At 36.5% G+C, this 288,358-nt stretch overlaps 3 pseudogenes; all 3 read left to right on the plus strand.

Moving 5' to 3' along the window:
* The first annotated feature begins 36,908 nt into the window (after positions 1–36,908).
* LOC139011350 (4-trimethylaminobutyraldehyde dehydrogenase pseudogene) lies at positions 36,909–38,030 on the plus strand (annotated as a pseudogene).
* Positions 38,031–88,817: 50,787 nt separating this feature from the next.
* LOC139011351 (guanine nucleotide-binding protein G(I)/G(S)/G(O) subunit gamma-5 pseudogene) lies at positions 88,818–89,061 on the plus strand (annotated as a pseudogene).
* Positions 89,062–89,889: 828 nt separating this feature from the next.
* Positions 89,890–229,222, plus strand: LOC139011352 (small ribosomal subunit protein eS27-like; annotated as a pseudogene).
* Positions 229,223–288,358: the final 59,136 nt, after the last annotated feature.

The raw sequence follows: 288,358 nt of genomic DNA on the forward strand, positions 1-288,358 counted from the left end.
GATATGGAAAGCATAACTAGTCAGTTCTCAGAAGGAAGGAAAGTAGGTAGGTAGGTAGGTAGGTTAGGTAGGAAGGAAGGGAGGGAGGGAGGGATGAAAAATATGCTGATGCTATAAAAATAATTAGGCTGGGATATTTTAAGCCCTAAAATTTAAGAAAGTGCTGCTCTCATACTATCCAAACAAAGAAACAAACAGAAGAGGTCTATCTAACACAATATTTGTTGATTGAGAAGTTGACATTATTATAAGGCAATTATTGTCTATTATAATAAAACTGTTTCCACCTTTTACATTTTGTCTTCATCTATACACGAGCAGTGGATGAATGTGGCATATTCATGTTTACTTACAACATATATTACATTAAATAGAAGTTTATAATTACCCAAGTATATAACAGATAACATGTACTCTTGAAACATCAACTTAAAAAACAATACCCTACCCAATGCGCACTGTTATTCTCCTCAAAAATGTTTATTTATTTAGAATAACCATCAAGTGAATTGATAATTTAAATTCACAATGCAAAACTTCATCTATGAAGTTGCTTTTGATTAAAAACAGCCAAACATATATAAAGACAGGGTAAATACAGCACTGTAAAATATCATGGCCTTGCTTGTCCAACTTTAGTTTCATTATTGTCTAAACCTAAAGTTAAGTCAGAATAAAAAGAGATTCCTTAGCAATTTCATTGAAAATATATAAATCTGTGTTTATCAGTGTGGGATTACAGAGACAATAATATATATATATATTCAATAGTTCTTAAAAATGGTGAATCAATTAGTTGTAATCACTTATGCAATATAAGTTATCTTTTAAGACCCTAAAATCATATTTTGCACCCCCTTCCTTTTCTTATTCCACTCTTATACTCAGGACTTTCAAAATATGTCCTATGGTATATTCTCTATTTTTAACCACAGCAATAATTTAATTTTTAGGTTATAGTGGTTTCAAATAAAATATCATTTGATAAAATGTATCCTGAGGCTGGCTAATAAGATAGGAAAGTCACTGCTTTTAATACAGCTGAGATTAATTTTGACAAGTGGTATGGTAACACAATGAAATTAATTTTTCTCCAACATTAAAAAATATCACTTCCTCTTACTAAATAATCTTTTCCAAACCCACATATTATGATCTATTCTAAACTCAATATTCTATTTTATTAATTCCTATGCCTATTTTTATACCCATCATATAGTCTGTGTTATTAGAGTTTTAATATTTGGTAGTGAACTGCCCACATTATTTTATATTTTAAAAATTGTCTTGGAGAACCTGGCCCACTGGCTCAGTGGTTGAGTATCGACCTATCAAACCAGAAGGCCACGTTCAAATCCTGGTCAGGGCACATGCCTGGGTTGTGAGCTCGATCCCCTCTCCCTTCCTCTCAGAAATCAATAAAATATATACTTTTAAAAATTGTCATGCATATACCTGAGTTTTTCTCTTGAGATTTATGATTCTAAAAAAGAGTTTCTATTCTTTTAAAAATTATATTTTACCACATTTTGTTTTCTATAGTGAGAACAATTAGTTAATATAATTAATAATATTTCCTTAATTTTCACAGTACTATTTCATAATTATTTTAGGCCAAGAGGTAGAATTCAGTGATAGTTAAGAATTTTGAAGTTGTAATCAGACTAATGCAAGTTTAAATATCAATTCTGCTATTTAAATACATTACTTTGAAAAATTAAACTTTTCCTCACTCTTCATGAGCTAGGATATTTAATCTCCTTTATCAGGAGGGATTGAAAAATTTATTATTATGCATGTGGATTATTGAGAATGATGGTAAGAGGAGCCATTTTTATTTCCGCTTTTTTTTTTCCTGATCCCATATATTGTGATTACAGGGTAGGCGGTACGACATAATGGAGTATTGTTTAATTAACTGAATTAAAAGATGACATTGTTGATGAGATGCTTATTTTTTGTGTTATAAAAAAAGGAAACTTAAATTGTGAATTAAACTATTAAACAGTCTTTACATCACACAGATTTTTTTAAAAATTATACATTGGAATATTACGCAGCTGTAAATAAAAGGATCTCTTACCCTTTGAGACAACATGGAGGGACCTGGAGAGTAATTATGTTAAGCAAAATAAGGCAGTCAGAGAAAGACAAATATCATGTGATCTCACTAATATGTGAAATCTTATGAACAAAATAGATCCAGGGACATGAAAGCATGGAACAGACTGAGGAATCTCAGAGGAAAGGCTGGAGGGAAGGTGGTAAGAGATTAACCAAAGAATTCATATGCATATATGCATAACCCATGGACACATACAAGAGTGTGGTAGGCTTGGTGGGGGGCAGGTGTGGGGTGTGGGGGTAAATGGGGAAAAAGGGGAACATTTGTAATATACTTTCAATAACTAAGATAAATTTTAAAAATTTAATTTTATACCTACTAAATTAACTTTTTTAAACTTGCTTTATGTCATGGAATCTAAGACAAAACATTATCATATATACTATTAAGAAAAATGCTTACAATTAATATTTAATATACCATTGACTGTAAGTTGCATTTTTATTTCAGAGATATTAAAAACTATGACTCTAACTACTGATGTATAAAATAAAGTGGAAAGGGAGATGATAACACTTAATGCGGAAGTTGTAGGACCTGAATGATAGAAATGTGAAGTATTTTCAACCTTGTTGGAAATCAGTCAGTGTCTATTAAAATTTAAATACTCATGCAATTAAAACATAGCAAGTTCAGTCTTGAGAATCTACTAGATCAAATAAAAATTACAGTTTAAAACCTTTATGATTAGTAATATACACTATAGATTTGCTAATAGTATCAAAATGAATGCCCAAAACATTTGAGTTTCTGTGTAAGTTGTGATCATACACACAGTGAATAAGTATTAAGGCAATAAAATAATTAATTATAATAATAAAAAGTGATTATATATAATGACTGCAAAATGTATTGTTAAATGGGAAGGGAGAACTTACCTAACATAAATAAGTTTTATTACACAGTAAAAATCCTCTATGTGTATTTCATATATCACTACATTAGTATGGAGAAAGGTATGGAGTGAGCTATATAGGCTACACGGGGGGAGGAGGGGAGGATGGGATAAGTAAATGGAAACAGATATTAGAATATTTTTTGGTTATCACAAATTATATATTGGAAAATGAGTAATACATAATTATATCTATAACCATTTTATAAAATGTGTGAATATTGATTTTATAGTTTAGAAAAACTAAAGGGATTGTACCAATGCAAATATTCACTTGATCTCTTTACAAATCTATACAGATAAGAAATCTGGATTTTTATTGGTCTGTATAACATCATTAATGTTTATTGCAAAAATAATTATAACTATCTCCCCATTATTATTTATATATTTCATCTTTATAAAGTTACCCCTTGTAACCTTAAATTACCTTTATTTTAAACTGCATCTTTTTTATATATTCATGACATATAAACCACAAAAGTATTTAATGAAAAATATTCTAATATCTGTTTCAATTTACCTATCCCATCTAACCCCACTCCCCCTGTGTAGCCTATATAGCTTACTCCATACCTTTCTCCATACTAATGAAGTGATATGTGAAATACACAGAGGATTGTTACTGTGTAATAAAACTTATTTATGTTATGTAAGTTTTTCCCTTCCCATTTAACAATACATTTTTGCAGTCATTGTATATAATCATTTTTATTATTATTTGAAAGGTTTAAGTATTTGAGTGTATAAAAGAGATAATAAGGGTAATAAGAAATTGTTCACTCAACCATAATGTAACATATAGATACTTTAATGTGTTATTTCTAGTTACTTGTCAAGAGAAGAATACATATTCTAATTTCTTCATATTATCTTAGAGCAGATAGAATTTATAACAATATTTTTCAAGTTATAAGCACAGAGAAATGCACTTACAGAGTATCACATAGTGCAGGCTCAAGGCCAAAGCAAATAGATTGGAATATTGGACCCATAATTGATCAGCTTGTGATCCCAACAACTTATTTAATTTCACTGTGTATCAGTTTTCTTGCGTTAAATTAAAAAGAGTAAGAACACATTTCTGTTGAGCTATTGTAACATTAAATAGCGTAAGAGCTACTTAATGAGAGAGTACATATTTCATCCTTAGAAAACAGTCTGACAATTAATAAACACTCCACAAATGTCAGATATTATTATTGGTATTATCCTCTCTCCTTAACAGTGCTTTTCTAAGGGTGAAGTATGCCTGGTAAGACAATGAGAATTATTAGACTCAGTTTCTGTGATGTACAAATATTTTATATTAAAATAAACAATACATTTGTGTACATATTCATCTCTCTCTGTCTCTCCCTTCTTTATCTCTGTCTTTCTATAAACTACGTTCATACTGCAAACTTTCTTTGACATTAACCTCAATATCCAAATATATTTTTAAAATATGTTTTTATTGATTTCAGAGAGGCAGGGAGAGGGAGAGAGAGAGAAACATCAATGATGAGAGAGAATCACCGATAGGCTGCTTCCTGCAGGCCCCACTCTGGAGATCGAGCTACAACCTGGGCATGTGCCCTGACAGGGAATCAAACCATAACTTCCTGGCTCATAGGTCGATGCTAAACCACGAGCCACACCAGCCAGGCTCAATATCCAAATATTTTAAAAAATAGAAACAAATTTCCCTTCTCTATTATATTTCTTCGATTAAATGCATAATACAACTAAGACCCAAACACCAGTATTGTGAATCAAGGAAAATAGTAGAAATTTATGTTCTCCATAGAAGAAAAGAAACAAAACACAACATAAAAAGAAAATATGATTGGTGTCAGCCTGGCCAGTATTTCAATAGACTGAATCCATGACCTGTAAATATAAACAATTTGGAGTACTCTCTCACCAGGAGGCTACATGTAGTATATTACTTCTGACATCATAGCAAAATATCTATTCATTTTGGATTCTGCTTTCATACTTAACAGAATTGAAGACATTTTAATCTTCTAACAAATGTTAGAAGTTTTCATGGTAATATCAACTAGTCACTAGATTTTATTCAATGTTTGTTTTCCCTTCAGTGTTCTTCAGCCTTATTCTGTACTATGCACCCATTTTCTCAAATAACTGAACATGACTGTAGCTGATGTCTTTGGACTCCATGTTCACATTCCCTCCACGTACATTCTGGAAAGTTGGAGGGATAATAGGAACTGGTATAAGATGAAATTATAAGAAAAAGCTTTTCTTGTGTATTTTCCAGACCCTCATGGTCTTGCTCTTCTTTCAGTACTTTTCACATGCTCTCCCAGCCATGTTTGGCTATGTCTTACCATAATTAGTTACCGTAATTGCTACTAAGATTCTTTATTTTGACGTCTCTGGTCCCTATGAAAGGATTCGCATGCTTCAACATTTTTTTGAGCTGGGAATTACCCTCTGAAGACCACTAAGCTGAAGAATCTCTGAGACTTACAAATCTGGGGCCATCAATGGCCCAGTGAGAACAATGTATCTCAAATAACTTGAAAAATTTTCCATAAGGAAATGTAAAATTTATCCATAAAGAAGCCTAAAATCCAAGATGACCTCACCGGTAAACTCAACTAAACACTTAAAGATAGAAATAATATCAATTCTACACAAACTCTTCCTGGTAGTTGAACAGGATAGAATATATCTTAACTCATTCTATAAGTCCAGAAACATCATGGTACCAAAACCAGACTAAGATACTACAGGGAAATAAAAATTACTAAGTACTACAAACATTTAAAACACGATTTTAGCAATTTGAATCTATCAATGCAAAACATAATAACACACTATTGGCAAGTATGGTTTCTCCAGCTTAATTTTATACTTGTAAACTCAATATATCTATTTTAAAAAATTTTAAAAATATATGACTATCTCAAAAAATGCAGAGATTAGAGAAATAAACAAAAGGCATACAAATTGAAAAGAAAAAAGTTTTTTATTCTGATTTTTTTATCTTTATAAAGAGGATAATCTATTCAGTGGAACCTATAAAACCTACAGAAATTAATAACTGAATTGAACACTAATGCTAATAAATGAGTGAATGATATATCTTTATACAAAAATCAATTGTATTTTTTTTATAATGGCAATGACAAATCACATATAAAAATTAAATGCAAATGAACAAGATATCTAAATGCAAATCCTAAAACTATAAGAGTTCTATAACAAAAGATAGGAGAAAAGCTTTTACCATGAATTAGACAAAGATTTCTTAGATAGAACAGCAAAAACATGTCCATAAAAAATTGATAAATTGGACTTCATCAAAATTAATCATCTGCTTCTCAATGACACTACTAGGAAAATGAAAGAACAATCCATAGTATAGGAAAAATATTTGCAAATCATATATTTGGTAAATAACTTGTACCTAGAATATGTAAAAAACTTTAAACTTAAAAAATAAGAACACCAAAAAGCCATTTTAGACTGGGTAAGAGATTTAAACACACTTCACTAAAAAGTACATGAAATATGGTCAAATAACACTGATCATTTTTAAAAAGCAAACTTAATGACATACTACTATATATCACTTAGAATGGCTAAAACTTATAGCCTCTGTATAGTAAAGGATGGTGAGGACACAAACAAACTAGAATTCTGTCTCACTGGAACAATCATTTGGAAAAATAGTTTGGCAATTTATTTAAAAATTAATAATGCACTTACCTACCATATAATCTAGCAATTCTATTCTTCAGTATATACCTAATAGAAATGTAGGCACATATTAGTTATTTTGCATGAATATTCACAGATGCTTTATTTGTAATAACCCAGACTGAAAACAATCCAAATGTTCATCAATAATTCGATGAATAAACAAACTCATACATCCATATATTAGAATATTACTCAAAAATAAAAATGAATATATGCCACAAAATGTATGGCAATCTCAAAACAAAATATTGAGTGAAAGTAACCACATCCCTCATAATGGGTACTATATAATTCCATCTACACAAAATGTACTAAGTGCAAAATAATATAAGTAAATACAAAAAAGCAAATCGGTGAATGCCTGCAGATGGGAGCACACGTAGGAAAAGGAATAAAGGGAAGAAATTCAAAGGGGCATCCAGAGACTTCGTGGGGAAATGAGAATGTTCACTGTCTTTTTGTAGTGTTGGCTGTACAGGTGTGTACTTATGTCCAAACTTAAGGTTTACACTCTAAATATATGCGATTTATTATGTGTCAGTTATTCTGCAACAATGCTGTTAGAAAATTGGAACTTTAGATGTATAATTTTGTGTTATTTTGTAATACTTACAGTATTAGAAAGCTCTGTTTGAAGTTCTTGAAGAAGATGTCCTGATGTTATGTAACATTTTAAATAAACTCCTCTGTGTCGCACTGCAAAATAAAATATTGGAGTGAGAAAAACGATACAGCCTGGGTATTTAATAATGAATATTATTACTAATAATAAGTAATATTTATTCAGTATTTACTATGTAATAGGCCCTTTCTAAGAACTTTCCATATGTAACATTGATGTAATACAACAACCTGATACACATTTTTCTTGGGGGAATCCTGGATTATAGCTCAATGTGCTTTTAGAAGCTTTTCCATGCCATATTCTACTTTTACTTGAAAAGAGTCTAGATGAATAACCTTGTCTATTATTTCTAGGCCTGATCCTGCAGAATCATGGCCACTCCCTTTCAATATATAATTTACATATGCTCTAATCAGGAAGTGAATTAAGTAATATAATAATTTATATCTCTGTTCCCTGTCTAGAAAATTAGTCAAGCATGCTACTTTTAATATTTTGATTAGACTATAGGGAAAAACTATTGCCTTTCACTGTCACAGTAGAATGTAGTAGTGGATAGGCTGTAATTAGATATCATTACTGTCAATTATCTCTAGTATCTATGGGATTACGGCTTATTTAACCCTTTGAAAGTAACTCTTGTAAAAATTCAAGAAGTTTAACTATTTAGAAATTTTTCTTTTTGTCTGCTCAGTCTATGTTGTCAGAATCTCTCCTCTGATGTTCCTGAACATGAGGAACAATATTTTTATTTTAAATATTTAGTACCTAGAAAACTATAGAATAGTGTGCTAGTTTAATTCAATTGATTTTAAATAAAAATAAAAGTCTCAACTTGCTCCCAGAAGTCTCTTCTTTGTCATGATATCAGTATTTCTCTTCTTAACTCACCTATTATCTAGTATGTGAATTACATGAGTATCACTAAGGAAATCACATTAAGTAGTAATATAGAAGTATTTCAAGGTTGCTTCATATGCATTGATTTCCATAAATTTCTAATTTCTGTTTCAGCATTTCATATAATTTATATTGCAAACATTATTCATCAGCCCTAGATCTTTTAATTTCTTGATTGAAGTGCTATTCTTTAGATCCAGTTCATAACTTCATATTTAACCAACACACAATTTACCCTAATTTTGTCAGAATTTAATTTAATCACTTATCTATATATATAAAAGGCTAAGTGACAGACAGTCCATCCCTCCAACTGTCCGACCGGTGGACTAGCTGGTGCGTATGACACTCACTGGCAATCCTATATAATAAAAGCCTAATATGCTAAGTGTCTGACCGTTCGTTCAACCATTTGACCAGTCGCTATGACGCACACTGACCAACAGGGGCAGACACTCTGACTGGTAGGTTAGCAGGCTGCTGGGGTCCAGCCCATCAGGACTGGGCAAGATGGGCCTGACACACCCTGGAGCCCCCCTGTGGTCCCTCCCCAGCTCTGATCGGCCCTGATAGGGGCAAGACAGGCCAGACATGCCCTGAAGCCAATCTCCTTTGGTCCCTCCCCGGCCTCTAAAATATTTCTTCTAATTAATTTCCTTTCAATGTGCACGAATCTGTGCACTGAGCCTCTAGTTTAAAAATAATTGTTGACTCATGCATGCACAATACATATAAAGCTCTTGCTGGCACCAATCGCACATGTATTTTAATTTTATAATACTATATTATATATACTATTTGACATGCAATTTTTTGCAGTAATGTAATTACCACATGAATCTTTCTTCTAATTAATTTCCTTTCAATTTGCACAAATCCATGCACCAGGCCACTAGTATGGAATATTGAAACATATTTTATCTTTTATTCATATTTTATTTCTTTTAAATTTATAAAACTGTTATATAAATGAAGTTTAATTATATTTATATTAATCATTTATATCTTAATACTCTTGTCTAGTTCAGAATATCAAGTATTGAACTTTAATTTGAAAAGTGCTTCTAGTACTTATTTTACCTACTCTTCATGCTTTCTGCATTTTTAATATTCATATCATATGATTTTAGGAGATCAGTTACTTTTCAAAATATTATTTTTCTTTATGTAAAAATTTCATTAGTGGATAAAATAATTGATTTGTTAGAGAAGATAATCTGAAAAATATGCTTTTAAAATACTCAGATCTTAAAATTAATAAGAAATATGTAAATATAAAACACATAACTAGTTATATTTTGTTAAGGCTTCAAGTATTCGTAAATATTTATAAAATCCAAACCATCATTAAACTCTTATTCAAGGTATAACTGTTGAACCAATGTCAAAAGCATGGGATAAAAAGAGTCTCCCTAAATCCTATATATTCCTTATTAATTGAATATTAACAAACATATATTTTAAAATCCAAAATAAAATTGTCTCACTATAAACAAAAGTGCTATCTCTATTTTCTTTTTCTACCATACTGCCAAGATTAGAGTGCCAAATAGAAGCTGGAGATATTAAATTGTAGCTTGTCTATAAACACATATATTTAAAACTTTAAAACATAAATCGTAAGCTGAGATTTACAAAAATATATTTGGCTGATACTATTTGTGATCAGTCCCTAGTGAAATGGAATCTAAAAGTTTAATACATTGTGAAACTGTGATGACCAAAGTGGAATATTATATTCTTGAGTGCTCAATTTGTTGGAAATTTTATCACTGAGTTTCAAGGCAGGGAACTCTGACATGTTAAATTTCTGAAAACATTTAGATCTTTGAAGAGAAATGACACAAGGCCACACCCAACTTTTAAAATGCCTATTGTTCACTTAATTACATGCTGAGTTTTAAAACAGTTAAGTATAAATGCAGAAAATAATGATTTGGTTTCCATCATTGAGTATTTGGGAGATGGGCAGAGAACCTATAAATGAACTTCTGTAACCTTCATAGCCAAAGATGAATTTACTGACTAATTTTGAGAAAAAATAACTTATAGTGCAGGTATCAACTCTCAAGTTATTATAATGAAATTAGCAGAACATGATTTGATACTATTTTTCTAGATTTCATAAAATAATTGTTGAAATCTATAACCAGTTAATAATTGTGCTCCTAAAACCTACATGGTTTAACAAGTATCATGGTTTTCTAAAGTCAGTGAATTCTTTTATAGTTGTTTTTTTCTAATTAGAATAAAATAAAGTTAAAAACAGACCCCCCCCCCCAAAAAAAAAAAGTCATCATAAACTAAGTAGCTGGAAACTAGCAGTTTTTAGTACTAGCAGTGATCTGGGCGTATGTTATTGTGTCCATGATAAATTCAAATTTTACTAATCATTTAGATATCTGTCCTGGTATTTTTTAAAATATATTTTTATTAATTCCAAAGAGGAAGGGAGAGAAAGACAGAGAAACAACGATGATAGAGCATCATTGATCATCTGCCTCCTGCATGCACCCCTACTGGGGATCGAGCCCACAACCCTGGCCTGTGCCCTGACTGGGAATCAAACTGTGACCTTCTGGTCACACCAGGGGGATGGGGGGAGGCTTTCCTGGTATTTTTAAGCTATATAATACAAGGTGCCTATTTTGTAAACATATTATCAACATATTATCAAGACAACATATTATCAACATATTATCCAATATATTATTAATAAGACAGCTCAAAAAAGAATTTACACTTAAATTTTTTGTCAGACATTAATGAAACTCATGTTCATAGATTTCTTTTAAAAATTACATAAGTAATTAAAATATTATATAATATATAAAAATTCTTAAGAAAGAAATTTCTCAGAAAAAATTCTAAGAATAGTGAATGTATAAGCTTGACAAATTAGAAGGGAAAAGAGTCTGCAAAAATACAGTATTGTAGAAATACAGATTTGTTTTCAGGCCTCAAAAAAAAGAGAATAAACCTTGCTCAAAACAGAGTTAATAGTAATAAACATCAGCTCAAGTAAACATGAGAAAAATAAATAAGACATAAGTAAAAAAATTGAGTCAGTTAGAGACATTTCACAGATGTGTATGACAGTCAAATATGCCCTAAATATTTATATACCCAATATATACTATTATTATCAAACAATATTAAATTTATGACAGAGCTAAAAAGTGAAGTATATATTTTGTACTATACACTTTTCCAAGCCAAACATTACAGTATTAGTACTGAAGCTAATTTTAGGACTACTTTTTCTAGTAATGAATTATACAATGAAACACCTGTAGTACTAAAAAGTGCATTCCAGAATTCAAAAACAAACTACCATGTAAAACACAACCAAGTAAATAGGACTTTATTTGCCAACAAAACCTGTAATAAGAAAGTGAAAAGTTTAAATATACAAAATACAAGAGAATACCAGGAAAATAATCACAGATAGAAAACATAACAAAGCCAGCTGGTGTGTCTCAGTGGATGAGCTTGGGTTCTTGGTCAGGGCACATATCCAGTTTGCAGCTTCAGTCCCCAGTAGGGGGCATGCAAGAGGCAGCCTATCAATGATTCTCATTACTGATGTTTCTATCTCTCCCCCTCTCCCTTCCTCTCTGAAATCAATAAAAATATTTTTAAAAACATACGTAACAATTTGAAGATTAGAATACAAATACAGGCCCAACAGCATGATTGAGGACAAATGTGTAACAGTAAAAAAAAAAAAAAAAAAAAAAATTATGCCCTAGGCGGTTTGGCTCAGTGAATATTGCATAGGCCTGCAGACCAGACCAAGGATCCCGGGTTTGATTCTGGTCAAGGGCATGTGCCTAAGTTTGGTTGCAGGCTCCTCCCCCTTCCCCGTGGAGGTGTGGGGGCAGGGAAGGGGGAAGGAGGCAACCAATGCATGTGTTTTTCTCACATTGATATTTCTCTCCCTCTCCCTCTTTCCCTTTCTCTTTTACTCTCTAAAATGCAATGGACAAATATCCTTGGGTGAGGTTTAAAAAAAGAAGAAGTTACAAGTTGAGTACCACAAAACGAGATGAAAGAGTCACAGGTCTTGATGACTTCAGATAAACCATGCCAACACTGGGTAGACAACCTAAATATATCTGATGCCCTATTATTTTGCTATATTACATCAGTTATAATAATACAAAATTGAATAAAATCAAGTACTATGATGAATCAAGAATGAAACTTTCATTGATATTGAACATATAATAATGTCAACTGCCATTTTCCTTAAAAATAATAGCCTGGTAGGCTAATCACTTAACATGATAAAATAAATATTACCTGATATTAACATTAGGGAATTAAGAAGTACAAATTAGCAGTCAAAAATAGTCACAGGGGTGTAAAAGTACAGCATAGGGAATATGGTCAGTAATATTGTAATAACTATATATTGTGTTAGGTGGGTGCAAGACATAAGATCACTTTATAAGTTATATATATATATATATATATATATAAAATTACTGTGCTGTACACCTGAAACTAATATAATATTGAATGTCGACTATAATAGGAAAATTTCAAAAATAAAAATAAAAATTTAAGAAAATGATATTTGAAATTGAATTATGTACTTATGAACTGAAAAAATCAAAATAAAGAAATAGTTATAGAGATATGAACAATTAACAGGTTTCTTAGCGCATATACCAATATTGTCACAATACTGTTTTTCAAAACAGATGTGATCAAGGGCTGCACTAACATTGGACAGTGAAATAAGGTGCTGGAAGCTGGTACAATCTAACTCCATCTGGCTGATGAGCATGTTGAATTTGTGGAGCTACATGAATAGATCCCATGGTGCAAGTGAGGGCTGATGTCATGATTTAAAAGTAATTCTTACAGTTGGGCTCGAAACTAGGTTTAATTGCCTTCTACCAGATTTGGAAATGTGCAAGGCCCATGAGATTTCAACAAATTACAGATATAAAAAAGTGAACACATAGAAACTGACTTGATAAGAATTTATGATGGGGTTGTGAGCCAGTTCAATTGTGGACCTTGTCATGATTCAGTAGTGAGATATATATGCTTCGACACAAGGTGCCAACTAAATTTATATTTGAAATGTGAAACAAAAGAAAATAGTAATTGGCTAAGGAGATTCATTTTATTATACTGACAATTATATGTCATTCTATTCTTTTTTTCTTTTTCACTTCGCAGAAATGCACGATGAATACATTTGCATGTGATAAAGAAAAGCTGCAATAATGTCGCCAGTTGAATTGTGCTTAGATCAAAAGTGAAAAAATAACATGTTTAATCTCATCCTGAGTCCTCTTAATGAGAAAGCTGACAGGTAGACATATTTTGTCTAAAGATTTTACCAGTGACATTTTGGAATTTCTACTAACTACTCAACTTACAAATTAATTGAGAATGAGGAATCTGTCAAAATAGGGGTTTCTAGAGATTTAAAATAAAAAGCGAGGTATGGATTTTTTAATATATGATTTCATGTTATCTGCTAAGTCAACTATTCAAAGAGAAATGAATATACTTTCATTGGCATAGTCTCAAGGACCACTTAATACTTCAAAGTCAATTTGATAGGTTGACAATAGTCTATGGCATGTTTGGACCCCATATACTTGTCATTTCATAACAGGACACCAGTGAATTATTCTTTTCTTAAATTCTGACATCAGAATGCACACTTGACATATACGTGTCATTTGGGGGGTGACACTTCCATCCATATGTCATAATGGCATAATGCCCAAATTCTTGATCAGTTGAAGTATTTCTCCAGTGTTTAAATAATGATTTTTCATGATTTTCAATTTTTCAAGTGATTTTAGTGCTCACAAATTTGACAACCAGCTCCTTCAAAAATTCAAATAGTCTCATAATAAGTACAGGGAACAATGTGTCAACATGTACATGCCTTTTATTTTTCAAATATGGTCACAGTTTATATAATTTTAACAGTGATACTCCACCTTCTCCTTTTTGATAAAATTACTTAAAAAAGCAGCAGCAGTATTCACAAAGTGAGGATGGATCCTGTTTCCTACTCACCTTCCCCTAGGGAAACAGAATGGAACAACTGATTCAAGAGATTACTTGGCAGTCTTTGACATATCTCCATAAATAATAAGAAGCATCTAACACATTTAGGCAGAACTGTTCTTATGAGATTCAAAGAAACTGCTTGTCCTGAAATTATTTTTTAAAAAACTCACTCTACACATCTGCATTCATTTTTAGGTGGGTAATTACAGTGGGAAAAGGTTCAGTGAGGAGAAATAAAAACAATGTATTTTGTTAAATCCTTGAATATTTAAAAATATGCTAAAATCTTATTCTCCATGTGAGACAGTAAGTCTTGTCTGATACATGCATTTCCCTAATAAATACAAGTTTTCTTTTCTATGAATGGTACATTTTTGAATGTGGTGTGAATTATTTCAGTATATGTGGGTAACATTGCGTAACACAATACAACAATGTATTATTTTATTTCATAGTATAGCCCTGTTACTTCTTAATGGATGGGCTTAGTATTATTGTACTCAGTGCTGCCCAGTCGTGCCAGAGGAGCTTGTAATCACACCCCCACAGCAGGTGGCAGAGAGAAGACCAAGAGAAATGGCAGATCCTTGGTGTTGAAATGGATGACCTTGTTTTCCTGTTCACCAGGAAGTGGTAGGGGATCATCATTAATTTTAGCTCATATTTTTTAACTTCTACTTTAAGTTTCTTCTTGACACCTTTTGAGATTATATGAATTATTATATCAGCAGGTATTAGGTACTGAAGCATGCAATTTCATGCAGGGAAAAAATCAAGCAGTTGAACCATTAAAATTAATGCAAATAGTTTGTTTCTAAGTAAGAAGAAAAAGAGGGGTAATCTTGAGAAAGAATTATATATAGCAGACCAGAATTGTTTGAAATCTACACTGAAACTTATTCATTGTTTTAATCAAACGTAATCACATTGCTTTTCAATATTAATTTCTGTATCATATGTATAAATTCATTATAAATTGGCTATGAAAAGAACAGTTCAAATATCTAAATTTACTTTTCATTTCCTATCAATACAAGGTTTGTTTACAACCTGTTGTGCAGCAGGCCAACAGGCGCTTTTGAAATCCATTTTTTACGCTTGTGATTCCGAGTTTTTAATAATGCAACCCACACCAACCAGAGAGAAATGCATTAAAGATTCCTGGAAGCACATTTCACTTCCTCTTGAATACCTGCTAGAATGAAATCTAATCCACAGACACAAAGCACTTCTGTACATCTAACCTAAAGCATGATGGCCCTTATTTCAGGATCCTTTCTTGGTGGTGGTTAAAAATGTCTGTATTCATCATAAAACATATTAAATCATCTTTTACATCACTAAGAAGCTTCTCACCAGACATCTTTTGTAGTTTTTACATACTAACATTGTTTATTTTTCTCAAACTCGATGTTCCCAATTTCCTCCCTACGTATTATCACATAACATGAAAATACACAAATTGTGGATTTCCAGTGTAAGCTGTTTATACTTTGTTTAGTTGGAATTTATTTTTCATGTGATACTAAATACCTGGGTTCTAATTTAGCTCTATGTCCCTGCAGAAATCTTCAGCCTTTCCAATTCTCAGTATCCTCCTATGAAAGGAAGATAATAGCCTCTGTCCTTTCCTCAAACCAAAGTAAACCACTTTACAAATATCTGAGCATATTTTGTTTCAGGAATTGCTGTGGTACAGACCTCCAAAGGTGCACATATAAGTTACAGAGTACACTCACAAACATGTGGCTGACTTTCATCAACATCTGATTATAGAAACCAAAGTCACTAAATATTTTTTTCAAATACCAATTTTTCACATTTGTAATAATTTTGGTGGTGGCTTTATGAGCCCTTATTAAATACATGAATCAGCTAGTATTATGCAGTGTTTCAAAATGCATGGCATCAGGATTGTCTTTGAGCCTAAAACAACACAAAGGAGAATGCTGATCATAACTGAAGAGTATACAACCTCTTCCTAGTATGAGCTGATGTTATTGTTCACTGCTTGCTTTCCATTGATGGCAAAATAAGTATCTGCAGCAGATAAGATCACAGGCTGGTTAATATCACAAGCCTGCCCTTGCTGCTAATATGATCTTATCAGTCACTCACTAATCACTTTCTTTTATTTGTTTTAACAGATCTTAAAGAGAGAAGCAAATACTACACAGCGCAATATTAAAATAAGCTTTTTCTTTGTTAATTTTTTTTTGCTCAGAGAGCTTGTGTTTACCTCATGGGACTATTGCCAAAGGCAGAGGTTTAATTCCATGTGCTGAAATATATCATCATGTTTTGGCATAATTGCATTTCTAATGGGCTCTCAGAGAAAGGAATGCATAAGTGCCAATTACAGCATGTTACAAATAAAGCATTATTATGTGTTCTGGAACGATCTGCATAATGGCAACATAGTCATATTATATTATGTTCAGTTATTTCTATCTCCTCGATTTGAATGTTTCTGTCAACAAATGATTTCTTAAGGAATGCCCCAAGTGTGATTTGAATTACATAAAGATAATACTTTGTCAATGATGTATGTAAAATAAAGTATAGAATTAGATAATCACACAAATACATATATTTATATCCATATATAGCTATAGATATAGATAGATAATCCATATACAGATACATATACATATGCATATATATATTACTAATCAGAAGATAACTATGAATAACTAGGCCCAGGCTAGTTGAAGTTGATATATGAGACATGAGAAAGTCATAGCAACCAAACATGCTCAAAGCAAATATCACAAATGATAATTCAAAAAGAAATGTAAAGCCGTAACCGGTTTGGCTCAGTGGATAGAGCGTCGTCGGCCTGTGGACTGAAGGGTCCCAGGTTTGATTTCGGTCAAGGGCATGTACCTTGGTTGCGGGCACATACCCAGTAGGGGGTGTGCAGGAGGCAGCTGGTCGATGTTTCTCTCTCATCGATGTTTCTAACTCTCTATCCCTCTCCCTTCTTCTCTGTAAAAAAAAATCAATAAAATATATTTTTTTAAAAAGAAATGTAAAAATAAGGACAAGTGATCACATCGTTGTTTATGTTTATGAATTTTTGTTTATGTTTTTGTCTTATTTGTTCATGTGTTACTTGCAATTTTATACTCCACATAGAAGGGAAATCAAGGGTTACCAGAGGGAAAGGGGGTGCGTAGGTGGAAGTAGTAAAGGATAAATGGTGTTGAATATATTGTAACCGAAGGAGATTTGATTTTAACTGGTGAGCACACAATGTAATATGCAAATGATGTATTATAGAATTGTACAGTTGAAACCTGTATAATTTTATTAACCAATGTCACCTCAATAAATTTAATAAAATAAACAATTAGACACGAGCACCAAAATTAAATATAAACTGTTCTTAATGTTTGAAAGACTTATTGATATAATGCTATAGGTGAAAACATATATTACTTATTTTCTTCATGTCAAAATGTCTTAAGAATCAGTCTCTCTTTTTTTTAGAAAGAATTTGTCATTTATTATAGGTCATAAAATGAGGAGGTATTTTTCTTAAATTTTGAGATTTTAGGCTTCTTACAAAATATAGCTGTTCAGTAGGTGAGTTAATCATATACTCATGTATCCATACTCACATACATGCCTGTACAGAGAAGTCACAGTTAAATATTTGGAGGGTTTACCTCTGACTAAAGCAGCAGTTCTCAACCTGTGGGTCACGACCCCTTTGGCGGTCGAATGACCCTTTCACAGGGGTCGGTGCACAAAAATTTGTGCACTCAGGGGGAGAGGGGGTCCCTCAGCCCGGCCTGTGCCCTCTCACAGTCTGGGACCCCTCAGGAGATAACGACCTGCTGGCTTAGGCCTGCTCCCGGGTGGCAGAGGGCAGGCCCAATCCCTAGGTGCAGCCCCTGGTCTGGCTTAGAGCAGGGCCAATTGGGGAGTTGGGGCGCCGTCCCCTGTCATGCACAGCGCAGGGCAGATCGGAGGTTGCGATGCCACCCCTAGTCACGCTCAGAGTACGGCCAGTTGGGGGGTTGGGGCACCGCCCCCTGTCACACTCAAGGCAGGGTCGATAGGGAAGTTGCGGCGCCACCCCCTGCCACGCACAGAGCAGGGCCAATCAGGGGGTTGGGGTGCTGCCCCCTGTCACACACAGAGCAGGGTCGATCAGGGGGTTGGGGCGCTGCCCCCTGTCACACACAGAGCAGGGTCGATCAGGGGTTTGGGGAGCTCCCCCCTGTCATGCACAGAGCAGGGTCAATCAGGGGTTTGGGGAGCTCCCCCCTGTCACGCACAGAGCAGGGCCGATCAGGGGGTTGAGGAGCTGGCCCCTGTCACACACAGAGTAGGGCCAAGAGGGGAGTTGGGGCACCGCCCCGTCACACACAGAGCAGGGCCCGTGGGGGGGGGGGGGGAGAGTTGGGGTGCCGCACCCTGTCACACACAGAGCAGGGCCAATCAGGGGGTTGAGGAGCTGCCCCCTGTCACACACAGAGTAGGGCCAATAGGGGAGTTGGGGCACCGCCTCCTGTCACACACAGAGCAGGGCCGATCAGGGGGTTGGGGCGCCGCCACTTTCACACTCAGGGCAGGGCCGATGGGAGGTTATGGCTCTACCCCGTCTCACATAGAGCAGGGCCCGTGAGGGGGGGGGCGGGGAGTTGGGGCGCCGCACCCTGTCACACACAGAGCAGGGCCGATCAGGGGGTTTGGGCGCTGCCCCCTGTCACGCTGATCCCGGTGCCGGGAGGCCTCGTGGCTCCACTGATCCCACCCGGCAGGGTCACAGATCCGGGTCCCAGACCTCAGACAGCCTTGCCTGCTGCTGCCTGCCTTCAGTATGCAAATTAGCCGCCACCTTGTTGCTTCAGGGTGGGGGTCCCCACTGGGGTGCCTGGCCAGTCTGGGTGAGGGGCTGAGGGCCGTTTTCAGGCTGGCGGGCGACTGAAGCTCCAAACCTCTCCTTTTTTTCTTTTTTTTTTATTCTGGCATTTATTTACCTTCTATGGCTGCCACTGGAGCTGAGAGCCGGCTTTCTCTCTGAGGCTTGGCTGAAAGTAGGTTTCTGGCCTTTGTTTTCTGTATTCGAAACAATGTTGCGACTCCAGCTCTGAGATCCTGGCTGACTGAGAGGAGGTTTCTGGGGTTTTGTTTATCTTCTATAAATGTTACAATGTTTCCAACTGAAGCTCAGAGGCTGGCAAGGCAGGCGGGGAATGGGGAACGTTGGAGTCCTCTGTCACTGAAGGAAGCACACCTCCCTGTTCGCATCAGCTGCCTGGCTGCTGGCTGCCATCTTGGCTGAGAGTTAATTTGCATATCTCCCTGATTAGCCAATGGGAAGGGTAGCGGTCGTACGCCAATTACCATGTTTCTCTTTTATTAGTATAGATTGTTGTTAGTATTACATCTACCTCCCATTTTATCCCCTTTCCCCCCTCCTCCCAACAACAGTACCTTCACCCCAATGTCAACCTCTGGGAACCTGTAGAATATTTTCTGATTCTGATATACATGACAAGTCACAAAGAATTTTCTTCACTCTAGTTTTTACCAAGTTGGAAACTATTTGACAACATGGCAGCACTCAGACCTGGGATACAGAATTGAAACTCATAGACACAGACATTACGATGGTTACCAGCGGGAAGTGGAGTAAGGGAATAGTAAAGGGCCAAGGGGTTCAAATATGTGGTGATGGAAGACGACTTTGAAAGGAGTTTTAGGGATAAAATAGGCAGGTTTAGGGAGATTTTAGGAATAAAGAGGGCCCATGGGGGAGGACTGCATAGGTGAGGGCTTGGAGCTGCCAAAAGCATACATTTACAGAGAAGAAAAAAAAAAAAAGGTGCCACAGGATAAGGGGAGAGGAAGACATCCATTCACAGAAGATAGGGAAAAGACAGGGTATGGGGAGGAAAAGGAAACAAACTTTCAAAGACCATAGAGAAATGCCCACAAATGGGAGAAAGAGGAAAACAGATTTTTCACAAGAGATAGAGAATTCTACCACTGAAGGGGAAGAGGAAGAGGTGGGCACCATGTGGATTTTGAGCTTTGAGGCTGATATTCTACCAATTGGAAGGCAGTATGAAGAGACAAATAACTGCAGCCTTATAAACCTTAGAAAAGGAGCTTAGGGGGTTACCCTTAGACCACATCCCTACGTGGGAGTCTGTACTGTTTCAAATAAATGTCCACCCTTTTCATCTACCACCTTTTGTCCAGGGCTTTATTCTTCGAATCCATCTGGACAAGAACCCGGGAAAGAAATCACCCTTGCATCCTGCTTAGGAAAAACCACCCAACTCAACGTGACTTTCAGTGGTGGGCACATAAGACAATCTATAGATCATGTATCATGGAAATGTACACTTGAAACTTATATAATCTTACTAAATAATGTCACCCCAATAAAATAATTTTTAAAATATTTTAAAAATAAAATAAATAAACTCATATTTAACACAGATGTAAAAAGTGATGGTGAGAGTCAATGTTAGACCAGAAATATTTCCTGTTTCTCTTTTCTTAAATATTTTATCCATATTTTCCAAAATGGACAAATGTGAAATATTTCAACTTATTCAGCTGGAAAACAAAGAAAGAACCAATAGGTTCAATTTTGAGAAAATTTCTGAAAAATAATTAGAGGTAATAATATATAAATATTATTCACAGTAAAAACAAACAACGGCAATAATACAAATCCTCTTTTGATCCCTTATCTTTCTTCAGCTACTATCTCATTTGTTAGTTGTGTTTTCTATGTAAAATATATTAAACACTCCAGTCATGGGCACTATATCACTGCAATCTCCAGAGCACTGGCAGCCAGTTTCCTTAATTTTTTTTTTATTAAATTTTTATTGTTCAGATTATTACATTTGTTCCTCTTTTTTCCCCCCATAACTCCCCTCCTTCCAGCTCCCACCCCACCCTCCGCCCTCACTCCCCACCCACTGTGTTCATCCATAGGTGCACCATTTTTGTCCAGTCTCTTCCCGCATCTCCCACACCGCTTTTCCCCCCAAGAATAGTCAGTCCATTCCCTTTCTATGTCCCTGATTCTATTATAATCACCAGTTCATTCTGTACATCAGGTTATTTATTCACTTGATTCTTAGATTCATTTGTTGATAGATGCATATTTGTTGTTCATAGTTTGTATCTTTACCTTTTTCTTCTTCTTCCTCTTCTTAAAGGATACCTTTCAGCAGTTCATATAATACTGGTTTGGTGGTGATGAACTCCTTTAGCTTTTCCTTATCTGTGAAGCTCTTTATCTGACCTTCAATTCTGAATGATAGCTTTGCTGGATAAAGTAGTCTTGGTTGTAGGTCCTTGGTATTCATCACTTTGAATATTTCTTGCCATTCCCTTGTGGCTTGCAAAGTTTCTGTTGAGAAATCAGCTGACAGTCGTATGGGTATTCCCTTGTAGGTAACTGAGTTTCTTTCTCTTGCTGCTTTTAAGATTCTCTCTTTGTCTTTTGCTCTTGGCATTTTAATTATGATGTGTCTTGGTGTAGTCCTCTTTGGATTCCTTTTGTTTGGGGTTCTCTGCGCTTCCTGAACCTGTAAGTCTATTTCTTTCACCAGGTGGGGGAAGTTTTCTGTCATTATTTCTTCAAATAGGTTTTCAATATCTTGCTCTCTCTCATCTTCTGGTACCCCTATAATTCTGATGTTGGTACGTTTGAAGCTGTCCCAGAGGCTCCTTACACTATCTTCGTTATTTTTGGGTTCTTTTTTCATTTTGCTTTTCCGATTGGGTGTTTCTCGCTTCTTCGCATTTCAAATCTTTGACTTGATTCTTGCGCTCCTCTGGTCTGCTGTTGGGAGTCTGTATAATATTCTTTATTTCAGTCAGTGTATGCTTACTTTCTAGATGGTCCTTTATCACACCATCGAGGGTCTCATTAGATTTCCTGTACATCTCATCAAGTTTATCGACAGACTCTAGAAGCCTCTTGAGAGACCTCAAAAGTGTGCTTCTGAACTCAATATCCTCCCTTGATAGTTTTGTCCTGTTTCTTTGTCTCCGCATTTTTTTACGCTTTCTTGGTACACCCCCTAGTGGTCTTTGTGCGCAGTCTTGTTGTAGTTAAGCCTTGATTGTTATAGTTAATACTAGAGGGATTTGACCTCCAGGTCGACTGGCTGTGAAAATCAGCTGTGTTTACAGTGGAAGAACTTCTGTCCTCTAGGGAGGTGCTAATCTAGCCTTTGCCTGAGGCTATCCAGCAAATGGCTCTGTGCAGGGCTTGGGCAGGGGCGGGTCCCACGGGATCAACAGGGCGGAGGAGGGAGCAGTTATGGCTGCTCTCAGTCTGTCCCCAGGGGCTCTGCCTCTCTGTCCCAGCAACTGCTGCAAACCTCGGAGGGACCGTAGTCAGACATTCCTGCTTCTCCTGTTTGAGTCTGGGTCCCTAGAGACTCGCCCGCATCTGGAGCTCAGAGTCTGAGGCTCCCTCCGGATTGAAACAGACAACCACGCCTTCAGCCACCAGCCCGAGCCTCGCGCACTCCGCACCTTAGTATTTTACTTCAGCACTGCGCCTCCTCTGATTCTCGGTTCCTCCTAGTTATAGAACTTCCATTCAGCCAGCCTTCCTGTGGTTCTGGATGATGTCCGTTCCGTCTTTTAGTTGTATTTTTGAAGTGGTTGTTTGAGGCAGCAAACTCCGGCGTTAACCTATGCCACCATCTTGGTTTCTCCAGTTTCCTTAATTCCGAATCAATCTCTACACCATACGGAGTATATTGAAGCAAAGTCATTGTCAAACAGTAACTCCTATGTGCTTCAGAGCACCTATAGCTTCTTTGATCTATCCTGGGCATAGTTAACTTGAGACAGCAATATCAGGAAGTCTGTTGAAGTGCTCACCACTGAAAATATATGTGGAGGATGTTTACAATTGTAATTAATTTTGTTTTATTTCATGTAAATTCTGTTTTCTAGTTTATTTAGTTCTTTGATGCAGGCTTATCCCATTTAGAGTTGTATTGATCTTATAAATAGCTATATATGTAATTTTGCTTTAAATTACTTTTAAATTTATAGTTGTATCTCTGAGTATTTTTTAGACCAGTGAGGGTATTTTCAGTTCTTATTTTTAAAATGAATTCAGAAAGTTAGCAGAGTTGATGATTATTACAGCTCCAGATTAATTTTGAACAGTCAACTCTAAACTAGAAAAAGAATCACAATACCAAAAAAAAAAAAAAGTAATAGCATATTATAGTACAGAAAGCTAATTTCCTGTTGCTGTTGCAGATTCACTCACTAAAAATGTCAGGACAATCTTATTTCAAAATTTTAACACGGTGGTGGAGAGCTGTTATAATAGAGCAAGTATTTATGATAATTAGGTTTTGCTGAATAATGTGGTTCTTCAAAGATGATAGTTGTGGATATTGATTTTCCAAATGGACTGAGTCATTGATTGAACGCAATTTGAAGAGGAACCAAATTAGTCTCTTGAATTTACCTGGGGCTGCTACTGCTGGAATACATTATCTGAGGAATCCCATAGCTATGTTTAATAGGTCAAGGACTCCCCCTGTCTGCTGGTTCACTTGTGGAATCATTTCTTAGTTAATAATGTTTACCTGTAAAACCATAGGTGACTCCAAGGAGTTGCTTAGCGATTGATTTTTTCTTTGCTAAGATAAACAAATTCCAAAATTGAACTAAGAATGCTAAGCTTGTTTATTCATACAAGGAAATGAGGAAGTTGGATGATGCAAATATAAGCTATTATTGAGAGGTAAGATTAAAAGATTTCTATAGAGATAGCTGGCAAAACAGTTAAACATATAAATATTCCTGAGGGAGAAGACAATGGAAAATACTTTCATATGAAAAACAGTAGATTATTCTTTAATTACCATTAAGTAAAAAAAGCCCTCATCCACTAGAACTAGAACAAATGCAGTCATGTTAGCAAAGTAGTATATTTCTAACATTCTAACCTTTTTAAAAATGGTTTAGTCTTTCTGAAATTTGAATATCAAACATTCAGTGTGCATATTTAATATGGAATGTTTCTATATTTTGTGTTACTATATTTATAATATACTTTATAATTAATAAGAAAAATACTAAATTATATGAAAATATCATTGAAAATTGAATTGTGAATTATTTATAGGATGCTAAAGGGTCAAAGAATAAGATATGTTAAATACTAATATTTTTAAGTGCATCTAACAATAAAAAACAAAGATAAATTTAAATATTTCTTTCTAGTATGCCTGTCTGATATATTTCAAGTTGTTTTTCTCCATCTATTTGGGGTATCAAAAAAATCTCAAGCTAGAAAGACATGTGCATGTCTTTATACTATTATTCCAAAATTACAAATATATGCATACTTACACTATACACATAGTATATACATTTTAAATATTATATTGAATGGATTCTAATATACTTTTATATATTTAGTATATGTGAAATTTTAGTCAATGACACCTTAAAATAACAAATAGCAACATTGTTTTATGGTAAATAATATGAGTATGATATTTTGTCTTCACTACATTGAATATATTTATTTTCTTTCTACTAGTTTTTATTGATATTTATGAGAGACTTCAATCATTTATTTTAATCAATCTTTTAACTCTGGTACATGTTATATTTCATTTTACTTTATGGTTCATATGGTGAAGTTTCAACTATTACATGTCTACAAAAAGTTACATATTTATTTATACTTCATAGCACAAAGGCATACACACATACATATATACAGATACACAGATTTATATATATTTTTTAAATCTAGGAACACATACTTTTTTCAGTTTTGAGTAACTCTTAAATATTGGGCAATCAAATATCATTTCTTTGTCAGTTCCATCATTTTAGTATTTTGCAACTGTTATGTTTGAAAGACAATTTGGAAATTCCTTAGAAAATTGAACATACACTTATTACATGATTCAGTAGGTGAATTCTTGGTAATTACTCACAAAATTACAAGCTTACATCAGTTCAAAAACCTGTACATGGATATCAATATCAGTTTTTTCACAATTGCCAAAAGTTGGAATAACCCAAAATGTCCTTAAGTAGGTAAATGGATAAATAAATTGTGGTACATCCAGACAATGGACTATTATGCAGTGCTAAAAAGAAATAAAGTATCAAGTCATGAAAAATATGGAGGAAGCTTAAATGTATATTAAAGAGTGAAAGAAGCCATCTGAAAAAGCTACATACTATATGAAATCAATTATATGACATTCTTAAAAAGATAAAACTATGGAGAAAGTATAAAGATATATAGTTGCTATGGGTTAAGCGTTGAGGGAAGGGGTAAATAGGTGATTATAAATCTTTGAAAAGAAATTAAAATATATTGACAATAGCATATATTATATACAATGCAATAATATATGAGACTATTTCCTGACCTTAGTGACACAAACACAAAGTCCTAGCTAAGGAAATAGTAATAAATATATTATAATATATTATAGTCTTTAATTAAGCAATAACATATACCATCAAGCGTTTCAAAATTCACACCATCTGATGACCCCCAAATATTGATCACTCTCACAGAACTACATGACCAGTTTACAGGTCATCTACAAAGGAATATCACATCCTTCCAACTGCTAACCTATATAAAGTAAAAATAATCTTCATGACAGTGCTTTGAATATTGCTGCATGGGTGATGGGGCAGGTTTGCTGGTAAAGAGAAGTGAGGGTTTGAATAAGTAGAAGTACCAATTCATTATAGAAAGGTACAACAATGAGCAAATGTGGAAGTTTATTGTTGTTTGTACTTATGATGTTGTTGTTGCTTTCTGTTTGTTAAATTTTGATTTGGGTAAAAAGGAAAATTCCTTTGAAAGCCATAAATAGGTAATGAGGTCTCATGATAACAATCCCCCCAAAAATTGAGGAGAAAATTATGTAGACATTGAATAGAAAATACTCGATAACAGAATAGGTTTAGATTTTATGATCATGGAGAAGCCACTAAGGTTTTTCAACAATCATAGCACATGAAGAAAATTATGATTTTGGAGTAAATATGGGCAAATAACCTCTTTAAATCTCTATTTCTTAAATTCCAAAATGAGGAGAAATAATAACTGTGACAATGGACAATAAGGAATAAATGTGATGTCATTAAGAGCTAGTAGGAAAGCATAGAAAAATGGGATAAATAGGAAGAATAGCAAGAGAAAACGAAAAAAGAAAGATATGAAAAAGGAATAATGAATAGTAATAAAGAGCAAAGGGAAGCAATGGGAAAAGAGTGAGAAGGAACAAGAGAAAAGGAGGAAAGACAAGATGAAGGACTCATCATGTAATGAGGACATGATAAATTCAAATTTTAAATTTTATGATGATGGCAGAATATCTAAATCAAATGTCTAACAGGTATTTATGGGACTGGAGATGAGGAAATATTTCAGCTCTGGACATGTATACATGAGCATTATCCTTGTAAAGATGACAAGACCTAAAAATAATGTGATTATAGAAGGAGAAATTATTTATAAGGAAAAGGGAAAGATCAAAGGGGAAAATGAGAGGAAAAATGGGGGAGGAAGAAAGCAGTGAGGGCTGAGAATAATCTAGAATGTCATTTTTAATGATGCCCAAAAGAAAACATATATAAGTTGAAATATATGTAATATTTCTCACTATTAAATACTGTGTAGTAAAGGAAAAGGTATTTATGAGATGCTTGTAAACCAAGAAAGTGCAGTTTTATTAGCATAGTAAAGTAATGGTTCAGAAGCAAGTTGCAAGAATTTTTTAATAAAATGGATGTGAGAATATGGGAAAAATAGAGTGTGTGATCATCTTTTAAGAAGTCAAACAATTAAAGGAAACAACAAGTTTGAATACAAATATAAATATAACTTCAGGTGTACATGATTTAAAAAATAGTGTCAATGAGAACAGGACATTATTTGAGCAAAAGTAATGGAAAGGGTAGGAATAAGAAACTACAGATAATGAGGAATGGCTGGTGGGTAGATGACTGATGAAGTGATTTTTTTTGAAGGAGACAAGAAGAAACAAAAGGAGAACAGGTAGAGAATTCACAATTGAAAAGGCATAAAAGGTATTTCTAGGCCTAGAAGATTTACACATTGTGCTTGGCCCACAGGCTTCTAAGTATATAGCATGATGGTCAAAGAACATGTTTTGTTGCTTAATTACTAAGAGAAAGCACTTTTGGCTTTTCTGTACCAACCCTAACGAGAACCTCTTTAAAAATTTTTTTTTTCTCTCTGGTAGAATATATTAACATTTTATTGTACTTGTAAAGAAAAAACACACCAAAAGATTTTCAAAGAATCCCCAACATTCAGACTAGTTCCTATAATTTTAATGCTTTAATAAATTTCATAGTTAGATTATTCACTATCTCAATCCAAAGAGAGGTCTAAGTGTCAAGTAAAATAAATTTTTCTCAAGAGAAAATGAAGTCCCTCTGAAGCTGTCCTAACACTCTGTAGGAAGATAACAATCAATAACATGCACTTGCTATCTTTCCCAGGAGAAGAACAGGATGTTTTGAAAAGGATTTTTCATTTATTGTCCAGTATTCTCATTGACTGTACAGTATCACTGAAAATTCATCAAGCTAGCTCAACTGAAAATAAATAAATAAATTTCAAAATCCACCTACATTGTTCATTCTCTTTCCTATTGCATCTATCTTGGAGAAGAAAGACATAAAATCATCTCTTTTTTCTTCTTTTTTTCCTTTTTCTATTAAATTTATTGGAGTGACATTGGTCAACATGATCATATAGGTTTCAGATGTAGGTTTCTATGTGACAAGATCTGTATATTGCACTGTGTAGGGAAGTGCAAGTCAAAACTACAATGAGATACCATCTCACACCTGTTAGAGTAGCCTTTATCCACAGGACAAGCAATAATAAATGTTAGAAAGGTTGTGGGAAAAAAGGGAACTCTCACTCACTGCCAATGGGACTATAGACTGGTACAAGCACTATGGAAAGCAGTCTGGTAAGTCCTCAAAAAATTAAGAATAGAGCTACCATACAACCCAGCAATCTTGGGTATATACCCGAAAAACTCAAAATCATGCATGTGCAAAGATACATGCACCCTTATGTTCATTAAAATCATCTTTTTAAAGAAATAATAATCCTTCTGCAGCAAGCAATTCCCAATGATTATATTACACCATTTATTTGTAGTAGTGTAAAATGATTTATAACTTTTTTTTCCATAAGAAAACCATAAGATTGTACTCTGCATTAGTCAATTACAGACTGGGTATATACTCCACAGCTATTTCATTGTATTTATAAATTGAAGAAGGTGAAGCTTAATTAGAAATATGCATCATATAAATGTTTCAACCAATTTAAATTAGTCACTGGATAGCTCTGAATCTAAGATGAGAGTAGATTTTTAACAAAGAGGAAAAAATATTAATAATGTAACTCTTTGCCAATAAGCTTGAATTTGAAATGCAATAACTTCCTAAGTATAAATTATTTAACTAATTATTCAAATTTAGGAGTGGTTTAATTTTTTATATTTTCCAACTAGAAGTAGGCTATAATAATAAACAAACTCAGTGGCCACAAAAACATACATATTTGCAGGTACATATTAATGGCTTCATGGCTAAAATTTAATATAATCTTATCTAATAAAATATTTGGGTTTATTTGTTATGACTTAAATTCTGTTAAAACACCAATTTAGTTCAATTTTGCAAGAGCCTTTTCCTTTCATCCCCATTAGTGGGTTATTATTAAATTAAAATATTTAATTTAACTTCAACATTTAAAAAATTGGCAAAAATTCTCAGTATGTAAATATAAACATCAATAGTCAAGATAAATCTGGAGACATAATTTCTTAATGAGAATTTGAGTAAATATTATGTGCAAAGGTGTATGTACCCTTACGTTCATTAAAATAACAAAAGCATTTACCCAGTTAACGTCTGATAATCTCATATTTTACAAGTCTATATTTTAAGAACATCTTTCTTAATGTTGGTACATAACTATTTTTTCTCCTTTTATACTTCTTTTCACTAAAATTTCTTTACTCAGCTATTTGATTTGAACATCTTAATTTAACATACATAGTGAAGATTTTCTGACAAAACAACTTTTAAAACGTATTCTACTCTTCTGATTTGTGGCCTCCTTTCTTTGAAAATTGGTTAATTCTAATTAACTCAGCGGGTGGGATTCCATGTGGATGAACTAAAAATATAATTTTATTTCATGTTCCAAAAGAGATATAAAGCCATTAATTTGTGTGACATGTAAGCTAAACATTTTGCTATTTTCCACCTCACTAAATCTCAGACCAGCATTTCTCAGGATAATATTTTATTCCAAAAATGAAAAAAGAACAGACTTTGCCCTAGCCAGTTTGGCTCAATGGATAGAGCATCGGCCTGCGGACTGAAGGGACCAAGGTTCGATTCTGGTCAAGGGCACATGCCCGGGTTGCGGGCTCGATCCCAAGTGGGGGGCGTGCAGGAGGCAGCCGATCAGTGATTCTCTCTCATCATTGATGTTTCTAACTCTCTCTCCCTCTTCTTTCCTCTCTAAAATCAATAATAAAAAAAGAGAACAGACTTTAATCATAGCTTCTTCACTGTTGAATACTTCATATTATTTAACATTATAAAAAACATCTCTAAAGATATCTAAATATTATAGATTTCAGCATTTACTAACTTCTATTTTGTCTTGGTTTATATATTAGAACTGGTTATATGTTATACTGTATGACTAACTCCATTAATTGGCAAAATGGTAGGGAAACCGCAAAATGACTTAGTATTTGCTCAATTATATTGTTTTGAATGAGTAACATACCAAATAATTTGGGTAAAAGAGCAATATCCAAAATTACACAGTGAATTCTGGGAATGAGACTCAGTAATGGAAAGTCTAGAGACATAACTGAAAGTCAGATGAGGACAAATAGTAGAGTCTCTAATCTCCAATTGATTAATATCTTAAAGGAGGATTTGAAAATTACATTTTCAAATTTATCTTTTGAGTTACTAGAACCAAAAAAACAGTAGGATACTGCTTAATAATATATGGATAATATATAAATTAGAACTATTTATTTCATGAAGGTTTGTAAGACTTTCACATAGATCTTTCTAACAGTCAGTTATATATATATATATATATATATATATATATATATATATTAGTTTTAAAAACTAGTTATAGTTGAAAAAAACAGTTTATACAAATATTTACTTGTATGATGATACTCCAATGTAAGTTGAATATTTTTCTATAGATAACAATTAGGGGAAAAAGGAGAGGAAGAGTTAGGGACACATTGATAAGAATATTAAAGAGAAAAATAATCAGAACCAATGGAAAATATATGTATAAAGGTAGAAGACAAAATCTATTAGTGGCCATGATGATTAATTTTATGTGTTATCTTGACAAGACTCTGGTGATCCATTGATTTGTTAAACATCAGCCTACATGTTGCAGTGAAGGTATTTTTTAGATGTAATTAACATTTATAACCAGCAAGCTTTAAATAAAGCAGATTGCCTTCCATAATATGTGTGGGATTCATGCAATCAGTTGTAAATCTTAAGAGTAAAGACGTCTGCTTCTTGAACCTCATAATAGATCTCAATGTATTGACAAGGATCTCTACATCTATCCCTATATCTATCACATTTTTTTAAAAATCCTCACCTGAGGATATTTTTTTCATTGAGAGAGTGAAAGGGAAGGAGAGAAATACCGAGGATGTGAAAGAGACACATCGATTGGTTGGCTCCCTCACATGGCCCACAGGGGCTGGAGAACCTGCAACAGAGGTATATTCCCTTGACTGGGAATCAAACCCTCCACCCTTGGGTCCACAGGCCGAAGCTCCAACCACTGAGCCAAACGAGCCAGAGCTCTCATCTATTGATCTATCAATATATTTATTGGTTATGTGCCCCTGGATAACCCTGAGTAAAACTGGTTAATAACATAGTTTCTTGGTTTGGTGACAAGGGTCTTAGCATAAGCAACTTTATTTTGGGTCTGATGTCTTATTTTGTTTTAATCAACTCGTGGAATGTTTTCATGGCATATTACAGTTTAATAAAAATGTCTGTATGTTTGTATAGAAAATGGACTGGAAAGCTAAGTCCACAGATACTCAGAATATTTAGTTATCTCTATATTTTCTTACTTTTCTTTTAGTGCTTAATTCATATTTTCTAAGATGTCTAGAATGTTACAAAAAGTTACTAATGAATAATTAAATATTGCTTGTGTGTAAAGAAGAGGAATTTTAGAAGAATGTAGTGGTATAAAAAAGGCTAATGGTTCTTTAATAAAGCTGATTAAAATTTTATAAAGAAAAAACAGAAGTGTTACAGGTAGTTGGACAGACATGAGCAGAGCAAAGACGATGTGCCAGGTACAGAAACTCATGAGGGCAAAAAGCCCCAGATGCCTAGCAAGGGGCAAACCTGGGAAAACAAGAGCCTCATCGCCAGGGTAACCTATCCTCCCTAGCATATCGCTGGCCATGCAGTTTGGATCTCTGTGTTTTCATATCCCTAGTCATGTGGTATAGACCTCCTGACCTTTTCCTCCCTGAAGATAACATCTAGGCCTCAATTGTATTTCAGGCCCAGAAAAGCAGCAAAACCAGACAAGTGCTGTGGTTGCCATGGCTGCCTCAGCACCAGCTATACTAAGAACCCCCCTGCCTTGGCACCAATCAATCAGTGGAGAGCATGACACTTAAAGAGACACCTGGAAAGCTCATGAATATTCTATTGAATATACTAATGAATATTCTATTGAGTATTCAAATGAATATTCTATTGAATACTCTCTAAGACCTCCCCTGAGATTTCCACCTGCAAGAGAGATAAATCCGCCCAGGATGAACCCCCAAGGCACACTCTCCCCATGGGAGCACTCCCTTGCCAATCCCTTCCCACCGTCTTCCCTCTAAGACTTAAGTGACCCTATAAGACTCGCAACCAGGGGAGCAAGGGGCAGCAGCAGCTTGTCCCAGGCCAACGCCCTGTCTCCCAGGCCCCCCTTTCTCTGACTTCTCGGTGAGCCAAAGCAGCTCAGCCTAGGCTCTCCTGTTACCACTTCTATGCCCTTCCTCATTTCACTGTCCTAAGTATATTTTCTTTGTAGCCAATAAATAAATTTTTACTTACTTTGCTACATTTTGTCTCTTGACTGAAATATTTCCTTTAAGAAGACAAGAACTGAGGTCTCATTGTATCCCTGGTAACAGAAGCATCAGATGAGGGTGGTTAAAAAAATGACTGTACATGCAGGTGAATTTGTAGATCGGTAGGGAGTTTCATATTTGTGGTTTTCATTTTCTCTGTGTATTATGAAGTGAGTATTTAAAGAGCATGGAGACATTTTAGGCCATTGAGACTGATTTAAAATTCTCTTCTTCCTAGTGACTATAGAGAAACAACCCGGTGGGAAAAGGGCACAAGATAAGAGGTAATATTTAGTTGGCCTACTTGAACACTAAAAATTACATGGTAGTAAGTGTGGAAATATAGGGGAAAAGTTATAAAATTTTAAATTCTTTAAGAAAGTCATGAACAGTGGCATTTGACATGACCTATTCAATAGGAGAAGAGTTAGATAAATAGAGACAAGTTCTTTCAAGAAGATTATTGTAATGCCAAAAATGACATGACCTAAAGGAGGGAAGTTAGAAGGAATGTTCAGGGGAATCATGAAATAATGAATTTGACTGAAGTAGCAGCATAAAAGAAGATAAGAACATTTTATAATCAGTACTAGCTACCTGTATTTTTTACTGCATTTTGTTTTGTCCTGTGTTTACCATGTACCTCTGAATATTGCAAGGAAAAACAAAAATATTTCAATTACACAGCACAGTAAAAAGTGGATACACAAACAAGCCAATAAGATCTACAAGTTAATCCCCAAATCTCTTTCAATCATGCACTAAACAGTATTTAACTGTATGTAATCTCACATAATTTTTAAAAAATATATTTTATTGACTTTTTACAGAGAGGAAGGGAGAGGGATAGAGAGTTAGAAACATCAATAAGAGAGAAACATCAATCAGCTGCCTCCTGCACACTCCCTACTGGGGATGTGCCCACAACCAAGGTACATGCCCTTGACTGGAATCGAACCTGGGACCCTTGAGTCCGCAGGCTGACGCTCTATCCACTGAGCCAAACCGGTTAGGGCCATAATTTTAAACACAATAATAATTCTTACTTCGTCAACACTACTGTTAAAACACAAAAGAATAAAATATAGGCACTGTTAAGCAAGAGAAATGCATTTAGAGTAAAAAATGTCTTTCCATTTAATATTACGTACAACAATGTTTTATAAAATCCTGGCCTAACTAATAACAGATTAAATCATCGCATGTGAGTTATATAATTTGAGCTTGTTTTACTTAATGTAAAATGGATGGAATAGTGAAAGTAAAAAGCCATATGTTTTTATAATATTCATTTTCTCAGAATTGTTAAATAATATTATCTCTTCATGCTACTAGTCACTAAGTACTGCTCTCATGGTGATTTTCCAATTCAATTTGATACTGAAATATATAAACATGTAAGAGACAGTGAAAATAGCTTTGTTCTTATTTCTTGGAGCTGGTTTTGTTCTATTTCTAATGCAAAACATTTCTGATCTATGCCCTTGAAATATCCACAGAAACATCATTAGTGTCAAAGCTATCCTTTCTTTCTTCATAATTTATCTTTCCCAACATTATTTTTAATTATTTTTAATTTAGGTCAAGGATAAAGACAGTTCTACATAACCAATGCAAATTTTGAATTTAAAGAAATGAGACAGCATATTTGTAAATGTATTTTAATAAGATATACTTAGAACTCAATATATTTAGTCATAAGTTTAAGTATCACAAAGGCAACAGTATAAGAAGTGTAACTTAAACAATGATTCTTCTTTTATTTCTCTTATCTTTTCTACCTAATGTATTTCAATAAATTACTTATTCTTTTTTTTTTTTAAATATATTTTATTGATTTTCCACAGAGAGGAAGGGAGAGAGATAGAGAGCCAGAAACATCGATGAGAGAGAAACACCGATCAGCTGCCTCCTGCACATCCCCCACTGGGGACGTGCCTGCAACCCAGGTACATGCCCTTGACCGGAATCGAACCAGGGACCTTTCAGTCCGCAGGCCGACGCTCTATCCACTGAGCCAAACCGGTTTCGGCAATAAATTACTTATTCTTATAAAATGTTAGATCAACACAAATATGCTGATACCTGCTCTTTTGAATTAAGTATATATTTAAAATACTGACATATAAAATGCTTATTTTTCCTGTCATTCTTTATTTTTTAATCTGAGTTAAGTAGTATCTGAAAGTAAATGATTCTACTTTTGTCTTCAGGGACTTTATAATGCTTTATATGTCTGTGGAAGTCAGTGACAGTTTTAAATCCGCTGCACTTGTATAAAATCAGTTTAATTTTTCATGGGTTGTAAATTATTAATAAGAAATAATTAAATACTGACAGAATTTATCAATTTGAATTATCAAAATAGTTAGATTTTATTTGTAAGTGTTCAATTAATTTGATAGTAGCCATTACAAAAATATAATTTCGAGTTTTGTCTGTAGATTGAGTATAAGACTGAACTACAGACAGAAATACGTTGTGGGACCTCAACTGTGCCAAGGGGCCCTGCTAATATTGAAAGTTCTCAGGTTCAGGAAAAGATGCTTAGGTTCAGGAAAAGTAGAATGTGAAAGACTGTTTTTTGTTTTATTTGTGTGATTTGTTTGTTGATTGCAGAGAAACTATATTTCTGAAGACATTTATGAAATCCAGTGATGAGTTCTTTCTAAAGGACAGAAAGTTTCTTCTAATATCAGGATGTTTAATCAGCAATGAGAGAGTCCTAATCTAAGTTCAGGAAAATGGTGGGGAGAAATAGAGAAAAGAAAATTTTCCAGGTTCTGGTAAATTCACCCTAGCCAATTTGGGTCAGTGGACAGAGCGTCGGCCTGCAGACTAATGGTTCCCAGGTTCATTTCCTGTCAAGGGCACCCTGGTGGGGGCACCAGCAGGAGGCAACCAATTGATGTGTTTCTCTCAAATCTATGTTTCTCTATGTCTTTCCCACTATCCCTAAAAATCAATGGAAAAATATCCTTGGATGAGGATTGACTAAAGAAAACACAAATCACCGATTCAAGATTACATTCGCCTTTTAGGTTGATTAAATACATTAAAATAATGATGCCCCAAGAGCTTTCAATATGTGTCTTTGACTTTTGGTCTCTATATTATTATGAAAGCTAATCTCATGGAACATGAATGTAAAGAGATAAATAATTATAATTCTTAATCAGGGTACCCCTGGGTGAAAATGGGGAAGCAACAACATATATCAATGACAGGTCAAGTGTCGCTCAAGTATCATAACTTATGTGGAAACTTTCCAGATTTCTCCCAGCTAAAAAATTCACTCCTCTGTTTGGGCAGTCATGTTTATCACAGTCCAAGTGTGCAAATATGTTTCAGCCTTGATTCCCTTCATTTTTCTATCTTGGTTTTATCTATATATCAATCTGTCTGTCTGTCTGTATACTTATTTGTGCCATGCTTAGCAGTCTTTTACATTATGATGGCCTGACTTATTTAGAGATGTGTCAAGCTTCTAAACTAAATTGGGCAAAAGCTAAATGTTTTCATCACCTAGTGTCTAACATAAAATTAATATAATATTGAGTATAGTTTAAAATCACTTCAAAAAGATCACTCAATAGCTAATGCTCACATTTCAGCAAAAATTTTAAAATAAGATATATTTAATATCAACCTGATAGACTTAAAAGTATCAGGGGTCAAGTATGTCAGGGGTCACTGTGATATTTCTACAAGAAAAATGTTTTTGAGAAACATGTCTCTGTAAGTTAGTAAGTGAAATAATCAGATCTCATGAGAACTGACTGCTGGCAGATTCAATATTTGAGCTATAGTTATATACCATTATTCTGGAATGGAAATGTAAATCAGATAAAGAAAGTAAGCTTTTATTCTTTACTTTTGATTGTAATGTCATTGTTTGCATTTTATCATGAGTATGCTTTTATAATAAGTTGAACTAAACTTCTTAAAAATATTTATAGATATAGGAATTTTAAGAATGGAAGGCTGAATAGGAGTTCAATGATATTCTCTTTGTATATCTAATGAAACAGTTTTTAAATAACCTTAATCAAATAATATATTGTCTAATGTTAATAAACAATCAGTTAAATGAAAAGAAACCAATCCCCAAATTATTCAAAAACAAAATCATAACAATGTTTTCTACACTAAATATAATAAAATATTTAGGGAAAAAATAAAAACATATCAATTTCCAAAATAGAATATCTCTAAAAATACAAAAAGGATTAAATAATAGTTAAAATGTCATTGATTTTAAAATTTAAAAGATCATATCCTATATAATAAAAGGCTAATATGCAAATAGACCAAATGGCGGAACAACTGAACTGGTTGCTAAGATGTGTGCTGACCACCAGGGGGTGCTCACAGACCATGGCGGGTGTTGGCAGCAGGCAGCAGAGCACGGAACATGGCGGGCATCAGCTGAAGCGGGATGGTGGAGCAAGTGAGCAGGGGCGCCAGACCAAGGTGGGGTGCCAGTCACTATCATCGGGGCGAGCCTCTGGTGGTTACTGAAAATTCTTTGCTCCTGTGCACTGTGGTCTCGGCCGCTGCTCACACCTGCTGCTGGTGCTGGCCCCACTTGCACCCACTGCCAGCGCCTGGCACCGGTCCCAATCGCTTGGCGCCATCAGTGGGTGCAAGCAGTGGCTGCCGCCTAATCGCCCCTGAGTGCTTCTCCACCTCCCCCTGCTCCTAAGGGGCGTGTGCCCACAGGCATGGAGATCATGGAGATGTCAGCAAAAGGAATCAAACCTGTCACCTTGGAACTCTTAGGCAACTCTCCACGATCATCTTCTCAGACTGCGGCGTGGAGAACGCCGTAAGGGGGCGCTGTTATCCAACTTCTTCACATGAAGCTATGTTTGCTGAAATGGCACAAGGGTATTTGTGCAAAAGGAAATTCTTGATAAATTCACAGAACAAGTGGTGAAACAGATCCAAAGGTTAAAAATTGGAGATCCACTTCTGGAAGGTCCCAGGATGGGCCTCCTCATCTACCGACCACACCTGGAGCAAGTCTTTGGGTTTGTTAAACTGGCAAAGGAGCAGGGAGCTGTGTTATGTGTGTGAGACCTATACTGACCTGAAGATCCCCAATTAAAGGATGGATATTACAGGAGACCTTGCGTATTGACTGACTACAGAGAGGACAGGACCTGTGTGAAAGAAGAGATCTTCGGGCCAGTTATGTCCCTTCTCTTACTTGATACGGAAGCTGAGGTTCTGGAAAGAGCCAACAACACCCTTTTTAATCGCTGGTGTCTTCACCAGGGACACCCCGGGTGCTCACAGAGTGGTGGCCAAGATCCAGCCTGGAAGGGGCTTATCAACAATGATAACGTCAGCCCAGTGGAGATGCCCTTCAGTGGGTATAAGAAGTCAGGATTTGGCAGAGAGAATGGTCGTATGACAATTGAGTGTGATTCACAACTAAACACTGTGTGTGGAGATGAGGGTTGTGGAATCTGCGTTTTTAAAAGTGGGTCCTGATCCCTGTGGACAGCCGAGGACTCCTGAGACCGGCAGAGGCAGTGCACTGCATACCATTGAGTCCGGATTCCGTTGTGTGAGGTCCGAGTCTTGGTCAGCATCACTCTCCATCTTTCAGTCATCTCTTCCCAATTGAAAGGATGAAGTACTTTTAGATTCTAATCAAGAAAGTTGTGATTTTTTGCAAAGTGAAGTACTGTGCAATCCTAAATAGCCAGTAACACTTCTGAAGGCAGGAGACCAGGATTATGACTCATTCCCAGATTGGAACCCCTGGCCGAATTCTCTCTGTAGTTTATTTAGAAGAACTTGTTCCTTTTAGGTTCCTGGTGGACTCGTGACAGATGATTTCGGCTCACTGACATGTGATAAGCTCTGGCCCCTTGTCATTCCCCTGAAAAGCTGACAATCAGGGCAGGGAGGGAATTAGATACTGGACAGGTCAGTCCATGTGAACAGTGACTGGCCAGAGAAAGCATGTTGTTTCTACCCAGCAGAGGATACAGTCCTCCATTTTGAACTCCAGCTTGCTCTCTGTGGCACAACAGTTCCTGTTAAATGTACAATTTATTTGCATGTCACTGCTATATATACTAGAATTCATAAATCACACTGTTAATCCACAAAGAAAAGAAAAAAATAGTGCACTATCTATACTGAATGTCTCCAGGGTTCTACAAGTCAATAAATATTTGGGTATAAAGGTTTTGAGCTGTTCTACCATAACAGATTCAGGACTGTGCAGCATAAATAAGCAGCATATTTCAAATACATTACTGTCAGTCATTATATTAAGGATATTCCTGGTTCAAATGGAGGCAGTGCATTCTTCCCAAAAGAATTTGAATATAAGATCTAAGTTTTTGCCCTAACCGGTTTGGCTCAGTGGATAGAGCATCAGCCTGCGGACTGAAAAGTCCTAGGTTCAATTCTGGTCAGGGGCATGTACCTTGGTTGCGGGCACATCCCCAGTAGGAGGTGTGCAGGAGGCAGCTGATCGATATTTCTCTCTCATTGATGTTTCTCTCTATCCCTCTTCCGCCCTCTCTGTAAAAAGTCAATAAAATATATTTTTTAAAAAAGATCTAAGTTTTTCAGCAGAAAGTTATTACCAGCATAGGTTCTGTTTAATAGGAACTTTCTCATTATGAAACATTATTCCTCCTACATTGCTTCTCCTAATCTTGAATGAGGCCCGTTTGTAAGATTTAGATTGTGCAGTTATACAAATATGAAAAACTGAATAATTTTGGATAAAGTTATTAAACAGATTTCTGTTTTCTTTGCCCGTTCATTACTTGCTTTCTGTTTCATTACTTCCCCCACTTCTCAAGCTCTATTGGCATCATTTTCTGTACACATTAAAATAAAGCAAAATTGTCATCTCTTTATTTTTATTATAGTAGTACAATTAAACAAGCATTCACCTGGGGAAAATACCATTTGGTCACATTCAGAAAAAGTTTCCGTAAATATATGAGGATGATCCCACTGTTATTATTCCTAAATTTGTTTTCAGAGGGAATCTAAATTAAGATAGGGCTACCTTGTGAATTAAGGTAGGGCTACCTTGAAACAACACCAAAATATGAGCAATAATAATTTTTCAAGAAACAATTCCACCACAATATTACAGTTCTAAATATTCACAATATATCAAGTAATGGAAAATGTAGTTCTATAGGCCAAACCAGTGTGCATTTCTAACAAGCTAACTGAATGCTTATAATGTGCCAAACACTGTTTCATATGTATTGAGTCATTTAATCCTCACGATTATCAGTCAGTACATAGTTTATAGATAGAAGTTTATAAGTGATATATAAAACATATAAGCACAGCTGGCTTATTTCAATTACTTAATTCAGTTTAAATCCATAAAAATGGTTAACATTGTTAGGTTGTGACGAATATTTGACACAAAATATTAGTGTGTTTATTTGCAATATTGCAATAAGTATCAGATAATATTGTAAATATATAATGTATGAAGAATTAATCTGTGACCATATTTCTCTTTGTGTTGACATAGTTTTAAGTCACCCAACCAACACCTTGGTTAGTACTAAGAAGAAAAAAAAAGTTTCACTTCACAGATATCACTGCATCAATACTTATTAAATGCTTAAATCAGAGTATTATGTACAATCCTACAATTTTGTGTACATAGTATAGTAAGAATGAAAATGTATAGATCCTTCCATATTCTTTTTGTTTTCATATTCTTTTTTGTAACTATTTTTTTAATTCTTTATTGTTTAATTGTTTATTGTAATATAGTATTACATATGTCTCCTTTGTCCCCCATTGACCTCTTCTAGGTCATCCCCAACCCTCAGCGCATGCACTCACTCCTCCCCCACCCCTAGTGTCTGTGTCCATTGGTTATGCTTATATGCATGCATACAAGTCCTTTGGTTGATCTCTTAAATTTTTGAAATATATTGTTAGTAATTTCAGAGAGGAAGGGAGAGGGAGAGAGAGAATCATCAATGATGAGAGAGAATCATTGTTCGGCTGCCTCCTGCATTCCCCACACTGGGGATTGAGCCACAACCTGGGCAAATGCACTAACTGGGAATTGAACTGTGACCTCCTGATTCATAGGTCGATGCTCAACTACTGAGCCAAACCGGCCGGACTGTTATCATATTCTTTTATTCTCAGTCTAGTTTTGCTAAATCTCAATACAATATCCGCCTTCCCTCCACTTAAACTTAGCAGGTCATTCTTATTATTAAGGCCCCCTATTAATTTTTCATTGTTTTCAATATAAAGTGCAAACTACCTCACATTGTTTACAGTGGTTTTATTCCAATGTATATTTTCCTCATCTCCTATCTAGGAGCAGCACTGGTCAATTTTTTGAAATTTTTTTGAGCCATGCTTACTTTTAATCCTTTCCAACCCACATGGCTGCTTCTGAGCAGGTCCTTTCCTATGTTCAGCTTGTTTCTCTAATATCCTTTACACATCATCAGAGTAAAATTCCTAGGGCCTGTGCTTGACCTGCATGATTTAGTGAAACATTTACTGATTCACAGAATAGCTTAAGTTCCCCTGTTCTCTGTCTATAAATTTTTGTATTTCCCTTAAAGTGAATATCCTCTTTTACCATAATTTTTGGTATAATGCATTTTTCCTGAGATAGCTTGACACCATCAAGAGGACAGAGCTGACTGATGACTCTTTTCTTCATTCTTGTACTTTCAGGAAAGTGCAGTGTTTGTCTCTTGGTGGGAAAAAAATGGGATATTTGTAGATCTGATGAATGAAAGTAACATATTTCTCATGTAAACTAGGTTTGTCTATATTTGTGTTCAATTTATCAAGTGGTAAAGCCTCCAGCAGCATTACCTAATATGTGAAGTTATATCCCATGCCAAAGTTTGAATGTAATATAGGAAACATTGAATTACCACTTAGTAGTGGATGAGAGAAAATGAATAGCACATTTATTTTGCAGTACTGCAATGTACAGCATCAACTGGCACTAAATGACTTCAGGAACTCCATCAACTTCTGCAAATGTTGTCCGAAAGGAATTCAACAAATATATTGCATGCCATCCAAAAGTAAGAGAGCTCTTATGTTCTTACTAAGTATTATTGACCATAGCAAATGGCAATATCTATTGCAAGAGTAGATGATTTATTATACTACTACATTGCACTAACCTGTATTGTCAGAAAAATTACCAGAATTTTTTTTCATCAAATTTATTTGATCTATAAAGTTCTTAACACTATTTGGTTATTATTCTTGCTCCCCCCAATTTAATAAATTTTTGTGTGTTTTCATTTGTTATTTTATCCTACATGTGTTGATTTCAAAAGACAAATGTTACATTCTTCATTTACTTTATAATGAAGAAAATAATGTGAGTTTGTAATGTCAAGCAGTCAATGGAAGTGTCAGGAAAAAAACATTTACATCTTTCAACATTTTGCATAGTGATTTATAATTGGGTCATAGCTATAAATATGATTTTTACTTATTAATTATTAACTAACTATGTCAACCAACTTTATATAGTTAAATAGCCTAAGATGTAAAATTGTCAACGTATTTTCAGTAGCAGGGAAAAAAAATCTTGTGAACTTGTAATTATAACATAAAATTATCAAAATTTCAAGGTCTCATATTAATCACTCTGTACTTGGTTTATAATTTACAGTACCAATAGTGATTGGCTAACAAATATAATTGCCTCTTATGATTCATTTGACTTCTCAATGTAATTAAATTCTTCCTGTCTTTTAGACCACTTCTTAAAAAACGCTTATAGTATTTTTTTATTTTCACAATATGAAATTTTGGTTAGGCATATCTCTGTCCAACACAAAACAGGAAATGCTTTTGAGAAGGGATTCAATAATTATTTATGTAATGATGAATGAATGAATGGTCTGTGTGCCTATACGTATGTGCTCGTGTATGTGTGTATATGTTTTTGTATGTTTCTGGGTATCTGTGGGGGTGTGATGACTATTGAGAGAAGCAACTGTGGGCATAGGAAGTTGCATGAAAAAATAAATGGAGACATGACAAGGATTGTTACATTAGAAGCCTCCTAAGTGTCATGGATTCTCTAAACTTAGGGTGGCAATGCAGTATGAGATAGGATAGGCAGTGGAACAGACACCAAACATCATTGCACATTTCCATCAGTGATAGGCTGGGTTTGGCTTCATGTGCAGCTATACATACAGTACCTCCTCCATAGCCTGAGTTCAGTTATGTCACTGTTGCTAACTTCAAATCAGACATATGGCAGTGGTTCTCAACCTTGGCTGCACATTCGAATCACCTGGGAATCTTTTTAAAATCCTGATTTCTGGGCCTCATCCTCCGGAAATTCTGTTCCTTTGTTAGTAATGTTGTGGCCCTACCCCATAACAAGGAAACAGAATTTCCGGAGGGTGAGGCCCAGAAATCAGGATTTTAAAAAGATTCCCAGGTGATTCGAATGTGCAGCCAAGGTTGAGAACCACTGCATTATGGGAATAATTACACACTGAAAATTGAGATACACTCTAAGTCAGAACTTTTTCTTTCCCTCCGCTTACTAGTTGTTAAACTTTCCCAGTATAGTGCTTCATGACTTGCAAATAAATACTTAATGCATGAAGGCATTTTTGAAGAATTTAAAAGAGTGAAAAAGCATTACCAAACCTGAATTTCTAAAAGAGAGAATGATTCAAAGTAATGTAAGTGTTAAGTTGAGGAGTCTACTTAAACATTTATATATTCTGTATGAAGGATTATGGAGGTAGTACTGAATATAAAGAAAGGAACAGAAGAAAACAAAATTATGAACAAACTTTTAGTGCTTTAATCTTCTATTTATTATGCCCATTTCTGCTCTGTATCTACCCACAGTATCATATTATGATAAACACAGGTTTTTCAAAAAAGACTTCATAAAAGAGATTTTAAATATTTTAATAATTTTACCTATAGAAATAAATCTGGATGTACTAAGGCTACTTATCTTATTTCTGTTCTTTTTTGTCATTTATCTTTAACTTTCTATATATTTAAAACTAACCCTCAAAATCTACTTCTTACAAACTTTCATCAAAATGTCTGATTTCACTGTTGAGAGCATTTTCACATTTTCAACTTGTGAACCTTGAGACATCATCAGATTATTAGAGATAACAAGGACTTTGATATTTAAATATACATTTAGAAAGGGAATTTCTCCAAGGAAAAATAGAGTAGTTGAATCTATACACAACTATGGCATCATGGACCTACGTGCCTCTCAAAATTGTGTCCCTCTTAAATAATGTTTTAACCTTATAAGAAGGGAAAAAAACCTTTAAAACCACTTCAGGAGATATATTTGAAATATGTTTTAGATAAAATTACTGTAACTCTTATTACTTTTTTAATTAGAGAAAACATGTAAGGATTAATTTATTCTGTGCTCTCCTGGACACAGCCTAATATAATCAGAAGTAAACTTGAGGGTAAAAAGTATCAGTAGCATGCCCAGCTGGTGTTGCTCAGTGGTTGAGTATTGACCTATGAACCAGGAGGTCACAGGTTTGATTCCCGGTTAGGGCACATGCCTGGGTTGCTGGCTCCATCCCTAGTGTGGGGTGTGCAAGAGGCAGCCGATCAATAATTCTCTCTCAACATGGCTGTTTCTATCTCTCTTTCCCTCTTCCTCTCTGAAATCAATATATATATATATATATATATATATATATATATATATATATATAATCAGCATAAGAAGTTTTAAAAATATTATCTGTTTGTATGAAAACATTTTCTATATGTATATATTAGAAATAAATATTCCAAAGTCTTGCTTATAGAAATTTAAGTTTAATAACTTAGATAATCTGTTTTGAGATATTTTTCTAAATCCTTATAAAAATATAATAAATGATATATAATGGTTTTCAAAATACAATTTAGTTACTTCTGAGTTGTAACCATCTGATTTCATCTTGAATAATTTATTATCATTTAGTCACATAGCACATAAAATATGTGAAGCACCCAAATCTCCATGGCACGGTGGATGACATAAATTTATATTTTTTATGTCTACTGTATTCTTACTGTGCTCGAAGAGTAAACTTGGGATTGGTTCTACATATTTAATTTCAATATACAGATATATTTTCATTGTATCATTAAAAAAAAACAACTTTGACATGTGCAAGCACATTATTTTGACTAGAAATGAAACACTATGTATTCAAGGAGGATTTTACATCTCTTAACTATGCATGTCCAAAAAAGAGGAAATTCATTGATATGAAGAATAAAAGCACAGAATGTCTGAAGAAAGTATCTTTGAGAATGTCTAGCTTTTTTAATACATTATTTTTTAGTATTTTCTTATTAGTAGTATTAGAAATATCAAGTATAAGGCCAAGGAATAAGTTGAAAGAAAGAGAAAATTATGTTTTATAAATCACATTTTTTTCTCCATCACCAAATGCTAATAGCAAATAACAATTTGATATACACCTTTCTAGTTTATTCATTCATTTATTCATTAATTTTAGTTTTAGTTTTAAAAAAGCTATATTCATACTCTATGAAGCCACTGAATTTATATCATAGTTTACATTATAAATAAGCCTCATTCCATGTTACTATAAACAATGTGAGTATTTTTAATTGGACTTTTCATTTTCAACTGTTCCTATAAAATACAATAATGGCTGTCAGTTTGACATAATTTAAATTTTGTTAAAATATATTTTAATATTTTCAAATACTTAGTAAAAAATGTAATTTATATTTTCAAATGTCTGTTATTTCGATTTAGATATTTTGTTTGGGGCCATCCTATGTCACATATAAACAGATTTGCATGGAATCATACCTTTTTATATATGATATGTTTTCTTCACATGTAATTTAGAATTTCATGTGTTAATATTTCATTTTTTATATTGGCATCAATTTAGTTGTTTTCTTCTAAATAAGTCTCAGTCTTTGAAATTTAATGTACTAAAGCTTAGTTTTAAGATAACCTGAGTGAATACAGAATTATCATAAGGATGAATTGTATCTTGGGAACTTGATCATTGGAACTGTCAGTTATACTGTTATTTCTCATTTTAAGTGTTAATAATAAGAGTTTTTAATTTAGCGCTGTTATGATACCACTTTATAGTATTTTGTACCTATAATTTGTAGTTAGATTTTATGTTTTATTTTACATTTTAGCCCCATGTTAAGATTTACGTTAGCATTTTAAAATAAACTCAATGTCACTGTATAATTTTCTATCTAACACTCAATTCTTGTATAAATCTGTTAGTTATTTTTAAGTAGTGTTATTTTATGTAATATAGAAATAAAATGAAGAATTTTAAAGCTGAGGAGTAACCTAATCACTGCAGCTATGGGCTTTAAGAAAATGTAGGAGAACGTGACAAGTTAAGATACTAATGCAATAATTTGGGGGGCAGGTATTAACATCTTGGAGCACGTTGAAGTGAGCAGAACTGAGTAGAAAGAATGAATAGTAATTAGTTTCTGAATATAATTTGAAGGTAGAGTTAGCAAGATTTACTGACACATTATAAGCATGCTCTGAGAAAAGGAAAGGAATGAAGCACATTTCCCAAGTTATTGTCTTGAGCATCTGGAAGGATCAAGTTGCCTGAGGTGGCAAAGACTGAAGGAATAGCACATTTTAGAGCTTGAGTTTATGGTATTTTAAATTTGAAATGCCTGGTAGTAGAAATAGCATATGTTAAATATAATAATAGCTATAGATTTGAAATAATCTTTACCAAATTGGAACGTGTTTGGCATATCTTTCAGTGGCTTTAATCGGGAATCAGGGATTTGTATTTTTGTGAGTGATAACATGAGGAATATAGAATTCGTGGCTCATATTCAGATATGAAAAATTTAACTATATTTCTCAAGTGGGAAAATGAGTATGGAGTTGAGTATGGAGTTTGAAATACAGTGGAAGACTCTAAGCTGAAAGCACTGTCAGGGTCCAGGGCCGGCCATCCCAAGATCCCAAATAGCATGTTGATTGTTTTGAATTAAAATCACTTGAGAAGCAGCAGAAATGAGAGGTACAGTTGTCTGTAACGGGAGTCTGTCTCTCTAAATGCAAGAAATAGCTCTCCAGGTGATAGGTACCCTCTCTGCTCCTGGGGCTGAGAGACAACTGCAGCACAGGAGTTACAAAATCCAGAGCGCAGAGAGCCTGTACAAACAAACCTTGTAAAGCCCTTACCAACTTACTACCTGAACCCAAACCTTGCTTTGATTCCGTTCTAATGAGCATTAACTTTCTTTGCCCTGTCAATTTCTCACAAATGTATTCTTTCTTTTTCTAAAAAACATAACAGGGTGGCTAACTTGATCATTCTTTGAGCCTCATTTTATGATCCGAGGATTTTATAATATGATACTTATGATTCTCCCATGCACACGTATTAAATTGTGTGTTTCTTTTCTCTTGTTAATCTAGTCTTGTGTGTTATTGATCCACCTGTAAGAAGTAAAGAAGGGTAGCAGGGGGGATTTTTCTCCTTCACAGGCAGCACAAATGCGGTAGTCATTTACATATTCCTAAATGGAATTTAAAGGCAAGAACCTGAATAAGATAATCAAAATAATGAATATGGATAGAAATGAGGAAGGAATGAAGAACTGAGTCCTGGTCCTTCAACATTCATAAATGAGACATAAGAGGAGAAACAAGGAAAGGAGAAAGACCAGAGGAGGACTAATCAGTGAGGCAGTAGGAAAACTAATAGAATGTGGTGATTTGGGATCCAAGTTATAGATTTCAAGAAGGAAAAAGAATTTATCTTTGTCAAATTGTTATAGGTAAGGTAAAAATACAGCAACATGTAGGTTGGACAACAGTTTTGGATTGAGCAGTGGGAAAAAATTCTAGTGAGAAAAAGTTTTATGAGAAAATTAGAAAATTCATGTACAGAGGATTTTTAAAAGAATTTTCTGCAAAGAGGGTTAAATAAATGGAGTAGTAGATGACAGGGGAGGCGGGGATCATGAGAAGTTTGTTTTCCTTTTCCCACACAAATAAAAAATTAGTATCTTATGACCTTGCTGGTTTGGCTCAGTGGATAGAATGTCGGCCTGTGGACTGAAGGGTTCCAGGTGTGATTCCTCTCAAGGGCGCATGCCCAGGATGCAGGCTCGATCTCCAGTAGGGGGTGTGCAGGAAGCAGCTGATCAATGATTCTCTCTCATCATTGATGTTTCTATCTCTCTGTCTCTCTCCCTCTCCCTTCCTCTCTGAAATCAATAAAAATATTTTCTTTAAAAAAATTAGTATCTCCCCATGAAAATGGACAAATCCTGTAGAGAGTAAAAACTTGATAAAGGAGAAAGAGAAATTGATTCAACCTTTTTTTTTTTTTTGAGTATGCAAGAAATGATGGGATTGGATTTAAAGAAAGACATTATGAGTAATGATCAGAGTATAGAGTATATTAGCACAGAAACCGATATGCAGGTCTGTCAATTGCACCACTCCAGCAGTTTATTTTGTGGTGTTTTGCTCTAATGAGTAACATCCTCATAAAATAGAAAGTGAATTGTGGCCTGTGGAGTTATGCGATGCAGAGTGGTATTGGCAGTTTGCACATTCTGATGGTGGGAGTCTGTGGAAGACCTTCCATGACTTGGTCAGCTAAGCAAATAAGTTCATCAGCTAGAAATGAGAAGTTGTGGAATGTGCAAAATAGTCATTTAGGAGTACTGGACAAAGAGAATCCTATATAATAAAGAGCTAATTTGCTAATTAGAGTGAACAGCAGAACGACTGTCCAGACGACCTTCTGGATAACCTTCCAGACGAAGCCGGGGCTGTGAGGACTGAGGCAGCTGGGGCTGCGAGGGCTGAGCCCCTTGCATGAATTTCGTGCATCAGGCCTCTAGTATAGGATAATTTTAGTGAAGCATAGATGACTTGCTTGAGGCTAGTAAGCATGAATTTAAAGGAATATCACCGAGCATTTGGGGAAGTGTTACTTTACATAAATTCAGCTGCATGGGTCTAAAAGCATACAGTCAGCATGCATTTGGATTTATTACAGAATGAAGATAAGAAAAGGACAAAAGATTTGATAGTGTATGCAAAGGAATAATTATAATGACTGACAATGAAATTTAAGCTAGTTAAGGAAGGAAGGGAAGATATCCATATAGTGAAAGACAATGAAAATGTGGTAGAATCCATGGGTTGCAGAACTAGTGAAACTAAAAAATAAATGGACTCGAGATACTATTGGTTTATTATTCTAATATATTACTGATTTACTGTATTTAAAATTTACTAATTAAGTTCATTATTACATAAAGTATAGATTAGGGTATATGTTGCCTAGAGTAAATATACACTATATGAGTTTTAGGAAATAGGATATGCTATTTGCTGGATAAATGAAATAGGATATTTTACATAATTTAGCATTACTTACAGCTTAATTAATAACTAATCATAATTCTCTTCCAAAATTCCTATCTCCCTGTGAGCATATTAGAATTTAATGTTTTTGCAATTAATAGAAAAATATATATTGCCATTTTCTGTAAAGAGACTAATAATAGCTGTGTTTTGAAGTCAATTCTATATATCATGATTAATATTTTAATTGTTATTTTTATGTCTTACAAGCCACAGTGGTGTGTGTGTGTGTGTGTGTGTGTGTGTGTGTGAGATTGTGTGAAGGTCACTGTATCTGATATTAAATAAGTAAACATCATTTAGAAGCTATTTATAAGTGTTTGTCATCTGTATTTAAAGATGTTACTTAGAGTAATTGTTCACTGGATTTTCTGGCATGACAAAAATCACTGAAGCATGATAAACTAAATTATTAAGAAAAATTCTATCAGAAAGTAAACAGTTATAAATATTACAGTAGTTACTAACGAGAAGTATTGTATTTGGGGAATTAATTTATAATTAATGTGCCCAATGGGATCTCATAGGAAATACAAAGAGAGTGACTATTATGTATTTGTTGAATGTTTGTTGTAGTATTCACATTCCTGAGCATTTGATAATGCATAAGTTAAGGATATGTGAGTTAGACGATGTAAACCAAGCATGTCAAACTCAAAGGCTAACATGGGCCAAATAAACAAGGTTTAAGTTTTTGTGGGTCACAAAAAAACACAAGCTTCAATTTTCATAGAAACGTAGGTTTATTTCGAAAAGTATAATACAAAATAGAACAAGGGCAATGATAAAATTAATGTTTTCTTACATACCATTATATTGGTTGTGGGCCACACGCAGTCCATGGGCCACAAGTTTGACATGCTTGATGTAAACCTTAGTTAATATTTAGTTTATTCTATTAATTTTCTTCTAAATTTTCTCTTAGAAATGTGAGTAGCTTCATAGAACCTTGTGGCAAAGAACATTTCACCTTGATAAGCCCTCTCTTTGCAAATGTATTTACATGTGACTCTTTTTAAATATAATAAATTCCGCCCTGGCCGGTTTGGCTCATTGGATAGAGCGTCGGCCTGGGGACTAAAGAGTCCCAGGTTCGATTCCGGTCAGGGGCATGTACCTTGGTTGCAGGCACATCCCCAGTAGGGGATGTGCAGGAGGCAGCTGATCAATGCTTCTCTCTCATCGATGTTTCTAACTCTATATCCCTCTCCCTTCCTCTCTGTAGAAAATCAATAAAAATATATTTTTAAAAATAAAATAAATAAATAAATATAATAAATTCCAAGGGATTTGCACAAAGAAAATATTTTAGAGATGGGGCACTGTTGAGATGCCCTTTTATTATTCAGATGCGGGGGGAGGAAAGCAAATAGGGTCTAGAAAGTTTAAGTGATATAGAAGTTCACATAATTAGTATTGGGGGTACAATCACAAGCTCTATGTTCCTTTTTAATCTAAGTGAATTTGCATAGGCATGTAAATTATAAATATACCACACATGCTTTATTAATTATGTCTATGCTATTCAATAATAATATTCTCACTGGCACTCAGATGTATTACTGTTCTTTATCTTTTATTATTAATCACTTTAATCCTCACTTGAGGATATGTTTTTCTTGATTTCATTTTATTCTTTTTAGAGAGAGAGAAACCTTGATTGATTTCCTCCTGTATATACCCACACTGGAATTGAACCTGCATCCTAGGTATGTGCCCTGACCAGGAATGGAACTGGCGGGCAACCTTTGGTGCACAGGATGATGCTCCAACCAAATGAGCCACCGGCCCAGGACAGATTTATTACTACTTTTAAATCGAAGAATTTTAACTTTATAATTATCAGATTTGGAAAGCATCTGACTTTCTATGCTCTGAACAGTTTAATTTGAGATTTTAATTTTATTGATATTGAAAAAATTGCCAATGCAAATTAGAATTATGAAAGGCTATTTTCAGAAAATAACCCAAGAAATTAGTAACTAACAAATATGTTATCTGGAAAAATAATTATAATTAAAAATATAAAATAAAAGGACATTAGGAAAATTTTTAGAGAACTTACAAATGACATAGAACTACAATGAAATAAGAGAAGATATTTTTAGAATAATAATGAAACATACATAACTTAAATGGTTGATATAAAAAGGAATTCTCTAATCTTTGAAAGAGAATATTCAAACTTTTGGAAGTTAATTACAGAACAAATTAATAAAATGTTATTTTTAGGTACATCTCAACTGATTACTCTATTGGCCAAAGGAAACACAGAGATTCAGCTACCATAACTCGTTTTCTAATCCTTAGTATATTTTCCACCTAATGGTGAAATAATTTGTGACAAGTATGAAGAAAAATATGTTAAGTATGTTAGAACATGCCTAACACATTAAGATAGTATGATAAGCTTGAATATCAATCATCATGTATAATAGAAAAGCATTAGGTTGAGGTTCATAGCAGGTGGATGAGATTCATTCCGTTGCTACCATAACATGAAACAATCATCAGAACTTGAGCATGTCACTTAACCTATCTGGTATAACAAATTAAGAAATACTAAACCTTGTATGCACTAAAATACAAGAACAATGGTTTTATTTCCATATATGCTACAAACTAGCAATATGTCATTCTGTTTGTTTAAATGAAAAAATAAAAGTAGGGAAATATTTGTTACTATATTTTTTATCCTTAATTATTAGATCTTATAATATTCATGAATCAGAAAATTATATTGCCTTACACTTCTTTAATATCATCTGATTTGGGGGTATGGTATTGAAATTTAGTAAATTAACTATTATTGTTAAAAAATCCATGACATATTTAGGTAAAATGTTGACTCAATGTATGTATATTTCCCACATATAATTACACACGAGCTTATTAAACAATGAATATTTGTATATATGTATAGTAGCATTTTGATTAGGAGTTTTAGATATTCTTTTCCTGATAAAAAAGTCACAACAGATCTTACACATGGAGTTAGCATTACCTTATCATAATGAAACAGAATATAATCATGTGTTTTTTGCTCCATTCAGGGTGAAATAACTTTTGTAGATTTCTAATATAACAATTGATACTTTCTAATAATAAGTTATGTTTTGATGCCTTTGATTATTTAAAACTATTTTATAAACAAACACATACAAAAGGGAAAATATATCATAACCTTTTTATTTTATTTATACTCTTCTCATCTTACTGGCCTCTTATTTCCACAGAAATTACAACCAACTGAACTCCTCTGATCGCTTTTTAAAAACTCAGTGTATCCATAGCTAAGGCAGGATCCCAACAGCTGTTTGAAAAGACAACTTGTGGACATTGAAGAAATTTCAAAGGTGTAAATTAGCTTTGATTTTCACTAGGCAACTGACAGATGGCAAGATTTGGGAGAAGATAAAATAGCAAAAAGATTAACTGTTTGACTGTACTTTAAACCTTTCCCCATGCTGGATTTCCAGCAGCCAATATTGATGCCCTCTAATCCTGAGAGTGCTCTGGAAGAACAAACCCAAACAATGATTATATTTTCTATATGACCTGAGATTTCCTCAGAATCTCTGGAAAATTCAGGTCAGCCTGGGATACAAAGACTCAGCTCAGGTATGTATTTAGGTCAGAGTCAGTGTAGGTCACAGGGAGACTTTCCAGATTTTCTTGTTTGACTTTCTTGATTAAAATAAATAAATAAACTAAGATCATTGAAGCAAGTCAGGAATTCTCCACTTTGCCTTATTCCTCCCCACTTCATGTTTCACATCTCACACTGCTGAGAACAGCACCCACCCAGAATATGGAAGTTGCTCAATAAACATTTGTTGAAGAAATGATTAATACTTCATTCCCTTAAGACATCTGTGCCTGTGACCCATTCATTTTATTTCCCCAAAATTGGTTAATGCTTTAAGTCTGCCAGATACTTAACAAAGAAGTTCAGAAATTCAACACATAATTTCAAATGAAGATGAGACAAATTATACACTGCAATTAGACTTCAGAAAATAACTACATATGATTTCTTGTTCCTATTCCTACTTCTGAAATCAAGCAAGACTCTTCTAATTAATTTTATAGTCTTCCATAATCCGGTATCTCCCTACTCATCAAATTCTAATTCCAGTTACTTTTAAATATTAATACAATTTATTTATTCAGGTTGACATTAATATTTTACAAATAACTGCACCTTTTAAAATGTGTCCTCACAGAAATGTTCTTTCATCCATAAACCAATTTCTATCAAGTTTAATTTCAAAACTTTAATATTTCCTCCAAGAACCTTCTGATTATTCTAGCCTATTGACTATGTATTAGCGTAGTCACTGTTGGATACTACCTTACAATGCTATTAGTAAGTACATTTTGTATTGTTATGTGTTTTGCCAACTGTTTCACGTCAGTCTTGTTTCTTTTTTAATAGTTCAATAAATGGAGAGTAGGCTGAAGATTAGACTGGAAGAGTAAGTTGTGGCCATTCATAAATTGCTGTGTAAGGAGGTTGAATTTTATTATGTGGGCAGGGGTAATCATACAATTTTACCAATGCTGAATATTTCGAAAAGGACATGGACATCATGATGACGTCAGAAGATAAATGTGAATTCTTTATGTTCAGGGATTCTGTGGGAATTCTTTAGGTCCCTCAGCTTTCCTTTTCTCTCACAACCCTCAAAAGACACAAAACAAACATGCAGTGACAGACTCCTGCTTGGAGTTGTTTTGTAATTATGAAGGTAATTACAAAATTAATTTTCTTCATCTAATGAGCTGTATAATTTTTAAAAAATATTGAACTGGACAGGTAAAGGTATAACTGCCTTAAGAATAACAATATGAAAAATACAGTTTTATTTAAGAAATATGTCACTTCAATTTAATTAAGCATATTTTGAAAAAACCTATTTATTTATTAATAAATACAGTCACTTCATATTAATTAGTTCCATATTGAAAGCAAATGGAACTCATCTTAATATTCTTTTAAGATTCTCCATGGCCTTTTGGAATGAACTATCATTGTGTTTTATTAACTTTTAATTTAGGTTATAGTTTACTCCTCAAATATTTAGTTTAACTTGAAACTTTTAAGTTGATCTTTAAAAATAACCTCTGTAATTTAAAAACACTTTACACTTTGGGGCAACAGAAAAACATTCCTTATTCAGATAGAAATACATTATTACATTAATGTTTTATTCATACTAAAAATTAACTGTAATGGAAATGAACTTACTATTTATTACTTCCTGGTAGCAAAGCGATGCATTAGGACATTTACTGAACTTCACTGGTCATTAGATTACTCTTTCATTTTATTCTCTAAATTATCCAAATAGTCCAGACTTAATTTGAGTTACTGGAAGAAAATGACAACAAAAAAATGTAACTATTATTTTTAGAAATGTGATTCATTCTAGTTCTCTTGCAGGAATGCTTAAAAATTAGCAGAACAAAAATTAAAATTGGTTGCTATGACTCAGATCTTTGCTGTGGCTGAAATTCCATCCCAAGATTTTTTTTTATGTTCTAAACAAATTTATGCACATTCATAATTCAGTCTCATAAAATAGTACATTTCAGGCTATATGTTGTTCTGAAAGTTTTTATTGGCTCAATAAGTGAACCAAACTTTCAGTTAGGAATTCTATAGAGATATTTCTGATCTCTTCAAAACTATATAAAACGGAATTTTTGAACATTAATAACCATCATTTGGAACATCTCCTGAAATAAACCATTTCAACTTTGGTGCACTTTGATTATTTTTGTGAATTTTTTTATATTAAAGTTTATATCAATTAATTGGCAACCTATTTTCTATGGGTTGGCATGGTGAAGCAAAGAAATAGTGGGAGTCATAACTCTAACTGAACTATAATATACTAGAGGCTCGATGCACAAAATTCATGCATGGGTAGGGTCCCTAGGCCTGGCCAGCGATCAGGGCCAATCATCTGTGGGGCGACCAACGGGGCAATTGGGGGGCCCCCACTGGCACCTGCCTTGGCCTGCCTGGTGCTGCCTGCTCACCAGCCTTGCCCCCTGCTGCTGCTGCCAGTCACCTCCCTCTGTGGAAGGTGACTGGCTGGGCAATCGGGGGCGGGGGGGGGGGGGAGTTGCCGCTGGCACTTGCCTTGGCTGGCCTGTTGAGTGTCTCCCCCCTGGTGGTCAATGCGTGTCATAGCAACAGGTCATTCCACAGTTTGGTCAATTTGCATATTAGGCTTTTATTATATAGGTTGATTTTGCAACTTGCACATGTGGTGTAAATGAGATAAATAATTAGTTAGGAGAATCATTTTCTTTGGTGCAGTGTTTATACCCTAACAGGAATCAGACTGAGGACTTGAAAAATTAGGATAAAATAGTGTGAATTAAGAGGAGCTCTTAAGTTATTTTCTGTCTTTTATTCTCTTTTGGCCCCTCCTTATTTTATTTTTCTTTTTCAAGTCTTTTTCTTTTTTCCTTCTTGAAATTCTAAATCATACCTGACATTTTTAGAAGCCAACAAATATACCCAATTATTACTACCCTAATAACCTATTAAAAATAGTAAAAATAAAATCTTTATAAAGTACTTTTTGGTACTTTTTTCATTCTCAATATGGCATCATTAAAGTTGTCCTAGCAGGGAAGTTTTATGATCAACATAGTGTTATAAAAAGTCTGATCAAAACATGACATTTGGGATATATGTTAGTTTAGAACAGGAAGATTATTTAAAATGTCACTGCTATTGATCAGGAATGCAATGCTGAGGGCCTGAGCTATAGTGATCACAATGAAAATGAAAGATTATATAATTCATGATACTGAGTTGAATGGAAAATTCAAAAGATAGTACGTATATATAGACTGCCTCATCAACTAGAGCTGGTGACTTAAAATATAGCCTCATTTATTTATAGAGGATGTCAATGTTTCAAAATATTGACTAGAAAAATGGATATATTATGAGAAGAACATGATATTTTTCTAGATTTTATTTTATTTAACAATTAATACTTAGTGAATGTCTAAGGTAGTGACTGGACAGAATTGAATCAGCATTGCACTTGGCATGACAAAATAATAAAGGAAGGCTCAACAATCACTACAGTTTACTCTTTATTGCTAAGTTTACTACCACTACCCTTTACTCCAAATTATATTTGAGACTCTCCCACATAGTTCCCTGAACTACCTTTCTTTACCCTTGCTCTGAGAACCCTATTTTAAGTCAACTGACTATATCCTGATTTGGGTCCATAGCCAGGAAATCTGCTTTCAAGTTAGAGTTTACCAAATCCCAATATTTGAAACACACGAAGTATGGGGCATCTGATGACTTCATTATTTTTCTAAGTTAAGAAAAAAATAGGGTGATGGAAATAACAGGTTCCTTTACATTTTGTAATTTATTCATTTACTGAACCTATGTCATCTTTTTATTGACTATTTTCTAAATATTTGCTATTTTTATAGGCAAGAAATAGAAACTTCTTTGATATTTGAAACTTGCTTTACTTCCTTCTAATATTTTGGAATATGCTTCAGACTCACACATAGTTAGCTTCTAAATCAGGATAAGCTTTCCTAGCAGCTGCCACACAAATTTAAAAAAAGAAAAGACTTAGAACAGATCCCAATTCACTACTTCTTTTTTTTCTCTCTGCCTCTATTACCACAATTATACAATTGCACATTTCTGTAGTAACTGAAGATATGACAGAGCTTAGGAAAGTAACTTGAATCTGCTGAATTTCAGTTTTCTTTCATACCTGCTTTACAAAACAATATTAAGTATTGACATGAGGTAATGAATGTAAATGAAATTTACAGGCTGAATCATTATTAAAATGTGAGAAAAATTTTATAAGCAATACTAATAATCTTTCACAATTTGTACTTAACTAACAATTCTCAAAAGGAAAAGTATGTGTAGAATGAACATATTATATTGTCTGACAATGAAGATCATTTCCGATCAAGTTATGTATGCATAGCACTTTTTATAAAGCAGCCAATTCCTAGCTTGTTACATATATAATGCTTTCTTTTCATTCTCTATAAAAACCCTTCCCCTAAAGGGTTCAGTTCCTTGATTGACTCCAGTGGTTTGTTTCTGTAATAATGCTCTGACAATTATTCAATGTAATGCTGCTTTTTCCTTAAGGAATTATTGTTAACATATTGATTATAGGATAACTAGTGAGAACTAAGACATACATTTTATTGTCACTGGATTTATAGTTCACTTGAGAAGATAGAAAAACAAAGTCATTTATACTACAAATTGCACTGATTTAAATGTTTTAATAATGACAAACATTAAAAATGATGAAAGTGAAGACACATTATTGAACTCTAAAAGGGAAATTAGACAAATCCTCCTGGAGAAGACAAAAACTGAGTTTTTAAGGATGGTTATACAGTCAACCATCCATATCTGTGGATTCAACAATCTACAAAAACACATGCGGTTGCTGACATGTGCTATGTAGTTGGGCTTATAATGGTTTCATCTGAACTAAAGATGTACACACTTTTTTTCCTCGTCATTATTCCCTGAGCAATACAGCATAATAACAATTTACATAGCATTTATATTGCATTGGATATTATAATGGAAGGCAGAAGGGATTAAGCAAAAGAAAAAAAAAAGACTCATGGGCACAGACCACAGTATGTGATTGCCAGAGGGAAAGAGGGGTGGTGGAAGGTATAAGGTAAAAAGAGGATAAACGGTGATGGAAGGAGACTTGACTTGGGGTGGTAAACACACAATACAATATACAGATGATGTGTTGTAGAATTGAACACCTGAAAGCTGTATAATTTTATTAACCAATGTCATCCCAATAAATTCAATTGAAAAATAAAAATAAAAAGGTATATAGGAGGATGTACATCTGATAAGTTATGTTGCATACAACATAAGTTATATGCAAATATTATACACTTTTATATGCTGGACTCAGGACTTGAGCATCCTGGAACCAATACCCTGTGGATACTAAGGGTCAACAGAAATAAAGAAAGTAGATAAGGTGTGATAGGTTATTAGATATGTGGGTTTCAGCTTCCACTTTTTAAATAAATATATATTGACTAGTGGCCTGGTGCACAAAATTTGTGCACATTAAAAGGGGATTAGAGGAAATATTTTAATATTGCTATTTGCCCTTTCTCTATAATAGAAGTGTCAGAGATGAAAGAAAATTAGTAAAATGTATATGAAAATCTTCCTCCTGTCAGAGTCTGGGGCACACCACAGGACCCAGAGTCAAGTCCCTGCCCACCCACGTGTGCCTCAAAAGCACGTGAGACCCAGACCCGGCTGTCCCCCCTGCATTGGGCTAGATCCAGACCCAGCCAGTCCTACCCTTGTCAAGCCCCGCCGGGTGGGGGGGGTTGCAGCCTCAGGTCCCCTGGCCCAGCACCGGGGCAGGGGGTGTGCCCTGAGGTCCCCCATCAAGCCCTGCCAGGTGGGGGGGGCATGGCCTGAGGTCCCCCAGCCTGGCACCAGGGTGGGAGGCACAGCCTGAGGTCCCCTGTCAAGCCCAATGGGGGTAGGGGGAGGGGTGCAGCAACAGGTCCCTGCTGAATGCTTGTTAAGGCTCTTTAGGGGAACTTGGCCTCTGCGGTAGGTGCAGCCATCTTGTGTTATGGAAACACTGCCTCTGCTGTGGGCACAGCCATCTTTGTGGTGGAGTGATGGTCAATTTGCATACTCCCTTTGTATTATATAGGTTATTATATAGGGCTGTCTACCTGTAACAGGTACTAAGTCACAAACTGCTGATGAAAATATAAATAATAAATGGTTCATGCCTAAGAGGAGACATAAAATTAGGACTGTAATCACAGTTGAGTGAACTAAGTGTTCTGATGATGTATGTTATTGGAGCACAGAAAAAATACATCTGCATGACAACAGGGGGTGTGTGGTGATCAAGCAAGAATTCAGCTGCATTTTTAAAATATAAGGAAGTTTATAGTTGGCTCAGAAAAAAAGTGAAAAGGCATATATGAAAGTGTGTTGTTATAAAATTGATTGAGGGGTTAACTGATAAACACTAATTTTGCATCACTGGAGAATAGGTTATATTAAAAGGTAGTGGATGGTAACTTTGGAATGGTAAGCCTGAATTTTGTTTGCTAAGCCAAGGTGTTTGAAGAATATCTATAAATCTTTGAGAAACAAAAGGGTGATTTTGGTTCAGAAGTTCGATTTTCTTTTTTTTTTTTATTAAATATATTTTATTGATTTTCCACAGAGAAGAAAGGAGAGGGACAGAGAGCCAGAAACATCGATGAGAGAGATTTATCAACTGCCTCCTGCACGCCCCCCAGTGGGGACGTGCACGCAACCAAGGTACATGCCCTTGACCAGAATTGAACCTGGGACTCTTCAGTCCACAGGCCGACTCTCTATCCACTGAGCCAAACCAGTTCGGCAGAAGTTCGATTTTCAAACTTACATGCTGTTGTTTTTTTCAATCAAAATTTATAGAACACTTACTATTTCCTAGCATAGTAGTGTATAAGTGGTCTGTTTTATTTTAAATGATTTCGGTTTCTTTGCTTATATTTTCTATGGCATAGACAGCTATATGAGAATATATTGAAGAAGGACAGGGGTCAGTTAGAAAACAATGTATTATAAAATTACAAAGTTTTAAACAAAGACAGTGAAAGATGTACTGAGAAAGAGGAGATAGGTCTGAAAAGCATAGGGAAACATTAAATATTAGTATATGATCTTATTGATTTCATAAAGGAAAGAGAGGGCAAGAGAAATAGAAACATCAATTATGAGAGAATCATCTATCCACTGCCTCCTATGTGCCCCCTACTGGAGATGGAGCCCACAACCTGGGCATGTGCCCTGACTGGGAATTGAACTGTGAAGTCCTGGTTCATACGTCGACATTCAACCACTGAGGCACACCAGCCAGACTTGGGTGATATATTATTTTTTTCACATTTTCTATACCTCTGAAATTATATCAAACTAAAAAAAAATAATTAAAACTGAAAAGGAAGAGTGAGAAAAACATAGAAAGAAATGAATTTTCCAAGAAAGAATATATGAGTATTTGGTTGAACAATGAGAGGAGAAAGGGATCTGCCTGAATCTCCTTCCCAAAATTTGTTAAAATTAAGAATTCAAACCCCAAAATTTAATTTCTTGATAAAGTTAGTGATTATTTAAATACATAATGAATGAAAAAAAGAAGTGCTACCAAGAACAATGGCATATGGTACTTTGTATGCTGGGGAGCAAATCTTGGGCATTAAGCCAGTTTCTCCAACTGTAAATTAGACATTTTTTTCTTGTCTGTAATCTATTTGAAAAGATTTCAAGATTTCTGCATAGTGACATATGCAGTATGTTAGTAAGTCTGTAATAGTTTAAGCTTCTTACTCTAGGAACAAACAGTTGCTTTAATCAAAAAAGTACACTACAGGAATGGTTAGCTGTTATATCAGAAAGACCATAATGCAAAGGTAGTAATAAACTATTTCTATTTTCCGCAGCTTAGTATTGGAGATTTGCTCATTAGAAAATTTGAAGTGAAAATATGTTTTTATTAGTGAAAGCACTGACTTATTAAATAACATGATGAGTATTAGAAGTGGATTCTCAATTTTAAGTTTAGTAGGTCTGGAAAATTACTGAAACATTTGTAAAAGAAAATTTAACTGATTTTTTAAAATTTTTCTTCGTTTCTCCAAATTCCTTTTTACTGAGGGTCTCCTCACTATGACATAGAAATAACTTAAAGGTTATTTGTTTGAAAACCCAAATCACAGCTACTTTGTCACATTTAGGCTCCGTGACTAAGGTTGACTGTATTCCAGAAGTCTTCCTCCCCATTGAGGAAAGTTTTCCCTCAGGGACCTTGCAATTCGAAATTTGCTTGCTTTCTCCTCTACCCCATGTTTATTCAATGTGACTCTAAGCAGCTGAAACTTAACTGAGGACAATGTTTCAGTTATTTGTTAATTGGATAATTACTTTCATGCAAATTACTTGAGGCATGGCATTTCTCCTAACTGCACACTGTTCAGCTTCTTTCCTTATATTTTGCTTGAGAAATAGAACTCATCCAATATAATCCAAATGCAATATGAAAGACAGCATGGTGCAGTGGGAAGATATCTGCTGTAGTAGCTAAAGAACAGGATTCGTTTCTAATTTTGTTTCTAAAGTAATTAGGCTTCCCTTCCTAGGTTTACTCCCCCAAACAAGAATATGTCTAACTCCTCTTTATCTAGCCCTTTGGAATCTATAGCATAGAGTTTTGTAACTTATAAATGTCTCATAGATATTTGTTGACTAGGAGTAAATTAAAGTTAGATTAATATGAATTTTTCTGAAGACACACTTCTATATGGAAATAAATAATTTAGAATCCATTATATACTCTTCAAAGAGCAATAAAAAAATCGCTTCTTTATAAGAAAATATTTCTTTCTTCCTTTTTTTCGGAAATCTCTGGATGAATGGCTACTCTCTGTCTTCAAGGAAAAGACTGCAGGGACGTAGTCACTATCCTCCCAAGATTTCCAAACATATCCACCAAGTGTTCTTCTTCAACTTAGTCATTTATTGCCAACTCATGGGGGCTTTATCAGGACAGTAAAAACTTAAATCTGTTATTTTCCCATGATATTTTGATAACTTAGTGATTTTATGTATTCTTTCCTCCAGACTACAATTTCTCAGTGTTCAAAATATTAAAGAAATTAACCTTGGTTAGAAATCCATGATTTGAGGCCTCTAGCGACTTGTCATTTGTATTGTTGAGTTTGGGTGCTATGTTCGTAGAGGAATTTATTTTTCTCATTTAATGAAGTCTGTTTTATTTTAAATGATTTCACAAGGACATAATTTTAACTCATGGGATTGCTAGGCAATTCACTTTTCTATGAGTAATTTCTAAATTGCTTTTTAAAATTTATTATATGCAGGGGGAAATGGTTTAAAAACTTTATAACAAATCTAATATGTGCCAAAAGTATACTCTTGTGAGAGCAGATATGTCTGTTTTATAGCTGTGGTAGTAGTTCATTTTGAATCTTCATAAATCCATAAGCATTATATCAGATTCTATTATAGAGGCATAAAAATAAGTATAAAAAACTAAAGATATTAGTATATTAAATATGAAAGACTAGAAAAATGCACTCATCTAAATGAGTAGTAAATAGCCCTGGCTGGTTTGGCTCAGTGGATAGAACTTCGGCCTGCAGACTGAAGGGTCCCAGGTTCGAATCTGATCAAGGGCACATGCCTGGGTTGCAGGCTCAATCCCCAGTAGGAGATGTGCAGGAGGTAGCCGATCAATGGTTCTCTCTCATCATTGATGTTTCTATCTCTTTCCCTCTCCCTTCCTCTCTGAAATCAATAAAAATGTAACACGGGAAGCCATAAAAATTCTAGAAGAATCCAAAGGTAATAAAATCTCAGACATATGCTGAAGCAATTTCTTCACTGAACAGCTCCTAGGGCACTTGAAACTAAAGAGAAAATGAACAAATGGGACTACATCAAAATAAAAAGCTTCTGCACAGCAAAAGAAACCATCAACAAAACAACAAGAAAACCCATCACGTGGGAAAACATATTTGCCAATGTCATATCTGATAAGGGCCTAATCTCCAAAATCTATAGGGAACTCATACAACTTAACAAAAGGAAGATAAACAATCCAATCAAAAAATGGGCAAAGGATCTAAATAGACACCTTTCAAAAGAGGACATTCAGAAAGCCAAGAGACATATGAAAACATGCTCAAAGTCACTAATCATCCGAGAGATGCAAATCAAAACAACAATGAGGTACCATCTTACACCTGTCAGACTGGCTATCATCAACAAATCAACAAACGACAAGTGCTGGAGAGGATGTGGAGAAAAAGGAACACTGGTGCACTGCTGGTGGGAATGCAGACTGGTGCAGCCACTATGGAAGACAGTATGGAGTTTCCTCAAAAAACTAAAAATGGAACTCCCATTTGACTCTGTGATCCCACTTCTAGAAATATATCCCAAGAAACCAGAAACACCAATCAGAAAGGATATATGCACCCATATGTTCAAAGCAGCACAATTCACCATAGCTAAGATCTGGAAACAGCCTAAGTGCCCATCAGTAGATGAATGGATTAGAAAACTGTGGTACATCTACACGATGGAATACTATGCTGCTGTAAAAAAGAAGGAACTCTTACAATTTGCAACGGCATGGATGGAGCTGGAGAGCATTATGCTAAGTGAAATAAGCCAGTCAATGAAGGAAAAATACCACATGATCTCACACATTCATGGATAATAGAGACCATTATAAACTTTTGAACAATAATAGATACAGAGGCAGAGCTGCCTCAAACAGATTGTCAAACTGCAGCGGGAAGGCCGGGGAGGGTTGGGGGGCAGGAGGGAGGGGGGTAAGAGATCAACCGAAGGACTTGTATGCATGCATATGAGCATAACCAATGGACATAAGACACTGGGGGGTAGGGGAAGCCGGGGTATTGTCAAGGGCAGGGAAAAAAAGGACACATATGTAATACCCTTTGTAATACTTTAAGCAATAAAAAAAAAAAAAAAAAAAGAAATCGTGACAAAAAACTACATCCCAAAAAGCCAAATAACCAAGCAACTCAATTAGTAACTCTATATGTTCCTTTTGGGTTTTTATAGTTAGAGGCAAGATAATCAAGTCTTAATTTTATCAATTCAATAATTCAACATTTAATATACGTAAGTGTCCTCTCTGTTCTAGGTAGAGTGCTATATCTTGGCTTACTGAAAAGTAAGTAAAAATAGAACACCTGTTAATAGGAAGAAAGATTTTTTTAAAAAAGGTAAGTATTTTAACATGCTGGGAATGACCAATTCTTACTAAATTAATAACTTTTGGGAAATTAATTATCGTGCATATAATTCGGTTTCTATACTGATTAAAAATGCACATTTCTTGTTACCAGTTTCATAAAGGTCTGATGAAATTTCAAGTCCTAATCTTTGAGAATTTTTTTCCCACAACTAGGCAACTAGGATGATTAGTTCTCATGCAGTAAAAGAATAAAGATTTTAAAGATTATCATAAAAAAATAAAAATAAAAATATAATAATAAATGAGTAGTAAATAGAATATCTTGTTTTATAATTGTTATAATTATTATTCATGGCCAGCATAAGATCTTTGGAGTTGCTATGTCCCTGCTAATCTAACATATCAAGCAACTACAGTCGATTTACTATGACCTGTTCTCTTCATAGTTAAGAAGAACATTGACAATATGGGCAGTTTCTTTTATACCAGAAGTATGGTAGAGACACAATGTGTACCAGTGGTCAATATGTCCTGAGCATATATTTATGGAGGTGAGTATTCTGTGGCTTCCTGTTTCAGTCTGGAGGAAGACAAGGAGAGCCTAGGAACAAAGTAAGTGTAGGGTCCCCAAATATGTGTACACACTTTGAATGATTATGAAGTCGGTGTTTATGTACGTATAGTTCATTTTCAAAATTTAAATGAATCTACAGCAATGAATCATATTTTTGTCAATGCCTGTTTTCAAACTGATGGCCATTCTGGTCCAAGCACTGCTGAGAACACCAAACAATGGAATCGCAAACATCAAGAATCATTTTGTTTGGTATTTGTGCACCTTCAATTCATCAACTGTTGCTGGTTTTGTACCATAAACTTTATCTTTTATGTATCCCCATAAAAAAGTCTAGTGGGTAAATTTTCTTTGTTTAAAGCTAGACTGGCTTCATCCATTATTTCAAATCAGTTAAACCTGAAAAGGAGTGAAAATTAAATGAGTTATCAGCTGTTGCAGTATGTATATATTTGGCGGGGAGGAGATGCCCTAGTTCTCAAAAAATGTGTACACACTTGGAATAATTACAAAGGCAGTGTTTGTACTCCAACTGCGTTTTGAAAATTCCAGTAACATTTTAGGATGAATTTCCTTTGTTCAAAGCTTAGTCTGGCTGAAAAGAAAGAAATATCAATTGAGCTATCAGCTGTTCCAGGATGTATACATGGTTTTGGGACATCCTGTTTACTGGGATGTCAGAGCTTCGTCTGTAAGGCCATCTTCATTTGATTATGTCTTTTGTAAAACAGTGACTTTCATTCACACCAAATAATGCCCCTGTTCAGGAACCTTCAACCACCTTTCTGATTGTTACCAGAGATGAAGTAAAGGATTTCATTCACACAGAGAATTTATGGAAACAGACAAGGCTAAGAATGTTTGAAAAACAGATTGGTTCAACACATGCCAAACATTGCTTTTCCCTCATAGAATGATATCTCTCTGCTAAAGGCCAAATAATTATCATCTAAGGCCTTCTATTTTGAAAATATAATTTTTATGGATTGTTTCATAGTCATTTAAAGTAATTGGAAATAACAGTCCCCTAAAACAGATGCCAAAATCCTTGCTATAATTTAAATTTTATAGAAAGTTTCCTACAAAACTCTGAACACATTTGAGGAAAATTTACTTTTTTTACTTGCTTATACTTGATTGAAAGTAAACAGCTATGGTTTGTATTAACACATAAATGATCACTTGTACTTGTGAAAACATTTTCAAGTTCAGCGATACTTTTTTGCGTATCCTGGTCATTTCTATCTGTTTTTTAGAGTCACATCTGCAATGCAATGAGTGTGTGATTCAGCATCCCAACCTTCCAAAATCTAAGGTTTTCACCTTCAAAATGTCTCAAATGCCAATCACGCTTGTTTCTAAAACTTGCCCAAATAAATTCCCTGATAAAATATAGAAAAATGGGAAAGTACATGTGGACCATTCAGGCCCAGTAATGGATAAGCTTCCACAGTTGTTTCAACTCACTCTAAGACTTGATACTAGAAAGCCCAGTGGGCTTCTGATACTTCCCACTGAATTCCGCTTTGAGACAGTTTAAAACAAATTACCACTTATTTGTCTTCCACCTAGTTAGCGAAAGTTTCCCTAAACTTTTTTTGTTGTCGTTTTGGCTGGGGATTCATTTAAAGTGCACAGCTGCTGACTGACAGTGGGCAAGAAGAGCCCATGCGCTTGGTTTGCCTGGGGTTGTACACCCACACAGCCTTCGGGACTGCTTCCAACACTAATTGGGAAAATAATTCTCATGGCATCATTTAGTTGGAAAAATAAAGCAAAAACAAACAAAAAAGGGTAAGATAAAAGCAGGACAATGTCTACTCTGACTAATACTTGAACCATAGTCATATGCAAATTAACAGACTGCTGTGTTTGGCCAAAGGAAATAAAGGGTGAATCCAGAATAAATATATTTGCTACATTTTGGCCTATCATCCCAGTTAGGCAAGTCTGGGTGAATGGGATATTATTTTACAGCCAAATTTCTTTGTATTTTAAGAATGAGAAGCCAAAGACAAAAAACAAGTGGAGTTAATTTTGTATTCTCTGTAGAAATTCAAGCTGTGCTTTGATGGAGAAGAAAAACAATTAGAAAAATAACCAATACAAGAAAAGCGTAGTTTTAAAAGCCTCCCAATAGAATGTATTGAAGCAGTTGGCAGAGGACAAAAGCAAAAGTATATAACCTCAAAATAAATACTGGTATTTTAGAGATTAGAGATGCTGCAGTAAAAGAATAAACTCAATTTTACATGAGCTAGTAAAGGACTTTTCAACAAAGTTCTAGTTAAAGCAAATATAAATTCTTAATCCAGGAGAAGCACTATAAGAAGAATGGATAAAGAAGAAGAAAATAAAACAGTTCCTACTTTTGAAAGAACCCAAGAGGGAAAAAAAATGTTATTCCATTCATCATTTTAGGAGGGAAACAATGAATGATTTAGCTACAAAGACTTGTTATTTTTTAAAGGGATTCTGGATTGTGATCATAAAGATATCTTTGCTTCAACTTCTAGAATCTACTCACAGTTGTCTTCTTTGTTGCAGGGTCAAACTTAAGCTTCTGTGATACCATATTCTCGTGTGAAGATATAAAGGCTATGTTATTGCCCCACCATGGCACATTTGGAAATGAAAATATGGGGCATATTTTAAAACAATGATCTGTAGAGAAAGGGCTTGCGACTACTACCAGAGTCTAGAACTAGAGAACCCGGGACACTAAATGCATCACAGTGAGGAGGTTGCAAATGCACTTAAGAATTTCCCCATCTGAAGAACATATATGCGTACTTCATAGACACAGACAACAGTGTGGTGATAGCTAGAGGGAAGGGGGGTTGGGTGGGGCTAGGTGGTGGTGGGCAAAGGGGATGGAAATGGGGGACATCTGTAATAGTGTCAACAATAAAAAAAAATTGTTTAAATAAAAGAGGAATTGGAGGAAGGAAACAATCTAATGAACAAAATAAACTGATGAACAAAATAGATCCGGAGACTCAGAAGCAGGGAACAAACTGTGGAATCTCAGAGGGAAGACAGGGGAGGGTGGGTGGGTGGGAAGAGATCAACCAAAGAACTTCTCTGCATATATGCGTACCCCATGGACATAGACAATAGGTTGGTGAAGGCCTGGGGTGGGGGGTTGGGACAGGCTAGAAGTTGTCAGTGGGGGAAAAAGGGAACCTAAGTAATACTTTCAACAATAAAGATTTAAATAAATAAACAAATAAATAAATAAATAAAATGCAAATGTTCTTTTGACTCTATGTGTTATGATTCTTGGTTCGACGAATAGCTAAAAGCTTTAAAAGGAATATTTCAAATGGTCACAATGCTTCTTTTTGTTTTGCTCTTTATAGCCACCTGTGTTCTCTGGGCATGAGCTTGTATTATCAGTGTAATCATAAAATCATGTGAAAGGAAATAATCTCTTAAGAGAAAAGAAAAAAAAAGAATTTCCCATATTAAATATTAATAGTGTTTCTGAAAAGAAACAGGGCTGAATTGTCCCTTAACTCCTGAACACAACTAACATCCTAATGTTCTAAAATTCCAGGGTATTGTTAAAAGCAGGGGTCCTCAAACCACGGCCCGCGGGCCGCATGCAAATACAAATATTGTATTTGTTCCCGTTTTGTTTTTTTACTTCAAAATAAGATATGTGCAGTGTGCATAGGAATTTGTTCATAGTTTTTTTTTTAAACTATAGTCCAGCCCTCCAACGGTCTGAGGGACAGTGAACTGGCCCCCTGTTTAAAAAGTTTGAGGACCCCTGGTTAAAAGGAAATGAAAAATTAGATCATGATGATTTCAGCAAATCAAAGAAAAATTAAATTTTATGGCCCTCAGTAAGCATCCCATCCTTGTTATTATAGACTAGAGGCCCAGTGCACGAATTCATGCACAGGTGGCGTCCCTTGGCCTGGCCAGCAACTGGGACTGATCGGGGCTGTTTCACCCTATCCAGGGGAGGGACTACGGGAGGCTGGCTGTGGGAGTACACTGACCACCAAGGGGCAGCTCCTGCGTTGAGCATCTGTTCCCTGGTGGTCAGTGTATGTCATAGCTACTGGCTGGTCATCTGGTCATTATGGTCACTTAGGCTTTTATATATATAGATAACATTGAGGTTCAGAGAGTTTACATGACTTACCCAGTATAATACCTAATATTAATGTCCTTCCTTCTTCCTAACATACTTTTTATCTCTGTAATATTTTGAAGATGTATTTCATTTTAAAATGCTATTTACTTTTTAAAATACATTTTTATTGATTTCAGAGAGAAATGGAGAGGGAGAGAGAGATAGAAACATCAATTATGAGAGAGAATCATTGATTGGCTGCCTCCTGAATACCCCCTATTGGGGATTAAGCCTGCAACCTGGGCATGTGCCTTTGACTGGAATCGAACCTGGGACCCTTTAGTCAGCAGGCCAATGCTCTATCCACTGAACCAAACCAGCTAGGACTTAAAATCCTATTTCAATGAGAAATCAATTTGAAAGCAACTTTTGTAAGTTAAAATGGTGAACTGAGAGAAAATTTGGCCTATGTACAGATTTAAAAAGTATCTACATGATTCAGATCTTAGGAATGTAAATGTCTTCTAAGGTAGTTCTGAATGCAAAAAGCAATTATAAATTGCTCTTTTTAACAATTTTATTAAATATATTTCAGCCAAAATTGGCATTTAAGAGAAATGTTTATTCAGTTGAACTCTCAGCTCTTCCGCACAACCACCATGTCTCATGTGTATGGAAAAGTTTCGGGCGTCCCTGAGTTCATGACTCATTTAGAAGATAAGTGGCCATGCAAAAGGCTTATACCATAGGGATTCATATTGTCATTGATGGGCATATATATTCTATTCTGCAGTCAGGCAAATATTGTTTCCATTATGGCCAATACATTGTGGAGACTACTCTGTATTCTTAAAGAAGCCACAACAGGAGGTGTTATTGGTATTTGTAGTAATGTAATTAGTGAATTTGTATACTGATTACCTCTTCAACAGCTTCCTTCTGAAAGCTTCTCTGCATACAAAGTGGGTATATGTCTTGAAGACAGAATGATATATACAAGTGGTTCGGCCAGATGCCTTTTCATTTTGTGATTTTTAAGTTTAAATACAGTTTGAGTGGCTCTAAAAATTTGACTTCCAGTTTCTACTTTCATCTGGAGTACATTATTATATTTTAAAATATATTTTTATTGATTTCAGAGAGGAAGGGAGAGGGAGAGAGATAAAAACATCGATAAGAGAGAATCATGGATTGGCTGCCTCCTGCACCCCCGCTACTGGGGATCGAGCAGCAACCCGGACATGTGCCCTGTCCAGGAATAGAACCATGACCTCCTGGTTCATAGGTTGACGTTCAACCTCTGAGCCACACCAGCTGGTTAATTATTTTAATTAAGAAGCTAGTGTACATTAGATGTAATTATTAAAGGTCAATTACCTTATCCTATTCTTTTAATTGTAAATATCAATTATAGGAGCTATCAAGAGGGCTATTTATTTCATTTGTACCAAATATATTTACATTTCATCTCTGAGATAGAAGATTACCTGTGGTTTTTATTTCTTACAGCCCACACCTGAGAATTAGTTATATTTTTTTCACACCTGAACACTGTAGTCACTATGGTAACTAGCTGTCTCTTCCAGTAATACAAGGTTCTAGCCGTGACCATATAATTTTAAACAAGTTTCATAAATGTTTAATAAATAATCAATGTAAGTAAATCTTGCTGTCCTGTTAGTTTCATGCTAATCTGGTTTTGTCTAATTACATTTATTATATTAGTAGATCATTTGCTCTGTCTTCAGTAATGATACAACCTGTAGTAACAGAAACAGAGGCCTATTGACAATCAGAGCTTCAAAATGAAAAGAGCCCTAGCTGGTTTGGCTCAAGGATAGAGTGTCAGCCTGCAGACTGGATTCCGGTTCCAGGTTCGATTCTGGTCAAGGGCACATGCCTGGGTTGTGGGCTTGATCCCCAGTAGGAGACATGCAGGACGGCAGCCAATCAATTGTTCTCTCTCATTATTGATGTTTCTATTTCTCTTTCCCGCTCCCTTCTTCTCTGAAATCAATAAAAATATAAAAATAATAAATGAAAAGAAAAAGAGCGCTTTCCTCCTAGAACCAGATTTACTATTGGGGAGTTAGGGAGTTAGGTGAGAGGCACCTGATCTAATAAATCAATAACATGCCCTCTAGATCCCATGTACCAGACTCAATGATTTTTATATTTCTTTTTAATAGATCTCTAATCTTTAAAAATAGATATGTATATGTGTATTTATTGTCTATATTTTATTTACACACATATTTTTTCATATATATACCAGTATGTGTATGTGTGTGTGTCTATATCTGCTCTCCTTCTGAAATGTTATTTATTTATTTTGTTTACCATGAGGATAAACTGTAACCTTGCTGGTAACTTTATATTACCCATTATTACTTAGACACTATGCTACTATATTTTGTCTACTTTAGTGATAGGAATATATTAATATTATAAATTTCAAAATTATATATATATTTTCCTTGTTTAATTGTATTGTCATGTTTCTCATTGCCTAATAGCCAATATATTTTATTATTTATTATTATAAGTACCATAATATCATATGTAATACTGTCATTGCACTATGCCTGAATGTGTTTGGAATTTTTTCAAAAATATAATTGGCAAAGAGTTCATGTAGGTTTTCAAATATCAGAGAAAAAGTGAGAGATAGACACCCAGAAAGACAGAGAAAGAGAATGTAAAATTATATTTTTATAATAAAATATGTAAATAAAAACAAACAAGAAAAAAATAAATTAACATGTACAGAAGAAAATAATCTCATTTTAGTTCCTTTATTAGCATAGTATAAGTTTTAAAATTATTTTAATGGTAACATTTCCCCATGTCTCTTTTTGTGAGAAAGTATAATTATTTAAAATTTAACATTATTTTCAAATGAGATGATTCTGTTCAGATAGTAGGTAATATGGCTCACTTATGCTGATAGTGCTGAATGCATTTTAATAATTATCCCATGAAAATTAAATAGGTCTTTCAACAGATTCAGTAAAAGAGTGTATGTTAAAGAGGTTTTTGAAAAATATTAAAACTCACTAAAGAAAACACTTGCAACAACTGTTATTTTTTAATATATAATATTTTAAGGTCTTTAAGTCCATAACCCAGGATAACACTGGGAAAACAAAATGTTAAAGTAGCCCATGCTAACCATAGCGGTACTTTGTTCCTTTTGAATCTTAAATAAAAATTGTTAAGATCCCCCATCATAAAATTGATCCTATCCCTGAAAGCATACATTTTAGAACAAATCCTCACTTCTTTAAACACTCCCTAAACCAGAGGTTCTCAAACTGTGGGTCGCGACCCCTTTGGCAGTCGAACGACCCTTTCACAGGGGTCGCCGAAGACCATCCTGCATATCAGATATTTACATTACGATTCATAACAGTAGCAACATTACAGTTATGAAGTAGCAACGAAAATAATTTTATGGTTGGGTCACAACATGAGGAACTGTATTTAAAGGGCCAGAAGGTTGAGAACCACTGCCCTAAACCAAAACTCTTCTAAATCCTTCCTGCGGATTGCAGCAAGCTGACAAACCTCACTCTCACTGTAGGTGGTTTTTTGCTGATAGACATAGATAGATATTAGGCTTTGTGCTAGGAACTCTGTATATATTGTTTTATATAAATCCCAAAACCCCAATAGGCATGTGCTATTAATAGTTGTAGTTATCAAATAAGTACTCAGTTTAGAGAATTGAAATAACTCTCCCTACAGGCAAAGCTAAGACAAATCCAGACAGTCTGTCTCTTGCATGAGCTTTAAATCACACAGCACACCACATGGCTCTTCTATCACCTCTTTGCTATGTACTATCAGAATGTTGTAATGATATAGTTTCTATACCTATTACACTGTTAAATGCACACATTCTACCTGAAGGGGATAGAATGCTTTATAAGTCTTTCTGTTGAATGAACAAAATATTCTATATTTTATTTAAAATTACAAGTTTATGAAATCATAGTTTCATTCCAGACATCTATCTTAAACTTCATTTCTCAGTTTCTGATATTGCCTTGGCTTTTCTTTTTGTTAAGTGATCATGGACAATGTGTTGTTCTTTTGTACTTAGTTCCTCACCCCAACTTTCTCTGTTTCTGGTGCATGTATACTTCCCAGTGTCTGAGTTCCTGGGGGGTTACCTTTCCCATACATCTGGTCTCTGGAATCATGGACTGATTTGCTAATTTAATCCCAAGATGCGAAAACCATCTTCATGGCTGAGTATTTATTTCTTGTTCTTAAACTTGGGTGAGAACAACTTTCAGAATAGGTGGTGATGTGAGATGTCCACATGCTTTCATCTCCATTGAGTGCCTTCTTGGTGTCTTGTTGCTTGAAGACAGTCTTTGCCTATCTTTCCAGTCCATCTGATTTCTTTTGTCCAATATAATCAATGCCTCCTATAATGTGCCTGCTCCCTTGCATTGTGACATTGACATGCCTAGGTATAGAGTGATTTGGGGGAAAAATGTTTCTGCTCCACAGTTTTAACAAGAAAATAACACCTGTATTTTCCCCCAGCTTCTCTTCTCACGGTCATGCCAATGCTATCAGCTGCTCCTATATTTAGGTACCTGGATTGTAGCATTATTTTAAATGTTATTTCTTTATTGTAAATTCCATCAGTTGCCTGTGTTGCACACTGGTTACTTTATTCTTAGGTCTGCTTTTTGTAGCTCTTGCAATGTGCCTTTTTCACTTTCAAATCTACAAACTCCCCAGTATATGTTTCCTCCTACAGTCAAATTTGTCTATTAGCTCCCAAATGCATGCCTATGCATAGATGCATAAACAACTTCAAAGCTTTCTCAAGTCCCATTTATCGGTAAAGCCTCCTTTTAACCACCACCTGTTTCTAGAGATCCTCCCTTCTGAGTGTCTAAAACACCATTATCTAAATCCTATGTGGAAGGGTCCTTTGATATTTTACATTTATGTGCTTTACCTGAACTAGCTTTTAAAGCCAGCACACGAAACACATTGTGAAGAACCCCTGAAAATAACCTAAGTTAGAAAAAAAAACTCTTTAAATTACTCACTGATAGAAATAAGTAACTCAGTGGGTTATTTGTGAATAGGTGGGTTTCATGTTTCCTAATATTGATTCTCCCAGAAGAAGACCTGAGACAAATAGAGTGCAAATGGATGATTTGGGAAGTGATTTGTGAACGCTAGTGGGAGCACAGAGAAATAAAGCAGGGAACAGAAGAAAGCAATAAACATTGTAAGCAAGATACCTCGGTGAGCAAAGGAAACTCAATTCTTCTGGAGAATTCTGGGAAACAACTTCACACATAGGCCCAACACTTATCAAAATGAGGGACAGGATGAGAATTCTTTAGTAGCTCATGTCTGAGTTAGTTGACAACAGTTCCCATTGGGCATTAATTTCCAGCACTTCAAGCCTGCACTTCTCTTCCAGTGCGCATGGGCAGGGAGAACTGTTGTGCACATAAAAGGTACTGAGGGGAAAGTTGTGAGGCTAGCAGCTGGAATTGGGGGATATGAACGGAAACTAATGCCATTGAGGGTGAAGGAATTTGGCAAGTGCCTACATTAGGTTGCATGAAATTGGTGTAGCTACGGGAAAGTATGTCTGGAATGTGACTGCAATGATAAAACAATATTACTAATCATTTCCAAGTACCCTGTTTGATAAAGGACTTTCTTACCAGGTAAAGGATTTTAAGTGGGAAGGCTGGCAAAACAGGTGTAAAATTGGAACTTGCCATCAATGTGTCTCCATTGCTTCATGTAAGATGGTGCTCTCTACTAGGGCAATCTAGAATGGTCTGCAAAGTGTCACTAGATAAAAGGAGCTTGTATTATCATTTAAATCATCTAGATCAGTGGTTGGCAAACTGCGGCTCGCGAGCCACATGCGGCTCTTTGGCCCCTTGAGTGTGGCTCTTCCACAAAATACCGACTTCTGTGCATGGGCCACGAAGTTTCAATTGCACTGTACGTGCGCGCCAGCATGTGGTATTTTGTGGAAGAGCCACACTCAAGGGGCCAAAGAGCTGCATGTGGCTCTCGAGCCTCAGTTGGCCGACCACTGATCTAGACCAATAGTATGCTACTTAGGTCAGTTGAGATTCCATTTATATTCTGGCATGGGCTTTTTAGTTCCCATAGCCAGGTACAAAGAGTTTGTGGACCAGCTATTTTGAGACATATAAACTCATGAAATCATTTTGGTTCACTATGTAATTGTACACCTTTAAAAACATGCCAAATACTACTCTCTGGTTACATGCTCAACAAGCTGCCCTTGGGTTATAATGCTATTTTCCATGTAATCTCTTCAATAGAGAAAAATTGGATGGGCCAATTAAGTTAAATATTGCATTTGATTTATTGGTGATATGTTTGCTCTAAATTAATAAATCATCCCTCTGATTCATACATCAATACTGTGTGAGTGTTATTCGTAGGTCAGACTCCCAGGAGACTTGTTATCGACGGGTGAGCTGATAAACTGAACTTCCGGACATTCAAAGTTTATTACCAGATCCTGAAATATGATTGCCAGCTTGTGAAACAAGGTTTGGGAGGCCAGTGTGCCTCCATGTGCGATGGTTCTTCCTCATTCCTCTGCAACAGGCATGGACCTTAAATGATAGTGGCAGATTCATTCCTCTTTGTTCTTCGAGTGTCTAGCTTATGGCAGGGGTCTGTAGAAGTTTACTAATCATGGTTATATTGGTTAAAGTACTACTGAAAAGTTGTTCAAGCCTGTTGATTATCAAATAAGGAAATGGATATTCATTTAGCTGACATTAGTGGGCCAAGGAAACTTACAGAAAGTATGAGACCCCAAGATTCTTAAACCCATTCCAATACTTGATTTCCTTATCAAACTGAATCCTCCAGAAAAAGAAATAGGAACCTGCTTAATATTCAGTTTCTAATTTTTGCATAATGAGTAATAATATAGCTGCATGGACAAGTATAAAATTAATATCACTAAATCTTTAAACCATTTAGTTTCATTCTAAATAAAACCAAATGTATTTATCTCTCTAAGAGATAATCCCCTATCTATGTGTGACTTAGACATCGGGAGAGATATTATCATAACTGATTCCATGACTAAAATATTAAGAAAAAAACTAATAAATATGCATAGACAATTTGGGCTTACTCTTACTTCTCTACCTTGAAATCACATCAAGAGTTGACCAATTTAAGATGCCCATTTTAATGAAAGAACATATAGCAAACTTTCCTGCAGAATTCTAAAATAGCACCTCTTTTATTAGGAATAAGTTCTATTTATAAAGATGTATCAATTAATAGTAACATTTTATAAGTACTAAAATTATTATTTCACTGGTCTTAAGTATGGAAGAAATATGTCTACTGTGCACCATATATTCCTCATTTGTAGCTTTTCTAAATACACTTGGAAACCCAGGTTTTGAGTTCATGAGCTTGATCAGCCAGAAAATAAGGCATTTTATGAGAGCATGACAATACACTGTGTTAGAGTATGGAAAGGTAATTGAGAGTTCTAGATAAATCATTAGGTCTCTGTTCCCTAATTTGTAAACTAAGGAGCTGAGGAAAATGGGTATTTTATAATCCTTCACAGATCTATTGATGTGGATGTGACTATCAAGGGAGAGAATGTGAAGTGAATAAATAACCTTGTAGAGTTCTGTGTCAATTCTGTGATGCAAAGCTAATGGGATACGTGCTAATGGATGAACACTAACTAATGCAAAGATGTCAGAATGGTGAAACTAAGTGTGTGTAACATCTGTCCTCAATAATGGGAATCAGCCTGTAAAACCATGCTCAACACGGTATATAGTGTACCTGTGTGTGGTTATATATTTGAAGAACAATTCCAAATAAAGGCATGGACTAAGAAAGAATAGGGGAAAGAAGGGTTTCATCCTCCCAAGGAACCATCTAATACCACTGAGTGGAAAAGTTAAACTCAATATCTGTATCTAGTTTTCCTGTGCTATGCTGCTTAGCACTGTTTGCCACTCTTTGCTATTACTTATTTGATGTCTGACTTGATTTATGTACTTACATTCAACTTTTTCCCTTTTCACCAAATTAAAAGTATTTGAGGAAAGGGAGAGTGTTTTACTTAACTTCATTATAACACCAAATACTGCAGTATTTTTCATATGGCTGGTGCTAACAAAATCTACTTAAGTTAACTATTAGGAGCCTCCAAAGGCCACTTTGGGACCATTAATATTACTAATTATGGGCAAAAAATAGTTGAAGAAAGAAAACACATAAAACCATATGAGGCCCAGTTTGCACATTTTCTTGAATTATAAGATCCCCCCATTGCACTGGGTTATGAAAATGCTGTATAAGGTGACATTGCACCTCCCAGGAATATGACAACTAATGTCCACGTTGCTCCATATGATTGGCCCTAGAGAAGCTTTAACAAGTGAGGTGACCTTGAAAATAAAGGCCATGAGCTATGAACACAAAAATAAAAATCGATACAAAAAATTTGGAGAATACACCTGGGTCCATATAGTGAATGAATTAATCATGTGGATCTTAACGGCAGTTTACCAATGTTTCTGCTTCCTCAGGATTCCACATTTTTAAAAGTTTAAGTTTAGATTTTTTAAAAAGGCAAAGAAAATCATTTTCCTAGCTTTGGAAACTTGCCTTAGGACAGCTAATTTCTTGTTTGTTTGTTTAATTTGAGAGAAAGAAGAAGAAAGAGAGAGACAGAGACAGAGAAACATTCATCAGTGGCCCCCTGCACGCCTCCTGCACTCGCTCTGACAGGGATGGCACCTGAAACCTGGGTATGTGCCCTGCCTAGAAACTGAACCCACCATCCTTTGGTAAACAGGATGATGCTCCAATCAACTGAGCCACACCCACCAGGGCAAAGGTGGCTAACATATTACAAAAGAAATATATTATCTGACAAAAGAAATATTGATCTGATAAAAGAAATAGGTATAATTGTGATTTGCTCACACCAGACAGCTATTTCTGTGTTGGCTAATGTCCGCTGCAGTAGGAGGGAATGGCTCAGTACAGAAAACTGGAGTATCTGCCTTCTGAGCTCTAACCCCAGAGCCCTCAACTCTGGTTTCTGCTCACATTTGTTATATATTGATCACAAGAATATATATCCCCCTAGCCAGTTTGGTTCAGTGGCTAGAGAGTTGGCCTTCGGACTGAAGGGTCCTGAGTTAGATTCCGGTCTGAGGCACATGCCTGGATTGTGGACTCATCCCCAGTGGAGGACATGCAGGAGGCAGCCCATCAATGATCCTCTATCATCACTGATGTTTATATATCTCTCTCCCTCTCCCTTCCTCTCTGAAATCAATAAAAATTTATTTTTAAAAAGGGAATATATATACAGCTACTGAAATTTTAAGTGGTACTCTCTTTGAGACTGGTTTCTTGGATTAAGATCACAGTAACTCCAATCTCATTCTTTCAACGTTTAAAGTGATGTTATAAATATTTATCCAGCTATGATACCTGTAAATCAGCATGAAATTAAAGAACAAAGAGGAATAATGGCCAATCATAACTTTCAGCAATTGATTCTCTTTCCAATTGAGGAAAAATATGCTTGCAGTAAAATCACTTTTACTATTTAAAAACCTTAAGTTTTCTTTTTAAATGTTGATCCAATTGTTTGCTTTAGAAGAGACAGAGGTCCTTTGAGAAAACAACTTCTCCAATAGACTCAGAATTTTGTAACTTGAACCTTTTCTTCTGAAATAGAGAAAATTCTCATTGACAAAGAAACAATAAAATTCAAATTTCAGTTCTCAATAGACCCAGCTAAGGGAGATCAAAGGGAAAGAGAGAAGCTTGGGGTTAAGTTACAAACGTTGCTGTGAAACTTTCTCAGACCCTTAGAAATAAAACAAATCAAAACAGAAAACACATGGGACTTCACACACTCAATTACTCTGTAATTCTTTACACCTGTTTTTGGCTTTTTTCCTCCCCAATAATTGCAATTTGTTAGGGGAAAAATGTAACATAGCAAAACAAAAGTTCAAAAGATATAGCAAGAAAATTTGAGATGGATTAAAAAAAAACTCATGGAAAAATAAGCTGTTGTACCTAGAAAACCCCATCTTATCTATTGATACATGCAAAAACACACTCAAAATTTAATCGCTTATAGCAGTAAGAATGTGTTATTTCTCAACAAATTTTTGTGTTTGCTATGCCGTTCTTCTGGTATTGCCTGAGTTCACTGATGTGGCTGCATTTAGCTGGTACACTGCTGACTAGGAACTGGCTTACCTGGGGAAGCTGAGATAGCTTTCTCCCTTCTCTTCTTTATATTTTCATTTTTGCACAGGGCCCCAGAAATTGGGTAGTAAACCACAGATATGGGGAAGAAGGAAAGAGGCTAATCTAGGTATGAGGTGATGGTAGGTCTAAACAGTATGGTAGCAGAAATGATGGTGCAAAGTAATTTGGGTTTTTAATATACGTTAACTATAGAATTAAGGGGAATGGCTGTTGAAGTGTTTGTAGGACATGGGAGAAAGGAGAAGGGCTTCAGTGTCAAGTTTTAACACTATCCAGATTTACTTCTGTCTTCAAGATAAATATTTGGTATGTTGGAATTCAAAGAAGCAATGCATTCAGTAAGATGGCCAAAGTACATTCAACTGTTTACAACTAATACAAATATTTTAGTGCTGTGACTACTAATAAATTATTTAGTCTCCCCACACCTGTTACTTCATTTACAAATTTATAATGTTGTGTTTTGCTGTGAGATTTAAAGTAATTATTGACTTGACATAGTACCCCAAACCTAAATAGTACTATTATTCTCTTGACCCTATAATGTTGTAATAATATTGGTATACCTTACCATAAATGTGTGAGCAACACTGAGGTCCTTTTCTACCTATAATTATTATCACTTTTGAGTGTTATACCTCAATAATAGAATTTTTCCCCAAAATCACTTTTATATTAACATTTGTCTTTATCAAACCATTTAGCCTTGTATTATTCTAGTGAAAAGAAAAATCAACCACTGTTCACTATATATTATTTATTTAGTACTGGCCTAGTTATGGTGGAGCTATGGAATAAATCTCTGAGGTTCCCAGTAAAATGAGTTCTAATTTCTTGCTTTCCAAATTCAGTTCCCTGAAGAGAATGAGCCATTATGTCAAATGCACATATTTTCCTTCTCACTACCTTAGTTTCTTTTAGTAGATACCATGTCCTACCTTGAGTGGATTTTGAATCTCCTATCTTTGTAATGCCCTCTGGCTGACATTCTGATCCTTGAAGACCTATCTGATTGGATTGAAATGTCTTCCTTCTCTTACACCTTCAAACATAGAAGATGGAGATTTGGAAAATGGCTTTGCAATTCCTATACCTTCTTTCCCCCAAAAAAGAAGAAACAGCTGATTCACATTATATGTTCTATGGTTTAATATCATCCCACAGCTGTACAGGAACTTCACACTCCATTTTTAATTAAGTGGTAGAATTACTAAGTAGTTAACAATTAGTTCCTCTGTAATTATTATTATCTGTGAGATTATTCCAAACAGGATCAAATGGTATCATCACTTTTGAAATATTGATTTCTTTTTCTCTCTTTAACAATTCTAATTTAAATCAGGTAGAGAACTGCTGAGGTTCAGAATAAAGTGGGGCATTAACCATTTTGGAGATGTTTCCACAGACATAATAGAATCCATTATGGAAACTGACCAAGAGTGCCTTCAGGTTCCCCTCAGCTTGACTAAACTCTAGATGGGTTTCTTCCTGACTATATCACTGATCTTTCTTTTCTTAGAGCAGTTACTTTAGAAACTTGCAATTTCAAATACTTTCTGTGCTACTTTGGAATGGAAATCTTCTCCCAGCCTCTGGCCAGTTGTACAACCTAGAATGTCTTTCTCCAGGATTTGGGAGCCATCCCTTTGAAATGTAAGCATTAAGAAAAATATTGCCTCTATTTCCTGGTCTTTATAGAAGGCTGGAAGCTTGACTTGGATGAGTACCAAATAGCAAACACAGATGGCTAAATTTCATTGTTCAACCTCCCCCACTAATATTCTCTAGTGCTGTCCCAATAGCTCACCCCAGGCTCTAAAACCCTCTGCCTTATGCTGCAGTGGAGCTGAGTTATCTGGACCCTCATTGCATTGTCCTGAATAAAGTCCTCCTTATAAGTTCGACCAGCCCAGTAAATGTTTTCTTCGATACATCTCAAGGACCTTCTAATTGAGTTTAGAAACAGAATGAAACAGGGCACAGTGCCAGGAACCCACTGGGGCATCTCTAGGGCAATAGGCAGAGTGAACATTTATACTAATAAAAGGGTAATATGCTAATTAGACTGGATAGACCGGACGTCTTCCAGATGTCCTTCCGGACAAAGCCACCGTGGCAGGGATCAAGGCAGAGGCAGTTAGGGGCGATCAGGCAGCCAGGCAGAGTGGTTAGGGGCAATCAGGCCAGTAGGGGGGAGTGGTTAGGGGCAATCAGGCAGGCAGGCAGAGGGATTAGGGCAGCCGTGAGCAAACTACGGCCTGCGGGCCGGATCCGGCCCATTTGAAATGAATAAAACTAAAAAAAAAAAGACCGTACCCTTTTATGTTATGATGTTTACTTTGAATTTATATTAGTTCACACAAACACTAATGCATGAATTTCATGCACCGGCTGCTAGTCCTAAATGAAAACCTATGGTAGAAATCACATTAGCACTTGGATTGAGAAGGAAACATCATAGGATGAGGAAGAGACTCAGCTCTTTTAGAAATAAAAAAAAAAATAGAATGGTGCAAAGAAATTGTATTTGTGACTATTTAATTCCTATTCAAATGTTTGTCAAATTAAACTTCTGGAAAGAATTTAATATGATTGGAAAGTAAAGTGAAAAAATGATGATCCTTCATTAGCCAGTTTTTCAAAAAATAAAATCTTAGTTATATTATCTATAAAGAATTTTAAAAGTCATTTTCCTAAGATTTAGAAATGTCACAAAGGCACCAGAAATATAAGCTCATTATGACAGGGCTATATCACTGTTAGTCACCACTCTCTCCACATGGTTCCAGTACCTATGTACAGAAAATACTCAAACAATATATATTTTTACTGACTTATTTCACTTAGCATAATGCTCTCCAGATCCATCCATGCTGTTGCAAATGGTAGGAGTTCCTTCCTTTTTACAGCAGCATAGTATTCCATTGTGTGGATGTACCACAGTTTTTTAATCCACTCATCTGCTGATGGGCACTTAGGCTGCTTCCAAATCTTAGCTATTGTAAATTGTGCTGCTATGAACATAGGGGTGTATATATCCCTTCTGATTGGCGTTTCTAGTTTCTTAGGATATATTCCTAGAAGTGGGATCACTGGGACACAGACACTAGGGAGGTGAGGGCATAAGCGGGGGGTGAAGGGGAGCATTGAGGGGGATAAGGACACATATGTAATAACTTAATAAAGAATTAAATTAAATTAATAAAAATATATATTTTTAAATGAATTAATGACAATCAATTCAAAGGAGACAGCATAGCAGGAGTCAGAGTGGATAGACAAGAGAGCATACAATTACTTTAGGAAGTTCATATGAGGATGCCTTGATACTTCAAAGAAAGAACCATGTCTTTAATGTCTTTATAGCAGACTTCAAAATTATTATTAAAACACACATGTTGGCCCTCCCTGGTTTGGCTCAGTGGATAGAGCATCAGCCTGTGGACTGAAGGGTCCTAGATTTAATTCCGGTCAGGGGCACATGCCTGGGTTGTGGGCTCGATCCCCAGTGGGGGGTGTGTGGGAGGCACCCGATCAATGATTCTCTCTCATCATTGATGTTTCTATCTCTCTCTCCCTCTCTGAAATCAATAAAAATACATTAAAAAATACATGTTGAAATGCATGAAAAGATAAGTATTCAGCTCAATAAATGTTTAAGAGCAAGTAACTGTTAGTCACCACTGAGGGATATATGTATATGTGTATATAATATTCCTATATTTCCCATACATCCAATTTATTCTAATCCAATTTCAGGAAAATGAGTGATTCTTTAAGTACTTGTTAAGCTGTAAGTTTCTATCAAATGATATTTGTTGGTGTACCAAAAGTTAAAAAGGAACAATGGCTTGACATTATAAGATGTAAATCAGATAAATGAATACATTTATGTCAGTTAATCTCACACATTTTTCACTGAAACAGTTTTCTGAAGTGGATTCATTTTAAGGGGATAAACTCCATTTGGTAACATTTTTGTCAGAGATTATATATTTAATATATTGTTTGTTAACATTTTGCATATACAAAAACTTCAAATGACTATTAACAAAAATGTATTGGAAATTATTCTCTCTGTGTTGGGTAGCTCAAGGAAAGTTTATTACCTGTGAATAACAGGAAACTTGTGAGTATTACCAAAAGACCAATTTGTGTTGAGTGCACTGACATTATGGACAGTATACTGCACTCAGACGGTATTCCTTGACATAATACTTATTGATCTCATTAAATGTAAAAAAAGAGAAAGTTAAACATCTAATAAAAAAGATATAATGAGTTAAAATTATTTAAAATAGCCAGACATAATTTTTAAAAAAAATTTTCAGAAACGGTTATTTCATAGTAAAATTTAAATATATGAATCAATATTGCCACTATATTTCACGATACAGGCCTTAGTCTACAATTGTCAAATACTACAAACAAAAGTAATTTGTACCTGACAAATAAAGAAACCTCTTCTGCTGCTCTATCAGCAAAATCAGTAAGTTGAATCTGATTCCTATGTTGGCATATTTATGATATATGTAAAACCCTTGAGATCTACTGTCTCCCCAGCCCCCATTGAAATAACATCTTTTTTTAAAAAAAAATCATTGACAAAAATTTCTGTTAGTTGTTAGAAGACTGTATTGACTAAGGGTCATTTTTTCCAGTGTTTGTTTTTTTCCTGATCTCATTAATGCCTTTAAATAAGTCACATACTACAAATAATTAAAGAAGAATGAGTCTTAGAGAACTCCCACAGCAACAATAGGAATGACATTTACATACCTGTTGCCCATGAATTGAATGGAAAATATAACACCTGTACCAAGAGATTGCAAATGAAATGAGGATGCACCTTGTGTAGAGAAACTCCATTAACAAACCTCAGAGCGGGACTCCTCTTCTTAGGGGAATAGTGAGGGAAAGTCCCCTTAGCAACCTGATGCAAACATTCAGTGCAAGGAGTCCCGTGACTCCTGGGGCTGTTGTGGAAAACACCTTCTGGGGAAGACCAGAAGGAATCAGCAGCACATATCAAACAATGGAAACAACTGAAATTGTTTCCTAGGACAGTTCCTGAAGAAAAAATGCTTCCTGTCGTCTTTGCTTTCTTTGACCACATTTAAGGCCCCCGAATCATGGCTAATATCTCATAATAATTCCAAAATCCAGCAATCATACTGAATGCTCCCTGACTTCAGTTTGATATATTTGGTGAAGTCAGCTTAAGAGTTTCTACAGATATTAATGTGACCAGGGGGACTCCTGAAAGCATATGAAAGTATTGTTTATATATGATATAAAGGATCACCTGCACACTGTGCATGGTTTAAGGAAACAGACTATGGAAGAGGCACAGTGTTGCTACAGTCCCTTATATTTCATTTCTGCCTGAGTGAAAAGTGTCTCTGGCTGGCCGATCTGTTACAGTGTAATGCATAACTGTGAAGGGGAAGGAGCACTGAGCTCCATTTATCCCTACAGCACTCAAGTGGAACCATCATAAGAAAGCTAGGGGTCCTAACCTCGCATGCAGTATAAATGATAAATGTATCCTAATGCCTCCTCTTTGTGTTTTCGGTGGCCCATGGCTTTGATGTATATATTGGGTTATAGGACCCATATCTTTAAGATCGCTGACAAGACGTCTGGCACAGTACTTTCATATTTTATGACTTACTGAACTATGATTTCAAATTTCTTCAGCACATCAACATACTAAGTGAGGGGGGCCAGAATTATTTCTTCATTATGTTTCACTGAGCTGTGCATCATTTCATGTACACAGGCATGAAAAGAGCTCTGGCTTTAAATTTGCACCCACTAGACCTGAAAACAAAACAATTAAAATTAAATTATCCCCCCAATGCCTTAAAACTAAGGAGATGATTAAAAACTGCTGCTTGTGAGGCAAGTAAATATGGGAAATCTGTTTACTGCACTATGAGTCCCTCAAAGGAATTCTTGCATGCTGTGTGCCTGAAGTGATGTGTTTGAGGGACAAGTTTTGTTTGTTTGCTTGTTTGTTTTAGTTTAGATTAGCAAACAAAACTGTTATAAAAAGAGTCCACAGAGCCCTAGCTGGTTTGGCTCAATGGATAGAGTGTCAACCTGCGGACTGAAGGGTCCCAGGTTCCATTCAGGCCAAGGCCACATGCCTAGGTTGCAGGCTCGATCCCCAGTAGGGGGCGTGCAGGAGGCAGCCAATCAATGATTCTCTCTCATCATTGATGTCTCTCTCTCTCTCTCTCTCTCTCTCTCTCTCTCTCCCCCCCTTCCTCTCTAAAATCAATAATATATATATATATATATATATTTTTTTTTAAAGAGCCTACAGAAATATAGGTGCTCAGGTGTATTTAGGGTTAGCACAGAGTTCAGAACACTTAGTTGGCTTTTGTGGTTCCCTTAATGTACAGTCCATAAATGCTATAACTACTAATGAAGCTACTAGATAACAGACACTTCTTCTGTTTGACCTACATTTATACATATGTAGAATTTTGTGTTAATGGCTATAACCTGTAAAAATCCTCTTGCCTCAGTATCCAAAATGTGACATTTGTATCTGTGGGAACTCCTTTCATTGGAAAGAAAATATCAAAACTTCTAGTGTTGTTTTAATCTAGAATGTACACAGATTAGCTATGGTATGGTAAATTCACAGTTTGCGAAGAATTGATGTAGTGTTAACTGAATTATCCATTATAATTTGTCCAAAGGTCATGATAGGTTTCTGGAAAGTGAAGACATTATCAAATATAACAAAGTATTGCAAAAACACAAGGGCAAATAACTGAACTAAATCTTCTTCTATTACTAAAACCCTGATTTAAAAATCTTACTGTATACATCATATTATGAAGTAGAAATGATAACCAGTGGCTTATAGCTGATAATAACTCATACAAAACATCTACAAATATTATTTGAAGTGCAAAATTATATCTTTCTTTAATAATGATGAAACTCTCTCCTTGTGTTTTGTACATTTTCCATTCATACAAAAACAGATTTCCAAATTTGCTGACTCTGTGATGACAGGTATTCTTTTGAGTGGGTATAAATAAAAGAAAAACACATTTATTCTATTTCTTCAAGGTAAAGATATTTTTAACCATGAGTGAGAAAATAACTACCTTTAAGAGGAACCTAATTTTCTTTCTAGATTGGTGATATGGAGTGTACTTAAAGATGCTTTCATTGAAATGATATGTTGTTGCTAATGACAATAAGTTGTATTACATATTGTGATAGGTTGAATTGTCTTTCCCCAAAAGATATTAACATGCTAATCCTAGTATCTGTGAATATAATCTTATTTGGAAATAAGATCTTTGCAGATGACCAAGTTAAGATGAGGTCATTAGGTGGACCATATGACTGATGTCTCATATAAAGGGGAAATTTGGACAGAGATGTACAGAGGGAAGATGATCTGAAGGTCCACAGAAAACACCACCTACAAATCAATTTATGCCTGATGCTACCCAAAATGAGGAGAGAGATATGAACAGGTGTTTCCTCACAGCCTTCAGAACAACCCAGCTTGCTCATACCTTGATCTCAGACAACCAGCCTCCAGAGCTGTAAGGCAATACATTTCTGTTGCTTAAACCACGCAGTTTGGGGTACTTTGATACAACAGCTCTAGAAAATTAATACACATATAAAAATTCATACATGCATGTTACAAAAAATTTATAGGTATAATTTCCTAAGCTATTAGATTTCTTTGAAATAAAAAGTTTGATGGACTTTGGCCCAGCTGGTGTGGCTAAGTGGTTGAGTTTCAACCTATGAACCAAGACTTCACAGTTCGATACCTGGTGAGGGCACATGCCCAGGTCGCGGGCTCCATTCTCATTTGAGGGTGTGCAGGAGGTAGCTGATTGTTGATTCTCTCTCATCGTTGATGTTTCTATCTCTCTCTCCCTCCCCCTTCCTCTCTGAAGTCAATTAAAATATATTTTAAAAAATTTTGGTCCATTTTGAATCACTTGCTAAATATGCAAAAACAATACTTTCAGATTAATTTGCAAGAATTTACAATGTCAGAAAAAGATGAAAACTGAATAGCTGAATTACATTAAGTATCTTGCATGGGATTGAATATAATAATCTTATTTCTGTAAGTGCAGACAATGATGCACTTTCTCTGTTTGGATTTAGGCTCAACTTCACTAGCTATTAGGGAAATGTAAATCAAAACTACAATGAGATACACCTCACACCTATTAGAATGGCTATTATCAATAAGACAAGTAATAACAAATGTTGGAGAAGTTGTGGAGAAAAAGGAACCCTCATTCACTGCTGGTGGGAATGCAAACTGGTACAGCCACTATAGAAAACAGTATGGAGGCTCCTCAAAATTTAATAATAGAGTTATCAGCCCTAACTTGTTTTATTCAATGGATAGAGGGTTGGCCTGTAGACTGAAGGATCCTGGGTTTGATTCCAGTCAAGGGCATGTACCTCAGTTGCAGGCTCCTTCCCGGGTCAGACCCTGGTCGGGGTGCGTGCAGGAGGCAGCCGATGGAAGTATTTCTCTCACATTCCTTTTTCTCTCTGTCTTTCCCTCTCTCTTTCTCACTCTAAAAATCAATAAAAAAATACCCTCCAGTGAGGATTAAACAAACAAACAAAAAAGAGTTATCATATGACCCAGTAACCTCTCTTCTGGGTATCTCCCCCCAAAATGTGAAAACATTTATTCACAAAGACGAATGCATCCCTATGTTCATTGCAGCTTTATACACAGTGGCCAAGATGTAGAAACAACCAAAATATCCTTTGATAGATGATTGGGTATAGAAGATGTGTTACATATTTACAATGGAACACTACTCAGCCATAAGAAAAGATGAACAGCTACTACAGTGGGGCCTTGACTTACGAGTGTCCCGACTAACGAGTTTTTTGAGACACCAGCTGTCTCTCGGCCGATTTTTTGCATTGACTTGACAGAGTAATTTGAGTTAACGAGCTCCTTAACGAGCTCCTTAAGGAGCTCGGTCTTGGAACTAATTAAACTCGTAAGTCAAGGCCCCACTGTATTTGAGACAACACAGATGGATCTTGAGAATATCATGCTAAATGAAATAAGTCAGAGAGAAAGAGTCAAGAGTCATATGATTTCACTCATAGGTGGGATATAAAACAAAGGAACAAATAAGACAAACAAACAAAAATAGTAGCATTATTTACAATAGCTAAGCTCTGGAAACAGCACAAGTGCTCATCAGTAGATGAGTGGATTAAAACAGCTGTGGTACATTTACACAACAGAATACTACGCCGCTTTAAAAAGGAAGGATCTCTTACCCTTTGAGACAGCATGGATGGATCTGGAGATTATTGTGCTGAGCTAAATAAACCAGTCAGAGAAAGACAAATACCACATGATCTCACTTATATGTGGAATCTAATGAATAAAATAAACTGATGAACAAAATAGTACCATAGACATAGAAGCATGGAACTGACTGATAGATTTCAGAGGGAAGGTGGGAGGAAGGGCAGGAAGGGACCAATCAAAGAACGTAGAGCATGCATAGACCATGGGCACAGGCAGTAGACAGGTGAAGGCCTGGGGTGGGGAGGGAGACTGATGAAGGGGGGCAAAGGGGGAAAAATAGGGGACATCTGCACTACTTTCAACAAAATGAATTATTATTTTTTTTAAATTCATAGACAGACAACAGTATGGTGGTTACCAGAAGGAAAGGGGGTGGGAGGATTTGAAGCATAAAGGGGGTCAAATATAAAGTGATGGAAGCAAATTTGACTTTGGGTAGTGGGCATACAATGCAACATATGGATGATGTATCACAAAATTGTACACTTGAAACATACTTTTATGCACCAATGTCACACCAATAAATTTAATAAAAATTAAAAAAAATTAAGATATCATGAAAAGTTCCGAGTTCCGCCCCTCGTGTCACTGCCCCCGCCATCTGGCCCCAGCGGACCCGCGACCTGCTACTGACCAATCTGCCTGGCACTCGCGTGCACCATGTCTAGTTCCTCCAGCATCACCTCTATGAAGAAAGTGGTTCAACAGCTCGGGCTGGAGGCCGGCTCAACCGAATGCAGATTCCCAGGCAGCAGCAGATGTGAAACAATTCTGCCTGCAGAATGCTCAACATGACCCCCTGCTGACTGGAGTATCTTGAAGTACCAATCCCTTCAGACCCCAGGAAGTTTGTTCCTTTTGTAGTAAAATGAATTTTGAAGGTGTTCTAAACCACGTTTCTTGAACCGGTGAATATTCAAAGAAAACTAAATCTGAAGCCTGTACAAAAGGCTTACCCTGTAACATGCGCCATACTACACAAACTTCTGCTTTTGTCAGTCCTTAACATCTACCTCTCTGAATTTTCATGAACTGCTATTTCACAAGAATGATTATTTTATATACACGGGCAGCAGCATACAAATAAAATACTTAGTATAAAAAAGTAAGATATCACTGTGAGATAGCTGTTTCTCCCATGGAAATGAATATGACCAAATATTGAAATGATTTCAAATGAGTATCTTTCACTTTCTGAATCACAAAGAGTTAAATGAAGATAAAATATTTCTTATCAAAAGTTTCTAAAGGGCTTTTAAAATGACCTCTTTTTAATCTTTTAAAAAGTTCGACGAGGGTGTGCTATCATTATTGCCATCTTACTAAGGAGAAATGAAGATACAGAGAGCTGACTTAGTTGTGTACTAAGTCAACCCAAGATGTGGGGGAGTGGGATTCCCACCCAGACGGACCAGGGTACCATCCTAGCAGCAGAGTGCACTCAGGCACCACTTAACGACCTTCTGTCAGCAATGGACCCCAAGTACAAAGGTGGTTCCATAAGATCATAATGGAGCTGAAAAACTATTGCCTGGTGACTTCCCAACCACCCTTTTCATCACAGCACGAGGCGTTGCTGGGCCTGCAGCTCCTTCTATGGACAGTAAGGCCGTAGGTTAGAAACGCCTGCGGGGCTCACCTGGCCCCACAGCTTCCGCCCACGTCTCTCCTTCACAAGCCTGTGTGCACTGGACGCAGCGCTGTGGTTATTGAGACGGCCAGACGCGCTTCCATGACAACCACTAGGAAACGTGGAAGAAACAAGACTTACCCCTTACAGACCTGGAGCTTCCTGGGCCAGTGGGAGCCGCAGAGCGAGGCGGTGAGTAGAGCTGAACTGGGCGCACGTGGCTGGGGCTTCTGCTTGTATTGAGGTGGGGGGGGGGGGGGGGGGGGCGGATGGGGATGGGCCTGGCCTTTCCTGCTCGCTCTTCATTGGTGAGTGTAGAACCTGAGAGCAGAATGTAAAGCACCTGAAGAGGAAAGAGCAAGTGGCCCAAATGGTCAGTTACCCCCAACTAACCAAGGCCTCTGATATAAAGGCGCCTCAGTCGGGGAGGCGGCGGCTCGGGCTCCCAGGCCTGAGCTGGTGCAGGTATTCCAGGCAGCCCGCTGGGACGGGATGCCTGCCAGTCAGAGCTTGAATCAGGCACTTGCAGCACAGAGAGAAAAGCGGACTGTCAGGGCTCACACTGCGATTTCGTTTCCTAGATTGCTCGTGTTTGTGGTGATGCTGGTGTAAACAAACCTACAATGCGAACTGTTCTATAACGTCAAGCACATACACTCACAGTGGTGGCTGTGCCACCCTGGTTTGTGCAAGCGCAAGCATGATATTCCCAGGAAAAGAAAAAATCACCTAAGGACACATTTCTCAGAACAGATCCTGTATTTAAGTGGGCATGACTGTAATGTGTTTAATTAGTGAGTGCTAAGTTATATTATATATAGTTTTGACTATTAATAGAGAAAATGTTCTAAATTTAATTTCACCTAAATATCATCCTTTAGTTTTTTAAATATATTACTATGATATACACACTATATCATGGCAGAAGTATATGTAAGTAACCTGCATTTTGGAAACCAGATACTAAGCCATGCCTGACTAAAAATGGCAAACCTATCATAGTACTTTAATTTATGACACCTTTCCCTCTTTTTTTGTTTTTGTTTTTCTTTCCCATTCTTCTACATTTCTTTTTTTATTATATTCTCATTAATTGCCTAAGGGAAAATATTCATTTCAATATATTTACTATGATAATACAAATGTAAATGTTTGTATGAATACATAAAATACAAGTATACAATGTCACATATATTAAAAGAAAACAGTTTGCTATACTTAAATAAAATTTAACCGAGATATGTCTATTTTTTTAAAAAAATCAAATGCTTAAAGGGTTAGTATTATGCAATGTTTTCACAGCAACATATAAAGAGAACATTTAAGTTCCTTTCTTCAACTTGATATCCCATTGTGAAGCACTCCTTGAAATAATTTCTATTATTAGAGGTTTTATTTTATTCATGGCTTTATTGATGTGCACATTTGCTACACAAAATGGTGTATTTTTATTCTAAAATGTCTTATGTTAAGTAGCATTCACACTGGTAAGAATTTATTATAGAAAAACAGTATCTACTAAATATGTTGAGAGAGTTTTTTAAAGCCTCTGTTTTTTATTTATTATCTTTATTGTTGGAAGTATTACAGATGTCCCCTTCTTTCCCCCCCTTGACCCTTTCTAGCCCACACCCCTCCCCCACCCACCCCACGCCTTCACCACACTATTGTCTGTGTCCATAGGTTATGCATACATGCATATAAGTTCTTTGCTTAATTTTTTCCCACCCACCTTCCCACCTACCATCCCTCTGAGATTTGACTATTTCTGTTATTTTGATGTAGAAAAAACTAGATAAAAGAAGTGTTCCATGATATATATAGCCAGAAAACTCAAGTAAATGATAGAGGTGGAGGTGGAGTTTTTATATATATAAATAATTTTTAAAGTTTCACACTATTACTCTTTTTGTAAGTTTTGGAAAGAATTACTGTCCTTTACTTGACTCAGTAATCCTATTAAAAAATAGGTACCCATTATTTATATAGAGAAATGATAGAGATTCTAAAATAATTTTACAGATGGTATTTCTCTTTCAACTTCCTTCCTTCTAGTTCAATCTTTCTTTCTTGCAACTCCATGCTCACAAGCCCTACACTACATTAAAAAATGAAGCTATTACTTGACTTCCACATAAGAACACATATTCTTTCTTGGTTTAGAAGGCAAAGAGGAAAGGATATTTCTTCCTGAAAATTTTTAGCTATGATAACAGTTTCTACTACTGTAGTTTAATCAGTTGCATAGCAGCTAACAGTGAAACGGGAATAATAATTAGAAGGGAAATAGCAACTAGTCCCACAGCATCTTTTCACCTAGATTCCCTAGGCCTTTAACTTGGCTACTAAAAATGTATTTCATTGCCAGTGAGCACTCGCTGCTGGCAAGCCACAAATATTGTGCCACTGCATTATTCACTGGTACTTAAAGCCTTTTATATTATTTAGATCATTTGATATTGTATTCAAATCCTAAATGCTTTAAAACTGGATGATCTAGAAAGCTTTGTCATAAAATTAAATTAATATCAGTTGGCCAAGTAGACAAGACAATCAAACTGGGAGTAATGGAGTTAGTTGGAGTCATTAGCTGTCTGGTCAGAACTGATCTGTTCAATAAGGCTTTGAATGATTTTAGAAAAATTTAGTAAGAAATTTGTGCCAGTATGTGTATATTTTTCACAAATAACTTGAGTAATCCCCATATGATGCCTACTCTAATCATTCTAAGATTTCTCTCCTTGTCATCTCTTTATTCAATCCTCTTTTCTTCTTCTTTTTTAAATTCTCACCTGAGGATATTTTTCCATTGACTTTTAGAGAGAGTAGAAGAGAGAGGGGAAGACAGAGAAAAACATCTATGTGAGAGAAACACATAGATCGGCTGCCTCCAATATATGCCCCGACCAGGGCCCAGGGCCAGGAAGGAACCTTCAACCCAGTAACATGCCCTTGATCTTAATCGAACCTGGGACCCTTCAGTCCCCAGGCCAATGCTCTATCCACTGAGCCAAACTGGCTAGGGAAATCCTCCTTTTTCTTTTTAACAATAGGTAACTTTAGGAAATTCTACATTTTGATTATTTAACAATCTATCACATACATAATTTTGTGTCTTTGTCTCACAACTGAATGCAAGCTCTGGAAGGACATGGACCTTTGTTTTGTCATGAAATTAAGCCAAGGGCCTAACGGTGGAGCTATGCTCACTAAGAATCACTCAGTGAATATTGGTAGAATAACTTGGATTTTGTAGTTTTTCTAGATAATAGTATTTACTATTGAGAGCATAATATTCATTAATTACTGCTCTACACCTTTCAAAATATCAATTTATGTAGTTAAAATAAAAAAATGTTAAAGATAGGTCAGATTATGATTCACGTTTTACAAATATGGAAATCAAAGTATAGAGGAAGTGAAGTTGTGGGCTGCTAAATGTTTAATAATATGTGTTTAGTAAAATGCAAAATAAACAAAAAAGACCCTGATTTGTAATGTTGGCCAATTTCTATAGTGCAAACACTTCTGCCACAGCTGATTTCAAGCTACAAATGTGATATGAACTGGCTCACAAAAATAAAAATACTTCACTATCAGCTCACACACTCTGATATTGGCCAGTGTCAACACTCCACTTTAAAAAGTTGTTACATATAAATTATCTAGGATTGCCTAGCTCAGAAGTGATATGTCTAGGTTACATAGTTAGGCAAATTATGCATGCATGATGGGTCCAGAGTCTGGTGAAGGTTTTGAGTAGTATTCTAAATTGCAGCAATTAACAAAGTACATATTTAATTATTTTATGAGTATTTTCCTCTAAAATGCTTTTCCTTTGCATCCAGTTGCCACCCCTGATTATGATAGTTACTAAAGTAGGATTGCTAATTTAATTATTAATCTTTTACTGGATTGCATTTGTCTATAATTAGCATAGTCATTCCATTACACTTTTTTTTTTCCTTTCGAAAATATTGCTCTACTTAGCACTAATATTTTGAGGGTTGGGAGAGCTATCAATCTTGAAAGATGTATTGGATTCATCCATTTCAAATCCCTAAGCACATATTGCAGCAGCATAAAGTAGGCATTTGAAAATTTGAATCCAAATATAAATAGAAGATAGTCAACTGAATCTCTGGAGGGAGAAGATGGAGGACATTTGAATCATATTACCAGATGTTCAGACTCTACTGTGAATTCAAAAACCAAAAAAAAATGCTAATTGAAAATGTTGAGGTCATTATACATTTTAAAAATACAATTCAGAACTTCATCTCACAAGCAAACACAACTCTGAAAGTAAAAATGTACTAAACATAAAATACACTGCAAAAATGTATAATAGCTTGATATTTTTTACGTAGAAAAGAATCTGTATAGAATTGACTTTTTATTCTCTTTGATTTTACATGGCAGATTTCCATTATTTAGTATTTCAACTGTGGCACAATAACCAATCCAAGTATCAAAAATCCAATTATCCCATTTTAGTACACAGTGGTTCCTACAATCCAACACATTAATGGTTAGACAGAGAGAAGGTTCAATATTAAATCCTTCTCTTTGAATCAGTTTCAGGTGGTTCTATTACCAGAACTGTGGAAGCAAAGGCATTAATTATACATTTCCATTATTATAGAGCCGATATCAGCAGTCACTAAGGCATAATTTCTTTAGGAGGCAATGCAACCTGTTCTCTGATCAGGTTTTGTTCCCCACAGGGAGGCATCAGTCTTAAATTACATAGCAAGCAGGCAAGAGAAAGGAAGCAAACAATAAGCACTTCCCCTGGGGAGAAAGAATGAGGATCGAACTCACGGTGTCCTGTTAAATAAATAAAATTCTATACCTCTGTCAGTTATTTCCACTCACACACAATTATATGCTCACATGTACACAGATGAGATATGCAGCGTATTTATGAACGTTATTCTATTCCCATTTGTAATTTCACTTTCGACAAAATAATTTTACTTGTCATTTCAGGATTGTTAAGGTTTCCTTTTATTTTTTTGAAAAATAAAAAGTAGGGCAAGGTGATTATTACATAATGAGAATATTTTTCCCTATTAAGCAGACAGTTGTTTAATGAAAATAACTGAAACAGACTGAGTTTTGTCTTCAAAATATTCTGCATTTAACTTCATTAACAACTTACTGTACTTAAAAAGTAGCTCTGTTAAGTCATAAGACTAATGAAGAGGAAATAACAGTACAGAGTAAAGTCCTAAAAACAAGACATGAAAAAAATCTAGATGAGGGGATGATGAGGACCTTTTAGATACCACACCAGTGGCATGTTCCATGAAAAAAAAAAAAATGATTGATACGCTGGACTTCATTAAAATGAAAAATGTCTGCTCTTTTAAAGATACTGTCAAGAGAATGAGAAAACAGGCCACAGTCTGGGAGAAAATATTTGTAAAAGACATATCTGATAAACAACTTCTATCCACAATATAAAAAGAGGACTTACAACAAATATGTAAAACAAAATATGTATAATACAAAAACTCTCAAAATTGGACAAAAGATATGAACAGGCAGATATCACACTAAGAAGATATGGAGATAGCAAATATGTATATGGAAAGATGCTACACATCAGGTGTCATTAGCCAATTGAAAACTCAAGCAATGTCCCTACTAGAATGGCCAAAGTCCAAAACACTGACAACACCAAATTTTGGTGAGGATGTGAAGCAACAGACACTGTCATAACCATATTATCTAGCAATTGAGATCCTTAGTATTTACCCAAATACTAAGAACCTGAACACAGATGTTTATATCAGCTTCATTCATAATTGCCCAAACTTCAAAGTCACCAAGATGTTCTTTACTGAGTGAATGGATGTTACTAAGCGAAAGAAGGCAAACTGAAAAGGCTATATATTGTATGATTCTAACTATAGTATGTTCTGGAAAACGCAAAACTATGGAAACAGTAAAAAGATCTGTTTTTGCCAGGGTTAGAAGAAAGGGGGACTAATAGGCAGAGCACAGAGAATTTTTAGGACAGTGAAACTATATAATACTATAAATGTAGATACATGCCATTATACATTTCTCCAGACCTACAGAATGTACACCACCAAGAGTTAACTGTGATGTAAGTTACAGACATTTTGAGATAGTGATGTGTCCTGTAGGTTCATCAATTGTATCAAATGTTCCACTTTGGTGGGAGATGTTGATAGAGAGGATGTATGTGTGCATATGTACAGGGTACATATGGGCGCTCTGAGCACCTATGCTTAACATTGAAGGTCAATGGGAGAAAAAAGGAGACATATGTACTACTCTTTGTAATATTTTAAGCAATAAAATAAAATTTTTAAAAAAGAAATCAATAAAAATATATTTTAAAAAATAAAATAAAATAAAGGCTATTTAAAAGGAGAAAAAAATGTATAGGGTAGAATTTGCACTAATACGCCACCACAACACTACAACACTGCCATAACTCCAATAATGCAACTACCTGGAAACATGATTTGACACACCAGCAAGATGAAAGCAGAAATACAACTTAATTAATATATGTACTTTACTTATATAGAAAACATTAAGCTCTCTGTCATAATCTATTTACTTTCATATTATGTAAACCAGTTGAATATGTGAATTTCTGTTCTCTAAGCCCAAAGTTGATTCTAAAGCATTATATACTTTTCCCAAAACAGGCAAAGGGAGTCATAAGTTTACCTGAAATGGGATTTTGGGTGTTTAACTTCTGTAGGACATCTCATTGTGCTGCCTTTGCAAACAGGCACCTTCGGTAGCAAAGACTTCCTTGAAGTGACTGCAGGTCAGGACAGTTGTATAGGTAATTCCCTGAGAGCTTCCAACTCTTGTTCCACTCATCAACACATGGTCAGAGAAGATATAAAACTATAAAATATGAACATAGGCTTCAAGTGGCAGGCTATTTTAAGAGAGCATTTCAAGGCTGATTTATGTCCTAGACCTAGACCATGAGTCTTACTATAAACTTACTTCCACTTGGTCCCGTCCAAACCTACAGACCGGGGTAGAGAGCAAATCTCCATTGCCAAGTTGACATTAATAAAATACTGAGGAACATGAGCACTCCTCACCCATGAGAACATCATACCACTGCACCATCAACCTCATAGGTTAACAAATAATAGCTTCCTTGCCCTAACTGGTTTGGCTCAGTGGATAGAGTGTTGGCCTAAGGACTGAAGGGTCCCTGGTTCGATTCCGGTCAAGGGCACATGCCTGGGTTTCGGGCTCAATCCCCAATAGGGGGCGTGTAGGAGGCAGCCAATCAATAATTCTCTCTCATCATTGCTGTTTCTATTTCTCTCTCCCTCTCCTTTCCTCTCTGAAATCAATAAAAAATATATTTAAAAAAAACAAAGAAAAGCTTCCAAGGTATCAGTGATTTCAAAAATAAAATTATTTTTACCCACATTTCTTATTCCATGTGCAAAGCTATTGGCAGGAGGGACATTCATAATCCTAGTCACCAGGTCCCCAGACTGAAGGAGGATTTGTTATGACACATGCTTTCACATCTGTTCAACAGGAAAAGGCAAGATGTGTAAAAGTGTTCTCTTTATTGTCACTTCTTCTCAATAATGAGCATATAACTTGTGTTCGCATTTCACTGACTAAAGCAAGTTATATGGACATGTTTAGCATCAAGGTAGGTGAGCAACTGCAATACTGCCAAGTACTCAGAAGTCAAATTACTGAACATACTGGATAAATAGCACCAATGACTTCCATGGAGACCATCATAGGAAGTGACTTTGGATGCAAAGGCTGGCTAAATTCACAGTTTATCTGCTCTTCATACAACACCCACATTTAGGCCACCTCCATCACATTCTGTGTGTATGTTTTCTCTGATCCTATCTCTAAAATTCTTCTCCAACACTCTGATTCTATGATGATATACTCCTCTCGTCCTTGTCTGAAACCGTGCCCTACTTTGCAGACACAATTTCCTTCAAAGGCCACACCAAGATAACTAAGGGAGAGTTAGTAGGGTTACAGTAGTACAGAAATACAACTTAATTAATATGGGTACTTTACCTATATAGAAAAGTTCCCAATATTTAATCCACCTATGGATTAAAAATGGACACTGGCCACTTCACTTTTTTAATCTTTGGGGATCATCTTTCACTACCTTTTCAGTTGCTTTAGGACAGGGGTCCTCAAACTATGGCCCACGGGCCACATGCAAATACAAATATTGTATTTGTTCCTATTTTGTTTTTTTACTTCAAATTAAGATATGTGCAGCGTGCATAGGAATTTGTTCATAGTTTTTTTTTTCAAACTATAGTCCGGCCCTCCAACGGTCTGAGGGACAGTGAACTGGCCCCCTGTTTAAAAAGTTTGAGGACCCCTGCTTTAGGATCTTACCTTGCTAATGTGAAGAGTTGTCATTACGGGATTCAGTATTACTGCAAGAAACTTTCAGTATTCAAAATTTCTTAATATGACTGGGAGAGACAAAAATATTTTTCAGATTTAATTAAAGATATAAATATGAAGTTAGATTCATATGTTAATTCAAATAGTTCATATGTTTAATAGATCTGTAGTAAATGTCTGCAATACATTACATTGCTGATATTGCAAAATTGTAATCAAAATATATTTTTTGAAATTTTAACACATTTTTATTGAGGGCTAATGCTATTGGGTTCCGAACAATATTGAGAATGCAAACAAATCTTGCCAGTTTAGAATTGATAACTGGAGTGATTACATTTCAAGTATGTTGGAAATGAACAAAGAATTATTTGAGCCCAGCCAGTGTAGCTCAGTGACTGAGTGTTGACCCATGAACCAGGAGATCAGGGTTCAATTCCCAGTAAGGAAACATGCCCAGGTTGCAGGCATGATTTCCAGTAGGGATCGTTGATGTTTCTCTCTCTCTCTCTCTCTCCCCCCTTCCTCTCTCTGAAATCATAAAAACATATTAAAAAAGAATCATTTGAATCCAGTTTACACCAATTACTGCTTGTACAGATTTACCTAAGCATAGATCCATTTACAGAAATAATAGTATTTACATCTAAATGCTATTTTGAAGCTTAAAAGACAGTGAGTGTTTCACTTACAGTTCTCAGAAGACAGTAGGAACCAAGTAAATATTATCAGTTTTAATTATGTCTCCATATTATAATAACACGCTTGTTAAAATCTGCTAAGGAACACCTCCCACACCTCACCCCTCTCACCCTCCACTGTGCAGAGAACTAAAAGAGGCAGATGTTTGCAAAGGGATTCAGGATGGCAATCTAGATTGACAGCCCACCCATAAAATGAACGATGAAATATATAAAGATACCAGAGTGAGTGAACATTTATTGAATGCCTAGCATATACTATGGACTTTGCTAAAGAGTCAACCAAAAAAAAAAATTTATACCCTTCAGGAAGAGAAACCATTGTCGGGCTTTATCAATTTTAGACAGGATTGACTGAGAATATTTTTGGGGTAACCAAAAGTTCCTTCCTGCTGAATGCTTCCAGCAGAGTCATTTTAATTAGGATCACCTCATTTACATAGCGGAATGTCTGAGAACCTAATTTGGTTTCTAACTATTTAGGCATAGAACCATGTATAGAATGCAAGACTCCTGAGTCCCAGCGAGGTGCACTTTCCATTACATCTTGCAGCTGTAGGAATAAAAGAGAACAGTAAATGCTACTTGATTTTCCTGATTTCAAATATCCAGTGAAGATGAATTCACTGGCTGCACCTGCTAGTTGTTCTATCGTTCCACTTCCTATTTCCCTGGTGAATTGGCCCACAGACACAACACCTATTTAAAATGATTGGATCTTGAAAAAATGTAAATTGATATTTCGTACCCCATAGGTTCTTCTGCAATGGCAATACCTGTGGTATATGCACATTGCAAATTAAATCATTTTTTAAGCTAGCATAGAGTCTGCCTAATAAAATCCCTTATGAAATCCCACTGTGTCTGCTCAGTAGAAGCTTTTCACCGTGTAACATTTACGCTTTGAAAAAGCAACTGAACAAATGTGATTGATTATCATTGCACTTGCCAGATTCCACATTGAAATTACAGAAAGTAAAAGCTCTTTTATGAAAGTGATATAACCACCTGCAATATTAAACCCATAAAATATGTGTTTGGCTGTTTGTGAACTGCCTTGACCCAGATGTATAAAGGAGCCTTCTAGAAGGTAGGAGCCTTGTATAGTAACTGATCAATCTTTCCATACTGTGGCAAAGGAGTAAAAAGCATTCTACTAAAAGGTCAAAACACTTTGAAAGAATTGCATCATTGAAGCAGATATGAAGTTAGCCACACTTATGATAAGCAGAACAAATGGGGGAAAAAATGCAGCCTATTAACATGTACTTGGGAGACAGTCTAAGAATTATTAACTCATTAAAAACAAGTTCCCACTGACTGACACAAAACAAAACTAGATTTGATTGAACATTAATTTGTTTTTCTGCATATCTAAATATTAGCCAGTGCCCTGATGAGTTTGAACGAGCTGAAACACTTCTCTGCAAATAGTGTGCTATCTATAAATATCCCACTTTTATGTAAAGTCTCCATATAATCCATTTTAAATGGCCTCGGATAATATCTGTGCCTACCCCTTTGTTTAAGAAAAGTAAACATAACCAAACAAATGCAGGGTTCTCTAATAATAGTTACATTGGAATTAAGTGAACAGAGAAACAAGTCTGACCTTGGATGGACCTGTTCAATAGATCTGTTCTCTTTGACTGGGAAGATTTCAGAAACAGCAAATACAAGGTACTCCAGAGTAGCTACTATCAGCATCAGTCTTCTATTTACAGGTTACCAGGAATTTTCTAGGATGATGAAAGGTATTAAAAACACCTCAGTAGCTGTGGGTTACTAAGACACATATGAATGGGTGACAATTAAAGGACATGACTTCATTAAGCAAGAGGACAACAACTTTGTCCTAGACAGAGTGATTGAATAAGGAACAAGATGGACACACTGAAATCTAGGTAGACGTCAATAATGGGTTATTAAAACATGGGTGTAACTCAGAGAGTTGGTTACAAGGAACAAATAATATTTTTTATTGTCTGGAAATGATGGGAGAAGTTTAAATCAGTGCAAGAACAGCAGCCAAATCCTGATTTACTTCATCCTTGGGGCTGGATTCTGCTTGGATCTCTGAGTTGTGGCTGATGCAGCCTCATACAGGGTATAGACATTGTAGCAGGCATCAAGGTAAACCTCTGGCACAGAAGAATTAGAATTATTTCATTGATGGTAGAATTCCTCACTTTTATGTGTGTGTGAAAATTTTCTTTTGAAATTGCTTTACGCAATCACTATTCACTGTTTGTTTGGACATTCTAAGTGAGGGCAATTCATTTAATTTTTGAAACAAATAAATTTCATCAACAACATGAATAATAAAGCCAAGTAACTTTCATGTGAGTAAATATTTTTAAAAAATAGAGAGGAAAATAAAAATAGGTTAAGCCTAATAAAATTCTGGGAATATTCCTGAATCGTTGCGTAGGGAAATTCTGAAACAAAAGGCAGAAATGTTTTAAGTAATGACTACATTCTCACAAAATACAGAGGAAACCACCAAGAGGGCAAATTGGCTTTACAACAAATTCTGGCAACTATGATAAAATACTTCTATGCTATGTAATTGCACAGTAAGTATCTAGAATTCTACCTGAAATGTGTAGCACACTGGCTACAGTTTTGTCTTCCACCTTAAAAACTTGGTACGATGGAAATGCACACATTCCACTAGGACAAAAATACGGCAAAAACAAATGTAATAAATTGAAGTTAAAGTTGTCTTTCTTTAGGAATGATTTATTCATATATGGAATAAATATTCAAAAATAAATGCAAAACACTGATGCCTCAGGTTGGCATATTTTCAGTCATAGTTTCTGAATTTTTCTTCAACTGTGTCTGTATTCACAGAATTGGTTCTCCCGGTGTGTCCCTTCCCAGTCAGATGTCTGTGCTAGTAGCAGTGTTACCCTATACAGGAGCACCCCCTGCTGACACATTCTGGAGACCCATTCTATTACTGTAAGGACCATTGATTTGGACTATCCCTACTATTCATAGTTTAGATACCTGCTTGCATATGTGATGGGTACTGACACCATACACATAGTTACAGACAGCAACATCGCCTCAAGAACTTAGCTCTAGGCACTCTGTTTATATTTGTCTCATATTTTAAAATATGAAACAAAATGACAAAAATGTAATATTTTCCCGTGTTTAACATTTAAAAATAAACCTAGTAGCTTAATTTATAACATTATTAGTTTCCTATTGTTAACATAACAAGTTGCCACAAATGTAGTGAAATAAAAAATTACAAATTTATTATCTCATAGTTCTGTAGGTCAACAGTCTGACAGGGGTCACACTGGACTAAAATCAAGGTGTTGACAGGGCTGCACCCTTTCTGATATTTTGCTATTTCCAGCATCTAGAAAACGCACCCCCATTCCTTAGCTCATAGCCCCCTTTCTCTATCTTCAAAACCAGCCACATTGCATCCCTTCGTACCTTTCTCCCAAGTTATATTCTGACTCTTCCCTCCATCCACCATTTTTAAGGTGCTTTGTTATTACATTATTACTACCCTGATAATCATGATAATGTCTCTGTTTTAAGGTCAGCTAACTAGCAACATTAATCTCCCTTTGCCATGTGCTCCAATATGTTCACAAATTCTGGGGATTAGGACATTTTTGGGGAGGGAGCTTAGAATCATTCTACTTATCCCAACAACCAATAATTTCTTAAATATGAAAATTTTATCTAGTTAGAAGCTTAGAAAAATACAGATCCTCATACTGATGTTTCAAAAAGAATTTGCCACATTCATAATATTAGCTCAAACAAATAATAGTAGCAATGTTTATACACACACACACACACACACACACACACACACACACACGAGGCCTGGTGAACAATTTCGTGCACCAGAGGGTTCCCTCAGTTTGACCTGTGGGATCAGGCCAAAACTGGCTCTCCTACATCCCCTGAGTGGTCCTGGATTGCGAGAGGGTGCAGGCCAGGCTGAGGGACCCCACCAGTGCATGATTGGGACCAGGGAGAGACATGGAGGTTGGCCATCCAGAGAGGGACTGTGGGAGGGCTCCAGGGCGTGTCCAGCCCATCTTGCTCAGTCGTGATCAGCCGGACCCCAGCAGCAAGTTAACCTACTGGTTGGAGTGTCTGTCCAGACACTTAGCATATTAGGCTTTTATTATATAGGATTTTCTTCACTTTGGAATGTTCAATTATAAAAAATGTTATGGAGGAAAATGAGTAAAGAAAGTGGAATTAGAAACCCTATTATATTACTAAAATGTTCAGGATTTCTAAAATTAAAATACAGGTACGGAATTCTACTTTGCATGCAATACAAATCAAATGCATTTTAAATTATTACATGAAAGGAAACCAATAACTTTGTTTCTTTAACTGTAATTGCTTTTTGAAATTTTGTGGTTGTGCAATATAGAAGTTTGGTAAGGAATAAATATTTATTAACCAGGTTATTTTTTTAAATTCATGCTTTAGACTTTACCAGGGTTGCTATCTTACTCAAGTCCTTAATTCCTCTTGTTGCTCAGATACTGTATCTGTCAAATGGAGACAATAATAATAATATATAACTTTAATTGGTGTAAGAAGTAAATATCAAAAGGAACTACCACTGGCTGAAACATTTAGTAAGAAATTAGTGATTAAAAATGGTCATCTTTAACACTAAACAGTCTTAAGATATGAGATAACAAAATCAGTTATTATCTTTAAAAATGCACTAGTTAAAGTTTGCAATATGAAGAACATAAATTCTTTCAAATCTGTTTCAAAGACAGAACATGATTTTTAAGTTTATAACACATCAATTTTGTTTGTAAACATCAATCAGCCAATTTTCATTAAGCTTTAAGGACTATTCGTCTTTCTTCTTTCCTAAACCATTAAAGTGAAAAAAATAAAAATAGTTTATGGCTCAAAGCCAATTAATTGTACCCTGGAATGCACAACTGTACTCAGGACAGAGTTGTTTTAGCTAAATAGTCACACTCAGAAATTTTACTATGAATTATTTCTGTACCAAAGAGGCATATCTTAAATGCAAAATTTTTATAAAACAACAGGAACATCCACACAAGATAATGATTGTTCATTTTCCTAAATGCTGATTCGCCCCATCTTATTTATTTGAGGGAGGGACATAGGAGGTAACATATCTTTAAGACTTTAATAGGCACTATAAAAATGTTTTTAAAAAGCAAACAAAAAGAATAAATAGACTGACCCATTCCTAAAGCACCATTCTAATGGAGTAGGGATATATTTAAATGCGCAAGTATTTAAATTTTATAAATAAAAATATTTTTGCTAAGATAACTGAGAAAGCATGGCTGGTAGAGTCTCTTAGAGAACAAGGATCAGGGGACTCTTTCAGGGCATGCTATTAGGCTGATGCAAGTCCAGCAGGGAGAGCAACATGTACTAAGACAGGGAAGAGTGGGAAATCATGTACTCAAGGGAGGATAAGTACAAATTTTGGTGGACTGAATAGATATGGTGAGTGGTGTCAAGTTGAAATGAGGCAAGATTTGGAGTAAATTGTAAGTCAAGGACTTTTGTTTCTCATCAAGCAACTAAGGAGCTGAGAGTTGTCTCTCCATTCTAATAAGTAAAAAGCAAATCCACTGAAAAATCAACAACTCTTCTTTGATCTTCTAGAGAAGTGAAGTCACAGGGCAAACCATTGGGACCTTTGGAGAGAGAAGCAAACACAAAGACCCCAGCTCGCCAGAGCAGAAACCCATCTCCACTGGGACCCACAGCGAGGGAGCAAACCTGAATTGTAATTGATGAATTGCTGCAGGCCAGTGTGGGCAAACCTGAAACAGAAAACTCAGCACAGCCTCAGCCATAGAGAATTCTAACACTTTCATGAGTTTTACTTCCAGGAGCCCTACCAAGTTCTCATAGTGAAAGTCAGAGAAAAATTGCTTTGGTCTTCGGGCAGAGAGAGGGGACCAATAGCCATTGTGATACTCATCAGAACATTATGTTCTTCTTAACAAGATCTGCCCTCAGATTATTTTAACAGTGTCTAATCTACTGGGGTTTTTTTGGAGCCTAATTTACCTGGGGGAAATGAAATACCCAATTCCAGTTCACTCTAATGTTTCATGTGGGAGAAAAGAAATACCCAACTCCAACCCCTGCTAGACATTCTGTGTCACACTAGACAACAAGAAGAAAAAAAAATACTGTACTGAGAAGTACTTGTGAAGGTTACAGCCCAGGGACAGAGACTCACTAAAAGACTGAGACCTAAGCATAGGACTACAGAATCTTTTACCCGCCACTCCCCTACCCCAAGCTCACTACCACATTACTAAGGGACTTTTTACAGCAATTCCTTTTACCCAGTACATCATGTCTACCTTTCAATAGAAAAAAATATAAGGTATAATAAAAGGCAACAAACATAGTTTGAAGAGATAGAGCACGCATCAGATCTAGACCCAGATATGGCAGGGATGAATTTTAAAACAACTACAATCAATATGCTAAGAGCTTTCATTAGTCTATGTCTCCAGAGAGAAACAAAGAGAAGTTTATTATAGGAATTGGCTTATACAATTATGTAAGCCAAAAAGTATCAACATCAGCCATAAGAAGAACCAGGAAACGCAGTGATATAATTCAGAGCAAGTTTGAAGGCCTGAGAACCAGAGGAGTCCTGTAAATCCCAGTTTGAGTCCAATGGCCTGAGAACTGGAGGCCCAATGGAATAAATCTTACTCTGAGTCCAAAGGCCCAAGGACCAGAACACCCTGTCTGAGGGCAGAAGATGGATGTTCCAGCTCAGGCAAAAAGTTAATTCTCTCTTCCTCTACCTTTTTGTTCTATTGAAGGCCTCAGCAAATTGGATGATGACCACTTGCATTGGAGAGGATGAAAAGACAGTCTATCAATTCTAATGCTAATGTTTTCCCACAACATTCTCATAGACATGCCCAATGTTTGACCAGTTAACTGGGCATTCCCAACCAGTTAATTTTAAAATTAAACACCACAGAGCTCAGATGGGAGAAGTAGACAAGGTAAAAGAACATATAGAATAGTGTAAGCAGAGAGATGGACATTTTAAGAAAGAAATGTCAGAGATAAAAATAGAAAAACACTGTGCTAGAAATGCCTTTGACGGGCTCATTAGTAGACTGGATATGGCTGAATAAAGGATGTCTGAGCTTGAGAATATGTTAATAGTAACTTCCAAAACTGCATATTTGGTATTTAAAATAGCAACGTAGGTTTTTCAATATTTATTATTGAGTATTTTTACACATGGAGAAATCATTGATGATCTTTAGAAAGCATTTTTTTTCAAATAACAGACATGCTACTTAATTGTAGACTTTATTGTAAGTTCTTAAAACATTTAAAAATATTCAATAAGAAATCTTTCTTACAAGTGATAAATAATATGCTGTCTTTAATGCATCACCTACCTATATATTTCTTTTTAATACAGCAGTTCAAGATCAGGTAGCTCATTTATTATATCACTTTTTTTTTCAAACTAAGGGTAGAAAAGAAATGCTAAGAGATACAACTTTTCTTTATGTTAGGGGGAGAAATAAGCCTGTGGACCTAAAATGATACCTATGAAATGATATTATTTATAGAAGCTAGAATATGAAAGGAAATAGCAGGAGATGTCAAAATTGATTGAGACATTCAACCTTGACAGCTCTGAAATATGCAGGTTGAATACCTGCCAAAATTTGTGAATGATTCTCTATCTTCTTAGACTGCTTGGTTTAGCTAGCATTGTGATAGAAATGGATGAGAGAAGCCAAGAAACTATAAGCCATATACTAGTTTCATTTTACTCCTAGGACTTCGCCTAATATATGTTATTCTGCAATAAAAAAAAAAAAAAACTAGAAAACTACATATTGAAGTTGATTGAAATTTTCATCTTTAATGACTATTTTTATGTAACACATAAAGAATTTCAAATGTAAAAAAATATTTTAAAGAATTCATTTTTTCTACTTAGATGCTCACTTCTAATTTAAGTAATCTGTTTTGAAATATATATTTTTATTAAATACATTTATTGGTATTATACATTTACTTGGATTGTGTGTGTGTGTGTGTGTGTGTAATAGTTAAATATTTTTACTCAAGATATGGCAATGAAAAATTTGTGGCAGCTTTATCAAATGAGACTGGCTGAATTGCAGAATGCTCTAAATAACCAGGCAAGAAAAGTAAATGAATATTGTCCAAATGAAGTGCACAGAAGACAGTTAGGCTCTCTTGGCTAATAAAGGGTAACAGGCTAATTAGAGCTTGCTGATGGGTATGTTTGCAAGAGTTGGGACAAAACTACTATGGAAATAAAATTATTTGATTTTAGTTCAATTAAAACAAGATAAATGGTAAGCCAGGGAGACTTTTCCACTAATGAAGGGAAATTCTTTTTAGTCTAACAAAATCCAAATCCTTCTTATCCCCACCTCACATTATTTATAGTCTTTGAATGCGTACACACATACAAAGTATCAAAACTAAAGAAAGATTTAGCTGCTGTTCTAAAATATACAACTCTTATAATATTAGCATCATTTAATTTTAGTTGTTATTTTCTCATAAGATAATGTTAATAATGACACATTTCCAGAGACTGAACATCTTAGCAGTATTCTCTTTTCATTGTAAACATTAAGGCCACAATAATACCTTTGTAAAAACTGCACATTCTGCGCTGGCTGGTTTGGCTCAGTTGATAGAGCTTTGGCCTGCAGACCTAAGGGTCCTGGGTTCGATTCTGGTCAAGGGCACATACCTTGGTTGCAGGCTCCTCCCTGGGCTGGGCCCTGGGCAGGGCTCATGCAGGAGGGAACCAATCAATGTGTTTCTCTCACACAGATATTTCTATCTTTTCCTCTCTCCTTCACTCTCCATAAAAATCAATAGAAAAAAATATCCTCGGGTGAGGATTAAAAACAAAACCCCCCAAAAAACCCTGCACATTCTGTCAAAAAAAAAATTGATAAATTACAAATCCCCAAACAATCTTCCCAAAAGAAACAATAACTTTAAATGAAATGTACAAAGCATTAGCATTTAACTATGAAGGGCAACAATTGATAATATTCTCCTGTCTTCACATATAGTTTTCAGAATGGGGAGAAAGTGAAATCATGACTTCAAAGTAATTTTATAAAAATACAGTGACATTCCCAGAGTATTGAAAGAGTAAAAAATTGGATTCAAAACATATTTAATTTTAAAAAATATTAATTTTTAAACATTTGTAAATGGGCCGATGATACTTAAACATCAAGTTTAATAATTCTGAGGAGGAGGTTCTGATTATCCCACTACCACCATCCAATGAAGTGTCCTGATCTAATCACTATCCAGGTTTTTCATTAACCTGTTCTACTTAAATAGAAAACAGGGGCAAAGGGCTGATACGTTGATAAAAAAGAAACACTTCAGTGCTTTCCTTTAAGGATAATGTACCCTTTCTGTTTTCATGAAAAATACATTCTAGCTTTGGTATCCATTTATCAATCTGTCTTCTTGTACTAGCAGTTGTGCTACCCCAGTAACTCCCAACCCACTGACCCCAATTTGGGTATCTTCCTTTTTTTTTCTTTTCTTTTTTTTTTTTTTTAATGGGGAAAAGAGAGGGAAAGATAGATATAGAAACATCAATGATAAGAGGGAATAATTTATCACTGATTGGCTGCCTCCTGCATACCCTCCACTAGTGATCGAGCCTGCAACCACAGGCATATGCCCTGACCTGGAATCGAACTGTGACCTCCTGGTTCATAGGTCAACACTCAACCACTGAGACACATCAGCCTGGCTAGGTATCTTCCTTGATTGTGATTCTGTCATTTATTCCATACCTTTTGACATTTCAATGTCACTTGTCTCCTTGCACAGAGCAGTAAAAGCCTGCCCAATGATTGCAACTTTAAGGCCAACTATTTGGCAAATACTAAACTCTCTAAGGTCTTATGAATAAATGGGAAAAAAATAGTATATCCAACATGATACCTCCAGTTTGTGTAGTATTTACTGAGGACATTTTATGATGAAAATGAACTTTCTTTATATAAATTATATTTAAATATTTCAGTGTATTCATGAAGATAACCAAATTGTCAGAGAAATTTAAAAAAATACATGAAAGGCAGTTAGCTAAAACTGAATATGTGAAAGATATCTAGAAATATCTTTGTGTAAGAGAAAGATTAACTTTTTATTTTACATAAAGGTTAAGTTTCAGTTTATTTTTTAAAACTAATTGACCTAGATTTGGAAACATAACGGTATAATAGAAAGAGCACATTATTTGCCACCAGTTGATTGACTTTTGAATTTCAGGTTTGCTATTTTGTTAATCTGTGACCACAGGTAACTTGCATACACTCGAAGGCTCAGTTACCTTGGTGGGCAAACTGGTATCTAATTGGCAATGTTTAAATGAGAATATGTCCTTACACTTCGCACATTTGAAACACTTGGCGATAGTTGGTCTCTCTATTAATTTGTCAAACCTGGCTTTCCCTCAGAAGATAATACATTCATTTATTTAATTTTTAAAAGTGAAATGTGAGATGAACTCACAATCCAACAGAGGATTACGCAAAGATAGGGGTTTAGTAACACCTCTTCCACTTAACTGGTGTGCACTATTAAGAACATATTTTAAAGCTCAATCCTCAGTTTCATGTAAATTAAGGACCAAAAAAATGCAATATATACCTCATAAGGCAGGGCTGTCTGGGTCGCAGGAAAGTCCAGTGTAGGAGGCCCCAATGGTGGGGGCCATGTGGGGTCCCTAGGCTCATGGACCCCCATGGCTGTCTTAAATGGGGGGCTGGCGTCCCCCTCCTTGCCACCATCCCTTCTGGGTAGGAGGAAGCCTGTGAGCAGAAGGTGGCCTGAGGCTGTGGGAGTTAGGCACTTAAGCCACCTTCCAGAGATTGGGCAGTGCACCCCTCTGCGTGGGGGAGCAAAGCAGCCCAGCCAGTGTGACTCAGTGGTCAGGTGAACAAGAGGGCAGGGTTTTGGGAATGAGGGGGAGGGCCCAGGAGACCAGCTGGAAGTGGCTAAGTGAATGAGGGCCAGGTGACCAACGGGAATTGGTCAAGTCAACAAGGGCCAGGTGAACAGCCAGAAGTGGTCAAGGGGATAAGGCAGTGGGGCCACGTGAATGTGGAGGAGGGTCGCAAGAGGACGCAAGTGCCCCACCTTCCTGTGGTCCAGACTCTGGAAGGCAGCAAGAAGGTCCCTGTCCTCACAGAAGGACATTCCCTGTGAATGAGGCAGAAAGCTGACCCACAACCAGTAAGTTACTCTGGAGGGGGTCGAACAGTGCTCTGAGGATGGAATGGGTTTTCAAGAGCTTAATACAGCTCTTTCCCTGAATCAAAGCCCACAGGCAGGGCTGTCAGGGTCGCAGGACAGTCCAGTGTGAGATGCCCCCATGGTGGGGGCCATGTGGGGTCCCTAGGCTCATGGATCCCCATGGCTGTTTTGAAGGGGGGTCCTGGCGTCCCCCTTCTTGCCACGCTCCCTGCTTGGTAGTAGGCAGTCTGTGAGCAGAAGGTGATCTGGAGCTGTTGGTATTAGGCACTTAAGCCACCGTCCAGAGATTGAGCAGTCCACCCCTCTGCATAAGGAGCAAAGCAGCCCGGCCACTGGGGCTCAGGGGTCAGGTGAACAAGGGGGCGGTTTCTCGCGAAATAGGGGTATAGCCCAGGTGACCAGCGGAAGAGGTTAAGTGAACAATGTGGTGGGTGCAGGTGACCAGTTGGAAGTGGTCAAGTGAACAGGGCCAGGTTAACAGCTGGAAGTGTTCAAGTCAATAAGGGTAAGGTGAACAGCTGGAAGTGGTTCTGGGAACAAGGGGGTGAGGCCAGGTGACCAGCCGGAAGTGGTCAAGGGGATAAGGCTGTGGGGCCTCGTGAATGCAGAGGAGTGTCACAAGAGGACGCAAGTCCCCCACCTTCCTATGGTCCAGACTGGATGGCAGCCAGAAGGTTTCTGTCCTCAAGGAAGGGTGTTCCCTGTGAATGAGGCAGAAATCTGGCCCTCAGGGTCCAGCGACCAGTAAGTGACTCTGGAGTGGGCAGGACAATGCTCCCAGGATGGAACAGATTTTCAGGGGCTTAACACTGCTCTTTCGCTGATTTGAAAGCCCACAGGCAGGGCTGTCAGGGTCACAGGACAGTCCAGTGTGAGGTGCTCCTTAGGCTCATGGAGCCCCATGGCTGTCTTAAAGGGGAGCTGACATCCCCCTTCTTGCTGCCCTTTCCGCTGGGTAGGAGGCGGCCTGTGAGCCAAAGGTGATCTGGGACTGTGGGTGTTAGGCAACTAAGCCTTTGAGGAGATTTGTGTGGCTTGTAAATTATGTTAGCATTAGGGGCCCATTGCACGAGTTTGTGCACCAGTGGGGTCCCTCGGCCTGGCCTGCGGGATCGGGCTGAAACTCTCTCTCTGACATCCCCCAAGGGGTCCCGGATTGTGAGAGGGCACAGGCCAGGCCGAGGGACCCCACCAGTGCATGATTGGGCCGGGGAGGGATGTGGGAGGTTGGTGGGCTGGGGAGGGACCATGGGAGGGCTCCTGGGTGTGTCTGGCCCATCTTGCTCAGTCACAATCTGCTGGACCCCAGCAGCAAGCTAACCTACCAGTTGGAGCATCTGCCCCCTGGTGGTCAGTGCATGTCATAATGGTGGTCGACTGGTTGACTGTCTGCCCCTTGGTGGTCGGTGTATGTCATAGCAAGTGGTTGAGCGGCCTTAGCATGTCATTAGCATATTATGCTTTAATTGGTTGAATGGCTGACCAGTCAACCGGACACTTAGCATATTAAGCTTTTATTATTTAGGATTAACTTCAAATTAGGCTGAAACTGAAAATATAACTCTGTATCAAACTAAATAAAGGTAAAAGTAAAGCGGAAGAATAAGACTTCACTGGGTGATCATTTTGTTAAAGTGTGTTAAATAATTCCTTTTATCAAACAAATGTTTATTTAAAATAACAAGCACCCTTTAAAACCTACAAAACATCACATAGAGAATTTATTTAGGCAACAGTAAATTGAACCTACCAATTACACTGTAATTAGAAGGGTGAAGGTACAAATGTGGTAGGAATCTGAGGTACAGCAGTTGCTAAGATTTCTATATGAGCACAAGATGAAGCTTTGAGCATTCTATATAATAAAACCCTAATATGCAAATTGACTGAATGGCAGAATGACTGGTGGAACGACTGGTTGCTATGATGCACACTGACCACCAGGAGGCAGATGCTCAAAGCAGGAGCTGCCCCCTGGTGGTCAGTGTGCTCCCACAGGGGGAGTGCTGCTCAGCCAGAAGCCACGCTCATGGCTGGCAAGCACAGCGGTGGTGGCAGGAGCCTCTCCCACCTCCATTGCTGGCGTGCAGTAAGGAGCAAGGGGTCCTGGACTACGAGAGCCCCAGACTGCAAGACGGATGTCTGACTGCCGTCTTAGGCCAGGATCGGGCCTAAGACGGCAATCAGACATCCCCTGTAGGGTCCCACACTGCGAGAGGGCTCAGGCAGGGCTGAGGTAACCCTCTCCAGTGCACAAATTTCATGCACCAGGCCTCTAGTTTCAATATAAAATCAAAGAGTTAAGATAACAGGTAGATAGTTTGAATTAGGTACAGAAACTAGACACCTCCAAAATGTTGTTAGTCTCAGACCCAAAGGTGTAGTTAACTTGTAAATTTGTGGCAGAGGATCAAGGTTTGTATCAAACACAGGGAGTATGCTCAAAATTACTGACACGGGGAGATTGGGTTTGAAGGCAGGAAAGCAGGAGGTGGAACATAACATTGATGATAATCCATAACTGTTAAGACACAAATGAGTGGGTGAGCACTTCTTTCTGGGGAAGGCCCTGGTTTGAGGAAGAAGGGACAGCAGGAAGCATCATCTTACAGGTGAACTGCAGGGAAACTGAAGAGCTATGTCTAGTACATGTAGATAGATTTTCACAGGAAAGGGGTGCTGGGTTTCACATGCATGAAAATATTCATGTAAAAAAGAAAAGCATCACTAAGTATTTAGAAAGAAATTGATACTTTTTATTAAAGACTATTAAAATATAGAATGATTGAAGATACTCTCATCATAATAATTTTCATCATGATTTGTGGCAATTCTAAAAAGTTTCTATGAGGTTGTTTATCCTTTCACCATCTTGTTTTGTTGTAATATTTTTTTCTTTCCTGGTAAAATTATACTAGAGCAAATTATTCACAAACTAGAAATGTTATTACATATGTATTAAGGAAATCAGGCATATACCTGAGATAAAGTTTGCCAGGAAGATAAAAGCTCTCTTAATCTCAGATGATTATTTTATTAATTACTGTTATTATTGATTAATTTTATTAGAGTTACTGAAACTTTAAAATTACTCAAGACTCTAAGACTATTGAAATCCCAATTTATTAGTAATGATAGAAGGAATGAGGAAAGATTTTGGTCACTTTTTCCCAAAAATATTAATTTTGTAACATTACCTTGTATTTACCCTGAAGAACCTTTTAATTTCTTGAAGAATTATTGATAATAATTTTTTCTTACAACTTTAAAATGCAAATATTGTCGTACAATGTTACAAAAGAACCTACAAATTCATACATAGACATCTAAAATATCTACGCTTATTTTTTTTGTGAAGGTGATTTTTAAAATATTAATGACTTTAAAAATAAAGTATAGATTCTTACATAAAGAGGTACTCATCTGAGAAGATCATTAGCCCTTTTAACCAAAATGAAAATAAAATTTATAGTTTGTGGTTTAAGGAATAGATTTTTATCACTGTTGTCTTAGTAGGGATAAATCAGAATAAGAGACAACAAAAATAACTCATCTGTACACAATGTAATAATTGATTCTAAATTATGTTTATTCTTTATAAATGCCAACCTTGTCCATAGACTAGTAAAACTATACTGCAAATGACTGGCAAGCTAAATATAGTTCTTGTTGAAGTAATATAGTTCTTGCATAAATATATTTCACTGAGTTATTTTAAATCATATTAACCCAAAAAAACTAAAATTAATAATCTACTAAATTATGTGTTAGCCTCATAAGTCAAACTCAAAAAGAAAATCCTGTTATTATGGAATGATAAAGGAAAAGTGATTTTTCAACTTAATGGTTTCTGTATCCAGTGGCAAGTAGAAAATTCAATTTTCTAGTCTGTATTCCTAAGATTTTACAGCTACTCCTTGTTTGATTGATTGACTCCAGTGCTTGATGTCTGACTGTTGACAGCTTTAAGCCACATCCCACCCTCTTCTCACTGTGTCCCACATCTGACCAAGATGCTAAGAAGGCCTTCCTATAAGTGGGGTATTCAAATCATTCAAGCCCCTTCCTGCAGGAACCCTCAACCTGGCCGCACCCTCTATACCACAGTAAAAATCTAGGCCACTCTCTTTTACTTGCTCTCTCAAGTCCTTTTGGACCTATTTGAGAGATTTTGCCAGGTACCTCAATTATATGTATCACATTAATTTGCTTTTAGGTCATAAGTTGTGGTTGAAACAGAGCATAAAAATGGTGGTTAAGAACTGTCTTAATTCTTAAAGAGTCAACAGTCTGTTGAAGTCAATGGTAGGTAAACATATTTAAAATAGATATCAAATACTATATAGTAGGGGGAAGCTATACAAGGGAAACTCCTAAGTGTCTGAAACAAGTAGAACTAATTAAATAAGCATTAGAGGTTAGTGAAGACTACCTGCATGAATGACTAAGGATGAATAAGAGTCATCCACATCAAGAATTATACTAGCATTGTTGCAGGAAAATAAAACAGTATGGGAAAAATTATGAAGGCTTTATCTGGAGAAGAAAATGATAGATTCTGTTAAATACAAGTAATTTGCAATGGCTAGAAAGTCTTTTTTAAAAATATATATATTTCAATATGTTTTTGTTGATTTCAGAGAGAAGAAGGGAGAGAGAGAAATATCAATAATGAGAATCATTGATCAGCTGCCTCCTGCATGCCCCCCACTGGGGATCCAGCCCACAACCCTGGGCATGTGGCCTGACCTGGAATTGAATCCTGACCTCCTGGTTCACAGGACTGAGCCACACCAGCCAGGCTAGAAAGTGTATTTCAGAGGAAAAAAAAGAGAACATAAATGTGGCCCTTTAATAAGGGCCAGATTAAATAATCTTTTAATGTCATCTTTTGAGTTTAGATTTTTATTTTCAGTATTATTCTATAAACTACAAAATAAAGATCCTCTCATCTCTATATATTGTTTACAGTGCCCAAATCATTACTGATATTTATAGAAAAAAAATTATATGACTAGCTTATTTTTTACTCAACATGCTACGACAAAAAATTAATCATTGGGCAACCAACTAGAACAAATTAGATAGGATTCATGGTTATACACATTAAAATATATTTAGTTGCTATTTATAATTGTTATCTTATTCTGTAAAATGGGTCCAGAATTATCTTTTCTTTTTTTTGGCAAAAGACACAAATTATTATGTTATACATTTAATGTGCCTACCTTGTTTTCTAGTTATAGACCCCTTTGTACTTAAACATAGCCATATCACTTGCTATGTTTAATGATATGGAAGCAGGTTTGGCATATGCCTTTTTACAACATGTAAATTTTCCTGATAAGCAGATCTAGAAGGTTATAATGTTCAGATGGGGTAGCTCAATGGTTTTTAGCTTTTTCCATCTCATGGCACACACAAACTAATTACTAGAGTTCTGTGGCACACTACAAAATTTTTTTCTTTTTTTGCTGATTTGACAAAAAAATAACTATAATTCTGATTCATTCACAGCAGACAGCTATTGTTTTATTGGCTGTTGTCATTTTTTAATTTGATCATCTAAGGAAAAAGAGGACAGTGCCCCTGACTAAATAGTCAGGTATTACATGTTTTAAGCATTCTTGTGGCACACTGGTTGAAAATGGCTAGTGGATGGTGTAGCCTCCCTCAGTCTAGTTGCTGACTTGATGGAATATGAATGATTGAACCAGAATATTCACAGAAGGCTTACCATGAGTTATAAATACAGCTCACTCATTATGCCACTGAGATGTAAGGGTTAAATCACTGAGACTTCAGTTTGTTATATTAGTATAACGTGCAACTATTGATATAATTTGTGAAATGTCAAAAGACTTCATTGGATTAAATTTAATAACCAGCAATAAGAAAACAAATATTTGAGACATGAGGCCAATACTGGAGATAATATCTTCTGAAATTTCTCTCAATTTATTTATTCATATTTTTTAAGAAATATTTAGTTCATTTCTACTCTATGTAAATACTGTACTCAGGATATATCACTTGTTAAAGTTTCTGTAGTAAGTAATAAAGAAAAACATTGCCCTCTAGATTGTTATGGTCTATTTAATAAAGGAATCATAAGAGAGATTTAAAAAATAACTGCAGATTTTAAAAAGAGAGAGCATTTATATTCAACACTATTATGTAAAAGTTCATGAATGAAATTACATTTGGTCTATGTCAAGTTTTTCATATTATCTACATATTCCAAACTTCTGAACCTACCCGTTTATAAGTAAGTGATCACATAAAAAAGATCTATTGGGTGTCTCTGTCTGTCCCTCTCTGTCTTGTCATCCTCTTAGTCATCCTCCTATTTGGATGTAACATTTTGAATGCAATTTTTTTTTAAATAAGACAGTAACGTATAAAATTGATATTTATGTCCCTTAAATATCTGTACACAGAGTGCCCTCCTTCCACATCTCAGCTTAAACGTCACTTCTTCAGAAAGGCCTGCTTTTACTTTAGCACCTTTACTTTTCCTCTTCAAAATAATCACCGATGTTTTGTTTGTCAGCTTATTTTGTTCATTGTGAGAGGAGTTAGAAACAGGATTAGGCAGATAGGGTAAGGGGTGGAGGAAGGAGGAAATATAAAATTGTTACAGGATTCCAGGGTAGGAGAAATAGGGAAACTGAGACAGGAAAATTAAAACAAGGCCAAACCCTGCGGGCAATTTGCAGCCAACTTGTTCCTAACACACCTTTCTCTTCCCCAGCCAAGGACACAGAGCAAATGGTTAAAAAACCTCCCTAATGAGAGAATACAGAAAGGAGGGGAAAGGGGAAAGAAAAAAAAAAAGGGTCATTTTACTCCTGAAGCCGAGAATCCAGCAGTATCAAGGCTTGGCAAGATAAAGTTGCCAGGTGCTTTTCATGAATTATGGAAAAGCCACAACAAAGTAAAAGAGAGATCTTGAGAATTAATCTGTATCAAAATAATCAGCAGAGGAATTTTGAAGTACATGGACAGGAGAGTGTATGATGCCTCTGACCCCCACCTAGCTTGCTCTTCAGATTAGCTGAGAACCCGTCTGCACTTCATGAGTCAGATGTATGTTTGCTTGTTTTGCTTTCGCTTTTTCAATAAAGATGCATGTTTTAATTATTTTAATAAATTGGCTTTTTACAAGGCAGTCAGGGTCTCTCATATAAATTCATTTTTGAAAAGACAAGGATCGAGATTGGGGACAGCCTTCTCCCACTGGCTCGGGGGCCTGTCCTGGTATGAGTGAGAGATGTCTATAACAAAACCACAGGAATGCTGATCCTGCAGAAAAGCAGAATGCCACAAGACAAGAATGCTTATCTTGAACATGCTAGAGGTTGCAAGAGATAGGGGAGGAAGAGGAAAAGAGGAAGGATAGCACCAGGTGGATTTTAAAATCATTGCTGGACAAAGAAGATAGAGGAAACCAATGAGAAAGTGACACAGGTAGACAAAAAACAGGCTTTGGGTAAATATAAAATCCTTAGATGAGTTAGCCTTAGTGGCAACCCATCATTGGGACCCCTCCCCGTGCGGGGAGTTTATATCTGCTTATAATAAATTTTCACACTTTTCCTTAAATCTTCTGGTCTGAGATTTTTATTCCTCAATTCCATGATACACAATCCCGGGAAGAACATTGGCTCACAGTTCGGTTATCAATTAGATTCCACATAAAAGTGATATCATATGATATTTGTCTTTCTCTGAATGGCTTGCTTCGCTTAGCATAAAAATGGGGGCATCTGTAATACTTTCAACAATAAAGATAAATAAAAAATAAAAACCAATATGATATTACATTAGATTTTATAATGTGTAGTTATTATCTGCATCTTCCACTTGAATGTAAACCCCATGAAGATAGGTACTTTGTTTTATGTGGCATAATATTTATGTGGCTCTAATTTAGTCCTTGTAGTATAATGAGAGAATTTATAGACAAAAGAATGACAAATATCTATATTGAATATTTTCTGAGCCTTTTTTGGAGATTAAAATTATATTATTCCCTACCTTTAGTGACTAACACTGTAAATTTATAGGATATATTTTCTTCCTTTTCATTTAAAGCAGTGGTTATCAACCTTCTGGCCCTTTAAATACAGTTCCTCATGTTGTGACCCAACCATAAAATTATTTTCTTTGCTACTTCATAACTGTAATATTGCTACTGTTATGAATCATAATGTAAATATCTGATATGCGGTATGGTCTTAGGGGACCCCTGTGAAAGGGTCGTTCGACCGCCAAAGGGGTCGCAACCCACAGGTTGAGAACCGCTGATTTAAAGGAATAAATTAAAAGTGAAATATATGAAGATTTTGATGGCTAGCATATCTCAGTATCGCAATCTTTCTTTTCAATATCCTCTGTATTTCATAAAAGTGGTAAGATGTAAATGGATACATTGGTTTGTTTTTTTCCCATCAAAGACTTTGCAACCCTAAAGCAAATAAAGCCAGTATATTTCAGTATGGTTTAAAAACACAGCTGGAACTGTTTACTCTCTAGACAAGTTTTGATTACAAACAGTACATTTGCTTATCTTTTCCAATCTCCTAAATAAAGCAGAGGAGTGACATCTGCGAAGTGAGTCAGAGGAGAGTAAAGCAGAAATAATAGCACTGATGGTTATTCATATTGTTCAACTTGTTCTAAGTCTAATATAATATAGACTAGAAGCCCGGTGCACAAAAATTTGTGCACTTGGGGGGGAGAGAGGGTCCCCCAGCCCGGCCTGTGCCCTCTCACAGTCTGGGACCCCTCGGGAGATAATGACCTGCTGGCTTAGGCCTGCTCCTGGTGGCAGAGGGCAGGCCCAATCCCTAGGTGCAGCCCCTGGTCAGGCTTAGAGCAGGGCCGATTGGGGAGTTGGGGCACCGCCCCCTGTCATACACAGAGCAGGGCGGATCGGGAGGTTGCGATGCCACCCCTAGTCACGCTCAGGGTAGGGCTGATTGGAGGATTGGGGCACCACCCGCTGTCACACTCAAGGCAGGGTTCATAGGGAGGTTGCGGCGCCACCCCCTGTCACGCACAGAGCAGGGCCCATCAGGGGTGTTGGGGCTCCGTACCCTGTCATGCACAGAGCAGGGCCTATTAGGGGGTTGAGGAGCTCCCCCCTGTCACCCACAGAGCAGGGCCCATCAGGGGGTTGAGGAGCTCCCCCCTGTCACTCACAGAGTAGGGCCAATAGGGGAGTTGGGGCACCACCCCCTGTCACACACAGAGCAGGGCCGATCAGGGGGTTGAGGAGCTCCCCCCTGTCACTCACAGAGTAGGGCCAATAGGGGAGTTGGGGCACCGCCCCCTGTCACACACAGAGCAGGGCTGATGAGGAGGTTATGGCTCTACTCCATCACACACAGAGCAGGGCCTGTGGGGGTGGGGGGTTGGGGTGCCGTACCCTGTCACACACAGAGCAGGGCCGATCAGGGGGTTGGGGCACCGCACCCTGTCACACACAGAGCCACAGGGTGATCAGGGGGTTGGGGAGCTCCCCCTTATCAGGCACAGAGCAGGGCTGATCAGGGGGTTGGGGCGCCTTCCCCTGTCACAAACAGAGCAGGGCGGATAGGGAGGTTGTGGCCCTGTCCCCTGTCACACACAGAGCCGCAGGGCAATCAGGGGGTTTGGTCGCTGCCCTCTTTCACGCTGATCCCGGTGCCGGGAGGCTTCGTGGCTCCACTGATCCCGGTGCTGGGAGGCCTCGCTGCTCCACTGATTCTGGTGCTGGGAGGCATATTACCCTTTTACTATATAGGATAGAGGCCTGGTGCATGGGTGGGGGCCAGCTGGTTTGCCCTGAAGGATGTCCTGGATCAGGGTGGGGGTCCCCACTGGGGTGCCTGGCCAGCCTGGGTGAGGGGATGATGGCTGTTTGCAGCTGGTCACACCCCCTTCAGGGTGGGGGTCCCCACTGGCGTGTCTGGCCAGTCTGGGTGAGGGGCTGAGGGCCATTTTCAGGCTGGCGGGTGACTGAACCTCCCAACCTGTCCTTTTTATCTTTTTTTTTTTTTATTCTGGGCCAGCTTTAGCTCTGAGGCTTGGCTCCAGCTCTGAGGCCTCAGCTGCTGAAAGCAGGTATCTGGTTTGTTTGGGTTCTATAATCGAAACACTGTTGCGGTCCTGTTCACTCCAGCTCTGAGATCCCGGCTGGCTGAAAGCAGGGATCTGCATTTGTTCTATAATTGAAACAATGTTACGGTCCTGCTGGCTGAAGCCCGGCTGGCTGAAAGCAGGTTTTTGTTTAGCTTCTATATTTGTAACATTGTTTCTTAAACTGCAAGCTCAGAGGCCGGCAAGGCAGGCAGGGAACGTTGGCTTCCTCCGTCACTGAAGCAAGCAAGCCTCCTGTTCGCTTCAAGCTGCCTGGCTGCCGGCCACCATCTTGGTTGGCAGTTAATTTGCATATTGCCCTGATTAGCCAATGGGAAGGGTAGCAGAGGTACAGCTAATTACCATGTTTCTCTTTTATAGATAGGATTCGTGCACCAGTGGGGTCCCTCGGCTTAGCCTATGGGGATCAGGCCAAAACCGGCCTGGTGCACAGATTTGTCCAGGGTGTGTCCGACCCGTCTCATCCAGTCCTGGACCCCAGCAGCAAGCTAACCAACTAGTCTGCCCTTGGTAGTCAGTGTGTGTCACAGCGACTAGTTGAATGGTCAAATGGTCAGACACTTAGCATATTAGGCTTTTGTTATACTAGAGGCCCAGTGCACAAATTCATGCACAGGTGGCATCTGGCCAGGCCAGCTGGGGGGTAGGGGCCAAGAAAAGTTGGCCGCTGGACCCGCTTCTGACCAGGACCCAATCGGGCTCAGGCTGGCAGCGGGGAGGGGCCACGGGAGGTTTGCTGGCCCGCCCCGCCTCTGATCAGGCTGGTTGGTTGGCCTCAGTGCATGTCATAGCGACTGGTCATTCTGGTCACTTGGCTTTTATATATAGAGATAGGAAAGATTAGTAGGACAAACTTGAATAAGATAAAATTGAATATTTCGTGGCATGTATGAATACGACTTTAGGGCAGTGGTCGGCAAACTGCGGCTTACGAGCCACATGCAGTTCTTTGGCCCCTTGAGTGTGGCCACGAAGTTTCAATCGCACTGTACATGTGCACCCGCACGTGGTATTTTGTGGAAGAGCCACACTCAAGGGGCCGCAGTTTGCCGACCACTGCTTTAGGGGAAAATGAATTCTCTGTCACTTAAGCCCTTTGGTTTGAATGCAATAGTGGCATACTTAGATTACTAAGATCTAGTATGTCCCTTTTATAGACACTTGAGGAACTAGTATATAACTCTGTCACCAGGTCTCATGGAGAATTAGGAAATGTGGATGCAAGGTAACACTACTAGACCCATAGTAGCTGTAGTTTAATGCATTTCTTCTATCTAAACCTTTTACTTACTTATGGCTCATACTTTTATGGATCCTGGACTTCCTGATTTTCTCTGTTTTTTTTAATTGTAGTTTCCCAACAAAGGTAAAAACTGATTAGCCACCTATTAACCAGGTTGTACTTCATGTATTAGGCATCCTCTGTCCCACTCACAGCTGCTGCAAATCTCACTGTTAAAATGATATCTAATTATAGTCCTAACGGAAGTGAGAGGGTAGTCATTTTACAGTGTATGGAATGAATGTTCAAGGCACAGAAAACAGCAACAAAAAAGCCCTTAGGAGAGACCCTGTGTAAGAAAAGTCCAGGTGACCTGTGTGACCTGAACTCAATGAGAGAGGGAGAGATGGTCAGAGAGCTGATGGGAGATTATATCATGAAGGGTCATAATCCTATTTTATCAATAGGAATGTTTTCAGTTTTTCTTCATCTGTAAGCAACCTTGGTAATGTGGGATGAAATTCCTCTTTACTCATATTATTCACAATCTAGTAGTAGACACTATCAGTGAAAGGAATATCATAATCAAAGTGATAACAAAATGATTAAGGCTGTTTTATGCACTACAGAGAGTAATTAAAGGAGCTACCAGCCATTCTGGGATGATTGATGGTTGGCTTCAGAAACAATTTAATGTTTGATGTAGATTGTGGGTTTAGCATAAGATGTTATCAGCCAATAAATGGAAAAAAAATTATTTTCAACAGAAGAAATATTGTGCACATGCAAATGGACAAGAAAAGTGTTTCAGGCAGGTGAGGAACAGTGACCCTCTTAGCATGGTTGGAATACAGAATGTATTTCAGAAAGTGCCAGGGATAGCTAAGAAAAGTAGATTGATTTAAGATTGTGAAGTGCTTTGCATTCCACAATAAAAAGTGAGATTGTCCTATTGACTTTAACAAACCAGTTCAGATTCTCATAGAAAGAAATAACGAGATCAAATTTACTTGGTTATCTATATAAATAAAAGCCTAAGTGACCCTTTGATCGGTAGCTATGATGCACACTGACCACCGGGGGCAGATGCTCAATGCAGGAGGGGAAACCACAGGCATGGAAACATGGAACAGACTGATGAATCTCAGAGGGAAGTGGGGAGAGGGAGGGCAGGAAGAGATTAAACAAAGATCTTATATGCATACTAGAGGTCCTCGTCTTGGCATGTGAGGATGGGGCGGAAACCAGCTCTTCAGATGCAGCGGTTCTCAACCTGTGGGTTGCGACCATCGGAAAACACATATAGCATATCAGATATTTATATTACGATTCATAACAGTAGCAAAATTACAGTTATGAAATAGCAACAAAAATAATTTTACGGTTGGGGGTCACCACAACATGAGGAACTGTATTAAAGGATCTCGGCATTAGGAATGTTGAAAACCACTGCAGGGGGTCCCGGATTGCAGGCGGCATAGGCCAGGCCGAGGGACCCCACCAATGCATGAATCTGTGCACTGGGCCTCTAGTAGTAATATATTGATGTAGTTGCAATCAGTTGGAAAAGCTAGGCTGGGCAAGAGAGGCCTTAATGCTATTGTAGTATTCCAAGCAAGAGTTGAGAAAAATTAAACTAAGAGCCAAGATAGCCTTTTCAATAAATGGTGTTGGGAAAATTGGACAGATATATGCAAGAAAAAAAACTAGACCACCAACTTACACCATACACAAAAATAAACTCAAAATGGATAAAGGACTTAAATGTATGACGGGAAACCATAAAAATTCTAGAAGAATCCAAAGGCAACAAAATCTCAGACATATGCCAAAGCAATTTCTTCACTGATACAGCTCCTAGGGCACTTGAAACTAAAGAGAAAATGAACAAATGGGACTACATCAAAATAAAAAGCTTCTGCACAGCAAAAGAAACCATCAACAAAACAACAAGAAAGCCCACTGCGTGGGAAAACATATTTGCCAATGTCATATCTGATAAGGGCCTAACTTCCAAAATTTATAAGGAACTCATACAACTCAACAAAAGGAAGATAAACAATCCAATCAAAAAATGGGCAAAGCATCTAAATAGACACCTTTCAAAAGAGGACATTCAGAAAGCCAAGAGACATATGAAAACATGCTCAAAGTCACTAATCATCTGAGAGATGCAAATCAAAACAACAATGAGGTACCATCTCACACCTGTCAGGCTGGCTCTCATCAACAAATCAACAAATGACAAGTGCTGGAAAGGATGTGGAGAAAAGGGAACACTGGTGCACTGCTGGTGGGAATGCAGACTGGTGCAGCCACTATGGAAGACAGTATGGAGTTTCCTCAAAAAACTAAAAATGGAACTCCCATTTGACCCTGTGATCCCACTTCTAGGAATATATCCCAAGAAACCAGAAACTGTGGTATATCTACATGATGGAATACTATGCTGCTGTAAAAAAGAAGGACCTCTTACCATTTGCAATGGCATGGATGGAACTGGAGAGCCTTATGCTAAGTGAAATAAGCTAATCAATGAAGGAAAAACACCACATGATCTCACTCATTCATGGATAATAAAGACCATTATAAACTTACGAACAATAATAGATACAGAGGCAGAGCTGCCTCAAACAGATTGTCAAACTGCAGTGGGAAGGCCGGGGAGGGTTGGGGGGCAGGAGGGAGGCGGGTAAGAGATCAACCGAAGGACTTGTATGCATGCATATAAGCATAACCAATGGACATAAGACACTGGGGGGTAAGGGAGGCCAGGGGATTGTCAAGGGCGGGGAAAAAAAAGGAGACATATGTAATACTCTTTGTAATACTTTAAGCAATAAAACAATAAAATTTTAAAAAAAGTAAAAAAAGAAAATAAAAGAAAAATAATAGTCACAACAGTCTTGAGAAACACTTTGGAAGTGGTGAAGGTACTTTAGGCTGGGCCACCAAGGCCACAAAGAGAAAAGAATAATTCAGTCATTTTACACAAAGCTGTTTCTAATGTCAGTTAATTTGGGTTGTGATAAAAATCTCAGCATATAAAACTTCAGAAATTAAGTAGAGGACATCAGTATCACAGGTCTTCAGAGAGAAGATCATGCCAACACTGTTTTATTTCTACTTTGACTAAATTAGATAATGAAGGCATGAAGTTTTTCAATATATTTTAATATCAGTGGAGTATTGTATTAGTGTCTCACAAAATAACTTTTGGATAATTAAAGAAAATTGGCTTGCCTATGAATACTATTACATAGACTATAGTTGTGACGAAGGACCACAAATCAAATATAATTGATACATTGTTACATATGTACTTCTGGGAGATGGTGTCAGTTCGGTTTAATGCCAATTGAAAAGAGGAAATTATTTATCTTAATCCTTGGAAAATCCCAAATTAAATAACAGTATTGTTTTTTGAAAGATGATAAAAATAATAAAGTAACTAATGAATAACTTAGAATGAAGTAGAAAATATATTCAACTTGTTTTAAGCATCAAAACATGAAAATGTATAAATTAACAGTATGAAATGCAGCATTTCTCTTATATCATACATATTTGCTACATAGTAATCTCATAAACCCATTTATATAAAAAAAGTTCCATTATTTATAGATTTTTCAAATGAGCACCACATACAAATTTATGAAAAACTTTTCATGCTTAAGTACATTTGTAAATTTAACAAATGAGAGGTTTAAATATAAAAAGGATTGCCCTAGTCTGATCCTGAGGGACTATGACTCGAGGTTCCCCCAAAGCTGTGCTGAACTCTCAGAACTGCACTGCAATACAGTATTGTCAGCAAAAGTCGACAATAGGATCAGTAGATAGGGCCTGTGGACTGAAGGGTCCCAGGTTTGATTCTGGTCAAGGCCACATGCCCCGGTGGCGGGCTAGATTCCCAGTAGGGGGCATGCAGGAGGCAGTCAATCAATGATTCTCTCTCATCATTGATGTTTCTCTCTCTCGCTCTCCCTTCCTCTCTGAAATCAATAAAAAATATATTTTAAAAAATAAAAATAAAAGGATTCATCTCTAAGTAATTGGGACTGAATGGGAAGGGGTTGGAATATCAGATTTCCAAGAGCTAGAGGATCCATGGTGACTGCCAGAGAACAAAATGCCCTGAAAAAGTGCAAAGCACAGTTACAAGATGCAGGCAACACCTTTATTGATTTCTTTTTTCTTTATGTGGTAGCTCAGAAAGCATAAAGCCAGATGAATGATTCCAGATATTTTGATATTTCTGTGACCAATCCCAGAGGGTGCTAAGGTGAGAAGAACAGAAAAGAAGAAAAAGGAAAAAAATACTTTTTGAGTTGATAGTTTCCATGCCTATACTGAATCACATAATACAATTTTGAATCCAATTTAAAACTCCTCACTCTTATCTCCAAGGTCTTGAAAAGGTTAGGCCCTCCCCACCTTAGCAACCATTTGACTACCTTCACCCCCTACCATCTGATCCACTGACTCACAAAATTGTCTATCCCAAGGTTATTCTTAAAGAAACTGAGTAAGGATATATATATATATATTGCAGTAAAAGGACAAAATCTTTAAGATAGATTTTTTTTCTCTATCTCCCAATATTCCTTTGAAATTTACTTAAGTCTGGATCCAGTATATATATATATATAGTGAAAAGCAGACTCACTGTTCATAGGCATTCAGTTAAGATTTTTAATGAATCATAGTTCCACTCACTTTAGTATTTTTTTCAACCTCATCTATATTTTATCAATGGGTACTTCTCTAAACCATAATTTGTTCAGCAATTCCATAAGCCTTTTTTTAAAAAAAATATTTTACAAGGATCCAATACGAAAATATTTATATGAATGTTGACAGATATATGATGCAGGGTGGCCTTTAGAACCCACCTCTCCAATCCTCGATTGTAGTGGATATTTCTGAATGAGGCCTTCAGCTAAGCAGCTGTAGAACTCACCAGAGTTCTCATGAAACCCACCCTCCTCACTAGCGGTTCCCAACCAGGAAATAAGCATGACAAGACTACTTAAGGCTCTCCCATTCCTAAAGACACCGGAATCCCCGATCCTGAGGGACTATGACTCGAGGTTCCCCCAAAGCTGTGCTGAACTCTCAGAACTGCACTGCAATACAGTATTGTCACCAAAAGTCGAGCATGCCATACATTAATATGCTTGAAAGTTGCTGAGAGTGTAGATCTTAAGTGTTCTCACCATATAGAAACAAACAAACAAATTAATTATGTGAAGGGATGGATGTGTTAACTAAGCTTACCATGGCACACATTTGGGAACTGCATTTACTGATATTTCCTCATCCTTTATCCTTTGAATTGTCTGTTTTCCTGGCTTTAGTCAAATAAGAAGTCATCATTCTTTTTTTTAAATATATTTTTATTGATTTCCGAGAGGAAGGGAGTGGGAGAGAGGAAGATAGAAACATCAATGATGAGAGAGAATCACTGATTGGCTGCCTCCCTCACACCTCCTATTGGGGACTGAGCCCACAACCCAGGCATGTGCCTTTGACCAGAATCGAACCCGGGACCCCTCAGTCCACAGGCCGACGCTCTATCCACTGAGCCAAACCAGCCAGGGTAGAAGTCATCTTTCTTATCAATCTTTCAATTGGGACTGCTCTGTGAGATGTGGCCTGGTTCACTGGGACAGTTAGCAGGACTGATCAGAATGGGTTCCTGGGTAATAAAGGTCAAGTATAATATCTTGACTCCCATTTTACTGGGGTTGACTGATGGGACCTTGTGCTATTTTGTAACTTAGGCTCTGTTCCCCAGGGGAGAGGGAGAGATAGCCCTGCCACCAGAGTGGGACTGAGAAAGACTCTGGGAGGGGCTAAGATCCAGGGAGTGTAGACAGCCTTTAGGATACGAAAATAGCAAGAAAATGGAGCTTCCTCTAGGTCTCCAGAAAGAAGGGCAGTCCTGCTAGCACTGTGACCTCAGCCCAATGAAACTCACTGGAATTTCTAAGCTACTGAATTGTAAGTAAAGAGTTGTGTTTTTTGTAACCCACTAGGTCTGCAGTAATTTGTCACAGCAGCTATAGAAACTGATACATTCCTTCAGAGCAGGCTTGGGCAATGCCAAACTGATGATCCATTTCTTACACACATAAGCACAGTCTTTTATAAATAACAGCATCTCCAACTCCATCAAAATATGAGCCTGGACAGCAACCTGTACAATCTCTATAAACTTAAAAAAAATTCTAACAGCCAATAGTAGAAGACCTGCTGGGTGGCTCTTTGCTGTCCTGTCTGTAGGAATGACTGACTGACTGTGAGCATACTATAAGCACCCCTTAAATTCAATCACCTTTTACAAAATAACTTAAATAAATCGTATTTTCCAGTATTGCCAGGAAAGAAACGTGGCTATTGGGAAAACGGTGTAATTGGAATATGGGGGGATGGTAGAAAGGGTTTCTTAGGTTGATAACTTTAAGTATCTAGGCAACAGTTTTTTCAAGAGGAAAATGGCTGGTTGGTCCATGGAATAAAGGGCCTCCTTACAGAATCTCACCACAGCCCTAAATTTAGAACACCCTGAAATCCACCAGTAAACGCATTTCTAAACATGAAAGAAGATTGAGTGTTCATTTGCTACCTCCTGCCTCCAGTCTCATCTCTGGACTATAATCTCCTCAAAGCTACTGACCACATCTTCTGTGTCTTTGATGAGTGTATACTTATCTACATTTCTGCACATTTAAACTGTTCCGTACTGAGTTAATGATTCACTGAATGTTTAGTAACAAGCAGGATCTCTTACAGGATAAGTGTTTTGAAGTCTAAATGTTTATTTAACTTTATAGCATGGAAGGGCATAACATTACTTCTTGCAGTCTTTTTGATATTCTGAATTTGTAGAGGAGAATTGTTCTTCATATAAAGAAAGACTTCTTGAAATATGCATGGCAATGTGATAGACAAGACTGTGATCTGCTGGCATTCTAAGTCTTGCAGATGCTAATAATAGATGACAGATTAAGAATAATTGACAATGTCATTGTGAAGTGTTTATGCTAACAGAAAAATGGTCTTGACTGATAGCTGGAGAAGGCAAGGCATTATCAGAGGGAAATAAATGATTTCACAGGCATTAGGTTTCAAATCTAGCTTAATAGACTTCCAATTCTATGGTAAATGGAAAGTATAGTCTGAGGTGTTTATACAATATGACTTTCCCCATTTTCTCACTGAACAAGTGACATGATATGCTTTAATAAAATTCAGGATCATGGGTAGTTTCTACTTAGAATAGGACTAAAAGAGATCAGTAATCTTTTTAAAAGTTATATAGATAGTGATATGTATATATTACATTTAGGCATAGATTGAGCTACAGTCAAATGCTTTTAAAACCACCTGCCTACACTCTTCTTATTTTAGTCATTGTATAAAACACATTTTTTTTTTACAAATGTCATTATTCTAATTAGCACCCTTTATAATGATTTGGGGAGGTGTTAATTAGTTTAATTCCATTAGCTTTTCAACAGACAGCATTAACACAAAAATATTCATATTCACTTGAAATGTATGTCTTGAACATTAAAAAATTATAGCTTATGTCAAGGATAGGCATGCCATGAAGAAAAATAATCAAGGTATTTCACAAGAATTTTATTAGGTTAAATATCTGTTATAGAAAGTACTCTATGGTGGGTATGACAAATTTTCATTCTAGCCCTACTCTTTATTAAATGTCTAACTCTCTAAATATGCTTCAGTCTTATTTTAAGGACCAAATAAAATAATATATGTGTTAATATGTTATACACAATAAAACACTTTATAATTGTGTCAAAGATGGTCAGTAATCCACAAAGATTCATGTTTTTCTTCCTGGCTAGGCATTGGGTCTTTCAAATCTAGGCGGTTTAGGTCTCAGCAGTGGTGTGTGAGTGAGGTGTATAACATTTCCAGCCTTGGAATGTATGAACCAAGCATGACTTTTCCATGATTTCTGGAAAAACAAGAGTCTGAGTCCTTGAGTCATCACATAAAAAGACATTTTCCTGTCATGGAGAGGTTCATTGGACTGTAATGGGAGCAAGAAATAAATTGTGTTAAAATAGTTGAAATCTAGGGTATTGTTTGTTACACAATCTAGCATTGTTATAGAGTCAAATACATGCATGTAAGTATTTTGTATTAGCCTTATTGGAGATAATATATTCATCTGTATTAAGCATGTGTATTCTTCAAAATGTGTGTGATACAGATGTCAAGATTTCTACTTATCACACAGAAGATCACTTTGGAAGCTTTCTTACAGATTTCACTTTTATAATCTGTGAAATACATCTGTTTAGAAATATAAAGAAATATGTTTCAAATGACTGAGGCTTTAGGCAAATATAAGTATAAATATGGTCACATTAGTATGACTCCTAAATTGTAGTTCTTGTCCCTGACCTATTGACTCTTGATAATGGGTGTTTTCCAAGTTTCCATTCCCATGTAGAACTGGGGCTACTTATGGAATAACTTACTCCTAACCACACCTGCTTTGTTGAGGTCTCATTTCCCATGCCTACCGCCCACAGCCCCTCCCCACGGCCAGCCCCGCCCCCAATCCCCCCCCCACTCCAATCAGGGGCGGGGCCCGCTGGCCAATTGCCTGTGGCCCCTCCCCCCAGCTGGCCCCAGGGTGGGCTAGTTGGCCAACCTCCCACTGTCTCCTCCTCCTGACAAGCCCAGCCCCGATCCACCCTGATTGGGGCAGGGCTGGCCAGACCCCACCCATGCACGAATTCGTGCACTGGGCATCTAGTAAGCATATAAATTCTTTGGTTAATCTCTTCCCACCTACCTCTGAGATTCACCAGTCCATTCCATGTTTCCATGCCTCTGGTCCTATTATATTCATCATTTTATTGTGTTCATTAGATTCCACATATAAGTGAGATCATGTGATATTTTTCTTTCTCTGACTAGCTTATTTCACTTAGCATAATATCTCCAGGTTCCTCCATGCTGTCTCAAAGGGCAATAGATCCTTCTTTATTATAGCTGCATAGTATTCCATGGTGTAAATGTATCTAGCTTTTTTTTCTTGTATCTTGATAATTATTTATTTTCGTAAGATGTGGCATGCATTGTGAATATTCCCAAAAGTAGGATAAAAAGTACCTAGCTTTTTTTATCTACTCATCGGCCCATGGGCACTTAAGCTGTTTGCAGATCTTAGCTATTGTAAATAGCGCTGCTATGAACATAGGGGTGCATACATTCTTTCTGATTGGTGTTTTGGGTTTCTTTGGATATATTCCTAGAAGTGTGATCATGGGGTCAAATGGGAGTTCCACTTTAATTTTTTGAGGAAACTCCACACTGTTTTTCTAGTGGCTGCACCAGTCTGCATTCCCACCAGCAGAGTACTAGGGTTCCGTTTTCTCCACATCCTCGCCAGCACTTGTTGTTTGTCGATTTATTGGTGTAAAAACTCCCCCCTCCCCCCCCCCATATTCATGTGTATTTCCAGCTTGGCTGTGTTCTAAAGACCCAAGTAACAGTCACAGGGTAAAGCCATGCAGAGCCGTCTCCTTCAGACTCTCAAGTTCATTGCTAGCACTGGCTTTTCATTCTCATTTTTTTCTTACTCAGAGGTCTCACTGTCCGACCCTGCAAAGCCTTCAGTTCCTTCTACCACATCTGTATATGTCTAAATCCTATATGTGAAATAGAATTTGCACGCTTTCCCTCTTCCCACCCTATGGGAGCCTTCTTATGAGATTGTCTTCACAGATAGATTGTAAGGAAAGTTTTGCCCCTGTCTTCACTGGATGGAGGAATCCGTCTTTGTCTCTGACCCAAAATGAGCATTGCTATCTGAGTTTATTTGCCTTTTCTTCTGAAATTTTTAAGATAGTATTGCTGTTTTTTGGAAGCAAGCTTAGTTTTAAGCTAATTTTCTTGGAAGTAGTTCACCCATCCCTAATGGTAGCTAAAATTTCATGCAGTGTAAGGATGAAATATGCACATCTCATGTGGAAATAATCTGTTTCTGGGGAGAAACAAAATTAAAAGAAAAAAAAAAGGTTAAGTAACTACCCATGAGGGATAATCCTGTAATGCATTAACTAGCTGACAATCACTCCTGAAATACTAAGCTTGACAAGTGTTTAAGTGTTTTCTTATTTCTATAGTCTCCTTTTATTTTCTTCCTAACTTTCCATCTGTAGAAATTGATATTAAAGGCTACAAAGTAACATCTGAAGTCTAGAAGTAGAAGGTCCACATTAGAAATGTTATATTATAATTATAAATGACTGTGGTGCTTCTAAATACACAGATGTAAAAATAACAAACAAAATACAAACAAAAAATGTCAAGAAGCAGGAAAGGAAATGCACTCCATTCTTGGGAGAATAATCGTGTCATGCACATTGCCATGCAAAAAAAATCTCAGGGCATTTCAGGAAAAACTTTTAAGCAGCAGTTCAATGAAAGGCTAGTGCAATTTTTTTTTCAATTTCACATTTCTAAATTGTTGACATTTGTATTTTGCCATAGCGGTAGCAGTTACACTATGGCAGGTAGTGGGTCTGTGAGCCACTGTTATAAAGGACAGCCATTTTGCAATTCCAGATTAAGTCAATAAATGTATTACCATGTAAGTGGTTTTCATGACAGGAATTCAATGATCCCTCTTTTAACCTGGATTGAACACCATTGGATTGTCTAAACCTTATAACCTGTCTAGTAAGATCAGTAAGTTAGGATACATATCTAGTAACCTTGTTTGTTTTTTAAATCAGACCTAATTCAAGTAGGAAATATTCATATTTTATGTGGTGTGTGTACATAAGAATATATAGTTAGTAACCTGTTAATGAGAAATAATTCAGATAAAATTAATGCTGATTATGTATACACAGAAATAGCTGCTATACCAATACATAGTTTCCTAAGTAGAAGGAGCATTAGATATTAAAATAATAAATAATTTTATAAATAGCAAGCTGCAAAGAAATGCTCAAGGAGGAAGAGGAATTTTGCCCTAGTTCCCATAATTTGAGTCTCTAGGAAATAGGCTTTCTATAAAGATATCCTTACCTTTTGTAAATATACATTGGCTATGGAATAGACATCTATATCTAATATCTCATTTTTTCTCACAGAAACCCTGTGAGAATGGCAAGGCAGCTGTTTTTGTACCTGCTTTATGAGGGACACTGCCAGGTCACATGGCTGGAGAGTAGAAGCTCTTCCCCAGGACTCTTGTCTTCCTGTGAAGGCAGAGGTTTCTGAGGATAGAATGTTGCATGGAAGTGAACCCATAAAGTCTGACAGGTGCGCTAAGAAAGCTAAGCATTTCTCTCTTGTACTAGATTAAGTCTAAATGTTCTGTGATTGCCAGTAATCATATCAAAGCAAATTTTTCAATAATAATAAATGAAACATTTCAATCTAGGCCAATTACCCTCTAGACACAACAGAGAAGTTTTACTGGAACATTATTATTTATTAAAAACACAGAGAATATTGTCTCAAAATAATTAACTATGTATTGGGAAATATTAAACATATTTAACATTCAGTATGTTTGCAAAGAAGTAAAAAGGTTTCTTGATAACAACAAATACTTGAAACAGAATGTTGTAGAAAAATTTTTAACTGTTTATTAGTATCAATCTCTCATTTATTTATACATTTTATTTTAGTTCTTTAGAACCAGAAAGCATTAATAAAAATACCTGATAGAATACTAGACCACGATTGCTGCTAGATGAATCATTAGTAATTTTTAATATGTTTTTTATTGATTTTAGAGAGAAAGGAAAGGAGAGGGAGAGAGATAGAAACATTGATGAGAAAGAAACATCAACATTGATTGGTTGCCTCCTGTGCGCCCTCTGCTAGGGATCGAGCCTGCAACCCGGGCAAGTGCCCAGACCAGGAGTTGAACCATGACCTCCTAGTGCATGGGTCAATGCTCAACCATTGAGCAACACCGGCCAGGCTCATTAGTAATTTTTAATAACTACTTCCGTTCCCTACATACTCATTAAAGTAAGACAAAAAACTTCCCAAATAATAGCCCACTATGCAACTATCTGTAATATGACATTGTCATTATACGACAGGTTGTTTATAAGATAATCAACAATTACTCTGTGATGGTATCATAAAAGAAGAGTTATATAGAAACTATATTCATTTGATTAAAGTACATATTTGATTCACCTGTGAAATCTTGGATGTAAAACTAAACACAACTGTTAAATTTTAGATCAATGATATTTATTTAATAATTTAAAATATATGCAGAGAAAAGAAAAGCCATGATCTAAGAAATGCAGAAAAAAATATTAATCTGATAGCACAGGTTTACATAATTATGGTATTCAGGGCAATATATATTAAATGGAATGTAGTTCATTTTAATATATATGTTATTGGCAATGGTGGTATCAACTCTACATAGTTAAATATATTTAGACATTAAAATTTCAAACAAATAATCTGACAACAAAAAAATAGCAAAAAATAACCATCTAACGTATGAGGAAATTTTAATAACATCATAGAAATAAAGAAATAGGCTTATAGAAAAATGAATTTATTCATCAAAGTCAATGATAAAAATAACATAGCCAGAAATAATAAAATACACTCCTAATCACATAATTTTTGACCAAAGAATGACTTAAGAAACAGGTGGGCCCTGACCGGTTTGGCTCGGTGGATGGAGCATCGGCCTGTGGACTAAAGGGTCCCAGGTTCGATTCTGGTTGAGGGCATGTGCCTTGGTTGTGGGCACGTCCCCAGTGGAGGGTGTGCAGGAGGCAGCCAATTGAATGTTTCTGACTCTCTATTCCTCTCCCTTCCTCTCTGTAAAAAATCAATAGAATATATTTTTTTAAAAAAGAAAAAAGAAACAGGTGGAATTATGTCCACCATTAATTTTTTTATTTCCTTCAAACCAAGTGTGAATATTTAAATGACCTAAGTGCTGGTGATATAGTTTTGGTGTCTTTTGTCCTGTAATAAGAATACAAAAATCAATACCTTTAAGATTGGGAGAACCCTTGTCTTAAAATTTTATTGCCCATTAACCACTAATGTTTGCTTGTCAGTACATTTTAAAGTCCTGCCCTTGATCTCCTCTCATTTCCACCTCTTTCCTTTCCTATACACTCTGCTGCACACAAATCTACTTCTCTTCTAACCTCAGTGCTTTGTCCTGCTTTTGCTCACAACATTACCTCCCTCTATGACTTTGCTTACTTGAGAACATTTCTTCAATCACCATAATTACTCTCTTTTGGGTTAATATGGTTTACTAGTGATAAATAGATATGAGTGAATGACTTTCAGCCATTTTAACAAGCAGAGAAAACATGTTAAACCATAAGCCCTGAATGTAAAATTTGTAAACAGTATTATAGTTTACTAGTGGTCCGGTGCATAAATTTGTGCACATTGGAAGGATATTAATTACAAGAAATATTTTAATATAAGTTCGTACCCTAACTATCTCTCCCACTGTGGTCCAAGTACAGACAAAGTATACTGTTGATGATGTTGCTTTCTTTCAGCTTCAGAGGTACGTTGTGCCAATAGTTGGTCTTCAGACATATTCTGTTGTTGACGCCGCTTTCTTGCAGCTTCAGAATGTCAACAAAAACAACCAAATTCACCATAAACAATGACAGATTGAAACACACACGTGTGATTGGCACCTGTGAGAGCTTTATATGCATCGCACATGCAAGAGCCAATGCTTATTTTTAAATTGCCAGTGTGCGCCATTGTACCAGCCACTCGGTCGGTCAGACAGTTGGACAGACAGACGGTTGGTCACTTAGCCTTTTATATGTAGAGACTAGAGGCCCGTTGCACAAAGAGATTTGTGCAATAGGCCTTCCTTCCCCTGGTTGCCGGCACTGGTTTTCCTCTGGCACCCGGGATCCAGGCCTTCGCTCCGGCCGAAGCAGAGAGGTGAAGCCTCTTCAGCCTTCAGTCTTCACTTCGCACCTGAATATGCATATTAACTGCCATCTTTGTTGGGTTAATTTGCATACTCCTGATGGGCTGGTGAGAGTATTGGAGGGCCGGTCAAATTACATGTTTGTCTATTATTAGGTAAGATTATTTCACCACAGAAAATATTTACAGCTATTTATCACCACTTTGTGAAACCACTGAATTTTATCCTCATTTCAGTTACTATAGTTATTGTTGGATTTTTGAGTAATCTATATATATAAAAAGCTAATATCCAAATTGTCCCCATGGGAGTTCGACCGGGAGACTGGGAGTTCCATTTCTTGCTGTAACGTGCACTGACCACTAGGGGGCAGCGCAGAATGAAGGAAGGCCCCAGCCGGCAGCTGGAAGGCCCCTATCGGCCCTGATTGCCAGCCAGGCCTAGGAACCCCACCTGTGCATGAATTTCGTACACTGGGCTTCTAGTTTATTATAAAATTTATTAATGAATACAGAATATGAATAATTTATAAATAAAGCAGCTGGGAAAATCACCTACATGCAAAAAATAAATAAAAAGACAGGAAAATAGATTATAGAATTGGCATAAACCCTAATTTATTTTAGGAATAACTTTCCCTAAACCTTTGATTTTAGATACCTTTTGAATTTAAGAAAATTTGATTTAGAGTTATTATTCATATCATCTTTCTGTTTTAAAATGATATACTACTTCCTAGTGAGACTGATTAATCAATACAAAGAAACACTGTTTCCTAGGCTGACCAACACTCACTATGCTATTTAGACCACACACAGAATAACCCTCAAGGAATTCTGAAGGGTTTTTCTCTTTTTAGATATTCTTCGTATTGGAAATTGGTTCCTATTTCCATTTTCATTCTCACTGACATATATCCTTAAAGAATGCATTCTGCTATGTCACTCCTTGTCTTCTGCGTATTAGTTAGCTACCATTACTTAAACATTAAAGTGATAGAAGATTTTTAAGAATATATTTTTTGGGGGGAGGGGGGGAATGGATCAACTTCCAAATATTTCATCCAATTATTTTGTGTTTTCTGTGAAATCTATATGTAACTCGGAAATAACTGTAGTAAAAACATCAATTGCAATTATTGTGCTATTAAAATTAATATTGATAGATAAAAGTATTTTTCATAACCAACACTCACTCCTTCAACTTGGAGAATTATTAGATACATATTCTCTATACTTATTAAAATAATTTCTGTCAGCTATAATTAATGCTATCTTATTTATATTATATCAATTAGTTCTCCTATTTGTAGGAGGATACTTTAAAATCCCTGGATTTGAATTCTTATATTTCAAATTATCCTTGATATGCACAGATGCATAAACTTAATCATTGAAAATTCTTCAAGTTGTCACCAAAGCTCTTACATTATCTCACACTTTTATAAAGAAAACTTTACTGACAAGATAAAGGAGTGCACCATGTTTTCTCGTTAGAGCTGCTCTGCAGAGCTGCAAGCTACTATGCACCTGAGAGCCATGAATGTGCAAAAGCAAACTTACCCCTCCATGCCCAATAATTATGTAATAAAAAAGCTATGTTATGTCAGCACATAAAATGGTTTAAAGTGATTAATTTTCTGAAAGCTTAAATTGGTACTGCATGAGAATCATTAAGGTCATGCCTCACCTAGGTTTGTGAAAATATATGATCATATTTCTCCCAAACGTCTCTTAAAATCCAGCACTTTTTAATGTATATTCTTATTTTAAGTTATTAAGAACCATATGTATAGCTGTAATTTAATTACCGATACAGTATTCAACTCATCACATAAATATATTCATTTGCATGAAAAATTTTGGTAAGTTCTCTTCTCTCTCTCAAAGCTATTCTAATCATTTCTTCATATTTTGCCATTAGAAAATTTTAAAAGGTGGTTCTTCAATGGTGTAATATTAAATCATTATGAATTAATAAAAATTGCTAGTGCCTCTAGAAGCTGTCTCAGATATTGGTAGACTATTGCTTAATGGGTTTCTCATTCCTCATACTTTCTACATATTTGGGTGAAAGGGTTCATTGACCCGGGGAAAGAAGTACTTCTTCCTGTTTCCTGAACAGTTAATAAACTGTCAATCACTTCCCTGAGTATTGATGCTAGGCCTCCATTCTTACTGTTGCTGAACATTAATAGAACCTTCTGGCCTGCTTTCTCACTTTCTTCATTGCTCGAATCATCACTGAAAAATTTTGCTGTATGTGAAACACCTTACTGAAGTTTGACAGTATAAGAAGGTAATTACAACACAGGTAAGAAATGACTTCCAAATAAAAGCTGTGAGTCATTATTTCTAAAGTCTCAGTGGTCACGGGTGATGGAAGGATGGAAGGAGCCTCAGTATCTACCCAGAGGGGCCTTCACCCCGCCAGCGAGCACCCATTGCGGGGCACAGCCTCACCCCAGCCTTCTCACCAGGCTTTCTCCCGGGATACCTGCTCCATTTTTAAAGCATCACCTGCCAAGCACAAAACCTCTCACGCATATTTTACAGCACAATTTAATTCTTACTAATGTCAATATCTCCCATGGAGATAATAGCAGAGGTGCCTTACATTTCATCACTGAAGAGGCCAATCAAGATGTGGGTTTTTTCCAGCAAAGATTAATTTTCTTTCTATGAATGGCTCTGCCACCCTCTCAAAGCAAGTCATTTAAACTGCAAGCAACTTTTTAAAATAACGTTTTTCTTCCTTTTTCACAAACCTGGTTGGCACAGAGCATCCAGTCAAAACCTGATATGCTCATTAGCATTTGACTGTCGTGCTATTCTGAACCATTTTCATACATAAAAAGAGCAGTTTTATATCAAAATGTATGATTATGTTTTCCTCTGAGGGAAATTTAAATGCCACCTTTTATGTTTTGGCAGAGAAACACAGTCTACCTAAATAAAGTATTTTCAACATGTAAGCCTTTTAATATATTCAGTGACATCACCGTTTATGTTTGCACTGACATAAGTTACTTGAAATATAACTAGATCTATCAGTGAAATATAACCGACTCTGAGTATTTTGTCCGTGATATGAACTTGCATTAAAATGAGGATGTGAAATAACATATCTAACAACATCTTAACATATTTACTACATACAAAATTAATTTTTCAAAAAAACAGGTGCTATACCTGCCTTTTAATTAGCTTGAAATTTCTTATTTATTAATTTGGTCACAAATGACAAGCACACTCTACAGGTTTTATTTTTCTTCAGGTGGCCTATTAAAATGTTTGCCAAAATAGGAAGGTGCTGTTAATGAAGATTCTGACAGCTGCATTATAACATTAATCTTTCCTCTGTGGTTGTTGATTTTTCACCATTTTTGTAGTTGTTTTTTAAAGGCTAACACATAAACTACTGATTGGCATCATCAAATGCCAGGCATATATGAATTGACATCAGGCCAAGACAAATAGACTGAAATGAATCATGAAAACATATTTTTATTCATTTACTAAATAAAACTTTCCAATGGTAAAATGTTTGATTGGAAATATTTCAGTAAACCCTACTTTTTACTCAGAATGTATAAAATGTACCATGACAACACTGCTCTATATCTACTAACATAGAGTTTGGGCAAAATATAATATTTAAAATAAGTTATCTACATTACTTTTTCCTAATTTCCTGATTTTTCTAATTAAAATAAACTGAAGAGCAATGCCAATTCATTAAAACACAGTGTACTTTCCATTGTTCTAAAACTGTCATTGTTTAACCTAGCTTCTAAATTTTCACCCTTAAAATACAACAACAGACAATTTGTGGCACCAGGAAAGATTCCATCCTTTATTAATCTAATTCTAAAGCAAGCATGTCAAACTCACGGCCCACACACATATTTTTGCGGCCCAGCCAATATAACGGTGTGAGCAGTGATTTACAATTATGAACGGAAATAAGTCTCCTGTCAGATCCAGAATTACTGACATTCACCTTGGGTCAGTTTTGAAAGTAATCACTGTGAACAAGATTTCCCCCAAAATAGGAAAGATAGTAGCAGAAAGAGATGTCAAATGTCAGGAAGAAAACATTAATTTTATTATTGCTCTTATTCTTTTTTTTAATATTATACTTTTCAAAATAAACCTATGTTTCTATGAAAATTGAAGCTTTTGTTTTTTCGTGGCCCACATACACTTAAACCTTATTTATTTGGCCTGTGTTAGCCTTTGAGTTTGACATGCTTGATCTGAAGGGTAACTGGCCTTCAAATTATTAAGCAAAATTAGAAGGGAGAGTTGTGTGTAGGTAGTGTGGGAAAGTCCTATGATTATTGATTTAGGCATTTGCCTTTCTTTTATAAGAAAAAAAATCAGAGAACTTATCAATCTTAGAAAAGCACACGTGGGATAAAAACAATAACTCGGGCAATAATCCAGCATACATTTTAATTTTAAAAAGACTGGACTATATTTATTCAAATAATTTGGATAACAAATATAAATATAACAAATATAAAATATTGACATAGGCAGAGTTGCTTTACATGTGAATGTTGTACTTTTTCCATTAAAAAAAAAAAATATGGGGGCAGTTAATTAGCATTCTACCAAGCTGGTTTCATTGTTCTTCATTAGCTAACCTTCAATTGTTCATGTCGAGCCTGTCTTTCTGCAAAAAGTCTCTGTCAGCCGAGGAACCCACTTGAAATAATTAGTATTCTGTTGGTGTTAGAACAAAGTCTGTAGAACAGTTATAACTGGAGACACTTCAGCATGATTGGGACTTCTCAACAGCCAGAGAGGGAGGCATGCCCTGTTCAGTATGTTATGTAGTTCAAACAACATTTCAGGTTACATATAGTCACAGATGACAAAATACCATCCAATATATAAAGAGCCAGGGTCTGTTGTGACCTAAATGTCTGGATGGACGACTGAACACCAGGCTAGAGTCCTGGCCGCCCGTGGTCGGAGTCAGTCCTGGGTCCTGGCCACCCACAGCATGGTGGTGGGAGGGAGCTGTGGGAATGGAGCCATGCTGCCATCGAACTGGCCTCTTGGTCCCTACCCCTGGCCCGTAAGCCCAGGGAACCAGAGTTATGGTGCAATGGTACTGGACCCTACCCGAGGGGTCCCGGATTGTGAGAATGTGCAGGCTGGGCTGAGAGACCCCCCTGAGTGCACAAATTTTTGTGCACCAGGCCTCTAGTTTTCTATAAATGGCTTCACTTCTTTCTTGGTCACTTCACACTTTTTCAAAAGTGTAGTTAAATTCTCTAATAATCTCTTTCTCATTCTCTTTTTCTAACTTAATAATCCTTTAAAAAAGTTATCTGTAATTATATTTCAAGGATAAGTATACCCAGTCACTCTACTTGAGAGACAGTTAGGGGTGAGGTGCTACTTTGTGCCTTCATACATTACCTCCTTTAACCTTGATGACAAATCCACTCAAATTTCAGACTATATGAAAAATGTCTTTATTTGGTTAGAATGTGAAGCAATTGTGATTTTTGGCTGATGTCTGTTTCATAATGCAATGTTCTCACAACTATACTATAGTATACTACCTCTCTTTCTGTTATCTGATAATTTATAGTAGACACTACACACAAAGGGAAAGTATGGCCTTCAACTTCCTTTCTACTCATTGTGTCCTAATCTGACATGTCCAGGGATCTACAATTAAATGTATCTTAAAACCAAAATCTATTTATCAAGGTAATCTGTTATTATTCTTATGTCATTTATTTCAGCAATTAAAAAAAGTATTGATTTCAGAGAGAAAGGGAAAGGGGGAGAGAGAGATAGAAACATCCTATATAATAAAAGCCTAAGCGACCAATACGGCCGAATGACCAGAACGACCAGTTGCTATGATGCACACTGACCACCAGGGGGCAGGCGCTCAATGCAGGTGCTGCCGTCTGGTGGTCAGTGTGCTCAGCCAGAAGCTGGGTTCATGGTTGGCAAGTGCAGTGGTGGTGGCAGGAGCCTCTCCCGCCTCCGAGGCAGCGCTAAGGAGCAGTGAGTTGAGTAGTAAGGAGCAGCGAGCAGGTGGGTGGTAAGGAGCGAGGGCTCCTGGACTGTGAGAGGGCACAGGCTGGGCTGAGGGACACCCCCCTCCAGTGCACGTATTTCGTGCACTGAGCCTCTAGGCAATGATAAGAGAGAATCATTGATTGTCTGCCTCCTTAACGTCCCCTACTGGGGACAGAACCTGCAACCCAGGCATGTGCCCTGAACAGGAATTGAACCATGACCTTCTGATTCATAGATCAAAGCTCAATCACTGAGCCACACTGGCCGTGCAAGGATATTTTTCCATTATTCTTTTTTTAGAGAGAATAGAATGGATGGGGAGGTATAGAGAGAGAAACATGGATGTGAAAGAGATACATCTATTGGTGCTCTGACCAGGGCCGAGGATTGAGCCTGCAACCAAGGTATGTGCCCTTGACCAGAATTGAACCCAGGACCTTTAAGTCTGAGGGCTGATGCTCTATCTATTGAGCCAAACCGGCTAGGGCTCATTTCAGTAATTTTAAAATATTTCACATTTCATTTTTTATCGTATTTTGTTTTGGCAAGGACACTTAAGATCAGGTCTACCCTCTATTTCTGTGGGAATCTTCATTGCCATCTTCACTCCTCCCTTTTCTCTCAACACAACATAAAATCACCAATTCTCTCACGTGGATATCACAGTAATTTCCTGGCTGGGGTCTCTATTAACATTCTTAATTACCCCTGCACTCATGTGTTTTTATCATAATTAATATCATGCTACTCTCCTGCTTAAAAATCCTCTACTACCATTCACTTGTGCCAGAATACAGTTGAACATACTCTATGTATGGGATCTGAGACCTCAAATGATAAGGCCTCTACCTCCCTACCTCTTTGGTCTTTAGTGAGACTCTGGCATTTTAGTCCCTGGAATTGACAGGCTCTTTCCTGCTCAGCACTTTCACAGATGTGTTTCTTCAAGTACTCTTTTTTTTTTTTTTTTTTTTTAATTTGGTGTCAAACTTCTACTTTTATTGTTATTCCTTTAAATATCACTAGATCTTAGTAAACTTCCTTGGTACACTAATTAGTTAGCCATTCCTTTTACCCCATAATTTACACTTATTGCATTTTGTGATTTTGGCTTGTATTACAATCATTGTTAAAAAAAAATTAGTTTTAATTATTTCTTTAATGTTTGCTTGTCTTGCAAGATTATAAAGTAATTGAATCGGGGCTTACAAATTTAATTATCAAGTATATGTTAAAGAAATGATTCTCAGAGATTCATATATTAAACATTTTAGTGTAAGGTAAGAGACTAAAAATAGCATACATTTTATGAGCAAGTTAAAACACCAGGCTTTAAGATCATTCTTTAACAAATTGATTTCAGTTATTCATTCTAACTTTTATTATATGTACAAATTAGCTGTTCCAATATGCTCATATAAATAAACATTAATATTTAACAATTTTTATTTTTTTAAGGCTAACCTCAAATTGATCTTTATTTGACAGTTTTTTAGATTTTTTTTTCTTTTTTGGTATCAGATGGAGTCTTATTAACTAGCATTTTTGTCATTGCTCTTATTCTATGTAAATAACAAAAAAACTTGAGGGAGGGAGATAATTGCATAACTACAATGAAAGAAATCAAGTCGTTCTAAAGTGCTAGTGTACAGTCTAGCCATGATTTTATCCCTTATAATAAAAAAATTGGAATGTATCCAGTGGGTAAGAGGTTTAGCAACAGGAAATACACTAGGAGAAAAAAAATCAAAGTGATTACATTTAAATGGATTTTCTCAAGAATGACATGAGCAGTTCTTCAATAAAATGATCCTCCTTTATTCTCTTTCTCAGTAGCAATTGCCAAAGTTTAGATTATAATATGTTTGGATATATATATATGCCTATACAATTACTGGAACTAGGTTTTATCATATTTTTAAACTATTTTATTTTTTAACTGTGATGATGTTAATTTGGGGTACCACTAGTAAAAATAATATCTGAAAATTTCCAATATGTGAAAATGGACAGTATTTTAATTTTTCCAATAATATATTTACTCTAACATTTTTCAAGAGGCATGCTAATAGTATAAAATAAATACACACCGCAATGAAAGTAAAAATAAGCAAAAAGTCGCAGCACTAACTTTGCATCTTAGCCAATAGATAATGGATACACAGAGACACATGCACACACATACACACTTGAGAATAAAATAAACCAGAGAATTTTAACATATAAACTAAGTTTGATATTTCACACATTTTGGAATAATGGACAATGAGTATGAAATCATACACAATAATTTTATTGGTGCAAGCTGTAAGATTTAAAAAGCAAACATACTTTACTGGAAGGAGCAGTGCTCACTGTGGAAATGGCTGGAAATTAGTCTCTAATTTAAAAGAGAACATTGAGCCCAGCTGCCATGGCTCAGTGGCTGAGTGTCCACCTGTGAACCAGGAGGTCATGGTTCAATTCAAGGCCAGGGAACATGCCGGGGGTTATGGACTCGGTCCCCTGTGGGGTGCGTGCAGGAAGCAGCCAATCAATGACTCTGTCTCATCATTGATGTTTCTATCTCTCTCTCCCTATCCCTTCCTCTCTAAAATCAATAAAAGTATATTTTAAGAAAATAAAAGAGGACGTTGAAAAACTAAAATCTTTCATAATTTGCAATCTATTTAAAAAATGAATCAAAGGAATCGAGTGTTCCTTTCTTGGTGGTTATAACCTACCAGGGAAAACAGTTTTTGGTTTTTTTTTTTTATTTCCTGTTGTAAAAACCAGAGAGTAAGTCTCCCAGTAAGAAAAAAATACATGCTCAGAAATTTTGAGCTGCCTATGAACTTTTCTTGAGAAAGTTAAGGAAAATTTGATTCAAATACTCATACAAAAAAATATCAATGATATAGGCAAAATGGGTTCTTTCTTATTTAACCAATTGGATACTTTATCTGCAAATATTTTTTAATTATCTAAATAATTTTTCACTTGCTTTTATAAAATTCACCATATTCATATCTTTTAATCATTAACTATCCTAGAATTAGTTAAAATGTTAGAAGTGTAGAGTTTAGAAAGTATTTATTTATATTTGTTTGTTTGTTATTCTGTTTTTGTCTATTTTTTGGGTTAATTTTTAGGAAGTATTTTTGAAAAATGTATTCTTCAGACTACCTCTTTTATTAAAATTGAATCATAACGATATTAAAGCTTTTCAAGCACATATGAAAAATACTGTTTAAACTTTTGTAAACTTGAGAAAGAATGAAATCAACTTGGACAATGAAAATTCAGACAAACATATATTTCTAAATGATACTAGCAAGTATAATTATTAGTACTAACATTTCCTACAATCTGCTGAAATGGTATTATATATTTATTTATAATTATTCGAATTATTATTTTCAAATGAGTATCTAAAATGAAATTATAGGAGGAACTTGCTAAAGTATTTAGACATGGATATTAGTACTGAGGGTTCTTAAACCATATCCAAAGGTGGCAGTAAGGAGTAAACTCATGCACTGAAATACATCCCTTGAGCAAATGAAGTAATTTCATCATCTCTTAAGGTGTGGTTTCTCAACAGGCTCATCCCCCCCAAAACCCCCTTAAGAGGGAATTTGTGGTCCCATTAAACCTTGGATTATAGCCCCCTTCCCCCAGGTTTCACCATACTTGGCCACAGGTCCTTTAGGCTTCTGATTTCCTTGAAGGAAAAATTAGCATACACCAGAGGTTTCAACTACCCAAACATTCTGATCCCATTGTATAAGCTTCAAAACTTCCAAAGCAAGAACGTTTTAGAACTGTTTGTTAAACTGGTGGAAACCATCTATGCCTTATTTTCTGTTTCATAGGGTCTAACGAAATTTTAAAAAATAAAGTAGTTTTTCTAATAGTCTCTTATCAGCACTATATAAGGATTAAAATATACCACAAAAATCTGACTTACTTTCATGTATATACCAAGCATACAAACATATTGAAGAAAAGTACTTTAGTAAATTCATTCAAGATTTTCCAGTTTAAGATTATTTTTTGAGCTTTGGTTTTCTTTAGTCATAGTTTACTTTACTTTAGTTAACTCATACTCATCATATCTTCATTATATAGTCTACTGTGTTTTTATGCTCTTTTGAAGATACTACACAATTTTTAGTAAAAACAAACAAACAAACAAAAAAACCAACAGCACTTATTTATAAAACTCTGGGCTATTTGCCAGGGCTGACCAGCAGCCCATGAAGGAGGGATGAACAGATTACTCTGACACAGTTTCACTTTAAAATCGCTTGGTTCAGTGGATAGAGCATCAGCCTGCAGACTGAAGGGTCCCAGGTTTGATTCCTACCAAGGGCACATGCCTGGATTGTGGGCTCAATCCCCAGTAGGGGGTATGCAGGAGGCAACTGGTCAATGATTCTCTCCCATCATCGATGTTTCTATGTCTCTCTCCTCTCTTCCTCTCTGAAATCAATAAAGAAATATATTTTATAAAAAAAAATCTCTACCTGGCATGATTGCAGATGTAAGTCTTTTGTTCATTCATTACCTTTTTCAACAACTAATTGCACAGGCTCTCTTATGTTCTAGGTAATGTTCTGAAGTCTGGGAAAGAAGCAGTGACTAAAATAGTGTCCTTAAGCTCCAGAGCCTGTGTTCTAGTGGGCTCACATATATCTGTGACTCTCTAACTCATTTGTTTATCTATCCACATATGCATATGCAAGTATGGGTAATTTTCAGTTAGTGATATAATCTTGATGCCAAATGAAGCAAATGTTACTGTTAGTGTGGATTTGCTTTCTCATGTCCTCTAGTACTTTGCTTTGTATGTATCTACATATTCAACTTTGATTTTAGAGACATCATCTCAGACACTGAGCTGAGCAACAATTTTTATCATGACAATATTCGAGCATTTATATTGCTCTAATGACAATTGAGCCTATGGAGATTCCTATTCTTCACGGTTCATTGTCGCCAAAGTCTCACAATTGCAGGACTCACCTTTACAATCCACATTTCTGAGGATCACCATCACCATTGGCTATCACTGCAGTGCCCAGCTGGTCTCACCTCTCTAGCCAATGCCCTGATCCTATTGTTTATTCTCAACACAAAATCCAGAGATCCTTTACAAATACAAATTAGTTCTGTCTGTTGTAGACCTATGGTTAGAGCATTGGCCCATGCACCACAGAATCTAGGGTTCAATTCCTGGTCAAGGGCACCCACCTATGTTTCAGGTTCTTTCCCCAGAGGCAACCAATCCATGTGTCTCTCTCACATCTCTCTCTCTCTCTCTCTCTCTCTCTCTCTCTCTCTCTCTCTCTCTTTCTCTTTCTCACACACACACTTCCTCCCCCCTTCCACTCTCTCTAAAAATATATTTTTTTAATGCAGTGGGAAAAAAATTATCCTCAGGTGAGGATTAGCAACAACAACAAATACAAATTAGAAAAAGTCACCCTTAAATTCAAACCTCTACATCCTCTCCAGTTCATGTGGCTAAATTCTCCTTACCCTTCTCTGAATTTTCCTATTTTTCATTGAACTATTGAAAATAGTTTACTTGTATATTATTTGTTGTTTATCCTCTGTCTTCCCACAAGAATCTAAACTGCACCGTGTCTGTTTTATTTACTGAGATATTTATCTATCTATCTATCTATCTATCTATCTATTGATAGTTTAAGTTCATAATAAATATTCGTTGAATAGATGAAAATGATGCTTTCAGACTTGACATTTCACATTTTTACGTATATTTGGTGAGCCTATGGTAATCTCTATTCTTCACATTTTATTGCATCTCTTAATCTACCTAGAGTTTTACTTCAGTGTTTTGTTATTTGGCCTCTGATATAATACTATATGCTCCTGACTTTGCAGTTTTCAGTCACAATATATGATTTATTTAGTCATTTTCATTCTAATATGTGATTACTTAAAACTAAAAAAAATACAAGATATTTAATTAAAGTAATTGGTAGAAAAGCATACTAATGCTCTAAAAATGTCTACTTTTTTTACTAAGAAGAAATGTATTATTTTATATTTCAGAAAATTAGGCTTATTTTTAAAGAATTCTAGGTAAATACTTTTAAAATTACTTAACTCATATCTACAGTATCATTTTCAAAGGATATTCTGGAGGCTTTCCAGTTCATCAATTGGATGTTCAGATCAAAATGCTTTACAATTTAAATTTATAAAAAACATACACTTTTCTATAAAGAGACAAAATAGAAATAGGTAGCTAAATAGATGATGGGTAGGTAGGTAGACAGATGACAGATATTTATATATATATAAATGTCATGCCTCTATAATCTTTGGTAGCTTTTCTGGATATGCCTCATCAAAAATGTATAATTTACTTCAATCTACCTTGACCTTACTATACATATTTCTAATCAATCATGGATACAACCTTTGGTATAAATCAATCCAATAATTTCCTCAGTCATGCTTTAATCTTATCGACTTTCAAATGAATCACATTAATCTTGTTTCTACAGAATCTAATCTGTTAATCCCATCCAGTAGAGTTTTCATCAAAGTCAAAACAATACAGAAGCTGAGCCCAAATCCCTCAGGATATTCCTAATTGTCCTCAGTTAAGAAGCATTCTTGTGAACAAGCTGCTTATCTGGGCCACCTAGAATGTTAGTGTGGTTTATCTTTTTACTGATACTCTTTCATTTTCCCTCCCAAGTAAGTTCTGTCTAAATCTTTAGCTTTAATATATTATTTCTTTTAAAAATGTATTTGTGTTTGTATGTTTAGCATACATATATTCTGAAGATTTTTTTAACTTTATGGAAAAGATATGTGTGTTCCTATATTTTTACTCAATATTATATTGCTAACAGTCATCTATATATATTTAAAAACACATATTTTTATTGATTTCAGAGAGGAAGAGAGAGGGAGAAAGAGAGAAAAACATCAATGATGAGAGAGAATCATTGATCGGCTCCCTCCTGCATGCCCCACACTGGGGATCAAGCCTGCAAATGGGGCATGTGCCCTGACAGGGAATTGAACAGTGAATTCCTGGTTCATATGTCAATGCTCAACCACTGAGCCATACCAGACGGGGTACATCTGTATTTCTCATTTAATTATAATTCATTTATAATAATACTCTATTGTGTTACTTTACCACAGAAATAAAGTTGGCATTTGCATGGCATTTGAGTTAGCATTAGGTTTTTAGTATTATGAATATCACTGATATGAACTCTCTCAAACATATCTCTCCTGGTGAACATGTCCAAGAGTTTCTTTTATATATGAGTCATATGGGATAGGAATGATCAATTAATGCAGGAATGCCAAATGTTTAATCAAACTTGAAGGTAAATTATAAATGGTTGTAAAGCCTGAACAATTATTAATAGAGAATTCAGTGGGAGAACAAAAGCATTTCAGCAGAGGTTCCAGGTGTGAGGTGAACACATAGTACATCTGTTTTAGTCAAATGCCTCCCATCACTGTCTGAGGGGAATGTTTTATTGCTTCTATTTGTCTTTGTCTTTTCCAATGCTGAAAACTAAATCTGGCCACCATCACCCACCATGTGACAGAGGTCTAGAAGAGATGTCATTAGCCTTATTATGTGTTAAAATATATATGTATATATTTGTGTGTGTATGAATGCATATACATATATTTTTAATGAATTAATCCACAATGAATAATGCCAGTCTCATCCTTGTAAAATAAATAGCCCAAATTATGGTTTAAAAATGATTTAAACCTTGAAGTTGTCCTCTTTACTCTTCAAAAAAAGCAAAAGTGATAAAATAATCATTCAAGCATAAATAAAAACCTTTGATACACTTTGTTAGGAAAGTTTGAGTATTATAAAATAATTTTAAATATAAATTTAAAAATTACGAATTGTTGCTATTAGCTAAAATACCAGTTTAATTTGGAAAAGAAAGAATTAGATTGTTTGTCAAACAAATGTTTGGTATGCAATTGAAACAGACAATTGTGTTTTGTATTCAAACAGATCAGTTACTGAACATCCACATAGAAAGGACCATTTTCTGCTTCTATTACAGGACTTTTTAATATATTACGGGGCTTTGATAAGTTATTATGAGGCAATATTTACTGTTAGAATAAAACGTTTCTTAAACTATTTCACTTCTCTTTAACAAAAGTCATTACATTTAAATTGCTAGTATTCTTTATTTTGATTCACAAAGTTCATTCGCATGCAACATGATAGGCTTTATAATGGACAGATATGCTGTTTTATTGACATAAATCAGACCATTAAAGAGGTCATTTCTGCTTATCTAACAAATGGAAAGACAAAGTAAAATTTTGCATCCCATAAAGACTTTCAAAAACTAGGATGATGGGCAGGTTCCATTCCTTCGAGACTAAACCAGGATTGTTAGAGATAAGAACGTGCTCCGGAACATTGACCCTGTTCTCTCTCTTATGTCTAATCCCAAACTGGCTATTTCACTTTCAAATAGCCTGAGGCTAATTATCTCCTGATTGATCTTTTTTAAATGAGCTTTTCACTGCCTCATCAAATACATATGTGCCCCTCCCTAAATCTTTTGTCAACCTTACTTATATAAAGATATATCCCCCAGAGGTGACTTTGGTTTTCTGTTAAATAGGTCATCCTGAAACAGAATTGAGACCAAGAATTTAATCACAGTATGGTGCTCAGGAATACCTATTTTGTAAGTTATCACATTTACAATGGGATTTCTATATTAGTCACTAAATGAACGCAAGGACTTTCAATGACAAAATGTACATTTGACTTTCCTGAACTTCACCTATTGAAATTCTATCATTCATACTTCAAGGCTAAGTTCAGAGAAAAAGTTTATAAAATTCTACTTTATGTTGAATTCTATTATTCTTTTGCTAAAGTTTTAATTCTACAATCTGATAAATATGGAAACTTTATTTCTCAGTGTTTGACCATATCAAGAATATTGGACTAGAGCAGCGGTTCTCAACCTGTGGGTTGCGACCCCTTTGGGGGTTGAACGACCCTTTCACAGGGGTCGCCTAAGACACATATATAATTACATACTGTTTTTGTGATTAATCACTATGCTTTAATTATGTTCAATTTGTAACAATGAAATTGGGGGTCACCACAACATGAGGAACTGTATTAAAGGGTCGTGGCATTAGGAAGGTTGAGAACCACTGGACTAGAGTTATGTGGTTTATTAGGCAAATACCACATGAGTTTCATTATGTAGATTAATTTCTCTTAAAAGCTAAAAAGTGAAGTATTTGCTCTTAACCAGTGGGAAGCCACCGCTTGCCAATACTGTCAGTACACCAAGGAATGCGCAAGGCCCATGGAACTTGGGTTTAGCAGGGCTGATGCTAAGCACCGATTGTTGAGATAAGGTGGCTCAAGGCAATTCCCTAACCTGATAATCCTTTTACTGTTTATTAAACTTTACCTTTGATATACCTGTATGCATTGCTAGAGGGCAGGATGTGTATCTAAAACTGAATAAAAAGCAGACAGGACCCAGTTTCCAAGGTGCCTCTTCAAGAGAGAGGTCTCTACCTGGCCCCCCCATGCCTTCTAAATTCATATTTCTTGTATAGCATTTTCATTTGTGTGTCAGCCCCTCCTTCAGATCCTGAACCCTGCCTTGAAGATTTCGGCATTAACCCCTTGCATATAGGAATCAGGGATGACTTCATGGGTGTTGGGCTGGTACAGTTGGACAGGACCCTACACTCTAAAGGGCCTCAATGCTTGGGATAAATGCTGCCTGTTCACTATCTTGAAACTCATAAAAACTTTACCTTTGCCCTAGCTGGTTTGGCTCAGTGGATAAAGCATCAGCCTGTGGATTGAAGGGTCCCGGGTTTGATTCCAAGTCAGAGTACAGGCCGGGGTTGTGGGCTCGATCCTCATTCAGGAGGCAGCCGACCAATGGTTCTCTGTCATCATTGATGTTTCCATCTCTCTCTCCATCTTCTTTCCTCTGTGAAATCAATATATATATATATACCCCCTAACAACTTCAAAGGTAAAGGTGCATATATCTTTGAAGTTGTTATGGGATAATGGAGCATGCCGGAGGAGCATGGCCACTTTGCTCACACGTGGTCCCACCCATCTTCCATCACCTCATATTGTCTTCCCAGGATGTGTTCTAAATAGCTTTCTTCTCACCTGTTGGTGTCCCAGGACCTGCCTGACCTTTCCCTCTCTGTCTCTGTCCCTTGACCTCTGCTACCCTTCATCCCTGACTTGTACCTAAAGTAGAAGAAGGCGAGGAGAAGCCCATGTTCTGCTATTGACTTCTACCCGTCTCAGGGATCTGGTATGGCAGATCAAGGAGGTGGCAGGCATCTCTGCCCTAGGTTGGCAACACCATACTGTTTCATGAGCCTCTTTGAACCTCTTGCCTACTGTCTCTCCAAGTGTTAACAGAGCAGGTCCTGGTAAAAGGCTGTAATTCCTTGGAGGTCACCCTTCCACTGAGGATTGAGGTGGTGGTTTGTTGGAAGGGGGGTTGATTTCATAACCCTCAAGTGGGGCACTATGCCTCAGTGTAATGGCTAGTAGGTGAGGAAAGCCAGCAGCTGGTGGGTCATATGTAAGCATTTGCATATGGTCAGATCCTGGGAGGGTCTGCCGCTGCCCAGTGAGTTTCTCCATGACTAAAGCAGCATAGCATTAAATATAGAATAAAAAACACTGCCAAATGCTGCAAATAGACACCGAATGCTCTATTGTTAATAATAAAATGAAATACAAATCTGAATTATGTGTAAAAAGCATATGTTACAAGGTAAAAATATGCTATTAAGATACTATTAATGTCATATCTATACTGTCTTCTGCAAATTTCAAAGTAGGTTCAGGGTGTGCCCAGAAAAGTAGAACCAGTATGAATGATATGTGATTTTCATACATATAAAGTATGTATGCATTGTGCATATGTGTATGAATTATGGTAAAGATTAGACTGCATGCAGCTGTGGGAGCTGGTAAAGAAGTCTATGAAAGACCGTTGCCTCTGTGTGTGTGGGTGAGCCTGAAATCACTATATGTCAGCAGAGTTGGCAGTTATGAAGAAAAGTTGGGCCTGGAACAATGAAGGGTGAGGACACATTAGAACCCACAAGAACAATCTGAAACCTACAAGGACACACTGAAACTCTTAGTTGTCTCTTACTGAAATCATTATCAATGCCATGGTTAATCTGCAGAAGAAACTGGAATCCTTGGCTACAGAGTTACAACTACTAAGCTTAGAACATTAGTTACCTGAAAGAGGAATTGTCCGTGGACTTACCTATTATCCGATACCAACACGTATTTGCGTTACAGTGACACCTGGGATATTATAACATTCTTCACAGTATAAGGATGCTGCTTCACTTCCAACTTTAAAATCTCATGCAAATATCTTGTTGAACCACAAAGGAAAATGAATTATTGTAATTATAGTTATAGTGTAGGTAGGTGAATACAGTACAATGCCACCCTAAATTCCATTACTATTCTACATCAAACATGCCAATGTTTTGAGATATTAGCAAGTAAGTAGATTTGATTACAAGAAATGTGCTGTGACTCATTTCTCTACATCTCAAGAAGAAGACATAAGTGGTACCACCTCCAAACCCAAGATTAGTGAGAGAGGTTACAAATAAACCACTCATTGAACTTGATGTATACTTTTGTATGTGTGGCTAGCTGGATATAGGGGATAAGTAAAAAAAAAAAATAGAAGACATTAATTTATATTCAGGCTAGGAGTTTTAATTATTAGTTCTTAAAAAATACTTTACTAAATTGGGACGATATTTGTAATTTAAACTGTAGGCGTAAACTAGGTCTCTGAATTGCTTATGAGAGACTAGAGAAGACATGAGCTTCTGGGATTTTTTATTCACTCTCAGGAAAAGGATTACCAACTATTTCCCATGAATCTTATTTACTTCAAAATATTGACTACTGCCTGGCCGATGGCTCAGTGATTGAGCTTAGACCTGTGAACCAGGTCAGGGTTTGATTCCTGGTCAGAGCACATGCCTGAGTTGCGGGTTCGATCCTCAGTATGGGGCATGCAGGAGGCAGCCGATCAATGATACTCTCTCATCATTGATGTTTTTATCTCTCCCTTTCCCTTCCTCTCTGAAATCAATAAAAATATATTTTAAAAGATATTGACTACAGATTAGAAATTAATAGCTTTTCTGAAAATAAAAAGAGAAAACATAAGATGTAACTGCTTATCTTAGAATCTAGACAGACACAGACCCATGAACACTGTAGGAGATGAAGCCAAGAGGCGGTGACCAGGAACCCATAGAACTGGCAGTGGCCTCATGCACCTAGACCTGAGGTCAAAGAGGATTACTAAGAGAAGAAAAGGAAGTTGGCATAGAGAACACTAACATTAGATCTTGTCAAGAAGCCTTGAATCTTGGCCATATTTTAGGGAAAGGGTGATGCAAAGGTCTCATTTTTTCATAATCTCTCATATTTATCCTACTGTCAAATAGGCATGCTCAAAGAAACTGTATTTGACAGATAATGTATATGATTTCTAGGCAGCTTCTTGCAAATTTTGCCACTCACCATACCTCTATTTTCAATCCATGACTCTTTTGTTCTCCTAGTTTTTTCAAATGACATAGAGCTTTTAATTTGTTTTTATTTTTCTTAAATAGTATTCTTAAAACAAACTGTATCCAAAATACATTGAGAAAAGGTGTTGCTTAGCAATACTAACCTCAACAATAAGAAATGACAAATATATAACCCTTATCTTTAGTGTTTGTCTAAATCTTATCCTATATTTGCTTGAAATTTTTCAAATGTTTTCCAATACTACTTATATTTATTTCAAAATAGATTTTATAATTAAAAATAAAAGATTGTTATAATATTTTTTCATTCAGTCTCATAGATTTCTAAAATCATATTTTCACAAAGTGTCTTATATAAGTACCCAAAGCATGACTAAACACTTGGGAGGAACATAGCTTAATTACAAGCCAAGAGCCAGTCTGATCTAAAACTTCTGAAGGCCAATTCTATAATCCTGGACATAAAATGATAATAATGTCACACACTGTTACCCAAGAAAACAAATTATTTACATAAGGCACTTATTCCTTCAAGAAATACAGCTCATATTTTCTAGTTAACCAAATTTAACACAGAAAATTATTCATGAAGATAAAGTGATTTTTTTCAGATTTAAAAGGTGAATATGATTAATATCTCTGACTGTATTTTGGTCATGTAGTTAAATTAGAACATATTTCTAGCAATTAATTTATACTGTCATAAATATAACCTTTACATCACCAATTTATGCCCTAAAGAACAGGAAATACATGCAAACTCTTCTGAAGACTACTAATAATAAGGCAAAAAGGAAATTAAATATTTAATTAAATTAGTTGAATGGAATAAGACTTGTAGCATCAATTCTATCTTCTGTATTACCACCCAAATCATATTATTAAGTCCCACAGAGATGTATGCCTGTGTTTGCTTTTGCTCTGATTTATAAGTAATATAAAACAATTCCAGCATTGTAACTGTTCCATAAAAAGTTATTTAAGTAAAAATGTATAGTCTATTAATGGGCACTTGGGTTGCTTCCATAGCTTGGCTATTTTAAATAATGCTGCAATGAACAGAGGGATGCATATGTTTTTATGAATTATTGTTTTGGGTTTCTTAGGACATATACCCAGAAGTGAAATTGCTGGGTTATAAGGAAGTTCCATTTTTAATTTTTTTAGACAAATGTATAAAAAAGTAGTATATATATATATATATATATATATACACACACACACACACACACACACACACACACACACATATATATATATATATATATATATATATATATATATATAAAATAGAATATTACTCAGCCACAAGAAAGAATTAAATATTAGCATTTGCAACAGCATGGATGATATTGTGCCAAACAAAATAAGTCAGAGACAGACATATCATAAGATTTCACTTATATGTCAAATCAAAAGAACAAAACAAACAAGCAAATAAAACAAAAACAGACTCATAAATGCAGAGAACATGGTTGCCAGAGGAGTTGGGAGGCTGGGTTAAAAAGGTGAAGGGATTAAGTACAAATTGGTAGTTAAAAAATAGTCACGGGATGTACAGTGTAGGAAATATAGTTAATAATAATGTAATAACTATGCATGGTGCCAGGTGGATACTTGAATTATCAGGGGATCACTTTTTGTAAATTGTATAATTGTCTAAATTCTATGCTTTATGCCTGAAACTAATATGAAATAATACTGAATATCAACTGTAATTAAAAAATAAATTTCAAAAGAACTAAAAATGTATGGTAATATTTTATTACTACACATAGAGGAGAATTAGTAAGATCTGATACACAGATAAATTATTGTATTTGACATTGAAGTACATATTTTATTATTTAAATTTAATTCTCTATAACTAATTGTCAAAAATTTTTTAAAACTTTTTCCAATTCTCTGTGCAATTACCTATACTTCCTTTGTTATATCCAATACAATTATTTTATTTCTAATACTAATTAATACATTTTTAAGTTTACAAATACTTGTCTCATTTACTCTTTGTCAGAAAATCCAAAATGTGAAGTTAAATAATGTATATCTACACAATTTTATGATCTTTAATTCAAGTATAGGTGATAAAAACTATAATATATGAAAAGTTTGCAAATTGCCATGACTGTTATATCCTGTATCCTATAGGATTTCAAAGATAATAAAGCCTTCCAAATGGAGTTAACAGTGAATATTTGAATTTAAATATGGCTTTGAGTGAGACATAAAACAATGATACTAATTGGATATGGGACATTACAGGTAGACCAACAGCCACAGAAGCACGAACAGGTTTGAGATTTGCTGTGAAATATCAAGATAAAATATCTAACTTGCTTAACCAGCTTCTGTGTTTGTGGTTATCACTGATGTTTTCTGTGGAAATGTTGTAGAGAATGTTCATGTAATTTCTGCTAGGAATAGATAATCAGTCAAAGTGATATAATTTAATGAACGTTTTGTTCAGAATAATGAATATGAAGACATTACAGTTTAGTTCCAAAATTTTGGCTCTTTGCAGATACTCTTCATGTGATTGGATGTTTTTATAAATACATTGTTTTTTATTAAGTTCATGATCTTTAAAATGAATATCAGCATGCTTTATTCTCTCTATTCTTTTGGTGTAAGCCTTCATGAGTTCCACCAAATTGCCTCTGCCAACTGGGATGTGACAGGAAATGGGTGGAAAGGAAGAAATTGTCTATTCTCCTGCCAACCTTTCCTGGCAACCTGAGGAAATCTGACTATATATTTATCTAATGTGGTTCTCTAGGTTTTTCTTTGAATATAGGATGTGACTTAAAAGTAAAAACTTGACTACTACTGCTATAGAGTTTCCTTATAGCAAAGCAAGAATGTGAAACCCTCAAAAATATTAGGTAACAGTTACCTAACAATATCAGGTCAATGTCATCACATGAAAGGGAAATGTTCAGAAAAACATAATAGTTTGAACTAAAAGAGCAGCAGAATCACTGAAAATTGTAGTTATTGTTGAAAACTCCTGGTAGAATTATGTGGGACCATTCTTTCATCCTAACCCAAAAGTACTATGGTGACCTTCTGCACAAGGTTAGTGCAAGGCTGCGGACGGTTCCGAGGCTCCCTGCCCACCCACATGATTGTAGAATGGCCAACAGACAGCTGCCTTTGTGTGACTCAGTTGCCTGTTCCCAGTGAAGCTATTATATTGTACCCAGAGCTGCTTTGTGTGCACATCACTGCTCATAATTACTCTAGGACCCATGGGCTTATGTCATGTTACAGAGTTGAACCAAGGTAGTTCTGTAAAGTGATGTCTGAACTTGCTTCTACTGAGACTTAATTAAGCATCAATGACCGTACAAAGAATATACCACAATAAAAAATATTGTTAGACTAGTGCTATGCATGTAAGTTCTAGACATCTATGACCACCAGGCTCAGGGTTTTTTTTTTGTTTTGTTTTTTTTTATTAATCAGCCTTAGGTATCTACGTTTTTCAAAATATATATAGAATTATTCATTATAAAATCTCCTCATTCAAATTTTTGTTTGGCTTTAAATTTTTTCCCCACAAATTAACACAACAGATTATTTTTCTTTCTTTTACAATCTACCAGTGACAATTTTTTAATTTTTATTTTTGGTATCATTGATTTGGAATTTACACTTAAGAATGTTATTAATATCAGGGGACATTGTAAACAAAGACAAAACTAAAAAATAAAGCATGTCCACTGGAAAATTCTTGAGGAACAAAGGATATTAATGTTGTTTTATTTATGAGAATTATGAATTGGTGATGTGTGATTTAAGATTGTGGTGAATATGGGACATCAAATCAAATGAGCTTTTCAGTATCTGGATTTAAAGTGATAAACACATTAGGGATTGGTATTCTGGCGATTGGTGCTTTGATTTTTTTATTTTATTTTGCTTAGAGGCAGTGCCCCCCCCTCAACACACACACACCATTTTTAAGCTTCAAGTTTTAAACTAAATATATCAGTTTCTATAATTCTTCCACTTCTCATAATTTATATAATACTTAACACTTTTTTATTATACTATTTTAAATTTGAAAGTACCTCTCTCCTTTAAAAATATATACCATTAAATGTTCTCTTATGAACATCTGTACTACCATCTACTGGATAGGTAAGTATATATCAGCAATCATATTTTTATCAGCCATTCAAACCAGAATATAACAAATTTGAAAAGCAAAACAATATCATTTTTAGTAATCAAAATCTACCATTTAGAAACAATAATAATAAATGATTGTGCATACATATATCATACTGAAAAATATGTATACATATGCATCTATACTGTATATAAATTGCATGTGTGTACTGATCATACATTTTTAAAATTAAATTGGATACTTATTTGGCATTGGCTTGTTTACTAAATCTTTCATTTTTATTCAGGATCTCACTATCAGTTTTCAAATACTTTTTGAATCTAGAGGTGAATGAAGTTTGGATGTAGTGAATTAATTTTTTACCTGTTGACATTTATGTACTTTTGTTCCCTTATTGGCATATTTGTTAAAGTGATAATACTTAAATTGTCTAGGGGTGTCATATAACACATCTGGATGAAATTCAGAAATGTGAACTAAAGCACTGTATTTGCAAATAGAAAACAGAAGATAAAAGACTCATCTTCATGGCCCTCTAAGCTGCATGAGTTCATGTTTGGGCACTATGATGGCTTAGTGTTCGTATCTCAAGAATGAAAAACTGTGGATGCATGGAAAATGCATAAATGTTTTATTGTAAGAAGTCTGGGCTTATATCCTGACTGTACCATCTATAAACTGTTAAAACTTGAGCAATTTAAGTGTCATTGCTAATACTTAGAATATATATATTATCACTTTTGAGAACATCAGAGAGAATTGATATACAGTGCCTATTAGCTCTTCTTATAATACAAGATAATTAGAAAAAAATTCTGGATGATTACAATTTACAAATACCTTTGGATTTATTTTGCATTCATTATGAGACCCCTTAGTCAGCCAATATATGCTAATGAGTTAATAATAGTAGTGAAGTCAGCAATGAATTGGTTCATTGTTTGAAATATAAAAGAAAATCAAAGTTGTCTTTATTTTTACTCTCAATGTATGCATTTAATGAGACGATGTATGTGCTTTAGCATATACTTCCTTTAGTTCTGACAATAAATTGTTTGAATAATGCAGCAAAATATATAAACCACAAACAAAAAAAATAGAATGCATCTTTACATAGATGGGACTTACTTTTAATAATTAAGGACTATATCCCATTAAATAGTGGGGCAGGTAAATCATAAATTATTTTATTGTTATTATTGTGAGTGTTGGTTGTTACTATTTATTGTTAAGCAAGATTTAATAAAAAAAGATCCACATCCATTTGAATTTAGAATTGATTTGCAAGACACTATTTCTTCTGGGTGAGTGGAAATGGATATTTATTGGAACTATGAAAATGGTAAAACAAAACAAAACAGCTACTTAAAGTCAAGCATATTTAAGGAGCTCATTATTTTTACTCAAGTACCCACTAAGTATAGTTGGAAATCAACATTTAATGATTTTGGTTAAACATCAGGGTAAAAAGGTATATTCTCAAATTACAGAATCTGTTTTCCTTTTTTTTAGAAGTTAAAATAAGGATAATAGAAAAACATATTTTTCTATAAAGTTTAGTTACTGGGGTTGGCAAGTAATAAAATAAATATGTTGATTTAGAATTAGTTACCAGAACAATTACATCCATATATCTACAGTTACATTTTTATGAGCTTTTCTGTCTGATATTGAATGCTGTAAAAGTGTTCTAATAAATTAAACAATCACATTTATGTTTTCACAAAGTTCTTTTATTCTACTTTGTAATAAATAAATTTTAAGAATATAAATTTTAAAAGGCAATTTATATGATATTCCAAGAATCAATCAGGTGTTTTTTTGTTTGTTTGTTTGTTTGTTTGTTTGTTTTAATTAAATGTATAGGCCCTGGCCAATGTGGCTCAGTTGGTTGAACATCCTCCTTTGCATGGAAAAGTCATTGCTTCAATTCCAGTCAGGGTATATGCCCAGGTTGCTGGTTCCACCCCCAGTCAGGTGTGTGCAGGAAGCAATTAATGTTTCTTTCTCACATTAATGTTTCTCTCTTTCCCTCTTCCTCTTCTCTCTCACAAGTCAATAAAACATCCTATATAATAAAAGGCTAATATGCAAATCAACAAAATGGTGGAAAGACTGGTTGCTATGATGCACACTGACCACTAGGGGAAAGATGCTCAATGCAGGAGCTGCCCCTGGTGGTCAGTGCGCTCCCACAGGGGGAGCGCTACTCAGTCAGAAGCCAGGCTCACGGTTGGTGAGTGCAGTGGCGGTGGTGAGAGCCTCTCCTGCCTCCGCGGAAGTGCTAAGGACCCCTCAGGAGGTGTCTGCCTGCCAGCTTAGGCCCACTCTGGGGGGTTGAGGGCCTAAGCTGGCAGGCAGACATACCCTGAGGGGTCCCGGACTGTGAGAGGGCACAGGCTGGGCTGAGGGACCCCCCAACCCAGTGCACTGGGCCTCTAGTATTTAATAAATAAATGAATGAATAAATGTATTGGGATGACATTGGTTAATAAGATTACATAGGTTTTGAATGAACAATTCTATGCTACATCATCTGTATATTGCAGTGAGCCCTCCACCCAAAGTCACATCTTATCATGTCACCATATATTTGATCCCAATTACCCTTTAATAACCCTTACCCCCTTTCCTCTCATATAATATACTAGAGGCCCAGTGCACAATATTTGTGCATGAGTAGGGTCCCTAAGCCTGGCCGGTGATCAAGGCCAATCAGGTTTCCCGCCTCCGGGCTGCCCCGCCTCCTTCCCTTGCTCCCTCAGCGCCCTGCTGCCGCTGGTTGCCCACCTTGTTCCACACCACCCCCTGGCGTCAGTGAACATCATAGTGAGTGATCGAACTCCTAGTCTCTCAGTTGAGCTCCCGAGGGGTCAATTTGCATATTAGCCTTTTATTATATAGGACTAGAGGCCCAGTACTTGAAATTCATGCACGGGTAGGGTACCTAGGCCTGGCTGGTAATCAGGGCTGAGCTTTGGGACAACTGGCGGGGCAATTGGGGGGCCCCCGCTGGCACCTGCCTTGGCTGTCCTGGCACCGCCCACTTTCTGGCCCCGCCCCCCACCACTGCTGCCAGTTGCCTCCCTCTGTGGGGCAACTGGTGGGGCAATCAGGGGCCCCCGCTGGCACCCACTTTGGCTGGCCTGGGGCCTGCGGGCTGGGGACAGCTCCTGCATTGAGCATCTGCCCCTGGTGGTCAGTGTGCATCATAGCGACCGGTCATTCCACTGTTCAGTCGATTTGCATATTAGGCTTTTATTATATTGGATTATTAGAGTAGTATGAAATACATTATGAAATATAACAAAAAGTAAAATAAAAATGAAATCATTAGTGATAATATTTTGTTTTACTTTCAAAATCATCCTTCAAAATACCATTATTCATATAAGTAAAGATAAGAAACTATTTTTTCAAGCAAATTTTTTATTACCTCCTAATAATTAGTGATATATTTGTTAAGTATACTTTTGTGAACTTTGCTTACTCAATTTTAATAATGTCACTTAATTAGGAAGTACTATTTTAAGGACTCATGTCTTTTAAATACTTTTACAAAATGTTTACAATTTTTGCAAAATTTATAATTGGTGATTTTTTAAAATTACAATTTATAATCCTGTGACTAAACATGATTCTAGTCATCCTTTCTTTTGATAATACATCTAAAGAAAAATATTAAAAGGAGTAGCTGTGATCAAGTGTCAATAACATGTTCAAATAGCATACAAATGGCATTTTAATGATTATTTAGACTTTACCTTTCAAAGTGATAATGTGGATTACATTTCCTTCTAAGCAGCTTTACAATTAAATAAAGCATCATATGCAAATAACTTTACAGAGTTCCTATCTTATAGTAATTTTTTTATGCATGTTAGTTCTATCATTTCATTCCTGGGAGGAAATTATCTGGTTATACTTTTAAATGATTCAAGCAATTGTTCTCTACTAATTTATTGCCACCCTCCCCAACCCCATGGGTATGCAGAAAAGAATGATGAATGGTCCCAGCATTTGGGGATTCTCTGTTTCAGAAAATCAGTTAAGACATATGACACGCAGTAGGTCCATAAGTCAAACATACAGTATACATACTCTCTTATTCTTAAAATTATTATTTCTGTTATAAAGGAAGGATCTTGATATTGGTTCAAGTTAAACTAAGATTATTCTTGGATATATATACACATTCCCAATGTCAGCACCAGACTCAAATACATTACAATTTATTTTATTGTCCATATATTAATAGGTGTCTTTTTAAAACATTTGGGCATTCCAAGAAGCAATCCTCTACACATACTAGTATAATCTTAATATAGCCAATGAATTCTCCTAATACTGAAATAAAAAAATAAAATACATAAGGAAAGTACTAAATTTGGGGCTTTATCCTATCTTGGTGTGTGTGTATTTTTTTTTATATCTTAGAATTTCCCAAGCATAAGAATAGTAGTTTTGCGATTATAGACCCTTAATAAAAAGAAGTAAAGACAAACTTGCCACAGGCACTATCCAATCCTACTGTGATCAAGTTTGTTTCTGGTGATCACCTGTGAGAGGCAAACATCTTCCTCCAGAACACTGGGGTTCAATTTTGCTTATCTTTTGTGTTACAGTAAATGACTCTTAGGTGCCAGGTGAGTTCATTTGCCTTTTAGGTACACCAGACTCACTGAAGTGTCATACAGTAATATTAACGTGGATTGTAAACTCAGTGAACCGACACATATCATCACCAATTCTGTGCTATGCAGAGCACCTAATTAACTGTAGGAAACTGTGTTTTCAGTTTGAATATTGTCCAGAAAAAAAATTTAATTTTAGAAGAACAAAGCTAGAAAATTATGAGCCATAGCATTCAAAATTAAGGTATTACAGTTTTTCTTATCAATGGCAAATCTGATATACCTAATCTGTTCACTTTTCTAGACCCTCAATTTTTTTTTAGACTCTAGTTTTATGAAACTAGTTTATTATCTTTCTCTGAGCAGTTGTTGCCCTTTTAAAAATATTATTAGTTTTAAAAAATATATTTTATAGTGCTGTTTTCACACTCTGAATAGCTGCTTTTATTTCCAACCACTTCACTTTTTTTTCTTAGTCACAAAACAGATAAGTAGAAGCTGAAACAAGAAAATTTCATTTTTAACATTATATAAAATTTGTTTTTTTCCCATAAACGTAACTCATATATACTTTTTCCACTTCAACTAGATATTATAGTACTAGAATTTATTTATACCCTCCAACTAAAACAATATACTTCCAAAAAATTTGTCACATGTTAAACTTCCCTGTTTCTGTACAAAATATGTGAAAACAAAGGAAGAAATACAAAAGGAGAATAAAAAGTTTAGTAAAGCAATGTCTAGATTTTAATTTTTTGAACAATATATATCTATGATTATATAATGTTCAATTGTGTGTGTTTGTGATGAAGACAGTAGGTGATAGCAATAGAGAAGAATTTTTAAATAGTTACAGAATCGCCGAAACCGGTTTGGCTCAGTGGATGGAGCGTCAGCCTGCAGACTGAAGGGTCCCGGGTTCGATTCCGGTCAAGGGCATGTGCCTGGGTTGCGGGCACGTCCCCAGTGGGGGGTGTGCAGGAGGCAGCTGATCGATGTTTCTCTCTCATCGATGTTTCTAACTCTCTATCTCTCTCCCTTCCTCTCTGTAAAAAAATCAATAAAATATATTTTTAAAAAAAATAGAATCATTTAAGTTAGTCTTGAGAAAAGTTACTGGTAAAAGAATATTATATATCTTTTGTTCCAGGATAATGCTAGAATCTTTTTCACATCCCTCAAAAAAGGGTTGCCCAATACTGATAGCCTATTCCTTTTAAAGGTCATTCTGAATATGGAGGAGTTAGGTGGTATCTTACAGAGTAGAGCAAGACAGGTTGAAATTGAATCTGAAAGTAATAAGGAGAAATATAAAAATTATTTCTCAGAAGTTGAATGGAGAGGATAATAGGAGATTAAGAATCAGTTTTTAAAAGAAAAAAAAGGAATTAAATGGGTGTTTAGGCACATTTGGGGTGGGGAGAGAAAAGGAAACAAATAGAAAAAGAGTAGGAAGATGAAAAGATTTGTTAGATGATTGTTACTAATTTCCTTTTGAGATCCAATTCTCAGGTTGTCTTAACACACATGGTTTCCACATCTTCATCAATGAGTTCATTTTATGTTACATTTTCTTTATAAATATTAAAATTTACAAACTTTTCTTTTGGAACCTGTTGTGTGTATGTTTTCTTTAATGTTTTTTTCCCTAAACTTGCTACTTACTATGCATTCTCTTCAGATCATCGGTGGCAGCATCACTTGGGATCTTCTTGAAAATGCAGAATCAAGCCTTACCCTGACTTCATAGAATCAGAATCTGCAAAGTGTCAAAACCCCAAGTAATTTACAATACATAAAAATAATCTAGCAGCACCACATATTACACATTTAAAAATTTTTTTAATAAAAACAATTTAAGCTCTATGAAATGTCAAATTGGAATGACTGAGTGTGAAAGAGTTCCTTGAAGGTTTGCATGAATTTAACACTAGGAATTCAGGATTATACCAGGGCACACTCTGGAGAGAAGCTGTAGGACTTGATGAGCAGAGAAGATGTACTGGAAAGACTGTTGGAGGCTAACTTCAACTATCTGGCCAAGTTAGAAACAGCAGTGTAAATCATGGTTCCATCTGATAACATTTTAAAGGAATGGTAACCAACATTTTACTGGCAATATAGGATATTTTTCATTATCCTGCATCTCAGTTGTGTAATGGAAGAGTACATTGGACCATAGAAACATTTTATATTATAGCAAGGTGTCTTAATACGAGTTTTATAGGAATAGATGGAACAATTAATTGGTTAGGAATCAGTCTGAAATTGTTGATACCTGTCTCTTCTTTGTGTTTTGTGTGTGTGTGTGTGTGTGTGTGTGTGTGTTGTTGTTGTTGGCTAAGAGGGAAAGAATGTGAACAATGAAAAAGTATGGCACTTTCTGTCACCAAGTTGCTACTCTGAGTTCCTAAAGTCAGAAGGGATGAGAAGGTTATTTTTTCACAAAACCATGTGAAATTAAACACCATGGAACACTGGCCCTAGAAATGTCACTATAACAACTACTAGTAACTTGATTGCTTCTATGATAAAGGAATCCTATATAATAAAAACCTAATATGCTAAGTGTCCAGTTGTCCGGTCAGCCATTCAACCAATCAAAGCATACTATGCTAATGATATGCTAAGGCCACTCAACTGCTCTCTATGATGTGCACTGACCACCAGGGGGCAGACGCTCCAACGGGTAGGTTAGCTTGCTGCTGGGGTCCAGCTGATCTGGACTGAGTTTAGACCGCCTGGACACACCCTGGAGCCCTCTCATCGTCCCTCCCCAGCTGGCCAACTTCCCACGTCCTTCCCGGCCCTGAACCTGCACCGATGGGGTCCCTCGGCCTGGCCTGCACCCTCTCACAATCTGGGCTGAGGGACCCCTCCTCCCCGAGGGCACAAATTTTGTGCACTGGGCCTCTAGTAAATATATAATTTATATTTTATTTATTTCATCCTGACAGTAAATACAAGGTTTCTGGATCAGAGGCAGATTGATTATTTAATTACAAAATATTTGAGTGCTGCTTTTCATGCTTCGTTTTCCTCCATGGGGCAACATGGTGAGAGCCAGATGGACGCTGCATGTGGAGGAGAGGATTAGAAGGGGTCCCACACTGGGAGAGGAACTCAAAATTACAAAATTGGAAGCTTAATATACGTGTTGGCATATTAACCCCCAATCCCCTCTGGAGAGAGAGTTGTCTATTTTGCTCTGAAATGTAAACACATCTCTCTTTGGGAGAGAAGAGGAAAGTCACCTGGGTTTTCCCAACCATTTGGAACATAAGGAATGGCACTGGGTTTATTTATTACCATTAGAAATGTAACCCTAATCCTAACCCTATTGAACAGAACAAAGAAAAAGAATATTCACTTGTCTAGTATTTTCAAAGAATAACAAAAGAGTCCCATGTGTATGTGCAACACAATCACTTGACAACCAAAGCATGATTAATTTGTTTCTCTGTAAAAACTATTTGGATTTCTAAATAAATTAGGAGCATTAAGTTGTGAATCAGATTAGGAAACTGAAAACAAATCAGTTAAATAGATGTTTCAGTAATATTTTAAGCTTTTAAGAAAGTAGCAAAGATTATTTGCAGATAGCTCAACCTCTGCATTACTACAGGTTAGTAAATGTTGCAAATCCCTAATCCTATAACATGCCCCATAAAAACAGGCTTCTGGAAGAAGTAGCTTTAGGAAGGCATTAGCTATGAAAAATTCTTCAATAAAAAAACCTCTCTAACCTTGTTTAACTCACTGTTGGCCCAATTTAATTAACCATTGAATCTTTTACTTTTTATATCTTTTAATACAGGAGAACTAACACAAATGCGATTTTTCTCCCTCATGAATTTGATTAGCAATACCTTGCTGTGTAAAATGTGGGCCAGCAGCACAGGAATCACCTGGGACATTGTTAGAAATACAATGTTTATCATTTTGAAAAACTGAGTGAGAATTTGAATTTTATAAGACCTCTAAGTGATTCAGAAGCATATTAAAGTGAAAAAGCAATAGTATAGAGACTGATTTTCAACCATGGCTAAACATTACCATAATGTGGAAGTCTTTTTCTAATACCAATGTCCTGGAGCCACACTAAAAATCTTCAGTAAGTGTTTTTGGGAAGAATCCAGGCATTTTTTTGGAACGTTTACTGGGTGATGCTAATTTGCAGCCAAGTTTGAGAACTGGAGGTAAAGAACTCTACCTCTTAAGAAGCATGATTATGGACGCTATTCTATCTCCATTAATAGCAACTTCATATTTACTGTAGTTTAAGCCAAAACCCTACAGTTTTTCTTGGCTTTTCACATTTTTTCACACACACATTCAGTCCACCAGGAAATCTGTAGGCACTGTAATTCCACTTTTAGCCAAAGGATGAGTATTGAAAACCAGGTTTAATCTCATGCTTATAAAAAATCAAGCTCGTACAACCTCCAAAATGGACCAAAACTATGAAACAGCAGTTTTCAAGACTCTAGATAAAGTGAGGACAATGATCTCTCAGAAATGGACAACAAATGAGGTGAAACGCACAATTGCCCTGTCTTACTGACTCAGACTTTCAGGCCCAGCTCAGGGAGTCAAACTTTTTGTTGTTGTTATTGAGAGATAATTAACATAATTAGTTTCAGGTGTACAACGTAATGATTTTATATTTCTGTATATTGCTAAATGATCGCTACAATAAGTTTAGTTAACATCCATCACCACACATAGTTAAATATTTTTTTCTTATGATGATGTTTAAGATCTCTTAGAAACTTTCAAATATGCAACACAATATTATTAGCTACTAGAGGCCCGGTGCACAAAAATTTGCGCACTCGGGGGGAGGGGGGGGGTCCCTCAACCCGGCCTGTGCCCTCTCGCAGTCTGGGACCCGTCGGGAGATAATGACCTGCTGGCTTAGGCCTGCTCCTGGGTGGCAGAGGGCAGGCCCAATCCCTAGGTGCAGCCCCTGGTCGGGATCAGAGCAGGGCTGATTGGGGAGTTGGGGCACCGCCCTCTGTCATGCACAGAGCAGGGCGGATTGGGAGGTTGCAATGCCACCCTCAGTCACGCTCAGGGTAGGGCTGATTGGAGGTTGGGGCATCGCCCCCTATCACACTCAAGGCAGGGTCGATGGGGAGGTTGCGGGGCCACCCCCTGTGACACACAGAGCAGGGCCAATCAGGGGGTTGGGGCACTGCCCCCTGTCACACACAGAGCAGGGCCCATCAGGGGGTTGGGAAGCTCCCCCCTGTCATGCACAGAGCAGGGCCCATCAGGGGGTTGAGGAGCTCACCCCTGTCACACACAGAGTAGGGCTGATAGGGGAGTTAGGGCACCGCCCCCTGTCACACACACAGCAGGGCGAATCAGGGGGTTGGGGCGCTGCCACTGTCACACTCAGGGCAGGGCTGATGGGGAGGTTATGGCTTTACCCTGTCACACACAGAGCAGGACCCGTGTGGGGTGGGGGGGCGTTGGAGCACCACCCTCTATCACCCACAGAGCACGGCTGATCAGGGGGTTGGGGCGCCACACCCTGTCACACACAGAGCCGCAGGGCGATCAGGGGGTTTGGGCGCTGCCCCCTGTCATGCTGATCCGGTGCCAGGAGGCCTCGCGGCTCCACTGATCCCGGTGCTGGGAGGCATATTACCCTTTTACTATATAGGATAGAGGCCTGGGGGCCAGCTGGTTTGCCCTGAAGGGTGTCCTGGATCAGGGTGGGGGTCCCCACTGGGGTGCCTGACCAGTCTGGGTGAGGAGCTGAGGGCTGCTTTCAGGCTGGCAATTGACTGAGGCTCCCAACCGCTCCTTGTTTTCTTTTTTTTTTTTTTTTATTCTGGGCCAGCTTTAGCTCTGGCTCTAGCTCTGAGGCTTCCGCTGCTATAATCAAAACAATGTATAACTCTAGCTCTGAGATCCCGGCTGGCTGAAAGCTGGTTTCTGGGGTTTTGTTTATCTTCTATGTTTGCAACATAGTTTCTTAGAGTTGTAGCTCAGAGGCTGGCAAGTCAGGTGGGGAACTTGGAGTCTGCAGTCACTGGAGCAAGCAAGCCTCATGTTCGCTTCCAGCTGCCTGGCTGCCGGCTGACATCTTGGCTGACAGTTAATTTGCATAAGGATATGCTGATTAGCCAATGGGAAGGGTAGCGGTCGTACGCTAATTACTATGTTTCTCTTTTATTAGTGTAGATAGTCACCATGTTGTACATTATTTCCCCATGTTTTGTTTATTTTATAACTGGAAGTTAGTACCTTTAAACCACCTCCAGCCATTTCCCTCAACCTCTCTCCCACCACCTCCCACAACTATCAGTGTGTTCTTTGTATCTATGAGTACAGTTTTCTTTATTTGTTGTTGCTGTTTTTTAAGATTTCAAATACAGTGATCATATGACATTTGTCTCTGTCAATTTTCCAAAATCTCATATTGAGTTTTCTAAAATTTCAATCTATGTTTTCTCAATTCTCTTTCAAAATCAACCTTTTGCAAAGCAGGTTCTAGCTCCATTACATGCTGGGGTCCAACCCCAATGGGTCCAGGGATCCCCAAAGGTGTGGACGGAGTCGGCGAAGAAGGAATGACATGGAAACTGGTTTCAGTTCATCAGCATAGCGAGGTTCTCCCTCCAGGATCTCCAGCGAAGTTCTGGTTAGGAACTCCAACCAAGTTCTGGTCAGCATCTCCAACCAAGTTCTGGTGCCATGTTCTCTCGCTAGGTTCTCCAGGTTCTCCAGCCAGGTTCAGTCACCAGGTTCTTTAGCCAGGTTCTATCCAGGTTCTTTTGCCATGTTCTGTCTAGGTTCTCCAGTGAAGTTCTGTAGCCAGGTTCTGTCCAGGATCTTTTGCCATGTTGTCTGGCTAGGTTCTGGTTAGGATCTGATGAGGTTCTGATGTTTATTGTCTTGTTACATCCCTATTTATACCAGCCGATTTTAATCCTGTCAATTTCTATTACAAAGGTTAGGGCGTTTCTTATCTCCATTCCAGGGAGTAAAGATTATGTAGCTTAACTACCCGCCTGGCACTTAATTAAGGGGTTGTATCCCCTCCCTAACCTCAGGGAAAGATCCCCACCTGGGGAAACAACCTTTCTCGGAGAGGTGACCTTGGCTAAAACACGGAGTGCTAAAGGGAGCAAACATATTAAGAACAGTATGCCATATACGCCAGGTCCCTTGAAACACATGCTGTGCAGCTGTTTCTTCTCTGCAGCGACTGTGTCAAGCAGCAAGGATGGACCGGCTCCTGGCAATTACATCAATAAATCACAACTCACTTCCATGTAGCTAAATCCATTGGAATTTTTCCCTCTGGTATTTGACTCGAGAAGCTTCCCAAACTTTTGAATGTTTCTCTTTGTTTAAACTATCTCCTTTTGGTTTTCTTGATATTAAACATTCCTTGTTTTTATTTTTCTTCATGAGTTCTTATCTTTGAAGGCTTGTTTTCCTCTATAGTGTAATTAAAATCATTCAAATTTGGGTCCTTGCTTTTATGAACGACTTCCATTCCACTTGTATAGAGATGACCATCTAATGTGTAACTCCAGCCCAGTCTTCCTTTTTTATTATTTTATAATTCATTTTGGATATTTAAAACTTAATGTGTTCATAACTGAAAATAAGACTATCTCTTCCAAACCCAGTTTTATAATATTTCTATCCTTGTCATGAATGTGAAAAAAAATGCATCTACTTAAGAAAAAAATTACATAGAAATTATGCATGGTGCCCCTCTCTTCTTCAAAGCCTCTTTCAAACATTTCTGCTGGCTTACCTCTTTATTATTTCACAAATTGATCCACATTTCTATGTCTCTAGTAGCACATTATGTATAGCCATTAAAGTTTTTCATTTTGAACTCTGAAGTAGATTCTCAACTGGCCTTTATAAATGTACTTCTCCCTCATTCAAATCTATTTTCTATATGGTAGACAGATTTTTTTTTTTGCTTTAAACTATAATCTGATCATACCACTCCCTGATTAAAACTTTACAGTCAACCTCATTGCTCTAAAGATATGAAGTAAAATATTGTTGTAATTAGAAAGGTCCTCATGGTCTTGCATCTACTATTCCTTCCAAAGTTATTTGCATCATGTCCCCTCACTGAAGACTGGAGGTATAAGCCTGCAGTGCTGGTCCCTCCACTCCTGCCTAAGCAATTCATAACCATCCTCTTTATTAAACATCTCTTCCTCTATGAAATTGTCTTTCATCTCCCTGCGTAGGTAACATCTGCCATGACATGTCCCCAGAATTCAGTATATCATTTTTATGGTACAATACAGTTACATTTTTTAAAATATATTTTATTGATTTTTTACAGAGAGGAAGGGAGAGGGATAGAGAATTAGAAACATCGGTGAGAGAGAAACATCAATCAGCTGCCTCCTGCATATCCCCCACTGGGGATGTGCCTGCAACCAAGGTACATGCCCTTGACTGGAATTAAACCCGGGACCCTTGAGTCTGCAGGTCAACGCTCTATCCACTGAGCCAAACCGGTCAGGGCCACAGTTACATTTTTTAATGCTGTCACAGCTTTTATGTTTCATTCCTTTCTTAAAAAATTAATGTTTGTTTCCTCCACTAGACTTTAGATTCCATGAGTGCAAGGTCAGCAGATGTTTCTGCTCATCATCCTTTCTTATGCCTAATATTGTGCTTAAGATACAGTAGGTACTCAATAGTCATTAAACAAATTTAAAAAATCTTGATTGAGACAAGAGGTGGAAACTTGAATTAAACATTTTTTTATAAGGCGCATATAATCTCTGCTGTGTTGTTTTTTTTTTGAGAGAGAGTTGAGATTTTTTTTAAGTACTACTTGGAGGATGGAGTACACGTAGTGGTTCCCTACATCTTCAATCTATCTTCCTCATGTCAAACATTTACTGAAAACTTTGTGTGTCTGAGTATAGCTGAAACCCTTTGCTTTGTAGAAGGTCTAGCAAAGAAATCTAGTATGAGCTCTTTTTCTTTGAGCTGCTCTTGCTATATCAGCATCATAGAGTTCTAGAAACACAAAGCAGTAGATTCTAATGTTTGACATGAGGATTCTTGATTCATGGAGAGAAGTTGCACACCATCCAATGTTCCCAATTTCCTTTCCTCCCTTGAAGTGAAAAATGAGGTTAAAAGTTGGGCTGAGATAAGAAATTGTAGTGGTGAAGGTGGCAGAGAGGTTTCAGCCCAGCATACCAGCAGGGGGCTGTTAGCCGGTTTCCTAAATCCACCAGCTTGTGATAGAATTATAACTTCACGTTCAAACGTTCATCAGCCTGCCGACACTTATGGCACTCCAACAACCAGGGAACTGAAAACTGGAATAACATAACAGTCAGAATCAAGAGAACAAATGATCAGAGGAACGGGGCTTTTATAACAGAAAGACAGGCAATACAATGAAAAAGTAATAAAAGCAGTAAGGAAATAAAGTGAATTGTAACTTCAAAGAGGGGTTTGTAGTTTTCAGCAACAAATAAACAAAAAACACATCACTTTATTTTCTATATAATTTAATAAGTAAATTTGAGGAAGGCATGAACACTGAGTACTCCCAAATTGGCTCCCTGGAAGATCAATAGAATAAAAAATTTAAAGCATGAAACACGAAAGGCATGAATAAATGAATGAATGAATGAATGAATCATGAAATATAATGTAGAAAAAACATAAGTGACATAGTGTGTAGATCCAAAAGATGTGAAGATTTTAACAGTTGAATGATTGTACACTGGGCATGAATTTTGTGCACTGGGCCTCTAGTCTAGTAATAAAAGGCAACCATTTGAATAGGTTGATATTTAAAATGAGTAACAACTGGTTGCATCCAAGCTCTAACCAATAGGAACTGATGCCAGCTAAAATTATCAGGTGGCTTTACACATGAGCAGTATTCAGCCTGGAATTAAAATCAATTTATTCAAATCTCCTCACTCTTTCAAGACTCCAGACATAAAGAGTTATTATTAAAGAAAAATATTTACCTCATATCACATGTCCCGCTTACAACAAATATAGAGGAGACAATTCTAGACAATGGAGAGAAAAGAGCTGCAAATACAAGGTTTACCTAGACAAGGTGTATCATTCACCTGTCAGGGCAAAAGTGTTTTTAACAAAGTCAGAAAAGTTTTCTTGTTGCAAAACTTCTGAATCCTTTAGCATTCTAATTTGAATAATAAAAATGCAAGAAGGATGTAAGATGTGTAGCATATCAAAAGGTATTTGGCTATAGAAAACATATCTTTTAGGAAAACTATATTTTGGAAAATGCTAAATTAAATTTTAAAATATTTGTTAAAAATTATAATGCTGTCATTAGAATTTGTGGATACATAGTAGAGTTTCTGAGGAAAAGGTTCTTGCTTTTACCTCTATTTATGTGGGGTAGGCCAGAACATTTAAAAATATCTTTCATAATATAAAATAATTTTGGAGGCTTTAGTTTTCATTACAATGATATACCTTGTAATGAAAAACAAAAGGAAGATTCCAAAAGTAAAAAGCTATTATAATGAATTGTTTATAATGTTTTTAGAATCAAGTTACTTTCAGATCATTTTTTATATAAACTAAAATTTTTGTTGATCTTTCTATCCTGATATTTTATCACACATATGTGAATAGATTATAGACAGGATTTTTAAAAAATGAGTTAACTACTAATAAACATATAAGGAAATGTAGTATTTGAAATGAGTAACTGAAATCCAAATTATTAAATGTTTTATAGATACACTAAATTTTCACATTAGAAGAATCTATGGGGAAAGGGAAAAGAGTAGAATTTGTGACTATGGAAGAAGAGGGGGAAAAAAAAACAAAAACAAAAAACATTAGTATAAGACACCATGCACCAAAAGGTTGCTGGTCTGATTCTGAGTCAGGGCATATGTCTGGGTTGCAAGCTAGATCCCCAATAGGGATGTGTGGGAGGCAGCCAATTGATGTTTTGCTCTCACATTAATGTTTTCTCTCCCTCTCTCTTCTTCTCTCTCTAAAAATCAATATAAATATTTTTTAAAAAGACATAGGGAAGGAAAAGGCAGGAAGAAAGGGAAGGGAAAAAAGAGAATGAGAGAGAAAGAAGAGAAGAAAGCCCTTACATACATGTGAAAAATAATCTCAACTCACTCTATACTTAAAGGTTAAAAAAAATATAATGCCTTATCTAAACACACTGTTATGCTAGTTTACTGTGACAATATATCTATCTATCTATCTATCTATCTATATATAGATATATAACTTTATATTAAAACAATTTTGTTTTTAAATGGCTAAATATAGAAACTTATATCATAGAAGAGCAAAATAGCTAAAAAATCTAAATTAATTAAAGCAAACTTCACAACCAATAAATTATTTGAGCAGCATGTAAACAATGAAGATATTCTTGAGGAAAAGTAAGAAAAGTGAGGCATCCTTGTATTTCATCTCAATGGAACTATAGAATAGGACTTCAAAGTGTTATAACTTATTTTCAATTTTTGAATCTTAAATTTTGACAGTGACTATTCTCAAATTTGAATTTATTCTGTCAAGTTCTATAATAAACACCATGTTATTGACCTCTAAATAAATGATATTATACACAATTGAGCCTTATCCTTGGGTAAATATTGGATTTTCAAAATAAACATGCATGATTCACATCTGAATTTCCCACAGCACTTTACACATAGTCATGTTCAGCAAGTGCTAAATATTTAATATATATTTTAAAATTAATACAACTAACAGGATTAGGAACTGATCATAGATCAGTTTAATACTATTTAAATCAGATACTACTTACTCTCTTTTATTAAATTGTTATTTTTTAAAATTGAAATATGCTATCTTTATGTTTGATGGAGTGATCATTCCAATTAATATTTTTACTGAAGTTTTTAGTGCTGTTTAACAATATGAGTGCAAGTAATTGTCAGTCTTGCTATGGCTGAAAAAACTAATATTATTGATTTTAAAACATTTATCAGACTTGTTTTAGAGACTGTTGATTTTCAGTAATCAGACACACTCTAATGTTTTTAAACAATATTCAACTTGAATATTTTACTCTGAAGTTTCTCACTTTCACAAAATTATATCTAGAATAAATGGAAGTGCTGGAATTTGTAAGTATTTTATTTCTAAACTAACATAGGTGAGCACAGACTCAATTAGCTTGAATATATAGTGCTGATTTTCTGGGGGTGGGAGGTAATGCCACTTGCCAATAATAGCCAAATGAAGATTAATGAACGCATGGCAATCCCAGTCTGCAATAAAGATGTAAATGTTGACAGCCCATTAGGTCAGTCTCTTCACGTCAATGATCTTTGTGTTAAACTTTAGTTGGAAATGCTAGTCAGTGTAACAGTTGTGGTAATTCATGTGATGTTGATTTATTTATTTTTTAATCTTGAAGACTAATAGATTCCCTACCATTTATTTTACCTGGTTTTAGGTCCTCTTCCCTGGCCACTGCTACCCACCTGTAGAGTTGCTGTCAGAGTTAACTAAATTGCATTACCCTCCGGCCTGTGCTTCACTTTTGATTATTCTCTCATCCTGAAAAAGTGACTTTAAAGGATTAGAATGACAATGTGACCTCTCCAGCCATGAATATATCCCACAGTGATAACAAGGCAAAAATTGTTTTTCTTTTTTTTTTTTAATATAGTTTTATTGATTTCAGAGAGGAAGAGAGAGTTTGAAACAGCAATGATGAGAGAGAATCATTGATCGGCTACCTTCTGCACACCCCCTACTAGGGATTGAGCCTGCAACCTGGGCATGTGCCCTTGACCTGAATTGAACCCAGGATCCTTCAGTCCATAGGCCAACGCTGTATCCACTGAGCCAAACCAGCTAGGGCAAAAATTGATTTTCTCACAACAGTCTCTTTTTCAAAGGAAGGCTTGAGTTTTGATCTTTCTAAGTCTTGTTCAGATTCAGGCCCACAGGCCATGGATCTGTGATGTTTTCACTGAGAAATTTCTCTGTGGCAGGAGTAAAAATCCAAAGCCAGCCAATCATACCGCATATTTTTTTGGACATGAAATCAACTCTGTATGTCGAGTAGTCTCCATGCATGTCATATATACAATGAGCTCTTGCAGAATTGAACATAGACGACTTATTTAACTTGACTTAAAGAAGAGACTTGCCTTGCAAACCCATTGTTATCCCGTCGGTCTTTGAAGATGTACTAAAATTTGAAGTTCCATAAGCAGGGGGTCAATTTTAATTTTAATCCAGAGTGATATGAAATAAACAAGTGGCAAACAGAAAGCTATTAATTTGTGTGAGAAGTTAAAATGAAGGAAACGGGGAATAAAAGCAGTTAGTTTGTGCTTCTACAGCATAGAATCCCCAATTCACATCCTGGGGGAGTGACAAAGCAGTCATTTAATGCCAAGTCAACACATGAATCTTGTCTTTCATTAGTAAACTCTCCTGCTGGTGCATACACTGCCAAAAGTAGACCTCCTACTGACAATCATAGAGGTGTGGAAACTGGGTTGGTTTAATAATGCTGTTTTGTTTAACTTCTTTCCTTCTCCTATTTGAAGCCAGCCTCATTTTCCATTGCTTTTCAAACAAACACATGTTAGCTTCATTTATGAAGTACACGTTAAAACTGTTTATGATTCAAATGACCTACTTTCCTCTTGATTCCTTAGAGCACTTTGAATATCCCAGCCAATTGAGGGTTACATCTGCCTGTAAATTACCCACGCTTTCTCTCTGCACACAGTCTGCCCACATCATTTGTGGATAAATAACCATAAAAAATAAATGGAGAGGAAAGAGGACAGCATCTATCTCCCTTTCTTTATGAAAAGTGTTCTACTGAGATGTTGGTTAATGACCTAAGCAGTATTATAGATCCAAAGTATTTTTCACCCCTCTAGCCCACCCCTGCAAACCTTCAGTTTAACTCTTCTCTGTTTTAAATAGTATTGCTCATAGTGGAGAAGCAAGTAACTATTCAGGTAACTATATAAAAATTTCACGAAAAACAACCACATAAAAGTCTATAAAGTGAAAAGATAATTAGATATAGAATTTTTACATATACTCACTTCTTCAAACATTTCTTAAGCACAGTCAAGGGTCAGAAGGAGGCTGTCCAAATTCTCTATGTTAACTAACAAGTTCATATTTATTTCAGGAAATGTTATGTTATTTTTTAAGTTAGTTTCCTGGGATTATTTCACAATACTATATATCCTCAGGACTTATTTTTATTAAGGTACAGAATACTTAAACATAAATGGTGTTGTAAAGCTGCTTTATATTGTAAAAAGTAGTGTCCATGAATTAAAATTTCAACTTACTACTTATCTCCATTCAAATTGATAATTCTTCTTTGGATAGAACTGTCTTTATTTAAACAACTTTGTTGTCTTCTTGGAACTACATAAACATCTATAATTGCTTGTTAAAAAGGACTTAGGTTTTTTGTTTGTTGGTTTTAGAAGTGATAAGGAAAAGTGACATAGGTTATTAAAAGGCTTTCAGGTAAAATCAAGAACTATCATGATGATTTTGAATGTTTAATTATGTGCTTTAGAGTCAAAATATAAGCAAATTCTAAAAGGAATATCAAAACTTTTAGAGAATTGACTGCTTTTTAAAAATAGGAATGTAGCCATTCATAGTGATTGATTTGAAATACAATAGATAGTTAAGAACATAGATTTATGTGTATTTGTTTTAAAATCTTAAATATGTTTTGTATATTTTATATCACAGTATTTTAATTAAGAACTTTAATATTTTATATTTAATAAAAGGTGAATTTTGAACTTTTAGAGAGCTATAATGAACCACCCCCCAATTTAAAAGATACAAATATTTTTTAATTGAATGTTAAGTCACTAGAATGAAAATGTTAATTAATGCTTTGTTTTTAAATATTGAGGATTGTTTTTTTTAAAACCCTGTGATTCTAAATATTAAGCATTTAATGCAATTATCTTCTTTATCTAGAACTTATTTTTAAAATTTTTACTTATTTTGAACAAAATATTTATCACAGGAAACTAAATTTTTCATAAAGATGCTTGAAAAAATGTGTAAATGTATGAAAGTTGAAAGCAAAGTTAATTAAAATATTAAAATTTAAATGAGGCTGTGATTTCTGTTACTTGGATGGAAGACACTTTTTGAAACACATTGGATTACAAACTTTTGAATGGAGTAATATTTTACTTTAAATAATTAAACATTTACTTAATAATATGTAACCATTAGCTTAAGGCTTAGTCAGTTTGAATCAATTATTAATTGATTAATTGAAATTCAATCAAAAGACTTACATGATAAAAAGTAGTTCAGATTTCTAAACAGACTTTACTAGAAAAGTCATGGAAAAGCAGGAGAAAATATTTTCTATTGTTCAGGAAAACTCACAATTATAAAAGACTGAGGAACATCAACTTCAAAAGGAGTTTCCAAAGGTTTTAAGATTTTTTCCAGTTTCTTATATTTTAATATCTGTAATTGCACTATGTTTATAAATAATTGCCTTAAGCTGTAAATAAATTTTGAGTATCTCAAACTAATCTGTTTCATACAATTTTTATCCTTGAGATAATCCAATTTTTACTTATATTATCAAATACATGTGAGAATGTTCACTTCTAAAGGCCACTAGTGTGTGACCAGTTCTAGAATTAAAATTGAATCTGTAAAAAAATATATTTTAATAATTTCAAAATCACAGCCTTCCTTCACATTCTTATTTTACAAAATTTAAGACATACACTATTTGGGTTTTTTGTTTGTTTGTTTGATCATTTGCTTTGTTTTTCTGCCAGTTCTTAGCAAGGAAAGTTTGTGGTTGTGTCTTTTCCTTCTGTTTGTGATTCTTTAAATTGACTTTAGATTTCCCATGAGGAACATATTGTATAAGATTACGATGATGAAGTTTTAAGGTAATTATGTTTCTGCAGCAAGAAGTTAAATGATTGTGTGTGTGAGAGTGTTTATGCTTTCATCCACTAAAATATTAGGAAGTATCAGATGCCTTTAAAAAAACTGTCATCAGAAGATCTGTCAAAATGCAGCTGGAAACATTTCTTAGAGAACCACAACTCGATTTTTTCACTTAATATATCTGGTTTTGGTTGACTAGAAGACGTCTGTAACAGAGCATTAACAAACACTGTAATTTGCTGGGGTCAGTGAGGTCTGCAGCTTCGAGATTGAAAGTTGTCTTAAATTATGCTATCAGCTTTCCAAACCTCATCAGACTTAACCCATTTAGGCGCCACTGACTTCTCGGAATCACCAATAGACCCCGAATCAGAAAACCGCAGAGCAGCCAGTCTCCTGCTATCAGAAACCTCAGTACAATTTTGCGTATTAATATTTCAGAAAGTTTGTAGGAACACATGCTCCCTGCTGAGCACTACAACCAGCTCAGACACAGTTACAGTCAGTCAACTGGGCCAGAGCAGCCGGCTGCTCCCTGACTGTCTCTGGACCTGGCAACCAGAGGGAAAAAGATAAAAGAAAATGAAATGAATGCCTTCATTTGATTTATGATTAATAAATTCCCATAATTGGAAAGTCAGTAAATGGAATAACATAAGGTTACAGGAAAACGCCAATTTTACCCTGTAATGTAGCCATAAAAATCTTAATATGAATACAATATTATTTTATTTTTCCAGGAGAAGCAATTTTTGAAGGTTTTGTTGAGATCATCAGTTCGCCCTAATGTTCTTCAAACCCTTTAATCTAATTTACACCATATTTTGGTCAAAATAGAGTCTAAGAGGTATTCAACATCGTAGAGCAATTAAATATATTTTATAACCTGCAGAAAGATCACTTTAGCAATGAAAACCCATGTGTATTTTTAGTGACATGTAGAAATATATGCAATAGAGTGAAATATAATTCTATGATGATAAACAGTGACCAACGTTCAGTGAAATATAGTAAAGCTAAATTTTAAAATAGAAACAAAACAGAAGATGCAACTTTAAAGGATGCTTGAATAAATGATTGATCATAAATAATAAAAATTATATACATAAATGACTTTTTGTTTGTACTGGGGAAGATCTAATAATATTTACATTCTCTTACTATACAATGACACATATTTATAGCTGCCTAGAGGGAAAATATTTACAGAAACTCATAACAAAGAACGGGTTCTTAAGTTTTAATTAAGCAGAAAGTTTAAAATGAAATCAAACCAAAACAAATTAGAATGTATTATTTTTAAATAAAATTTTAATGCTTAGCATATTATCTAAAGTAAATGACTAGGGCATTGAAATGGTAATTTTTTGGGATTTTTTTTGCATTTTTCTTTAAACAAATTATTATAACATGCATATTTTCCATACTATATACATTTGAATGTGGCCTTTTCCTTGATTTATGTAGTTAGAAATGAAGAGCATAAAAATCTGTTACGTTCTCATAGCCCTTTGATGGTACTTGAATAACATGTGTCCTTTATTACATTGAGGTATGTTCCCTCTACCCCCGCTTTGCTGAGAGTTTTTATCATAAATGGTTGCTGGATTTTATCAAATACTTTTTATTCATCTATTGATATGATCATGTGGTTTTTATCCTTCATTTTGTTTATGTGGTGTGTCACGTTTATTGATTTGTGGATATTGTACCAACCTTGCATGCCCAGAAAAAATCCCCCTTGATCATGGTCTATGCCTTTCTAATGTATTACTGGATCCAGTTAGCTAATATTTTGCTGAGGATTTTAGCATCTATGTTCAACAGGGATGTTGGCTTATAATTTTATTTTTTTGTTTTGGGAATTAGGATAATGCTGGCCTTATGAAATGAGCTTGGGAATCTTCCCTCCCCTTGAGTTTTTTGGAATAGTTTGAGAAGAATAGGTGTTATTTCTTTTAATGTTTGGTAAAATTCACCAGTGAAACCATCCAGACCAGGACTTTTATGTGGCGGGAGTTTTTCTGTTACTGTCTCAATTTCAATAGTTGTAACCTGTCTATTCAGATTCTCTAATTTTTCCTGATTCAATTTTGGAAGATGGTATATTTCTAAGAATTTATTAATTTCTTCCACAGTGTCCAACCCTTTTGGCATATAGTTATTCGTAACATTTTTTAAATAATCCTTTGTATTTCTTTAGTGGCAGGTATTATTTCGTTTCTGTCATTTCTGATTTTATTTATTTGGGTCTTCTCTTTTTTTCACAAATTCCATTCCTAAAGGAATTTTTAGAGATCATCAGTGTTTTCTGAGATGTTTGCTGATACACTTGCAAATGTGTTTCACTTACTTGCAAGAGTAAAAGATATACCTGAAACCTGGTTGGGATTTTGAGTCAAGGGCCTTTGGCACCATGTGAGTGCTGGGATTAGGTATTCTGAAAATGCATTCATTTTTCTATTCTATTTAATTTATTTTGCCTATAATGTTATCAGCTGAGAGATACAAAATGATGTCTCATTGGTAAAGTTACATACATTTCCCCAAATCAAAATGTCATTTTCTAGTGCTTTTAATAATTTGCTTAAAAAGAGTTCTTTACATTTAAGCTAGGGAGTTCACCTATATTTTGAAAAAAAAATTATCTGTCATACTGTCTAATTTATAAAATACTTAAAGATTTAAATTATACTCAACCAATTAACCAGATAGTTCTAAAATAAATGAAATAAAATTAATGACTTTAATGCTTACTGAATAATAGCTATCATTTCTTCATTAGTATATATATAAAATATGTTTTTAAGTGGTAATATTCTGTCTATGCAGCTCTGTAAGACTGTAGTTGTAGATGACAGTTAAATTTAGGCATATCTATTACTTTTAGGTTTGGTATTTAAAATGGTAGACAACATAGCATCTACCTCACACTTACAGTAATCATGTGTAGAGGACAAAGTTTGGCTACACTGAGAGCAGATCAGTAAGTGAATGAAAGTGATGTGAAGTGATTACTAAGGGAAAAGTTCCTTTCAAAGGTATGTACACAGAGCTTCATGGTACAGCTTCTGGATCTGGATTTTAAGTGAGAAAAGACACATTTCTCAGACAAACAAATGTATGAACTTAGCCTGCAAACAATTTGCCATTTCATGTACCGTGTATAAAAGTTTTAAGCATATTGATTCAATTTTAGAAACTGCACTTAAGGCTTTTATTCATCAATGTTAAATTGGCAGTTTTTGAAAAGAGTGAAAAAGAGGAATAAGAGCTAAATACCTTCTATGGCATTTTAGGAAAATATAAGACTGTTTTAAAATAATTAAAGACTACGAATCATATATTCGAATACTGGATATTACACCCATAGACCACCAAAGTATTATTAATCTGATGGTTTAGGGGAATAATATTTCCATGGTAATAACCTTTATTTTTTAAAATATACATATTATTATCTTTCTATGTCTTAAACCAAGTTAATTGTTACTGTTTAAGACAGTTCTTTTACTTTAAACTGCATCTGTGAAATGCTTACATTTGCCTTTCTTTACACAACAGATGTTCCACAGAAAAGTTGTGAAAAAAAATGTAATCCCATTTTGCCATACAATTGCATTATAATCATAAAAGTGCATTACCTTCATTTCTTATATAGCTTCAATTTACCACACTTTCTAACACTTCACATGCATTTTCTTTTGCCACAGTCAGATCATCAAATAGTTTATGATCAAACTTGTGTGAGCTGTATTTTAAAATGTACTGATAGCAAGTCTCCACCTGTAGCTATGGTGATTTACTTCTTTGGAGTGAGATTCAAGCATCTGTATATATGAAATGCTTTCCAGTTCATCCCAGCTTCAAATGAGATCTAAAAGAATTTTTAAAAAGCAAATATAGCTAAAATGGTGGTTTCTTGATTCATAAATCAAAATTCCTTACAAACAGATGACCAATAACAATTTTAATTTTAAGTATAGAGTTTTAAACATTAAGCTATTGCATGTACAGTTATAGTTTAGTATTTTTAAAATTGATTTGAGAGAGAAAGGAAGAAAACAACATTGATTTGTTGTTCCACTATCCATGCATCCATTCATTGCTTCTTGTACGAGCCCTGATTAGAGAACGAACCTATAACTTTGGCATAATGGGACGACGCTCTAGCCAACTGAGCTATCGGGCCAGTGCACAGGTACAATTTATTACATCTAAAAAGTACAGACTAAAATCAGTCAGAGGAAAAGTGCATAGGCAAAGCTCAAGAAAGTTTGAAACACCATTTCCATGTGTCCTATCATTGTCGAGTAGTAGACAGCTTTATTTTCCTGCATTGAAGTGTGACAATACACATGGAGCATTGCCAGCCAGGTAAAGTCACCTGCAAGTTGGTTTCCAGAGTGGGTGTTGTGGCTCAATCATGTAACCATGGCTGGCCACTTAATGGATGGCTCAATCTCCAACCCCTCCAAAGGGCAAACGGATATCACGTGACTCAAAGTCCCTACTGTAAATCATATTGTTAGACCATCTGATATGACTAACCCTCGCTCCCATCCACTTTATCATGAACAAAGGCCCCTAGACAAACCTAGACTTTTTTCTTTTTTTAAATCAGGTGTGAAATTTTAAAGGTTTAGAAATTACTTTTTAGAATCTGAGGGCAATGACCAGACTGCTAAATCAAGGCAAGATTCCAACACGTGATGTAGCTAGCCCAGCAATGCCCCTTTCAGATTTCTTATGTCACATTATTTTTTTCCCAGTGAGTAGACACTTGAAAATATAATACTGTTCTAAAATTCACTTCTTCCTTCTTCTTGTTCTCTTTTTCATATATATTGCATCTTCAAGTGTTGTAGAATCAGTCAGGTCTAGAGTTCTAGAATTTACCAGTGAATGATGACTGGTTGTATCTGTTTAAATCAGGACTGCAATATATGAAAGTTCACTTAGCACTAGTGTGGCTGTTAATATCAGATGAAGCAGGTTTCCTACAAGGAGTATTACAGGAAATAAAGAGGGAAATATCCTAATGATGAAACATTAGGAGCTTTAATAGGCAGTTCAGTGCAGTTCCCCCACCGCCTCAACAAAAGGCCTGTCTTTATATAATCACACATGAGTGTGGCTTCTGAGGACCTAAGAAATGAAGAACAGGCTTAGCAGGCCTGGATTATGTGGAACCAGCCACCTGGGTCCTCAGTAAGAGCTTTTAGAGACTAGAGACATATTGTGGCTAATTTAAGCAGGTCTGCTAAGAAGAAGCATCTCAGTTTTGCTGCCTACTGAATATTAGTAAAAATCTGGATTTAAATTGCTAGTGCCATGCCATGTAGAAAATAATTGTCAGAATGCCAAAATTGTATTTTTAATCTCTTATTTTCTTTAATCAGTATGTCTAGAAGGTAATCAATTTTATTAATGGCATTAAAGAAACAGCTTTCATGCATTTATCTATTGTTTGTGTTTTTTATTTCATACATTTGATTATATAGTTATAATTATTATTAGTATTATACTATAAAATTATTATTTTCTTTCATCTAGCACTTTGTGCTTAGATTATTTTTTTCTTTTTTTGGGCTTCTTATGTAATTGGGTTTAAATACTGTGTTTTGATCTTTATTTTAAATATATTTTTATTGGTTTCAGAGAGGAAGGGAGAGGGAGAGAGAGGTAGAACCATCAATGATGAGAGAGAATCATTGATCCACTGCTCCCCCAACCCCCTCGTATCGAGCCCACAACCAGGGCATCTACCCTAACTGTGAATTGAGCCATGATCTCTTCGTTCATATGTTGATGCTCAACCACTGAATCACACCGGCTGGGCTAAGTATTTTGATCTTAACATAGCAACTTAAAGCTATACATTTACATCTAAGCAATGCTTTATTGTATCTCATAAATTTTGAGATGTTTTCATTATATTTTTCTGATTTTTTTATTTTTCTTTTTTTCTCAATTTCTGACTATTAGGGATATTACAAATATCCTGCTATTTCACTTTTTCAAATGCATTGGTAGTTGTACTTATATTCTAGCATATGGTCATTTTGGTTAATGTTTCAGGTGTACTTGAAAAAGAGTGTGCATTCTGCAGTTCTTGAATGTAATGCCAAATAAAGTTTAGTTTGGTTGAGATGGTTGGTATTGCTCCTACATTACTGAGAAGGATGTTAAAGCTTTTACTTATGATTGAATTTGTTTCTTCTTTTAGTTCTGTTAGTCTTGGCTATGTGTAGTTTGAAGCTCTTATTAGGTATATATGTATTCAGACTATTTAATCACTAGGACATGTCCTTCTTAATCTCCTGTAATACTTCTTGTCTGAAATATATTTCATCTGATATTAATCGCCACACTAGTGCTCTTATGATTTCTGTTTGCATGGTGTACATTTTCTCTTTACTTTTAAATGATCTGTCTTTTTATATTTAAAGTTCATCTCTTACAGAGGACAATAAATTAGTCCTGTTTTTAATCTAGTCTGAAAACCTCTGCATTATTAGTCCATTTAGAGTTAACAAAATTATTTTTATAATATTTGTATCATCTTGCTAAAGATGATAATATTTACTTTTATTCTTTTCTTTTTCGCTTTTCCTGTCTTATAACTCTACATGTTATTTTTAATGGTGTCTAGTATTTAAAAAATATATATGTGTATATATATATATATATATATATATATATATATATATATATATATTAGAGGCCTGATGCATGAAATTTGTGCAAGAGTAGGCCTTTCTTTCCCAGGCTGCCAGCACAGGCTTCCCTCTGGCACCCGGGACCCGGGCTTCCCTCACAGCCCCGGCTTCGTCTGGAAGGTCGTCTGGAAGGATGACCGGAAGGACATCTGATCTAATTAGCATATTATATTTTTATTATTATGGATATACACATTTTAGTGGTATCTATCTATCATCTATCTATCTATCTATCTATCTATCTATCTATCTATCTATACATGTCATCACCTAGTAGATTTTAATAGTCCTTACCACACATACACACAAACTATAACTATGTGAAGTGTTATATATGTTAACTAACTTACTGTGGTAATAATATTTTGAAATATATACTTGTACTGAATCATTATGTGGTACACTTTGAACTTATATAATGTTATATGTCAATTATATCTCAGCACAGCTGAAAAAAAGAGAGAGTGGGAGAGAGACCATTGGACATTGATTAAAAACTGACCACTGAGAGATCCTCACGAAATCTCCAACAGAAGCCATACAGATGACATTTATATCAATGCAATGAAACTAGAAATTAAACACAAAGTGGTAGAACAATAAATAACTAAGTAACCAAACAAATAAATCAGGAAAAATCAATCTGTATGGTAAAATTTAAGGCATAAGGGAGAGAAGAGAGAAGGTATATTGAAATGGGACATTTTTCACTAGAAACACAGGTCATAAAAATATCTTGCCATGCCTCTTACCACAATTGTAGAAAAGACAGGGAAAAAGGAATTGTGTTGATCTACATTATTTGATTGCATCATTATGTTTCATAAAATATGCTTGATTTGTTATAGATCTCATTATATGTGGTTCATGATGCAAAAATGCAATTTCAAATTCTATTGTATTAAATGGCTAGATCATTGCAGGATCCTACAAATGCTGACAAATATTATTTCATTATGAAGCAGTCAACATTAAGTGATAGTTCACATACATATGAAGATTGAGTTAAAGAATCAATAGCAGATGCTGTAAATTACTCCAGAAAATGGGGTTGGGGGAGAGCGGAAAAGGAATGAGTTTGCATTTATTATCTCCATACACCAATTTGTTCCTTATATTATGGCTGATGATTTAAAAATTTCTGGTTTGATTTGAAATGGAAACTTTCCTAAGCTATTCATTAGTTTGGGAAATTGTAATATGATTTATTCAAAATCACATTCCTTATCTGAACTAATAATCGGTATTATAGACAGAATGTGCTAATATGTTATTTGCAATGAATAGCATTTGCAAGTTAGGTCTCACTAAATGTGGCCATCTTTGCTTTGCCCATCTCTCCCTGATTAATGTATTTCAAGTTGTGAAACCTAAATAAGTATCTTCAAAAATAGCAATATGGGGTGGGTGTAAGATTCATGAGTGAGATTTTATGAAATAGTTTTTCATCTTGCACGAGGAAACTTTGACTTCAGTTAAAATTATAGCACAAAGAGGATTTCAAGATTCATGCTTTAGAGTACAAGAGAAACAACATGGATTATTTATAGTATTCTAATTCAACAGATAAATGAAATGTTAGCTTTGTTTTACTTATGTGAAGGAAGAAAGTAAAATAAATTATCTATTTTCTATTTTTTTACAAGTAATTTATTCATCTTAGATGTTCAAGTAGTGTAGAAAGATATAATATAGTGGTATGCAGTGTTGTTTTTTTAATTGTGCTCTTATTTCTAACACAGACTATGAGTCTCCAGAAAGAACACTAACTTTAGAACAAGTACTTTTCATTTTCTTTGCCTGTCCATATTTTTATACTTGTATTTTGACCATGTGGGATAAGCATGCTGCACTACAGGAAGACCACACACAACCGGTGATCCTGAAGTTATACTTAAGCAGTTAGTTAGCATGCTAGACAAACACTGCACCAAGGACACTTTCTCTCCTTTTGGCATCATCCCCCTTTCCTTACATTATTTCCTGTGTAAGCCTTTGGAATATAGTTAACTAAAGGAATGCAGCAGGAAGTATGTGAGGATGTCTCACTAGATACATGTGTATGCCATAGTCCACGTTGATTTACTTTTCTTTCTTTTTTTTTTTAATTAAAAATTATTCCAGAGAGGAAGAGAGAGGGAGAGAGAGAGATTGAAACATCAATAAAGAGAGAGACATGTCGATTGGTTACCTCTTACATGCACCATGGCCAGGGTCGGGGATCGAGCCTGCAACCAAGGTAAGGGCCCTTGACCAGAATCGAAACTGGGACCCTTCGGTCCATAGGCCCACTCTATCCACTGAGCCAAACCTGCTAGGGTGACATTAATCTACTTTTCTTCATCTTTACCAATGCTTCTTTAGGCCACCATTCCTCTCAACTTCTGCATAGCTTCCAAAGTGGTTTTCCAAAGTGGTTCTTTCCTCAAACTCACACATGGAAACTAAATGTATCTTTTAAAAAATAAATCAGATTATGTATTTAATGCTTAAAGTCTTCTACTGTCTCTATTACACACAGAAAAAAATTCAAACGTTTCCTTCAAGTACCAGGCTCTATGTAGCTGGACTCTAACTTTTCAAGCTTGTCTGGAACCTTCCTCCTCCTGGCTTAGTACTCTCCAGACATCTGACCTTTTTCTTGTTCTCTGAGAATTTCAAAATTCCTTCCATATTAGCATTTGAACTTGCTATCCCTTATGCCTGGAACATTGACTCACGCATACTGCATGTCCGACTCCCTTTCTTTTCAGGTCTCAACACAATTGTTCTACCCGCAGCAAGACTTTTTATAAAGTATCTGAGAACCTGGACATTCTATTACATTAACTTGTGTGTGCACATTTTCTTAGAGATAATTTAAAGATATTAGGAAAGTTTCATTCATTTTTATATGACTATGTTTTTTTGTCAACCCAGTAGAGTATAAATTCCAGGAGAGAAGAAACAATTTTCTTTCTCACTGTGCTATCTCCTTGGCATACTACACTGCCTATAACACAAGTGACCAATAAATATTAAATGTAAGATTAAATTTAAAGATATATATGTGCCCCAGATTTATTCTTGACTTTTTTTTTTTTTTGTCATCATCTGGTCAGGGAACTAGTTACAAGGGTCCTTTTTAAAAAAATATATTTTATTGATTTCTTACAGAGAGGAAGGGAGAGGAATAGAGAGCCAGACACATTGATGAGAGAGAAACATTGATCAGCTGCCTCCTGAACACTCCCCACTGGGCATGTGCCCGCAACCAAGGTACATGCCCCCGACTGGAATCGAACCCGGGACTCCTGAGTCCACAGGCCGATGCTCCGTCCATTGAGCCAAACTAGTCAGAGCTACAAGGGTCCTTTTCTCAGTGGTTTTTTGCTTGCTTTTATCAATAGCCAAATTTCCCATTTGTAAACGCGGAAGTAGATTCTCCAGGTAGGACACTGAATTAATTCAAATAAGGAAACCCTGAGGACAGAAATGAGCCTCACCCTCTGCCAATTTGAACAAAAATGGAGCCATCTCAGAGACATAGTCAATGAGATAATATAGTGTTTAAGACTGGATTCTAGACTCAAACTGTCTGGGTTTGCATCATGACTCAGCCATTTTTACCAGTAATGTTAATTTGAACACATTGTTGTACCTGTCTTCTCTGCATGTTTATTCTTTTGCATACTCAGTGACAGTATGGTATGTGCCTCATAGAGGGATTATGGTACAATGAGGTAATATATGTCAAACTCTTAGAGCAAGGTCTGAAGTATTCGAAGAGTTCATTAAAGCTTAGCTATTATTGTTTTAATGCCCCATGTTAGTCTTGCACTATGGGCTGTGAACAGATAAATTGAGAGGGCCATGCAGAGCAGAAATACTGGAAGCAACTGGCTCGGTTACTTAACAAGGAATCCCAGCTCTACAATGGAGTAAATCCCATTCTTAAGCATCAATGAATGTGCTTAGATATAGTTGTGATTTTGTATCTAATAAGAATATAAAGTAAATAATTCCTTAAGGTGTCAGTATGCATGAGTTTGGTTTGTCCATGAGCAGATCAGAGTTAAAGATTTGAGCACTAGCGAGGAGTAAAGGAGTGGTTCAAGGAATGGGAAGCAGCTAAAGAAGGCTACTTTTCCTTTTCCCTTTTAATAGCTGTGATTAGATGATAACTAGACAACGAAACCAGATAATCTCTTCTCTTAGACTTTCTAAAAGATTTATAACTTTACTAGAAGTTTGGATGAAAAATGTTTTTTTTCAGTTTGCATAGGCATTGCCACCCTTCAGAAAATCCCACTTGCTTTCACTGGAAGATAAATTTATTTATGTACATCTTTCTCAACGAAGGCTAAATATCTGAGTAGGAAAAATCCCATAAATCCATGTCATAAAACTTTTCTTTATTCAAAAATGAAGGTTGTAAACAAAATGATATGGTCTGCCATGGTAGGTCTTAAGCCATAATTCTTAGAGGAGGAGGCATATTTGGATATACATATTGAGCTGCATTGAGGAGCTATTTCATACCATGAACTAATATTTTAAAATTTATCCTCATCACAGTTTTTCTGTCTTGGGGATAAAACTCAAAAAGGAAATTCTATATGCCTATAGCAAAAATCCTAAAATTTTTACTAGATGCCTACTCTCCAGGAAGTTTTGTGGGTTGCTGAGTAGGAGGCCGACAGACGTAAATATTTTCATGTCAACCAAACACTCCCTTGCAGACTCTTGGCACCTCTGGGACCTAACAACTATCTCACACACAGAGCAACAGAAGACTGGCGGAGCACCATGGCCCTGACCAGAGGCCCACCTTCAAATCCTCATGATTACCAAACTATCGCTCTGGTGTACAGGCACCTGGTGATGCCTCATGCATTTATTGCTCTCGATAAGCACTAGAGAGAAAGTGCTGGAAGATGCACGCATGCACACGAGGGGACTAGAGTGAAGATTTTTTTTTAAAGGAAAATGTGTATAGTTGTTCAAATTACTACACCTCCTTATGATTTAATTCCATATTCCAAAACACTTCTTAAATTTGTGTTAATAGCCCTAGCCAGGTTGGCTCAGTGGATAGAGAGTCGGTCTACGGATGGTCCAGGGTTTGATTCCGGTCAACAGTACATGTGTTGGTTGCAGGCTCCTCCTCACCCAGGCCCTGATCAGGGCTCTTGCAGGAGGCAATCAATTGATGAGTTTCTCTCACATCAGTGTTTCTCTCTGTCTTTCCCTCTCTCTTCCACTCTCCCTAACAATCAATGGAAAAATATCCTTGGGTGAAGATTAATAACAACAAAAAAACTCTGTTAATATAAAATTTAATGGGAACCACAAACTCAATTGTCTGTATGTTATACATCGATCTTTTTAGTCTTTCCCATCAATATAGTAACTGTTTCATATATATAGATATTACTATGGATGTATAATGATTTACATTTTCCACATGGATGTGACATTATGGGTGCTTGTAATTTGATATTTAGATAGAATACGTATATATACTTGGAGTAATTTTTTAGATAAGTGAAATTATTTTTAAAAAATGTTTTTATTGATTTCAGAAAAGAAGGGAGAGTGGGGAGAGAGACAGAAACATCAATAATGAGAATCATTGATTGGCTGCCTCCTGCACACCCCCCAGTGGGAATCTAGCCCACAACCCTGGCATGTGCCCTGACTGGGAATTGATTCATGACCTCCTGGTTCATAGGTTGACACTCAACCACTGAGCCAAGCTGGCGAGGCTAAATTAACTCTTCTTCATTAAAAAATCACATGTATATACGAGTATAAGAAAGTAGGTGTTCAGAACAGATATTAAAATCAAGGACCTATCAAGAAGTCTTCTGAGTCAATGATATATATACTTGAGTATAGTAAAGACCTTCACTTATATATTTATTAATAGGTATGAGTAGGTGTAATTGATTCAACCAAAAAATTAGTTTGCACCTTCTGTGTTCCATCCATTATGTTTAGATTGAGCTAGTTTCTCTCTAGTTGAAAAGATAGATGATTAAATAGTTAACTATATTATTATATGACTAGGGGCCCAGTACACAAACTCATGCACCTTGAAAGGAACTATGGGCTGCGAGGCTGTGGTGGGCACAGGGGCAGGTCTCGGCCCATCCTCTGTGCCCCCGCCTGGCACCACCCGCCGTGTCCCCTGGTCCCCTCTGCCAGTAGCCCCGCTCCTGCTGCTGCCACTCCCACATGCTGATGGCACCACCCTGATCGCACTCACTGACAGCGCGGAGCAATTGGAGCAGGAGCCAACACCAGGTGTGAGTGGAGCTGGCGCTGTCAGTGGGTACGAGCAGCTGCTGCTGCCCTGATCACCCCTCGGGAGCAGGGGGCTGTGGAGAAGTCCTCAGGATTGATTAGGGCCATCAGCTGCTGCTCACACCCGCTGATGGCATCAAGCAATCAGGAAGGCACTGGGCACCAGCAGTGGGTGCAAGCGGGGCCATTGCTGGCAGTGGGTGTGAGAGGCAGCTGCAGGCCCTGATCACCCCTCAGAAGCAGGGAGAGGTGAAGAAACCCTGAGAGGTGATCGGGGCCGACACTGGGCACTGGCAGTGGCTGCGAGCTGTGGGCAGGACTGTGGTGCGCGGGAGCAAAGAATTTTCAGTAACCACCAGAGACTCGCTCCAATGACAGCGACCAGTGCCCCACCTTGGTCTGGCACCCCCAACCACATGCTCCACTGTCTCACCGTGTCTGATGTTTCATGCTCTGCCACCTGCTACCAAAGCCTGCAATGTTCTGCATACATCTCCTGGTGGTCAGCACACGTCATAGCAACCAGTTGTTCGGTTGTTCTGCCGTTCAGTCTATTTGCATATTAGGTTTTTATATATATACTAGAGGCCCGGTGCACAAAAATTTGTGCACTCGGGGGGAGGGGGGCCCCTCAGCCCGTCCTGTGCCCTCTTGCAGTCTGGGACCCCTCAGGAGATAATGACCTGCTGGCTTAGGCCTGCTCCCAGGTGGCAGAGGGCAGGCCCAATCCCTAGGTGCAGCCCCTGGTCAGGCTCAGAGCAGGGCCGATTGGGGAGTTGGGGCGCTGCCCCCTGTCATGCACAGAGCAGGGCAGATCGGGAGGTTGCGATGCCACCCCTAGTCACGCTCAGGGTAGAGCCGATTGGGGGGTTGGGGCACTGCCCCCTGTCACACTCAAGGCAGGGTCGATAGGGAAGTTGCGGCATCACCCCCTGTCACACACAGAGCAGGGCAGATCAGGGGGTTGGGGCACCGCCCTCTATCACCCACAGAGCAGGGCCGATCAGGGGGTTGGGGCACTGCACCCTGTCACACATAGAGCTGCAGGGAGATCAGGGGGTTGGGGAGTTCCCCCCTATCAGGCACAGAGCAAGGCAGATAGGGAGGTTGTGGTCCCGCCCCCGTCACACACAGAGCCGCAGGGTGATCAGGGGTTTTGGGCGCTGCCCCCTGTCACGCTGATCCCGGTGCCGGGAGGCATATTACCCTTTTACTATATAGAATAGAGGCCTGGTGCACGGGTTGGGGCCGGCTGGTTTGCCCTGAAGGGTGTCCTGGATCAGGGTGTGGGTCCCCACTGGGGTGCCTGGCCAGTCTGGCTGAGGGGCTGAGGGCTGTTTTCAGGCTGGCGGGTGACTGAACCTCCCAACCGCTCCTTTTTTTCTTTTTTTTCTTTTATTCTGGGCCAGCTTTAGCTCTGAGGCCTCGCTGCTGAAAGCAGGTTTCTGGCCTTTGTTTACCTTCTGTATTTGATACAATGTTGCGGTCTGGCTGGCTGAAGCCTGGCTGACTAACGCAGGTTTCTGGGGTTTTGTTTAGCTTCTATATTTGCAACATAGTTGCTTAGAGTTGCAGCTGAGAGGCCAGCAAGTCAGGCGGGGAACATTGGAGTCCACAGTCACTGGAGCAAGCAAGCCTCCCTGTTCACTTCAGTGCATGGCTGCGGGCCGCCATCTTGGTTGGCAGTTAATTTGCATAAGGATATGCTGATTAGCCAATGGGAAGGGTAGCGGCTGTACGGCTAATTACCATGTTTCTCTTTTATTAAATAGGATAGATTAGTACTATAATGAATGCTTGATTCAAGTATAAATATTTGAAATAGCTTTTTGAAAGTAAAGTGAAGTGCTTTCAAACCTGCTATTTATTAAACAGAACTTTGAAAGACAGATAAATGGACTGAAAGAATTAATTTCCTGAGTCTACTGTGCATCTTCCACTATTTAATATATGACGCAAACATTTCCACAAAGTGTTATCTAGCACTTATCTAAAAAATCAGAAATAAAATACTTGACTCTTCAAGCTTGGAGCAGCAGATTATAATTCCTATTCATAGGAACATGCAAATATTTAAAAATAAAAATACTTTTTAAAAGAATATAGAGAAATGCATCTATTTTATAAAAGTTGAGATAGAAAATAGTTATTTTCAACTATTTCAAAATAAGACACCCTTATTTGAAGAATAACAAATTAGATAAATAATGCCTAATACATTATACTCCTGAAACAGTTTAAATATTTATATTTCTACAAACATTGATGAAGCCCATACCACATACCACACACTGTGGTGTATATTTTAATAATAGTATTATTATTAATAATCATGCTGATGATAGAAGCCAACATTCATATAGCTTCTGATATAAGTACTTTATGTGCTGTATGGAAACTAACTCATTTATATCACTGATAAGAGAGGGTAAATGCTATGGAGAAACATCTGACCAGTGAAGGAAAAAGGAAGTGTCAGTGCTGGAGGTATCAGTTGAAAAGAGGAGGTCCTCACTGAGAAATAGATATTTGACAATATGTAGATCTGGGAATTCTCCAAGCAAAACGTCCAAATATCTACTTAGTCAAATGCCTGGTATTTTCATGGGAAACCAATGAAGCCTTGGCTGGAAAAAAGGGGAAGTAGTCAGAAGTGAAATAAGAGGAAAAAATGGAGTACTGGGTTCAAACATGTAAAGATGTCAGTGTCATTTACAGGACCGTGCCAATTATTTCCACCAGGGTTCAGCCGCATCCTCCACCAAAGAGACTTAATCCTGAGCAGCAAGAAAGACTGACTTTCCAGTCTCCGCTGGGAACAAGCAGGAGGTGGGGAGGACAATAAGAAGCACAGGGGAAAGTCCTTTGCTGGGCGCATGCGCGGTAGAAGCCAAGATTGCCCACGGGGAGGCCTCCCCTCTAAGTGCGGGTGCAGTAGAAAGCAGATAAAAAAGCAGAACTTTGAGGCATCAGCTGTAGGAGCCACAGTGGTGACCATCAAGGGGAGGAGTCTAGCCTGGGAAAATCTGAGAAAAGGATCAGCTAGGAAAAGAGCACAAACCCTGAAGATCCAGAAAAGATTTGGATAGGGAGAGGGCCCAGCACAGTCCTAGAAAAACCCAAGAAACAGGTTGGTCGATTTAAAAGACAGCGGCTTGTTCCCAAAACCAAGAAAATATATGGAGGATTAGCAAGGACCTCCGGGCAGTTGCTCCAGGGCCTGCCTGCCCTCTGCATCCCAAAGGGTGTATTATTTATTTTCACCCCAATAAATCTTGCCACTATGCCTAAATTTCTCCCACATTGTGTGTGTCACAACTCTACAAGGGCCAGGTTATGATTAGGTTAGTGAAAGGGCGAGGGCTATGCCCTCCATCTTGCCTGTATCCTCCATGTTGGGGCCACGTGCGGCCTTCTTCCCGGAAGCCCAGGCCTCTGCTGGCCACGCCCGGGATTTTAAACTAACCAATGACAATCAAGGGAAGTGCGCGCCATAGATATGACCACATCCTGTGTAATGGGTCACCAGCTCGCACCTGGCCAATCGGCGGGGGGCACAGCCCCCTCTCCCGCCCCTACTCCAACCCTCTATAAAACCCCTGGTTCGAGCAGACTGCTCTCTCTTTGCCACCTGCTGCTGCGTCAGTAAGGAAGGTAGAGGAGCTAAGCCCGGGCTTAAAATAAAAGACTCTTTGCTTTTGCATCGGACTGGCTGGCTCCCTAGTGGCTTCTTGGGAATCTTGAAATCTGGGCATAACAGTTAGGCTCACTTGGACAATCCAGGATACTCTCCCTTCTCAAGTTTTTGGCAACTTTTCTGCTCTCTACATTCTATAGAAAAGAAAAACACCCAGATTTCAGCATTAGGCTTACAAAAATTTAATTTTTTCCAAATTTTAATGTCTTCCCTTAATAAGTATATAATTAAAAGCAATTTAATAGATAATTATTTTATAATCAAATAACCCCTTTTATTTTGCAAGATGAATAGGAAACATGACTTACTTTCTATGAATATAATAAAGGGAAATGATTATTTTCCTCTCTTTCTCCCTTGCTCCGGCTCCTCCTTTCTCCTCCTCCTCCTCCTTTTCTCTCTCTCTCTCTCTCTCTCTCTCTCTCTCTCTCTCTCTCTTTCTCTCTCATCTCTTTCTCCGGAAATAATAATATATTTGTGTTTGGAATGTAATGAAAAATATTCTTGTTTGATAAATCAATTCATGACAATTTCTTAGACATTTTATTGCTTTAACATAAATTTACCCAATTTCAACTTTAATTATTTTGCCCCTGACTGCATGTGATGCTGACTATAAATTATCATTAGTCTATCTGACACAGTGGGAAGATTTCTATGTATTTAAGTGGTATATTTTAAACACACAAGCTGTACAGAATAGCCAACATGCCGTAAAGCTGTTGTCAATACAGGCATGTTTTAGCTTGTCACATTGAGACCAATAAGAAAGGTTTGTTCTATCATGATTTAAGTTGGCTGTACAAGGTATGTAGCTTTTGTTTCCTTACATATTATAAAAATCACAAAAGTTACTGAGAATATCAGGGTCATTGGAGAAGGTCAGCTGTAGGAATAGATTAAATGATCTTGGAATATTGATTGTTCCATTGCAAGAGTGTGTTTGTTCCCCCTCTTTGACATACCTTCTTTTCACTGCTCAACCATTCAGTTAATGAGGCAATGCAGTGATTTCAATGTAAGACAAACCTTGATTTGCTGCCAATAGTTTCTAGCTCAGTGCAGTTTCACTGGCACAGTGTTAAGTACTTGATTGATGTACTTCAGTGTCACTTCCTACTCCCTTTAGTTGCCTTAATTCTCCTATGACTTGTCACCACCCGAGAGATGTATTTGTTCATTTTCTGAGTGCCACACTAGATTACAAGGTCTTTGAAGAAAGGCAATCCATCTGTTTTGTTCAACACTGTATCTCTATTGCTTAGTTACTGGCATATAGTAGGTGCTCAAAAATTATTTGACAAATGATTGCCCACATGCTTAAAGAAATATGACCGATTTCTAAGTCACAAAAAAATTTTGAGAGGTTATTAACTTTATGTTTTAATTTTCCTAAAAATATTTGCCTTTTGTGGAGTATGTTTAAAACCTATTTGCAGAATAAATGATTCATTAATGTGTATTTTTTACTTATTCTTTATGCATTAATGATTTTAACTCAATAACTGACATGTCAGTGCCATATTGAATTCATACTTGTATGCTCTCAAGTTATATAATTGTGTGTGAATTCTAGCTTCTTGTAAATATGCTTTGAAAAGTCCTTCATAAAGAGCTAAAAGATTTCTACTTGTTAGAAGTTTAATTTATCTTGTGTTTCTTTGAATTTAGGTGATCCGTAATGTTTTCCATAGGTGTCCTACCATTTGATAATAAATCACAATCCTATATGATCATTTCTACGTTAACCTTATAGGATTCACAATTGCCATGGAATCTAATATTGTACATTAGGCATCAAGGATATAATTACATTAAAATTAGACAAAGCTAATGCATTCAGATTATTTTTTTAAAAGTAGCCATTCAGTATGATGCTCTTTTGACACCCAAGATTGACAAAAATAGCAATGCAGATAACTATTTTAATGTAAATTAGATCTGAAGATTCAGATTCAACTTTCTGAAGTAAAAATCACATAAAATATTCTTCACAATGGAAATGACTTGAAGCTTTTAGCATATTTTTATGAAGGAAAAATGACAAATTTTATTAGTTAAAATTTACTTTAGTCCAAATTCTGGGAATTTAACTTGTACATACCGATATGGGAATTTTGGACTGGAAACACATGGTGTTCCCCTGGGTAGGATGGTTCTCAGACTCTTGTCCAGTGGAGTCAAAGAATGAAACCACGGAGGAAAGGTGGTGTAGCAAAGGTGGAACTTTATTGAGAAACAAGCACAGACTCCCATGTGGAGAGTGAGTCCCTCTTCCCTATGGTTTATAAAGGCTGCAGATCTTTGTGCCTTGATAGCCCCTCTGATTTCTCACTATCCCCTTCTGATTTGGTTGCTGTAGTAACTCAGGAGCTCAAAGGTGAAACTTAACATGGGACATGTGAGGCTCTCCTCCTTTTTCTCCCTTATTGTTGCCCTATTCCCTCTGGGCTTTCCTCTTCTCTCTTTCAATGAGGGGCTTTCTTCCCTTTATTCTGTAAATGTACACCTTCTGCAGCTGCCAGCTCCCTTATTCTATGGAAATGTACCCTTTGCAGATCTATAGCCCTGTGCTTTCCCCATGGACTCTTTAATTTTTTAAAAATTTGCTAAACTGGCCTATTTCACCCCCCAAAACGCCTATCTTATTCGTAAAGACTCCTTTCAATATGGTATATACATATCTTAAAGTTTAAATAATTTAATAGCTTAAAACTATTTAAACTATACTTAAATATACTTTTCTTAACTTTTATCTTTACATTGATAGCATGTAAAAAGTTAAATTCCTAATTTTATATTTTTTTCCATATAGCAAAGTATTCCTGTTTCAACAAAAAACAGTATTTAACACTGAAGCACTACCCAGTCAGTCTTACTAAGCAATTTAAGAAGTATTTCACCTTTCTAAACACTTCAGACACAAATTGGGTCAAAATAATGAAATTACATGTAGTACAAATTTTGTCCTATTGCTGATTAATTATAGAACAGAATTTTTCTGAAGTTTTGTTGGTATTTATGGTTATGTTTTATAAGATGTAAAGTAAAAGATTTTTTTAAAATAATTAATAGAAGACTACTGAAATGTGATCCAACTTAGTTAAAAGTTCAAACCTTTAGAAACATAATTGAGGTCAGTGATATCAACTCCTACAACTTCTGTTTTTCTATAAAAATAAACAAACTTGTTTTTCGACAAGGTCTTTGAAGAAAGGAAATTCATCTCTTTTGTTTACCACTGTATCTATCCCTTTTGCTTAGTTACTGGCATATAGTGGGTGCTCAAAAATTATTTGACAAATGATTACCATAGATGTTTATTGTAATAAAGTTATATATATATATATATATATATATATATATATATATAGTTGTAAGTACAATGTGAAAATTATTTTTGATTTTAACATCTTAGCAATAACCATAGTTAACTTCTTATACTATATTTTTTATTATTTATCAATTTATACACAGATAAAGAAAAGTATGGTTCATTTAAAAATGAGCTAAATTGTGGCATAATTTTGCATGAATTGAGGAGTATAAGAAAAAAGAATAAATTTCATCTTGATGTTAGAAACTCTTCTTTGAGTGGATTAGTAGCTTTATTTTTTAAAGTTTATCTTTATTGTTGAAAGTATTACAGGTATCCCTTTTATCCCCCAATTGACCCCTTCTACCCCTCATGTGCCTCCTCAGGCCTTCACCACACTATTGTCTGTGTTCATGGGTTACTCATACATGTATTCTTTGGCTAATCTCTCCCCCGAACCCCCCATTGAATCCCTTGAAAATGAACTATTGTCATAAGAAATGATTCAGTGAAGCATTAAATGATAATTGCAATGTAAAATTATTTTATGCTGTTTGTAGATTTTAACTTTTGTAATCTTAAAGATAAGTAAAAAAAAGTTCTTAATTATAATTATACTAGAGGCCCAGTGCACAAAATTTGTGCACAGAGCAGGAGAGTCCTCTCAGACCAGCCTGCATCCTCTCCAATCCAGGACTCTTGGGGGATGTCCGACTGCCGGTTTAGGCCCGATCCCAGGAATCAGGGCTAAACAGGCAGTAAGACATCCCTCTCACAATTCTGGTCTGCTGGCTCCTAACCACTTACCTGCCTGCCTGCCTGGTCGCCCCTAACTGAGTTCCCCCGCTGGCCTGATCATCCCTCACTACCTCTGCATGCCAGCCTGATCGCCCCAACTGCCCCCCTTGCCGGCCTAGTTGCCCCTAACTGTTCCCCACTGCTAGCCTGGTCACCCACAACTGCCTCCCCCCATTGGTCTTGTCACCCCTCACTGCCCCCCCTGCCAACCTCATCGCCCCTCACATTCCCCCTGCCGGCCTGGTCGCCCCACGCAGCCTGCTTGTTCAGTCGTTTGGTTGTCCCTCACTAACCACCCTGACATCCTGGTCATAGGCAGCCATCTTTGAGGGTGTGAGGGTTAATTTACATATTACATCTTTATTATATAAGATAACATATGTAAATAGGCCCCCATTGACAATATATATAGGCCCCCATCTCTTCCATCTCTCCTGATAAAGTAGAAAACTCGAATGTGAAAGAAAGGTAAAAGGAAGAGCAATGATGCTTTCATTTTTATTCTAAAAACTAAGGAACAAAGCATATTTTGTTATGATTACTGCCATAAGTAATGGAACTTTTGTTATATGGTCTCACATTCTAGATGTGTTCATTAAAAAATAGTGACTCTCTAAATGTAGAGATTATATGAAAACAAAATCAAACATTTCTAGCTCTGATAAAAAAATTATGACATTTACACATTATTTAGGGATTAAATAACAACCCAAAATATTAAAAAAAACAAAATATATAATAAAATATGGTTTCTTCTGAATACTGAGGCCAAAAGTAAAAATGAGGGACAGAACTATGTCTTTTTTCTTTTTTAATCCTCACCCAGAGACAATTTCCCATTGATTTTTAGAGTGGAAGAGAGAGGGAAAGACAGAGAGAATTATTGATGTGAGAGAAAACATCAACACATCAATTGGTTGCCTCCTGCATGTGCCCTGCCCTTGACCAGAATCAAACCCAGGACCCTTTGGCTCTATTCACTGAGCCAAACTGGCTAGGGTGAGAACTGTGTCTTTCCTATCTAAACTAGAGACCCAACACATGAAATTTGTGTGCTGGTACAGTCCCTAGGCCTGGCCTACGATAAAGGCCATCTTCCCCAGCTGCCCACAGCCGGCCCCGCCCCCTGCTGCCACCCATCCCTGGTTCCCCATTCACCATCAGGTGATCGGTACCTGATGGCCAGTGGAAGGGACCGAGAGGTCAGCTGTTCCCACCCACTCACTGGCCCTGCCCCCGCCGCAGGTGGCCAACAGGTGATTGGAGCCTGTGGGCCGGGGAAAGGGACCAAGAAGTGGTAAGTACACCTCATAGTGACTAGTCCAGCAGTCGTTCTGGTCATTCTGCCATTAGGGTCAATTTGCATATTACCCTTTTATTATTATATAGGATAGAGGCCTGGTGCATGGGTGAGGGCTGGCTGGCCTTCCCTGAACGGGGCCCCGGATTGGGGTGGGGGTCCCTGATGGGGGTGAGGCTGGCCTGAGCAAGAAGCCACAGGCAGTTTGCAGGCCGGCCATGCCCCCGATTGGGGTGGGGGTCACCGCTGGGGAACAGGGCTAGCCTGGGTGAGGGGCCAGCAGAGGTTTGCAGGCCAGCCACACCCCTGATTGGGGTTTGGGTCCCTGCTGGGGGGCGGGGCCGGCCTGAGCAAGGGGCCATGGGTGGTTTGCAGGCCGGCCACGCCCCAGATAGGGGTGGGTGGTCCCCGCTGTGGTGTAAGGCCAGTCTGGGCAAGGGGCTGTGGGTGATTTGCAGGTTGGCCACGCCCCGTCTTTGTCAAGAAGGACATCCATAATGATGTCTGGAAGATGTCCGGTCTAATTAGCATATTATGCTTTTACTACTATAGATATTTAAATCCTGTTTAAATATTACTGTCATTAATTGCTTAAATTTTAAATATAAAGGAAATAAATAATGTGAAAAACATATACAATAATAGTGATTTGAACACAAAATATAATTTGATATCTCATACAAAATTTAAATTTTTCCAGATAATTTCTAATCAATATTACAAATATTTAGACCAATATCTATACAAGTATATATGCATACCAGGTATGTGAAATTTAGAAATACATTTTATTTAGTTAGCTGCCATCAAGATAATTATCAAAGAGAAGTGTTATTTAAGAAATACTAAATAACAAGTTCTAACATTTGTCAGTTGACATTTTATCATCATGTCTTACTATTCTGTTTTACACTACTTTAAGTGCCTGGATCTTTACATGCCTTTTCTTCACTTAGTCTTATTTTTCAATAATATAAAAAACAAGTTGCTAGCAGGGTGCATTTTTACTTTGAGAATAACTAAGTCTTTACTGCTCTTTTATTATTTACGTTTCCTGAGATGTCAATATATATCCATAAAGGGCATGGAGAAGATGACTTCTGCAGAGACATTTATGTTTGCAGCATTGCCTGTGTGTTAAAAACCCATGGCACAAAAAAAAAAAAAAAAAAAAAAGAGAGAGAGAGAGTTGCTCTTTTGTAGTATCAGTTCAAAAAATAATAATCACTTGGGAAATTTTACTCTGTATCTGCTGCAAAGAAACCCAGCCGAGAAGAAAGGCTTGCAAAACCATAGAAGACAGTAAATGTCAGAAAAGGTGGATCATTCTTGCTTGTAGCCATAAGGGCATTTCACTTATACTCAAGCTCATTGTTATGCTTAGTCAAGTATAACCTTATGTCAAGGTGGTCTCTGCACTGTGGAACTCTAGATGTAATTACAAGTAGCAAACTTTGAAATAATATAGTGCCCCCAATTTAGACTGGAACTTTGCAGCAGTTCAACTCTAAATCAATGGTAATTGCAGTTAAAAGGTAACGATAAAAATGACATTTTAGATTTTGAAGTTTAATTAAGTGTGAATTTTTTGAGATGTTATTTTTTCATATGGAAAGCAATACAATAATTAATAAGCAATAATACAAGAATAAACTCTGTTTCATGTACTCACAACTGCAAACCTAACTTTGCCCACCCTTGTATATGCTATGTAAGCAAATCCAAATAACTCTTAAATCTAATGTTTTTTTCATCGGTGCATTTCTCAAGTGTGTTAGACTGTTATATAGCATATTGAAGAAAATAAAGATTTGAGAAAATTCTGTATAAAGAATGTATTATTTATATACACACATATGTAGTTTAATTTTCGTAGTTCCATGAAAAGATCAACATTTGATAAAAATCAATAAGTTAACTGAAGTAACAAAAATTAAATATATAGACATTCCCACCTTGTTTTCCAAACCAATAATTACAAGGCAAATTAGATTTAGTATGAACATCAAAAATGGTCAAAAATACAAATATTACATCAAAAGCTCCCATTGTTTAATTAGTTTCTAAATTTAAAAATAATATTTTAAAGTTCATTGACCTGGTGTAGTCAAGTTTCAATGGTTCCTCACTTTGTTTACATCTAAATATTGGAGGAAACCGTTTCCCTGTCTCTGTCCAACATATCTCACAAGGTGTCTTCTTGCACTGGTATTGGTTGCTTTCTTTCATCTCCTATCTTTAGGTTCCTTCACTTTTCTTTCTATTTGGGATACCAAGTTGATGATATAAATCTGTTGTTAACATGACTATAATTTTTCATCTACTTTAATACACGTTATTGATTGTGCATGGAGTTGGACAATTTAAATTTGTCTCTTTAGACAATTAGAATTTTATGATCATATCAGCATGAATATTCTGTGTAATTTTGAATGACTTATATGTCCAGATATGTATTCTGTGGTTAATCAGGCACATTTATATTCAAGGAGAAACAGCTTATTAGGATAATACGATGGGATTAAAATTATTATTTAGGCCCTGGCTAGTGTTTCTCAATGGTTAGATCATTGGTCCATGCACTGAAGGGTCGCAGGTTCAATTCCTGGTCAAGGGCATGTACCTGACTTGCAGTTCCATCCCTAGCTCCAGTCCATGTGCATGCAGAGGCAACCGATCTCTGTGTCTCTCTTGCATTGATCTCTCTCTTTCTCTCTCTCTCTCTCTTTCTCTCTCTCTCTCTCTCTCTCTCTTTCTCCCTCCCTCCCTCTGTCCCTTCAACTCTCTCTAAAAATCAATGGAAAAAATACCCTCAGATAAGGATTAACAAAACAAAACAAAAAGAATCATTTAGAACTATGTTAATTAATATTCTTTTCACTTGCTTCTTTATGCTATGCAGAGCAAAATAACCTTTACTTGATTATTATGATTTAAAAGTGAACACTAGTTAAAAAAAACTTGGTTAAGCTACTGACACATAAGCCTCAATTTGTCACTAGAAAATTGTGTGATTCAGATGAAAATGTCTGTATTTTCTTCTATATATAATTACTAATACAATTAATGGGGTTTTTTGCTACTGAAGATAAACATGTAATGTACCAAATATATATTTTTGTTTTCATTAAATGTCTTCTATACGTAGAGATGAAAGTTTATGGCTATTCAATTCCTGTAGAACTAGAGTTCATGTTCATGTTAGATACAATCACACTACTCTCTTTTTATAAGCAGCATCCCTAGACAGTTTTAAATTAGAGAAAAATAGCAAGTTATTGAATATCAACACAGTAAGAGACGATGTAACCAATATTTTATGAGCGCCTACTACTTGGAAGGCATGCACATTTTTTTGTTTTCTTTACCATCTTATTCTCCAGTGTCTAGCTGAGTACCAGCATGTACTATTCATTTTATTATTTGTTAAATAAATGTGTGAATTATGTCAATTAAATTGCTCAAGATGGACATTTGATTACCCAAGCAGCAGATGAGAAAACTGCTATGTAGAGGCTAGGTAAGTTTGAAAGCTTGCCAAGTTTATAAAACATTCAAATCCATAGCTCTCTGATTTCAAGAACATTTTACTCAAGACAAAAATTAAAATAACATACATTTTAGTTTTACAAAACAGCTAGAAACATTTTAAAAACATAGCAAATTGACTTTTTCTTTTCTGGAATTTAAATATCAAACATTTTTAAACAAAATGTATAAAAATCCACGTTACTTTCCATGTCATTGCTTTCCTGTAGCTATAAAATTTCAAACACTTTATGTACTTGTTGAACATGCTGCATTTAAAATACTTATGAGGTAATGGTTACTTTAGATTTATGGGTATTTATCTTTGAGAAATTGAATTTTTCAAAATAACAATTTGGCAAACTTTAATCTTTATGAACATTATCTGGTGACTAGAGTTCCTTCTAATTTACATTTCTATCAACCATTATATAGCAGATGAAAACAATTTTTACTCATCAGGGGGCAATCTATATTTAGCTTAATTTATTCCCCATTTAAAATTTAAATAATTCATAATAATTTTTGTATAGTGTCTATTCAAACAGGTGTTTAACAATTTAACTTTAATTACAGGATAATCACCAAGTATAATTAAGCACTCAATTCCTACTTATGTTTGTTTGGGTGGTTTTTTTTTTTGCTGTATTTCTGAAATCAAAGTATAGAATTATTTTTTTCTGCATATATAACACATAAACAATTATTTATCTTAAGTTAATGCTAAATATCTGAAGCCACAACTCTGATCAAGTCATATATTCACTCTTGGTCTAGCTTTGCATGAGCTGGAGACATGTATATCCTCAAGGTTCCCAGAATGCCATTTGTTCAGGTTTTAGAATTTATTGTAACAGCAAAGGGGTCTGACAGTAATTTTGAGTATTTGTAATTTTCATCCTTGATGATGGTTGCTAGACATGGGTGAGAAGCTAGAGCCACTGTTTATTAGTTTACAATAAAGACACTGGACTTTTTGAGAATTAAATAGAGCTTGATTCTGAATAGTTTATTCTGAGAAAAGTAGTATTAGTTGAATTGTACTAAGGAATCCAAACAAAACAACAAACAAAACACAGGACTTTTCTCTCTCTGATTTGTCCTATTGCCAGACAATAGATCATGATTAGATCACAAATCTTATAGATCATTGCCAGGACTGACCGGCAGACCTTGAACGACAGATGAATGATTACTCTGACACACGTTTCTGTGAAAGAGAAGCTCAGGGGCTAGTTGGCAGAAGGAGCCAAAAAGGCCTCACTTGCTTGCCTTGTTAGCCTTTTATTGTCACAAGAGCTTGAATTAAAATTAACCTCTAGATCAGTGGTTCTCAACCTTCCTAATGCCACAACCCTTTAATACAGTTCCTCATGTTGTGGTGACCCCCAACCATAAAATTATTTTCGTTGCTACTTCATAACTGTAATTTTGCTACTGTTATGAATTGTAATATAAATATCTAATATGCAGGATGTATTTTCATTGTTACAAATTGAACATAATTAAAGCATAGTGATTAATCACAAAAACAATATGTAATTATATATGTGTTTTCCGATGATCTTAGGCGACCCCTGTGAAAGGGTCATTCACCCCCAAAGGGGTCGCGACCCACAGGTTGAGAACCGATGCTCTAGATACAATCAGCAGGGTAAGTATCTTTGAGAAAGCACATGCTTCTACAAGGTCAGGTCTAAAAGACTAAACAGAGATTTTACCAAAACATCTGGGGGTTCAGGCTTGTTTGGAAAAGTCAAGGTAGGGGCTGCTGCCTTCAGCAAAGTTCCCCCAGAGGCCCCTGACCTTTCGGAGAATCCTCCTTATAGAAATTCCAACCAAGTCCCATGCTTCCCCATAGATCATGGTTTCCCTGAGGATAAGCTGTGGTAGACTGGGCAATGATCTCCAAAGAGACCTGTGCATGATAATTTAGTAGATTTTTAGAAAAATAAATTTAAAATATTTTCTTTTCCAAGGTGTCTATTTTCTATGCATTCATGAATGCATATGTTATACAACCACATGATTTGAAAATGTGTTTAATAGTGTATACATTAGTTTAATGTGTAGAACAAATATATTTACTATGTTTGGGGAGCCTAATCTATTTTGTTTTGTTTTGTTTGAACATAGCATTCAGAATAAAAGTAGACAGAAGTTTATGGATTAGGAGAAATTGGGGCATAGATTTAAAAAGAAACTCAATTATATTTCTAATAACTGAGGTATTATTGCTTCTAATGGTTACCATTGGTTTGAGGCTAGCTTCTGCAATGAGATACTTTTAGCTATGGCATTCAGCAGTATTTTTTGTTTGTTATGTTGGTTTTCATGAAAAGAAGGATTGTGTTGGAATACATGGTAGATAAATAGAATGCACTGAAGACAAATAGAATACACTGACTGCACCAGATAACAAGCTTTGGGATTATAGAATAGAATTCCACCAAATATCTGTGTTTTGAATATTTGATGCAGAGAAAGAAAGGAGAAACAGTTAATGACCTATTTATCACTCTCTTCCTCCTGCAATGCAAACGGACACTGTAAGTAGTCCTCAGAACTCCTTCTGAAATCCAGCTGCTCACATAATACATGTATATAGTCCCTGCAAAGTCTCTACCCAACATATTGCCCTTGAGATTTTGATTCTAATAGAATAAAACACCTTTTGTATCATTCCATTATAGGCTTGGATTGACGTCACTACATGTATCTTGATAAGCTTCTCCAAATCTAGGTTGACAGGTATGTAAAACTGTTTTGGGACCATTTATTGAAGAACTTATTAGGGGAAAATATCTTATGCAGACAGTATATTCAGTTTATGACTATTTAGTTACATATTCTGACTCTCCAAGCTAAGTGAGTTAACATTTTTAAGCTACTTTGCATTTCCATCTCATCTGTCAGGTGTTTGGCATCCGGCGGGAGCTTGAGGACCCTAGTCGTAGATATTATAAAGTTTAAGTATTATACAGCTGTGGATGCTCTTGTTCTCTTCTTACTCACTCAAGGAGTTTCTATCCTCTTCTTAAATGCTGTAATTGCATCAGGCATGAGGAATAGAACTTGGAATGAAGCAGTACTCTGTGTATTCGTCCATGCACAACAGATGTGCAGTAAATATTGTGAGCTTTGAATCAATAGGACACCATATAAATACAAAGGAATGAAAGGAGAGATATAATTTGTCAGTGATTTTTGCTCAGTATCTCATCAGTAATGGAGAAGTTGTGGCTTCCTTGCCAGACTTAATGAGTGGCCTTTTGCTCACGGGTTTTCAATTACTTCTGAGGTGCAATGATAAATATAATCACATTGTACCCAGTAAGAGATATAAACAATCACGAAAAATAAATGTCCAAATATTTCAAAGGATTTTTAAGACCCCAAATATAGTAAGAAAAGAAATTTCCTAATTTTCCCAAAACATATTACAAAATCTCAAAACATTCAAATGGTATAATTTGTTTTTCAAATTGTCATTAAATATAAGTAACTTTAGAATAGGAAACATTAAGATATAATTTATCATATTTTAGAGAAATTAAGTATTTTATATTTCTCAAAATTTTATTTTATTACTTGCTTTCTCAATATCTGATAATGTAATCACCTTTCACTGAATAATTCAGGCTCAAAGTCCTCTTTTTCTCATCACCTTCATTCAGTCACTTTGAAGTACTGAAGATACACTTAAGTAATTTATGTCAAAGTCTCCCAACTTTCCATTTCCATTGGTTGAGATATTTGCAATCAATTGCTTGGATAATTGTATTAATTTTTAAATTATTTCTGTACATTTTTGCTCAATGTCCTTTGCTTAAAAATCTTTAATTGTTCTCCATTTCTATATGAGTAATTAACTTCTTTGGCCTGAACTAAAACACATTTTCTAGCCAACCACAAATGTTTCCAATATTATAAGATAACATAAATTAGATATTCTGTGTAAGATAAAATAGATATCATTCCTTAATTAAGTCAATTTTTATTGCCTTTAAATTATTTCTCTAGCAAATTCCTATATAGCTCTTCTATTAAATCATTACTAATTAATTTTCCACTCTTCCCTATTTTCTGCTTATTTTATCAAATTTTATATTTTAAATTTATCAGGCTAAGTTTTACTATAGTTTTAAAATTGAGTATAATATATATGCATTGACTTTTAGTTTGATTACTATGTATGAATACTTGTGTCATTATATAAACTGTAGGTGCAACTAGAAATGTCAAAAGATGAATATGGTTGTTATTTATTTATTTATTTATTTATTTATTTAAATATATTTTATTGATTTTTTACAGAGAGGAAGGGAGAGGGATAGAGAGTTAGAAACATCGATGAGAGAGAAACATCGATCAGCTGTCTCTTGCACACCTCCTACTGGGGATGTGTTCGCAACCAAGGTACATGCCCTTGACCGGAATCGAACCCGGGACCCTTGAGTCCGCAGGCCGACGCTCTATCCACTGAGCCAAACCGGTCCGGCATGGTTGTTATTTTTTAAGCTGTCTTTATTCACTATATCTAGATGATCAACTTACCCCAAAGTTTAGTATTATATGGCAATAACTATTTTATTACCCATTACAACTTCGAGTTGTGAGTCAGGAATATGGATAGGGCCTGCTGGATGAGTCTTTTCTTCCATGTGACATCAATGAATGTCACACAGTGAAGGTTAGCTGGCTGGTGATCTTAAATGGAAGTTTTAAGGAAGTTCTATTTACATATAGATACAGGAGTGTGCAAAAGTAGGCCTACAGCTTTATTATGGAAAGAATCTACACTAATAAAAGACAAAGATGCTAATTGACCATACCTTCACTACACCCACGCTATGCCCACCAGCCAATCAGAGCAACTATATGCAAATAAACCCAACCAAAATCGCGGCCGGCAGCCACAGAGTTAGAGCAAGCAGGAGGCTTGGTTGAGCCGGCGTTGGAGGAAGCCAAGCTTCTCACCTGCTCAGGCAGGCTGTGGCCTCCGCAAAAGGAAACAAAGTTTTGTGCTCAATGTAGAAGCTAAATCAATCCCAGATACCTGCTTCCAGCCAGCCTCCACTGGGAGCTTGGGTGGCTGGGGGCCGTGGCCAGCCTGCAAACAGCCATCAGCCCCTCACCCAGGCTGGCCAGGCACCCCAGTGGGACCCTGACCCTGAAGGGGCTGTGGCCAGCCTGCAAACAGCCATCAGCCCCTCACCCAGGCTGGCCAGGCACCCCAGCGGTACCCCCACCCTGATCCAGGACACCCTTCAGGGCAAACCAGCCGGCCCTCTCCCATGCATCAGGCCTCTATCCTATATAATAAAAGGGAATATGCAAATTGACCCTAACAGTAGAGAGTGTAGGAATCACTAGTCATTATGACACACACTGACTACCAGGGGGCAAATGCTCAATGCAGGAGCTTCCCCCTGGTGGTCAGTGTGCTCCCACAGGGAGAGCTCTGCTCAGCCACAAGCCAGGCTGATGGCTGCCAGTACAGCAGTGGTGATGGGAGCCTCTCCCACCTCCTTAGCAGCACTAACAATGTCTGACTGCAGCTAGGCCTGCTCCCCGCTGGCAAGTGGACATCCCCTGGGGGCTCCTGGGCTGCCAGCGGGATGTCTGACTGCCAGCTTAGGCCCAATCCCCTGGGGAGCGGGCCTAAGCCAGCAGGTGGTCATCCCCAGAGGGGTCCCAGACTGAGAGAGGGCACATTTTGGGCTGAGGGACCCCCCTGGGTGCACAAATTTTTGTGCACTGGGCCTCTAGTCTATATATATAAAAGCCTAAGGACCATTATGACTGAATGACTGGAACGACTGGTTCTCCAGTCGCTATGACAAGCATTGACCACCAGGGGGCAGATGCTCAATGCAGGAGCTGGCCCCTGGTAGTCAGTGCGCTCCCACAGCCAACCTCCGGTGGCCTCTTCCCCTGGCCATCCCCCCTATCGGCCCCAATCAGAGGGGCCGGCTGGCCAACCTCCCATGGCTCTTCCCCCCTGCCGGCCAGCCCCCCGATAGGCCCCGATCACCAGCCAGGCCAAGGGACCCCACTCATGCAGATTTTGTGCACCAGACCCCTAGTTAAGAAATAATAATACAACAATAAAATCTGTGTTTTACGTACTCACAACTCTAAATGTACTTTTGCCCACCCCAGTGTGTGTGTGTGTGTGTGTGTGTGTGTGTGTGTGTGTGTGTTTACTGGTAATATACCCTTCTTGAGGATGACTATATGTTTAGCTCAGCTAGTACTATTGACTGATAGTTTAGGCATGTATCTAAACACCCATTCCCACATGGCAGTCTCAGGGTATTTAAACATATACTTTTATCAGAGGCTGAGCATGTATTGAGGTTAATACAAATATGAAATATAGCATAGGCTAATCACTACCCACTAAATCACATACAAAAAATATTGATTTTAGAAATTTTACTATTATTGCTTTCTGCACAAGTAGTCTTTTCTGTGCTGGAGGATGTCATATCTAAGCCAGTGCTTCCTTGCATTTCTGTCCTAAATTGCAGGACTCCTACTCAATCCTAAATATGCAACTTTTTATAAACGAGGTCACTAAAATATTTGTTTATTTATCATCAAAAGCTTAACAACATTTATCTCTCGCCCAAATTCAAAGTTTGCATAACAGGACTAAATGTAATACTTTTTTTAGGAAAAATACTTTTTAATTACAGCTTGATAAACAATGGTGAAAAATAATACACATTTTTATTTTTGTAAACAAACTTTGGCATTCCTGTTTCAAATTTTAAAATATTTTTCTCTTATACAAGAACTCAATTTCACTATTGAATTTTTGTTACTTCACTAAAAAGACATACCTATAAATTAGAGAGCAAAATTAGGAAAAAGCATAATGCTTATGTCAAAAATTTTCAATGGTAATATTACTTTCTTCCTGGTTTGAAAATGTCTTTTTTTAAAGGAATGCTATTGCAATTCATTCTTTAAATATTTTATTTTATCATAAATGAAATTACTATTCATAAATATCCACTAAGGTGTCTAAATTAATACATATCATTAAGTCAATATACACAAAATCATCCTCAATTGTAACACATAAAATTGTTCCTATAAGCTCTAGATTATTTGAGGCATATGAAAATCTTCCACAAGTATTTAACTTCAAATCACCACGACAAAGGAAATAATAAATAAAAGTCTCTATCTGAAGATCTCACTTCCTTGAAATTTATTATGATCCTGTTTTTAATCAATTATGAAAAATGTATTTGAAACTGAGTAAATTGACTACATGTTTTTTGTGACATACTCCCAACACCATTAAAAGAAAAGTAAAGGAGTACTATATTTTAGGAAATAAAAGAGGGTAATATAAAGCACTCAAACAAAAGGAAAGATAAAAGAGACATGGTCAGTCAATGAATGTCGATACATTTTTGGGCAGATGGAAATCAGCTAGAGGAGGAATGACTGACATAGCAAGGTTTAGGTGCCGACAACACAATAGGCTAACAAAGTAGTTCTTGAGATGGAATTAGGTTTGTGCAAACGGTTCTTGAAAGGCACAGCAGAACTTAGATTAAGCAGGCCAGAAGCACCATAGTCCCTCCCTTGTCCTCATTTTCACTTTCCATAGTTTGTAATAGTTCTCTGCATTTAAATATTTTTAATTATATGTCTAGATGATCCAGAAAATCACCTTTCCTCCTTATTTTAGAAAGTGAACACAGATTTGTTTATTTCTTACACTCCCTACCTCCAGATTTTATGTATTTCAGCTCCGCTTTTAACACCTCCTGGCATAGGATAAGTTAATAGTGACAACATACAATTATAATTCCATTATCCCATTTGAGGAGGTACTAATAACAGACACGCCTCTCTTTAATTTTTAGTGGCAACATCATTGGCAAATTGGCACAATTTTTGAACAAAACGAATCACTGTGACTTGCCAAGAGTTCCATAACTATTTTTTTTTTTTTTGCAATAATGTGAAATATACACTCTGAGGAATATGCACATAGGACATATCTAGATCAAACTTACTTAAGAACATGGACACTTTATTGCATTTATTTTTCTTAAGAGGAAAATATAATTGAATGTATTATATGGCTGGTACAGAGTCTTTGAGTCATTAAAGGGGACAATGATCAATGGCCATCTTGGCCAATCCTTTGCCGTGGTCTGCAGTGCGATGACTAGATGTGGTCATCATAATAAATAACATTTCTTGTCCTGTACTGAGCCACAGCTTATGGATTCTTATTGCAGTGATAAGAGTGAATCTACAGAGTATGCTGTGAACTTTACCTGAAACTAGAAATCCAGAAATATCACTCCAGGACAAATCATCTCTACCCAGTGCCTACACCCTGAGTCCCATCACTCCGGTGATATACAGCATGTTGATCTCTAAACCAGAATCTGCCCTGGAGGCAATAAGCATAATAGTTTCATTTTGCTGCATCTCTCTGGAGCCAAATTTTAACCATTCTTAATGTGCAATTTTGCAGACTCAGGTACTGAAAAGGTTGACAAAGTGGCAGGAAATAAAAGCACTAACATCAAAGCCCATATCTAACGATAGGAAGTTTACCCTGAAGACTTGAATGCCTTCAAGGGAGAATGTCAGAGTAATTGGGAGATTTTTTGAGGCGTATACTGTAATGGAAATAAAAGAGAGAGAGAGTGATCTTCAGTGCGGTGCTGGGGTTTTCTGTTTGGCGCATCATTTTTACAGCATTGTGCACTATTGGACAGTATTGTCCTCAGTGAATGTTTTTTCTTGCAAATTTTTGTGTTAGATAGAAATTCACAACTCTGAGACTTTTATTTGTGAATGTAGCTTTTGATATGAAAGTTTTGATTTTGGAAACTGAGCCAGAAGGAAAAAATAATGCCCCAAAGGCTTATTTTTCCAGTTCTAACTCTGGAGTCTTTAAAAAATAGAATAATATAGAGGCAAAGCACAAGGGTTTCCATATTGAAAAATAAAGCCTCCATCCACTAAAGGTGTCAAATATTTTATAGTGTAACTAGAGGCCCAGTGCATGAAATTTGTGCATGGGTGGGGGATCCCTCAGCCCACTCTCTCACAATCACAGACTGCTGGATCCTAACCACTTGCCTGCCTGCCTGCCTCATCACCCCTAACCACTCCCCTGCCTGCCTGATCACTCCTAACCGCCTCTGCCTCGGCCCCCGCCGCCATGGCTTCATTCGAAAGGACATCTGGAATGAAATACGGAAGGTCGTTCAGCTGTCTGGTCTAATTAGCATATTATACTTTTATTATTATAAATATTTATTCACTTAGTAAACACTGAACTCATAAAATGAATAAGATGTAAACTCTCAAGGAACTGACAAATTAATGAAGCATAATTAATGTTTATCCAATAATTTCAAAACACAATGGAAAAAGACAGCAATAAGAGAAGTACAAATGCAGATCTATGACATTCCAGTATTTGTATACATGTAAAAATTATTTTTACCTAGATAATCTGAAACAGTTTATGAAAGAAGCAGACAGTGAATTAATCCTTTAGGCAAATGAATAGCCATCATTAACTCTTGACACACACATATAGCAAATATGTCCATGAGGCTCATATATGGCCAGCACAGTTCTCATCCAGAGAGGGTTTCCCATCTCTGTTGAAAATTGCATGAGCCTTTCTCTCCTGTCCTTCTAGCCTGTGTAAATTAGTTATCTGCATAAAGTAGAATAAAATTCAAACTTTTCAACAAGGCCTCACAGGGTTTTTATGTTTTTTACAATATGCCAGGTCTTTTGCATCTGTTTTCCTATTCATTCTTTTACTCTGCTACTCTTTTATTTACAAAACTAGTTCCTTTTCTCATTCAAATGTCTACTCAATTTAGAAATCTTTCTTGGAATCCACCATAAATGATCCCCCCCTCCTTCCACCCTAGTTGCACTTTATTGCATAATTCAGATTTACTCTTATTAAAACCACTAGAGGCCCGGTGTGTGAAATTCATGCAATGGTAGGGTCCCTAGGCCTGGCCAACAATCAGGGCCTATCTGTGGGGTGACCGGTGGGGAAGTTGGGAACCCCCGCTGGCACCCACCTTGGTTGGCCTGGCACCGCCTGCTTGCTGGCACCGCCCCCACCACCGTTGCCAGTTGCCTCCCTCTGCAGTATGACCAGTGGGGCAATTAAGCACTCCCTCCCCAAATGGCACCCACCTTGGCTGTCCTGGGGCCTGGGAGCTGGGGGCAACTCCTGTATTGAGCATCTGCCCCCTGGTTGCTATGCACATTATAGCGACTGGTCATTCCACTGGTCATTCTGCCGTTTGGCCAATTTGCATATTAGGCTTTTATTATATAGGATATGATAAAAAAAAAAAACAATCCAATTAAAAATGAGGAAAGAACCTGAGTAGATACATCTCCAAAGAGAACATACATATGAAAAGATGCTTAATGTCACTGATAATCAGAGATATGCAAGTTAAAAGCACAATAAGGTATCACCTCACAACACTCCTAATGGCTACCATCAATAAGTCAACAAACAACAAGTGATGGCCAGGATGTGAAGAAAAGAGAACCTTCATGCACTGCTGGTGGGAATGCAGATTGACACAGCCACTGTGGAAAACAGTATGGATGTTCCTCAAAAAAGTAAAAATGGAACTGCCTTATGACCCTGAGATTCTACTTCTGGGAATATATCTGAAGAAACCCAAAACACTAATTTGAAAGGATATATGTGCCCCTATGTTCACTGCAGCATTATTTACAATAGCCAAGATTTTGAAGCTGCCCAAGTGTCCATCATTGGATGAGTGGATAAAAAGTGGTGGTACATGTATACAATGGAACTTACTTGGTCATTAAAAAGAGTAAAATTTTACTATTTGTGACAGCATAAACAGACCCAGAAGCTATTTTGCTCTGTGAAATAAGTCAGTCAGAGAAAGACATATAATACATGATTCCAGTTATATGGAGAATCTGGAGAACAATATAAAGGAACAAACAAAACAGAAACAAATTCATAGATATAGATAACAGACTGGTGGATGCCAGAGGGGGACTGGCTGATGTGAAAATTAGGTGACAAGATTGAGAAGTACATATTGGTAGTTACAAAATAGTCATGAGCATGTTCAATTATTTATCTTTTTCATTTAATTGCCTGTTGATTATATCTACCAATGTAGGATGAAAGTTTTATTAGTTCAGGACTTCTGTCTGTTCTTTGCATTGCAACAGTATAGGATACAGAATATTTGTTTAGTGACTATATATCTGCATATCTCCCCACTCACCTTTTTTTTTTTTTCAGCTGTTGAATTCCCCACTTTCCAGTCTGTCCATGCATAAAAGATTTCCTGCTGAAACAATAAGTGTTTAAAAATATCCATTTGAAGAAAAGTTTGGAACAACCAAATCTGAGAAGAATAAAAGGAATATGGCCATAGCTGGTGGTTAGAGTGTTGACCCATAGACTGAAGGGTCGTGGGTTCGATTCTGGACAAGGGCATGAATCTCAGTTGCAGGCTAAATCCCTGGTCCTGGTTGGGGCATGTGAGGGAGGCAACCAATCAATGTGTCTTTCTCACATCAAAATTTCTCTCTCTGTGTCTCTCCTCTTCCCTTGAGCTCTAAGAAAGAAAAGTCAATGGGAAAAATATCATCAGGTGAGGATTAACAAAATAAGAACAAAAAAGGAATATGAAGCTGATAAATAAACCTTACACCTTTTCCTGAACAAGATGAGGTGCAATGCAACAGAAAAGGCTGTGGTCTTTGTGTCAATCATACTGGGTTTGAATTTTACCTATGCTGTGCGATTTGAAAAAGTTGTGCTCTTTGAAACTCCATCTCTCATGTGAAAAAGGAAAATGTATAATAACACCTTTTCCAGCTGTGAGAATTAAGTGAATTAATTTACATGAAAGGATATATTTAAAAGCTTTCTGATACATAGTTGATATTCAATAAATATTTTCTTCTTTCTTTGCTCTTTTGCCTTATTTTCCCTCAGGCTAATCAAAGTTCCAAACTAGAGTCAGAGTTCTAATTTGCATTAGGCCTACAGGGTGGTGTCTGATAAAAGCCTGAAGGGAAACCATTTTGCCTTGGGCCTCACAGGCAAGTATTTTTTGAGATGACTGCCATAGAAATGCCGTAGTTATAAATGCAAATGCAAGAGGGAATGTTCATTAAATTAAGGTCTACATCTTAATTTAGGAAAGCTAATTGATTTGTGAAGAAAAAAGCTACTTCTTGAATGTCTGGTTTTGAAAGATGTAATGCAAGGGTAAAAATGTTTAAAGAAATAATCAATATACTTGAGATTTCAAATGTATTTTCATGCAGTAAAATAACTATATTTTCTTTTCCTTATTGTATGATCTTCCATATATTTGAATATATTACCTTTTTATTATAATGTAATGTTTTTGTTTGTTCCTTATCTTTTTAATCAATCAATCTTAAAAGACGTTTACTATATCAAAAAATAAACTCTTTTGGATCTATTTATTTTCACATTCATTTATTGGTTTTCATTAATTTTCATGTTTATTATTATCATTTTTCTTTTTCTACCTTTGGTTTTCTCTACTTTTCTTGCTATTCTTATTGTTGTTGTAATTCTTAAATTTATTAACATAAATACTAAGAACTTCTCTTCAATAATATTGGAATGATGTAATTAAAACAAGATCTCACAACTACAAAACACCTCCACAAAGGTGAAAGAGAAAGAAAATTTATTTTTGAATGAGCATTAAACCATAATGTGATGTGGCTTACAAGCAATCCAATAAGAGATTCCATGAAGGAAGTTTCAGCCAAGTTAAGAAGATATTGAGGAGACGAAAGGAAGCTAGTAGAGATAAGGGTGGGACCACAGGAAGAGAAAATAAAACCTGGTAACCCAGGTAGGTGGAGTTACTAAGTCACCCCAACTGGATGGGGAAGGAAGGGGCACCAGAGGCATGAACTTAAAAATGTTTGGATATTGCTAAGGCAGGAAGCTTGCAGATAACCAATCATAAGGCAGTAAGATGTATAAACCAATCCCAAGGATGTTGTTAAGGCAAAATTTTTTGAAAGGACCAATCAGGAACTAACAAGCATATATACAAAAAAGCACTTCCTCCTCTCTCTCCTCTTTGAACTAGAATCTTGGATTGATGGCAGGAGATGCAGTCCCCTGTGCCCACGTGGCTTAAGGCCATGTGGGCCTCCACACATGAACTAATAGACTTTGATTAGCTTGGAGGCTGAACTACTCCCAACCCTACCATGAAAAGGAAGCTCTGGACACTGGCCTACTCCTGGAACCCTAGATGCACCGTTCCCAGGACTGGCTTCTCTCAATAAACTTAGGTTCTGCTAATGGTTTTTGTCCACAACTTCACTCTTTGATTTCGAGAGACAACAAACTTGAACTCAAACACCGCACATTTTGGTTTCAATATGACCCATTCATTACCTATGTGTCCTTAAGATAAATAATAACTGATTCTCAAGTAAAAGGAATTGACAGCACCATTTGTCACAGGCAGTTTCTCTAGATTCACCTGGTAAATTGGGATGCCCATCTGTGTTCACTAATTGGCTTACATTTGAAGGAAAAAATCAAATATATATATATATATATATATATGGAGCTAATAAGCAAAATGTCCCTGCAGGAGTTCAACCGGGAGACCAGGAGTTCTATTGCTAGCTATGATATGTGCTAACCACCAAGGGTGGCACAGAATGAAGGCAGGCCCTGGCCAGCAGCCAGAAGGCCATAGTTGGCCCTGATTGCAGTCCAGGCCTAGGGACCCTACCCGTGCACGAATTTCATGCACCGGCCCTCTCATAAAAATATAATCTCTGTGACTAGAGGTCATTTTGCAATTAGGAGGGAGGTGCCTATGGAAGTTAGGGGGATTAGGGCTTCGTTTTCCTTAATGATTACAGTACCAAGAAATGGTCCTGGAGAAAGACTTTTCCTGGCTCGTAAATCTGGCAAGAGGCTCATTTTACTTTTAAAAGGATTTCCATACATTTCAAAGAGATAAAGACAGAATTTACCATTACATGTTTTCTAATGTAAATGCTCTAAGATAAGGGAGGGTAGAGGATGTTTCTTCCTTTATTTTCAACAGGGAAAATTAGCCTCTTGTTTTTAATTTGGACTTGCTCTTATCAATGAAAACTTTTCTAGGCTCTAAGATTCTGTTCAGATTTGGCTTTGTCAGAAGCCTGACTCTTTGTCTCCAACCATTAGCATATTCAGCCTCTGGTGAGAAACATTAATTGGGTTAGAGCTAAGAAATATTGGTATCATGGACTCACTGGAGCTTCCATTGTCCCAGCATTACTGAAATGGACACAAGAAAAAGAAGAAGTGGGATTCACAAATTACCATGGTGGAACAGACCAGAAAAGTTTCTAGAGAGTTATCATTAAAAGAGCATGAGGTTGTGGTCCATAGTCTAATACAAAGGAGAGAGCCTGCAACCTGATTTTCTTTAGCAAGGAACATGCCTTGTGGGATTCTGATTCAACTGTGCTTCAGTACCCACTTTGAGAAACACTCCATTAATGCTAAGAACTTGGGAAGATGGAACATGCATAACTATCTCAGAAACATTCATCTTATGGCAGAAGATGGGAGATTGGGAATGAAAGAGCAAATTTTGAATTAAAGCAAGAAAAATCTAGGCTTAAAAACTGGTAAAATATGTTCGTATTCATGCTATAACAGATTAAAAATGTGACAAAAATGACCCATTGAAATGTTTATTCCTCTTCATTACCTCTCTAGCATTTGATAAGGGATAATACTATCTTTTCAAACATTCCCCTTCAACTTTGAATACTTTAACTGTATGCTTACATTTTATCAGTTCTTTTTTTAGTTTTTTTAAATTGCTTCTTTTATATTCCTTGTTCCTAAACATAGGATCATTAAACTGGCTTTGGCTATTCTCCTTCTCAATTTCTCCCTCAGAATGATGATAGCCAATCATAAATTAATTTTCTAACAACAAGATTTTGTGTGACTTTCATCGATGTCATTGTCATAGCCTCAGCCACCATCCGGTTTTTTTTTTTTGACTCTGCTGGAGAGCACATAGTGGTGGTTCTAGGAGGAATGCTCAGGCGGTCAAATATATCACTGATGCATCTGATCCTCTGGGAAGCAAGGAATAGGAGTGGGGTGGCTTATAACACAACCTTCAAATCCTTGATAAAGTGAAAACAATGTGGGTTGATTTGGGAAGAGCTTTCAAGCGCTGTGGAAGAAGAGGTGTACATGAGCTAGGAATCTCTATATATAAAAGCCAAGTGACTGGAACGACCAGAACGACCGGTTGCTATGATGTGCACTGCGGCCTGCCAACCGGCCTAGTCAGGGGCAGGCTGGCTGGCCAACCTCCAGCATCCCTTCCCCCTGGTCGGCCTGGCCCCAATCAGCCCCTGATCGGGGCAGGCCAGCCAGACCCCACTTGTGCATGAATTCGTGCACCAGGCCTCTAGTCTAAAAGAAATGTTAAATTAAGAGCTTCCATAAAAGAGGACAGAATACTGCATTGGTAGGGTTGCTGTAGTGGAAATGTAAATAATACAAAAAAAGGAACCTTGAAGGAAGTTTAAGTATCAGAGCCTTTCAATGCTCAGACTACCAAGCATATTGCTAGGTCTGATCAAATCATTGAACTGATACCTCCTCCTCTGGGAACCGACCTTTAGACCACATCACAACCCACATTCCCTTTTGCTTGGACCACATTCCACTTGCTAATACCATTATCCTTGCCCTCCAGACCTTCCCAGGATCCAGACCCGCCAGCAAATTCTCTACCCAGAAAAAGCCTGCCTCTTTAGAGTTCTTTAAAATCTCTGACTCCCCATCCCTGGGTGCTGGTACCATTTTGGGGCTCAGCCCATCTGGGTTTCCAGATGACCTAATGAATTTATAATTCTTTACCACTTTTGTCCTCGTGCATTCCTCCTTGGGTGATCCTAACGGGTGTGACCTGTAAACTGTCTATAATTGGGTGATCTACAGAATGTTTACACGATTCTGTAGATCACCCAAATATTAGGAATCTGTAATTCCTAACAGCAAAATAATTTAGAGATTTTATGCATATTTGATATATTTCCTTAAGGCAGTGTAAATATTAACCTTGATTAATAACTTTATTTATAAATCTTACACTAGACTGAATTTGATTCTTCCCAACATTGCCTACAGAATAGTAATTTGAAGTTTCTATTGATGGGGTGGATTGGGAGTGTTTTAGCACCTGGTTTTCACTCTTATTCTCTGGGAATCAGTGCCCCAAACTGTAGCATCCTCCCTTGTCCAAAAGACTCAGCACTGTCCTCACACAGTAGCCAGAACCAGGCATTTAGGAGTGTCAAGAGTCACTGGTCTTTCCTTTTTAACTTTTATACTGACTGCAGTATGTAAGTGTTACAACCGCACATGGCTATTTTTTCTATTTTAATCATAATACAATCAGTTTAGCTCACCTGCTTACTTACTTACATTTTGATCTTTGTTCTTTTATTTCTATTTCTAATCCTTTACTAATATGCAGTTTTTGCCTTTCAAATTCCTGAAACTTACTTAGAAACTGAATTCCAAGCCACTATACTGACAACGCCTTCCAGTTTTGAATATACTCTTAGCACAACTTAGCACATGAAGGACTTCAGTCTGTGCCAGAAATGAGAATCATTGCAAGAGGAAATATCACTATGCAATATACAAAATATGTGATGCTTTAGATTATTGTGCTATGTTTTGAAGAAAGGTAGAGGAGGACTTAGCTAAAGAAGAGATGAAACTTTGGTGCTAGTGCTAAGAATTTGTATTTTTCTTGAGGTATTTGGTTATTGCTGCAATGCCCAGGCTCAAACCACAAATACTATTAGCAACCTGGCAAGTGGGTGTTGGTCTTATATTGTGATTGGTACTTATATCAGAGGAAACTGACAATGTGAAAATGTGTATTTGAATGGGAAATAAATATAAAATTAGTCCATTAATGACTCTAGAGAATTTTCATATATATATATATATATATATATATATATATATATATATATATGAAACCATCTAGGGATTGAGAATTTTCAATTACTGCTAAATCACAGGCAAGGTGCAGATGTATTTGGAAAGTGGGGGGTTTGCAAACAATTGTTCTTAAATAGTGTTGGACTGGTCTTTCTGTTTTTCTGCTTATTCTCTTTTCAGGAAGAGACACCCATCACTTTTTGAGCCCTATCAGTTTGGGTATTTGACTCTCTTTCCTTTTGGTAACCGAGTCACAAGTTTTTCAGGTCTCTTAGCACTATTTCTTTTATTTCCCACCCCCTGCCTGCTAATCCTTAATGTGACCCTCTTTTCCTATTTCTTTTATTCCCCACCTCCTGCCTGCTAATCCTTAATGTGACCCTCTTTTCCTATTTTCATACTTTAGTTATTCCTCTATTCAGCAGAAAGCATTCCGGTCTTCCAATCTGCCTTAAGTCAGCATCAGTAATTCATTTATTCTTTCATAAATATTTATTGCATTTTTTCTCTGTACCAGTTCTTGCGCTAAAAAGTGAGAATACATATTGAACCAAGACTCACATGATCTCTATTCTTAGAGCTTACAGTTCTTTGGAGGAGAAAAATGGTAAGTGTGTAATATCTACAAAGTGTGATAAGTGTTCGGATGGGGAGAGAACAAGTATCTTCATGACATTTAACAGGTAGAACGTGTCTTGTTAAGGAGTTGAAGAAGGCCTCCTGAAGAAATACATGTTTAAGGTAAAACGTGAAGGATGTTTTGGAAAGAGATGTAGACAGTATGTTAAGTGTAGGAAACCCTTGAAAATGCCTTCAGATGTGGTTAGATTAGTATATTTGAAGAGCACTAATACAGCGATTTAACTTTATTTAAAACAAACGAGAAGCTGTTAAAAGGTTAACGATTAAAATGATAGGATTGGATGTGGATATGGAGATGGTTTGGAGACAGAATGATAAGAAGAAATGAACAGCTTCTCCTATGGTATCAACATTCACATACCTCAGATTCTTGCTCACACTGCGACTTGCCCATCTTTACTGTGACACCTTCATGTGACTGGAAAAAATCAACCTTTTTTTAGAGGCTGCAGCCATTGGCCACAGATGTTCAGCTCGAAAGGAAGTCATTAAAGGTTGTCAACTGAAGGAACATTTAAAAAAAACAAAAAACCCAAAACATTTCTTGGGGGGTCTCACTTGTGTTCTTAGCTCTAATTCTATATTGAATCTATATTTCTAGGTCATGATGAATTTTAAAATCAATGTGTTCACAACTGAATCACAGAAGCATAGAATTCTAGGAAACATTTTTTTCTTCTTGTTTTCTTAAAATAATCTATATCTGACACTTCAGAATCATGTTTAACTTTCTCTTCTATTTTTACTATCCTAGTTCCATCCCTCCTTACTTTTCTCAGGAACATTATCAGTCTAACCCATTTCTATGCTTTTATCCGCACCAGATTTATATTAAGAACTTTAAAGCATGAATCTGATTATGCTGTTCATGTCCAAAAAGATCTTGATGAGCTCATACTTGGCTATAGGACAAATAAAACAATATTTAAACTCCACGTGAAGCAATCTTTAACCTACCAATATCTACTCAACAATATCCAAATAATTACTTAGCACTTTTCTGTGTTCTAAGATCAGAATATTCCTCCATGGGTTAGCTTTTGCTTTTGCCACAGCTTGGAATTCTCTCCGTAATTCGCTTCTGCAAGTCTAAACATTGCTTATCTTTCCAGGCAACACTCAAATGCTGCCTAATTTATGATTCTCAAAGCCAGCATATACCCTGATAAAATTAAATTGGTGAGAAAGAAAAATAATTACATGCAAAGCATGGCAAAGAAATTCAGCCCTAGCCGGTTTGGCTCAGTGGATAGAGCGTTGGCCTGCGAACTGAAAGGTCCCAGGTTCAATTCTGGTCAAGGGCACATACCCGGGTTGTGGGCTCAATTCCCAGTGGGGGACTTGCAGGAGGCAGCCGATCCATGATTCTCTCTCATCATGGATGTTTCTCTCTCTCCCTCTTCCTCTCTGAAATCAATATATATATATAGAAATTTAGGATATCACTGAACAGCATTAATATTGCTGTTAATAAGTATAAAACAACAAAAAAGCAAAGAGACTACTGTGAAACTACTTATATGTTTTCAGCAATTCTGCCCTTCATTCTAAGAATCAGAGAATCACTTCAATAAATATTTAAGTGCATAATATCTACAAAACTAATAAATATTCAGTCAATAGATACATGACATTAAAACATTTGCTATGAATTGATACAAAAATATTAGAAACATGCAGTTGTATTTGTTTACCTTGATTCTAAAAGATCTTAAAGAAGAAGCAAGAACTACATCTAGCACTTGAAGTTGTGAAAGTAAAACTATAATAAAGCAGCAGAAAGAACAAAGTGGTGTTTGGATTGACAAGAAAACACAGTGGTGAAAATTGAAGGAAACTTTTAAAAGATGAAGGATCTAACACAAACCACGCAATCTAGCTGCAAAAACATTTAATTCATTTTTGTTGGAAAAACAGAGTCTAGGGTCACTGTTGTCCTCTTTTGAACTTGCAATGGTGCCAGGATGTCTTGAAGTTGGCCCTGAGTTCAGTAAACCATTTATTTTGGCTAACACAAAATGCTTTCCTGAATTTCTGCAATTGGCATAAGTAGTTCTGGAAAACTAATAGACACTGTATGTGTGTGCATATACACATATATGTGTGTGTGTATATACTAATTTTACTAAAATGAATGTACATACACACATACAAATATACACATGTACATTCATTTTTCTCTTTTTATAATGCATGTGTGGCAAAAATATATATTAAAAGTTATGTCTTTCACATGTGAAATATGTATCTTAAATATAGAAAAATCACATTGTAAAATAATTTTGTTTGGTTATAATCATGATAACATTACTTAATCTTAAAAATAAATCACAGTTTTAAAATTAATGGCAACACAATGCTTTGAAATGCTCCTTAAAATGTGTCCTATTATGAGTGATTATTTAATGTACTAATATACATCATAGATGTGAAAGATATTATAACTTACTTTTTTCTATTTTGAAATAATATAAAACAATAGAGAAACATTTCTAGAAGAACTGCAGTAGTTAAGTATAATAACATAATTCACTGTACTGGGATACATTCCAGAAAAAAAATCTGAAGAGCTTTTCAATCTAATAAATTTATTCTAATGTCTTTTTCTTTTTGGTAAGTGTTCACTAATTTTGGAGGCTATCAGCAGTTTAAAACACTTGAAAAAATTTAAACAGGATAATTCACAATGTAATCATGGCTACTTAAGGTCTCATATAATCATGCTGTCAGTCATCACAACACATACTCATTCAGGAGAGCTCAGTATCAGTAGCGCTGGGTGAGAATCAGTCCAATTTTCCTTTTTGCAACCAGACATAAATAACAGCCCATACAAATTTAGGAGTGAGAAGACATTTTAAACACTTTCTCTGAGATAATCTCTTGAGCTAGGTAGTTTATGCCAACCATTTAAGGGGGAAAATAAAAAGGATTCTTCCTATAAGTAAAATCCATGATCACCAGTTTTATAATACAGTATTAGTAGATTTTGCTATGCAGAATTGTTCATTGAAAGCATTTTAAAATAATGAAATAACAACATACATGTCGCACTGGAATGTTTATGTGAGATGAAACTTTCCAAATAGGGTCATTTTCTTTGATTAAGCATATTTATTAACTTTACTTTTCCCAAATTCAGAAGTGTTAGTTGTTAAGACCTAAAGAGCTTTTTCATACCATAGATGTATAACAAATCGACCAATGAGCCAATCTATTACAAAGATCTATATGGCATTGAAATATTTATTTAACATCTGCTACTGCTCAGATACTGTGCTATGTGCTGAGGAAACTATTTAAACACTTACTTATAACACATATATGTTTAAATATTTATATGTTATATTTATAAGATAAATACATTTATAAGTAAAATATCTAAAATATTTTTGTAAATAGGCTCTAAAAATGTCAATGCTATGCTAATTTTCAATTCTGTGTTGTTAGTTATCACACACACACACACACACACACACACACACACACACACCAAATTGATGGCCAAGAATGATACCTGACTGCTTACTTTCAAGTTAAAATGTGATGGAGTATTTTTATTTAATTAGTAGTTATTTATTTATTTAGCAGTCCCACACTACTATATAAGCTCTATTTACAATAAAACCTACAAACTGACAACAAAAATAAAAATGAAATTGAAGCTGATGTTGTGGAGTGGCTTGCTCAGCATCTGTCTTCCCTTCTGGTGTATCTCTCTAGAACCACAGGCTTCTCCTGGGACCCCAGCCTTTACAGCAGTCCCCAAGTCCTTCCAATAAATTGGTTTGCCCCTAATCTATATAATAAAGAGCCAGGGTCCACCGAAGGCTCCACCAGACTGGAAGTCAGTGCTGGGTTGCCTTGGGGACCCAGCACTGCCTGCCACTGATGCGGTGCCCCAACCCAGCACTGACTGCCAAGGGGGCTGCAGATCAGGCCTGGAGAGAGACCTGCAGAGAGAGAGAGGCAGGGTGTGATCTGTAGCCTTTGTGGCAGCCTTTGATGAGAACTTGCCTCTCTTTCTTTCCCAGCCTGCCCAACAGCCAGGCCTCCATTTCTCTCCAGGCCTCCACCTGGCTGCTGATCAGCCTCGCCTTTCTGATCAGGCCCTGTTGATAGGCCCAGAGACGCTGACTGGCATAAAAACTGACCAATCAGAAGCAAATCTGGGTGAATGTGAGGACTCAATGACTGCCAGGGGAAGGAGCTTTTGACGCTGACTGGCATAGAAACTGACCAATCAGAATCAAATTGGCTGGCAGGGGAGGGCAGTTGGGGGAGAGATCAGACTGGCAGGGGAGGGCAATTAGGGGTTATCAGGCAGGTAGAGGCAGTTAGGGGTGATCAGTTCAACAGGAGAGAGCAGTTAAGGGCAAGATCAGGCCTGCAGAGGAGGGCAGATGGGGGCAGTCAGGCAGGCAGGCAGAGGGGTTAGGGGCAATTAGGCAGTCAGGCAGGTGAGTGGTTAGGAACCAGTGGTCCCAGATTGTGAGAGGGATGTCCGACCGCCAGTTTAGGCCCAATCCTGTGGGGGATTGGACATCCCCTGGGGGGTTCCTGATTGGAGAGGGTGCAGGCTGGGCTGAGGGAACCCTCCCACCTCCATGCACGAATTTCCTGCACCGGGCCTCTATTTTTAATATAAAATCATTTGCTGATGAAAGCAGTTTTGGTAGTTTCAGTTTTCTTAATCTGGCCCTAACTGGTATGTCAACCATCCAAACATAATTCTTTACAGTGTGCAGCAGTCCAAATATGGACAAAATACTTCCCCAAACCAAGGTTGAAATAGTGGTTAACAGAGGGAACTAGAAGTGAAAAGTTTGACTTATCCTATATAATAAAAGGCAAATATGCAAATCAACTGAATGGCAGAACGACTGGTCTCCATGATGCACACTGACCACCAGGGGGGCAGATGTTCTATTCAGGAGCTTCCCCCTGGTGGTCAGTGTGCTCCCACAGGGGGGGGCGGCACTCAGCCAGAAGCTGAGCTCACGGCTGGGGAACCCAGCAGTGGTGGCGGAACCCTCTCCTGCCTCTGTGGCAGTGCTAAGGATCCGACTGATGGCTCCCAGACTGTGAGAGGGTGCAGGCCAGGCTAAGGGAACTCCACCCCTGAGTGCATGAATTTTGTGCACTGGGCCTCTAGTATGTTCTATAATACAGAAATGGCAAGGTACACAAATGAGTAATGCTATGATTATAATAGTCGAACTTTTTATGTTGGGGAGTAAAAGTGTTTCAACTTAGCCTGGCCACAGTGACTTAGTAGTTGAGTATCTACCTATGAACCAGGGAGGTCAGTTTTATTCTCAGTTGGACCAGAGGTCAGTTTGATCACCAGTGGGCTCAATCTCTGATAAGTTGATCAATGATTCTCTCTCATCATTGATGTTTCTAACTCTCTTAAATCAATAAAAATATATTTTAAAAAGTGTTTCAATGTAATAAATATAAAAAAATGAAATTTATCTCAAGAATTTACTCTTAACCTTATGTCTTTGAGGTTTAGTAAAAAAATAAGTATACAAACACAGCACATTATTTTGATAGCATCCTAGAATGTCTGTCTATTGATATATTGATATAAACATTCATATATATTCTAGTCCTGCTGCTTAAAATTCCATCTGTATGGAAATTTGTAACTTTATTCTTAAACTATTCTCCAAATGCCAGACTTGTTTATTCAAATGTCTGTTTGACATCTCTTTGGGTGTTTTGTAGGCATCTCAAATCCATCGAGAGCAACTATGCATCCCCGATTCTTCTGGCACCCACATGGTCTCTGCTTCAGGAAATATCACCACCATTTGCCATCTGTACCCATCTTCCTTTTTACTCTCACCAGCAACATACATCTTATAAAAAAATATATATGTATTCTAAATTTTAGTATATATTTTAGTTACGCCCACAGTTCTGACTATTATGTAAGCAACATCATCTCTCCTTTAGATATTTCACAAGCCTTCTAAATAGCCCCTCTGCTTTTCCTCACCCCCTCCATAAATTATAGCCTCTACACAGAAACTAGAAGGATTATCTAAAATATAATCACATCATAACATTGCTTTGCTTCATAATCTCCAATTACTTGGAATGAAATAACACTTGAAATAAAATCCAATGAACTTTATGTGACCTTGAGGGTCTGACTTGCTTTGCTAATAGTAAATCATGTTGAGTATCTTTTCATACATTTGGTTGCCATGTGTGTATCTCCTTGGGTGAGGTGTCTATTCAGATCTTTTGCCCATGTATTAAATTGGGTTGTTTATTTGGGGGATTTAAGACGTTTTTTTAAAAACATATTTTGGATATAACCAACCTAGGCTCATTTCCCCAGACCTTTCTCATCTCACTGTCCCCAGCTTTAATAAAGGTTCTCTAAAATTCAATAAAATAAAATAAAATAAAATTCAACATTGAACCTGACATTGGAACCACAGCCTACAAATGGTCAGTTGCAATGTTTGGCCAGATTTCCTACCAAAATAAATAAATAAATCTTTCTCCACAGGATTCAGACTAAACTGAGAGACTCAAAACTTAATATGTAGTTTCCAGTGGTGACGACCTCCCCAGGACAACCTGCCTCTCGCTAAGGATCTCCTTCACCCTTCTGCAGAAGAGAAGAGGAAACACAAGAAGCGCCTGGTGCAGAGCCCTGATTCCTGCTTCATGGAAGTGAAGTGCCCAGGATGCTGTAAAGTCAGCACACGCTTTAGCCACGTGCAGACAGTAGTTCTGTGTGTTGGCTGCTCCACTGTCCTGTCAGCCTACAGGGAGGAAAGCAAGGCTCACAGAAGGAGTCTCCTTCAGAGGGAAGCAGCACAACAAGCACCATGAATGGAGATGATGGGGAACCATCCCGATAAACACATTTCGGATACAAAAACAAATGCACACATACATGAAAATAATGTGCCAAAGGTGCTCGACACAATCCCAAAGAATGAACTGTCATAGAAACAAATAGTTTATTGGAAAAGAGGGAGCCGTTGTATGGGTTGTGAATATTAATTTAAGAAGCATCTTGTTTATTTCCTCAGAACACGTACCTGATCATGTTACAACACTGCGGAAGACTATCTAGTTTGTTTTCATTGTTGCTTAAAAGCCTTTCAGACTGTGGTCCTTGACTGGGGTACACACCAGGTCATGTTTCCAGATCTTCCCTGTCTTTCTCAGATGCTGTTGCTTATGTTTCTTTCAGTTTTCAGATGGACCGAATTATCTCTTAGCTTTTCATTTTCTAACATGGGCCTTGCCTGCTGGGGCCATCATTTGTGCACCTCCCCTCCTTCGCTCTTGCTTTCAAATTGCTTTCCTGTAGTTCTCCATTTGGACATCATGTTTACAGGCATCTCACCCTACCCATTCTAGACCTAGCTGCTGCCATTTCTACACTTTCACTAGATAATATTTGTCCCTTTGTCAGGTTAGTTTTTATGCATGATTTTTAAAAATGGAGATACTTCTCTCTTTATTCTTCTATATCTGGAGTTTAGCATATTGCTAGATAGACACTTGCTGTGTAAATTAACACATGAATGATTAATGAAGAGGAATCACAGTGCTGATGACCAACTCTAAAAATTAAACTACTTTAGAAGTTTTAGATTTTCTATATGCATAAGAATAGTAATACAGTTTATTGTCCATTTTAATGTTTTCAGAACTTAGAACCAAAAATAGGTTTATTGTAGATGTTTTGAGGGCATGGGAGAATTATCAGTTCCTCTCTTTTAAATATGTTTGAAATCCTCATTCTTTTTATCGTTGAACATTAGACACATTTTGCCTGGTATTCCAGGGATTTAAAAATGCCTACTGTCAGTATAAAACATTTGCATTTATTTTCTTTTCAAATAAGTCCATGGTTATGAAAATGTTAAAGGATATATCATTTTTTGTTTGTAAATGTCACAGGCCAAGATATATTCATATTCTAAAAAGCTGACTTAAAGAAATAATACATACTCACTAGGGGGAAAATTCCAAACATCAATATATAAACTTCTCCAGGAGTTAGTACTTCACAATGTGGATTAATAAAATCTGTCTTTTTTAGAGTCTAAAGATTAAGGAGTAAGATACTGAATCATATTTTTGGGAAACTTAAATGATAAAAAATAGAAGATGAATTTTGAATACTTGTGATGTTAACAAATCAGTTTAACTTATACTTGTCAAGTAAAAATATGATGTAGACCAATGAATATTCTTTTTTCAATATATTTTTATATCTACAGGGTATCATTTGTACCTCATTCTTTCTTAATCTAAAAGTTATTAATTTTCCAATTTATTCACCTCTTCAGAAGTTACTATATTTCAGCTGTTATTTGATTCTGCCCTTTTACTCTGCTATTCAGTCAGAGGTAACCTAGAAAATCTCATTTAAATACTTTATCATTCAGTTAAAATTATAGACTTAGAGTGAATGCTCCATATGTTGCCTTTGTTTTCAATATTCTTTGATTCTGTGAGTCTGTAATCTGGTTGTTTAATTGCATAACCTCACAAGACACATGAACACACAAGCAACTTAAAAAATAACAAAAAAATAATGACATGCTTTTTATCTCATATGGATGATTTATCTTTCTTTGCTGGCTTCATATTTTTCTACATACATAATTTTCATGTGGCTGTAAGGGGAACTCATGTAGCTTTGGTAAGTCAAAAAATGTCATATTTGAGTCAATGGAGAGAATCATGATGAGATGAAAAAACATCTCTTGTAAAAGCTTAATCCAAAAAAGGGAATTTATAAACTGTGTACTGAGTATCTTATAGACTCAAAAGAACAGCTGAAAACAGAGCAGCAAGAAGTGTGAGGGGGAACACTTTATCAAGTATATGATTTCTAACCACTATGCTGTGCACATAAACTAATACGAAATAATATTAAATGTAAAGTGTAACTTAAAAATTAAATATGCAAAATAAATGAAGAAGAGGAACACATAAAGCAGTGTGTTTATGCCTAGTGTTTCTTACTACAATTTTAATGACCATCTGCTTTTAGTATACAAATGTAGTTTTCTGATATAATACTGTCGGATGCTGGTAACAAAGGACTGAAATTGACTGGCTAGGCTTTAAAATAGTAGAAAAATCTATGAGACAAAACTATGTAGTGCACTGGAAGCATGTGTAAGAAGTTAAATCCATTATAAGTTTTCTAAGAACATAGAAGTTAAAAAATGTTGTGTAGAAATTAGTACAGCAAATGAAAATGATGATGCAAATGATTTATGGCAACTGCTCTTCTTATTGGGTTGTTTTGGTCTTTATGACCATTTTTTAGTGTTAATTTTAAAAAGCATATATTATTTAGTCCTAAATTATTTTATTGTCTATTTCATGTTATCTTTTTTTTTTTAATATATTTTATTGATTTTTTACAGAGAGGAAGGGAGAGAGAGATAGAGAGTTAGAAACATCGATGAGAGAGAAACATCGACCAGCTGCCTCCTGCACATCTCCCACTGGGGATGTGCCCGCAACCCAGGTACATGCCCTTGACCAGAATCGAACCTGGGACCTTTCAGTCCGCAGGCCGACGCTCTATCCACTGAGCCAAACCGGCTTCAGCTATTTCATGTTATCTTGAATATACTATTTTATATGTTTCAGCATAGCATGTTAGACATGTAGACTGTTCATGATTCTGTTTTGGCTTTTGAGATGGAAATGTATGTTGTAAGTGATAACATGATTATAAATTTTCACATTAAATAAATATATTTTTACAAGATTCATTTAACCTAGATGAATCATATTTCAAGAGCAATATTGTTTCTATAGCTAGACCAGAATTTCTTAGTCTCAGGACTACTAAAATTTTGAGCCATACAGTTCTTGGGTGTGGGAGGCTGTCCTGTACTTAATAGACTGTTTAGCAGCGTGGTTGTCCTCCTCTTGCTAGCTGCGATTAATATCTACCTTCCTCCTGACCCTCCACCTCTCCTGGGGGTAACATCATCCCTAACTATCACCATTAAACTAGGCCAATGAAAAAAATCACAGAAACTAGAAAATGTATCTCTATTAATGTTATGGCTCTTCCCTCATAAATTAAAATATTTAACATTTTATATTAATCTATATAATATTTCTATACCTTTGTTTTCCAATGTATGACCCTTTAAATGTAAATTGGCAGATTTTGATTAGCCCACAGTTCTCTTTTTCTTTGATCTAAATATTTGAATGTGACATAGCATATTTACAATTAGCTCTTTCCAGGACAATGCTCTGAAAGCTGCTTATTTCTGATCTTCACACTCCTGACTGCAATTATAAGTTTAGTTTATATTAAAAATACTGAAGAAAATTGCTTTTACTCAGTATATATAAAGGTAAATTGTGGCTAAGTCTACATTATTAACGACAATTTTCTGAATGTGTATCTTATATAATAAAAGCCTAATATGCAAATTCCCCCCCAGGCAGTCATTCAACCAGGAGTTCAACCAGGAGACAGGAGTTCGACCACTTGCTATGATGTGTGCTGACCACCAGGGGGCGGCGTGAAACATGGCAGGCACTGGCGATGTGCTGAGACCTCTTGCCAGCTACCTGGGGGTGGGGGTGACAGGGATCAGAGGTGTGGTGAGAATGTGGGGTGTCCGCCTAGCTCACTCTCACTCCCCCTGTTACCCTCCCCCAGGATGCCAGGGTTCATGTGCCGGGGCAGCCCCCCGTGCTCCGGTGCTGGGTGCCTGTGAGGAGTCCGCCCCACACCAGTGCAGCCTCTTCTGGGCGAGGTGGGCTTCAGCTGCCGTTACTGCAGGGGCCAGTCGGGCTCCCTGTGTGTTTGCATAGGAGCTGGTCCTCAAGGCCATCTGGAGGCCCATGCTGCACCCTGGCCCATGGCATCTGGATGTGCTTACTGCATTTCCTCATGGGGATTTAGGTGCCATGACTCAGGAGGAGGGGGGTGTGCAGGGTTCTGGTGCCCAGGTGCTGCCTAGGGCCCAAAGGTCAGCTGGGACCTGCTTTTCCTTGCCAGATGCTTGCACTTTGATCACAGATCAGGCCTAGGGATCACACCCATGCATGAATTTCATGCACTGGGCCTCTAGTCTTACAATAAGAGTATTAAATTGAGTATTAAATTCAATCCTTCTCACTGAGGAGTTGTAAAACCATTGGTGTGGTAAGAATAAGGTACATGTTACAATCCTGGACATTTCCAGACATTCCTTTTATTTTCTAGGTATAGTATTATAGTATCTTCAGATTTATGGTGTTCCACTCCCTATATGTTTCTGTTTTTATTGGTTGAGTCATTATACCAGCCAACCAATGCTATATAATGGTATGATCAGCAGAAAGACTTAGTTTCAATTCCTGGCTCTGCCAATAACTAGCTGAACAACCCGCAGTCATCCAGTCATTCTCCTTAAGCTTCAGAGTTCTCATTTGTGAAATAAGGGATATTATGAGTTTGGTTCAAAAAGTATGTGGTAAAAATTATTATGTGTAAAATGCAAAGGACACAACCAGCACAAAGCATGTTCTACAAATGTTAGCAGCTATTATTATACAAACTTATATACAAATAGAAATTGTCAGGTTTTTTTTAAAGACCAATAGTTCACAATATAGAGTTGGCTATAGTTCTAGCTATTATCTAATTTTATGGTGTAGGCATTTGGAATATTAGCGTTTAAAGATGTATGTGTCTTCTATTCTAATTAACCTTCTAAAAATGAATATTTTCAGCTGTACATTTCTAAATAGATACTGTGCACATAAGCTGTCTTCTCTCTTCTTTTCCAGAAAGAAAATTTCCACGATGGTAAAGACTGATGGTCATGCCCACTACGCAGAAGTAAGTGACTCTCCTATTTTGTGTGTCTAGAGACATTCCTTAGGGGTTTGCTTTGTTGTTTCATTACTACAAAGGGTAACCTGAGACAATTTTATATTTAATTGTTTAATGCAAGTTTCAATGTCTTTAAAATATTTTGTGAAAAAAAGCAAATGAATGATCAAGATAACTATAAAGTATAGAAAGATTAGGATTGAGTTAACTGTTATTATAAAGATATTTTTAGTCAGTGGAACTTTTTATCATTGTAAGCTAAACAGTCAAGGTAACATAGTATAAAGGAGAAAAATGCATCTGAAAGGATAAAGAAAAATTAATAAAAAGTGAGGATCTATAGAAACATGGTAAAAGATATTCATGTCCAGAAATATTCAGTTATTATAGAGTATTCAGCAGAAGCACAGGTTAAAATAAAACAATGGAGGATGCACAGTGTGGCCATATTGTCATAGTTCTTTTGTTTTGTTTTTGTTTGAAAGATGGGTTTTCATTTTTATTTTATTATTTTTTTTTTATTGTCTAAAGTTTTACATATGTCTCTTTTTCCCCCGATTGACACCCCCACCCCCAGCCATTCCCACCCTGGGCAAGCCCCCACAGCCCCAGTGTCTGTGTCCATTGGTTATGCTAATATGCATGCATACAAGTCCTTTGATTGCTCTCTAACCCCCCCCCCCCTCCTTTCACCTCCCCTGCCATTGTCTCTGGTTCTATTTTTTTCATCAAATTATGTTGATCATTATATCCCACATATGAGTGAGATCATGTGATATTTATCTTTCTCCGACTGGCTTATTTCACTTAGCATAATGCTCTCCAGTGCTATCCATGCTCATGCAAATGGTAAAAGTTCCTTCTTTTTATAGCAGCATAGTATCCATTGTGTAGATGTACCACAGTTTTTTAACCCACTCATCTGCTGATGGGCACTTAGGCTGTTTCCAAATCTTAGCTATTGTAAATTGTGCTGCTATAAACATAGGGGTGCATATATCCTTTCTGATTGGTGTTTCTGGTTTCTTGGGATATAGTCCTAGAAGTGGGATCACTGGGTCAAATGGGAGTTCCATTTTTAACTTTTTGAGGAAACTTCATACTGTCTTCCATAGTGGCTGCACCAGTCTGCATTCCCACCATCAGTGCACTAGTGTTCCTTTTTTTCCACATCCTTGCCAGCTATTGTCGTTTGTTGATTTGTTGATGACTGTCACAGTTCTTAAGTGCAATTTAATGTGTAAGATATACAAAAGCTTTGCTGTTCATTTAAAATATATTGTTTATTGATTGTGTATAAAAATGTCTATGATAAGGCAAGTGCCATATTTTAGCTCTTTGCCAGGATAATACTTGTTAATAGGATTTCCAAATATTTGAAATATGTATTTATTTGTTTATTGGTGAGTTCATTCATTCAACAAATATTCATACGATTTCTACTGTGTGCTTAAAAGTGTACTGAGGGTGATGATAGAACAGTAAAATCAATTCACAGCAATTTTTGGCATTATAGAGTTTAGCTTCTATTCAATAAAAAGTCAGTGAAACTCATAGTATATGAAATGATAAGTTCTGTGGGAAAGATAGATTGGCAATAAGTTCTGTGGGACCTTTATATCAAATGAGGAAATCAGTGACGACCTCATGGATAGGAGGAAACATAAGTAAGAACTGGAAGAAATAAGGGGAAGGACAACCAGGGCAGAGAGACTTGTCTATGCAAAGGTCCTGAGGTAGAATCATGCAAGAAGATCTATGTGTTGGAACAGAATGAGCATGGTAGCAAATAATAGGTGAAAGTTTGGAACGGTAATTGGATGTCATGGTATAGGTTCTTAATTGACATTTTGGCAGCTTCAAGCTTTATTCTGGATGAGAAAGGAAGCCATTAGAAGACTTATAATAATAGAGTGGCATGATCTGAGTTAATTTTAACATACAAAAACAAGGAAGGAAGCAGAGAGATAATGATATATCTTATATTATATATGCTATATATTATAAATACTGCATTGTGTAACAATAAATATTATATTAAATAATACTTGTGTCAAGATTTAAAAATATGTAAGATTAAAACATAATGAAATATATACATATGAATATATATATGTATATTTAATAAGGCATATAAATGGGAAAAATAAAATTTAAAGCAGGGCTTACTTCTGAAAGAAAGCAATTATATTTAAAAGTGGCTCCTGCCTTTGCTGGGCTGGCTCAGTGGCTGAGCATTGAGCCATGAACCAAAGGGTCAGTCGCCAGTTTCATTCCTTATCCGGGCATATGCCCAGGTTGTGGGCATGCAGGAGGAAGCCTATCGATGTTTCTCTCTCATGGATGTTTCTATCTCTCTATCCTTCTCCCTTCCTCTCTCTCTAAAATAAGAATTTTTTTTAAAAAAATTAAAAGGTGGCACACAGGGGATACTAATAGCATTGGAAATGTTCCCTTGTAAGAGGATGTTTTCAGTACATAGAATGCATTTTATTTATATATTGAAAATACTATATAGACATTTCATAAATAATTTTGTGTGAATTTAATGTTTAGTTTAATAAAATATTTAAAACAATAAATGTGAGAGGAAAATGATTGACAAATACCAGAGAAGTTATAATATGAATATGGATATTTACAAATGGTTGGACTATATGAATCTTTCCTCCTCTGCCCTTTCCTCCTGATCATTGTACCTGCATATTAATAAAAATTACTGTATAAATATACTCAGCTCTCTAAATTCATGAAAAAAGTCTGATGGAAAGTACACATATCCAGAAGAAACATACAACTGATACTTCCAACTAATCATTTAGAATTGTGATCAGACAACCAAGGATCCTGAGATATTTGAGGATCATAGCATTAGAGAGATAATAGCATTAAAGATAAAAAACTATTTATGAGAAATGAAGGAAAAGAACATATGAAAATTGTAAAAGTGTTCTGTTATTATGCTCTGAGAGTTTTTAATGTAGATTTTGGTTTTAAAAGAAGAACAGACTTGCTACAAAATGAAATCAGAAAATTAAACATTTTGGCTATAGACTTAAGATTTTATCTGGAAGATAAAATTAATTAATTTTTTATATTGCAGAGCCAAAAAATCACTGATATGGAAACTATTTGAGAAAAATTGGATTATAGCTTTAGGGGGCCCTGACTTTCATTTTATAGCATTGCTAGAAGGAGAGGAGAATAAAGCAAGGGAGAGCATGTTCAAAATATAATTAAGAATAAATTCAATATCCAATTCAAATTGTTTTGGTCATGGTAACCTGATTTTCCTCTGCAAGTGTTAAAGTGACTCTTATTCACAAGAACATACTCCTCCACTCTAGGTTAGGGTTAGGTACGTGACTCAAGAACAGCTAATTAAATATTTTTCTGTTTTTAAGAATTTCATATTTGTTATTACATATCCCCAGTTACTGTTTCTTTTCTTTTTGAGTAAGTTCAGTACTTAACATTATTTAAGGAGCTCTTTAGAGAATTTTCTTCAAAAAAATAATTTGAAATGGGGCAGTATGTACTCTAATAAAGACCAAAAACCTCATTTTCATGGGAACAGTGAACAGTGCTTTTCATAGTATTTCCTTAGATTAAATTTTAAGCTACTTTTATGTGGAAATAGTCTCTAATGATTACTCGGGGAATTTAATCTTTCCATTAATTTAAAATGTGTCTCAGTTACCCAGATTCATTCTGGTTCTCCTACCCATTCCTTAGAAATTCTTCTCAGGCCCTATGGCTGGTTATTTTCACTCCCTGATCCCTTAGTTTTGATATATCCAAAGGAGTTCTTATCTCTCTCTCTCTCTCTCTCTCTCTCTCTCTCTCTCTCTCCCTCTCTCTCTCCCCTAATTAATCTCATATAGTCACATGTTCTACATAGCATCTATGCATTGATGAAAACTAAATTATATTCCAAGGCTGTACTTCTCCTTTGAATTTTAAGCTGAATCCAAATAGAGGCTTGACACTCCACTTGGAAAATATATAACAGGAATCCCACTCCCACACTTGTGTCCAAAGCCAAATTGCTGATTTCTCTTCTTTCATACCTATTTCTAAATCAACCAGCCTATTTCTCAGTTGCACAGCCCCAAAATCTTGGAGTCATCCTCAATTTCAATCTTTTTTATACATCTCTACCTCTGACGTACACCAAATCCTGCAAACACAGCCATAATCCATTAATTTTACACTCCTACTCACCACCATAGAATTTTACAAGAGCTGTCTAACTGCGCTGCCTGCTTCTAACCCTGCCACACCAAAGATCAGTCCACTTACAATATAACAGAGCAATTGGTACTTTAAAAATAGAACAAGATCTGTTTACTCAAACTTAAAACTCTCCACTGCCTTCCCACCTTTTTATTGATTGATTTCAGAGAGGAAGGGAGATGGAGAGATAGAAACATCAATGATGAGAGAGAATCATTGATCAGCTGCCTCCTGCACAGCCGCTACTGGGGACCTAGCCTGCAAACCAGGCATGTGTCCTGACCAGGAATGGAGCCATGACCTCCTGGTTTATAGGGCCATGCTTAACCTCTGAGCCAGGTCAGCCAGGCCCACCTTTTTCTAAATAAAAACCATTGTCTTTACAATGGCAATCAAACCCAACAGGATTTCTCTCCTATCGTTATTGCCTAACCAAACTGGGACCCAGACACTCTGGGTTCATTATTCTTTTACTACTTTTGGCCTGAGACTTTGAGTCTGCTTTATCTTTCTGTAATGTTTTTACTCTGGTAATCTCCATGGATAACTCTGTCACTTCTTTAGTTCTTTCCTCAAATATCCAACTTCCAGTGATCATTAGAAAGAAGGCAATAACTTCTGCCACCCTTTTCAGGCAGTCTCCAAACCCAACCCTTTCTTCCAAAGATTTTATCACCGTTTACATAATGTGTAATGACTTGCTTTCTTTTTTTATTGTTTGCTTCCTCATTCTGGAATGTAAGTTCTAAACTGGGATGAGTTTTTGTCTGATCTGTTCACCGCAGTGACCCCAGGGACTAAAACAACCGTTTCTCTGTAGAATGGGCGCTGAAAGAATGTTAGATTGATTTCTCAGTTATTTTTCAGTATCTGCATTTTAGTCTGTCAGAAATTATAAATAAATAAAAGCTAAACATTTTCATGCTGATTTTAGAAAAGAACTGAAATCTATGTCACTGTAATAATCAAAATAGACATTTTAGGCATTTGTAAATTACTCAGACACATAAATATTTCATATGCAAAATATAATAAAAGCAATTTGCTATAAATAAAAATTACATGAAAATTCAATACAAATAACAAAGTTCATTGAGAGCTGTGATTTTCATCTGAGCTACAGGACCTTACTCACTGCTATGTGATAATATAGATAATCAGTTTAAAAATTATTTCGTATTTTTACCCTATTACTGACTTTCTGAGAGGTCCTGATCATTTTATTTAATATAGACTTACCATGCACAAGGGCAGATAATTATTCTATCATAGTATAAAATAGTATGAAAATCATAATATTATATGTTCATGAAATATTTTGAATTTTTCTTAGAAAGTTTATAAATGAATTTAAAGGACTATATTTAGGAAAACAATATGGTTGAGCACATGTTCTAGTAAACAAAAAACATGCTTTCCACAACTCCCGACACACCAAAGTCAGTCCCCCCTTCAACACTTCCTTATAGCTCTTTCTATTGTCACTAGAGCAACTACTAAATAAGCGACTACAACTGGATGCTGGGTCCTCACACGGGGCACCATCTTGCCAGGGCTGACCAGCAGCCCCTGAACGAGGGATGAACAGATTACTCCGACACAGTTACACTGTGGGGAGTAGGCTAAGGGGATTGCCTGGCTCAAGGGTCCAAGCAGCCTCAATTGCCTGTCTCCTTAGGCTTTTATTGGAATTTTTATCTTTAGATACAATCAGTAGGTGAGTAATCTTGGGAGGACACACGTTTTTACATTGACCTCTAGGCAGGGGCATGCAGGGACTAAGCATAAGGATTCCAGTAAACACTCAGGGGTCTGCACATGCACAGGCTTGTTTGGAAAGATCAAGGAGTAATTAGGGGCGCCGCTTTCTATACTCCCCTAAGTCTCCCCTAAGTCGGAATTCCGATAAACAGGGCAGGCGGCCTTCCACACACTTCCCTTTTCTCAGACTGTCCTCCTTACAACGTTCCAATCAAGTCTCTTGTGCTCCCCAACAGCTGGATGTTAAGATAGGAAATGCACGCACTCCTGTCTTGTATCATCCCCACACAACCTGTTGCCTAGAATTCAACCAAACATCTGTTTCCTCATGCAATTCTCACAACCAAGTATAAGAAAATGGAGATTCAGGCTATTTCCAAAAAGAGTAATAAGTAAAGAAGCAAATATAATTACTGATTATCATTTATCTTGGTACTTAAAATTGGCATGAAAAATAATGATTCTGAATCCAATAATTCTATTTATAACATTCCAAATTATTAGAGAAGTAAAATTATTTTGTCTTTCACAAAAATTAATATTTATAATAACATAACTAATAATAATACTATTAAAATAATCATGAATTAAATAATAGAAATAATAATATAATAATTTCAAATGATCATAAGTTCATTAACACAAGTAACTTCAGCAGTAATCTGTCATGGTCAAAATTTTTCTTAAACAAGAAAACTTACAACATTAGTACTTTGCACAAAGAAAAATATCCTAAAATGATATGTCTGCACATATAAATATTTAAGTGAAAAATTCAGATGCTATTTGGAATATTTCTAATGTATTTTTAAATCTACATGTTCTTTATTGTTGAGCCTTTCTCTATCATGTACTATATAACTAAAGAGCAGTTAAGTTTATTATATGTAAAACTCACATTTTCTGAGTAAACATATAAATTATAGTCTGTCCACACAGATAGACCAGAGATCTTTTGATCAGCTAGCTAGAGCTATAAAAAAACAAGATTATAAAAATGTCACTAAGTAAAGAAGCAAGAAAAACACTTTCATCTGTGTTTTCTTCAACTATTCATGAGTTTCTTCAAGTGTATTCTGAAGGAAAGACTCATAATTTTACTTGAGGACACAAACCTTAGTCAGTATATAATACTTCTAGTTCAAAGCATGCAAGAATACCAAACCAGCAAAGCAACGTTATTTGATGTTAGAATCCAGGGAAAATAACTACTTTGATCAATTTGCCTCCTTGAAAATGTCCTCTAGTTGATCTGCTGAAGAGTAGTCTTTGAAAATGATTGCATGGTGTATCGATCCTGAATTGAATTTGGTTCATAGGTTTCGGCAAAGAAAGCAAGACTAAGTTTTCCAATATGTATATGCTTTATTAATTTGTATCTTAATTAAATTGTAAAAAAGATCCCATTTTAGTCTCAGGATCTCAAATTAGGAATAATCATGATGTATTTACCTAAATTGCAAAAAGGAAATAATGTGTGTAAATGTAGAATATGGTTCTAACATGTGAAATAAAAGGTCTGATGTTAAATATCTTCCTTATATCTCGTTCATTTAAAAAAAGTTTGTCAAATGGAAATATAAAGTAAGTATCTAAAAGTTTCTTGTCACTAAGGAAAAATTAGATAGATTCAAAAGCAAACTTTTGAACCAATACATATATAACGGCTCATTTCTGTGTTTAGTTAAGATGATTTTTTTAAGGGGCAGAAAACATAATATTTCACATTTGGGAAAGTTGTAAAAATTATTATGTGTTACTGATATTATTTATTGTGTCCATTATATTTCAATAATTTCATTAAATTCTAAATAAATAATCCTTAAATAAGGTGAGAAGTAGATATTATTCCAGTTTCGTTATGATGATTGAATTTATTCCAGAGTTTAAAGAGCTAGCAAGTGGTCTTGCTGAATTTGAACCTTGATCTGTCCAGCACAAAGGCAATCACATAAAAGCATAACATATTCCTATTCATGGGCAACCATATCCCCTCAAATAGGTTCCATGACTTAGAAAATTGTACAATGTTTAGAGCTAATATCAGCAACTGCATTTTATTTAAATATATATTTTATTGCTTTTTTACAGAGAGGAAGGGAGAGGGATAGAGAGTTAGAAACATCGATGAGAGAGAAACATCGATCAGCTGCCTCCTGCACACCCCCTACTGCGGATGTGCCCACAACCAAGGTACATGCCCTTGACCGGAATCGAACCTGGGACCTTTCAGTCCTCAGGCTGACGCTCTATCCACTGAGCCAAACTGGTTAGGGCTGCATTTTATTTAAACTATGAGTTTTATATAATGAAATTATCCAAAGTGATCACGCCCAATTCTAGAGAAACTTCTACAATAAGATTGGAAATAAGGAACTATCTTGGTTGAAGTTTTGTTATAGGAACACAAAACAATGTGTGTGACCACACTGGTTGACTGTAACTTGCTGAATGTATGCAAACTTTGATGTTCATTTACTTTACTGGTTTTAAAAATTTTGCTTTATAGATATTATCCCACATCCAGATGTGTATATACTTTTTAAAAATAAAGATTTAGATGCTTTATACGCAATAAACAAAACTATTGTTTTCAAACAAGTCAGTATGATTGTCTGGGAAAATCTTTCTGATTCTGTACCATTTGTACAAAATTGTGCTTTTAGTATAGAAGCATAATGCAATCTTTTAAACTCTCTGATGTTACTAAAAGGCAAATTATTTCTACCCCTCTTTAAATATCTTCTGATTACATATAATAAATTCTAGTCATTCAGCATATTTGAAAAGATAAAGTACATGTTAAGACTAAAAATGCAATTACCCTTATTTCAGAAACTGTTCAAAAATAAAACAAAGAGAAATAGTTTATATTTATTAAATGCAATTTTACATCTTTGTTTAATATGTACTACTAAATACCTTTGACTATATAAAATACTTCTGTAGTATATATAAAGAAAAATTAAAATGTGGAGAAGATACCAAACATTCTATGCATAAGTTGTAAAATATTCTACTAAAAATAATTATATAACTATTGATATATTTTTGAAATTCATGCATCAGTTAATATTTATCCTTATATAATGTCTTAAGATTAATAAAACCACCATTATTATATACACTCTATAAAAATCAACTAAAATATATAAAATATTTTAATGAACTTCAAAGATCTGTGGAAACCACTATTTGTATGTTTAAAGACACTATTTATTTAAAAAAAATTATAAACAGCACTCCAGAAGGTTTTCTCTAACACTTTTACTTTAAAATACACATTGTTCTATCAAATGTTCAGCTATATGGAAATAAAACACACTCTTTTTAATCACTTTATATCAATATTGTCTCAAAATCTATATTACTCTTTTATAGATTTAGCACATCTTTTGTTCAATTATGAAACAGAGTGAGGAAGTAAATAAAAAAAGTTTCAGAAAAAATAGTGATATGACCATGTTTTTCAATTTTCCTATTGGAAAATATCAGGAAAATTTTCGTGGAAGGAAAATTAGAAGAATCAAAGTTATTGATTTGGTATTGCAATTGAATTTAAACAACATTGGAGAATCACTAAGAAAGTCAGATTTTATTGCTCTAGTGTTTCTCTTTTTATTATAATTAACATATTATTGAGGATAAAGTTTAATTTTGGATTTAATTCATTCCCAACATACATATTTGTGCTATTTTACTGACTTTTTAATTATTGATTGCTCTGAGTGAAGGGAGAAAATGTACAAAATTTAGAAGGAAATTAGTGTATATCTGGTATATGAAGACTAGTGAGTTCCATTTACTGGTCTACAGAAGAGAATTTTAAGACATCAATCATACTTTACACAAAGGTACATTGTCTGAAAATATAGTTTGAGTTAATTTCTATGAATATTAAAAAAATCCTCAGGCACAAAAATTCAACTAAGATAATTTCAATAAAGTGCAATTCTTATATTTTCAACAAGATGAAACTCTATCCAATAAATGTTAAAATTTGGGGTTCAAGAGCTCTAATTTCAAACACATTTTCGAGCTCTCAAAAGTAGGCACAAATCTCCTAGATGTAAGTCTTCTAGATTCCAACTTAACAATTGAAAATTAAAGATTTAGGTGACAATTTGTGGTTTGAAATATTTTCAAACCTGCTATAACCCCCTTACATGCCTTAAAACTCAGTACTGTTTCACACCTAGCCCTTCACCCTATTCCTCTCCCCAGCCCCGAAGGCCTTAAGAAAGGCAAGAGCTTTTTGTTTGGGGCTCTTACATAGTGTGATAATTCAGCCCATTTGTGCTACATATCACGTAACCCATGCTTTGTTCCATAACATGGAGAAAAACAGAACAATGGGGAGCTGGTGATTTTGCCTCTGACCTACCCAGACACAGTAGGTGAAGTACTGGCGGTTATTTCATTTGTCTCATTGTCTTATCTACCACCAAAACTCACAACTGTGTGTTTGTGTGTGTGTGTGTGTGTGTGTGTGTGTGTGTGTGTAAGCTACAACACTTCATTCCTAGGCAACTTTATGAAAAAACACACCTTTTTTTCCCATATGACATATGGTGAAATCATAGCAGAGAGAGAATGCTTTGCTCAGATTCACATATTGATTAACTAGAGAAGTTACATTTTCATTTGATCTCTTCCTCTGGGCATTTTTCCTCTCCATATTATTTACTTATTTGTTTAAAATATCTTGATGTTATTGACTTACTAGTAAAGTTTGTATGAGCCTTTACATTCCTAGTGCTACTCTTCAGAGGCATTTAGGAATAATACTATTATCATTTGTATATTTATAGGTCTATATACAATATACAGATATATCACATATATAATATATATACCTCATGTAAAATACTTTTGCAATTTTCTTTCTACTTAAGAAATATTTTATAACTATGTCTATTTATATTACATCAAACTGTGTTTAATGAATTGACAGCATTCCTTTGTATTTAACCATTTATTTGTATGCCTTTTTAAGTTTACTTTTTTATTTTTATTCTTACTTACACATTTTTGCTTTATAAAAGATCCTACATTAATAATACCTGAGCATATATACTGATACCATGTTAGCAATTGAATTCTGTTTTCCAAAAATTCAATGCTGTATTCCTAAGCAATCGGGACCTCAGATGTGATTTTATTTGAAAAGAAGGTCTTTATGGAGGTATTCAAGTTAAAGTGAGGCCACTAGGGTTACCCTTAATATAGGATGACTGGTCATTCTTACAAAAAGGGGAATTTGGACAAAAACACAGAAGAAAGATGGTACACTGCCGTCCCTGGATTAAGGAGAGGGGCCTGGAACCCATTCTTCCCTCACAGACGCAGAGGAAACCCTCTGGCACCTTGCTCTTAGGCTTTCAGCCTCCAGAACCGCGAGGCAATAAGTTCTGTTTTGTAAGCGCCCTGTGGTACTTTGTGATGGCAGCCCTAGCAAATTCATACACATATCCTTTCAATTAATTTTTTGAGTCAAGTCATAGATTTCTTACAAGTTTTGTTTTACAATGCCAAATTGTCCTCTGAAAAGTTGATGCAAATTAATATCTATAACAGTTCTGATATTGGAAAATATTGCGAAGTTATTCTCTTATAATTTCTACATATGAGAAGTGCTAAGCATCTTCACCAGCAGGAAACTGATGAATATGGGTGATAACATGCTTCTGGAATATATTTGCTAACATTCAATTTGTGACTATAAACGCGTGGAAGGATTTGAACCGGCATATAGAATTTACAATATTTTAATGCAATTTGATGCCTAGATTATGAGATAAATTTAAATGTTTCTTGAATTCTAACCTAGGATATAGTCTGTGCATGGCATAAAGCTGGAAAGGAATATTGGATGGATGGATGGATGGATGGATGGATGGATGGATGGTGGATGGATGGATGGAATGTGTTTGTATTTAAAGAGCCTGAGTAAACCAACTCTGAGCTCTCATAGCTCACAGAGCCATAAACTTGATTCAGGGACATCAAAACATTCCGAACTTGAAACTACAGGAGCGGGATGGGGGATGAAAAGCAGGTTGCAATTTTCTTTTCAAGGATTTACAGGTTTTTAGATTCACTCTCGACAGGTGTATTGAAAATGTTACCCATTGATAAAGAGCCCTGAGATGAGTGAAGTCACGAGTTTGAAAGGACTGTAAAACTTTGGAGTAGAAATAAAGTCCTTTTTTCCCCGGAAGATTTTCATAGCATCTTTAATGTTCTGTGGCTTTCTTTTAAGTCAGACTTAGGATAACTTTGAGTTACCCAGTTTCTGCCACTTTGGTGTAGCTCATTTGAAAGAGGAATAGATGAGACCGCAAATGATTTATACCCATCAGGGAAACAACCCTCTGACAGCTGGCTCCCAGACTTCTAGCCTCCAGAACTGTGAGGCAATATATTTCTGTTTTGTTAGCCACTCTATGGTACTTTGTGATGGCAGCCCTAGCAAATTAATACACATGTATTTTCAAGTAATTTTTTAGTCAAGTCAAAGATTTCTTACAAGTTTTGTTATATAATGCCTAATTGTTCCCTGAGAAGTGTAACATGTTTTTTTGGGGGCCACACTTTTTTTTCTGTAATTTTTAAGTAAATTCATTAGAATTCCAGAACTCTTCCTACGTTTGTGATTATATTTTCCAATCTCCAACCAGTCACAACTTCACTGAGGTTTTATGCTTTCTCTTCCACCACAATGAAAACACATGAACACATACCTTTTAAATTAATGTTATATAGACTCTGTGCTTAGCTCCCTCAAAAATGCCTGGCGTGTACTAAGTCCTCAGGAATTACTTACTGATAAATTAAGGAATGAAATTAGCTGACAGTGATAATCAGTGTGGCAAACCTGGATTTCAAGTTGTAATGTTTTACTTAATAACTCCACTGTTGAAAAATACACCTGACGTTATCTTATGTGGACTCAAATTTTAAACTTTGTAGTCAACTTGTCAACAAATCTTTCCTTCTCATGTATGTTGGTTCCTGCCACTCTTTACCACCTTCATTGGTACCATTGTAAGCAAAACCACTAACATCTCTTACTTAGATAATTACTGTAGCTTCCTAATGGATTTCCTCAATTTGGCCTTTGTTCCTCTTCAGTTTTTTCTCAGGCTAAGGGAGTTAAAACTTATTTTAAACTCAGTTGGGTATATTATTCCTCTGTTTAACACCTTCCAATGAATTCAAATCTTAGTTTTAAAAAGGCTCAAGTTCTCTCTTCTCTCTTTCCTTACTCTTCTTCAGCTTAACTGACCCCCTGACTGTCCATCCATTCTTCAGGCAAATTTTCGCTACTGGGCTTTTTGGATTGATGTGATTTATATGTGGAAGGTCTCCTTCCCTCACTATATATATATATATATATATATATATATATATAAACACCAATGATGAGAGAGAATCATTGATTGGCTGCCTCCTTCACATCCCACACTGGGGATCGAGTCTTCAACCAGGGCATATGCCCTGACGGGGAATTGAATCATGACTTCCTGGTTCATAGGTCGACGCTCAACCACTGAGCCACGCTGGCAGGGTCCCTCATAGAGTTTTGCTTCTGTCCCTGACATGCTTCGGAACTGTGCTCATGTCAATCTCTCTGGACAACTCTGTCTGAAAATACAATCTAGCCTACTCCTAGCACTCCCTGTCCCTCTGCTTAGCTATATTGTCATCTTTACAGTGTCACCATTTAACCTATTTGATATTTATTTATCTTGTTTATTATTTCTCTCATCATTTGAAAGTTCCACAGTCAGAAACTTTTGTTTATTTTGCTCACTATTTGATATATCTGTTGTTATATCACCATTCATTCATATTTTGAATAATAATAATTTTATTATTTTACTAAGAAATTTAATTAAAGAATGTGAATACAATTTTCTCATATGTAAATCTCTTAAGTAGTACATGTAAATCTATTAATTGGTATATGCAAATTAAAATGAGATGAGATAACTATGCCATAGAACAATTTTGTATTATTTAAGGGACTCAAGATACATGTATTCAAGAACCCTATAATAAGTCTTAAAATATAAAGTCGAAAGTAGGAGATATTTAGTAAGGTCTGCAATCTAGTATCCTTTCCTCATATGAGGCAAATCAGTTTTCTCCTGTCCTTAATCCCAAATTAAGGACGTGGGCTACATTTTCATAAACAAAGCTCCACAGATGCTCAAGCAAATAATAGAGGCCGCATTTTTAGTAGGATACAGCATCATTTGATTTTCTTTATAGCAGTGTCATCCTCCTGTGAAGGCAATTGATGATTTAAATTGCATTTATTAATCCTTCCTTATATTGTTCTGGTTTAGTTTCTTTAGAAAGTAAATTAGGGAATTAATAAAGTGATGTGTAAATATATAATGGAGAAGAGAAAATATGAATTTTATTTTTCTAATTATATTCAACCAAGAACATTAGGAGTGTATTATTTTTAAATTTTTTTTCTGATCTACCTGAAAGTATTTTACATTAATAGAATTGCGAGGCTGATTTAGTAGGTGTCATGTTAGACATTGAACATATATCACTTTCCCAAAGATTTTAAACATGTAAATATTTTTAAAAGTCATAAAATATGATATGAAATATTTTAAATAAAAATGAAAGGAATACTCCATGGACAGTTTTATAATTCCTTTGAAAGTTGTAATATTTTACTCCAAATTTTCTATACCACTAACACACTTACTGAACCTAAAAATATAAAAACCATTTGCTTATCCTGTTTTCAATCACGTTACTTGAATTTACACAGCATCTCTTTTTCACTTGCCTCTTTATCTGAACATATTGAAATGTAGGTCAGCTTTAAGAACAGAGAAAGTGGTATTTTCCATTAGCATCTCATTAAGACACTCCAGCCAAGAAAAACTTACCGCAGTGGCAATGGGGTAAAATATCCTTGATTATCATTAGAGTAAATTTTAAAATGGCTGCAAGAGAGTTCTTTATAAGAATATTTTTAATATTCTAAATTTTACTAAAAAATGGAAAATTTTGACATATCAAAATATATTATGAAAATTGTGCATACAGATTTTAGTGTAATTTAGGCTTCATAGGAAGAGAAAAATATTTATATAAAAATCCATCTGTTCTCCTTTACTTAATTTCAAATACAAATCTCACTACATTACCACATTGATAAAATAGAATAAAAAACAAAACAAAAAACAAACAAACCCCACACCTCTTTTATGTAACTCTCATTGTGTTCTTCATAATTATTGAATAAAAGTACTTATTCTGATTTACATCTGCCATTGAAAATGAGAGAAAGGACAAGGAAGTGGATACAAAATTGTATACAACTATGCAAAAATCTGTGCAATTTAAATGTATAGAGGAATCATTCTAGTTGAGAGAGAAACATGTCTACAAGTAGAATGCTCACAATCCCAAGTATGCCAAATGCCTACAGTGACAGGTAGGAGGCATATAAAGAGAAGCCACCAGACACAGGCACAACATATGGTCATGTGTTGTTAGTGGTACAATTCATGCCTTTTCCTGGGATACAGAAGGAAGCTGGTACTGAGGCTCAGCCAACCATAAACTTACAGGAAGGCATGTCCAATGTATTTGAATCTCTTATTTTCCAGTAGAATCCAGAAATCTCAATTAACGCCCAAATTATTCAATGTTATTTAAAAAACAAAAGAATGAAGAAAATGAAAGGGGAAAAAAAGGGTCCAGTGGGAAACCAATGAAAAACTTCTGCATAGGAGCACCTTTGGTAAGAGAGACATCTGTCAGTCTGGATCTGTCTTTATTAATGGGTTGTGACTAAGAGTCATTCAGGAAATAAGTTTGGATAGTTGGGGAGAGCTTATAGAGCCTAGAACTGAAATATTTTAAAAGACTCTGTTACCATCTTCACACGTGTAAATTCAAATCTTTCATTAAGTCCTTTTGACAACTGAAGGTTAGGATTTGAAAGTTGGGATTTGGTAGCGAAGAGGTGACAGTAGAAACCCAGAAGGGTGAAAAAGTTTGCATGTGGAGTCACAAGTTATTTTAGAAGGACAATATCATACTTGGAAACAAATCTAAAAGCTTTGTAATTTTGTTGCAATTTTACTGTCATTGTTACAAAATTAATTATAGTATTGTTATCATGTATTTCTTTTAATTATATGTTTCCAAAAGAAAGGCCACATTATTAAATATTCATTTATTGTTGGGTCTATCTGAACAATCCAACAGAACAATATAAGTTGATTTCACAAGAAAGACATTTTTACTTAGATGCTAGTGGCCCAGTGCACGAATTTGTGCACATTGAAAAGAAATTAATTAGAAGAAATATTTTAATATAGCTATTCGCCTTTATAATAGAAGTGCCAGAGATGAAAGAAAATTAGCAAAATGTATACGAAAATAATATGTAAATTTGTTAATAAATAAATAACAACATGATATAACAACAAAGACATGATATAAAAATCATGATAAAAAACAACAAAAACATGATATAAAGACATTGATAAGAAACAATGACTGATTAATTAATTAAACTTATTCTAATATCTACCTGTATATCACATTAAGAGTAAAGACACTTTCAGAGTGCTTGACTAATTTCTCTTGTGATGAAGTATTTACAACTTTAACGTTATACCCTCTTCGAACTCAAGAGAAAGCAACATATAACTGACCATGTCCAAAAATAGGTTCAGGTAGGAATATTCCTACTCTGTTAAGAGTTTGTCCTTGTGATTTATTGATAGTCATTGCAAATGCTGGCATCACTGGAAACTGTCTTCGAATTAATTTAAATGAGAGGTCAGTGTCAGCCAGAGACAGTTGTGCCAAAAGTTGGTCTTCAGACATATACTTTCAACGATGCTGCTTTCTTTCAGCTTCAGAATGTCAACAAAAACAACCAAATTCCTGATTGACAATGACAGATCGAAACACATGAGCATCACATGTACCAGCCGGTCAGTCGGTTGGATGGTTGGATGTACTTACGGTCAGCCACTTAGCCTTTTATATATATACTAGAGGCCCGGTGCACAAAAATTTGTGCACTCGGGGGGGGTGGGGGAGGGGGGTCCCCCAGCCCGGCCTGTGCCCTCTTCCAGTCTGGGACCCCTCAGGAGATAATGACCTGCTGGCTTAGGCCTGCTCCCGGGTGGCAGCGGGCAGGCCCAATCCCTAGGTGCAGCCCCTGGTCAGGCTCAGACCAGGGCCGATTGGGGAGTTGGGGCGCCGCTCCGTCATGCACAGAGCAGGGCGGATCGGGAGGTTGCGATGCCACCCTCAGTCACGCTCAGGGTAGGGCCAATTGGGGGGTTGGGGCACCGCCCCCTGTCACACTCAAGGCAGGGTCGATGGGGAGGTTGCAGCGCCACCCCCTGTCACACACAGAGCAGGGCCAATCAGAGGGTTGGGGCGCTGCCCCCTGTCACTCACAGAGCAGGGCCCATCAGGGGGTTGGGGAGCTCCCCCCTGTCACTCACAGAGTAGGGCCAATAGGGGAATTGGGGCACCAGCCCCTGTCACACACAGAGCAGGGCGGATCAGGGGGTTGGGGCGCTGCACCCTGTCACACTCAGGGCAGGGCCGATGGGGAGGTTATGGCTCTACCCTGTCACACACAGAGCAAGGCCCATGAGGGGGGGGGGGGGGACGCCATCCTCTATCACCCACAGAGCAGGCTGATCAGGGGGATGGGGCGCCACCGCTGTCACACTCGGGGCAGGGCCGATGGAGAGGTTATGGCTCTACCCTGTCACACACAGAGCAGGGCCCGTGGGGGCGGGGGGGGGTGTTGGGGCACCGCGCCCTGTCACACACAGAGCAGGGCCGATCAGGGGATTGGGGAGCTCCCCCCTATCAGACACATAGCAGGGCCCGTTGGGGGTGGGGGGCGCCGCGCCCTGTCAAACACAGAGCTCCAGGGCTATCAGGGGATTGGGGAGCTCCTCCCTATCAGGCACAGAGCAGGGCTGATCAGGGGATTAGGGCGCCTTTCCCTGTCACGAACAGAGCAGGGCGGATAGGGAGGTTGTGGCCCTGCCCCCTGTCACACACAGAGCCGCAGGGCGATCAGGGGGTTTGGGCGCTGCCCCCTGTCACGCTGATCCCGGTGCCGGGAGCCTCGCTGCTCCGCTGATCCCGGTGCCGGGAGGCATATTACCCTTTTACTATATAGTATAGAGGCCTGGTGCACGGGTGGGGGCTGGCTGGTTTGCCCTGAAGGGTGTCCTGGATCAGGGTGGGGGTCCCCACTGGGGTGCCTGGTTTCTGGCCAGTCTGGGTGAGGGGCTGAGGGCTGTTTTCCTGAAGCGAGTGACTGAAGCTCCCAACCACTCCTTGTTTTCTTCTTCTTCTTCTTTTTTTTTTTTTATTCTGGGCCAGCTTTAGCTCTGAGGCCTCGCTGCTGAAAACATTGATACAATGTTTCGGTCTGGCTGGGTTTCAGTCCGGCTGGTTTCTGGGGTTTTGTTTACCTTCTTATTTGCAACATAGTACATAGTTGCTTAGACTTGCTGCTGAGAGGCCGGCAAGTGAGGCGGGGAACGTTGGAGTCCTCAGCAAGCAAGCCTCATGCTCACTTCAGTGCCTGGCTGCCGGCCGCCATCTTGGCTGACAGTTAATTTGCATATACTCACTGATTAGCCAATGAAAAGGGTAGCAGTCGTACGCTAATTACCATGTTTCTCTTTTATTAGTGTAGACTAGAGGCCCGGTGCACAAAAATTTGTGCACTGGGGGGTGGGGGGGGAATCCCCATGCCCGGCCTGTGCCCTCTCGCAGTCTGGGACCCCTCGGGAGATAACGACCTGCTGGCTTAGGCCTGCTCCCGGGTGGCAGAAGGCACGCCCAATCCCTAGGTGCACCCCCTGGTCAGGCTCAGAGCAGGGCCGATTGGGGAGTTGGGGTGCCGCCCCCTGTCATGCACAGAGCAGGGTGGATCGGGAGGTTGTGATGCCACCCTCAGTCACGCTCACGGTAGGGCCAACTGGGGGGCTGGGGCACCACCCCCTGTCACACTCAAGGCAGGGTCGATGGGGAGGTTGCGGCGCCACCCCGTCACGCACAGAGCAGGGCCCATCAGAGGGATTGGGGCTCTGTACTCTGTCACACACAAAGCAGGGTTGATCAGGGGATTGGGGAGCTCCCCCCTGTCACGCACAGAACAGGGCCGATCAGGGGGTTGAGGAGCTCTCCCCTGTCACTCACAGAGTAGGGCCGATAGGGGAGCTGGGGCACCGCCCCCTGTCACACACAGAGCAGGGCGGATCAGGGGGTTGGGGCGCTGCACCCTGTCACACTCAGGGCAGGGCCGATGGGGAGGTTATGGCTCTACCCTGTCACACACAGAGCAAGGCCCGTGGAGGGGGGTTGGGGCGCCACCCTTTATCACCCACAGAGCAGGGCCAATCAGGGGGTTGGGGCGCCACCACTGTCACACTCAGGGCAGTGCCGATCAGGGGGTTGGTGGGCCACACCCTGTCAAACACAGAGCCGTAGGGCAATCAGGGGATTGGGGAGCTCCCCCCTATCAGGCACAGAGCAGGGCTGATCAGGGGGTTGGGGCACCTTCCCCTGTCACGAACAGAGCAGGGCAGATAGGGAGTTTGTGGCCCCGCCCCCTGTCACACACAGAGCCGCAGGGCAATCAGGGGGTTTGGGCGCTGCCCCCTGTCATGCTGATCCTGGTGCCAGGAGCCTCGCTGCTCCGCTGAACCCGGTGCTGGGAGGCATATTACCCTTTTACTATATAGGATAGAGGCCTGGTGCACGGGTGGGAGCCGGCTGGTTTGCCCTGAAAGGTGTCCTGGATCAGGGTGGGGGTCCCCACTGGGGTGCCTGGCCAGTCTGGGTGAGGGGCTGAGGGCTGTTTTCCAGAAGCGGGTGACTGAAGCTCCCAACCGCTCCTTTTTTTCTTTTTTTTTTTTTTTTATTCTGGACCAGCTTTAGCTCTGAGGCCTTGCTGCTGAAAACATCGATACAATGTTGCGGTCTGGCTGGCTGCACCTGGCTGACTGACAGCCGGTTTCTGGGGTTTTGTTTAGCTTCTTATTTGCAACATAGTACATAGTTGCATAGAGTTGCAGCTGAGAGGCCAGCAGCGGCAGGCGGGGAACGTTGGAGTTCGCCGTCACTGGAGCAAGCAAGCCTCCCTGCTGGCTTCAGTGCATGGCTGCTGGCCGCCATCTTGGCTGACAGTTAATTTGCATAAGGACATGCTGATTAGCCAATGGGAAGGGTAGCGGTTGTACGCTAATTACCATGTTTCTCTTTTATTAGTGTAGATAGATTCTATACAAATAACTACTTAATTAGGTTTATAATGATGTAATTATTTCTTTAGAATTTTTATTTTCAAATGCAAGAGTCACCCATGTAGTCACACAAATGCTTCATGGTGCACTGAGGGAGCTAAGAAGCCTGAGGAGAGAGTGCAGATCCCTGCCCCCAACTTCACCTCTACAGAGCCTGAAAACAACTGATTTGCAATTATTTAATTTTTATTTGTACTCTGCTTATCATTTCTCCATTTTTTATAAGGTTATTTTTAAAATATATTTTTATTGATTTTTCAGAGAAAGGGAAAAGGAGAGAGAGATAGAAACATCACTGATAAGAGAGAATCATTGATTAGCTACTTTCTGCACAACCCACAATAGGTACTAGCCCGCAACCCAGGCATATGCCCTGACCAGGAATTGACTGTGATCTCCTAGTTTATAGGTCAATGCTCAACCACTAAGCCAGGCTGGTCGGTCTAAGGTTATTTTTAAAGAAGTATTCAGAAAACAGAAACAACTTTTGGGGAAAATATATATGACAAATTTACTGAAGGTTTAATAGAAAGATTAAAAGATAAAATTATTTACTTCATAGAAAGTAGCAGAAACAAACAAATAAATAAATAAATAAATAAATAAATAAATAAATAAATAGGGGTAAAAAAGAATGTCCAAGTTTGGCAGTCATTCAGTAACACCTAAAATTGCAAAATAAACAAACAAAATAGAAGACTATGAAAGCAGTATTTAGTATTATTAAGCCAAATGGGAAAAAATTATAATGGTTCCCTCCATGAAAAAATAGGCCAGGTTCTCTTGTGTGCATGTATCTGTGTGTTTGTGTATTTAAGAAGCCACGTATAACTATTTAATTTAGGTACATTCTTAAAATAAATCCCTTACAAATAAATGAAAACATGCAAAGATAGGTCTTTATTATCATAATTATATCCATTCATCTATTCTATTCATAGTTTTATAATATTTATTAAGCATTTACTATATTCCAGACACAATTATAGGTTTTGTGGGAAGAAGCAACAAACTTGCCTTCATGGCATTTATATCCCAGTACAAGACAAACAGTATATGCACCGGTGAAATACATTGCATTTTAGTGAAGATAAATAAAGCGGGACTAGAGGGTGTGTCAGCAGATGCTATAGACAAGACATGTGTGATTTTCCTCAGTAGTTTCTAACACTGACACATACCTTTGTCCTTCCTGTATGTAGCTTATCTCATTATTTTCTGAGTACTAAAGTGACCATCACCTTCTGTGGATTTCCATTGCATAATTACTTCTGCTTCTTCAAAGCTGGATTTGTCAGTGCTGTAATTACTTGTTCCTCATGTCATTTTTTCCTACTTCACAATGTTTGCGCTTTAACTTTCACTGCTAATTCTACAATATTACCCATATTTAACCACTCGAATTTTTTAAAGTGTAAGATTAAAAATGGCCCTGCTGGTGATTGTCTGCAAAGCTATTCAAACCAGGCTTCTTCAGTGATAATATCACACGTGAAGGATTGGTGGCCCTTGGGTCAAATGTCCATCTGTGAGCTAATCAACGGTGGCTGTGGCGTGTGATACAATTCATTATTAATAAGACTGTCCTATGGGGCTATATATGGCAGCATGATACTCAAATAGAGTCTTGAAAGAAAACGCATTGAAAATAGAAAATCTTATGTTTGGAGTATAACCAAGGCATTAAAGTAGGACTACATGTACATATTTACCTTACACTGCTACTAATTTAGAATTGTAAAAAGATTTTGGTTTAAAGATTTTTCTGCATGGAACTAATACTGTATTAATAGTTAAAACTATATGTCCACTCATAAATTGTCTAAATTGAAATTAATTTAACTTTCTTCCTTGCTCTCTTCCTATTTTTTTTTCCAAACTCTCCCTCACTTCTCTTTCTCTCTCTCTCTCTCTCTCTCTCTCTGTCTCTCTCTCTCTCTCTCTCATCTGTTAATTTGTTTCCTTTTTTGTGCTTCTTGAGCACTTTAATTTTTTAAAGTTTTTACTAAAAGATAAAATTTTACAAAATGACTTACTTTTCAGATAACTGAATATTTCATTGTTCAAAATGTTTAGTTTCTCCATAGTAAGAGCTCCCGGTACCTTTTGAAATGGATGTTCTAGAATTTAGATAGAAATGTGTTTAAACAAAGGCAGCCTAACCCAATTAATTATGTTGTTAATAAATGTCAATAGTTCATTCTGCTTTTGTAGTAATAATAACATTTTCCATTAAAACAGGGCTCAATAATGATCATCAACTATTCTGAGTGTAGAGTTGGCCCTGCTGGGATAAATCATGGTGAATGCATCAGAAATGCTACAAGCTTTTCCCTTAAATAATTCTCCCAGAAAGTCTTTAAACTACTTTAAATATATTTTATAAAAACATATTTGTATAACTACATTGTGTTAGAAATGAACCAATTTTATGTAAATGAACATTCTGCATTCTGCAGATAAAACATGCTAATTTTAACAATTTCAGACATCTGTGACAGAATTTCTAAGCTACCCAACTGGATTAAGCTGACAAATATAAAAAAGTAATACATGTTTAGTCACCTTTTAATTCTCACATTTACATTAAACTACCACTTCAAAGGGCAAGGGTGATTTCACACTTTAAATTGCTTTTATTTCAACTTAAACAAATATGCCAATATTGAAACACAGTTATAATGATTTTTTTCTTTTTATGACTCGTATTTTAAATATATGTTGAATAATATTTTTTATCCTGCTACATAACTAACAGCCATACAATTCTGTGAATATTATCTTTAACTCTTTATTTCCAAGATTTTCTGTTACCAAAAATGTGCAGATTTTTAATACTATACATATAAGCATGCCCGGAAAATTGTTGTTATTGTACAATGACTATTTACATAAAATTTACATATTTAAATGTATGCTTCCAGTGTATGCTCAAAGCAGAGAGTAATCAGAATACTCACATGCTTATCCCACCCAGTAGATGACAGGCATTTTTGTAAATAATTTGCAAATATGAGCTCATTTATGAGGTAGGATCTGTTAATTCCACACTCACTTTACAGTAAACTGAGGAAAAGATAGTTTAGGTAACTTACTAGAGTAACCCAATTAGTATGTGTTCCAAAGTTCAAAAGCATTCTGCCTTCAAAATCACAATATAGATGCTTTAGGAAAGATAAAGGAAAGCAGTTTGTGATAGAAGGTTTTTTATTTCAGCTCAGGTGTTGCAGCTAATGGTATATTTCAGTACTAAAATTATAAATGATTTGAGGAATATAAACTTTTCTTTTACATGTGACATTTAAGTAACGTCATGTATGTGCCTTAAGAGAACATTATTTCCTTTTAAAAACAGCTCTCAAGTAGTAGTAATGAAAGCCAAGGCCAAAATAGATTTAAAATATTTGTCTTTCAGTATCATACATAGTGACTTGTGCCATTCAGTAGAATAAAGCTTAAAAGGAAAATGGGAACTGTCTTTAGAAGTTATTTTCTATTTAGTTCATTTTTTTTTCCTTTTTAAGTACTTGTCAATATATACTTTATGACAACGACTAATTTTTATTTTTTCAAACTGCTGCTCACATGGCTGCTTGAGTAAAAACTATGATTTAGGATTTTTAGTTAGTGGTGGAAGAATGAGCAGCAGAGACACTTTTTTCACCCCTGCAAGTTACTCTGGGGAAACTGCAGAATCGGCGGGGATGCATGGATTTTAGGAAGTTAAAAAAAATAACCTGTGAATACATGAAGGCTAATGGAAAGGCATAATACTATGTAGCCATTCACACCAGACAGAAATAGCTGATTATTGGAAATCCAGGGGTTCTAAGAGCCAAATAAATCTTCCATATTTAAAAATTGCCCATGGCAGAAATAATAACACCATGGAAATGGACAAACATGGCAAAACAGAATTTGTTTTTAGAGCCAATTATCCAATCTTTTCCAGCACTTCATTGATTGTGAGACCTATGCCTGAAGCTTCAGGTTGAAAAGAGGTGAGTGTCACCGCCTTCCAGGCAAAGACCATTAAGAGTAACCTATATGTAGTTAGTACAAGTTGGACAAACTCGTGAAGAATGTGCACCATGGAAACTGCAGGGCATCACTGCACAGCAGTGTTAGGAAGGAGTTTGTAGCCCGGCCAGTGTGCTCAGTGGTTGAGCGTTGACCTATGAACCAAGAGGTCATGATTTGATTCCTGGTTAGGACACATGCAGCCTTGATCCTCAGTGTGGGGCATGCAGGAAGCAGCCGATCAATGATTCTCTCTCATCATTGATGTTTCTATCCCTCTCCCTCTCCGCTCCTCTCTGAAATCAATATATATATATATATATATTTAAAGGAGTTTGAGTAAGGACTTGGTTTTCTGTTGGATGATTTGAGGAAGAGTGTAAGAAAGGGTGCTGTATGGAGATAAAGGGTATTACATGATTGAGAACCTTAATCAATCAGACCTAGAGGATGGACAATTTGATGAAAGCTGAATTTGGTCATTCATGTTATCTGGGAGCAGGGAATGTTTGTTATATAGCCTGAACAATGTTCTTGTTTGGGCTGTGTTCAGACTTGATTGTAGAGCGGTCTTTTTTTGGTGTGTCTCAATCTATCAGGTTGACTGGCCTCATCTGATGTTAGTGTCATGGGAAATGACTTGTGTTCAACAGGAGAAGAGCAAGACCCAGCTGATGGTGTCAGGACAGCTCCTGGATTGCAGAGGCTGCTTTCCCCTTACACATGGCAAGAAAGTGTCTATTTGGGTATGATTTTTACATTGGTTTCCTCACCAAATAAGTAATATTACCCTCTTATAATGGTTAGTTATGAAAAATGTAAAAGTGCATTGAATTAAATTGAATCATTATTCTGACAACAATAATTATGCTTTGTAGTATGTCAGCTTGAAGGTGAATTTCAAGATCTTTAGGTAACTTAATGCCTTGGACTGATTTAATTAATGGATACTCATTAGAAACTCAAATACTTACTGAGACAGAACACAGAAACATTTACTACTTGTCATAACTTTAAGTTTACATAATTTCTTCGTATTTTTATTTTTTTAAATATATTTTATTTACTTTTTTACAGAGAGGAAGGGAGAAGGATAGGGAATTAGAAACATCGATGAGAGAGACACATCAACCAGCTGCCTCTTGCACACACCCTACTGGGGATGTGCCTGCAACCAAGGTACATGCCCTTGATTGGAATCAAACCTAGGACCCTTCGGTCTGCAGGCCGATGCTCTAGCCACTGAGCCAAACCAGTCAGGGCATGCTTCGTATTTTTATATGCTACAAAAAGGCTATGCCTTTGATCCATGTTAATAAAAAAAAATGTTGCCACTTTGAGAAGCTGTATAAGGGATGTTAGTGTCTGTAGAAAGTTATGTTTTGTTCATTCAGGACTTTTGTCCTTTCCTTCCAGCCGCAAAACAGTAAAAGGTGGGTTGTTTTCCCATCTCCTTTGGGAGAAGAGAGAATCTGCAATCTCTCTCTAGTATATAAATGGAGAAAATGTTTATTTTCTTCATCTTCAGGTTAATCTCATCAAATCACCTTGAGGATGAAGGTGTGGAAGACTGATGCTATGATGTCATTCTGCCTATGCAAGTGAGATAACATCATAACCTTCATTAGGTTTGACAAAGCGTGGGGTTTCCCGTAAATTTCATTGTTCAAAATCATTCTGCTTAGAGAGAGACCCAGTGGTTGTTTGCCTGATATTAGATAATAAGAGTCAAGTGGTAGTAAACATAACATTGGTTATTTATTTAAAATGCTTGCTTCACTTCAAACTTGCTTTTTTAAATTTAAATTTACTATCTTATAAGCCAATTCTTTTTTAATTGGGGATGTGTATCTAAATTATCTATAACATTTTATAAAATTAAAGATATTAGGTTCTGCTTCATACCTACAGAATCACTTTACTTGATATGTTCTTAGTATATTCTTGGTATTTTCTGTCCCAGTATTATTTTATGTTAGCTATCAATTCTATTATCTGTAAAAATTATGTGCATCAATTTTATAAAATCAGTTTTAACAATCACTGACTTATTTTAAAATATGCTTAATCATTGCCCCTAATGACGTCTTGTCTAATTTTGAGGGAAAAACTATTTTATATTCTTTCCCATGTTATAAAACACCCATTTCCTTATCACTTTGCATTATTCTTGTCATTAAGTCTCATCATAAACTTCACACTTGAAAATTATTAGTAATACATTCATCATCTGTCATTTACATATAGATTTTCTTTTCCTCTGATGCAAGCCTAAAGGACCTGCAATTGGCCACAAGTTAGTTTCTTCATCAAAGAAGAATCATCTGAGAGTCCTAAAAAGGACTATATCAGGTACTTGACACCAATGATACTTCAAAGAATAGATTTGGAATATTGGCTTCTGATGTTATAGCTTAAACAATATTCAGACCATACCACTGGGCTGTCAGCATTTCCAACTCTTTTTATAGTTAATGTTAATCCAGGATCCAGGAGAACAAGACTTAATTACATAATAACTAGAGGCCTGGTGCATGAAATTCATGCACTCGGGGGGATCTCTCAGCCCAACCTCCACCCTCTTGCAGTCCAGGAGCCCTCAGGGGATGTCCGGCAGACAGCTTAGGCAGTCGGATATCCTTAGCGCTGCCGCAGAGGCAGGAGAGGCTCCTGCCACCGCCGCTGCATTTGTGCTGCGTTTACCAGCTGTGAGCCCAGCTTCTGGTTAAGTGGCACTCCCACTGTGGAAGCACACTGACCACCAGGGGGCAGCTCCTGTGTTGAGCTTCTGCCCCCTCATAGTCAGTGCATGTCATAGCGACCAGTCGTTCCACCGTTTGGTCAATTTGCATATTAGCCTTTTATTATATAGGATGAACTAATGAAGAAAATGTAATTATATAACTTACTTGGAATATTGTTGACATCGTTTTAATGTTCTATTTTCTGAATACATATGAAGTCCTCTGCCTTAAATTATTGCCAACCCATAACTGTTTAGTAGAATATGTTTTGAAAACTGAAATGGAACATTAAAAATTATATTAATTATCTACAAAAAAACTATAGCTAACATAGTACTTTTTATTTTTAAAAAATGCAAAACCTCTTTCTGTAAAAGACAATGTTAAGATCACAAGAAGATAAGCTACAGACTGTGATAAAATATTTGAAAAACACAGATCTGATAAAGGAGTATTATCCGAAATGTGCATAAACCTCTTAAAACTCAACAATAAGAAAACAAACAATGTGACTAAAAAATGGGCCAAAGACTTTCACAGGCACCTCACCAAAGAAGATATACAGATGGCAAATAAGCATATGAAAAGATGTTCTGCATCATATGTCATCAGGGAAATACAAACCAAAACAACAATTAGTTATCACTGCGTACTTATTAGAATGGCTGTGTCCTGGAACACGTTCACCTCCAAATGCTTTAAAATACAAGGAGCAACAAGAGTTCTCCGACATTGCTGGTGAGAATGCAAAATGATGCAGCTACTTTGGAAGGGAGTTTGGCAGTTTTTCACAAAGATAAACACATTCTTCCCATTTGATCCAGCAATTGCGCTCCGTGGTATTTTCCTAAAGCAGCTGAAAATGTATGTCCACACGAACACCTGCACATGGATGTTAAAGTAGCTTTACCCATAATTGTCAAAACTTGGAAGCCACCGAGATGTCCTTCAGTAGGTGATGGATAAATAAACTGTGGTACATTCCGACAATGGAATGTTATTCAACACTAAAAAGAAATGAGACATCAAGCCCTGAAAAGTCATGGTGGAAACTTCAATGCATGTTACTAAGTGAAATAAGCCAATCTAAACAGGCTACATAATGTATAATTCCAATGATATGACATTCTGGAAAAGGCAAAACTATGGAATCAATAAAAAAAAAATAACTGGTTTCCAGGGTTGTGGAGAGTGGAGAGAGATGAATAGGCAGAGCATAAAGATTTCTTATGGTAGGTTTCTGTATGATGATATCATGATGGCTATGCATTTGTCCAAAGCCTAGAAAGCACAACACCAGAAAGAACCCTCAGGTAAACTATGGACTCTGGGATTATTATCATGGACCTTGGTAAAAACTGTACCACGCCAAGGAGTGATGTTGATAACGGGCTGTCTGTGTAAGTGTGGTGGAAGGGAGGGTATGTGGGGAATCTCTGTATCTCTCACTCAATTTTATTTGTAATCTTAAACTCCTCTAAAAATTGTCTTAGTATGTAGCTATAAACTTCTATCTATCTCTATCTCTATCTATCTCTATCTCTATCTCTATCTCTATCTCTATCTCTATCTCTACCTCTATCTCTATCTCTCTCTATATCTACCTCTATCGTTTCTCACTGACATCCTACCCTCCAAAATTTAGGACATTCTTAGCAAATTTTCCTACTTTTTTATGTCAAATGGTTATTCAATAATATTAGTTCAGTAATAATATTTTTCTAGGATAGATTGGAGTGATTATTTAATCAGATATGGTAAAACAATTTTTTAAAAGCCAAGGTTGACTTTGTGGAACCAAAGCTTACAAAGGCTCACTAAGAACACTGGCCTGCTGCCTGGTGGGCAGGTTCTCAGCCTTACCAAGAACAAGAGCGATGACTTCCTGGCAAGTTAAGGAAGCATGGGACATTTTAGAGATCACAAGAGGAGGGGAATTGACACAAATTATAAATGCTGCCATTGAAATCTGGAGGAGACTTCATTGAGAGTTTGGCTTCCTAGTATTGTGATACAGATAACAGGTTTTAAAAAATCAAATCTGAGATTCCTTATGAAAACTTTCAAGATAACAAATATAAGAAGGCCCAAAGGTTAATAAATGCTCTTGTAGCACTTAAGCAAGCAAGCCATACGTATATAATTCTTTTTATTTTACAAGAAAGAATAATATTTTCTCAGAATTATCTTGATAAGAAGGAGGTAATACTATAACAACAGTTAGAATAAAACAGGAAAGATTACGGGCATCTCTAATGAAAAGCTACATAGTGATAGAAAGCATCCTTATAGGGCTGATTGTTTTGTTGCCTTTGAGCTATTTTATAACTCCCTGAGTTGTGGATAGCTGATAGCAATGCAAAATCATTCTTGTCTGTGCATCTGCAAATGAATCCTGTCCAGGGGAGCTTCAACTGACACCTCTCTAACCAGGAAGAGAGACAGCTTTGTATCCATATGCAATTTTATTTCAACCTTCCCTTAGTACACACACAATTTTACTCCTTTGATTTCTACTTTGTAACAACTGTCTGATGCACTCATTAACTATTAGATAAGTGAAATATTTTACTTGTGTTCCTTTTTTGAAAATTATTATTTAGCTCACTCTCACTTTCTCTTTGCACACACACACGTACACACAGAATATTGAGAAAAAAAACTTCATCTAAAAATTTTATATTGAGCACAATGTGATTCAAATTTAACACTGGAATAATTCCATTCTCATGCTCATGAGGCCTCAAAAATTCTGCTATGAAAAATATTCTCAATAAAATTATTTTGGGAGATGCCATCAATAAAAAGAGAAACACAGCCAGGAGAATGCTGAAGTCATATAGAAATTAAGGCTTAACAAAGATATTGGTCATACTTACTGTTATCTAAAACAGGCAAATAAATAATATCCTACCTCTACATTAAAAATCTAGACATAGCCCTAACCGGTTTAGCTCACTGGATAGAGAGTCGGCCTGGGGACTGAAGGGTCCCAGGTTCGATTGCGGTCAAGGGCATGTACCTTAGTTGCAGGCACATCCCCAGTAGTGGGTATGCAGGAGGCAGCTGATCAATGCTTCTCTCTCATCAATGTTTCTAACTCTCTATCCTTCTCCCTTCCTCTCTGTAAAAAATCAATAAAATACATTTAAAAAAATCTAGACATAAAGAAAAACAAGTATTTTAATGCTCTATTGTTTTAATTATATATTTGATTTAAGAAAATAATGCTATGTAAGTGAAATACGTAATAGCAGGCTTCTGTTGACTGACTTTTAAAATAATTTTCATGAGAAAATTTATTGCATAGCAAAGAATGTATACTTTACATTTTAAAATCCAATTTAACAGTAACTTGGGGTTAAACCTTTATAAAGAAATTGTATTTTAATTTCAGGTACTAATCACAAAACATAAGATAATACTTTCTAATTACAGTGTGTTATATACAGGTTAAAATGCTATTTATTTATTTATTTAGTGAAAAACTAAAGATCCTATGGGTAAAACGTTTCCAAAAAGTAGACTAAAAGACAGCAAATTGTACACTCTTGAAAATATTTTTAATACTTTTTGACTATGTGCTAAGTAAAGATAGTCAATCCACAGAAAGCATTTGTATTTTTTTAATTAAACATTTTAAAATTTTTGTGTTTGATTGTTATAGTGCTGTCTTAATTTCCCTGGAGGAAGAGACCTGGAAGCTTGTGTCTCCTCTCTCCTGATTGCCTGATGTGCCTTTATCCTTTGTTGATTTTAAGTTGTATATTTTGCTATATTAGACTCTAACCATGAGTATAATTGCTTTTCTGGTTTCTGTGAGTCCTCCTAATGAAACTTGGAAACTCATGACCTTGGGTATCACAGACAATACATAGCATATGATGGCAATAGACATTTAAATTATGCATAAGTTGACTTAATAGCAATTTATTTTTTTATTTTTATTTTTAAAATTTTTTTATTGATTAAGTTATTACATATGTGTCCTTATCCCCACATTACCCCCCATTTCCCCCAACTCGTGCCCTCACCCCGCTATTGTCTGTGTCTATTGGTTAGGCTTATATGCTAGCATATAAATCCTTTGGTTGATCTCTCCCCCACCATGGATGGAACTGGAGAGCATTATGCTAAGTGAAATAAGCCAGTCAGAGAAAGATAAATATCACATGATCTCACTCATTTATGGAATATAATGAACAACATAAACTGATGAACAAAAACAGATCCAGAGATAGAGAAGCATCAATCAGACCGTCAAACCTCAGAGGGAAGGTAGGGGAGGGTGGGGGTTAGGGGGAGAAATCAACCAATAGCAATTTATTTTGATCATTATGCAAATAGATACAAATGGTGATAAAAAAAATTTAGGAAATTATATATATTGTTAGAAAGTATATTAATTAGTATATAGTTCATATTAGTCACATTTAACACATCCATAGTGGTATCATAATAGCAGAGTTGGAGGGAACCAATACAGGTAATAGGAGTTAATTTGGCTGGAATAAAATGCACTTTTTTTTCTTTAGATAAAAAGTTTATTTGCTCAGAAAGCCAATAGGATGCAAACAAGTACACTCATGACAAATATACTGAAATATGCAGATCAAGATAAATGAGTAATTTAGTTTAAATAGAGGGAAACCTCTTTAAATATCATGACAATATACTCCCAAGAAGAATCTTTTATTTAGTTAATTATACATTTGTTTTAAGACAAAATAACAAATCCATACTTTAATCAGTTTTCAATGAACTGATTCTCTAAAACAAACCTATGTATTTTTCTCCCCAATGTTTGGTAAAATAATTCTTAATTAGGAAATGCAGTATTTTACTCAATAAATATATTTTTTAAATACTCATAACGAGTTCTAAGTAGCATTCTGAGGAATATAAAATATGGACCTGAATTTCTAAGTTTAGCCAGCCACTCTTGAGATCTTAACAAATCATTTCAATTAAATGAACACCAGATTCCTCATTTGTAAAAAGTAGATAATGATAAAACCTTTTTTGGCCTGCTCTCAAGTGTAGCTACGACCATGGCGGGAGGGTGGGGAGATTTATGTTCCTGGCTCACACATCAACCAATGAGTGATGGTTGTTGAGAGATAAATGCCCTGGCATCCTTCCCTTCATATAAACAATCCAGGGTCTTTTCATCAGGTCTGGGAGTTCTGAGGGATTTGAGGCCCTATTGCATATCACAATGATCTATAAAAGGCCTTCACATGGGCTTTTCGTCTTCTTGTGTCATGTTCCCTGCTTTCTCCTACTTTCTGGGTCATCGCCCCTCAAAATAATTATCAACTAAGTCCTAGGTTCAGGCTCTACTTTCAGGAGATCTCAAAATACGGCATTTGAGAAGCTTAATAAAACTCAATTTTCAATCAATAGTCAATGTACTTTTTCATTATGTTTCATTATTTTTAAATCATAGAATATATTGTTGTTGTTGTAAATATACAGTCAGTTTTTGTGAGTTTCCTGAGTGCTTCAGAAATGGATGCTCACTGTTTTCAGGGTGTATATTTTCACAGCTTAGGACCTTTGCTTCTACCTGGCTTATTTTCTATGTGCGTGCTATCCTACCTTCCCATCCGATTTTCACCATTGTAATACATAGGGAAACTGAAGAATAAAGAGGTTATTTGCCAAAATCAAACATTTGCAAAATTTAGAAGCCAAAAATCAAACCTAGGCCACTGACCTACCCTAGCCAATGACTCTGTTCTAACCAGTATACCTTGCGACCTCATACAGAAGAATGGTCCCCTTAAGATTCACACATCAGCCCTCTGTTTTTTCCTTAATTCCTAGGACAGATAATACACAACAGTGAGTATAATCCCTGTCACCCTGAGTGGGGTTTTTGGTAGTTGTTAGAAAGAGTCAATTGAAAGTCTTTGGCCCTAACCTTTCCTATTAAAGGAATAAAAGAAAAGAAATATTATATTTCGTATTTGAGGGTGATGATATTTACCACATTCCCGGTTAAAAAAATAGCTGTGGATTGGTTTAAACTCAGCATGTGAATCATCTGAGGATGTTAGGGTCTGGGTGGGGCATTATTCAAAAGTCACCAAGTAAACCTCATAATGCTTTAGGTGAAGCACACTTCAAGGAGAAAGGAGCTAAACTTCTAGATTTAAAAATAAGTTACTGCATTTTGTACCACTTACCAACTTGAAAGAGATACAATGTTAAGTGAGCCTCTTCAGATTTTGGAAGCAAAATGCCTCATGTTTAAGTGGACTTCAAGCCATTCATCAAGTAACTTGTGAGGTTTCTAATTTCTAGGGGTGGCAAAAATCAAAGAAGTTGTGTAGTGAGTCCAATCTTCTCCATCACCTAGGCCTGTAGCATAGCGCACCCAGTGGTGTCCCACATGTTTCTGGCGCGTGAAGTAGGGACCCCTGGAAAATATGATGGGAAGGAGGGTGCGATTCTCTTCAAGAGAATCACAGCACACACCACCGGAGGTTTTGTATAATTCCTCCCTTTGCCGATAAATAACCTCCTTCAGGAAAGTAGCTGAGGTCTCATTCCTGGGCCTTCCTAGAGATTTTGTGCTTTATTTGCGACTCTCAATGGTATTTGATCAAAGCAACGTCTTATGAACTGGTTTCTTTCTCTTCCACAAGCCGTGTGTGAATAGCACCTCTACATTATGAAACGGAAGGGAGGCTGTGCACAAACAGGGCTCCAACAGGTTTAGCACAGATGACTCAGGCTCACAACACCACTGACGGCCTCGCGAGCTGTTCACTATGAGCAGCTGACAGAGGAAGTAAACTATTTCTTGTGTTAGTATGAAACTCCGCCATTGGGCAGAAATGGCCTGCTGCTGCACTGCGGCCCCTCTCGTGGCTGGCACTGACGGGCAATGATAAAGGAGATTTGGGCAGGATAGATGGCTGTGCATTTCATTGTGGAAGGAGAAATGACCAGAGTTTGAGATTGATGCTACATCATGTGCATTGCCTACTGGTTTGACTAGTTGGTAAGGGATTAGGAAGAAAATAATTGTAAGAATTGACAAGAAGATGAGATGAAGGGATAGGTGGTTGGGTTTCTAAAGAATGAGCACCAAGTATGCAGATATCTGTCATCTTGTGAACGTCCACTTTATTTTTCCATAGCAGACACATCTGTTAATATTTAGGTGGACCATGTGAGTTATCTTTTGGATATTAGTCTGCTTTCCTCATTAAATTTTTTGGTGTTGTGAGGTGGCCCCATGCCTGCACTCCCCCATGAGACCCCAAAGGCAGTCATGTTGGAAACCTTTGGTGCCAGCCTGGAGGAACTCAGACTTGAACCTCTGTACCTCCTCTTGCCTTCCTGCCCCTTTCCTCTGATTCCATGGATGCACGTGGTTCCAGCTCCACGGAGAAGGAGCCAAGGCTGGGAGACATGTAGACTCATGCAGGGACCCAGTCGGAGCCTTCTTGCCCTTGGGTGGTAAGAAACGCTGATGCCAGAGGGGCCAGGAACCCTGCATCCCACAGAGCCTTCTGGGATGGTGGCAGGATGAAACCAGCACCCCGAGCAGCTGAGAGAGAGCGCGGCTGCCCTGGCGGGAGACCCAGCTTGGGTTAGCTGGCAGCTAGGAGAGCCCCCTACCTCCCAACCCTGAAACTCTTGCTCTTTCCCTCTGGCTCAGCTGTTTATACTTCTGACCCCCACTCCTGCCACGTTGGCCCCTGGCTGTCCGGGACATCAAGCCAAGGGCATCTCTGTGTGTGAAGGGGGTGCAGCGACGTCTCCAGACCCCGTGCACCTCCGGGACCACGTGTGCCTCCTGGACCACCCTCCTCCCTCGGCCTCCTCTCCAGGTTCCTCCCGTCCGCTGACCTACTTTGTGGTTACAGCTGTTCTCACGTCATGTGCAGCCGAGGAATGGAAATCCTTGTACTGTAAAAGCCGAGTGACCCCACCCAGTTCACGTCCACTGCCTCCCCCGCTCCCAGACGGGGTTCCCGTGGCCTGCCTGCAGCTGATACTGCCCTCCATGCTGAGCTACACAGATCACACTCGCCCAGGCCGGGCAGGGCACCGGGCCGCTTCTACCCCAGCAACCCCGCTGTCCCGGCTAGTTGAGGACAGAGCTCCACCTAGAACCAGGCTAGGCTCTCCTCTGTGCTTGCTCCTCAAGCATTTATTGAATACCTGCTGGGTGCTGGGTCCACTGGGTGCTAGAAATAGAGAGAGTGATTGATGCATTTTATGACCCCCAAGGCCAGGGCCTTTCCAAGCCTGGCCTCTTTCCCTTCACACGTGTCCCCTCTCCCCACACCTCCTTCTGCCAACCCCTGCTGTCCCACTGCCTTCTGCATGCCGGGCTAGTGGGAGGCTTAGAAGAGCAGACTGGAGCCAGAGCCGAGCCTTGGAGAAGCAGGTGGAAAGGCCCCGGTGGGTCTTGTTCTCATACCTGGGATGGGGCTGTACTGAGTGCCAGGCCTGGTGGGATTTGAACCTCTAGACCAGTGGTTCTCAACCTTCCTAATGCCGCGACCCTTTAATACAGTTCCTCATGTTGTGGTGACCCCTACCCATAAAATTATTTTCGTTGCTACTTCATAACTGTAATTTTGCTACTGTAAACAATATGTAATTATATATGTGTTTTCCCATGGTCTTAGGCGACCCCTGTGAAAGAGTCGTTCAACCCCCAAATGGGTCGCAACCCACAGGTTGAGAACCGCTGTTCTAGATCAAATACTCTTGTCATCAGCTCTTAAATACATTTTTTTTATTTTAATCTTCTGAAAATATTGATGTTTAGGACCACAAAGAACCTTAATAATCACCTAGTGACTCTTTCCAAGACCCAGAGAGGGTAAGCAACTTGCCCAAGGTCACACAGCAAGTCTATGAGTGGCAGACACAGGGCTAGATCTGGGCATTCAGCACACCATAATGTGCATCCTCTCCTCATGCTACCTCTGAGGGCTCCTGTAGATTCTGTGTACACACATACATGTGAGCACACATACACACAAGCCCTAACCTGTGCACTGCACACCCTCCACCCCTGCCCTGGCCCCTGCTGCTCACGCAGCAGTCCTGTCCAGTATCTGTGCCCATCGCCCCCGCTCCAGCCCGGCCCCAAACCTTCAGATACCTTGCCCAGGACAGATGTATGGCCTGGTCTCATCCAGATCTCTGTGTACACTCCCTAATAAAGTGGCTTTGTTTCTAAAAAATAAACTTCTTGCTGTGTTTACAGGGTAGAGCCATGTATAACGTGGCCATGGTAGCAGAGTTTAAGCTTAGACAAGGGCTCAACAAACAAGATTTGCTTATATCAGAATTTGGTTTCCTGCTACTGCTGAACGTTAAACTGACAAAAAGCAAGTCTGGGCTCCTCTCTGGCACTATTCTCCAGTGAGGATCGCTGACCCTGGTGACAGATTGAGTGCACTGGACTCTTTCCACTGGATGTCTTCCATCATGGAAGAGGCCACGGTTTGTCCTCTCTTGTATAGACATCTACTCAGTTATGCATTCTCATGTCCCGACGGCAGTGATTCTGCCAGCATTGCTACATCAGGACTTGTTAAATGCCTTGTTCATTGTCATGATGTTCTGTGCACTTTCCCAAACAAAGAACAGATGTCATAGCAAACGAGGATATCAGTGTACCAATGCCCGTGGAATTCACTGCCCAAACAACACATTTCAGAACTTAGTCATTTCAGTCACAGTAGGAGTGAATGGATGTGAAAAAGCTCCATAAAGCTAAAAGATAGCATGAAAAGACATTGAAATAAGCAAATATTTTCTTAGTCTATTTATTACATATCAATATATAAATGTGTATTGGTATTTCTACAAATTCAATTGAACCTGTGCTTATGTTAAAAAAAATTGAATGTTAGGAAGATAAGTAAACATGAAGATATTTAAAGTTCAGCAAAGAACAGACTTGCATTATTTATTTATTTTTGCCAAAGTACCTAAAAGTTGTAATTAGTCTATTGACATTTTATTCTCAAATTCCCATATAAGAACATTTTTCAGAAATATTTTATTTGGGTTAATTTTAGATGTATTTATTTCATGCTTAATTAATTTCACAAGAAAACTAGACCATGCCAGTGATGCTGGTCACAAGCCAAACCTCTGCAAAACAAAACACAGTTCTGTAAGCTCAAATTCTCATAATTACTGACAACACTGACATTCATCTGAGAGCAAAATGCAGTTTGCTATGTATATTAATTATTTTCTCTCTCCGAATATGTCTTTAGGAATCAAATGTGAAGGGAGAGAGAAAAATGTATGCTACTTATTAAATAATTTAAAATCCTAATATGCTAAGTGTCTGGTTATGCAGTCAGCCGTTCAACCAATCAAAATGTAATATGCTAATGATATGCTAAGGCCGCTCAACCACTCACTATGACGTGCACTGACCACCAGTGGCAGACAGTTGACTGGTCGACCAGTCGCTATGAGATGCACTAAGCGAGATGGGCTGGACACTCCCTAGAGCCCTCCTGTGGGCCCTCCCTGGCTGGCCAACCTCTCGCGTCCCTCCCCAGCCCGGATCGTGCACCAGTGGAGTCCCTTGGCCTGGCCTGCACCTTCTCCCAATCTGGGACCCCTTGGGTGATGTCAGAGAGCCAGTTTCAGCTCGATCCAGCAGGCCAGGCTGAGGGACCCCCCACTGGTGCATGAATTCATGCACCAGACCTCTAGCATTTATATAATACGCACATTGAGCCAAAATGTTTGCCCGTTGTTAGGTATATAAATTAATACAAATTATTAAGCTCCAACTTACTACCTTGACCTTTGTTTCATAGTCACCATTCTGCTCAAATATAGTTCACTCATTTTGTGGACTATTTTAGTGAGTATCTTTTAGAGTTACAACAATCTGGGCCATAGTAAATACAGACAGTCATAAAACACTGATCCAAAATACATACACAGCTGGTTATCCATAACAGAATTGAAGGCCAGTGATAGGAAGCTCATTGTCCTCCTCTTTTTGCAATATAGTAAGGTACTTGCCGTTGGAGACACTTAAAATATATTTTTACATTTACTTCTCTAATCCTGTTTACCTTTTTAAAATTTTTCTAATGTATTCCTAATTTTCCCCTAAGCAGAGTTCTCACTTTATTGTGGTTGCTTTCTTTCAAACCTGCCCCCTTCCTTGCTTTCCACTGCATATAAGTAATATTTGATCTTTTTTTTGTTGTTATCAATTTTTTTTAATTAAATCTTTATTGTTCAGATTATTACATTTGTTCCTCTTATTTCCCTCATAACTCCCCTCCTTCCAGCTCCCACCCGCCCTCCGCCCTCACTCCCCACCCACTATGTTCATCCATAGGTGCACGATTTTTGTCTAGTCTCTTCCCGCATCTCCCACACCCGTTTTCCCCCCAAGAGTAGTCAGTCCATTCCCTTTCTATGTCCCTGATTCTATTATAATCATCAGTTCATTCTGTACATCAGGTTATTTATTCACTTGATTCTTAGATTCATTTGTTGATAGATGCATATTTGTTGTTCATAGTTTGTATCTTTACCTTTTTCTTCTTCTTCCTCTTCTTAAAGGATACCTTTCAGCATTTCATATAATACTGGTTTGGTGGTGATGAACTCCTTTAGCTTTTCCTTATCTGTGAAGCTCTTTATCTGACCTTCAATTCTGAATGATAGCTTTGCTGGATAAAGTAGTCTTGGTTGTAGGTTCTTGGTATTCATCACTTTGAATATTTCTTGCCACTCCCTTCTGGCCTGCAAAGTTTCTGTTGAGAAATCAGCTGACAGTCGTATGGGTATTCCCTTGTAAGTAACTGAGTTTCTTTCTCTTGCTGCTTTTAAGATTCTCTCTTTGTCTTTTGCTCTTGGCATTTTAATTATGATGTGTCTTGGTGTGATCCTCTTTGCATTCCTTTTGTTTGGGGTTCTCTGCGCTTCCTGGACTTGGAAGTCCATTTCTTTCACCAGGTGGGGGAAGTTTTCTGTCATTATTTCTTCAAATATGTTTTCAATATCTTGCTCTCTCTCATCTTCTGGTACCCCTATAATTCTGATGTTGGTACATTTGAAACTGTCCCAGAGGCTCCTTACACTATCTTCGTATTTTTGGGTTCTTTTTTCATTTTGCTTTTCCGGTTGGGTGTTTCTCACTTCTTCGCATTTCAAATCTTTGACTTGATTCTTGAGCTCCTCTGGTTTGCTGTTGGGAGTCTGTTTAATATTCTTTATTTCAGTCAGTGTATGCTTACTTTCTAGATGGTCCTTTATCACACCATCGAGGGTCTCATTAGATTTCCTGTACATCTCATCAAGTTTATCGACAGACTCTAGAAGCCTCTTGAGAGACCTCAAAAGTGTGGTTCTGAATTCAATATCCTCCCTTGATAGTTTTGTCCTGTTTCTTTGTCTCCACATTTTTTACGCTTTCTTGGTACACCCCCTAGTGGTCTTTGTGCACAGTCTTGTTGTAGTTAAGCCTTGATTGTTATAGTTAATACTAGAGGGATTTGACCTCCAGGCCGACTGGCTGTGATAATCAGCTGTGTCTGCAGTGGAAGAACTTGTGTCCTCTAGGGAGGTGCTAATCTAGCCTTTGCCTGAGGCTATCCAGCAAATGGCTCTGTGCAGGGCTTGGGTGGGGCGGGTCCCAGGGGATCAACAGGGTGGAGGAGGGAGCAGTTATGGCTGCTCTCAGTCCGTCCCCAGGGGCTCTGCCTCTCTGTCCCAGCAACAGCTGCAAACCTCGGAGGGACCGAAGCCAGACAGTCCCGCTTCTCCCGTTTGAGTCTGGGTCCCTAGAGACTCGCCCGGATCTGGAGCTCTGAGTCTGAGGCTCCCTCCGGATTGAAACAGACTATTTGACAGGTGATTTTTTGGGGGAGGAGAATGCACAATATCTATAACTTGTTTTGAAAGCTGTTCATTTTGCTTGCTAATCAGCTCAGCCATAGATTTGACATTCTCAACCATTATAGTTAGGTACAAAAAGATAAAAAATTAAAATAAAAACTAAATTAAAAAAGGTAGGCAGAAAGAAAGCTAATCCACTCTACCTTTCTGATCTCATTGTATTCAGGTAAGATAGCTGTTAACCTTGCAAATTATACTACTTTTCTGCTTCTTTCCTCTGTATTGTGGTCATCTATATATATGAAGGCCTAAGCGACTGAACAACTGAATGATCAGTCCACTGGTCACTATGATGCGCACTGATCACCTGAGGGCAGACACTCAATGCAGGAGCTGCCCCCTGGTGGTCAGTGCGCTCCCACAGCCAACTGCCTGTAGCCCCTCCCCACTGCCGGGCAACTTCTATTGGCCCTGATAGGCCCCAATCGCTGGCCTGGCTGAGGAACCCCATCTGTGCATGAATCTGTGCACCAGGCCTCTAGTTAGTGATATAAAAACATTCCCAGTTTACTTTGCTGGCTAATAGCAGCAGAACCTCTCCCAAGGTTTCATAGCTTTCCTCTTTAGTTTTCTTAGTCAGCAGGTAGAATTTTCATTGTTCCAATTGTACTCTCCATACTGGGTCGATGTAATGCTTTTATCCCCTTTATTTTTATTGTTGACACTATTACAGATATCCCCATTTGCTCCCCTTTCCCCCCTCTGCCCAGCCCCTGCCCCTGCCTTCCTTCTGGCCATCACCATACTGTTGTCTGTGTCCATGGTGATGCATATATGTTCTTTGGCTAATCCTTTCACCTTCTTTCATCCATTCTCCCCTCTGACAGCTGTCAGTATGTTCCATGTATCTATGCCTCTGTTTCTATTTTGTTAATCAGTTTATTTGGTTCATTAGAATCCACATATAGTGACATTATGTGGTATGATGCCCTTTGGGTGGCATGGTCCACAACTAGTGTGACCATCACCTCCGGTGTTCCCCTTCACATCTGTAAACCCTTTTTGTACCACAGCCTTTTGCAGTTCTTTGAAGTCTTCTCATTTTTCAGCTCACTAACTCAGGACATGAAGCTGCCATGATGAGACAGGAGTAGGGCTTCTATCTTTCTTGGAGGATAAACTTTTAAACTTTCTAGACATGTGCTAATTGACAACTTAGAGACCACAGAAAAGGGATGTTGGTGTTTAAATTGAGGGGCTGCTAATTCCACTGAAACTATCTTCATTTGCCTAACACATATTAGGAACTTGGGTATTAAAAAAGTTACATTTTAAAGTTTGCAATGCCAGTAGCCGAAAGATAAGATAATTTAAGAGTAATAAAAACAAAAATGCATGCTTTATATGGACATGTACACTTTTTTAGCAATAATACTTTCCCATCCAAGTAGTAAGACATAGGTTCGTGTAAATACCATGACTATCTGCCCTCCATGAGATATCAATGTGGCAGACCATCAATACAGACCATAAATTTAATATGCATTAAAATGTTGTCTTAGTATATTTATGACATACAAACATATAAATTTGCATTGATATTTCTACAAATTCAATTGAACCTTCTGCTTATGTAGAAACATTTGAACGTTGGGAAAATAACTAAACATGAACTATTACTTTAAAGTTGTGATTTTATGTGTATAATCTATATGATAAAAGCCCAGGACCATTATGGCGGAACGACCAGAATGACCAGTTGCTATGACACACATTGACCACCAGGGAACAGCTCCTGCATTGAGCAGGAGCTGCCCCCTTGTGGTCAGTGCGCTCCTACAGCGGGAGGACTGCTCATCCAGAAGCAGGGCTCATGGCTGGCGAGTGCAGCAGCAGTGGCTGGAGCCTCTCCCACCTCCATGGCAGCACTAAGGAGCAGTGACCCAAGAGGTAAGGAGCGAGCAGGCGGGCAATAAGGAGTGAGCAGGAAGGTGGTAAGGAGTGAGAAGGCAGGCGGTTAGGAGTGAGAAGGCAGGCGGTTAGGAGTGAGAAGGCGGGTGGTTAGGAGTGAGGGACCCCGGATTGCAAGAGGGATGTCCAACTGCCAAGGGGTCCTGGATTGTGAAAGGGCACAGGCTGGGTTGAGGGACCCCTTTTCCCCTCCACGAATTTTGTGCATTGGGCTTCTAGTCTATAATAATAAAAGCATAATATGCTAATTAGACTGGACGTCCTTCCAGACGCCCTTCCTTCCAGACAAAACCACAGCGGGCTGAGGCCGAGGCAGAGATGGCAGAGGTCCCTGGCCACGGCAGAGGTGGGCGGGGTCCAGTGCCAATTCCCTTGCATGAATTTTGTGCATCGGGCCTCTAGTTACAATAATAATAAACCACCTCTTCCACAATTGCCTTTATTACTTATATAGACATAGCTATCCATGCTCTATATCCTACAAAGCATATATTTCCTTCTCCACTTGTCTCATAAAAACTTGCCAATCAGTATGTAGTTTGGTGGATCACTTCCTTTCAATGTCTCACATGGTCCGAGTGCTGTGCCCTTCACCACACTTAGAAATTTCCATTTAAATATATTCATTCTGAGCATATAGCATAATCTATTATTGCCAGAGCCCCACTGAAACCTCCCTGATTTTATCTTAAATGTGGCTTGTATATTCCCATCTCTCAGCCTAGTGTATAAAATGAGAAGTTCTTTATTATATTTATGTCCTAGAACCTTTAACTCAGCCATCTCTTTCTGGTATTCCTTTTTCTAAAGTCCCCCTCTTCAATGCCCTCTGTCATTTCTACGTCAGTGAAGCATATATGTATGCATGTAGAGCACAAGACCCTTCTCTTTTAACCATTTTCTTAAAATATATTTTTTTATTAATTTCAGAGGGGAAGAGAGAGGTAGAGAGAAACAGAAACATCAATGATGAGAGAGAATCATTGATTGGCTGCCTCCTGCACAATGGGGATAGAGCTGCAACCTGGGTTTGTGCCCCACAAACTGGGAATTGAATTATGACCTCCTGGTTCATAGGTTGACACTCAACCACTGAGCCACGCCGACTGGGCTTACCCATTTTATTTTCATATGTTCTCAATGAATCTCAACCACCTTATAATCCAGGATATTTTGTCTTGATACATGCTCAAATAAGTATTACCTGACCGAGACTTTAACACCTAAGAAATCTTAAATCTTAATTGACTGCATATATAATACCACAGACGGTTTTATCATATCCTAGATTAATTCTCTGTAATAAGCTGGGAAGAAGTTTGACCTTTATAATCATTGCTAATCAGGCAAAAAAATGTATATAGTTCCTTGTGTAAATTGCAGTTATGCTGAAATTAATTCCCTTATTGCTCAATGCTTCCTCTCTCTGCCTCTTAAGATTTTATTTGTTTTGATTTCCAAATACTGAAAATCTCTGTCCTCTTCTTATGAGAGGAATCTTCTATTAAATGAAAATTTCCTTATTATAAAAGTTATATAAATACATAATTTGGTTAAGCATAGGTCTGGCACATAAGAATTATGGCTTTGAATTTATTTAAATTAAACTGACACTTTTATAAATATGTTATTAATGCTTATTATTATACACATTTATGATGTAGATGAAATACTTTGCTGTATTACAACTATTGGTGTCTAAAACATAATTTTACTTTTTTTTCAAATTTATTAGAATTATAAAAACTTTTATATGTATGTTTATTTTGACTTAATTTGAATGCAGACATTTATCCCCGATCTTAAGAGAATAGAAGGAATAATATTCTTGGAATTTGTAGCAACATAATTTCTATACAGTGTATTTTGAACACACCAATAATATATAGAAATATGAAGAATTTTAAAAGCATACAATGAAATGCAGCTGTGTCATTTATTGGGAGCAAAAAATTAACATTTTGGGGTTTTTTAATCTCACAATGAGCAATATGACAGCATATTTTCTCTAGTAAATAAATGTATTTTCTTTCCAGATATACTCCAGAGAAAACTTTTATCAGCTTCCACCACACACCTGAGATGTTTCCAAAATAAGTGTAGCTTCCAATATGTTTGGTAAAAAATGCACAAATTTGTTTTCTGAGTGAAAATTTACTGACTAAAATTTAATTCAGAAATATTAATTGAACAACTACTACTTGACATACAAAAGAACTGTTATAGTTGTAATACCTGGTGTTAAGGGTCCTGATCTTTGATACTCCAGGGTATTTCAACCAAATTGAACTTACAAGCAATCTTTATTTTCTTATTTGCAGAATGTGTGAGTTTAAGCTGAGTATTCAGCTTTGAAATTGAATATCACTATGTCTTCTTTCTCACCGTTTTGCTAAGCTTTGATTTTTTTCTCAAAATGGGTCTACAATTCTTTTCTACTCAGTATTGGTTAGTAATAACTTCCCATATATCAGATTTATAAATAAAATTAGTTAAGAGAAGATGAGAAAGAAAACATAATTACTTCAAAACAAATAAATACAGTTTGTTTTTTGGATTACACACACGCACACACACAATGTGTATCTGTCTGCTTTTTTAATCTATCTATCTATCTATCTATCTATCTATCTATCTATCTATGTATCATCTATCTATCTATCTATGTGTCTATTTAATCTACCTATCCATGTATCTATCTATGAATCTACCTATAAAATTTAGTCTTTAGAATATGTGATGTGTAAATCTTTGGGACTTGTATTCATTTATAAAAACACTATTTTTCTATTTAATGGAAGTTTAATGTTGCTTTATATTTCATCATGCCAACATTGAAATATATATTTTAGATACATTTAAATATTCAAACAATGCATAGAAATGTATGTAGAAAGCAGTAACCATAACACACGTTATATATCTTTATAAAACAAGGTCAACTTGGAAACTTGTTGTGTGTGGTCTGAGAGTAGCATAACACAATGGGCCAGGCCGAGAAATTAATTTGAAAGTGAAAGTAAAATTGCTAGAGATTTGCTCGAATTTTTGGTACCTGCTGTGTCTTGGTGGGCTCCGAATGCTGCCCCTTATTGTTTTTCTCTAATCCATCTTGGAGCTGACAGGGGTGCGAGTTGCAAGTCACAGCTTGCATATCGTGCCCTCGGATGACAGGGCTTGATGAAAACAATTATTTCAAAACCCATATCTCATCCATTATTAAATCTGTGAAAAGAGTTTTAATTTCCTGTGCAATTACATAGTGAAATGTCATACTCTGGATGAAAAAAAGATTAATTGCTTTTGATAAAATACTGTGTATTTTTGCTTGACTTTTTGGACATACATTTAATGGAGTGATATCATTTCAATCGAATGTGCTTCGTATCATACAGAATTATTGTAATTTTTCAGAGGCAATATTGTTTAATTATTTTCTTTTCACATAAAGAAGTCAAAATAAATTATTAATTCTTCTTGGCTCTGAAGCACCACAAGCCGCACTTTAGTTTTTAAATCACAGTGGAGACTCTTACAAATGAGCAATGGTAAAATATGAGTAATGTATTTTGCAAGAGATTCATAAGATTACCTCCAGTGACATTTATATGTCATGTGCAGACACAAATTACAATTTCTATCATTTGTATTTGTTTTCCACTTACCGATGATTATTAAGCAATCCATAACAATGACCAGTCACTTTCTTTCTGTCACAAATATGACACCGATTTATACGCTCATAAAGGATAAACTAATAGACAATGAATCTTCAGGAAAATAAACTGTCCCAATACAACAAGCTATACACTGCATGGTGACAGGACCAAGAAGTCCCTGTGAGAGTGAGAATAGCATCTGAGAAACAGAGGGCCAGAGGGCAGCCAGGACATTTTGACCTATTGCATCTCGCCCACTAAATGCTTGGCTGTGATAGAATTTAATTATTCTCCTGTGTTTCCGAAAATAGCTGGAATTGGCCTTCGATAGGAAATTAATATTCTAGCAATTTCACTTGTCTACAGAAAAAAATAAGTTACATTTAGTAGTATTCAGACTTCAAGTGCCAATTACATTCACTGATATAAAGTAGCAAATAATAAAAACATGGGATAATATATAGAGGGAATGTTCTGGATAATTAAAATACAAGGAGGATACAACACTCTATTTACAGCCGTGTAATATGATTGGCAGTTTGGCCCTGGCAAAATGTGTTGTAGGTCAGGAATGAGTTTGATTGGCACATATACTTTGGAAAGCTTACACTGTACCTCATCTATCAAAAACTGATATGGGAAATTGTAAGCCTTAAAATCAGTCCATTTATTTTTCCCAAGAATTACACATCAACTAGAGTCATTTTTATCCAACATTTTCTTTTGTTGATTTGTTTAAAAGAAAGCTAGGAAAAGATAAACCATGGGGGATTGCCTTTTCAGAGGTAACAAGGAAGAGTATTTCAGAGAAAGCATATTGAGTACAGAAATAAAATTTCCATATTCACATACACTTTTGAAATACGTATTTAGCTAAAATGTGAAAAGAAAATTTATGTTGCAAGTGTCAGTCATTATTTGTCAGTAATGAAGTACTAGTTATCTCTCCATTGCTGTAATTTAAGGAAATGTCAATTAACCTCTATCTATCCAGAAAATGTGAGTTTGGAAAATTGAACAGTTATTGAATTTGATGTTTATGCAAATTTAACTCTTTAATTCATAGAATAAATAGAAAATAATGTTAGCATAAAACTTTAACTATTACATTTAAATATCCATATAATATGTAGATTTCTGAAATATATAATATGTATATTCTAATTGATAGGCTGAAGTTCTGAATCTGAGCTCATCATAATACAAAAAAAAATTGTTTTTGTTCCTCACATTATCAGCTATATAAATAAACCTAAAATTATACATGACATTTTAACGATAAAATTTGAGTTCTTTGTACAAAGAATGAAATTTACCAAGTGTGGGGTGATGGGATCCATCTCCCTAAATACAAGCAATAAGTGGGTACAGGATGTGTAAATAATTTTAAAAAAATAATAAATCTAACTAAATCTCTCTGTGCTTTTTGTTATCACCCTATTCTAATTATAAACATGATGATAGAATTTTCAATGGGGAATTTTTCTAATGATCTCTAAGTTGCAAATAATTGCTGTGGTTACTTTTGCGTTTTAATAATATACATGTAATCTCAAATTAGTAATGTTTATGTCTCTTTAATAAACTTTAAATTCTAGAAGAAAATTTATTTCTAGAATTCCCATTTATATAGTTACCCTCAACACACCAATAATCAGCTATAGGCATTTATTCCAAGAGTAAGTGTGCAATAATTTAGAATTAGTAAGTTCACTATGAGTACATACACATCATATCTCCAATCCCTGTGGTCCTTCAGCAGTCTTAAAATAAACACAGAAATTGTGTACATGAAGTAACAGAATTCAAGGTGCTTCAATCATCTTATTCTGTGTTACAATTGAAATGTTTATTAATGTTTAATATTTAAAATAATAAAATATGCAAAGTAAGGTACATTCTTCCTTTAAAAATTAAACTAATATTATTAGTTTTATCAGGTATCCTTGATTACTTCTCATTTTATATCATGAAATTTATTTTATTTTGTATTTTTACTTAAAATAACTGTTTCTATCAAATATAAAAATTCAGAAAGAAAAATTTACACTGCACTTCTTTTGTGGCCATTATTAATATTATTCACTTAATTTAATATAACTAAGCAATTTCATCCACAGAAAAGATGGGTGTTAAAAATGATCTATTCTTAATTTTGCTATTATACCTCGGAATGGCATCTAATGTTTCTGCTCCTCATATTATCAGCTGTATAAATAAACCTATTAAATATTTTGCCTTCACAAAATTGTGGTTCAAATAAATTGAGTTAAAGTATTTAAAAAACTACATAGCTCAGCTGGTGTGGTTGAGTGTCTATCTATGAACCAAGAGGTCACAGTTCAATTCTCAATTGGGGTACATACCCGGGTTGCAAGCTAGATCCTCAGTGTGGGGCGTGCAGTAGGCAGCCGATCAGTGATTCTCTATCATCTCTCCCTTCTTCTCTGAAATCAATTAAAAAATATTTTAAACAAGTAAAAAATGAAAAACTACATAAATGTTGTACCATTAAGTGAATTTAAAGGAGTTTGGCCACTTTGAACTTCCTACCTCAACCAGAACACCCACATTCTTAAAATGTATGTGCTTCTCATAATCTATTGATTGTGACGTGTAAATATTAAACAGTTTTATTCCAGGATATCATATTTGCTATGAAATTAAAAATCTGAATATCATTTTATGTGTGATATGTGCTGTCTCATCAACAAACCTGGGTTCAGTGCACCTGCCTTTTCACTTACTAGCTTTGTAACAGGGAGATTTTATCTAACTATTCTGTTGTCTCTCTTTTTTAATTTGTTTCAGGGAGATATAAATAATACCTACCTTATACGGTTGTTTCAATGATTAAATAATCTCAGGCACATAAAGTATTGGCATAAAGAGACAATTCAGAAGTGGTTAATATAATTTTAGTTTCATCAACTCATGATTATCAATGTAAGTAAAGAAATGAAATACTTAAGTTGGCATATTACAGGAAGCATGGATATCAAAACCAGCATATATTAATGCATAGGAAAGGGAATTAGAACAATTGGTGTGATTCTTAACCTATAATCATTGTTTCAACTTGTAAAAAATGAATAAAAGAAAAAGTATACACTGAATCCCAAATTCACTCTATTCTAGTATTATAATTAGATAGCTGTGAATATAAGATTGCATCTCTACATTAAAATGAATTATATCTATATATGCATACATTTATAAATATGAAAAGAATATTTACACTTGGAATATATATTTTAGCAGTTTCTTTTCAATAATTAATAACATATAATGCTTTTATTTTATGAGTAACCAAGGTAAACTGAAGTGCAATATACAAATCTATAACCTTTGCTTTCAGAATAAGGGAGAAATTTATAGTTTATGCAGAGATTACATAACATTACTTTTTAGCTTAGTGTGGTATTATAGAACATAAAACAAACAGTGGTTGCTAGAAGATGGGTCTGTAAAATTAGTTTTGGGCTTCTTGTAAATTTTGAAAGTATGTACAGAGAATCAAAAAAGGCTGTGCTCAACTCTTAAATATATAAGCTTTCTGGAAATCAGTGTTTGATTTTGTGAAATGGAAATGATCATCCTTCCAATTCCTTCGAGAAGCTCTAAGCAAGTAAAATATGTTAAGCACGTTTAGTTAGGTTAAAAGGTGCAACCAAATCTTCGTTTTTATAATACCAGGCAACATAATAATAAGGACATTTGCATGTCTCTAAATTTATCAACTATGCATAAACTTTTCTTTCTGAATTCCCTACTCACATTATCATATTCTAAATCCATAGAGTAAAAATGCATTACCGTCTTCAGAATTTAAATAAACAAAACTAGCCTTTGCCTATCATGTTTTCTTTTCTAAGTGAGTATATGTCCTGAAGATAGATATTGCTATAACAACAGAATAAATTCTAAAACTTTGATGTGTTTCATGCATTTGTTGATAACTGATTATCTCACCTGTCTCTTGATCCACTCTCTCCAGTGAAATGATGGGCCATGCTTTGCCGAAGGAGCAACCACATAAAGGTGCTGTACACTATCACAGCAGCCTTTGCTATTCTGAGTCAGAGAGCAGAGATAAAAGCTTCAATAACAGGCTTACTGGGAGCCAGCATTTTGTATTTAGCAATGATAGATGATAATGAAAGAAAAGAAGTAAAAATTGTGTTATGTGTCATTATTGTTGTTACTCATAGACTCTCAGTCAGGGGTATGTGTGCGGGTGTGGGTCATGGAATTCTGGGTTTCTTTACTGTACTTGGCAAGTGAATTACGTTAACATCCGAATACTTAAAGTTCTACTAAATGGACAGCAATGTGTAAAAGAGAGAGGAATTATTTTTAGGACACTGCAATTGTGATGTGTATAGATTATAACCAGAAATTAAAACTTTACTCTTTTAAATATTTTGTGAAATGTATCTATACCAGCTAAAATACTTAATTGCATGTATTAGTAACCCTGGAGCCATTAAATTTTTTTGCTAAAATTTTATAATTTATATATTTATGTATATATGTAATTAAGATGAAAAATGATTGTGCATGGTAAAATAAACTTAATAGAATGAATTATTTCAAAATATAATTTAGTAACACTATTTAGATATATTTAACTTAATGTTTAACAATAATATACATTTGTCACTGAAATGTCTAGCTAATCATTTTTTTAAAGTCTAAAGATGATAGATATCAAGATTGTTCTTTATCCTTGAAGAAAATTGCTTCCTCTTTAAGATAGGGTCAGTTATTCTTCTGCATAAATTCAGTTTTAATTTCTGGTTACAAAAAATTAATTTTTATCCTCCTGGATTTGACCTGTGTGTGTGTTTCCTCCACTTTATTTATGTCAGAAATGTACATACTGTGTATTTAAACTTTAACATTCAGTGATGTTTATCAACACATTCATTTAGTAACCAGACACAGAAAAAGCTTGTGCATGTGTTAGTCACTGATGTAAAGAAGTCCGAGTTTAGTGGCTTCCAGGGAAAGATATGATTCATTTAAAAGAAGATCAACATTCACAGCATCAAGTGTGTATATCTATGATGTATGGAAAAACACAACAGTTGCTCCATTGTGTGGTAGAAATCAATGTGATGTGCTTTACTTTGAGATACTTATATGATTTCACCTTTCAAATAGCAGAGCCACATCTCTGAATGATTGCTCCTGAAAAATCCAAGCAGGTTCAGCAAGATGCCTCAAAATGTTCCTCTTCACCAGCTAACAAGGGATCCAACTGTTTCTTACTCAGTATGCAAATAAATCCTTAGATTCTTTCTCTTATGAAGGGTTCCTCATACCCCCACAGAAGAGAGGATCAAGGGTTGTCCCCCAACTGGGAGAACTACCTGCAGTGAGAAGCCATTGGAGATATATAGAGGTGGGCAAAAGGAGGTTAATAATAATAATAAATAATACAATGATTAATCTCTCTATATAAAAGGCTAATATGCAAAGTGTCCCCTCGGGATTTTGACTGGGAGAACGGAAGTTTGATTGCTTGCTATGATGTGCACTGACCATCAGGGGGCAGTGTGGAATATGGCAGGTGACCGGTGGCTGTGGCAGGGGGCAGAGGGAAGGAGGAGGTGGGGAGGCAGGGAGGCGGGGGAACTGTGCAGTGGTGGGGCATGGGGGGTGAGGGAAGGAGGTGGTGGGGAGGCAGGGAGGCAGGGTGGCGTGGAGGCAGGGAACCTGATTTGCCCTGATCACCAGCCAGGCCTAGGGACCCTACCCATGCACAAATTTTGTGTACCGGACCTCTAGTTAATACATAATATAAGAATAAATCTGTTTCATGTGCTCACAACTATAAACCTACTTTTGCCCACCCATATTTAACTCCACAAGCTGTCACATGCAGACCCCTGGGGAGAGGAGCCTACAGAGTCTCCTTATGAGTCTCCATGTAGTGCTATAGCAGTGGTAACCCAGAACCCAATCCGGTGTCATGGACAGGATAAATCCACACTTAAGAATTATTAAAGAGAAACACCTAAGACAAAGGATAAAGGGTTGTTTGGCACTTCCAATGCCTAATTTTAAAAACCAGGTCTCTTTTTCTGTTTTTCTTATGAAAATGTCACACTTATTGTATTGTCATAGCATTTATTCCCCTTATCAGGGAACCTTTGTTTGCCTAGGTAATGTGGCAGCTCCTTGGCGGGCTGAAGGGGAGACTTGAAGTTGGTGAATTTAGCCACTTACAAGGAATATTTAAAAAATCAACTCCCTTGAATATTAATATTCAAATTCAAATTTCTTTAGCAAATAAATGTACTTTTCATAGTTAATTTTAATCATTTTGAAAATGTCTTTTTCCTCTTCCTTCCTCGTGGATGGGCCCTTCCTTCTGTACCTTCCTCCTATGAGCTCCCTTGCTGGGTTTGGCAGGTGAAGGATCAGGATGATGCCCGACACCGAGGAGGAAATTGAAAGCTTTCAGATCTCAGTGTTTATTAGCTCCACATGCGTAGTTTTTCAATTGGCAGTTTAGTGCTTTCAATAGTGCTATCACTTACTTTATGTGCTCTCTGAAACAAATCCTGTTGGCATCTTAAAATTGAAAATTACAGTTTCATATTTTGTTACACCCATTTTTCATTCTCATTGATTTTCTTCCTAATGGTTGCTTTCTAATTATAGTATTGATGGAGATCATTCTAAATATTAATAATATCATATTTTTTATTTCTACAAGAAATGTATTCTTTTCTATTTTTTGAAAGATTTGGCCTTTTGTATTTATCTTAGGTTTTTCACATTTAAAAAAATACAATATACCTAGTCTGATATTCAGTTAACAAAAAAATCCAGCATATGTTATTGCAGCATGGCTAAAAATGTCCTTTTATGAATATGGATATCAAGGTATAGTCACCAGCTGTAAATCCTACCCCCAGTCCCCCACCAGTCTGTAGCTCTAAAAAATACAGGAAAGCCATGGTCTGGATTCCTTCAACTTTGCAGAATCCACACTTTGCTAGGCATTTTGAATATATGCTATTTTCAAAGGCATGTCTATTATGACAAATGGACTCGAAGCAGTGATACCTCCCTAAGTTGCTATTACTCATACTTGTCGGAGACTAAAAGCCCATATTGTAATTTAGGAGCCCATAAGCTCTACATTTCACTCTCTAAGAAAGTTCCATTTCTATTCCCTCATGATTATTGTTTCTGTAAAAGTACCATTTATTTTGTTACAAAATTTGCAGAAAACTTTAAGTGCTATAAATCAAGCTAAGCTCTCCACATCTGATGTGTACCAGATAGGGTAGAGTACATGAAAGATGAGTTAGGAGCTGAAATGTTCGCGCCTCCAGTCTTGAATATTATTTTAATTCAAACTACTATAATTTTGTAAAGATAGAGTTAGGAGAGAAGAGATGATGCACGTCTCATTCCACCTATAAACCTCTCTAACCCAATGAAAATATTTCTAAAAATTAATTTTAGTAACAGACGTAGGAAAGAGCTTGAAGGCATTGGCAATGTGGTGGGTAGGGATGGGGTAAATAATAGAGCTTAAGAAATCTAAAAACCAAATCTGAGTGATGTCTTAATCAGATTAAATGCCTTACCAGTCTTCTCTTTTGGCTTTTTAAAGGCGAGAAAGGAGCACTTGTCCTTAATAAAATAGTCTTTTTTTTTTTTCTTTTTTGTCTCAGCAGAAAATCTGATGAAATTAATTTTTATTTGGCAAATAGCAAAGAAAAGTTAATTTTGTAATACATCATTCAAACCAAATGGCACGTCTGATTTTTTTTATTAGAACCCAATGTAATATATATTAAAACTGTTCTATATAATTGAATATATGTTCCCAAGTAGAATATCAAATAACTTTAATTTTTTTTTAAATCACTAAAACCTGGATCTTTTTTTCTTTTCTCTGTGACTGAAGGGAACTGCTATAAAATGAGAATGAAACTACATGCTTCGGAAACGGATTTAACAAGGAGTGCTAAAATTCAACCTTGCATTAGTCATTATAATTTTTTGACAGTGTCTTAATGTGTGAAGGAAGAATTGAACTCTAGATAGAAAGGGCACTGTTAAAAGACAAGATGGCCTTTCTGTATGGCAGGTATTAATATTAGATCATTTGCTTGGCTAGGAGCAGCGCCTAGGAGGTGTATGCAGGCCACACAAATTTGGTTGAGATTGAAAATCTTTCTTGCTATATTTCTTTCTCCTTCCTCTATACTTTACCGATGAGTTAAAAGAAATATGACTCAGTATTAATTGGGTTTTCTGCTATATTCCACATTTGTTACAGAAAAAGGTATTCCATTAAAATGCCTGATTCAAAGAAGCACATTCTGCCTTCTCCTGAAGGCTCTGCCAACAAAATATCTTGTTTTATGTTTTCAGAAAAAAATTCAACTTGCCTAGCACCTGAGAAATTCCCTTATTTGTCATGGCTCCTTTCCACGAGTAGTATACACACCAGTCTGATATAACTCAAAATAGTAATTTTCCTTCAAAATTAAAGAAGGTAGTTTTTGACTTTTATGCATTATTTTC

This window comes from Myotis yumanensis, unplaced genomic scaffold (assembly GCF_028538775.1).
Source record: "Myotis yumanensis isolate MYYU_CA2020_CCGP unplaced genomic scaffold, mMyoYum1.0.hap1 SCAF_5, whole genome shotgun sequence".
Lineage (NCBI taxonomy): Eukaryota > Metazoa > Chordata > Mammalia > Chiroptera > Vespertilionidae > Myotis > Myotis yumanensis.